At 42.3% G+C, this 252,378-nt stretch overlaps 1 protein-coding gene and 1 pseudogene across 5 annotated transcripts; one reads left to right on the top strand and one right to left on the bottom strand.

Annotated features, from left to right (window-relative positions):
• Window positions 1-53,571: 53,571 nt before the first annotated feature.
• On the top strand, window positions 53,572-187,813 carry TAF4B (TATA-box binding protein associated factor 4b; the record flags this gene model as incomplete). Of its 4 annotated transcripts, none has more annotated exons than XM_080714456.1 (15): window positions 53,572-53,905; window positions 66,065-66,210; window positions 67,877-67,978; window positions 76,178-76,339; window positions 76,436-76,558; window positions 80,483-80,572; window positions 90,704-91,318; window positions 101,798-101,933; window positions 104,159-104,264; window positions 131,428-131,597; window positions 135,975-136,105; window positions 142,189-142,314; window positions 149,666-149,722; window positions 167,554-167,658; window positions 187,658-187,813. In XM_080714456.1, the coding sequence occupies 15 exons, from the start codon at window positions 53,572-53,574 to the stop codon at window positions 187,811-187,813; spliced, it is 2,559 nt and encodes an 852-aa protein (XP_080570582.1). The 4 variants fall into 4 exon arrangements, with proteins under 4 accessions (XP_080570582.1, XP_080570583.1, XP_080570581.1 ...); XM_080714457.1 differs by having other exon boundaries at window positions 67,877-67,984; window positions 101,798-101,918; XM_080714455.1 differs by having other exon boundaries at window positions 67,877-67,984.
• On the bottom strand, window positions 116,276-117,890 carry LOC308275997 (S-adenosylmethionine decarboxylase proenzyme-like; annotated as a pseudogene). The gene is made up of 3 exons: window positions 117,883-117,890; window positions 117,377-117,509; window positions 116,276-117,153 (listed from the first exon to the last, which is right to left on the bottom strand). The product of its transcript is annotated as an S-adenosylmethionine decarboxylase proenzyme-like (transcript).
• Window positions 187,814-252,378: the final 64,565 nt, after the last annotated feature.

Raw genomic sequence — 252,378 nt, 5'->3', positions numbered from 1 at the left:
GTTTATAAAGCTGATGTTAATGTTGCCGACTAATCTCAGTTGGGTCGTTATTGTCAGCTCCCGGTCAAATCCTCAGAAAGATGGGGCAAAAGGCAGGTGGAGTTCTGCAGAAACTTATCTGCAGCGATTCTTTCCCCTCTATGAATTCCCTAAGTTTTTAGGTACGACGTTTGGGAAAGAATCTGAGGCGGACAAAGGCTTCTTGAGCCAATGACACTTTATTACAAAAACTCCAAGAAATTTATACCCTTCACCAGTAGAGTTAATAATAAGAGAAAAGGGAGGTGGGTGTAATCATTGTGAAATAATAATGAATGACATGTAAACAAAGGTAATAAAACTAGTCCTTCAGCTGGCTGTTGATCTTCGAGAGATTAACTCCCTCCGGATTCTTTCTCAGGTTTTTGCAGATAAGCAGTCCCAGGGGGCCACTTCCCAAAATAAACAAGCATGGCCAAGGCTTGGGGGTTTCTCGGGGAATCTTCTTTGGCTTTCTTGGAACTTTCCATCTTTTGGGCTCAGTTCATATAGCAAGTGTGGGGAGATGTGGTGATTCAGGTGGATGTGATAGAGTTTCTCCAGGTGTTGGCATTTTACCTTCTAAATCTGAAAGCTTAAGCAAACTCACAACACAGTTTGGCAGGCAAAATACCACAAACAACACCACAAAGTTCTTGGTTTTAACTGTCAGATGTATTTCCTTAACTGCTGAGCACTCTTCTTTAGACAACAGGCCTATTAAAAGTCTATCCATTTTTAATAATCCATTTCTCTGTCACAAACCCTCTGCAACCTGATTTTAACCTTCTAATTCATTCCTTTCCCAGTTGGGACTTTCTTATGATAAGCTCTTCTTCATGCAAAAATGCTTTTCTTACTCTTACGGTATTTCCTTTCCTTCATACATATATACTTAAAACGTCTGTCCTTTATTTTGTCATATTCATTTCTAACCATGCGGTCCGCCTCTCTGTCTTCAGGAATATTTACACTGGGCGTAAAAGTCACCAATCTTTTTCCTTGAGTCTATTGTATTTGGGCAACTAAGTTGTTTATCAACTAAATTGCTTTAAGGTCACACACAAGGTTTTTATCTTTTCTGTCTCTAGGTAGGATCTCAAGGGTAAACAAAGTTACCTTAAACTGAGCTACCTTACCGGAGTTAATAGCTTAACCTAAGTTAGTGATAGTGGGGGTCGGAGACCCTTTGTAATTGCTGCAGCTGGAATGCTTATCACAGCATCTGAATTCTGGCCAGTTTTTATTATTATTGAGCAGAGCAAATTATTAGAGATTTTATTTCCACGGACTCAGTTTCTTTTTATAGTTCTAATTTCACATCATTGGAGCAATTCGTGTAGAAAGTTAAAAGGAATAATAGTGAAGGGTATCTAAAAGTGGGGGGTACTTTGGCCAGAGACGACACCTCCTTCTCGGGGCGTTTTTGCCGATTTAACTATGTGGAGTGGGGGTCTCAACACATAGATGCCGAGGCAGCAGGATGTCTTGGCATGTTAACTTGCAGGAATCCTGAGTGTGTGTGTGTGGTGTGTGTGTAGTACTGGGGATAGAACACCTCTGAGCTATACCCTCAGTTCTATTCTATTTTTTACTTGGAAACAGGGTCTCATTAAGTTGCTGAGAGCCTCACTAAGTAGCTGAGGCTGGCTTCGAACCTGCAATCCTCCTATCTCAACCTCCCAAGTATTGGGATTACAAGCATGTGCCACCATGGCCAGCAAAACAGGGTCTCATTAAGTTTCTGAGGGCCTTGCTAAATTGCTGAGGCTGGCCTCAAATCTGCCTCTCACGTCCTCTTGTCTCAGCCTCCCAAGTACTAGGATTATAGGTGTGCACCACCAGGCATATCTTATTAATTTACTTATTATGGCACTAGGGATTGAGCCCAGGTGTATTCTACCTCTGAGCTACACCCCAAACCTTTTTTCTTTTTTTTCTGGTACTAGAGATGGAACCTAGAGGCATTCTACCTCCAAGCTACCTCCCCAGCCCTATTTTTTATTCTTTTATTTTGAAACAGGGTCTCATAGGGCCTCACTAAGTAGCTGAGGCTATCTGTGAACCATGATCCTCCTGTCTCAGCCTCCCAATTGCTGGAATTACAAGCATGTGCCACCATGCCCAGCTTCCCAGACCTATTTTATATTTTATTTGGAAACAGGGTCTCACTAAGCTGCTGCTAGTCCACTAAGTAGCTGAGATTGGCTTTGCAAACCTGCTCCATCCTCCTATCTCAGCCTCCCAAGTACCGGAATTTCAAGGGTGTGCCACCACGCAGGGCTCCCAGCCCTTTCTTTTATTTTTTTGCTTTTATTTTACCTTATTTTTTGTAGTACTGGGGGTGGAACCCAGGGGCCTTCTACCTCTTGAGTTATACTCCCAGACCTATTTTATGCTTCATTTTAAAATAGGGTTACACTAAGTTACTGAGAACCTTACTAAATTGTTGTGGCTGATTGAACCTGTGATCCTCCTGTCTCAACTCCCCAAGTACTGGGATTACAGGCATGTACCACTGTGCCAGGCTACGTAGTCTTTAAAATATCAGATACTAGCCGGGAGCTGTGGTGTATACCTGTAATTCCAGTACTTAGGAGGCTGACAGATCACATTTCTATTTCCTCCCCAACACTCCAGTTATTTAATCCTCTTAAAATTATATCAGGCTTCATGTCATCGTGATGCTAGAAAGACTAACGTCAGGGAATTGCCCTAGAGCGGCGACCTTCCATGGTAGGAAGCATGGAACAATTTTTAGGGAGCTGCATGAAACAGTAACCCTCTATGGTGGGACTCCGAAGCAAGCAGCATTGGCCAGAGCCACCAATACCTCAGTGCCCCCCCCACACACACACAAACTGGGCGTGGTGGCGCACGCTTGTAATCCCCATGCTTGGGAGGCAGAGACAGGAGGATCATGCAGGTTCGAAGCCAGTCGCGCTAGCTTAAGAGACCCTGTTTCAAAAAAATATGAAATAGGTCTGGGAGTGAAGCCCGGAGGTAGAAGGGCTTCCAGGAACCCCAGTACCACCAAAAAAAAAAAAGAAAGAAAGAAAGAAAAGAAAGAAAGAAAGAAAGAAAGAAAGAAAGAAAGAAAGAAAGAAAGAAGAGGAAAGTAGATTCTGGTTCTGGTTAATAAAAATGGGATTATTTTCAAAAAGAAAGGACTAGATCACCAGAGCAACAAGGTAAGTGCCCGAGAAACCCACAGGTACAGTTAGTTGAAGTGGCATTCCCGTACTACCCAGCCCTGGCTGAAGATTCCCTGTACAGGTGTGGCGTTGAAATGACCAAGATTTAGCCTTTGTCCTGAAGAAGTCGTGATACCAAATAGTTAAACCCATGATTACAGCCAGGCATGGTGGCGCATGCTTGGCGCATGCTTGTAATCCCCGTACTTGGGAGGCTGACACAGGAGGATCACAGGTTTGTGGCCAGCCTCAGCTACTTAGACCCTCCACAACTTACTGAGAACCTGCTTCAAAATAAAGAATGAAACATAGGGCTGGGAGTGTAGCTCGAAAGTAGAATGCCCCTGGGTTCAATCCCCAGTACTGCAAAACAAAAACAAAAACTTATTTTTCTAATAAATGTAACACAAAACATCAAATCTTTTAAAAAGAAAATGAAACATATTAGTGAAACCTTCCTGTGCCCCAGTTTCCATCTCTGATTTGAAGACAGAGCCTTATACACCACTGCGTGGATTTGGCCTGAATAGAATAGATAATCATGGCTTTTTTGTAACCACAGCCTCAGCTCTGTGCATCTCCGTGTTTCCTATCTGGGAGAAATGGACACATCATCTAAAGGATGTGGCTATCATTAAAGGCCTTATTTTTGCTTGACAAGCAGTCAAAAGATAAATGCTGCATGCCCGGCTCTATTCTGGATTCTTGACGTTAACTCTTAATTCTGTATATGATAATCTTGAGAAAAGTTTTGTAACTTATGCTTCCGTGCCTGTGTCACGAGAGACAAGAGTTTGTTTATCTCGCTGGCTCTTTTCCTCCAGTGGGGCAGTCATACTCGGAGTCTGATTGGTAGGTTGGTGTTTTTTTTTTTTCTTTTGGTGCTGGGGACTAAACCCAGGGACATTCTACTTTCAAGCTATAGCCTCAACTCTTATTTTCCACTTGGAAACAAGGACTTGCTAAATTGCTGATGCTGGCTTCAAACTTGCTGTTCTCCATATACTGGGATTACAGACATGAGCCGCTATGCCTGGCTCTTCTGGATTATTTTTTTGTATTTTTTGTTTGTTCTGTTTTTAGCTCGTTGATTTATTTGACTTTGGAAGTCTAAATATTAATTTGGCCAAGTTTTATGATCTGTACAAAGCAATATTGATTGATTGATTGCAGTGCTGGAGATTGAACCCAGGGTCTTGCATATGCTAAGCAAGCACTTTTCCATTTCGCTGCATCTTTAGCCCAACAAAGCAAAACAAATAATTTTTTTGAGATACTGGGAAAGGAACCCAGGAGGCATTCTACCTTTGAGCTATACCTTCATCCCTATTTTTTATTATTATTATTATTATTATTATTATTATTATTATTATTTTGCAGTACTGGGGATGGAACCCAGGGGCATTCTACCTCTGAGCTACACCCCATGCCCTATTTTTTCTTCTTTATTTTGAAACCGTGTCTCACTAGGTTGGAAAGGGCATCACTGAGTAGCTGAGACTGTCTGCGAACCGCGATCCTCCAGTCTCAGCTTCCCAAATGCTAGGCTTACAAGTATGTGCCACACGCCCGGCTTTTTATTCTTTATTTTGAAACAGGGTCTCACTAAGTTGCAGAGGGCCTCACTAAGAATCCATCTCAGGGGCATTCCACCTCTGAGCTGCACCCAGCCCTTTTCATGCTTTGTTTATGTTACAGGGTCCCACTCGCTCGCTGAAAGTCTCACTGTTTCTCAGGCTGTCCTTGCACTTGCGATCCTCCTATCTCAGCCTCCCAAGTACTGGGATTACAAGCATGTGCCACCATGCTGGCCTAATACTCAAATATTATTATTTAAAAATATTCAACTATTACTGCTATTTAAAATGCCACTTGGGGACAGCAGTGGTGGCACAGGCTTGTAATCCCAATACTGAGGAGGCTGAAATAGGAGGATATGAGGTTTGCAGATAGCCTCAGCAACTTAGTGAGACCCTGTTTCAAAATGAAGAATAAAAAGTAGGGCCGAGGCTGGGCATAATGGCACATGCCTGAAATCTTAGAGTTACAATACCCTTGGGTTCAAGCTAAAAACAACCACAACATTAACGAGATGAAACTGACATAAATAACATATAATAAACTAAAAAGTTGCTGGGCATGGTGGCGCACGCTTGTAATCCCAGAGCTTGGGAGACAGAGACAGGAGGATCACACAGGTTCGAAGCCAGCTGTGCTGGCTTAAGAGACCCTGTTTCCAAATTTTAAAAAGTATAAAAATAGATCTGGAAGAGTAGCCCGGAGGTAGAAGGGTTTCCAGGAACCCCAGTACCACCAAAAATAAAAAAATAAAAAGAAATAAAATAAAAAGAAATAAGCAAGTTAGTGAGTCCCTATTTGAAAATAAAATAAAATAGGGCGACTATTTGTACTGGGAGGGGGGTGGCTAAGCCCCATACAATCCACTGCCCACTGCTCTGGTGTCTTGATACCTAGCTCTGCCATGAAATCACGCGTGGATGCTCATTCCCCTGGACTACCGCAGCTGGCTTACTGAACTGCTTTTTTAAAAAATTGTGCTAGGGATTGAACCCAGGGGTATTCTACCTCTGAGCTATACCCCAACTCTTTTTTATTTCTTGTTTTTGAAACAGGCTCTCACCAGGTTGCAGCGAGTCTTGCTAACTTGCTGAATCTGGCAGTGAACCTGTGACCCTCCTGTCTCAGACTCCCAAGGACTGGGATTCCTCAAGCTGCTGGCCTTTAAGGGGAAGTGTTCTCTGTTGCCTCACATGTTGCAGTACAGTTCCTCGCCACATAGAACTCTCTTCCCAGTCAAGCATGGTGGCACATCTTTTAATCCCAGTACTTGGGAGGCTGATATGGGAGGATTGAAGTTTCAAGGCCAGCCTAAGCAAGTAGTGAGACTCTCGTCAACCTAGTGAGACCCTGTTTCAAAGTAAAAACAAAATAGAGCTGGAGGTGCCAGAGGTTCTTCCCCAGGGCCAAAGGGCTCTCTAGACGGTTGCCTGCTGAGCCAGTCTGGTACAATTGCCCAGGGACCTGGAGATGGGCAAATGATTCCTCTGGAGAAGTTGGCTCAAAAGGCCTCAAGGTGGCTGCCTCAGGGCACTGCGGGGATACCCTGGAAGAGCAAGCACTCAGAGTCTGCGCCGCGCACACCCCAAGCCTACTGTCTGCCTCCAGCTGGCTCCTCAAGGGGCTGGTGCTCCTGGGGCCCCTCCCTTAGCCTCCCACTCTCTGCCATGCTGCTGAGGGACATGTGCTGAGTGCTGTCAACTCACCCTGGTCCATTACCTGAGGTGGCAATGTCCTGGGGTCCCCCCTGCTGGCCTCACTGGAGTTCCAGGCACCAGCCCCGCGCCAGGGGTTGGTCTCTCAGACAAGAGTGGGAGAGCTGGTGCCTACGATCCACTGCCTGAACCCTTAACCAAAGTGGCGTCTTACTTACTTATTTACTTACTTATTATTTATTTATTTATTTATCTGTGTGTGTGTGTGTGTGTGTGTGTGTGTGTGTGTGTGTGTGTGTGTGTGTGTGTAACCCAGGGCATTCTATCTCTGAGTACATCCCCAGTCCTTTTTTTTTTTTTTCCGGCACGAGGGGTGTAGGGGTGGAACCCAGAGGCATTCTACCTCCCAGCTACTCATCCAGCCCTACTTTTATTCTTTATTTTGAAACAGGGCCTCACTGGGTTGCAGTCCTGTTTTATTTTTTACTTGGAAACAGGGTCTCACTAAGTTACTATGGTATTTGGTTTTTACTTCATGTCTTTATCTGCTTTTTGTCATTATAAAATGTTGCTTATTTCCTTTCTGTTCAGTACTGGGAATGGAGCCTAGCACTTCACAAGCATGCTAGGTGAGTGTTTGCCACTGAGCTACGCTACCAGTCCAGCACAGAGAAGATGCACTGTCCTCCATCCACATCCTACCCCCACTTGAGCCTGGGAAGATACTTCAGCTTAAAAAGTAAGGGAACCCGGCATGGTGGTGCACTCCTGAAATCCCAGTGCTTGGGAGGTTGAGATAGGTGGATCACAGATTTGAGGGCAGTCTCAGCAACTTAGTGAGGCCCTCGGCAACTTAGAGAGACTCCGTCTCAAAAATAGGACAGGGTAGTGGTGCATGCCTGTAGTCACAGTACTTGGGAGGCTGAGACAGGAGAATGAAAGCTTTGAAGACAACCTCAGCAAGGAAGCAAGACTCAGCAACCTAACGACACCTTGTTTCAAAACAAAAATTTTAAAGTGCTAGGGGTGACCAGGCATGGTGTCACGTACTTGTAATCCCAGTACTGGAGGCTGAGATTGAAGGATCACAGGTTTGCGGGCAGCTTCGGCTACTTAGTGAGGCCCCCTGCAACTTAGTGAGACCTGTTTCAAAATTAAGAATAAAAAATAGGGCTGGGGGTGTAGCTTGGAGATAGAATTCTCCTGGGTTCAACCCCCAGTTCTGCCAAAAAAAAATAAGGGACAAAAAAGGTGAGGTTGTTGGAGATACTTTGAACCTCATAGAATCATTAGGGTGTGTGTGTGTGTGTGTGTGTGTGTGTGTGTGTGTGTGTGTGTGTGTGTTGGGGGGAGGGGCTAGGGAGCTAGGGATAGAACCCAGGAGCATTTTCCTCTCATCTACACACATCCCTATTTATTTATTTATTTATTTATTCATTTATTTACTTATTTATTGGTACTAGGTATTGAACCCACAGGAACTCTATCTCCAAGCTACACCCCCAGCCCAATTTTATTTTAATTTGAAGTAGGATCTCACTAACTTGTTGAAGGACTTACAAAGTTGATCCAGCCTGGGATCCTCCTGTCTCAGCCTCCCAAATACTGGGATTATGGGTGTGTATCACTACAGCTAGCTTTTTTTTTCTTTCTCATACTGCGGATTGAGGCCAGGACATTCTATCTCTGAGCTACACCTCCAGCCCTATTTTTCATTCTTTATTTTGAAACAGGGTCTCACTAAATTACAGAGGGCCTCTCTAGGTAGCTGAGGCTGGTCACAAATTTTCGATCCTCCTGTCTCAGCCTCTCAAGTACTGGGATTACAAGCGTGTGCCACCACGCCCAGCTCCACAGCCAGCTTTTACTGGACTTTTAAAGAACAATTTAAGCCAGGCATGGTGACACACTCTTATAATCCCTTTTTCCGTCTTTTTTCTTTTTTTATAGGATCTCACTAAGTTGCTAACAGCCTCACTAAGTTGCGGAGACTGATCTTGAATCTATGATCCTCCTGTCTCTGCCTCCTGAATACTGGGATTACAGGCATGCATCACTGTGCCTGGCTATGAACTTCTCTTAAACTGTACCTCTACCTCCTTAAATAAACCTCTTCTGTTCCCCCTCAAAAATAAATAGAACATACCTGGGTTTAATCCCCAATACCACAATTTTTTTTTTTTTTTTTTTTGCGGTACTGGGGGTTGGGGGATGGAACCCAGAGGCATTCTACCTCCGAGCAATACCCCAGCCCTATTTTTTAGTCTTTTTATTTTCTGAAACAGAGTTTCACTGTGTTGCAGAGGGCCTCGCTAAGTAGCTGAGGCTGTCTGCGAACCGTGATCCGCCAGTCTCTACCTCCCAAATGCTGGTATTACAAGTGTGCACCACCATGCCTGGCTCACAAAAAAATTTTTAACTAAAAACAAAAACTCAGAACAATGCTGGGCATAGTGACCAACACCTGCAAATCCCCAGCTACTGGGGAAGCTGAGGCAGGAGGGTTGCAAGTGTGAAGCCAGCCTGGGCAACCTGGGACTGTAACGCAGACCCCTCCACCTCCTCGTGCTTCCCCACCCAGGCCCTTAGCAACCTTGACGGAAACGCCCCCACAGACTGTCTCAGCCACCTTGGGACACCATCCACTAAGAGCGGGATGGTTGGTTCCCTAACATTGAATGTTCCAACCCAGTAACATCTGCTTCCTCTCCACCCACCCCATCCCTGTATAGCCATTAATTGACCTTGAACCTGCACTACCCTATAAAAGCTACACTTGTCCAATAATGGGCGGAGCAGGCTAAAATTCTCTTCAGATCCTATCTCTGCATTGCTTAATAAATTCCCTCCTTACTTGAAAGCTTGTTCTATCTCCGTCCCTACACCCATTACCCTTCCCAAAACTAACAGTGATATCTTGTCTTGAAAAAAAAAAAACTTTTTTTTTTTGAACCCAGGGGCATTCTACCTTCAGCCTATTTATTTATTTATTTATTTATTTATTTATTTAGTGGGTCCGGGGATGGAACCCAGGGGCATTTTACCTCTGAGCCACAGTCCCTGCCCTGTTTTTTATTCTTTATTTTGAAACTGGGTCTCACTGTCCATATCCCACTTGTACCAGGACAACGGAGTAGGTTGTGTATAGGCCAGAGAAAGTCCCTGGAGACAGCAGCGTGCCATGACTTAGCAGGGAGAGCTTAGAAGAGATCAGCGACGGTTCCATGAAGGGTTCAGTGCAAGACTGACAGACAGAACCTCGGCCCCTCAAGACGTTTCACCAGGCAGCACCCGCCCCTGCTGGCCAAGCGATGCCTGTCCTTTCGCACTGCCTTCGGTCCCCAATCCGAGGGGGGTTTGTATGTCAGGCCGTGGAGCAGTGCCATCGCCGGCATCAGCTTGCTGAGTTTGTTTTATGATCGGCATCCCATGGAGCAGCCTTCCTGCATGTGTGCGAGAAAAGAGCTTTCTACAGCAATGCCAGCTGGCTCTAGTTCCCGGTGTGCGTAAGAGAAAGACGGTGTCCTTCAGATGATACCTATCTAGTCTTTCTGGCCCAGGCTCACTCTTGCTGCTCCCTTGTCTGTTTTTTGGGGGAACAGAAAGAGAGATTTTAGGGACACGGTGTTTTATTGTCTCCTTTTCCTTCAGTGATGATACAGACCTCTACCTCACACTATTAAAAAGCTGGCTGGCTGGGCGTGGTGGGCACGCTTGTAATCCCCGCGCTTGGGAGGCGGAGACAGGAGGATCGCGCAGGTTCGAAGCCAGCCTCGTTGGCTTAAGAGACCCTGTTTCCAAATAAAAATAAAAAAATAAAAATAGGTCTGGGAGTGTAGCCCAGAGGTAGAAGGGTTTCCAGGAACCCCAGTACCACCAAAAAAAAAAAAAAAAAAAAAAAAACTGGCTGGGCGTGGTGGTGCATGCACACTTGAATCCAGAGGCATTCTACCTCCAAGTTACAACCCAGCACAATTTTATTCTTATTTGGAAACAGGATCTTGCTAAATTTCATCCTCCTATGTTAGCCTCCTAAGTACTAGGATTACCCCGGTGCACCACCATGCACGGCTAAACTATTTTTTTGTGTGTGTGGTACTAGGGATGGAACCTAGGGGCATTCTACCTCCCAGCTACACCCTCAGCCCTATTTTTTATGCTTTATTTTGAAACAGGGTCTCACTGAGTTGCAAAGGGCCTCAGTAAGTAGCTGAGGCTATTCACGAACCCAGCCTCCTGTCTGAGGCCTCTAAAATGCTGGGATTACAAGCATTCACCACCACGCCTGGATTAACTAAAACTTTTTATTTATTTATTTATTTATTTATTTATTTATTTATTTTTTATTGGTGCACTGTATTCATACATCATAGTAGGATACATACTTTTGTAGACATACATGCACACTTTTCCCAGTCAGCCCCCACCCAATCCCCACCCCATTCTCTCCCTATCCCTCCCTCCCATGCTTGGCTTAGTAGTTGACATCTAGTATTATGGCAATTTATCTAAAATTAAAAATGATAATCTCACATAACAGTTTCATTTGTCTGATACCAAGCTTTTGATGACTTAAAGATAACATTTCAATATTTCTTTTTGCTTTCTTTCTTACCAGAGAATATTTTTTTCTATTTTTTAGGTGAAACTATCATATATTTATATATTTATTTTTCAGAAAAAAATCTATCCTAATATGGAATATGGACTCTAGGTACCCAAAACAATCTTGAAAAAGAACAAAGCTAGAAGATATATATTTTCTGATTTCAAACCATATAAAGCTACAATAATTAAAACAGTGTAGTACTATTCTAAAGGCAGATATATAAACCACTGGAGTTAAATAAAAGCCTAGAGCTAAATTCTTCCCTATATTGTCAAGTTATTTTTGACAAGGTTTCCACGAATATTTGGTGGTGGAAATATTAATCTTTTAACTAAATATTGTTAAAAAAATAATAATTACATGGAAAAGGATAAAATTGGACCCTTACCTAATCCCATATACAAATATTAACTCAAAATAGATAATAGACCTAAATATAAATCTTAAGACTATAAACTTTTAGGAGAAAATCTGGGTCATTAAACCTCACAACATTGAAATTGGCAGTGATTTCTTGGTTATGATTTCAATGGCACAGGCAACAGAAGAGTATACAAACTCCCTAAAAAATAAAAAACATATTGTATATCCAAAGACAATGTAAACAGAGTTAACAGTTACTAATAGAATGGGATAAAATATTTCCAATTGCTATATCTGAAGGTATATTAATATTCCAACTAGAAATCCTAAAAATTAACAACAATAAAGGCAAACAATACCCTTTAGAGATAGGTAAAAGACTAACATAAATAATGAATCTCCACAGATAACCAATCTTAGTTGTCTGTTGGATGGAAAATCTTGTTTCTCTAGTTCTGGAGTGTGTTACCTATTTCTTTGTAGTTAATCTCTTTGAGTATTTTCTCTAGTGCTGGTTTTGAAGACATAAATTCCTTCAGTTTCTGTTTGTCATGGAAGCTTCTTATTTCTCCATCTAATTTGATAGAAAGTTTTGCTGGGTAGGAAATTTTTGGCTGGAAGTTGTTTTCTTTCAGAATTGGGAATATGTTACTCCAAGCCCTTCTGGCTCTCTTAACTTGGTTTGGGAAGTCTGGAGTGATTCTAATTGGTTTGCCTCTGAATGTCACTTGGCCCTTTGCTTTTGTTGCCTTTAAGATTCTCTGCTTGGCTTCCACATTGGTCATTTTGACAATTATGTGGCGTGGGGATCCTCTTCTCCGATCCTGTCTAAAGGGAGTTCTATAAATTTCCTGGACCTGTGTATCAACCTCTTGCTCTATGTCTGGAAAATTTTCTGCTATTACTTCCTTGAAAAGATTGTTGATCCCTTTGGTTTCACTTTCTTTTCCCTCCTCTATTCCAATTATTCTTAGGTTAGCTCTCTTAAAATGGGCCCATATTTCTTCAATATCAGATTCCTGCTGTCAGATATTTTTTTCTAGATTAGAAACTATGAGTTCATTTTTGGATTGCTCATCTTCTAAGAGCGAGATTCTGTTCTCCATGTGTTCTAATCGGTTGTTTGTGCTTTGAATTGAGGCCTTTACTTCATTAATTGCATCCTTTATCTCTTTTTGGCTCTCTCTGAGTTCTTTTCGAAGCACCTCTATTTTTCTACAGTTATTTTCCTGATTTGATCTTCTAGAAATCTCTGATTTTCTGTTTTATCGGGTTCTGATGTTGTGGGGTTGTGAGCATTCATTGCTCCAGTATTATTCCTCTTTCCCATGATTTTGGATGTTTGTGCCTTCTCTGGGTTGTTCCCTTGGGTCACTATGACTTCACTTAAGGTGTTCTGGATCTCGAGTCAGTAGTATCTCAGACCCCACTACTCCTTTACTGGGTTGTATCACAGAGTCTCCGACCCAGAGAGTCGATAGAGGCTGCTTTAGACTGTGGGGGGTGCCAGGTTGCACGTTCTCCTATGGTGTGATATCTCTGCCACCGCCCCTCCCCCACTGGGTCAAGTCCCAGGGAGTACAGTACTGGAATTTCTCCTCTGTGGCCCACAATTTGACTCACTGTTCTTGAGTACGCAGATGTAGCTGTACTGGCCTCGCTGAATTCGGTGCTGCTGCTGCCAGTGGCAATATGGCATCGCTGCTACGCCCTCGGCTGTGGGGCTGGCATTTTTCTTCTTGGTTTTGATTTCTACTCTGAATCCCTGCAGCGTGTGTTGAGCTCGGCCACTGGGAGCTTTAGATGCCCTCTGCGCGGAGAAATCCCGCCTGGCTGTTCCGCAGTGGCTCACCTCGGCTTGCCGTAGCCGTCCCGTGAATTCGCCGGTGCCGCCGGCAATATGGCGCTGCTGCCGCGTCTGCCGTGTCCTCGGGTGCAAGGCCAGTGTATCTCCTCTGTGGCTCTGTTCTCAGTCCGCTTTCTCTCTGGAGCCTGGTGATTTTTTGTTTCACTGGTGATGGTGTTTTCTGGCTATGAAAGGCGCTGATTTTGTGGTAATGGAGATTTGTTGTTAGCGGGGCTCTTAAGCCCCGCTTTTCTCGGTCGCCATCTTCCCGGAAGTCTTATTTATTTATTTATTTATTGTTACTTCCAAGCTACAGCCCCAGCACAATTTGTTTCTTATTTGGAAACAAGGTCTCACTATAGTTGCTGAGAGCATCACTAAATTGCCAAGGTTGACTTCAAACCCTGATCCTCTTGTCTCAGCCTCCCAAAGTACTATGATTACAAGCATGCACCACTAAGCCTAGCCCAAATAAAACTCTTTTGTGTATGGTGCTGGAGATTGAATCCAGGGGTATTCTACCTCTGACCTATGCCCCAGCCTGATTTTTTTATTCTTTAGGTTTTTTCCCCTGGCTTTATTTTTTTTATTTAATAATTTTTTATTGGTGCACTGTAGTCATACAGCCCAATGGGATAAAAAAAAAAAAACTTGTGGAGATATACATGCACACATCACCCAATCAGCCCCTACCCAATCACTTGGTTCTGGAAATCTGCTGAGAGAGTAGGTGAAGCAGCGGCAGCTTCTAGTGCTTCCTAGCCACACAGCTGAAGAAACTTGCTGGCTTTTGCTGTGGAACAGGCCCCAGTTCCAGGCCTGCCACGTGGAAGGCTCCTGCCCCGGCCTTGCTGGCTCCAGACCCGGCCTCACTGCGCAGCAGCAGGCTCCGGGCCCTGTCACTGTGGGCAGTACATTTACAGAGGTTCATATATATGCATATATATATACATATATATATATGTATATATATATATATATATATATATATATATATATATATATATATGTATATATATATATACACACACACAAATTTTATATATATATATATATATATATATATATATATATATATATATATATATAGTGTGTGTATGTGTGTGTGTGGTACTGGGGTTCCTAGAAACCTTTCTACCTCTGGGCTACACTCCAGACTTATTTTTTTATATATATTTTTAATTTAGAAACAGGGTCTCTTAAACCAGCGAGGGTGGCTTCAAACCTGCACCATCCTCCTGTCTCCACCTCCCAAGCGCAGGGATTACAAGGGTTCGCCACCACGCCCGGCTCATTTATATATATATATTTTATTAGAAGAAAACAGCAAGTGTCATTTGCAGAAGCTGAGAGCCCAATTCCCTAGCAGTAATGGATTTTATCTCCCCACTGAAAGTAGAGGCTCACAGCCTCACCATGGAGAGCGAAATCTGCTGTTCCGAGCACACACTGGACTCCAGCACAGTGCAGAGGTACACAGCAGCCATGAGCTGAGGTCTCCCAGGAAGCCTGGCTCAGCAGGCCAGCCCAGCAGTACAAGTGGGGCTCCCTCCGACTTGCCCAGGACATTTTTTCTTACACAGTATGTTGTCCAGAATTCCTGCACATGTGCGACAGGAGCAGTCTACTTTTGGGGTGATTTCTTAAAAAATTCAAGGTAAATTGGATTGGCTCTGTCTGCCTCTCCTGAATACTGGCCACCACCGCTGCCTTCTTGGTCTCTCCTAGAGCATGTTGTTGTTAAGTATTTCTGTGCATGGGTGGCAGGAGCAGTCTGCTTTATGATCTCTTCTGGGATATCCCTCCAAAAATCACTTTTCTTGCAGTGGCGGGCACCGTGCTGCAGTCTTGCCTCTATTCTGCCATTTTCTACTCTCTCTCCTATATTTCAGATAGGAAGTCATGACTGGAAATGTTTCTGTGTGTTATCCCAATCAGCTATTAAATCAAAATCTGTTGTCCAGGGTTTCTCAGAGGGATGCATGTCCTATTTGGCCTCTGCTAACCGTCACCACTGCGGCTGTGGTTGCCTCTGCAGCCTCCCTCTGTAAAAGACAGTATGTGTCTTTTACAGGAGTTGGGGGCCCAAGTAGTTTGTAGCAATGTGTTTTATCTCCCCGCCAAGAGTGGAGGCCCACAGCTTCACGGAGAGTGGGTCTACTGCTCCCAGCGCACCTGGCCCCAGCGCTGCACAGAGGAGCCCGGTGGCCAGGAGCGCCCTTGGCTCCAGAACACATGGCGCCTGCCGACCCAAATATGCAGGGCTCCATCTGACACACCCCAAACATTTTTCTTACATAGTATGTTATCCAGAATTCCTGAGCATGTGGAGCAGGAGCAGTCTTTTTTGGGAAGATTTCTCCAACAGTTTGAGGCAGGTTGGATTGGATTTATCTAGCTCACCCAAATACTGGCCGCTGCCATTGCCGCTGTCTCTGCCATCTTGGTCAGTCTCTTCTCTCTTATCTATTCTTTAATTTTGAAACAGGGTCTTGAAGCCAGGCATGGTGGCACGCACTTGTAATCCCAGAATTTGGGAGGCTGAGACAGGAGGATCGCGGTTTGTGGACAGCCTCAGCTACTTAGTGAGGCCCTTTGCAACTCAGTGAGACCCTGTCAATATAGGAAAAAGTCTTTAAGATCTTGGAGGAAAAGATATAATTTCTTTCCTTTTCTTGTGGTACTGGGGATTGAACCCAGGGGCATTATATTTCCAACCTACATTGCCAACACCACTTCTTTAAATTTTGAAACAGGGTCTCACTGCATTGCAGAGGGCCTCACTAATTAGCTGGGGCTGGCTGGCGGCCAATCTGTGATCTTCCTATCTCAGCCTCCCAAGCGCTGGGATTACAAGTGTGTGCTACCATGCCTGGCATTAGATTTTCTAAACAAGATACAAAAAGTGCCAACACTTAAGGAAAAATATTGATAATTCAACCACCTGAAAATTTGTTTTACACCAAAACTTATAAACATCAAATTTATTTAATCAAAAGATACATAGAAAAAAATTTTTTAAAGCTACAAGGCTTGCAATTCCAGTATTAGTTTCAATCCCCAATGCCAACAAACAAAAACACCATCATCATCTTCAACAACAACAACAAAAAAATGGCAATAAATAAATGTCTAACTGTGGAGATTCCTCTCCGGGACTTGGGAGGGAGAGACCTGAAATGAAGACATGGACAATTGTCTCTTGGACAACTGACAACTTTATTCTCTAGAACTAAGTTTTTATATCTTTTTTTCCCCTGCACCAAAACCACAACTTCAAAAGAAAGAAAAACATCAAAGTACAATCTCAAACACAATACAGAATGATTGATATAGAACATACATCATATGCTTGCAGAATACAATCATGGAGGGAAAATTAAAAAACAAGAAGAAACAAAGAGGCCTGGTTAAAGATTATTAAGAGCATGATTGCAGCCAGTTCCCGCTCTCACCAGTGGGTTGAGGGTGAGAAATTCCAGAAAGAGCAAAAGTCACCCAGAGTCTCGGAAAGCTTGACCTTTCGCCAAACTGCCTTAACTCTTTCGGAACCTTTTGTTCCTCAGGTTTCTTCCATGTCCTCCATCATCTAACTGAGCATAGTGGTGCACGATTATACTCCCAGTACTTGGGAGGCAGAGACAGAAGAATTGCAGGTTCATGGCCAGCTTCGGCTACTTAGTGAGGCCATCTGTAACAAAGTGAGACCCTTTTTCAAAATAATAAAATAGGGCTGGAGGTAGAGCTCAGAGGTAGAATGCCTCTGTCTTCAATCCCAGCACAAAAAAACAAAAACAAAAACAAAAATAACTGTCTAAAAGTTATATGAAAAGAAATAAATCCCATTATATATACTCATAATGTATCAATTAAAGAGCCCGAAACTCCTCTGCTTCATTACTAAGGTTGGCATGAACCATTTCTAAAGTTTCTTTTCCCTTATTTCTGGTTATCTTAGTCATTGACAGATGAACTAGTGGGTAAACTAATGACAATCTCACCTTTATTTGAAATGAAATCATTAGTTTTCCTAAACAGATCTGGAAATTGCATATTTTTTTTCTTTATTTTTGTTTTTTGTTTGTTTTTGGTGGTACTGGGGTTCCTGGAAAGCCTTCTACCTCCGGCCTACACTCCCAGACAAATATTTTTTATATTTTTATTTGGAAACAGGGTCTCTTAAGCCAGTGCCGCTGCCTTCGAACCTGCGCGATCCTCCTGTCTTCACCTCCCAAGCGCGGGGATTACAAGCGTGCGCCATCACGCCTGGCCAGTGGACATTCATAACCTAGCAAATTTCCACTTGATCTTTGGGAAAGGATATGATTAAACGCTTCTCTAAGTTTTCTGAAAAGATCTTCACCATAATATACTCCTATTTCATATATCCTTGAAGCTTTTCAAATTATCTCCATGATTTATGTCATTTAATCGAAAACGATATTTATGTATATCTACTGAATGTGGTTGTTTTTATTAATGAGATTAGTTCAATACAAAATGTTAGGAACATGTGTGCTGGTTATCAGTCTCTTGTTTCTCAGCTGCAAATCCACCTTCTCTTGCCTTCCTTTGTGATAGTGGGAGCTGGAGCCAGAAGGAAACCTTTCCCTCTGCATTTGGTGAAATACTAAACGTTGTCAACAGAGGGCACTAAAGTGACACTGCAGAGCTATAGCGACAGGTGGACACTGGGCTCTGGGTTGGGGTCTCCATTAGTATTCAGTACAGGCGAGCTCCAGTTCCACCCTCAGGCCATGCCTTCCCCACTTTCAACAGCTTTTTAGATCTGCAATGACCCAAGCCTTCTAGAAACCAACTAACTTCTTTCCTTCCTAGAATAATCTAATTACAAGAGTGGTGGTACATGCCTATAATTCTAGTACTTGGGAGGCTGAGACAGGAAGACTGCAGTTTCGAGGCCAGACTCAGCAATTTAGTGAGACTCTTAACCACTTAGTGAGATCCTGCCTCAAAATAAAAAATAAAACTAGAATGTAGCTCATAGGTAGAACGCCCCTGGGTCCAAGCCCTAGTACCAAAAGTGGGGGGAGGGGGAGAGAAGAAGAAAACAAAAATTGACTAAGAAAATTATTTAACTTCCATAAACCTCAGTATTCTCATAAGCCAGGTATAGTGGTAAATGACTGTAATCTCAGTATTTGGGAGGCTGAAATAGAATTGCAGGTTTGAGGACAGCCTCAATAAGTTGAGAGACTGGTCAACCTAGGAAGACCTTGTTTCAAAATAAAAATAAAATAGGGGTGGATGTATAGCTCAGAGGTAGAATACCCCTGGGTTCAATCCCTAGTACCATAAGAAAATAAAAAAAATGCTGACCACATACCTGTACTTCTCCTGTCTCAGCCTCTCAAGTACTAGGATTACAAGTGTGTGCCACCATGCCCAGCTTTATTTTTTGGTACTAGGGATTGAACCCTGGGGTATTCTACCCACAAGCAACATCCCAAGGCCAATTATTTTATTTTTTTAGTACAGGAGATGAAACCCAGGGACATTCTACCTAAAAGCCACACTCCCATCCCTATTTTTTATTCTTAGTTTGAAACAGGGTCTCACTGAGTTGCAAAGGGCCTACGTAGCCGAGGCTGTCTACGAACCATGATCCTCCTGTCTCAGCCTCCCAAATGCTGAGATTACAAGTGTTTGCCACCATGCCCGGCTTTATTTCTTATTTTGAAACAGGGTCTTATAAAGTTACTGATATTGGCCTGGAACCTTTGATCCTCCTATCTCAAAATCTCAAGTACTGTATTTATTTATTTTTGCAGTACTGGGGATGGAACCCAGGGGCATTGTACCTCCAAGCTACACCCCCAGCCCTATTTTTTAGTCTTTTTTTTTTTTGGAAACAAGGTCTCACTGAGTTGCGAAGGGCCTCGCTAAGTCCTGAGGCTGTCTGTGAACCGCGATCCTCTGGTCTCCACCTCCTGAATGCTCGGATTACACGTATGTGCCACCACGTCCGGCCCCAAGTACTGGTATTACAGTCATGCACCACCACATTCAGCTAAAGAGAGCCCTATCCTTATGTCTAAGTTGGGGCCAAGAAACAGGTAGAGAGAGGTGTATAAGTTATCCAGAGTCTTAGATCCAATAAATAGTAGAACTGGACTGAGTGTGGTGATTCACACTTGTAATCCCAGTAATTGGGAGGCTGAGACAGGAGGATACCAAGTTTTTGGCCAGCCTCAGGTCTCCGCAGTTTAGTAAGAAATTGTTTCACAGATTAAAATTTGAACCAGGTATGGTGGCTCGTGCTTGAAACCCCAGTACTTGGGAGGCTGAGATAGGAGGATCACCAGTTCATGGCCAGCCTCAACTACTTAGCGAGGCCCTCCTCAACTCAGTGAGACCCTGTTTCAAAATAAAGAATAAAGCCAGACATGGTGGGTGCATACTTAAAATCCCAGCATTTGGGAAGCTGAGACAGGAGGATCATGGTTCGCGGCCAGCCTCAGCTACTTAGCAAGGGCAAGGCCCTCTGCAACTTAGTGAGAGCCTGTTTCAAAATTAAGAATAAAAGATAGAGCTGGGGATGTCAACTCAGAGGTAGAATGCCCCTGGGTTCCATTTCCAATACTTCAAAAAATAAATAAAACAAAAAAATTCCAAAAAATAAAAAGAATAATAGGGCTGGGGGTATAGCTCAGAGGTTAGAAAGCCCTTGAGTTCAATCGCCAGTAACACACACACACACACACACACACACACACACACACACACACATATATATATATATATATATTATATATATATATATATATAATTATATTGGGGCTGGGAATTACATCAGTGGTAGTGTTATATGCGGGTTCAAGGAGAAATGAGAGAGTCAAGAGTCCAGGGGGGTATGTGCCAATTGAAGCCTTTCTTAGCTGGCCAGAGGTGGTACCCTCAGTCCAGAAATCTGACTGGAGGGATGCACTGAGGCCAGGCAGGAGGAACCTTTTATACTAACAAGGGACCAATCAGGTCCTTACATATTTAACCCAATCACCACATGAGCTATTGCAAGCAAGCCAAATACAGAAGCCAATTAGTCGTTAACAGGGAATGAGGGCGGGAACACACAGCTGCGAGACATGTATGATAATTACGAAGGCCAACCAGAATGTTGCGGTTAGCTAGATCCTGTTTAACAAGAACCACATGTTGTTTTGTTTATGTTTTTGTTTTTTTGTTTGGGGGGGTATTTTGGTGGTACTGGGGTTCCTAGAAACCCTTCTACCTCTGGGCTACACTCCCAGACTTATTCTATATTTTTATTTGGAAACAGGCTCTCTTAAATCAGCACGGCTGGCTTTGAGCCTGCGCAATCCTCCTGTCTCCGCCTCCCAAGCACGGGGATTACAAGTGTGCACCACCATGCCTGGCGAACCACATGTTTTAAACCTTGCACAATCAACTCTATAGTTACAAAATGGTGGAGAAAACAAAATGTAGTTACTTCAGTAAAATGCCCTTGGGTTCAATCCCAGAAATACACACACACACACACACACACACACACACACACACAATAGAACTAAAATTAAAAATACATAATGTAGCTTCAGAGTCCATCTGTACCGTCTGCCTTTCTTACTGTCAAGGAATTGACTGGAAAGGAGAAATTCTGGTCCACTGCCACCACTCCTCCCTCTGGCACTGAGAGCCTTGCCATGAGGGACCCAGAGGAGTTTTGCTTGGTCAGCACAATATCTTAAAAAAAATTTTTTTTTTCTTTCTGTAATGTTGAAATTGAGCTGGGGAGTCGCGAAGAGGGTAAACACCACAAAGGAGGTAAACACCAGCCAAGTTATCCCAAAAAAGCTGCTTTAATCAGACCCGGCCCCTTTAAATGATGTCTGTGGACTGTGCAGGAAGAATGATGAGCCATGTGATCCATAGAGTCGCATGGAGAAATGAAAGTACCGATGTTTAAAGCGGAAGGGGTGGGGGGTGCTAGCAGCGTGGGAATGCCGATTCTCTTTGCAACATCCAGAGTCTCACAATTCCTGGAGTCTGTCTTGCAATGTTTGAAATCTTGAGGCACCTGGATTCTCATGATATCTCTGCTTCTGGCTTCCGGGGTTCCACCTCCTGTCCCTATTGTGGGGTCCCATGGGGGAAGGGAGGGACCTGACCTATCATCTCTGCCTTTTGGTGATATTGGACGATGACCAAGTCCATAGCTACTTTCTGCTGACATGGGGTGTTGTAGGGCCCCCTTGGCCGAGAGATCGAGTCCTTCAGAAGTGGGCAGGTGGGAGTATGGCTGCAGTGGGAGTTGATTGGAGGTTACCCTGGACAGCTCATAATGCGCATTCAAATAAACTTTAACAGACGAGGAGTTATTAAAAGAAAAAGCAAATCGTGAGAATGGGTCCTGGGAAAGGAAGGAGCCCATCACCTACTAGCCCTTACCAGGAGGGGAAGGAGCCCAGCAGCTTCTGGCTTTTTGAACCCTTTCAGATATGAGGTAGACTGTCAGTATTGTGTTTCTAGATTCTCGCTTAACCTGGTCAGAGTTTAAATGCAAGAGCCACTTGATGAGGCAATATGGGTCAGTCTGGTTAGATGGAAGGCATGCTATTGGGTCAGGAGCATCAGTAATGGATTTTAGAGGGGGTAACATGTATGGCTGTCTGGGATTCAGAGAGGGTGAGCACCATACTATGTAAACAAGTGGACCTGCTGAAATAAAAGCGTTAAAGAGAATTCTGCTGAGAAAAATGGAGCTTAGTGGGCCCCAGCACTTGTACAAGAGAATTTGTCATGAGGGTATTATTACAATAAAAGGAGCCCTTTTTAGCTGAGTAAGTGATGCCAGTTGATATTCATCTCTCTGATTGCTAATGATGTAGAGTATTTTTTTGTGCACTTATTGACCATTTGAATTTCTTCTTTCATGAAGTGTCTATTTAGTTCCCTTGTCCATTTTTGATTGGGTTATTTGTTTTCTTAGTGCTGAGTTTCTTTAGTTCTCTTTATAGTCTAGATATTAGTCCTCTATCAGAGTAGTAGGTGGCAAAAATCTTCTCCCATTCTGTTTACTCTCAGTTCAGGTTCTTGATAGTTTCCTTTGCTGTACAGAAGCTCGTTAGTTTAATGCAATCCCACGTATTGGTCCACCTTTTAGTTTCTTGTGACTTTGGGATCTTGTTGAGAACGTTTTGATTTGTGCCTATGTGTTGCAGTGTTGGACCTATGCCCTCTTCCAGGAGCCTCAAGTTCTCTGGTCTAATTTCCAAGTCTTTGGTCCATCTTGAATTGACCCTTGTGCAAGGTAAGAAAGTGGGCTTTATTTCCATTTTTCTACATATAGTTAATCAGTTTTGCCAACACCATTTGTTGAGCAGGCTATCTTTTTTGCAGTGTATGTATGTTTTTGGACTTTTTGTCAAAAATCAATTTGCTGTGTGTGGACTTGTTTCTGAGCCTTCTATTCTGCTTCCTTGGTCTATGTATCTGTTTTTGTGTCAGTACCATGCTGATTTTATTACTATGGCTTTGTAGTATAGTTTAAAGTCAGGTATTGTGATTCCTCTGGCATTGTTTTTGTTGCTGAGAACTACTTTGGCTATTCTGGGGTTTTTGTTGTTCCAAGTGAATTTAAGGACTGATTTTTCTATGTCTGTGAGAATGACGTTGGTAATTTAATGAGCAATGAGTTGAATCTGTAGATCACTTTTGGAAGTATGGTCATTTTGATAATACTTATTTGCCAATCCATGAAGATCTTTCCATCTGCTAAGGTCTTCTTCGATTTCTTTTTTCAATGTCTTATAATATTCTTTTTTTGTGTGTGTGTGGTACTGGGGGTAGAACCCAGAGGCTTTCTACCTCCGGGCTATACTCCCAGCCCTATTTTATATTTTATTTGGAAACAGGGTCTCACTAAGTTGCTGAGAGCCTTACTAAGTAGCTGAAGCTGGCTTTGAACCCATGCAATCCTCCTGTCTCTGCCTCCCAAGCATGGGGATTACAAGCGTGTGCCACCACGCCTGGCTTATAATTTTTTTGTAGAGGTCTTTTATCTCCTTGGTTAAGTTTATTCCTAAGTATTTTGTGTGGGGGGGGATATCCTCAGTTGAAGTGTTTTCTGGATTTCTTTTTCAGTGGATTTATGATTGATATACAGAAAAGCTTCTTATTTTTTAATATTTATTTATTTATTTATGAATTTATTGATCAGATCTCTAAGCCTTTTGGTTGAGTTTGTTGAGTCTTCTAAGTATAGTATCATGTTATCTGCAAATAGTGAAAGTTTTAGTTTTTCTTTTTTTATTTGTACTCCTTTGATTTCCTTTTCTTTGCTCTGGCTAGAGTCTCAAGTACTATACTGAAAAGAAGCGATAATGGACATTCTTGTCTTGTTCCTATTTTAGGGTAAATCTTACATTTTTTCTTATTTAATATTATGTTGGCTGTGGCCTATTGTAGATTGTCTTTATGATGTTGAGGTATGTTCCTTCTATTCTGATTCTCTGCAGTGCTTTTAGTATAAATGGATGTTGGATTTTGTCAAATCCTTTTTCAGTGTCTACTGAAATAATCATGTGATTTTTGTCTTTGGTTTGGTTTCTGTGATGAATTACATGGATTGATTTTCATATGTTGAACTAGCCTTGCATCACTGCAATGAGCCCTACTTGCTCATGGTGTATGATTTTCATTATGGTTCTTTGTGTGTGTGTGTGTGTGTGTGTGTGTGTGTGTGTGTGTGTTACCAGAAATGGAACCCAGGGCCTTTCTACCCCCGGGCTGTACTCCCAGACCTATTTTATGTTTTATTTGAAAATGGGGTCTCACTAAGTTGCTGAGAGCCTCACTAAGTAGCTGAGGCTGGCTTCAAACCCATGCTATCCTCCTGCCTCAACCTCCCAAGTGCTGGGATTACAAGCGTGTGCCACCACTCCTGGTTCAAGATGTGGTATTGAATGCATGTTTCTAGTATTTTGTTTAGGAGTTTTGCATACAAGTTCATCAGTGATATAGGCCTGTAGTTTTCTTCCTTGAGCTGTCTTTAGCTGTCTTTATTTTGGTTTTGGTATTAATGTTATGTTGGCTTCATAGAATGTATTTGGGAGAGTCCTGGTTCTTTCTCTTTCATGAAATAGATTGAGGAGTATTGGGATCAGCTCTTTTATAAAGGTTTTTATAAAATTCACTTGGGAGACCATCTAGTCCTGGTCTTTTGTTTGATGGTAGGCTCTTTATTGCTACTTCAATCTCTTTGATTGCTTTTATTGGTTTAAATGTTTTCTATCTTCTTGACTCAGTTTATGAAGGTTGTATTTATCTAGAAAATTGCCAATTTCTTCCAGATTTTTCATTTTGTTGTAGTATAGATTTTCAAAGTGCTTTCTGATAATCCTCTGGATTTCTACACTGTTGGTGGTAATATCTCCTTTTTTCAATCTCCTCCTCCTCCTCCTCCTCCTCCTCCTCCTCTCCCACCTCCTCCTCCTCTCCCTCCTCTTCTTCCTCTCCTCTCCCTCCTCCTCCTCCTCCTCCTCCTCCTTCTCCTTCTTCTTTTTCTTCTTCCTTTTGCAATCCTGAGGATGGAATCCAGTGGCATTCTACCTCTGAGCTACACTCCCAGCCTTATTTTATTTATTTATTTATTTTTATGGTACTGGGAATGGAACCCAGGGCATTCTACCTCCGAGCTACACCTCAAGCCATATTTTTTATTCTTTATTTTATTTATTTATTTATTTTTATGGTACTGGGAATGGAACCCAGGGCATTCTACCTCCGAGCTACACCTCAAGCCATATTTTTTATTCTTTATTTTGAGACAGGGTCTTACTGAGTTGCAAAGGACTTTATTTGAGGCTGTCCAAAAACCACGATTCTCCTGTCTCAGCCTCCCAAACGCTGAGATTACAAGCATGTACCACCATGCCCAGCTCCAGCCTATTTTTTATTCTTTATTTTGAACCAGAGTCTCACTGAGTTTCAAAGGGCCTCACTAAGTAGCAGCTGAGGCTGTCCTTGAACCATGATCCTCCTGTGTCAGCCTCCCAAATGCTGGGATTATAAGCATGTGCCACCACACCTGGCTCTTTTTCATCTCTTATCTTTATAATTTGGCTTGATTCTCTTTTCTGTTTTTTGTTAAGTTGGCTAGTAATTTATCTATCTTGTTGTTTTTTTTTTTTGGTTTTTTTGAGACACCAGCTTTTGATTTTGTTGATTTTCTGTAATTTTTTATTCTCTACTTTGTTGATTTCTGCTCTGATTTTAATAATTTCCTGTCTTCTATTTGCTTTGGAGTAACACTGTTTCTGTTTTTCAAGGGCTTTGAGGTGTGTCATTAGGTTATTTATTTGGTGATTTTCTTTTCTTCTTATGTGGGCACTCAGTGCTATAAATTTTCCTCTTTTTTTTTTAATTTTGCATGTTTGGGGATGGAACCCAGGGGCATTCAACTTCCAAGCTATATCCCCTGCCCTATTTTTTATTCTTTATTTTTGAGACAGGGTCTCACTGAGTTGTGGAGGGCCTCACTAAGCAGCTGAGGTTGTCCGCGAACCACGATCCTCCAGTCTCAGCCTCCTGAATGCTGGGATTACAAGCGTGCGCCACCATGCCTGGCTATGAATTTTCCTCTTAATACTGCCTTCAAAGTGTTCCTGAGATTTTAATATGTCGGATCTCTATTTTCATTTGTTTCTAGAAATTTTTTTATTTCACCCCTTACTTCTTCTATGACCCATTCTTCATTCAGCAGTGTGGTGTTCAATCTTCACATGTTTATGTGGTTTCTTTGGGTCTTCTTATAGTTTATATCTAGTTTCATTCTATTATGGTTTGAAAAGACACAGGGTAGTATGTCACACTTTTTGAATTTGCTAGTGTTCACTTTGTGGCCCAGGATGTGATATATTTGGGGAAAGGTTCCATGAGCAGCTGAGAAATATGTGAACTCTGCTGTAGTTGGGTGGAATATTCTATATGTGTCTAACAGGTCCATTTGTTTGATAGTGTTCTTTATGTCTGAGGCATCTTTACTGACCTTTTGTTTAGACGATGAGTCTAACGGTGTGAGAGGGGTGTTGTAGTGTCCCAGTATTGTTGTATTGGGACTTAGGTGTGACAATGTCGCAAAGAGTTTGTTTTATGAAAGTAGCTGCACCTATGTTTGGGGCATAAATATTGACTAACATTATTTCCTCTTGCTGGATTGTTCTAGTGAATTATGTCTCTCATATTTCTTTATTTTACCTGCCAGGCCTCTATGGACATTTTAGTGTGTGGGGGGGGCCTCTGGGGATTGAAATCAGGGGTATTCTATCCACAAACTACACACCTAGCCCATTTTATTTTATTTTGAAATAGGGTCTCTCTGGGTTTCTACCTACTCTATTTGCTAGTAGGTATTGTCCTCTAACCTGCAGTCGTCCTGTCTCAGCCTCCCAAGCACTAGGATGACAAGTGTGCACCATCATGCCTAGCCCCTGTGGAAATTTGATTTTGAAACCCTGAACTCTAAGAACTAGAATTGGAATCTGACATTTGAAATTGAACCCAAGAAGTTTTGCTCCAGCAAGGAAGGTGTCAGGCCTTGTCCTTAGGGTTGACAGAGGTGACAAGGTCAGAGGCCTGGCATGCTTGACTCAGGGGCTGGGCTTTGGGTTTGGGATAATTTGCAGCTAATGGCAGATATGAACTTACCTTTGCATATCTGAATCCAACCATTCTGAGTCCCATTAGAGCAGGGATCCCAAAAGGCAGCTTTTCTTCTCTCAGTGACTCCCCACTGTAGCCAGATCTGAATTAGGGGAACATCCCCTCTGAGGTCCACTTCAACATTCCTATCAGATAACGGGAGACTGTGGAAAGGAGCCTCTCCAAGGGAGATTTGCCTGCAGCAGCAGCAGGTGGACTTGGGCCCTTGCTTCAAGTGGCAGCTGCCATAGTACAGCCAAGGGGCCAGCTGAGATTAGAAGTCGTTGTTTCTTGGTATTCATGGGGTTTGGTTCCAGGCCCCGTCCACAGATTCCAAAATCCAAGGATGCTCTGGTCCTTGTGGGATTATTAAAGATAATGTACTTGATGGATTCAATGAGTATTTGCTAAGAGCATATATTATGTGGTGGGCAGGATTGCAAGCACAATGAACAGAACAGGGGCTGGAGGGGAACTGTGGGCTGTGGGGTGGCAGAGCCTCACGGCAGGGTACATTGGGCAAAGCCGCTCACCGGCTAGCAGCCAGAAGCAGAAAGGAGACAGAGTTCTGATGGAGTGCCCTCTTAGATATTTTTTTTTCTTCTTTTTAATACTGGGGGTTAAACTCAGAGCCTTCTACTTCTGGGTTATACACTCAGAACTATTGATTTTTTTTATTTGGTAACAAGATCTCACTAAATCGTAGAGGCCTCACTAAATTGCTGAGGCTGGCTCCTGTTTCAGCCGTTCAAGTACTGGGATTACAGTCTTGCACCAACATGCCAAGCTTTTATTTTTTACTTTCTTTGTGTGGTACTGGAAATGGAACCCAGGAGCATTCTACCTTCAAGATACACCCCCAACCCTATTTTTTATTTTTTATTTTGAAACAGGGTCTCAGTGAGTTGTGAAGAACCTCACTAAATAGCTGAGGCTGTCCTTAAACCATGATCCTCCTGTTTTAGACTCCCAAATACTGGGATTACAAGAATGTGCCACCACACCCAGCTTATTTTTTTGTTTGAAGCAGCGTCTCACTAAGTTGCTGAGGACATTGCTAAGTTTCTGGGATTATAAGCATGTGCCACCACGCCCAGCTTATTTTTTATATTGAAATAGGGTCTCACTAAGTTGCTGAGAGCCTTGCTAAGTAGTTGAGACTGGCTGCAAACCTATGATCCTCTTTTCTCAGTCTTACAAGTACTGGGATTACTGTCATGCACCACTACACCCGGCTCACGGCCCTATTTTTTATTCTTTACTTGAAACAGGGTATCACTAAGCTGCAAAGGACCTCAATTAAGTCGCTGAGGCTAGCCATAGCCTGCAATCCTCTTGTCTCAGCCTCCCAAGCACTGGGATTACAAGCGTGCACCACCATGCCCTGCTTAGTCTTTTTCTCTCATTGTCCCTCTAGAGGGAGTACATGATTGTTCTTTTAATATTACTATAACAATACCACAGATTAGGTAGTTTGTTATAATACTGGGGATTGAACCCAAGGATGCTCTCCAATTGAGCTACATCCCCAGTCCTCTTCATTTATTCATTTTATTAATTGATTGTTTATTAATTTGGTACTGGGGATTGAACCAACAGGCATTTTACCTCTAAGCTATACCCCCAACACTTTTATTTTATTTTATTGTACTGGAGATTGAATCCATGGGCATTCTACCTCTGAGCTACACCCCCAGCCCTATTTTATTTTGAAACAGGGTCTCACTAAGTCACTGAGTTGTGGATGGCCTCACTAAGTTGCTAGTTTAAGAGGCTAGACACAAACCTTTTTTTTTTTTTGTGTGTGTGTGTGTGTGTGGTACTGGGGTTCCTGGAAGCCCTTCTACCACTGGGCTACACTCCCAGACCGTTTTTTTTTTTTTTTTTGTGGGTCTGGGGATGGAATCCAGGGGCATTTGACCTCCGAGCTACATCCCCTGGCCTATTTTTTATCCTTTATTTTGAAACCGTGTCTCACTGAGTTGCAGAGGACCTCACTAAATAGCTGAGGCTGTCCGCGAACCACGATCCTCCAGGTCTCAGCCTCCCAAATGCTGGGATTACAAGCGTGTGCCACCACGCCCCGCTCCAGACCTAATTTTTTATAATTTGGAAACAGGGTCTCTTAACCCAGCGAGGCTGGCTCCGAACCAGCGCGATCCTCCTGTCTCCGCCTCCCAAGCACGGGGATTACAAACGTGCGCCACCACGCCCGGCTGGCCACAAACCTTTGATGCTCCTGCCTCAGCCTCCCAAGTACTAGGATTACAAGCATGTGCCACCATGCCTGGCCCCAACACTTTTTAAAATTTTTTATTTTGAAAGTGTCTCCCTAAATTGCTGAGAGTCTCAATAAATTTCTAAGGCTTTCCTTGAACCTGTGATCATTCTACCTCAGTTTCCCAAGTACTGGGATTATAGGTGTGTGTCACCATGCCCAGTTTATTCATTTATTTTAATTTTTTGTGGTAGGTGCATTCTACCTCAGAGCTACACCCCCAGCCCTATTTTTTATTCTTTATTTTGAAACAGAGTCTCACTGCGTTGTGAAGGGTTTCACTAAGTAGCTGAGACTGTCCTTGAACTGCAGTTCTCCTGTGTCAGCCCCCCAAATGCTGGGATTACAAACATGTGCCACCACAGCCGACTGAAGCAGCGCCTTACTCAGTTACCTTATGCTATCCTTGAACTGTGGATCTTCCTGTCTCAGCCTACCAAGTAGGAGAATTATAGCAACATGCCACTGTGCCTGATGAACAGCTTGCTTTTATTAAAAACCACTCCCCGGGAGGCTGAGGCCCAGGCAATATAGTGAGACCTTTATTCATTTTTTTAAAGGGCTGGGGGTGTAGCTCAGTGGTAGAGCACTTGCTGGCATGCTTGGGGCATGGGCTCCATCTCCAGTAATGCAGGGATAGGGGCAAGAAAGAAAGAAACCCATTGCCTGGATGATATAGTAATCCAAGGACCAATAAATCTATTCATGGGGATAAAACCCTTATGGCCCCATCACTCTAAGTCCTACCTTGTCCTACTCTTAACACTTCAAATTAGTGTAAGAAAACATAATGCAGACCCCTGCTTCCACCTCTCATGCTTGACCCATCCAGTCCCCACCACAATCTTCTATTGTGTGGTACTGGGGATTGAACCCAGGAGCATTCTACCTCTGAGCTGCTCCCTAGTCCCAGTGTGTGTATGTGTGTATGTATGTATGTATGTGGATGGATGGATGGATGGATGGATGGATTGTGGTAGTGGGAATTGAACCCAGGGACATTCTACTTCTGAGCTACATCCTCAGTCCTATTTTGTGGGGGGGGGCACTGGAGATTGAATCCAGGAGCATTCTGCCTTTGAGCTGCACCCTAGTTCTGTTTTATTTATACACCCTCATCCCTATTTGTCTGTGTGTGTGTGTGTGTGTGTGTGTGTGTGTGTGTGTGTGGCACTGAGGATTAAACTCAGGAGCATTCTACCTCTGAGACACACCATAGTCCTAATTTATGTATGTATGTATTTATTGTGGTAGTGGAAATTGAACCCAGGGATATTCTACTTCTGAGATACACCCCTAGCCCTATTGTGTGTGTGTGTGTGTGAGAGAGAGAGAGACTGGGAATTGAATTCAGGGGCATTCTACCTCTGAGTTACACTATTTTATTTTTTGAAACAGGGTCTTATTAGGTTGATGAGAGTCTCACGACTTGCTGAGGCTGTTCTGGAATCTTCCATCATTCTATCTCACCTTCCAAGTATTGGGATAGCAAGTTTGTGTCATCACACCTGCCTTTATTTTTATTATTATTATTATTTGTGTGTGTGTGTGTGTGTGTGTGTGTGTGTGTGTGTGTGGTACTAAAGATTGGACCCAGGGACATTTTACCTCTGAGTTCCACCCCCAGTCCTATTTTTAAAATTTTATTTACTTATTTATTATTTATTATTTATTTATTTACTTTTTGTGGTACTGGGGATGGAACCCAGGAGCATTCTACCTCTGAGCTACACTTCCAGCCCTATTTTTTATTCTTTACTTTTTGAAACAGGGCCTCACGGAATTGCAAAAGTAACTAAATAGCTGAGGCTGTCTGTGAACTGCGCTCCTCCTGTCTCAGCCTCCCAGATACTGGGATTACAAATGTGCACCACCATTACTGGCTTTACTTTTTTTTTAATTCTCTTTTTGTCTTGTTTTTGGTGGCTTTTATCTAGACTTCCTGGCCCCAGCCTTTGGGTGGTTTCATCTGCCTCTGCAGCCTCTCTACTCTCCATTTCTCTACAATGGCTCCCTTTTCTGTTACTGCTAACTGCTGACGTTTGTTGTGGGTTTTTCTCTCTTTACAGTACCCTTTCTTCTTAGGTGATAACATCCAGTTCCATCGCTTCAAGAATAAGCGATATCTGTGCCAGGAAGTGCAGGGGTAAAGGTAATACCACACCCAGACTGCACTTCATGTTCAGCTCCATTTGATCTTCTTGAATTTGAATTCGTGTGTGTGTGTGTGTGTGTGTGTGTGTGTGTGTGTGTGTGTTTGTTTGTTTGTTATTGGGGATTGAACCCAGAGGTATTCTACCTCTGGGCACCAACCATTTTAATTTTATTTTTTTTTAAACAAGGTTTGACTATGTTGCTGAGCCTGGATTCAAATCTGTAATCCATCTGTCTCAGCTGCTCAAGTACTAGGACTACAGGGGTGTGCCACTACACCTGGTTCTTGCACACCTGGCTCTTGAACTTGAACCCTTTTTCGGGGGTGTAACATTGAATTTGAGTTGGGGGTTGCAAGGGAGCCAAAATCTAGCAAAGGAGAGTGAGACCAGGCACTTTTCATTGGTGCCCCTGGACGAGTTCTGCTAACCAATATTGGGGGCCTATCGGTCAGCAGAGTTGCACCTGAGAGAGGAAGTAAGGGCATTTAACTAGCCAGGGTCTTGGGGTGGGGGCTAGGGAGGCAGAAGAATGCTGGTCCTCTCATGACATCTGGAGCCTGCCCCATCTCTGCTTCTGGCTTCCAGGGTTCTGCCTCCTATCTCAGCTGCAGGGTCCCATGATGGGAAGGGGAGGGGATCTGACCTATCATCCTAGCCTTTTGATGATATTGGTTGATGACCAAGTCAATAATTACTTCCTGCTGGCAGAGGGAACATCATTATAGGGTCCCCTCGTCTAGGAGACATCAGGTCATTCGGAAGTGGGCAGGAGGGAGTATGGCTGCAGCAGGAGTTGATTAAAGGAGATGATTAAAGGTCTGAATGAACTTTAATAGACAAGGGGCTATCAAGAAGAAAAGGCAAATGATGATCATGGGTCCAAGGAGGGGAAGGAGCCAAGCAATTACTTGCTCTTGGAACTATTCCAGGTAAGAGGTAGGCTGTTGACACCGTTTTTAGATCCTTACTTAACCTGGTCAGAGTTTGGACATTTTCCTCCACTAGACCAGATTCATTAATGTAATAACAGCATTCCTCCCTGAGAAAGAGACACACCACCCTTTTCAGCAGTGAGTAAATCCAAAGCCCATCTATTTTGGAGGGCTACTGTAGCAAGGGAGGTAATTTGTTGCTGAAGGGAGGCTAAATAAGAGGCTAAATAAAGCTGGCCCTGAAAATCTTGGGCAGAGATGATTCCATGTCCCGGTGCTCCATCTGCCAACCCCAGAGAACCAGCAGAAGCCACTAAGCTTGCTCCCAGCAGAACGGGAAGAAAAGCTGCTCTCCTTGCCCATGGCTGAAGAGCTATGAGCCAAGAGAGCTCACCTTCTCTGAAGAGGATGAGCTGTGGAACCACCATTGTTAGTATGCAAGGGCCTAGAGCAGAAGAAATAATGCAGGTGTATAATGTCCCATTGCACCTGAGAAACATCCCCCAAGGGGCCTGAGAATTGGTGGAACCTAATGTTGTGCACTTACTAGTTTGAATGGAAAGGTCAGTTGTGGAGCCTAGGTTTCCAAAGCACTGACCCATTTAACCCTGAGGTCCAATTGTGGGAAGCTGTGGTTTGTGTTTCATTTGTGGAGGCCATGGGCACTGCTGCTAGGAGGGGTCTTTGCAAGGAGGCACAGATGAAACAGTGGGTGACATCTAACCAGACCTGGGATGCATTTAAAAATTTGACAGTTAGTTGGACCAAATCGATACAGGTGGAGGTGGTTCATGTGGGTGGAAGCTTTTCCTTCAGGGTTTGTTCTGAATCCAGAATGTTGGTGTGAACCTACATCTGGGCACTGGCCAGCACATAGGCACAGGAGATATACAGTGAGCCTGATGGTCCTGATGCAAATCCAGATCAGTACAGCTTACCTGTCACTCCTGAAGTCCATCTTGGGTCCCATGGGTCATAAATTTTGAGTATGACCTTATTAATGTTTGTTGTGTACCCCAGATACACTATATTTGGGGAGTGGAACAGTCTAATGTCAGGATTTTCCATTAACAACAAATAAAGTTCCTGAATGCGTGAAGAGGATAGAAAAGGGAGTGCTCGAGGAGAGAGTAAATCTTGTAGCCTATGTAGGGAAAAGACCTGCAGGGGCAGCCAGAGACAAATTCTGAGAGCCTCTTTTGTGAGAATAGCAGCTGCCACCAGAACCTAAGGCAGGGTGGCCACCCATAAGTAGTGGGGTCAGGCTGTTTGGATAAGTAAGCCACTGGTGCCTGGGTTGGTGCCAGGGGTTGAGTAAGCACTCCTGTGGCTATCCCTTGACTCTTACTGGTGTATAACAGGAAGGCCTTAGTGGGATTAGGGAGTGACAGGGGATGGGGATTTAAGGAGGGCTTCCTGAAGAGCCAGGAAGGCTTGGCAAACGGCCAAGGGTAAAGTGAGGGGGCCAACTGGGGTTTCTATGGTTGCCTCATATAGCAGCTTAGCTAAAATGGCAAAGTTGGGAATCCAATGCCGGAAAAATCCCGCAAAGCCCAAAAAAGATTAGATTTGGTTGGCCAAGGTGGGCGGCTGCAAGTCTCTAAGGCCTTGACCCAGTCAACAGTTAGTCCCCAAGTGTTTGGGGTGAGATGCAGGCATAAGTACTGCACCTCTGGCACCAATAACTGGGTTTTATGTGGGGCTACCCTGTAACTCCTGCTTCCGAGAAAACTGAGAAGGGGAGTGTGCTGTTTGGACATTTATTTCAAGAGAGGCGCTACAAAGTAGAAGATCATCTACATATTTTAAAAGAGAACTAGGACCCAAGGGGCACTGAAGAAGGTCTTGTGCTAGAGCCTGGCCAAAGAGGTATCTCGGAAACCTTTGAGAAGGATGGTCCAAGTTAATTGCTGAGCAACCTGTGTATCAGGGTCCTGCCACATAAAGGCAAAAAGGGGATGCAACTCAGGACGTAGAGGAATGGTATAAAAAACATCCTTGAGATCAATAACAGAGAAATGAGTGGTAGTGGGGAGAATCTGGGATATGAGGGTATAGGAATTAGGGACAACTAGGAGGATTGGGACCACCGCATCATTGATTAAGTGGAGGTCTTGGACTAAGTGATAAGTCCCATTAGGCTTTTTAACTGGGAGAATGGGGGTATTGTAAGGGGAATTGATGGGCATGAGTAATCCCTGGGCAAGGAGACGAGAAATGATGGGTTTAAGCCCATGTCGACAATGGAGGAACATGGGAAACTGGGGGCGGGCAGGAAAAATAGTGGGGTCATGGACGACAATCCAAACTGGAGTGTAGTCGGTTGCCATAACTGGAGTAGTGGTGTCCCATACAATAGAATCAACCAAATCTATGCAGAGGGGAGGTTTGAAAAAGCATACTGGGGGAAACAGAAGCGGCAGGAGAACAAAAGGAAAGTTCAGCCCCAATTTTGGTTTAAAAGTCTCTTTTTAAAAAGGGGTAGAGCAGAAAGAGAAAATCAGTAATGGATGGGCAACCATAAGGTTTGCCATATGGCAAAAAAAGGGGGGCCTGTAATACATGGGCAAGAGGGCTTACTGTCAGTCCCTTGTACCAAGATTAGAAAAGAAAAACTGAGACCAGAAAAGGGTGGAAGGACTGAGTGGGTAGTTGCTATGTCAACCAAAAGGGAGACTGGCTTACCTGCTACCTGGAGAATTACCCTGGGCTCAGCAAGGGTAACCGAGATTGAGGAGTCCGGGAACCATCAGTCTTCAGCCAGGTCAAGTAGGGCCAGTGGCGGGGCTCTGGAAGGGTGTTCCCTCTTTGTTGAGGCATCTGGGGCTCACCAGTATTCCAAGGGCAATCACTTTTTCAGTGGTCCTCCCGGTCACATGCTGGGAACAGTTGGTGGGTGTGGCTGAGGGCAGTGCTTAAACCCAGTGTTCTTTCTTGCCACACGCGAGGAAGGCTCCTGGAGGTGCTTGTCATGCCTGTCTTCCACCTCTAGTTGGTGCTTGTTATCTAGAGGGTTGACCCACCACCACTGGCCACAGGGCTGCTACCAAGGCAGGGGCTTGCAAACCAGCCTTTTGGCGGACCCAGATTATACACCCTAACTCAGCCTGTTCCTCTTGAGAATTAAAAACTTTAAAAACCATATTCAAGCCGGGTGTGGTGGCGCACGCTTGTAATCCCAGCATTTGGGAGGCTGAGACTGGAGGATTGCGGTTCGCAGACAGCCTCAGCTACTTAGTGAAGCCCTCCGCAACTCAGTGAGACCTGGTTTCAAAATAAAGAATGAAAAATAGGGCAGGGGGTGTAGCTCGGAGGTCGAATGCCCCTGGGTTCCACCCTGAGACCTGCAAAAAAAAAAAAAAAAAAAAAACATATTCACCAAATCTCAGGGGTCTGAGGGCCATCCTTTTCCTTTTCCTTTTTTTTTTTTTTTTCAAATGTCAAGGGGCCAATTGCCAAATGAAATAGGTTGCCAACACTACAGATTCCACCTCAGTAGATGGATCTAAGTGTGTATAGAGGGTGAAAGCCTCCTGAAGACAATTTTTAAAACAGCTGGGTTTTCATCTAAACCTTGGGTGATATTCTTAAGTTTTTCATAGTTAACCACCTTATGGAAAGCAGCCTACATGCCATCAAGGAGGCATAGGATCATATGGTCTCTTTATTTATTTATTTATTTATTTATTTATTTATTTATTTATTGTGGTATTAGGGATGGAACCCAGAGCCTTTCTACCTCTGGGCTATGCTCCCAGACCTATTTTTTATATTTTATTTGGAAACAGGGTCTCACTAAGTTGCCGAGAGCCTCCCTAGCTGAAGCTGGCTTCGAACCTGTGTGATCCTCCTGTCTCAGCCTCCCAAGCGTGGGGATTATAAGCGTGCGCCACCGCACCCGGCCTTGGTCTCTCTTTTTTAATCCCTCATTCCCACTGTTTGGGGCTGGCTGGTAATCCCAGTAGGGATCTTCAGAAGGCACTGCAGCTCTCCAGTAGGGAGGGTAGGGCTAGTCAAATGGGCCTGGTTGGCCCGTTCTCAGGTAGCCTTTAAGATACGATCCAGTTCATCAGGTGTTAAGGCAGAGGTTAAAATAACATGAAGATCCTGCATGTGAGATCATACACTTGAATAATATATTGGAATTTCTTAATAAAACTGGATGAATTGGCAAAAAAAAAGTAACCCAGTTTTTTTTTTTTTTAATTTGTGCAAGGTCTGGGAAGGAGAACAGGGACATAGACCACACCCTCCACACTGGCCACCTCGAGGAGTGGGGCCAAGAGAGAAGGGGGGGTTCTTGGAGCAGGTATGGTGACTTATGGGGGAAGGTGAGGGGGAGGTAAGGGTTGGTACCTTAAGGGAGGATGGCAGGGTGGGGAAAGAGGTGGGTTAGGGTGAGAGACCATTGAAGGGGGCTTCGATGGTGGGTTGAAATTGGAGAGGGAGGGGTAGATGGGGGAACCAAGGGTGGGGTGGCAGACTCCAGTGGTGAAGGGAGATTAGCTGTAGGTAGGATGGTGGTCAGGGTGGTGAGGAGAGATCCTGGAGAACAGGGATGGAGTCAGAAGATGGTGCTTGTTACTTGGCAAAGTCACAAGATGGCAACTGCATCTCAACAGAATTAGAAACTGGCGGCTGATGAAGGAGAGAGGTCAGAGGACCTGGGCAGTGGAACAGTGGGAGCAAAGGGAGGGACAGGACCACAAAAAAGGCCTGGACATAGGGACTTCTGACCATTTATCAGACCGCTTACAAAAGTTGCTGAGATTGGTCAGGATATTAAAACCCAGAGTTCTATATTTGGGCCATCAAGACCCATTGTTCGATTTTGCACAGAGGCCATGCATGCCATGTTACAATAGAAACAGAGGCACTTAGGGCATAAACCCTGAAAGCACCATGGTCCAGAGATTAATGAGGAGAAAACCCAGTGGGGACTGGGAGTCGATTCCAGGGGCATTCTACCTCCAAGCTATACCCTCAGCCCTATTTTTTATTCTTTATTTTGAAACAGGGTCTCACTGAGTTGCAAAGGGCCTCACTAAGTAGCTGAGGCTGTCTGCAAACCCAGATCCTCCAGTCTCAGCCTTCCAAATGCTGGGACTACAAGCATGTGCTCACATCACTCATTTAGCCCTTCCCCAATTTACACCCCATTCCCTCCCACCTGAATACATTTTCTTTAAGAAATTTATTAGCCAGGCATGGTGGCACACACTTGTAATCCCAGCATATGGGAGGCTGAGACAGGAGATCACAGTTTGCTGACAGCCTCAGCAATTACTTAGTGAGGCCCATTGCAACTCAGTGAGACACTATTTAAAAAAAAAAATAGGGCTGGGGGTATAGCTTGAAGGTACAGTGTTCCTGGGTTCCATCTCTAGTACCACAAAAAAAAATATTAATAAGAGACTGGAGACCTTGGCATGCATTTGATTTGATGGTATACTGCCACTTGTGGGGGTAAAATTTCAGGGATTTTTTTTTTTTTTTTTTTTTTTGGTGGTACTGGGGATGGAACCCAGGGGCCTTCTACCTCCGGGCTACACTCCCAGACCTATTTTATATGTTATTTGGAAACAGGGTCTCTTAAGCCAGCTGAGGCTGGCTTCGAACCTGCACGTTCCTCCTGTCTCAGCCTCCCAAGTGTGGGAATTACAAGCGTGCGCCACCATGCCCGGCTAAATTTCAGGGATTTTAATGAAATAAATACAGTCTGAGCACCAGACGTGGTGGCACACGCTTCTAATCCCCACGCTTGGGAGGCGGAGACAGGAGGATTGCGCAGGTTTGAAGCCAGCCTCGCTGGTTTAAGAGACCATGTTTCCAAATAAAATTATAAAAAATGGGTGTCTGGGAGTGTAGCCCGGAGGTAAAAGGGTTTCCAGAAACCCCAGTACCACCAAAACAGAAACAGAAACAGAAACAAGCAAACAAAAAACAGTCTGAGTATTAATTGCCTTCCCTGGAATTTTCACATCCCATACCTGAGGTTTTATCTGGCACAAAATATCCTCAAATGTATTTGTATTTTTTTGGCTTTGTTACTAATGTACCTAAGAATGAGAAAGCATGTCTTGGTATTAAGTTACAAGTGCTCCCAGGGAAGCTTTAAAAAATCTCTTCTCGGCTGGGCATGATGGCGCACGCTTGTAATTCCTGTGCTTGGGAGGCAGAGACAGGAGGATTGAGCAGGTTCGAAGCCAACCGTGCTAGTTTAAGAGACCCTGTTTCCAAATTAAAAAAGTATAAAAAATAGGTCTGGGAGTGTAGCCCAGAGGTAGAAGGACTTCCAGGAACCCCAGTACCACACACACACAAAAATCTCTTCCCAATAAAGAAGTGGGGCTAGGCATGGTGGTGCACGCTTTTAATCCCTACATTTGGAAGGCTGAGATAAGAGAATCACAGTTCACGGACAGCCTCAGCTACTACTTAGTGAGACCCTTTGCAATTCAGTGAGACCCTGTTTCAAAATAAAGACTAAAAATGAGGGCTGGGGTGGCGTAGCTCAGAGGTAGAATGCCCCTGGGTTCCATCCTTAATACAGCAAAAAAAAAAAAAAAAAAAAAAAAGTAAGGATTAGATCTCTAAATATAAGTTAAAGGCATTGTAAACTTTTTGGCCATGCATGTGCAATCAACATGTTCCAGTGCATATTTATTTATTTATTTATTTATTTATTTATTTATTTTTGCGGTATTAGGGAATGGAACCCAGGGACATTGTACCTCCAAGCTACACCCCCAGCCTTATTTTTCAGTCTTTTTTATTTTTGAAACAGGGTCCCACTGAATTGTGAAGGGCCTCGCTAAGTAGCTGAAGCTGTCCACGAACCGCAATCTCTGGTCTCCACCTTCCGAATGCTGGTATTACAAGCGTGTGCCACCACAGCCAGTTGCATGTCTCTTTAGAAAAGTGCCTAGAAGAGACAAGCCAAGCAGAGAATAGAGCCATGTATCTAAAAGAAAATTGATATCTTTACCTGTCGTGTAAAGAGTTACTCAGGGTCCTCTGTTATAATGTCCAGCTGGTTAGAGGGCTGATCAGAGGGGCCTTGCTGAGCCTTGGGTATTCTCAGTCTTTGAGGGCAGCCATGATGGGAGCAGATAGCCTCACTTTTCTTCAGAGATGAGGGCAATCATGCTCCCAATATTTTTCCTCTTTGCAGAGGTGGCACATCCCAGGCATTGATGGATTCCACTTAGGGCAGTCCTTGATTCACTTCCCAGGCTTTTTGTAATAATGGCAGGTGCCAGGCCTCAAGTGTTCTTCTCTCTGTCTCTAGAATGAGTCTTTGGGTATCTTTGATGGGGCAAGGACTTATTACCCAATGCCAGGGCAATTAAGTGGGCTTATCCTTATGACTGCCTTTGTCTCTTCTGATTATTTGTTTTGTCTACCTTGTCTCTGTTGTTGAAAATCCCAAAGGCCAAAATGAAAAGATGATTAATGGGAGTTTGAGGTCCCATTTCCTGCATTTTGATTTTATCCTAATATCTTGGCCTGGTTGGTTAATAAAATGAGTCCCCAATAATATATGCCCCTCAAGTGAGTCTGGGTCAATTTGAGTATATCTCTGGAGGGTCTTAGTTAAGCATCCTAGAAACAGGATTGTTATCATTTCTTGTGTTATCTCTCTGATCTTATCATAATTAACTGACTTATTCTTATATCTACTCATTCTTTTAATTAAACATGATTCCGTTTGTTAAGGTCCTCACTCTAACCTTGATAATTCTAGTTCGGGTCTTGACCAGGGAAAGCTTCTTCTCTGTAGGCTGCCTTTGGTCTCTGACATAGATCTTATTACCCTATGTCTTTGCTGCTTTCTGTATATGAGTTTTCTTTTTTTAAGGAGTACAGCAAGTGAAAAGAATTACCTAAAGGTCCATCCATGTTACATCAAACATAATAGCCAGGTTTTGAAATCCACTTTTAAATTTCAGGGTCCTTTGAAAATTGACCCAATTTTTTTCTTTACACTGGACTAGCTTAGTCATAGAAAAAATATATACTTTTAATATATTTGTTCCCCCATTTAAATTTGACTCTCTCTATATATGTATATCTCCAATATATATATATATATATATATATATATATATATATATATATATATATACCCATTTTTTAATTTTTTTGCTGATCTGGGGATGGAACCCAGTGGCATTCTACCTCCGAGCTGTACCCCCTGCCCTATTTTTTATTCTTTATTCTGAAAAAGGGTCTTATTGAGTTCTAAAGAGCCTCACTAAGTAATAGCTGAGGCTGTCCATAACTGCAATCCTCCTGTCTCAGCCTCCCAAATGCTGGGATTACAAGTGTGTGCCATCACACCTGGCTTAAATATACCCCCCCTTTTTTTTTTTATCAGAGTGGCATTTCTTTGAAATGCCAAGTGTTTTATCACTTCTATCTTTGATGGAAGATTATAATACAATTTAGGAATATACAAATATAAACTTTAAAATTTACTTCGAACATTTATTGTTTATGAAACATCAGCTTAGTAAAGCTTAAGCTTTGCATTTTAGAAGATATTTAGGGAATATAAATGTATTTAACGAATAAAGGAGCCAGTAAGAACACGATACATAGAAGTCAACATATTTTGACCTTAATTTATCATAACCTTATTAACCTTAATTTAACATACATTGACTTAACCATTGGAATGAAATTTACAATTTGTGGCTCAGTAAGATAACTATAATTAGAAGTCTATGTAGGATAACCGCATTGATAAAATATACAATAGCACATGATTTTTATAAGCTTAGAAAACAGTACTAATAGCTGGGCGTGGTGGCGCACACTTGTAATCCCTGCGCTTGGGAGGTTGAGACAGGAGGATTGCACAGGTTTGGAAACCAGCCTTAGCTACTTAGTGAGGCGCTCAGCAACCTAATGAGACCCTGTTTCCAATAAAATATAAAATAGGTCTGGGAGGATAGCCCGGAGGTAAAAAGCCCCTGGGTTCCACCCCTAGTACCACCAAAAAAAGAAAAAAGAAAACAGTACTAATAATCATAATCATAAATATTACCTGATGGTTGTATCTTTCTTACACAATAATAAGACATTTATAAAAAGCAAACAGATGTAAACCAGGTTCTTTGTTTGTTTGTTTGTTTGTTTGTTTGTTTGCAAGCCTGGGAATGAAACCCAGGGTCATTCTACCTCTGAGCTACACCCCCAGGCCAATTTTTTATATTCTTTATTCTGAAACAGGGTCTCACTGGGTTGCAAAGGGTCTCACTAATTACCTAAGGCTGTTTGTGAACCAGATCCTTCTGTCTCAGCCTCCTAAATAGTGCTGGGATTGCAAGTGTGTGCTACCATGCCCGGCTGTAAACCAGGTCTTAATGATGGATATCTGGAATACTAAATTAAACATAGATGACAGAAGTTTTTTTTTTTTTTGTACTGGGGATGAAAGCCAGGATCATTCTACATCAAAGCTATAGCTCTAGCCCTATTTTTTAATTATTCATTTTGAAACAGGGTCTCACTATTGCAAAGGGCCTCACTAAGTACCTGAGGATGGTTTTGAACTGCAATCCTCCTGTCTTAGCATCCCAAATATTGAGATCACAAGCATGTGCCACTATACCTGGCTTGGAAATTATCTTAAAGAAATGAAAGAAATATTTCTTAGGCTAATTTTGTGTGTGTGTGTGACATTGGGGATGGAACCCAGGGGCATTCTACCTCAGAGCTACACCCCCAGCCCTATTTATTTTTTTATTTTTTATTTTGAAACAGGGTCTCACTGAGTTGCAAAGGACCTTGCTAAGTAGCTGAGGATGTCTGTGAACTGCACAACTAATTTGCTCTTGGTTAAAACCTTTTACAAAAATTAGCCTAGGAAGCCGGGTGCAGTGGCGCATGCTTGTAATCCAAGCCTTTGGGAGGCTGACACGAGGATCCGGGTTCACAGACAGCCTCAGCTACTTACTGAGGCCCTTTACAATCCAGTGAGACCCTGTTTCAAAAAATAAAAATAAAAAATAGGGCTGGGGATGTATCTTAGAGGTAGAATGCCCCTGGGTTCCATGCCCAGTAACACACACACACACACACACACACACACACACACACACACACACACACACAAAGAGTAGATTAGTATATTGAAAAAAATGTTTTAAACATAGAATCAATGCATTAAATATGATGTTTAGAGAACTCTAAATAATTTCTTTTAATTTTTAACAAATTTATTAAAAGGTTCTATTATAAGACAGGCGTGGTGGTGCAAGCTTGTAATCCCAGCTTTTGGGAAGCTGAGACAAGAGGATTGCAGTTCGCGGACAGCCTCAGCTATTTAGTGAGGCCTTTTGCAACTCAGTGATACCCTGTTTCAAAATAAAAAATAAAAAATAGGGCTGGGGGTGTAGCTCAGAGGTAGAATGCCACTGGGTTCTATCCTCAGTACCACAAAATAAATAAATAAAATAAAATAAAATTATTTTACATATAAAAGAATTTTCCCTTTTTATTTTAATATCTCCTCATACCTATGAATATCTTCTATTATTTATTGGATTTCCCTTTGTCTTAACAAAAATTTGTATGTGTGTGTGGTGTGTGTGTGTGGTACTGGGAATGGAACCCAGGGGCCTTCTTCCCTACATTCCTAGACCTATTTTTTATATATATATATATATATATATATATATATATATATATATATATATATTTTTTTTTTTTTTTTTTGGTGGTACTGGGGTTCCTGGAAGCCCTTCTACCTCCGGGCTACACTCCCAGACCTATTTTTTACATTTTCATTTTGGAAATAGGGTCTCCTAAGCCAGCACGCGCCGCTGGCTTCGAACCTGCGCAATCCTCCTGTCTCTGCCTCCCAAGCGTGGGGATTACAAGCGTGCGCCACCACGCCCGGCATCCTATTTTATATTTTATTTGGAAACAGGGTCTCACTAAGTTGCGGAGAGCCACACTAAGTAGCTGAGGCTGGCTTTGAACCTGCGTGATGCTCCTGTCTCAGCCTCCCAAGTACTGGGATTACAAACATGCACCAAGACGCCCAGCTACAATTTTTTCAACTTTAAACAATTAAAACAATCCTTACCTTTAAACAGTCCTTACACTAAAATGATCCCTATAGCAAATCTCTTAATTTAGATAAATTAATTATTTTAGGTAAAATAAAAGAATTAGTGCACTTAATAATGTTCTTAATAGTTGTTTATCAAAACACAACCTAAAGGTGGGTGTGGTGGTGCATGCTTGCAATCCTAGTACTTGTGAGGCTGAGACAGGAGGATCACACAGGTTCAAAGCCAGCCTCAGCTACTTAGTGAGGCTCCTAGCAACTTAGTGAGACCGTTTCCAAATTTAAATATAAAATAGGTCTGGGAATGTAGCCTTGGAGGGAGAAAGCCACTGGGTTTCATTCCCTAGTACCCCCAAAATAAACAACAATAACAAAACCCTTAAAAACACAGCCTAAGAATTCTTTAGCCATATCTATGTATAGAATCACATATCAATCAGAACCTTAACTCTTAGTAGCTTATGTTAATTTATTTTTAATTAACATCCTAAAGAATGTAATCTTAAACTGCTCCTTACATTTACTAGACTTACACATTTACTAGACTCATATATATTGTCTTTTATACTTTATATTTAGCAACTAATGTTTAGCATTTTACTTACTTATATACAATTACTTAATTTTTTAAAAAGCCATTTATTAAAAACTTACTTATATTTACCTAATTCATCCCTTTTAATAGTCAGCACTTTTTTTTTTTTTCTTGGTGGCACTGGGGTTCCTGGAAACCCTTCTACCTCCGGGCTACACTCCCAGACCTATTTTATATTTTTTATTTTGGAAACAGGGTCTCTTAAACCAGTGAGGCTGGCTTCAAACCAGCGTGATCCTCCTGTCTCAAGCCTCCCACGCGAGGGGATTACAAGCATGCACCGCCATGCCCGGCCATAGTCAGCACTTTTATCTTATCCTTAAAAAATGAACATTGCTATTTAAACGTCAAATATGATCAGGCCAATAATCTTTTTTTGTGTGTGTATGTACTGGGGATGGAACCCAGGGGCACTTGACCTTCGAGTTACACCCCCTGTCCTATTTTTTATTCTTTATTTTGAAACAGAGTCTCATTAAGTTGTGGAGGGCCTCACTAAGTAGTTGAGTCTGTCCACAAACTGCGATCCTCCTGTCTCAGCCTCCCGAATGCTGGGATTACAAGCGTGCACCCCCATACCCGGCTGACAATATAATCTTAGGTGGATAACCTGAAAACAATCTGTTAACCTTTAATGATATCTCTTGCTTTTATTTTTCAAGTAAACTTAAACTTATTTGTTAAATACTTAAGTCATGTGAACTAAAGGTATTGAATCCATTTTTCCATTTTTTTTTACTTATTAGCACTCTTTTATAAGATAATTTTTTCTACCATGTAGACAATAAATAGCCAATACACTTATGGATACAGATGTACACTAAAATGGAAAGCAAACACATATCTTATAGCTTTAGCTTTTTAGGCATTGAATCTCCATAGATAACTAATCATAGGGCCAGATGTATAGTTCCCAAAATTGAAATACAACTTATCACAGATGCCTATCCTGTACACAGTGAGTAGTAAGCCCCTACAGTAGGGAACGTGTGGGCAGAGACCACCAATAATGATGACGCTGAAGAAGAAAGGACAGTCCTGGTGGCCACTGTCACCATGAGGCAGCTCGCATCAAACATCACCACATCATACTCCTCAGGGGAAAACCCCAACTACTTAGATGTCTGCCCATCTTTCCCATATATAGGACAAGTCTCCATTTATAACTTACATTAGGGCCAAGTCAGATAACAAAAAACTAGTTTCCTCCAAATTTCCGAAATCTTTTACATTCCACTTATTTAATATGCACTTAAAAGATAAGTTCTCAGCAATAGATATTGAATTACTCATGATCTTGTAACTTTCTACTCTTTAAGGGGTTTTCTGTTTTACTTTGAGATAAAAAAAATGAAGAAGAAGAAGAAGGAGGAGGAGGAGGAGGAGGAGGAGGAGGAGGAGGAGGAGGAGGAGGAGGAGGAGAAGGAGGAGGAGAAGAATGGAATTTACCAGGCTCAGACTTTTGGTCTATCCTATGCTGACAATCTGCCTGGGGCTAGGTGTCCCTGCCTCAGAGTTGCAGCCCAATTTGAATGAACATCACTGGCTCATCCAATCTGCAATTTGGGAAGCAAGCATCCCTAGATCCCAATATGCAGTCGGGGTCCATGACTCAGAGTGCTTTATCATCCCCTACAGGAAAAGTCAAACAACAAAACAAAACAAAGGTTTCTTTTTTTTATTTTTTATTTTTTTGTGGTACTGGAGTTCCTGGAAGCCCTTCTACCTCTGGGCTACACTCCCAGACCTATTTTTCATATTTTTTTAAAATTTGGAAACAGGGTCTCTTATGCCAGCGCGGCTGGCTTCGAACCTGCAGGATCCTCCTGTCTCCACCTCCCAAGCGTGGGGATTACAAGGGTGCGCCACCACACCCGGCCAAAGGTTTCTTAAAAACAAAATAACCCTGATATTTCACCCTGATCATTTAAACGCTCTTAAAAATTTATAACCTCATTCATGAAAACATGCAGCAAATGATCCAAAACAGAATAAATGAAACTTGTAAAGGTTTTTTCTGAGGATATTTCTAGATAAAACAAAATTAGATGATAACAAGAGATTTACACATATAAATCTGGTGCTCTTTTCTCTTGACTAGGAAGGATGAGTGGTTCTTTGGCAAAGCTTTCTGTAAAACAAAGCACATTTAAAGTAAACAATGCCTATCCCTAGTAGTTGTATTATTCTCTTAATTAAACAGTGTAACTAGGGTGGGCTTTACAAACAGAGAAAAAGAAAACCATTCTTCTTTCTTTTGACTATACCCATCTAAGTGGCAATATCAGATTTACTTATCTTTCTAAATATGAAGTAAAAATATAAGAAAAAAACAACATGCGTTAGTTAAGGCAAAATCTTAAAATTGCTGACCCCTCCCCCATTGGCAGTAACCACATGGCTAGAGGGACAGAGAGAGACAGAAACAGAGAAAGAAAAAATTCTTAGCTAGTGATTGGTTTTCCAACGCTTACTACCTCGCTCTCATGGGCAGTGGTTGGCATGAAGCTTCCCATGGGGCACTGCTGGGGCATGTGACCCTGGGGTGCATCCCAGCACATGACTTGGCCCTTGGCACAAGGCAGAGGAGAGAGAGAGAGAGAGAGAGAGAGAGAGAGAGAGAGAGAGAGAGAGAAAGCAGAGCAAGAGCAGAGGGTGGTCTCCTCCTCTCCCCTGACTAATGCTCAAGAAGGAGGTCAACCATACGGCCCCACCTTGCCCTGAGAGAAAATGGACTCTCCTCCCTGAGATGCCAATGGCCTGTGCCACCTGTTGAGTAGCCTTAGAAATAAAAGCTGGCACATTATCAGACTGTAAAGAATTGGGGAGTTCAAACCAAGGGATGATGTCTGAACATAGAACATTGGGCACCATGCTGGCTGTCTTAATTGGAGAAGGAAAACTGGGACCTGAAAAGGAAGGAAGGACTGAAAAGGCAACCAAAAAGGAGATTGGCTTACCCGCTACCTTGAGAGTTACCCAGGGCTCAGCAAAGATGATGGGGTTGAGGAGTCTGAGAGCTAGCAGTCTTCAGCCAGGCTGAGTAGGGCCAACGGTGGGGCCTGGTCTGGAAGGATGGTCCTTCTGTGTTGATGCACCTGGAGTTCACCATTTTTCAAGGGCAGTGTTCCAGTGGCCCTCCTGACCACACGCCAGGCATGGTCTGGTTGGTGGGCGTGGCCTTGCCACTCTTGAAGCAGGCTCTGTAGGTAGTTATAGTTGCTGTCCTCTACCCCCAGGTGGTGCTTGTCATCCAGGGGGCTGAGCCACCACTGCTGGCCGCAGGGCTGCTAAGGCTTGGGCTTGCAGATCTGCCTTTTGGCAGAGTCAGATTATACACTCCATTTCAGCCTATTCCTCTCGGGAATTAAAAACTTTAAAAGCCATGCTCATCAAATCTCAAAAAGGGGTCTGAAGGTCCCTTAAGGGAGGATGGTGGGGGCAAATGAGCAGGTTAGAGTGAGAGGCTATCAGAGGGGGCTCCGATGGCGGGTCGAAATCGGAGAGGGAGGAGTAGATATGGGGAACCAGGGTGAAATCAGAAAACGGCGCCTATAACCCGCAAGATCACAAGATGGCGGCTGTGTGTCATCACCATATGCTGACCAGGATGGTGACTGTGTAACATCACAAGATGGTGACCTTGACCTAGCAGAGTTAGAAAATGGCAGCTGACAGGACAATGGCGGCTGATGGGGGAGAGGAGTCAGAGGTACGAGAGCACAGGAAAAAGAAGGCCTGGACATAAAGGACTTCCAACCATTTACCAGACCACTTACAAAAGTTGCTGAGATTGGTCAGGATATTAAAATCCAAAGTTCTGTTTTCAAACCACCATGACCATTATTTTGGAATTCTGGCTTCCCATGTCTGGTCCCAGGTGAGAACAAAGAACAGGAAACGGGTGTCCCTATTTCTCCTGATCAGTTGTCCTGGAGCGGGGCCAAGAGAGGAGAGGGACATTTCCACTCCCTTCTCAGGGCCAGAGGAACCAAGAGAATGGGAGAAGATTTCTCCATTCCCTTCTCAAGGCTGGGGGATGACCTGATCGTCGGAGGCAACTCTGACGCAGCTGTGCATTTGGACAAACAGAGAAGCCGGAGGCCAGAAGCCAGAAGGCAGAAAGCCGGGACCGCCGAGCAGGGGAAAGGAAGAGACCTTACCCTGTCCAAAAGAAAGCGGTCGGTCCAATTAAGGGTCGGAGAGTCTGGGGCTCAGGGAGGGTGAAAGGACAAAGTTAGACCACACCAGAGACCACCTTGTAGCCAAGAGATTTATTGGAGGGGACAGTATGAAAGGAAGAAACAGAGAGAGCAAGAGAGAGAGAAAGAGAGAGAGAGACGGGGGAGAGAGAAAAAGAAGAATCTGGGAAGAGAGGGAGCACATGCTGGGGTCAGTGTTATTATATAGGGAGTGTCGGCGTTACAAGTTGGGAGCTAATAGGCTAGGAGAAATGCCCTTTGAACTAATTGGATAGAGTCCCATGGGAGGGGGTCATTCAGCCAGGTAATTGGTTCGGGGTCAGCAGGGAATGTCCCCTTTCACTGATTGGCCAAGGGCACCAGGAGGAGGCAGTTCTCCCAGGTAAGGGACCAGGTGGGGTCAGAGGGGGATGGTAGCTTTACTGGTCAGACTAGGGCCTTTCAGGAAACTTAGCTTATGGGGGGGAGTTCTTAAGTAAGACCCTAATTCAACTAACAGAGGGGTAAAACAACAACAAAAAAAAAAAAAAAAAAAAGAGAGAGAGAGGGAGAGAGAGAGAGAAATAAATCCTTCCCGGTTTTGTGCACCAGATGTAATTGAGTCAGGGGTTGCAGAGGAGGCAAAAACCAGCCAAATTTTTGTGTGGGACCTAGCTTCCTTAATTAAACTGACACCTTTAGGCAAGGTCTGCCGAACATGGCGGAAGGGACTGATGCCTGGGCAGCAGAGTCACTGTCAGCAGAGTCATGCTGCAGAGAGGAAGTGAGAGTGTTTATGTAGTCAGGGTCTTGGTGTGAGGCTAGCGACGTGGGAGAACACTGGTCCTCTCACCATATTTGGAGTCTGGCAGTATTGGAAGTCTGCCCCACAATGTCTAGAGTCTCCTGACACTTGGAGTCTCGCAACCGCTGGAGTCTCGTGAGGTCTCTGCTTCTGGCTTCCGGTGTTCTGCCTCCTGTCCCATGAGGGGAGGGGTAGGAACCCAAGTTATCAGGAGGCCGCCAGCAAAGGTGAAGAAGGGTAGAGCCCCGTTAGGTCGTGTGAGTGGGGCCCATCTGGAGGGTTCACGGAGAATCAGCAAACTAGAGGCTGTGTTCTGGCTTAGACCTAAAATGTTCTCCCAAAGCTATTAATTGCCAATGCTGGCAGGTTCAGAGGTGGGGCTTTTAGGCAATGTTTGGATCATGAAGCCTTTAATGGATTAATCCGTGTGTGTGTGTGTGTGTGTGTGTGTGTGTGTGTGTGTGTGTGTGTTTCTGAGAACTGAACTCATGGGAAGTTTGTCTTTGAGCTACACCCCTGCCCTATTTTTATTTTTTATTTTGAAACAGAGTCTCACTAAGTTGCTGAGGCTGGCCTTGAACCTACAATGATTCTCCTTTCTGAGCCTCCCAAATACTGAGATTACAAGTGTGGGCCACCATATCTACTTTGAATTAATCCATTAAACTGGATGGAGCTCTGCGTGGTGCCCCCCCCCACCCGCTTGCAATCCCAGCATTTGGGAGGCTGAGACAGGAGGCTGAGTGACCCGTCTCAGCTACTTAGAGAGGCCCTTTGCAACTTAGTGAGACCATGTTTCAAAATAAAGAATAAAAAATAGGGCCGGAGGCCTAGGTTGGAGGTAGAATGCTCCTGTCCCAGTACTGAAAAAAAAGTTGTATGGACTGCTGGGAGGTGGGGACCTAGGCTCATCTTCCTAGAGGCATCCTCAACTTCTCTCTCTGCTTCCTGGCTGCCCAAGAGGTAAGCATCTTTCCTTCCCCATGCCTTTCTGCCATAATTTCTACTTTGAACCTGACTGACCTAGTCTAACACCTCTGAAACTCCAAGCCCCCAAAAGTAAATCTCTAGGTGGGCATGGTGGCACACACCTGTAATTTAGTACTTGGGAGGCTGAGACTGAAGGATTGCAGATTCAAGGATAGCCTCTGCAAATAGACTCTCATCAATCTAGTAAGACCCCGATTCAAATAATAATAATAAAATATGGGTTTTATTTTTATTAAAATAAAAGCCTTTGAGCTGGGCTGTAGCTCAAAGCTAAACCTCCCCCATCTCTAGTCCCACACCCACCCACATAAATCTCTCCTTCTTTGAGTAATTCTTGTCATATATTTTGGTCCCAGTTAGCTGGAAAACTAACACAAGCTGTAAATACCACGTTGCCTGTTTTCTTAGTGGTCTGGGCTGCTGGAAGCAAAATACTAGAAACTGAGTAGCTTATAAAAAATGATTTTATTTCTGGAGGCCAGAAGTGGAGGCAAAGGCAGTTTGGTGTCTGGTGAGAGATTGCTTCCTAGTGGTGGTGCTGTACTGTAACCTCGCAAGGTGAAAGGGGCAAGGCTTGTTTCTCTGGTTTCTTTATACAAGTAGACTATGCATTTGCTTAATTTATTGGTAACTGACATGCAATAATTATATGTGGGTTACAATATCTCGTTTGGATACCTCTGCACACTGGGGGACAGTAATTAGTTTCACATTCTTACCATTTTTGTGATGAGCGGGGTTTTATTTATTTTTTATTTTTGGTGGTACTGGGGTTCCTGGAAACTCTTCTACCTCCGGCTACACTCCCAGACTTATTTTTTATACTTTTTTATTTGGAAACAGGGTCTCTTAAGCCAGTGCAGCGGCTGGCTTCGGACCTGCGAGATCCTCCTGTCTCTGCCTCCCAAGCGCAGGGATTACAAGCGTGTGCCACCACGCCTGGCCCATGAGCGGGATTTTAAAAATAATTGCTTCAAGATTTAATCTTCACTCTCAAGGCTCCACCTCCTAATATTAAGATTTCAACATATGAATTTTTGGGGAACACATTCAAAGCATAGCATCTGCCAACTTGCAAAATATTCTTCAGTATAGTTTTATTTTCCACTAACAATAATATGACAAGAGCCTGAATTCAAAGCATCTTCTCTGGCTTGACAAAGGAGCAGGTATTCCCATATTGACCATATTATTGTATTATTCAAGAACACTTTTTTTTTTGTGTGGTGCTGGAGATTGAACCCAGGGGCATTCTACCTTTGAGCTATACCCTTAGCCCCATTTTTTAATTCTTTATTTTGAAACAGAGTCTAACTAGGTTGCCGAGTGCCTCACTAAGCAGCAGAGGCTGGTCGCCAACCCAGATCCTCCTGTCTCAGCCTCAGGAGTACAGGGATTATAAGCGTGCACCATAACACCCGGCTTTCAAGAACACTTTTCAGTTGATTGAACTTAAGATCTTAGTGTTAGATCTGAGGATGTGAAAATCAAAAGACATGATCCAAGGTTCCTAGGAAACAGATATGCAAACAAACTTTTTTACTAATGGTACTAGGAATTCAACCCAAGGGCTTCTACCTCTGAGTTACACTCCCTCCCCCCGGCACCCCCAGCCCTATTTAATTTTTTTTTTACTTTATTTATTTTTTTTTTGTGGTACTGGGATTCCTGGAAGCCCTTCTACCTCTGGGCTACACTCCCAGACCTATTTTATATTTGGAAATAGGGTCTCTTAAGCCAGCACGGCTGGCTTCGAACCTGTGCGATCCTCCTGTCTCTTTACTTAAAAAACAAACAAAGAAACAAACACCCAAAAAAACTTGGCTAGCTGGGCTTGGTGGCGCACGTTTGTAATCCCAACATTCAGGAGGCTGAGAATGGAAGATAGTGGTCGGGACAGCTTCAGCTACTTAGTGAGGCCCTCCGCAACTCAGTGAGAACCTGTTTTAAAAAAAAAAAAGAATAAAAAATAGTGCTGGGGGTGTAGCTTGGAGACTGAATGCCCCTGGGTTTCATCCCCAGTCCCACAAAACAAAACAATAAAAACAAAACAAAACAAAAAGTTGGTACAAACCACATATGGTGGTGTATGCTTATAATCCCAGCATTTGGGAGGCTGAGACAAGAGGATGACAGTTTGAGGCCAGCCTCAGCTACTTAATGAGATCCTTTTCAACTCAGTGAGACCCTGTTTCAGAATAAAAAATAGGACTGAGGGTATAGCTTGGAGGCAGAATGCCCCTGGGATAAATCCCCAGTACCAAAAAAACAAAAAACAAAAACAAAAACAACCTTGGTACAGCCAGGCGTTGGTGGCACATATTTGTAGTCCCAGTACTTTGGAGGCTGAGACAGGAGAATTGCAGGTTCGCAGACAGCGTCAGCTACTTAGCGAGGCCTGCATTTTAGTGAGACCTTGTTTCAAAATAAAGAATAAAAAATAGGGCTGGGGGTGTAGCTTGGAGGCAAAATTCTCCTGGGTTCCATCCCCAGTACCGCCAAAGAAACAAAACAAAAAACAAACAAATAAAAAAACCAATTTGGTACTAGGGAGTGAACCCAGAGCATTCTATCTCCAAGCTACACCCTTATCCCTTTTTATTTTCACAAAGTTGCTGAGGCTAGGCTTAAATCTGCAACCCTTCTAGGCCAGCCACCGGGCCCTGCTACAAGGATCTGAATCATGTAGAGGCAACAGAAACAAAACAGGAAAGTAGAAAAAAAAAAAAAAATCCGGTTTTAGATTTTAGGTGGGTCAATTCTAAAATAATACGAAAACAGGCAAATTTTACAGACGGCAAAAGTATACACTCTTCTTATTTTGACAGTGTCAACCGTAATGCTAATTTTAATTTTAGAAAAACTGAAGAAGTGCAATTGAGTTTTATTGAATGGCATCTCCAAAATGATTCGTCCGCATTTACTCCTTAAGACACGGGAGTTTGGGGAGCCACGTTCAAGCTTTTCGAGGGTCACACAACTGGTGATACCAAGGGGAGGATCGGGATGCCGCAGTTCGCCAGCCTCCCGCAAGTGATAGGTTTCGGGCATCCTGCCCGTCCTTCCTCCCTAATTCTGGGAAAGATTCTAACGCCCTCGGAGCCGTCCCCCTGACGTCACGAGCGCATTCCGCTCGCTGGCCAATCAGGAGGCTGGGTTCCGGGGAAGCCCCGGGCGGCGGCGGCCAGGGCGCCTGCGCGAGCTCTCCGCGTGGCTATATAAACATGGCTGGCGGGGCTGCGCCGCCGGGTCGTGCGGCGCGCACGGAGGGGTCCTAGGGGCGCGGCGGGCCGGCCGTTTTTAAGTTTCTGGCGGGCGGCCGCCGCACGGAGTTAGGCTCGGGAGCGCGGCGGGGGCACTCCCGCCCCCCGAGCGCCGGGCGCCGGCTCCTCCGCGGCGGGACCGGGCTGAGGCGGGGCTGAGCGCGCACGTGTGAGCGCGCGGAGCGGCTGGTGCCCGGGAAGCGCCGGGGCGCAGGTGCCGCGCCGGCCGAGCGATGCTGTGCAGCCGGAGCTGCCCCGGAGTCGCCCGCCGCGCGCCCGACCCCGCCGCCGCGCCTCAGCTCCCGGATCGGCGGCGCCGCAGCTGCCGCTGATCCCCGCGGGATGCCCGCGGGCCTGTCGGAGCCGGCCGGCGCCGCTCCGCCCGCGGTCGGCAGCGCCTCGGCCGCCGCGGCCATGGCCCCCGCCGGCGCGCTGCCCGGCCGCCCCGAGAGCGCCCCGGGCGCCGCGTCCCAGCCTCCCGTCAGGGTCTGCGCGGAGCCCGCGGCGTCCCAGCCCCCGCGCAACCCTGTGGGGACCCTGGTGACCCAAGTGGCCCCTGTCGGCGCGCTCCCCAAACTTGGCGGCGGCCCCCAGCTGCCCGCTCCGCAGATAGTCGCCGTGAAAGCCCCCAGCACCGCGGCGATCCAGTTGCCGACTAATTTGCAGCTTCCTCCAGGTACGTGGATGCTCAACCCTCCTGCTTCGTCTCCGGGTCCAGCCTGCTGTTATACGGGAAACGTCGCAGCCTGACATTGCTCTTTCTTGACGGTAGCTCTAAAAAAAAAAAAAAAAAATTCGATCCAAGAGAGACTTTCATAATCTTGATTTTGCAGCGAGCACACGGCAAGCAGCCTATCGGCAGTGATTTGGCTTTACTCAATACAACTTCTTTACGTTGTTAAAGCATTTTGTATATAAGGAAGGCATTTTTTCACTTAACGTGACGGAGTTTAAGCTGGAGCCAAAGCATATTCAGGCGCTGGCACCTAGGTAGGGGAGATGAACAGGGGGCAGATAAAGTTAGTTTTCATGTGAAGAAAACTAAGTTTATGTCTCCCTACGGTTTAGGATGATGTAAAAAAAAAAGTGCCTTTTAAGTTCTTGTGTTAAGACCGAAAACGACTCAACTTTAAGCAAGCCAGAATAAGTTTACAGCTTTCTGGTACCAGAAACAAATGTTCCTTCCTGCACAGTCTTCAGATGTGGAGTGATTATTATAACTTTCAGTTAGAAGAATTCCTCTCGGAGAACAAGTGCCAGAGTTGACAAATAGATCAGAGCCATGGCATTTTTACATTTAAAGCTATGAGTGCTGCTGTGTGTGGTGGCGCAAACGTGTAATCCCATTACTGAGAGAGGAGGTGGGAGGTTTGAAAACAGCCTCAGCAATTCAACAAAACTTTCAGCAAGCTAGCAAGGCCTTGTTTCTAACCAAAAAAAAAAAAAGGCTTGGGCTGTACTCGGAGATAGGATGTCCTTGGGTTCAATTCCTGGTACCACCAAAAAAAAAAAAAAAAAAAAAAAAAGCGACGGAGTGCCCAGTTAGTGAGGTTTTGCCTGCTCTTTATCCTGGGGCTTATTACTCTGTTGGGCTGTAATTTTAGGTAGATTTAGATTGGACATTATTGTTTCAATTAAGAAAGAACAAAAGTTGATTGAACTTAAGATTTTAGTGTTAGAATCTGAGGATGTGGGAATCAAAAAACGTGATCCCAGGTTCCTAGAAAACAGGCATACAAATAACTTTTTTGTTTGTTTTTTGTTGATGGTACTGGGATTGAACCCAAAGGCCAAAGGCTTCTTCTTTTTTTTTTTTTTTTTTTTTTTGGTGGTGGTACTGGGGTTTCTGAAAGCCCTTCTACCTACACTCCCAGACCTATTTTTATATTTTTATTTGGAAACAGGGTTTCTTAAACCAGCGAGGCTGGCTTCGAACCTGCGTGATCCTCCTGTCCTTACCTCCCAAAGGCGGGGATTACAAGCGTGGGCCACCACGCCTGGCTGAATCCAAAGGCTTCTGAGTTACACCCCCCCCCCCCCCGCCATATTTTATTTGTGTGTGTGTGTGTGTGTGTGTGTGTGTGTGTGTGTGTGTGTTGTACTGAGGATGGAACCCAAGAGCATTCTACCTCCTAGTTACACCCTCAGCCCTATTTTTTTCTTCTTTATTTTGAAACAGGGTCTCACTGAGTTGCAAAAGGCCTAAGTAGCTGAGGCTGTCCTTGAACCTCTATCCTCCTGTCTCAGCCTCCCAAATGCTGAGATTACAGGCATGCGCTATCATGCCCGGCATATTATTTACTTACCCCCCCAAAAAAAAAATTGATACTAGTGATTGAATCCAGAGCATTCTATCTCTGAGCTACACCCCTATCCCTATCCCCATCCCCGCCAGCTGGAGATGGAACCCAGGGGCATTCTACCTCAGAGCTACACCTCCAACCCTATTTTTTATTCTTTATTTTGAAACAGGGTCTCACTGCTTTGCAAAGGGCCTCACTAAGTAGCTGAGGCTGTTCCCGAACCACAATCCTCCTGTCTCAGCCTCCCAAATGCTGGGATTACAAGCATGTGCCACCATGCCTGGCTCCCCTAGCTCTTTTTATTTTCACTAAATTGCTGAGACTGGACTTGGATCTGCAATCCTTCTGTTTTAGCCACCAGGCCTGAGCCGGGCTTACACAAAGATTTTGCTTTTTGAAACATGCTGAATGAAATTTGAATGTTATACTTTATATTTTTCCTTACCTTTAAGTCTCTTTGAATAATTTATTAATGAATTTTGCCGGCAACTAGAAAAACTCAGAACGAAGAGTACCTTTCATAATCTTGTTTTGGATGTAAAGAAATGGAAGCATTAATTCAGAAGTTTTCTTTGAATTGGGGGGTGGTGGCTGCATGTTTGTAATCCCAGTACTTGTGGGCTTGTAGGTTCCTGGCCAAACTCAGCTGCTTTACTCCCCAACCTAGTGAAACCCTGTTTCAAAATAAGGGATAAGGAAATAGGGCTGGGGTACAGAAGGTAGATTGCCCTTGGTTCAATCCCCAGTCACCCCCCCCACACACACACAAATAAAAAAGGTGGTTTTTTTTTTGGTATCTGTTAAAAGAACAAGGGCTTTTTTTTGTAGCTGATGCTATATTTGGTGAATATTATGGGCAGATTATGTTCTTCATATTTAATGAAATTGTGTTTCAGTTTTGTATGGTACACCAGGTACCTAGCTTGTTCAGGCTGTACAGCAGCAGATACATTATTTGCTAGTTCTGAATTGTTATCTTGGAAAGGGGATTGATTGTCCATGACTGTAATCTCAGTATTTGGGAGGCTGTGATAGTGGCTATGTCTGGTTCGTTTGAGGACAGCCTCAGTAACATAGTGAGACTCAGCAATCTAGTAAGACCCTGTTTCAAAGTAAAAAATAAAATGGGGCTGGAGGTATAGTTTGTACCTGGTTTCAGTTCCAAATAACACACACCATCTTGTATTTACTCTTATCAAGTAGTTATGAATGTGACTGAATGTTTGTTAAAATATAATTTTAACTTAAAACTTAAAATTTTAATTTGGTAAAATATAAATTCCACTCTAGTCTCTGAAGTTTGTTTAGAAACAAAGTGTTAAAAGCCAAGTGTGTGTATTTCCAGTATTTTGGGAGACTGAAACCGGAAGATTGCAGGATTAAGGCCAGCCTCAACAACTTGGTGAGACCCTCGGTGACAAAGCTAGACCCTGTTTCAAAATAAAAAACACATAGGGCTGGGATATAGCTTGGAAATAGAATTCCTCTGAGATCAATTTCCAATACCACAAAACAATAGAGTGTTGTGAGGAAATGAAAGGTTTTTGGTAATCTCTTCAATCTTCTTTGCACATAGGATATTAGGCTCAAGTGTGGTCCATTCTCTTTTTGCATTCTGTATGTCTTCTTCTACTTATTTGAGAGTGAAGAGGAAAGACTTGAGTACTTTTTTTGAGTGCTGGTGATTGAACCCAGAGGAATCTACCTGGGAGCTACTTCTCCCTTGCCACCCATCTCTTTATAGTTTTTATTTTGAGACTGGGTTTTGCTAAATTGCTGAGGCTGGTCTTGAACCTGTGATCTGATCCTCCAGTATGTCTCCCAAGTACTCCAATTACAAGCCTGCACCACCATGCCTAGGTTAGATGACTGAAGTCATAAACTGATAAACTCTGCATAACTACTCTATCTGTACAAAAGTTTGTACGAGTTACTTGTGAAGCAGTTCAGGTTCTGTCTTCCTCCTGAGGCGGTGCATAGAATTTGCATCTTCTTTCTCAAATTCCAGAACCAGTCCCTGGATAAGCTACTGGTTCCTTGTTTCCATTCTAGCTTCATCAGAGATGCAGCCCACTCCACCAGCAGCTGCACATCTGGCGTAATGTCACTGGGCTTGGTTGAAATCAAACTGTTAGTTTTCTAAAGGTTGTGAAGTCAGCTTATTTTTTCTTTTTTTTTGGTATGGGGGGTTGAACCTAGGGACATTTTACCACCAAGCTATAACCCCAGCACCCCCATCCCCTTTTATTTCCAATTAATCTGCTAAATTGCCAGGGCTGGCCTCCAATCTGTGATCCTCCTGTTTCAGCTTCCTCCCAAGTACAGGGATATAGTGTGCCATCACACCTGGCCGCAGTATTATTATTACTGTTATTTTTAGCAGTAGTCATCCCTCAGAAAGTGCTGGTGGTCCTTTAGGTTGTCCTAGTATGTGTTCTCATTCAAATACTGTGCATTCAAAATTATAATACTTTCACACTTTATTATTTTCCTTTTGGTTATAAGTCCCACAAAGGCAGGGACTCTGTCACTTTATTATTTCTAGGGCTTAGTTTGTTGTGTGGCACAGAGAAGGCACTTAAGTATGTGAATGCAGGCATATGTGGATTGAGTAAAGAGGCAATAAGGATACAGCTCCTCGGGGATTCTTAGGACCGTCACACATATGAGTATGTTGAGTTTAGATTTTTGTGCTTAATCTGTTTAGAAATAATATATGTTCATGTTGAAAAAGTTAGTGAATTAATACCCTTGTCATGTAATACCACACCTGTCTTGTTCTACTTTTTGCTATTATAAATGATGCTATGGGCCAGGTATGGTGATGCGTAATTGTAATCCCAGTATTTGGGAGGCTGAGACAGTAGGATGGCAGGTTTGCAGCCAGCCTCAGCAATTTACTGAGGCCATCTGTAACTTAGTGAGACCCTATTTGAAATTAAAGGAATAAAATAAGACTGGGAGTATAGCTTGGAGGGGGGAATGCCCTTGGGTTCCTTCCCCAGTACTGGAAAAAAAAATAGAGAGAGATGCTATAGTTAATATCTTTGTATGTATATTTTCCTGTTATTTTGTGTGTTTATTTTTAATAGGATAAAATGCTACAAGTAGAACTGTTTGTCCAAATGGTAATAATTCAACTGGTATTGTCAATTTTTCTCAATGTTATTTAAATCAGCATTGTTAATGATTAAATTACATATGAAATCTAGAAAGTCATTTTCAGACTCAATGGTAGGAGTAAATGAGCCTTATAATTGGGTGTGGAAACATAGATAGGCTTTGAATGTAGAGAAATGGGGGCTGGACGATAATACTGTTATATGGATTTGTTACTTACTGAATATGCCTAAGAGGGCTCTTGTTGACTTCAAATCAATCAGTTATATGTTTAGTAGCCTGGAAAATTCAGTCCAGGAGCACAGAATAAGGACTAGGAGGTGCCAGTCCACGTTTGTAGATAACTAGGAGGCTGGGGAGAGGGGGAGTAGCATACTGTGGATAGTAGTGAAGCATCAAGGACAGACATTGACCTTGGAGTGAACAGACCTGGGTTGGGATCATGGCTTCACTGCTTAATAACTTTGTGATCTTTGGCAAGTTTGTAGGATGGTCATTTATCATATCAGTGTGTCTCTAATATGTGGCTCACAACTACTTCCTAGAAGTACTGTAAGAATTAAATAAATACATGCAAAGCTTGCATGTCACAGAACTCTGGAGAACACCATGAAGTACATCAGGAATATTTTGAGTATCACAAGAACCTGTACAACATTAAGTCTGATTGCTATTTATCTGTTAGCACCCGTCAATTTCTCAACATTCTAAAAGAATGTATTTTTTTTTTCTTTGTGGGGTGATTGAGTACTGAATCAAGGGTTATTCTGCCTCTGAGCTACACCCCCAGCCCTTTTTCTTTAAAAAAAAAATTTTTTTTTTTTGGTGCTCTGGGTGGAACCTAGGGGCATTCTACCTCCACGCTACATTCCAGCCCTAATTTTTATTCTTTATTTTGAAACAAGGTCTCACTAAATTGCAGAAGGCCTCACGAAGTAGCTGACGCTGTCCTCAAACCATCCTCAAACCACGATCCTCCTGTCTCAGCCTCCCAAAATTGGGATTACAAGCGTGAGCCACCATGCCTGGCTTCTTTTTGTTTTTTAAATTTTAAAACAGGCCGGGCATGGTGGCACACGCTTGTAATCCCAGCATTTGGGAGGCTGAGACAGGAGGATCGTGGTTCGCTGACAGCCTCAGCTACTTAGTGAGGCCCTCTGCAACTCAGTGAAACCCTGTTTCAAAAAATAAAGAATAAAAAATAAGGCTGAGGGTGTAGTCTTGCTAAGTTTGCTCTCCAAGTTTCTGGGATTAGCTATAAACTTGCAATTCTACTGTCCCAGCTCCCCAAGTGGGATTATAGGTGTGAACCACCATGCCTGGCAAGAATGGATCTTTGAATGCAAGGGCATTCTACTTCCAAGCTACATTCTCATCTCTCTCTCTTTTTTTTTATTCTTTATTTTGAAACAGGGTCTCACTGAGTGCAAGGGGCCTCACTAAGTAGCTGGGGCTGTCTTCAAACTGCAGTCCTCCTGTCTTAGCCTCCCAAAGGCTGGGATTATAAGCATGCACCACTATGCCTGGCTACATTGAGAATATTTTAATCTCTCTTTTGTCTGTCTGTCTGTCTGTCTCTGGTGGTACTGAGGATGGAACCCAGGGACATTCTGTATCTGAGCTATACCCCATCTCTACTTTATTCTTTTATTTTGAAACATGCTCTCACTAAATTGTGGAGGGCCTCCCTAAATTGCTGAGGCTGGCCTTGAACTGTATTTTTCATCTTCCTGACTCAGCTTCCCGAGTACTGGGATTAAAAGCATATACCACAATGCCTAGTCCCAATCTCCTTTTTTCAAAACTGTCAGTTTCCAGCTGGGCATGGTGGTATACTTTTGTTGTTATCCCAATACTTGGAGGCTGAGACTGGAAGATCACAGATTTGCTGCCAGCCTCAGCTACTGAATGAGGCCCTCCACAATTTACTGAGATTCTGTTTCAAAATAAAGAATAAACAATAGAACTGGGGGAGGTAGCTCAGAGGTAGAATGCCCCTAGGTTTAGTCCTTAATACCAGAGGAAAAAATCTGTTTCAGTGAGATATAATTTTTGTTGTTTCTGTTGCTACCACCACCACCACCACTTCTTTTTCTTTTGGATATTGGGGATTCAACCCAGAGGCATTCTGCCTTCAAGCTACACCCCAGCCCAATTTTATTTCTTATTTGGAAATAGTACCTTACTAGGTTGCCGAGACTCTAAATTGCCTTCTTGTCTCAGCCTACTAAATACTGGGATTACAAGAGCATACCACCATGTCCAGCCCTATTTTATATTTTTTATTTTGAAATAGGGCTTCATTAAGTTCCTAGGGCCTAATTTGTTGAGGCTGGCTGAGAAGTTGAGATCCTTCTATCTTAGTCTCCCAAGTACTAAAATTACATGCCCACCATTGTTTTTGTTATTTTTGTGGCACTGGGGATTGAACCCAGGGGCTTTTTACCTCTGAGCTACATCCCAGCCCCATTTTATTTTGAAACCTGGTCTCACTAGATTGATGAGAATTTTGCTACTTGCTGAGGTTTTCCCAAACCTGTGATCCTGTTGTCTAAGCTTCTCAAGAACTGTGGTTTATTATATGGTTTGAAATCAGAAAATAAACATCTTCTAGGTTTGTTCTTCTTCGAGATTGTTTTGGGTATCTAGAGTCCATATTCCATATCAGGATAGATTTTTTCTGAAAAATAAATAAATAAATGTATGATAGTTTCACCTAAAAAAAAAAAAAGAAAGAAAAAAAATATTCTCTGGTAAGAAAGAAAGCAAAAAGAAATATTGAAATGTTATCTTTAAGTCATCAAAAGCTTGGTATCAGACAAATGAAACTGTTATGTGAGATTATCATCATTAATATTGGATAAATTGCTATAAAACTAGATGTCAACCACTAAGCCAAGCATGGGAAGGAGGGATGGGGAGGGAATGGGGTGGGGATCGGGTAGGGGCTAACTGGGCGATGTGTGCATGTATGTCTACAAAAGTATTTTCTTTATACCATTATGATGTATGAATACAGTGCACCAATAAAAAAATAAAAAAAAAAAGAACTGTGGTTTACAACAGGCACCCCAAGCCCGGTTTAGTTTTTTCATGTAACATCATATAGTGACAGTTTTCTGTTATAAACCTAAACTTTTAATGTTTTTATTTTTTGGAATTGGGAATTGAACTCTGGGCCATTTTACCTTGGAGCTACACTCCCCACCCTTTTTATTTTTGGTACTGAGGATTGAACTTCCAGTATTATATATCTGAGTGACACCCCCCAGCCCTTTTTACTTTTTGTTTTTGTTTTATTTAGCAACAGTGTGTTGCTAAGATGCGGAGGGTCTTGCTAAGTTACTACGGTTGATTTTGATCCTGCAATCCTTTTGTCAGCCTCCCAAGTACTGGAATTGTGGGCATGCACCATCCCACTGCCTGGATATACTTTTTTTTTGTAGAGCTGGGGATTGAACCCAAGGGTATTCCATCTCCAAGCTATATCCCAGCTCTATTTTTAATTTTATTTTTGGAGATAGAGTCTCACAGAATTGTTGAGGCTGGCATTGAGCCTGTGATCCTCCTGTCTCAGTTTCCCAAGTATTGGGATTACAGGTGTGTGCCACCATGCCTGGCTTTGAGTCTTCATTCATTCATTTATTTATATTTTGGCACTGGGATTTGAACCGTGGCCCCATTTCATTATGTGCCCATCTGAGTCTATTTTCATTTTTTATTTATTTTTGCTGTACTAGAGATTGAACTCGGGGCGTTCTACCACTAACCTACACCCCCAGTCCTATTTTTTATTCTTTATTTTGAGATGGGGCTTCACTAAGTAGCTGAGACTGGCTATGAACCTGTGATCCTCCTGCCTCAGCCTCCCAAGCACTGGGATTACAAGTGTACACCACCACCACAATTGGCTCCTGAGATTACTTTTAAAAGATGAAATTTGCCAGGTGTGTTGGTATGTGTCTATGATCCCAGTACTGGGGAGGCTGAGACAGGAGACTCGCAGGTTGGAGGATGGCCTCAGCAGATAGCAGAACTCTCATCAACCAAGTAAGACCCTTTTCCCAAATAAAACTAAAATAGAGCTGGGGTGTAGCTTGGAGGTAGGATGTCCCTGGGTTCAGTCCCCCAGTAACTAACACACACACACACACACACACACACACACACACACACACACACACACGAAATTTAGTAGATATAATAACGATATCTATTTTGGCAAATCCGCAGCGTAAATGAAGGTTGTGATAGATGTACTAAAGCTAATAGCAACCTGAGATAACAAACGTACTTGATTTAATTTTCTTTTTCTTTTATTCAATTCAGAAAATGAAGGAAAAAGGAAAATTTGAGTGGATTTAAGCTGAGTAGGGGAACTACAACTTGTAAAAATTAAAGGAACTGGGCCCATGGTCTCTGAAGAAGAAAACAGCTTATAATATGTTAGGAACAGCCAAGTGTTTGTAGAAATGAACGAAGACTACTTTTTATGGTTTCAGCAGTAGGACTCTCACATCTAAAGATATCAAAGGCCGGGTGCACTCTTGTAATCCCCGCGCTTGGGAGGCGGAGAGAGGAGGATCGTGCAGCCGCGCTGGCTTAGAGACCCTGTTTCCAAATAAAATATAAATAGGTCTGGGAGTGGTTCCATCCCCAGTAAACCCCCTCCCCCCCAAAAAAAAAAAGATATCAAAGAACTGCATTTTGTTTTCATATTAAGAAAGGGCTTTGTGTTCCTGGCCTGTTTGCAAAGAATGACATATAGACCTCCATCTTTATAACCCTGGACTTATTTCAGGAATTTTGTATTGGTATCAAATTGTAGTAGATGAATCATAGGGTTTTTTGGACCTTAAATTTGTATGGATCTTCTATCTTTTTGACAATATTTACAAATGCTGGTAATACGGAGAATCCAGAGATCAGCTTGCCTAGATATTGGCAATTGGGGACATAGTTCACAGTGCTGAATAGTAGCGAATGTTAAATTATGTACCAGGTAGAGAGTGGGCACTAGATTACCACTAGACCACGTTATACTTCAATATTACAGTATTTATAGAGGAAAGGTGCTGTTACCTAACATAGGATCTTTTTTTTTTTTTTCCAACATGTCTGTTAAGTAAATAGGCAGAGCTAGCCATCCTTTCCTGATTGGTCAAAGTGAATCTCAGATATTTGTCAGGGTTTTTTTTTTTTTTTTTTTTTTTCTTTTTTTTCTGGTACCAAGGATTGAATCCAGGGACATACTACCTCTGAGCTACACCCCCGGCCCTATTTTTTATTCTTTATTTTGCAACAGGATCTCACTAAGTTAAGGAGGGCCTTACTAAGCAGCTGAGGCTGGCTGTGAACCTGTGATCTTCTTGTCTCAGCCTCCCAAGTACTGGCTAAGATTGGATTGAAAGAGACTTGATCACTAGTCTTTGATAAATGTGTGTGTGCATTTTTTTTTTTTTTTTTTTTTTTGTGGTACTGGAGATCGAATCCAGGGATCCAGGGACTTTCTACCTCTGAGCTGCACTTGCATCCCCATTTTTTAATTTTATTTTGATATTAATAGAATCTCACTAGGTTGAGAGTCTCACTATTTGCTAAGGCTGTCCTCGAACCTACAATCCTCTTATTTCAGCCCCTCAAGTACTAGGATTAAAAGTGTGCACCACCACACTTGGCCCTGTTTTATTTTTAATTTTGCAACAGTTGTGGAGAGCCTCACTAAGTTGCTGAGGCTGTCTTTGAATCTTCAATCCTCCTGCCTCAGCCTCCCAAGTACTGGGATTACAAGGCTGCACTATCATGCCCAGCTCCTTTATATGTTTTTTGTGCTTTTTGTTAAATTGGGTCTTTGCCATAGATAAAACAGAAGAGGATTCAAAGTTCAGACGAACTAGTTTTCTTTTCGTGCGCGCACTCTCTCTCTCTCTCTCTCCCTCTCCCTCTCCCTCTCCCCTCCCTTTCCCTCTCCCCTCCCCCTCCCCCCCTCTTTTGGTACCTCCAAACTATAACTCCAGCTCCCAACTCTTTTTTATTTTGTTTTGAAACAGGAGTTTGCTAGGTTACTGAAATTCTCACTAAGTTGCTGAGGCTGTCCTCAAACCTGCAATCCTTCTTTCTTAGTCTCCCAAGTAATAGGAGTATAGTCCTGCACTGTGATGCCCGGCCAGTTTTTAAATTTTCATTGTCTATTTACAACTATTTTCATATTTTAAAAATGTTTTGAGTAGTTATTTGAAGAAAAATTTGAATTGTGGACCTTTGGCATCAATAACTAATACAAATAGCTTCAACATTCAACTAACTTAATGGATTTGGATTTTAAGGAATAAGATGTTCAACCAGTTAAGTCAGTAGAATATATTCTGACAGGCGTGGTGGTGCACACTTGTAATCCCAGCACTTGGAAGGCTGAGACAGGAGGATTGGAGGTTCCTGGACAGCCTTAACAACCCAGTGAGACCCTGTTATTAAAAACAAACAAATGGGGCTGGGAGTGTAGTTCAGAGATAGAATGCCTCTAGGCTCAACCCCCAGTAACACCATTGAAAAGATAAAATACAAAATCTGAAACATTTCTAATCCTGATCATTTTGGATAAAGCATATTCTTTGTGTATGACATACCTGCATGAATCTTTATTCTCTATTTTGTTCCCCATGTCAGCTTGTGTAGTCACCATATTATAAAGGGAATTACAGAGAAAAAATATCATAAAGGAAAAACCTTTTGCCCTTAGAAGTATTTTGCCATATACTTAGATTTTTATTTTAATTAATTGATTATTTTTGTGATACTGGGGGTTGAACCCAGAGCTATTCTACCTCTGAGCTATACCCCCAGCCCTATTTTATTTATATTTTGAAACAGGACCTTGCTAGGTTGCTGAGAGCCTCACTACTTGCTGAAATTGTCCTTGGACCTGTGATCCTCCTGTTTTAGCCTCCCAAGTACTGAGATTATAGACATGCACCACCAGACCCGGCTTTGGATTTTTATTATTAAATAGCTTTGAAGCTGGACGTGGTGGTGCATGATTGTAATCCCAGCATTTGAGAGGCTGAGACAGGAGGATTGTGGTTCGTTGACAGCCTCAGCTACAAAAAAAAAAAAAAAAAAAAGAAAGAAAGAAAGAAAGAAAGAAAGAACAAAAGAAACAAAGAAAGAAGAATAAGAAATAGGGCTGGGGGTGTAGCTTGGAGGTAGAATGCCCCTGGGTTCCAACCCCAGAATCACAAAACAAAGAAAGCTTTGAATGAAAATATTTTACCACATTATTGCAATTAGTGGACATGGAATTCTTTATGTACTAAACATTTATTCAGAGCATTTTACATCTTTGAAATAAAAGGAAATATGTCATTGTTATGTTTTATTTATTCATAAGTCACATTTTTTTCTTTTCACTATAGGAACAGTTTTGATCAAAAGTAACAGTGGGCAGTTGATGTTGGTATCTCCTCAGCAAGCGGTAGCAAGAGCCGAGACCACCAGTAATAGAACTACGAGGCCAGCAGCACCCACGACTGCTCAGACACTCAGAATCTGCACGATGCCGGTAACCTGCCTTCATTTTCCTTTTTCTTCTTGTTAACCTCATATAAATGCATATGTGTTTGCCAGTAAAAATAATTTGAGATGATTCTACTCTTCAGCTTTTTAAATTAAGTGCCTTTCTTTGAATATGCTAATTTAATAAGAAATGTTTGGTTTTTTCTTTTACTAATTGCTAAGATAATGAATAGTCTTTTATAAAACTCAAAGATTTTATAGTCCTCAAAGGAAATGTTCAAAGGGCAATTTGCATCATGAAGGAAAATAACCATTCTGCCTCAATTTTAATTTGTGATAACACTACGTAGTAAGACTCCTATTTATAGTATTCATTTTTATCCAAACCTTATAGAAATTATCTTTAAGGACTACACAGATCTGTAATATTTCATTAGTTTTACATCGTTAGGAATTTTTTTGTGTGTGTGGTACTGGGGATGAAAGCCAGGGGCCTTCTACCTCTGGACTACACTCCCAGACCTATTTTTTATATTTTATTTGGAAACAGGGTCTCACTAAGTTGCTGAGAGCCTCACTAAGTAGCTGAGGCTGGCTTGAAACCTGTGCGATCCTCCTGTCTCAGCCTCCCAAGCGCGCGGATTACAAGCGTGCGCCACCACGCCCGGCCGAAATTACTGATTTTAAATGCATCATGATCTTTCTAGATAAAGAACTCTTCTGGTATGACCGAATTTTAAAAATGTTTTCTATGAGCATCTTTCTTCAATTAAACAGAAAATGTAAATGTAGTTTAGCATTTTCTTGTTGACTCGGGCTCCTCCACATTAGAGATTGCAGTTTTTTGTGGTAACATAATTCTCTTCCAGCCCTTTTGCTTTTGTGCTCTCCTAATTTGATTGTAAGTGCTCAACAGTTACTTTCATCTATCAGTAATAGTTGTTCCTTTCCTTTCTAGTTTGGTTTATCTACTGAGTTAGGAATATAGGTTGGCAGCTTTTGTTCCTATTTAAATATTAAATAAGATTATAGAGCTGGGAATGGTGGGCCACACCTGTAATTCCAGTACTTGGGAGGCTGAGACAGGATCACAAGTTCGAGGATAGCCTTAGGAAGTAGTGAGACGCGAATCAACTTAGGAAGACCCTGTTTCCAAGTAAAAAATAAAAATTGGGCTGGGGGTATAGCTCCAAGGTAGAACGCCTCTGGGTTTAATCCCCAGTACCGCACACATGAATTTATATTGTTTCTCTCTGAAACTAATACTTTGAGAATTCAGGTAGAAAGGGTATGATCAGTTTCTCCTTAGAAATATGAAATGATTATCTGGTCTTGGTGGCACATGCTTGTAATCCCAGCATTTGGGAGGCTGAGACCGGAGGATCGCGGTTCGCAGACAGCCTCAGCTACTTAGTGAAGCCCTCTGCAACTCAGTGAGACCCAGTTTCAAAATAAAGAGTAAAAATAGGGCAGGGGATGTAGTTTGAAGGTCGAATGCCCTTCGGTTCCATCCCTAGACCCACAAAAAAAAAAGGAAATAGGAGTATCAACTGGCCAATTGACCAGTTAGGTTAATAGTATAGAATGTGCACAAAACCCATAAGGTTATAAAGCCAGTTACAAATTTGCTATGGTAAAGTATTCTGATGTTTTTCATAGCACTGAATAACGAATACTGATGGTGTTGTGTTATCTTGTCCTTTACTTCCAAGAATCCTAGCTCACAATTAGTTAAGAAAGTGGCAGTGGCACCTGTTATGAAATTGGCACAAATAGGAAATACTGTGGCAACCACTGCTCCAAGCCCCTCCTCAGTACAAGTAAGTTGTAACTTATGTGTAACCGTGAGCACTCATTTTTCTTATTTAGTTATTTTCTGGTAGATGTACAGGTTACTGACTTTGTCATTGGGAAGAGATTCAGCTGTATTGATGATATGATACCTATCTGGGAACTGTTGGAAGTATGAAATGAGAAAATGTGGCATATGTTAGATGCCTTTTACTTAAAGGTATTAAGTTAATACAGATTCATCTACTAGCCCTGTGCCTCAGTCTCTATAAGCAGGTTTTTAGACAGTTTGGTGTGTGAGATATTTATTAGGGGGTTGATACTTGTGGAGGGGAACCTCATAGAAACCTTTGGACTTGTTGGCCCTGTCCCACTGTGGGCCAGCATGGTCGGTGGGCCTACGTCCTACTCTGGGATCAGTCCTCGGATGTGGACGCTCCTGGGAAAGCTATACTTTGGGTCAAGGTGGTTCACCCAGGAAAACCTCATAGACCTGACACAGTGGAAGCTATTTAGTAGCATTATCAGCATCTAGGAGGACACCACCCTCTCCTTGTGATGGTGGGTCATAGTCTACTTATATCACTTGGCTTCTTCCTCATTCATTCTCCAGACCAGGCGTTCTGGAATTCTAATGGGGTTCTTTCTTGGAAAAACGAAGAAGAGAGGTTAATAGGATGGACTGTGTTGGGCTATAGCTGATACTAATCATCTCCTTCCTTTATCCATTTTCATCACTTGGCATCATAGTCAGGCTCTCATTCTTAAGGGTTCAGTGTGGATTTACCACATGTATTTGTTCTGTCTCTGAGTTTTTTTCCTGCTGCTATAACAATACCATACACTGAATAATTTAAAATAAGTAACTGTATGGCTTGTAGTCTGGAGACTGGGAAGTCCAAGCATGGCATTAGCACCTTGGGAGTCCCTTATCCAAAGGCAGAGGTAGCACACGGCTGGGGAGGGAAGATGGGAGAAGGGAGAGGGCGAGGCCAAGCTCACCCTCTAACCAGAAGCTCACTCCCTAGAGAGCCTGGATAATAGCATTAATTCAGTCACAGTTTCTTTTTGTTTTTTGATGTTACTTGGGATTGATCCTAGGGCCATTCTCCCTCCCAGCCACACATCCAGCCCTATTTAACTTTATATTTATTTATTTTTTCTGTGGTATTGGGATTAAACCCAGGAGCATTCTATCTCTGAGCTATGTCCCCATTCCTATCTTATTTTTTTCTGTTTTTCTTTCTTTCTTTTTTTCTTTTTTTCTTTTCTTTTTTTTTTTTTTTTTTGGTGGTACTGGGGTTCCTGGAAACCCTTCTACCTCTGGGCTACACTCTCAAACCTATTTTTATACTTTTTTATTTGGAAACAAGGTCTCTTAAACCAGCACAGCTGGCTCCAAACCTGTGTGATCCTCCTGTCTTCTCCTCCTAAGCGCGGGGATTACAAGCGTGTGCCACCATGCCCGGCTTTCTGTTTATTTTTCTGTGATACTGGGGATTGAACCTAGGGGCATTCTATCCCCGAGCTGCATTCCTGGCCTATTTTATTCTTTATTTTAAAACAGGGTCTCACAAAGATGCAGAAGGCTTCATAAGTTGCTGAGCTTGGCTTTGAACCTGTGATCCTCCTGTCTCAGCCTCCCAAGTACTGGGATTACAGGTGTGCACCATGCCCGTTTTTGTTGTTGTTGTTTTGTTTTTGTTTTTGTTTTTGTTTTTTGGTAGCATGGGGGATTGAACCCCCAGAGGCATTCTACCTCCGAGTTATACCCTCAGCCCTATTTTTTTATTCTTTATTTTGAAACTAGGTCTCACTAAGTTGCATAGGGTCTCACTAAGCAGTTGAGGCTGTCCACAAACTGTAGATCCTCCTGTCTTAGCCTCCCAAGTACTGGGATTACAAGCATGTGCCACCCTTCCAGGCTCCTGACTTTTTTATTCTTTATTTTTGAAACAGGGTCTCGCTAAGTTGCAGAGGGCCTCAGTAAATTGCTGAGACTGGCTACAAACCTGCTGTCCTCCTGTCCCAGCTTCCCCAGAACTGGAATTACAAGCAGTGTGCCCCCAGGCTTGACTCACAATTTCAGAGCCCTTATGCCTCAATCACCTCTTTAATACCCCACATCTTAATACCATCATAATGCTAACTACACTTCAACATGAGTTTTGGAGGGATATTTATGTATTTATTTTCGTGGTACTGGGGATGGAATCCAGGGGCTTTCTACCTCCAGGCTACACTCCCAGACCTATTTTATATTTGGAAAAAGGGTCTCACTAAGTTGCTGAGAGCCTCACTCAGTAGCTGAGGCTGGCTTTGAATCTGCACAATACTCCTGGATTATAAGCATGCGCCACCACGCCCAGTTTGGAGGGACATTTAAATCATAGTATTCATTCTCCATCCTGTGATAGCAAATCTACCTCTTTGGATGATGGAATTCAGTTACCCTTCAGAAGAGAATGACTCCTTTCTTTCCTGTTGGCCCATGGACACAAAGCGCCTGAAGTGCCCAGGTGTTAGCCATAGTCCCTGATCCCCGAGAGGAAGTGTATCCTCTGTGGGCAGAAGTGGAGAGCACAGCATCCACTAGTGGGGTTTTAGGAACAATAATAAGTGAACCCATTTATACATCTACTCCTAGGTTCCTTGAACCGTCCTTGTCCTACTGCAGACATAGCCATATGCAAGCTTTTTTTTTTAAATACTGGTTATTGAAATCAGGGTCATTCTACTTTTGAGTTCCACCTTAGCCTCATTTTATTTTTTATTTTGAAACAGGGTCTCACTAAGTTGCAGGGGGCCTTTCATATGCAGGTTTCTGGTTTGGTGAGTATATTGAGTCTGAGGCTGGACTCTCATCCTCAAAGAGCACTGTGTTGGTGCCTGGCATCTTCTGCAGTGTGTTCTTCACTGGGATGTCGGTTTTGAGGCATGCCATGTGTAATGGAACTGGTAGCTCCCATGGTTCTGGGACCAGTGTCACATTTTCATTGCCAAAGGAAGACTCCTTGTACCTGTTTAACTGTAAAGGCAAAGGTGTATGTGAAATTGTGTTAAGTATGTGTTTTCCTATTACTAGGTATCAATATTTGCTTAGAAAATGGTTTGAAACATGGCTTATTCTAGTAAATATACAAGAACTTAGTTTAAAATGTTTGTGTTCAGTTTTATGTTCTAATTAATGATGAAGATCTATTTTTGTCCATTGTTAAATCAGAATATAAATGTACAAATAGTTTGATTTAAAATTGATATTTCAGCCGGGTGTGGTAGCACACACTTGTAATTCCAGAATTTAAGAGGATGAGACAGGAGAATCCCTGGTCTGCAGCCAGCCTCAGCTATGTAGTGAGGCCCTCCACAATTTAGTGAGACTCTGTTTCAAAATAAATAAAAAAAAATAGGGCTGGGGGGTGTAGCTTGGAGGTAGAATGCCCCTGGGTTCAATCCTCAGTGCCACACACACACACACACAAAAGGTATTTCTTTTCTTCTGTGGTACTGGAGATTGAACTTAGGGGCATTCTACCTCTGAACTACACCTCCAGGCCTATTTTTATTCTTTGAAACAGGGTCTCACTAAGTTGTAGAAGGCCTCATTGTAGCTGAGGCTGGCCATGAACTTACGACCCTCTTTCTGTCTCAGCCTCCTAGGTACTGGGATTACAAGTGTGCCCCACCATGCCCGGAAAAAAATTGATATTTCTAATTGAATACAAACAAACCTAAAGTGGCCACTGTTTCAGCCAGATACAGAAAATGATCCTTCCTGAAACTTAATGTGGTCTGCTAAATTTGTATACAATTAATTTATGAGCTCTATGTGTAACTGATAGTTACACAGATGTAATTCCAAGTACTGAGGCTGAAATAGTAGGTTCAAGGACAGCTTCAGCAAGTAGTAAGGCTCTCATCAACCTAGTGAGACCTTGTTTAAAAATTAATAGGGCTGAGAGTATAGCTCAGAGGTAGAATGCTTCTGGATTCTATCCCTAGTGCCAAAAAAAAAAAAAAAAAAGGGCCGGCATGGTGGCGAAAGCTTGTAATCCCAGCATTCGGGAGGCTGAGACTGGAGGATCACAGTTCACAGACAGCCTCAGCTACTTGGCGAGGCCCTTCACAACTTAGTGAGGCCCTGTTTCAAAAATAAAGAGACTAAATAAAGGGCTGGGGGTATAGCTCAGAGGTACAGTGCCCCTGGGTTCCATCCCTAGTAACTCACACACACACACACACACACACACACACACACACACACACACACTATGAAGGGTGAATTTGTATTAGAATGTGTTAGCTTTTTATTCCTGTAGCATATACTTGAGATAAATTAACTTAAAATGCAGAAGGTTGATTTTGGCTCTCAGTTTTAAAGGTTCATGACTGACTGAGTTGCATGACGTTATGTGGCAGGAACATGTGACAGAGGCCCATTTATCTCATGGCAGAGAATCAAAAGAGGACAAGGAAGGGACTGCCTTCCTAATATCCCCTTCAAGGGTACGCTCCCAGTGGCTGGAGGTCCTTCCACTAGGCTCTACTTCTCAAAGCTTCCACCACCTTCCTATGATGCTCTAGGCTGAGGACCAGGCTTCTACCACATGGGTCGTATAGAGACATTTCAGATCTAATTGATATAATGGAGAAAGGGTAAAATATTAACCAGGAAAGTCGAATGTGAAGTAATTCCTTCTATCACATTACAAGCTCCATTAGAGTGTTACACTTATTTTTGTGTATGGATGCTGGAGACACTTTCTTCTCTTTTCTTCTTTAGTGGTAGTAGGGATTAAATCCAGAGGCATTCTACCTCCAGCTACACCCCCAGCCCTTTTTATTTTATTTTTTGTTTTGAAACAGGGTTTCAGTAGGTCCAAGGCTGGTCTGAACCTGCAATCCTTCTCCCTCCCTCCCCCCTCCCTCCCTTTCTTTCTTCCTTTCTTCCTTTCTTTTTTCTTTTTTCTTCATTTTTTTTCTCTCTCTCTCTTTTTTTTTTTTTTTTTTTTTTTTTTAGTACTGGGCATGGATCCCAGGAGCATTGTACCTCTGAGCTACACCCCCAGCCCTAGTTTTTAGTTTTTTTTTTTTTTTGAAAGAGGGTCTCACTGAGTTGCGAAGGGCGTCACTAAGTAGCTGAGGCTGTCCACGAACCGCAATCCTCCGGTCTCAGCCTCCCCAATGCTGGGATTAAAAGCGCATGCCACCATGCCTGGCTTGCAATCCTCTTTTCTTAGCCTCCCAAGTACTGGGATTATAGATGTGTACCACCATGCCTACTTGGAGACACTTTTTAAATGCAGTCTTAGAGAGTTTATGGTTGATTATAAGGTAGACTCAGAGGAGTATTATGTATGTATGTATCTGTTCATTAGAAAAATCTATATAGGGATTCAGTGGAAGCTGCACAGTAGTCTCTAGAGAACAGGACTAAGGGAATGAATAGAAGGGAGACTTCACTTATGATGTTGCCTTTGAAGTGTTACCATATTTTATGAAATGGTACTAATATACTTGTAGGGTCTTTTTTGTATATGCACAGCACTGGGGATTGAACCCTGGAGCATTCTACTTCCAAGCTATACCCCTAGTCCTTTTATTTGGAAACAGTTGTTGAGAGTCTTGCTGAGTTGCTGGGGCTGGTCTCTAAACTGCCGCCCTCCTGTCTCAGCCTCCCAAGTACTGGGATTGCAGGCATGTACCACCATGCCTGGCCTACTTGTCAGTTTTTATTTTACTTTGCTCAACATTTCATCATTAGTTCTAGTCCTCATCATTAATCTGCTTTAAGTTTCCTTCCCAGTTTTATCTTCAAAACATTTTTGTCTGACACATGCATTAGTCCTTTTTTGTGTGTGTGTGTGTGTGGTACCTAGGATTGAGCCTAGGAGCATTCTGCTCTGAGCTACATCCCCAACCCTGTTTTATTTTTATTTTGAAACAAGGTTTTAATGAAGTTACCGAGAGTCTCAGCGTCCAAATACTGGACTTATAAGGGTGCATCACTATGCCCAGCTGTATCATTCTTTTTGTGTGTGTGGATTGAACTCAGGGGCATTCTACCTCCAAGCCACACCCCCAGCCCTATATTCTTTATTTTGAGGCAGTCTGAGTTGCAAAGGGCCTCACTAAGTAGCTGAGGCTGTCCGTGAACCACAGTCCTGTCTCCTCTCAAATGCTGGGATTACAAGCATATGCCACCATGCCTGGCTATTTTATTTTATTTTATTTTATTTTATTTTATTTTATTTTATTTTATTTTATTTTATTTTATTTTATGTGTGGTACTGGGGATTGACCCAGGGACACTCTTCCTCCAAGCTGCACCCCCCAGCCCCATTTTTATTCTTTATTTTGAAACAGGGTCTCACTGAGTTGCAATGGGCCTCACTGAGTATCGGAGGCTGGAGGCTGTCCTTGAACCATGATCCTATGATCTCAGCCTCCCAAGTACTGGGATTACAAGCCTGTGCCACCACGCCCGGCTTGCATCAGTCTTTTTAAAGTGGAAAATTTTGGTGTGCATTCAAACTGGTCTTTCATTTATTTTTTCTGGTGCTGGGGATTGAACCTAGAGGTATTTTACCTCCAAGCTACATCCCCAACCCAACTTTTTAATTTTTTATTTGGAAACAGGGTCTTGGCTAAGTTCCTGAAGCTTGCCTCGGACCTGCTCTTCCTGTTTAAGAATCCCAAAGGAGGAGTACTGCATCCAACTAAATTGACCTTTACCTTTTGTGTGTGTGGTACTGGGGATTGAACCCATAAACATTCTACCTCTGAGGTACCCCCCACCCTATTTTTTATTCTTTATTTTTAAATAGTGTCTCACTAAGTAGTTGAGGCTGGCTACAAACCTGCTCTCCTCCTGTCTCAGCCTCCCAAGTACTGGGATTACAAGTGTCATGCCCAGCTTAAGTTGGCCTATCTTGAGCAGTCTTACTGTTATTAGTATGTCTTACTGACTTTGAGGACGATAGAAATTCTGATCTTTCCATTTTATATGAAGAACACAAGAATTTAAATTAACTTGATGACTCATTGTTCACTTTTCTGTATGAATTGTGAACCCTGTTCTTTCTCCTTTGCCCTGGAAGCTTTTTTGTTAATGTCCTGTAACTTTTAGTGTTTGTCTTTAAAATAAAATTGTTGCTTTATCTTAATGTAGTTTCTAAAATATTGTGATGTCTTGTAGTAAACTTTTTGTCCTGCAGGTGGTGCTAGAGTCACACCTCATTCTGATACAAGGTGGGGGAATTAAATGAAAATTTTGGTGTGAAAATTTTATAATATACTTTTTTTTTTTTTGGTGGTATTGGGGTTCCTGGAAGCCCTTCTACCTCCGGGCTACACTCCCAGGCCTATTTTAATATTTTTGAAACAGAGTCTCTTACGCCAGCGCGGCTGGCTTCGAACCTGCGTGATCCTCCTGTCTCTGCCTCCCAAGCGCAGGGATTACAAGCGTGTGCCACCACGCCCGGCCTATAATATACTTTTTAGGGAGCAGGTACTTGGGATTGAACCCAGGGGATTCTACCTCTGAGATATAGCCCTAGCCCTTTAAGCATCACCTTTTTAAAATTTTTGTGGTGTTGGGGATTGAACCCAGGGCCATACTACCTCCAAGCTATACCCCCAGCCTTATTTTATTTTTTTATTTTGACATAGAGCCTTTGTGAGTTGCTGCCAGCCTTGATAAATTGCTAAGGCTTGCTTCCAACCTGTGATCCTCCTGTCTCAGCCTCCTAAGTACTGGGATTACAGGTGTGCACCACCATTACTGGCTTAGAGTAGCACGTAAAACCAAAGGTGTCAAGATTCATTTGTAGAGCCAAGCATTTGATCCCAGGGGCATTCTACCTCTGAGCTACACCTTCAGTCTCTTTTTAAATTTTTATTTTTAAACAGCGTCTCCTTAGGCTAATGAGAGTCTTACTACTTCCTGAGGCTGTCCTTGAACCTGCAACAGTCTCAGCCTCCCAAGTACTGGGATTACAATGTGCACAACCATGCTTAGCTGTGAGACCCTTTTTCAAAATAAAAAATAAAATAGGGCTTGTAGGGCTGTGATGTAGCTCAGAGGTAGTAGATTGCTCCCCAGTTCAATCCCCAGTACCAAAAGAAAAAACAAGAACATTTGTAGTCCTTACATGTGAAGTAAGATGCTCGCCAATATTTTATAGTAATACATACCTAACTGTATACTAACTTAATTTCAGGTTGCGACTGTGCCCCCCAGTGTTGTCACAGTTACTTCAGTTAAGGCGGTAAATCCTGTAAGTGCCCCAGAGCCTTCGACTGTGGGATTATCATCTACCCCCTCAAATGAGCCCAGTCTCAGAGCAGAAAATTCGGCAGCTGCTCAGACTAATCTTTCTCCAGTAAGTTCTCACTTATGCCTTACATCGATATAATTCCTTACCAGTGTTCTTGAATTCTGTTTGCTAGCTAATACTTGTGATTTTTATTTTTCATAGATGATGCTGGAAAATGTAAAGAAATGTAAAAACTTCCTTGCAATGTTAATAAAATTAGCATGTAGTGGATCACAGTCCCCAGAAATGGGGCAGAATGTGAAGACACTGGTAGAACAACTTTTGGTAAGTTAGTATTATAGTATCTTGCAAGCTCTGTAAGGTCCATTGAACATGTTTTAAGTGGGGTGTGTGTGTGTGTGTGTGTGTGTGTGTGTGTGTAATTTTTTAAATTTTTTCAGCACTGGGATGAAACCCAGGGGCATTCTACCTCTGAGCTATACCCCCAGCCCTATTTTTTATCCTTTATTTTGAAACAGGGTCTCACTAAGTTGCAGAGGGCCTCACTAAGTAGCTGAGGCAGTCCATGAATCATGATCCTCCTGTCTCAGCCTCCTGAATGCTGGAATTACTAGTGTGTGCCACTACACCCGGTTATCTATATATCATGAGGTTGTTTTTGAGTATTGAACTCAGAGGCATTCTACCCCTGAGCTATACCCCTAATCATCGATTGGTTGGTTGATTGATTTAACTGGGGATTGAATCTAGGGGCATTCTTTCTCCAAGCTGCACCCTCAGTCCTATTTTTTATTTTTGTTCTGAAACAAGGTCTTGCTAGGTTGATGAGACTCACCACTTCCTAAAGCTCACCATGAACCTGCAGTCCTCCTGACTCAGCCTCCCAAGAACTGGGATTACAGGCGTGCAATACCATACCTGGCCTAATGAGGTTTATTTTATTTTTATTTATTTTTTTGAGGTACTCAGGAGTGGACCCAGGGTCATTCTATTCTAAGATACACCCCCAGCCCAATTTTTTTTATTCTTTATTTTGAAAAAGGGTCAAACTGAGTTACAAAGGGCCTTGCTAAGTAGCTGAGGCTGTCCTCAAACCATGATCCTCCTGTCTCGTCTCAGCCTCCCAAATGCCGGTATATAAGCATGCACCACCACACCTGGTAAATGAGTTTTATTTTAAAGGCCGTACTTGATAAACTTTTGTGTTTTGTTTTACTGGGGTTTTAACTCAAGGACATTCTATCTCTGAGTTACAACCTCGACCCTTTTTATTTTTTATCTTGAAATAAGGGCTCTTTAAATTGCTGAGGCTGGCCTCAAACCTATTATCTTCCTGTTTTAACTTCTCAAGTACTGGATTTCAGGAATGTGTCATAATACATGGCTCAAAGATCAACATCTTTCTCCCTTTTTTTTTTTCTGGTGGTAATGGAATTGAACCACTGCCTCATGCAGACTAGGCAAGTGCTTTGTCTCTGAGCTATATCCCTAGCCCTTAATTTTGCTTTTTGAAAGCTTTATAAGGATTACAAAATTTAGACAAGTGGATAGCTTTTTAATCTGCTTTTTATTTTTAGTATATATATATGTGTGTGTGTGTATACACACACACACACACACACACACACACACACACACATACATATATATGTAAAACATACAGCATGATGTTTGAATATGTGTTATGTTCTCTCTACCAGACTTGTTTTTCTTTTCCTTAAAAAAGGTCTTGATGAGGAGGTTGGTTATTTGGTCAGTTAGGAAATTGTTAATAGAATTACAAAATGAAGCTAAGCATGCTGGCCCAAGCCTGTAATCCCATTACTTGAGAGAGGCTGAGACAACAAGATTGCAGGTTCCAGGCCAGCCTCAGCAACTAAGCCAGACCCTCAGCAACTTAGAACTATTATGTTTCAAAATAAAAAGGGCTTGGAATGTAGCTCAGATGTAAAACACCCCTGGTTTTAATCCCCACTACTATATATAAGTGGGGATTATAATATATGAGTTTTATTTTAAAGGCCGTACTTGATAAACTTTTGTGTTTTGTTTTACTGGGGTTTTAACTCAAGGACATTCTATCTCTGAGTTACAACCTTGACCCTTTTTATTTTTTTTTTTTTGCCAGAAAGCCAGGCAATGAAATTCACTTCTTTTTCATCTGTTCAAACACCAAGTTTTAGGATGTGGAAGTTCATTAAACTTGTTGTACCTCAGTTGTACCTCAGTTTTCTTATGAGAAGAGTTAATGTTAAAATCATTGAGATTTTTATTTTTACTTATTTTGTACTGGGGATCGGACCCAGAGGCATTCTACCTTCGAGCTACACCCCCAGCCCTATTTTTTATTCTTTATTTTGAAACAGGGTCTCAATAAGTTTTGGAGTGACTCACCAAGTAGCTGAGGCTAGTTGTGAACCTGCGATTCTTCCTGTCTCAGCCTCCCAAATACTGTTATTACAAGCGTGTGCCTCCACACCTGGCTAATCACTGAGGTTTCTACAAGTAACAAGATGCTCTTTAACGTAAAATGCCACGTTATACGTTCTTGGAGTTCTTATATCTCCTTTGAGGTAAAATATTTTATATACTAAACAGCTAAAAGTTGAATTTAGAAATTTCATATTAGCTAGGTATGGTGGCACACACTTGTAATCCCAGTACTTGGGAGGCTGAGACAAGGAGATCACAGGTTTTTGGCCAGCCTCAACTACTTAGAGGCCCTCTGCAACTTAGTGAGACCCTGTTTCAAAATAAAGACTTAAAAAAATAAGGCTATGGATGTTGCTTGAAAATAAAATGCCTCTGACTTCAATCCCCAGTATCTCAAAAAAGAAAAAGAAATATTTTATATTATATGCTTAAGACAAATGCTGAGACTCTTAACAGGCAAACATTTTGAGATTTTTTTGAACTGCTGGTATCTATAGATGTCTCTGGCTATATAATTAGTCTGTTCTTTCACTTTGTTTATTGGGCTCACTCCCTACTGCAAGTCACCCCTTCATTGTATTCTCTAATGAAAAAACATCTCTGTTATTTGTATGACATAAGAGCTAGACCTCTATGAATGTTGGACTTTACCACTTGTTAGAATCTTACCTAGAATCATGAATGATGTTCCTTGCCTCTTTCATTTTTAAGTTAAATTTAATTTTTTAATGAGATTGGGTCTTAATGGGTATAGTGGCACACGCCTTTCATCCTTTCATCGCAGTACTTGCGAAACTGAGACAGGAGGATCACAGGTTCAAGGCCAGCCTCAGCAATGTAGTGAGACCTTTAACAACTCAGTGAGACCCTGTTTCAAAATAAAAAAGAAACTGGTTGAGGTGGCTCATGCTTGTAATCTCCCAGTACTTGGCAGGCTGAGACGGGAGGATTGTAGGTTCATGGCCAGCCTTAGCAACCTAGTGAGGCCTTGTTTCAAAAATAAAAACAATAAAAAAAATAAGGATGGGGTGTAGCTTGGAGGTAGAATGCGTCTGGGTTCAATCCCCATTTCTGCACAAACAAACAAAACAGTAAAAAGCAAGCAAGCAAAATAGGGGTAGGGGTGTAGTGCAGTGGTAGAATGCTCCTGGGTTCAATCCCAGGTATTAAAAGAAAAAAAAAGTAGTGGGATCTTTTATATATATATTTTTTTTTTGCGGGTCTGGGGATGGAACCCGGGGCATTTGACCTCCGAGCTACAACCCCTGCCTATTTTTTATTTTTTATTTTGAAACCGGGTTTCACTGAGTTGCAGAGGGCCTCACTAAGTAGCTGAGGCTGTCCGTGAACCGCGATCCTCCAGGTCTCAGCCTCCCGAATGCTGGGATTACAAGTGTGCGCCACACGCCCGGCTTAGTGGGCTTTTTTTTTTTTTTTTTTGGTGTTATTGGGGTTCCTGGAAGCCCTTCTACCTCCGGGCTACACTCCCAGACCTATTTTTACATTTTTATTTGGAAACAGGGTCTCCTAAGCCAGCGCGCGCGGCTGGCTTCGAACCTGCGCGATCCTCCTGTCTCTGCCTCCCAAGCACGGGGATTACAAGCGTGCTCCACCACGCCCGGCTTAGTGGGATCTTAATATCTTAATATGCTATTTAGGCTGGCCTCAAACTCAAGGGCTGAAGTGATCTTCCTGTCTCAGCCTCCAGAGCAGCTGGAACTACAGTTTTGTGCCACTATGACTGGCTTGGGTTCTTCTAAAATATTTGGAGACCTAATAGTGTTTAACAGTGTATATCTTTCTTCTCTTCCTTAGGATGCAAAAATTGAAGCAGAAGAGTTTACTAGGAAACTGTATGTTGAACTCAAGTCTTCACCTCAGCCTCACCTGGTTCCTTTTCTTAAGGTATAGTCTGTCCTCCCCTTTCTACCCTCTTCTTTCATTTTCGTCTTGGTTCTGGGGATTGAACCCATTGGCATTCTACCTCCTAGTTATACTCTCAGCCCTATTTTATTTTTCTTATTTTTGAAACAGTGTCTCCCTAGGTTGATGAGAATCTCACTAGCTGAGACTCACCACAAACCTGAGATCGTCCTGTCTTAGCCTCCCACCACACCTGGCTATGTATTTTTTTTGAATAATTTTTTGGGTTCAGTTTCTTTAAAATAATTTTAAACCTGAATATTTATTTTATTTTATTTTTTTAGGGTCTTTTTTTTTTGCGGTTTTAGGGATGGAACCCAGGGACATTCTACCTCCGAGCTACACCCCCAGCCCTATTTTTTTTTTTTTTTTTAGGAATATTTTTTATTTTTTAAACTGAAGAAAATTCATGTTAGGAAAAATAGTTAAAAAGATAAACATGTTTACATGTATGTTTAAATATAAACAACTAGTTCACATTATTTTACAGTTCTGAACAACCAATAAGTAAAATTCCCCATTATCACTTCTGCTTTACAAATTTGTATTTGACTTTAGCCATTTGTTAAAATGCTTTAAAATAACTTCAGTAGCAGTGATTGCAATTCTTTTTTTTTTGTATATATATTTTTATTGAAAATAAATGGTATACATTTAAACTGTACTTGGTGCCCTTTCCCACGTATCCCTGTTTTCCCTCCCTCCCCCAATAGAATGTCCAGGGTAACCATGCTATATTCATACTTTTACACATATTCAGATGTAGCCCCTCATTAACCAAATTCAGCCTTCTTCCTCTCCTATCCTTCCATTCAGACTTTGCTGAGATTTCCCTTCCATTATCTGGAGTCCCTCTGGTATCCCCAATGCTCCCTAGTTTTGGCATATTAGAGGAAACATATGTCCCTTCTCTTTCTGTGCTTGGCTGATCTCACTTAACATAATGCTCTCCAGGACTTTCCCATCTTCTTGCGAATAACATGATTTTGTTCTTCTTTATAGCTGAATAAAATTCCATTGTGTGTATTTTCCCATAATGAATTTTGCAATCCATTCATCTGTTGATGGGGACCTGGGTGGTTCCATATTTTGGCTATTACGAATTGTGCTACAATGAACATAGGTATGCATATGTTGCATATGTAGTTCTCTGGTTTCAACCCCTTTGGAAAAAACACCTAACCAAAGATGTAAAAGACCTCTACACCAAAAACTATAAAACGTTAAAGAAAGAAATTGAGGAAGACCTTGGAAGATGGATAGATCTCCTGTGCTCATGGATAGGCAGAATAAATATCATCAAAATGGCCATTCTGCCAAAAGTGAGCTATAGATTCAATGCAATTCCCATTAAAATACCAATGACATTCTTCATAGACCTAGAAAAATCAATTATGAACTTTATATGGAGAAAGAAAAGACCCTGAATAGCCAAAGCAATATGAATCACACAGGAGGCATCACAATCCCAGACTTCAAATTATACTCTAGATCAATAGTAGTAAAAACAGCACCGTACTGGCACAATAACAGGTATACTGACCAGTGGAACAGAATAGAAGATAAAGAAACAAATCCACACACCTATAGTCAATTAATCTTTGACAAAGGGGCCAAACTCATACACTGGAGATAAGACAGCCTTTTCAACAAATGGTGCTGGGAGAACTGGCTATCCATTTGTAGAAAGATGGAACTAAATCCTTACCCACAGGAATCGACTTGAGATGGATCAAAGACTTAGAAATTAGAGCAAATACTGTGAAGTTATTAGAGGAGGGCATAGGCTCAACACTACAACAGATAGGCACAGGCACTAACTTTCTCAACAAAACCTCTAAAGCTCAGGAAATTAAAGCAAGAATTAACAAGTGGGATGGCATCAAACTAAAAAGTTTCTTCTCATCAAAGGAAACCATCAAGAACCTAAAGTGAAAGCCTACAGAATGGGAGAAGATCTTTACCAGCCACCACTCTGAGAGAGGGCTATTATCCAGAATATACAAAGAGCTCAAAAGACTCTAGTAAAACAACCCAATCAAGAAATGGGCAATTGAACTGAATAGACACTTTACAAAAGAAGAGATACAAATGGCCAATAGATACATGAAAAGATGTTCAACATCATTAGCCATCAGGGAGATGCAAATCAAAACTATACTGAGATTCTATCTAACCCCAGTCAGATTGGCAAGCATAAAGTAATCAAACAACAACAAATGCTGGTGAGGATGTGGGGAAAGAGGAACTCTTTTACACTGTTGTTGGGAGTGCAAACTAGTTCAGCCACTATTGGAGATCTGTGTGGAGATTCCTTAGAAAACTGGGAACAGATCCACCATATGATCCAGCTCTACCACTCCTGGGTATTTTCCCAGCCCTATTTTTTATTTATTTATTTATTTATTTTTTAAATTTTATTTTATTGGTGCACTGTATTCATACATCATAGTGGGATACAAACTTTTGTAGACATACATGCACACATCGCCCAGTCAGCCCCCACCCGATCCCCACCCCATTCTCTCCCCATCCCTCCTTCCCATGCTTGGCTTAGTGGTTGACATCTAGTATTATAGCAATTTATCCAAAATTAAAAATGATAATCTCACATAACAGTTTCATTTGTCTGATACCAAGCGTTTGATGATTTAAAGATAGCATTTCAATATTTCTTTTGCTTTCTTTCTTACTAGAGCATATTTTTTTCTGTTTTTTTAGGTGAAACTATCATATATTTATATATTTATTTTTCAGAAAAAAATCTATCCTAATATGGAATATGAATTCTAGATACCCAAAAACGATCTTGAAAAAGAACAAAGCTAGCAGATATATATTTTCTGATTTCAAACCATATAAAGCTACAATAATTGAAACAGTGTAGTACTGTTCTAAAGGCAGATATATAGACCATTGGATTTAAATACAAGCCTAGAGCTAAATTCTTCCCTATATTGTCAAGTTATTTTTGACAAGGTTTCCACGAACATTTGGTGATGGAAATAATAATCTTTTAACTAAATATTGTTGAAAAATAATAATTACATGGAAAAGAATAAAATTGGACCTTTACCTAATCCCATATATAAGTATTAACTCAAATTAGATAAAAGACCTAAATATAAATCTTAAGACTATAAACTTTTAGGAGAAAATCTGGGTCATAAAACCTCACAACATTGAAAGTGGCAGTGATTTCTTGGATATGATTTCAATGGCACAGGCAACAGAAGAATATACAAACTCCCTAAAAAATAAAAGAAAATATTGTATATCCAAAGACAATGTAAACAGAGTTAAAAGTTACTAATAGAATTGGATAAAATGTTTCCAAATGCTATATCTGAAGGTATATTAATATTCCAACTAGAAATCCTAAAAAATAACAACAATAAAGGCAAACAATACAACTTAGAGATAGGTAAAAGACTAACATAAATAATGAATCTCCACAGATAACCAATCTTAGTTGTCTGTTGGATGGAAACTCTTGTTTCTCTGGTTCTGGTGAGTGTTACCTATTTCTTCTTTGTAGTTAATCTCTTTGAGTATTTTCTCTAGTGCTGGTTTTGAAGACATAAATTCCTTCAGTTTCTGTCTGTCATAGAAGCTTCTTATTTCTCCATCTAATTTGATAGAAAGTTTTGCTGGGTAGGACATTTTTGGCTGGAAGTTGTTTTCTTTCAGAGTTTGGAATATGTTACTCCAAGCCCTTCTGGCTCTCATGACTTGGTTTGGGAAGTCTGGAGTGATTCTAATTGGTTTGCCTCTGAATGTCACTTGGCCCTTTGTTTTTGTTGCCTTTAAGATTCTCTGCTTGGCTTCCACATTGGTCATTTTGACAATTATATGGCGTGAGGATCCTCTTCTCCGATCCTGTCTAAAGGGAGTTCTATAAGTTTCCTGGATCTGTGTATCAACCTCTTGCTCTATATTTGGAAAATTTTCTGCTATTACTTCCTTGAAGAGATTGTTGATCCCTTTGGTATCACTTTCTTTTCCCTCCTCTATTCCAATTATTCTTAGGTTAGCTCTCTTAAGATGGGCCCATATTTCTTCAATGTCAGATTCCTGCTGTTGGATATTTTTTTCTAGATTAGAAACTATGCATTCATTTTTGGATTGCTCATCTTCTAAGAGCGAGATTCTGTTCTCCATGTGTTCTAATCGGTTGTTTGTGCTTTGAATTGAGGCCTTTACTTCATTAATTGCATCCTTTATCTCTTTTTGGCTCTCTCTGAGTTCTTTTCGAAGCACCTCTATTATTTCTACAGTTATTTTCCTGATTTGATCTAGAAATCTCTGATTTTCTGTTTTATCAGGTTCTGATGTTGTGGGGTTGTGCACATTCATTACTCCAGTGTTATTCCTCTTTCCCATGATTTCGGAGGTTTGTGCCTTCTCTGGGTTCTTCCCTTGGGTCACTATGGCTTCACTTAAGGTGCTCTGGATCTTGAGTCTGTATTATCTCAGACCCTACTACTCCTTTACTGGGTTGTATCACAGAGTCTCCGACCCAGGGAGTCGACAAAGGCTGCTTTAAACTATGGGGGGTGCCAGGTTGCACGTTCTCCTATGGTGTGATATCTCTGCCACCACCACTCCCTCACTGGGTCAAGTCCCACGAGGCCCAATACTGCGATTTCTCCTCTGTGGCCCGCAATTTGACTCACTGTTCTTGAGTACGCAGATGTAGCTGTACTGGACTCGGTGAATTCACTGCTGCTGCCGCCGCTGGTGGCAATATGGTGCCTCTGCCACGCCCTCGGCCATGAGGCTGGCGTATTTTTTCTTCTCTGGTTTTGATTTCCACTCTGAATCCCTGCAGCGTGTGCTGAGCTCAGCCACTGGGAGCTTTAAATGCTGTCTGCGCCGAAAGATCCCGCCTGGCTGTTCCGCAGCGGCTCACCTGGCTTGCTGTAGCCGTCCGTTGAGTTCGCCGCTGCCGCCGGCAGTATGGCGCTGCTGCTGCGTCCTCGGGCTCGTGTGTCTCCTCTGTGGCCCTGAGCTCTGTTCTCAGTCCGCTTTCTCTCTGGAGCCTGGTGGTTTTTTTTTGTTTTTCTGGTGATGGTGTTTTCTGGCTATGAAAGGCGCTCTTTTTGTGGTAATGGAGATTGGTTGTTAGCGGGACTCTTAAGCCCCGCTTTTCTCGGTCGCCATCTTCCCGGAAGTCTATTTATTTTGAAACAGAATTTCACTCAGTTGCAGAGGGCCTCACTAAGTAGCTGAGGCTGTTGGCGAATCACGATTCTCCTGTCTCAGCCTCACAAATGCTGGGATTACAAGCGTGTGCCCCTATGCCTGGCAAAACCTGAATATTTTATATAGTAATAATTCAGTGTGAAGATATTCATAGTATGGAAGGAACTTTAGCACTTTGTCTCAGTCACCCAAGTACGGGGATTATAGGTATGCACCACCATGCTCAGCTTAAATAGAAAGACCCACACTTGTAGTGAACCAAAAACTCTTCCCATAGCTTGTTTTTTGTTTTTGTTTTTGTTTTTGTTTTTGTTTTTTGGTACTGGGGATGGAATCCAGTAGCATCAACCTCAGAGCCACATGCCAAGCCCTACACAACCCTATTTTATTCAAGTGTGTGCCACCATATCTGGCACCCCGTAACTTTTTTTTTTTTCTTTTTCTTTCTTTCTTTTTTTTTGCAGTACTGATGATTGAACTCAGGGGCAGTCTACCTTTGAGCTATCCCCCCCCCCCCCCCAGCCCTATGTTTTTATTCTTTATTTTGAAACAAGGTCTCACTGAGTTGCAGAGGATGGTCGTGAACCTGTGATCCTCCTGTCTTAGCCTCCCAAGTACTGGGATTACAAGTGTGGACCACCATGCCTAGCTCTATCCCCTCTATCCCATAACTTTTGACACAGTAGAATGAGGAGTTCCCTTTTGAAATTTTGGGGTGGTTTAGGGGAGGTGAAAGAGGCTTCATAGTGGAAGGCTACTGTTATCGTCTCCTGAAGGAAGAATATAAAGATGGATGGAAGCACCCCATTTTCACAAGTATATTTAAACAGTAGAAACTGTTTCTGAGAGGGCAGCAAGCCGTAATAGTGTGACTGAAGAGACTAGGGAGGCATGGCCAGAGAAGGCATGGTCTGGGGAGGTTCAGTACAGTGTCTAATGCTATATGTCTTAAGTACATCTACGTGAAAGAGACTTGACAGATTTGACTTCTGCAACCTATGACTAGGATTGGTTAGATTTGTCTAAGATGGATAATTTGTAAAATGGCTCATGACCCACTTTAATGAGAAATTAGCCAGAGTCACTTTCATTGAGAAGCACATAGCAGTGATGACTCCCTTTGATCATACCTATGTTTTGATTTATTTATTTAATTTTGGGGGTTTGAACCCAGGGGCATTCTGCCTCTGAGCTATATCCCCAGCCCTACTTCTTACTATGTGGAAACAGGGTTTCACTAAGTTGCAGAGGGCATCACTTAGTAGCTGAGGTTGGCTGCAAACCTCTGATCCTCCTGTACTGGGAGGATCAGCCTCCCAAGTATTGGGATTACATGTATGTACCACCATGCCCAGCTCTATTTTATTTTTTTATTTGGAAACAGGGTCTTACTAAGTTGCAGAGAGCCTCGCAAGGTTGCTGAGTCTGGCTGTGAACCTGAAATCTTCCTGTCTCAGCTTTCCAAGTACTGGGATTACAAGCATGCACCACCATACCCAGCATATTTATTTTTTTATTTTTGTGGTGCTCTGGATTGAACCCAGGGGTGTTCTACCTTCAAGCTATACCCTCAGCCCTATTTTATTTTATAATTGAAAAGAGGGTCTCATTAAGTTAAGACTGCAATCCTCTTTCTAAACTTCTCAAGTACTGAGACTAGGCATGTACCACCTTGCCCAACTTAAATTAAGTATCAAACTCAAAGCATAGGTCTACATTTTGGGTCATCTGACTCTTTGTGCTAGTTAAACTACCTTTAAGTTACCAAACACTTCCATGAAAGATTTTCATTTTGTATCTATCTTTTAAGGGTCTATTAATCCTTAGGTTTCTTTCTCCCTTCCTTTCTTTCCTCCCTTTTGTGGTACTGGGGATTGATTCCAGGGGCATTCTACCTCAGAGCTATATTCCTAGATCTTTTCATTTTTTATTTGGAAACAGGGTCTCATTAAGTTGCTGAGGCTGCCTCAGCTTCCCATGTACTGGGATTATACTTGTGTGCCACTGTGCCTGACTAGACTTTTACCTTGAATATTTTTTCCCCTCATCCCTTAGAGGTTTTGAAGAATGGATGTTGCATAGGAATGAGGGGTTTAACATTTTAGCTTAGCCTTGGTGAGGTGATCAAGAGATAATTCAAATACATATTTGTATTGTCTGAGCCTCATTAATATTTATTTCCAATTATATCTTTTAAACTCTTTTGATTTTCAGTTTAGACTTACGTTAAATTATTTTTTTATGTATATCCAAAGTAGTTTGTTTTCTACCATTTTTAAAGTTTAGATAAAAGCCGGGCACAGTGGTCACGCTTGTAATCCCAGCATTTGGGAGGCTGAGACAGGAAGATCACTGTTCACAGACAGCCTCAGCTACTTAGTGAGGCCCTTTGCAACTCAGTGAGACCCTGTTTCAAAATAAAGAATAAATATAGGGCTGAGGGTGAGCTTGGAGGTACAGTGGCCCTGGGTTTCATCCCCAGTACCGCAAAAAATTTTTTTGGATGAAAATTATGATAGTCTGCTTTTTGTTTTCTTTTGTTACAGTACACACACATGTAAGCATGTATGCATATAATATATGCATAATTTTTAAAATTATACAGTTAATTAAGAATTTTTTGATTTTTTTTGTGATACTGGATAAAAGGCTTCACCCTCATCCCTTTTTATTTTAAATTTTTATTTATTTCGTTACTTATTTATGCTTAATATGGTACTGAGAATTGATCCCTAGGTAGTCTACCTCTGAACTATACCCCAAACCCTCATTTATTTTTTATTTATTTATTTATTTTCTCTTTTTTTTTTTTTTGCAGTACTGTGGATAAACCCAGGGGCATTCTATCTCTGAGCTACACCCCCAGCCCTATTTTTTATTCTTTATTTTGAAACAGGGTCTCTCAGAGTTGCAAGGGCTTCACTAGGTAGCTGAGGCTGTCCACTAACCGTGATCCTCCTGTCTCAGCCTCCCAAATGCTGGGATTAAAAGCATGTGCCTGAAACAGTGACTATCTTTTACATTCTTTTTTTTTTTTTTTTGTATGTGGGTCTGGGGATGGAACCCAGGGACATTCAACCTCTGAGCTACACCCCTGCCCTATTTTTTATTCTTTATTTTGAAGCCGGGTCTCACTGAGTTGCAGAGGGCCTCACTAAGTACCTGAGGCTGGCCACGAACCACGATCCTCCGGCCTCAGCCTCCCGAATGCTGGGATTACAAGTGTGCACCGCCACGCCTGCCTTTATCTTTCACATTCTTATTTGCTTCTTAAGTAGGTACTATTTTTTTTTTCATTTCATTTTTGGGGTGATTGAGTTGGGGGTTGAGCTCAGGGGCATTCTATTTCCCACCTACACCCCAGCCTTTATTGTTTTTGTTTGGAAGGAGTTTTGCTAGGGTGCTGACTGCTAAGTAGCTAAGGTGTTCTCAAGCCTGCAGTCCTCTTGTTTGAACCTTCCATGTACTGGTATTACGGCAGGAACCACAGCACTGGGCTGAGTTTTTTATTTTTATTTCTTCTGTACTTTGGTTGTTTCTTTCTTTCTTTTTTTTTTTTTTTGTAGTTTTGGGATAGAAACCAGGGGCTTTCTACCTCTGAGCTACACTCTCAGTCCTATTTTATATTTTATATGGAAACAGGGTCTCACTAAATAGCTGAGGCTGGCTTCAAACCTGCATGATCCTTCTGTCTCAGCCTCCCAAGTACTGGGATTACAAGCGTGTGCCACCACGCCCGGCTCATTTTTTTCTAATTTTTAATAAACTGTCTGACTGAATTTAAATGTCACCAAAAGGTAATCTTCTCAAACAGCCTATGAAAATAACTACCACTTTTCTATTTTTCTTCTTTTTTCCCCCCCCTTTTACAAAACAAAAACCCTAGTGGTGAAAAGGCAAAACATAGTTTTTAGTTTCATTTGCCTTTGCTCTTTGAGCAAGGTACAAATATAGACTGGTTTTAATTCAGTTAGAAAACATGGTAGCAATGAAGGAAATTGTTTTAGATCTTAAAATGTACTTTGTATTAGTTTTGATATAGACTTTCTCTCCAGGTGTTCTTTTAAAAAATTTTTGTTGTGGTATTGGGGATTGAGCCTAAGGGCATTCTACCTCCAAACTACATCCCCAGCCCTATTTTCTTTTATTATTATCATTATTTTTAATCAGGGTCTCACTAGGTTGAGTAGAGTCTCACTAGTTGCTAGTTGCTGAGGCTGTCCTTGAACCTGTGATCCTCCTGTCTTAGCCTCTCAAGTGCTGGTATTACAGGTTTGCATCACTACAACTGGACTATTCAAAGTTTAAAAGTTACTTAAGAAAAAGATCTAGATTTATTCTGTCGTGTTGTAAATGAATTTATATATACCAAAATTATTAGTGATCTGCTCAGGGTTTTAGATGAATACATAGAAGTATGATACAGTAGTTTATCTTTACCAGATTCATAATTAAGGTATCCCAAATAAGCTTATTATTGAGACATGAAAATCTTATATTGAAAATTTTTTTATTTTAAATTGATTATATAGCTTGGCATAGTGGCTCATGCTTGTAATTCTGGTATTTAGTAGGCTGAGACAGGAGGACTGCAAAGTTTGCAGCCAGCCTCCACAATTTAATGAGGCCCTCTGCAACTTAGTGAGATGCTGTTTCAAAACTAAAAAATAAAATAGGACTGGGGTGTAGCTCCGAGGTAGAATACTCCTGGGTTCAATCCTCAGTGCCAAAAAACCAACCCAGGTTGAGTGTATTTTGAATATTGATAACGTAAAATGAGTGACAATAGGTTTTCACAACCGAAACACTTGACATACTTTTAATTTTTTGTTGTTGTCAAGATAGGAGATAACTTTTATTCTTCTAGTAGCTTATTTATCAGTGTCTTTTCCTTCCTTTTGTTTCTAGAAAAGTGTTACTGCCTTAAGACAACTTCTCCCTAACCCCCAGAGCTTCATTCAGCAGTGTGTTCAGCAGACTTCCGGCGAGGTAGTCATTGCCTCCTGCAGCACGACAGTAACACCTTCTGCTGTGGTGACAGCCGCAGCTTCTTCACTCCAGTCTGAAAAGCCCGTCGTCGTTTCTGCAGCAACAGCACCCAGAACTGTGTCTTTGCAAACTCTGAATGCACTTGCTAGTCCCGGGGCAGCAAAATCTGGAGTCGTGACTCTACATTCTGTGGCTTCAACTGCTGTGCCAGGAGGAACAACAGCCGGGACTGTTCTGCTTCAGACTTCAAACCCCCTGGTGACATCCGTACCAAATACAGTAACAGCAGTCTCGTTTCAACCTGAGAAGCCAGTTGTCTCTGGAGCAGCAGTAACCCTGGCTCTTCCATCGGTAACCTTTGGAGAAACTTCAGCAGCTGCTCTTGGTCTTCCATCGGTGAAGCCAGCCGCTGCTCCTGGGACTACACTGGACAGGCCTGTGGCTGGCACTCCCGTGCAAGTCCAGCTTGCCCACTCAGGCCTCCTCCTTTCACAGCCAGCTGGCCCTCCGCAGACCACCAAAGTCAAGCAGCTGGTGAGTAATGTTTCATTTCTTCCTCAGATACTTATTTGGATAATTCCAAACTCGTAGAAAACTGGAAAGACTGTACACTACCAAATTTGAGCATTTGTTAGTTTTTTAAAATCATTTTTACTTCATTTTCTTCTTTATTTCCTTATACTTTAGATATCTTTTTTAAATTACAGAAAAAATGTAAAAAATCTAGTAAATAGTAGGGAATTTTAAGCCTGTTGTGGTGGCACACACTTGTAATCCCAGTACTTGGGAGGCTGAGATAGGAGGATCACAGGTCTGTGGCCAGTCTCAGCTACTTAGTGAGCCCTTCACAACTCAATGAGACCCTGTTTCAAAATAAATAATAAAAATAGGGATGGGGATAGCTGGGATATAGAATGCCCTGGGTTCAATCTCCAGTTACACACACACACACACACACACACACACACAAAATAGGGTGGGATGGTTTGCTTCCTTGTTTCCTACTTTCATTCTCTGTGTGCGTGCGTATGTGAGAGAGAGACAGGGAATTGAACTTGGGCATTTTACCTCTGAGCTATATCCTGAGCCTTATTTATTTATGTGATTAATTTATTTATGTGGTACTGGGAATTGAATGGAAGGACGTTTCACCTCCCAGCTTCACCCCAGCCCTATTTATTAATTTTTATTTTGAGAAAGGGTCTTTTTCTATTGTTGAAAATCTCACTACTTGCTAATGCTGCTCTCCAACCTGCAACCCACCTATTTCAGCCTCCCACCACACTTAGCTTATTTTTATTTTATTTATTATTTGTTTTTTGTGTTGCTGGGGATTGAATTTAAGACCATTCCACCTCTGAGCTACACCCTCAAGTCATATTTTATTCATTTAATTTTTTTTTTCTTTACTGGGGATGGAACCCAGGGGCATTCTACCTCGTGAGTGACACCACCATCCGTATTTTTTATTCTTTATTTGAAACAGGGTCTCACTGAGTTGCAAAGGGCCTCAATAAGTAGCTGAAGCTGGCTGCCTCCGCCTCCCAAATGCTGGCATTACAAGCATGTACCATCATACTGGCTTATTTTTTAATTTGAAACAGGATCTCACTAACTGGATGAAAGCCCCACTGTGTTTCTGAAGCTGGCTTTGAACCTGCTATTCTCCTGTCTGAGCCTTCCTAGTACTGGGATTACAGGCATGTGCCACCACTCCTGGTTTATTTTTATTTTTAGTTTATTTCTTAAGTTTTTGGTGCTGGGGATTCAACCCAGAGACATTATACTCTGCTCTGTACCCCAGTCCTGTTTATTACCTATTTGGAAACAAAGTCTTGCTAAATTGAGAACTTTGTTAAGTTCCCGAGGCTGGCCTCGAATCTGTGATCTTCCTCTCTCAGCCTCCCAAGGACTGGAATTGCAGGTGTGTACCACTATGCCCAGCTTATTTTTTTATTTCAATGGGGTCTAAGTTGTTGAAATCCTTGCTAGATTTCTGAGGCTGCCCTTGAACCTGTGATCCTCCTGTCTCCGTCTTTCAAGTACTGGAATTACAGGTGTGTGCTACCACATTTGGCTCCTACTTTCATTCTTAGAAGAATATGGAATAAGCCGGGCATGGTGGCACATGCTTATAATCCTAGTACTTGGGAGATTGATACAGGAGGATCACAGGTTCGCAGCCAGCCTCAGGTATTTAGTGAGGCTCTCAACTTAGTAAGACCCTGTTTAAAAATGAAGAATAAATGGTAGGGCTGGAGGTGTAGCTCAGAGGTAGAATGGCCCTTAATTCAATCCCCACTTCCTCAAAAAAAAAAAAAAAGAAGAAGAATGTGGAATAATTTAATTATCCCTGTGAATTTTGCTTTCTTGTTGGGCCTTTGTTTCAAACTTAGCCAACAAGTTTGGTGTTCATACCTGCTTATTTAAATGGCAAAAGCCTTGGTAGCAGAACGCTGAGGATGCCTTATGAATTCACTATATGACAGATTTACTGGGACAAAAGAGAGTGAACTGCTCTGTATGACAATGCCCCTGCTAACTCCGGTCTCTATGATAAGGATGGAACGAGTGTGTTCTTTCAAGTCAGTTAATTGAGAAGATTAATAATTAATGTAAAAATATTTAACACTTTAATTTGAAGTTTGAAAGTAACCAAAGAATATCAATGAGTTAGTTGTAAATCACAGTTTAATCTCATGTCTAAAGGGAGGAGGAAAATTCTGAGGGTGCTAGAAAAGAAGAAAGCATTCTATGTAGCTTATAAGAAGCTTGAAAAATGTGAGAATCAGCTGGGCATGGGGGTGCACGCCAGTAAACCCAGTACTTGGGAGGCTGAGACAAAATGATCACAGGTTCAAGGACAACCTCAGTATCTTATAGACTCATTATATCTAAGCAGCCTAGTGAGACTCTATTTTAAGAAAAACAAAAACAAACAAAACCTGAGTATGGTGGTATATACTTATAATCCCAGTACTTGGGAGGCAGAGACAGGAGGATCACAGGTTCAAAGCCAGACGGGGCAACTTAGTGAGACCCTGTTTTAAAATAACAAATAAATAGGGCCGGGGGTATAACTTGGAAGTAGAATGCCTCTGTATTCCATGCCCAGTGCCAAAAAAAAAAAAAAAAAAAGCTCATTACCACAAAATAATAGGAATAATAATATAAAATATAAAACTTGCAGTGTATTTTGAAGCTGTTTCTTAGAACTTCAAAGCACAATATTTAAGCATCTTATCCAATACTCTGGAAGCCTATATAATTCTCCAGAAGAATTACTACAATGGAGAAATAAATGTTAAGAAATTTTAAAATTCGCAGTCAATTTTGTTTTTGTGGTCTTGGGGATTGAACCTAGAGGTGTTCTACCCCAAGCCATACCCCGGTCACAGAGTCTTAATCTTACTGGCTGCCTATGAGTTTTGGCACAGTGGTTGTACACTCAAACTCAGTATGAACTCACCTTACATTTTACCTTAGTGTTTTGTTTGGAGTTAGAATGGGAATGGATGAGTTGGATTATGGGCTACTGGGAAATAGACTTCCAAGAGAGTAGGAGCTTGAAAATTTTCCTTTGTGCATTTGTGTGTGTGTGGGGGAAACCAGTTTTACTTGTTTCAACAAAAGCTAAATTAGATTTACTTTAATTTTAATTAGCAAAACTAATTTAATTTAGAAAAGCTAAATTTTAATTTCAGTATGTTCATTTTGAAAATTTAAATTTTGAAAAATTTTTATGAGTAATCTTACCACATAAAATTAAAAAATCCTCTCATATCCACAACATATGCAATAAAATTAATGAATGAAAAATTTAATTTAAAATCCTTGGCCTTGATTTTTACCAACAAGGGTATCTTACAGTAAATTTTGGAGAGTAAACCGAATATAGTAATTTTGTTTTATTAAGCACTTAAGTACCTTTAAGATAATTTATATTTGAATATGACAGGAAGTGTTATTAAATATATTTTCTTATTTTAAATATACATTTCCAATCGGGTGTGGTGGTGCATGCTTGTAATCCCAGCATTCGAGAGGCTGAGATAGGATCGCTGTTTGTGGACAGCCTCAGCTACTTAGTGAGGCCCTCTGCAACTTAGTGAGACCCTGTTTCAAAATAAAGAATAAAAATTAGGGCAGGGGTGTAGCTCAGAGGTCGGATACCCCTGGGTTCCATCCCCAGACCCGCTAAATAAATAAATAAATAAATAAATAAATAAATAAATAAATAAATGTATACATTTCCCAAACTATTTCTTGCATTTCTTCTATATCTATAACTCTGCTATAAGTGGTTAGGTATGTTCTCAAAAGTCATTGGGATATTACTATTATAAGGAAATAAGAGAAATAGAGATGATAATTATTTGTGCATTATAAATGTGGTAACTTGCTGGGTGTGATGGTACACGCTTGTAATCCCAGTACTTAGGAGGCTGAGATAGGATTGTAAGTTCAAAGCCAGCTTCACCAACTTAGTGAGGCTTTTAGCAACTTAATGAAACCCTGTTTTCAAATAAATAAAAATGGGCTGGGGGTGTGGCTTAGAGGTCGAATGCCTCTGGGTTCCATCCCTAGTACTAAAAAGAAAATGTAACTTTCACTCTATCAAATTAGAACTAAACACTTAAAATAGATGTACCTTGAAAATTAAAAAAGAAAATTTGTTGTATTTTGATTTGTACCTAATTATTTTTATGTAGAGAAATTCAAAATATTTTTTTTGTACTGTATATGGAACCCAGGAGCTTTCTACCTCTGAAATATTCCCTCAGCCCTATGTTATATATATATGTATGTATGTATGTATGCATGTATAAGTATATATGTATTTTGTGTGTATGTTGTACCCGGGGACAGAACCCAGGGACCTTTGATCTCCAGGATAAACCCCCAGACCTATTTTATATTTTATTTGGAAACAGGGTCTCACTAAGTTCCTGAGAGCCTAAGTAGCTGAGGCTGGCTTTGAACTTGGATGATCCTCCTGTCTCAGCCTTCCAAGTACTGGGATTAAAAGAGAGTGCCGTCATGCCTGGCTTTCCTGGAATTTTTAGCAAATGCATTGAAATTATCAGTGAGATTTAAGTCTGCTAATTGCCGGTGACTTCATATTTTTCATAGGATAGAAGTAAAATTTTCAAAGTATTTTTAAGCTTTTTAGCCAATTTTTTTTTTTTTAGAAAAGGGGCAATAAAAATTGAACTAGGGAAAAAAAAAAAGAATTATTACCAGGCATAGTCATACACACCTTTAATCCCAGTACTTGGGAAATGGAGACAGGAGGATCACAGACCAGCATCAGCAACTTGGAGTCTCAGAAACCTAGCAATGCCCTGTTTAAAACAAAACAAAGGGACTTCCGGGAAGATGGTGACAGAGAAAAGCAGGGCTTACGAGCCCCGCTAACAACCCATCTCTATTACCACAAAATCAGCACCTTTCATAGCCAGAAAACACCATCAGCAGAGAAACAAAAAATGTAATTACAAGGGACAGAGAAAAAGAGGGTTGGAAAAACAAGACTCCAGAAAGAAACTAGACCGCAGTGCTGCAGCCGGAACCACGGTGCGAAGCGGCGGGCGCCATCTTCCCTTCCCTTGCAGCACCAGGCTCCAGAGAGGAGGGGGACTCAGAACGGAGCTCAGAGCCACAGAGGAGATACGCCGGCCTCACACCCGAGGAAGCGGCAGCAGCACCTTACTGCCGGTGGCAGTGGCGAATTCACTGAACGGTTCCAGACCAAAGCACTCAACAGCCCACCAGGCTCCAGAGAGGAGCAGCGGACAGCAAGCTGAGGTGAGCCGCTGAGGATCAGCCAGGAGGAATTCGGCAGATTTCTCGACGCAGGGAGCATCTAAAGCTCCCAGGGGCTGGGCTTGGCACACCCAGCAGGGACTCAGAGCGGAGCTCAAAAACAGAGAAGAAATACCCCAGTCTTACGGCCAAGGGCGTGGCAGCAGTGCCATATGGCCACCGGCGGCAACAGCAGCAGCGAATTAACCAAGTCCACTACAGCTCCATCTGTGCACAAAACAACAGTGAGTCAAATTGTGGGCCCCAGAGGAGAAATTCCAGTACTGTACCCCCAGGGACTTGACCCAGTGGGGGAGTGGTGGTGGCAGAGATATCACACCATAGGAGAACGCCCAACCTGGCACCCCCCCAAGGTCTAAAGCAGCCTCGATTGACTCCCAGGGTCTGAGACTCTGCAATACAACCCAGTAAAGGAGTAATAGGGACCGAGATACCACAGACTGGAGATCCAGAGCACCTTAAGTGAAGTCGTAGTGACCCAGCGAAGAACCCAGAGAAGGCACAAACTTCCGAAATCATGGGAAAGAGGAATAACAATGGAGCAATGAATGACCACAACCCCACAACATCAGAACCTGATAAAACAGAAATTCAGAGATTTCAAGAAGATCAAATCAGGAAAATAACTAGAAATAATAGAGGTGTTTCTAAAAGAATTCACAGAGAGAGCCAAAGAGAGATAAAGGATGCAATTAATGAAGTAAAGGCCTCAATTCAAAGTACAAACAACCGATTAGACCACATGGAGAACAGAATCTCGCTCTTAGAAGATGACCATTCAAAAAAAGAACGCATAGTTTCTAATTTAGAAAAAAAAAAATCCGACAGCAGGAATCTGACATTGAAGAAATATGGGCCCATTTTAAGAGAGCTAACCTAAGAATAATTGGAATAGAGGAGGGAAAAGAAGGTGAAACCAAAGGGATCAACAATCTCTTCAAGGAAGTAATAGCAGAAAATTTTCCAAACATAGAGCAAGAGGTTGATACACAGGTCCAGGAAACTTATAGAACTCCCTTTAGATAGGATCGGAGAAGAGGATCCCCACGCCACATAATTGTCAAAATGACCAATGTGGAAGCCAAGCAGAGAATCTTAAAGGCAACAAAAACAAAGGGCCAAGTGACATTCAGAGGCAGACCAATTAGAATCACTCCAGACTTCCCAAACCAAGTCATGAGAGCCAGAAGGGCTTGGAGTAACATATTCCAAACTCTGAAAGAAAACAACTTCCAGCCAAAAATGTCCTACCCAGCAAAACTTTCTATCAAATTAGATGGGGAAATAAGAAGCTTCTATGACAGACAGAAACTGAAGGAATTTATGTCTTCAAAACCAGCACTAGAGAAAATACTCAAAGAGATTAACTACAAAGAAGAAATAGGTAGCACACATCAGAACCAGAGAAACAAGATTTTCCATCCAACAGACAACTAAGATTGGTTATCTGTGAAGATTCATTATTTATGTTAGTCTTTTACCTATCTCTGAATTGTATTGTTTGCTTTTATTGTTGCTAATTTTTAGGATTTCTAGTTGGAATATTAATATACCTTCAGATATAGCATTTGGAAATATTTTATCCCATTCTATCAGTAACTTTTAACTCTGTTTATATTGTCTTTGGATAGACAATATGTTTTTATTTTTTAGGGAGTTTGTTTACCCTTCTGTTGCCTGTCCATTGAAATCATATCCAAAAAATCACTGCCAATTTCAATGTTGTGAGGTTTTATGACCCAGATTTTCTCCTAAAAGTTTATAATCTTAAGATTTATATTTAGGTCTTTTATCTATTTTGAGTTAATATTTGTATACGGTGTAGGTAAGGGTCCAATTTTATTGTTTTTCATGTAATTATTATTTTTCAACAATATTTAGTTAAAAGATTATTATTTCCTCCACCAAATGTTCGTGGAAACCTTGTCAAAAATATCTTGACAATATATGGAAGAATTTATCTCTAGGCTTTTATTTAACTCCAGTGGTTTATATATCTGCCTTTATAACAGTACTACACTGTTTCAATTATTGTAGCTTTATATGGTTTGAAGTCAGAAAATATATATCTTCTAGCTTTGTTCTCTTTCGAGATCGTTTTGGGTATCTAGAGTTCATATTCCATATTAGGATAGATTTTTTTCTGAAAAATAAATAAATGTATGATAGTTTCACCAAAAAATTATATATATATATATATATATATATATATATATATATATATTTTTTTTTTTTTTTTTCTGGTAAGAAAGAAAGCAAAAAGAAATATTGAAATGTTATCTTTAAGTCGTCAAAAGCTTGGTATCAGACAAATGAAACTGTTATATGAGATTATCAACGTTAATATTGGATAAATTGCTATAATACTAGATGTCAACCACTAAGCCAAGCATGGGAAGGAGGGATGGGGAAGGAATGGGGTGGGGATCGGGTAGAGGCTAAATGGGTGATATGTGCATGTATGTCTACAAATATGTGTGCATGTATTTTTTTATTCCATTATGATGTATGAATACAGTGCACCAATAAAAAATAAATAAATTTAAAAAATAAAACAAAACAAACAAAAAAATTTTAAAGGCTAGGTTTGTATCCTCAGGCTAGAATGAATGCTTCTGGGTTCAATCCCCAGTACCAACACAGCAACAACAAAAATTATTACAATTGTTATATTGATATAAGTAGTTGACCCTCCGTTTCTTTCTGTCTCTTTCTCCCCCCCTTCTCTCTCTTTCTTTCTCTCTCTCTCTTTCTCTCTCTCTCTCTCTCTCTTTTTGGTGGTACTGAGGATGGAACTCAGGAGCTTTCTGCCTCCAGGCTATACTCCCAGACCTATTTTATATTTTATTTGGAAACAGGGACTAAGCTGCTGAGAGCCTCACTAAGTAGCTGGGGCTGGCTTTGAACCTGCATGATCCTCCTGCCTCAGCCTCCCATTTATTGGGATTAGAAGCGTGCACCACCACACCTGACTCTCAGTTTCTTACTGGACTAACTTCTTTTTTTTTTCAAGCACAAATGTGGTATTTTCATAATGGTTGGAATAACAAACAACATGTTATAACAAGTGGGACTTCTGCAACTAAAGCATAATTGTACTGTGGTCTCTGAATCTTTGTGCTTAGAAATATAGGCGCACTCATATATGAGGCATAAATATTTACTATGGTTATATCTTCATGTTGGAGTTCTAAGTAGTTTTCCTTTTCTGTTCCATTTTTGCATTCTATTTAAGAGTAGAAAGGTGGCATTGAGTTGTTTATCTTAATCTCACTTACGTAGGACTAAGGAAATGTTTGGTGAAGAAAGAAGTTGAATCCAACCAAAGCCTAGCCTTTAGCACTTATGTAATCAGGAATTGCATTGTACATCCTTCATGGCTATAATTTAATTGAAATATTTACTAATCTTGATATGTTGGTTGATGCTACCTTATTTAAATTTACTTGAGAAGTAGCTAAATATTATAAGGATACATTACAAAGTCAATTTGAAGTTTATAGTGAATATCCATATAAAACCACTTAGGTTTTATTAATTATAGTGTTGTTGGTTTCTTTGGTACTGGGGATTTGAACATAAGGCATTCTACCTCCAAGTTAAACCCAAGTCCCATTTTAGGGGGTACTGGGGATGGAACCCAGGGGCATTCTACCTTTGAGCTACACCCCCAGCCCTATTTTTTATTCTTTATTTTGAAACAGGGTCTCACTGAGTTGCAGAGGACCTCACTAAGTAGCCGAGGCCTCCCAAATGCTGGAATTACAAGTGTGCGTCACCACATTTGGCTGAGACCTTGTTTTTACATAGGAAATAGGGCTGAAGGTGTGATTCAGAGATAGAATACCCCAGGGTTCAATCCCCAGTACCATAAATAAGTGATATGTGGCACACAGAGGCTTCTTTTAGAGGTATATTTTGAAATACCTATGAATAAAAAGATATCTGGGATTTATTTTAAAGTAATTGTCTGTTGTGGAGAAATGAGCTGGGGTATAGAAGCAAGCTTTTTCAAACTTTTGTACATGTTGAAAATTTCCCTGATAAGTGAGAAAGCAAAAATAGCATCCATAAAGAGATTTTTATAAATTTGAATTCCATCCTAAAAAATATATGTAAGGTGTATTGTGTTCACTGTTTTTATTTTTTAGAGGTTTTTTTTGGGGGGTACTGGGGATTTTTACCACCTAGCTACAACCTCAGCCCTATTTTTTAGTCTTTTATTTATTTATTTATCTATCTATTTATTTATTTTGATGATACTGGGGGTAGGGCCCAGGGGGCATTATATTTCTGAGTTACAACCCCAGCCTTATCTTTCAGTCTTTCTATTTTTGAAACAGGGTCTCACTGAGTTGCGAAGGGCCTAAGTAGCTGAGGCTGTACGCGAATCATGATCCTCCTGTCTCAGCCTCCCAAATGCTGAGATTACAAGCGTGCACCACATCAGGCTTTATTCTCTTATTTTGAACAGGTTCTCAAAGTTGCAGAGGGCCTCTCTAAGTAACCGTGACTGGCCTCTAACGTGAGGTCCTCCTTTGTCAGCCTCTTGAAGTACTGGGATTATAAGCCTGCGCCACCACACCAGGCTTGGATTTTACTTTGTGTGTGTGTGTGTGTGTGTGTGTGTGTGTGTGTGGTGGTTCTGGGGTTTCTGGAAGCCCTTCTTTCTACCTCCGGGCTACACTCCCAGACCTATTTTACACTTTTTAAAATTTTGGAAACAGGGTCTCTTAAGCCAGCACAACTGGCTTCGAACCTGCGTGATCCTCCTGTCTCCACCTCCCAAGCGCAGGGATTACAAACGTGCGCCACCATGTCCGACTTGGTTTTTACTTTTGAACAACATAATTATGCTACATATAAATTTAATTTTTTTCATACTAGGGATTAAATCTAGAGGCATTCTACCTCCAAGCTATGCCCCCAGCCCAATTTTTTATTTCTTTATTTGGAAACTAGATATCACTAGGTTTCTGAGAGCTTTGCTATGTTGCTGAGGCTGGCTTTGAACCTGGGATCCAAGTACTGGGATTACACGCGTGCGCCACCACGCCCTGTTCAAATTTAAATATTATATATGTATTTTTACAGTTGGGTGAATGCAAACTGCTGTTAGTAGTGAAAGCTTGTTACCTTACAGCAGGCTTCGTTGAAAGATTGTTCTGCTAATTCTCATTGTTGCAGGTAGTCCAGCCACCTCCAGGAGGCACTGCAAAACAAGTGACCACAATTTCCCAGTCCTCAGCAGTGACCATTCAAAAATCTGAACAGAAGAAAATGCCAGTGAACACCGTAATACCTGCCGGTAAGTTTCGTTCAGGTAGACTCTGGCCCATCCCAACTCAGCTGGACTGCGCTTCCTACAGTTCTTTGTTGTATTAAGGGAATAGAGATTTGGGCTTTGTAACAAATAGAAGATTGAAAAATAATAATTTATTGTATTCTTCAAAAGTTCATAGGCAGTTTTTAGGGGTATATATTGTTTTGGAGTAATAACAACTTCTCATGGTATTTTGTGATTAAATGAGACAATCTACTAGTAAATAAGTATATTTTAACTTATAAAATTAGCCATAACTTCTGTGTGTATGTGTGTTTGTATGTGTGTGTTACTGGGGATTGAACCCAGGGGTATTCTACTCCAAGCTAAATCTCCAGCCTGATATTATTTTTATTTTGAAAAAGGGTCTCTAGCCAGTCATGGTGGCACACGCTTGTAATCTCAGCATTTGGGAGACTGAGCCAGAATGATCCAGGTTCGCAGACAGCCTAACGTACTTAGTGAGGCTATTTGCAACTCAGTGAGACCCTGTTTCAAAATAAAGAAGAAAATATAGGGTTTGGGGTATAGCTCAAAGGTAGAATGCCCTTGACTTTCATCCCCAGTACCATAAAAAGAAAAGAAAAAGGGTCTCGCCAGGCATGTTCGCAGTAGCACACACTTGTAATTCTAGTACTTGAGAGGCTGAGACAGGAGAATCCAGGTTCAAAGCCAGCCTCAGTAGCTTAGTGAGGCTCTGCACAACTTAGCGAGACCCTGTTTCCAAATAAAATATAAAATAGGTCTGAGGGTGGAGCCAGGAGGTAGAAAGCCTCTGGGTTCCATACCCAGTAACAAACAAACACACACACACACACACACACACACACACACACACACACACACACACACTTGTCTCACTAGGTTTATGAGAGTCTCACTTACTTGCTCAGGCTTTCCTTGAACCTGCAATCATCCTGTCTCAGCCTCCCAAGTACTGAGATACTGAGATTACAAGTGTGTGCCACCATGTCTATTTCTTTTTCAAATGATTTTTTCCCTAATTTTGGAAATTAGTATGTATCATTAAAATATAAAATATGCTAGTATAGCCAGGCTTGGTGGTACAAAATTGTAATCCCAGTATTTGGCAGTTGTTTGGAGTAGTGCTGGTTTGAAGCCACCCTTGGCAACTTAGCTAGGTTGTTTCCAAATAAAAATTATTATTTTATTAATAATTTTATTATTACTTTTTTGTTTTTATTAATAGTGTTATTACTTTTTTGTGATACTGGGGATTGAACCCAGAGGCATTCTATCTTTGAGCTATACCTCAAGCCCTATTTTATCTCTTATTTGGAAACAGTCTCACTAGGTTGATTATAGTCTTACTACTTGTTGAGGCTGTCCTTGAACCTGCAGTCGTCCTGTCTCAGCCTCCCAGGTGCTGGGATTCCAGGCATGTGCCACTGCGCCCAGCTCAAAAAATTAAAAGCTTGGTGTGGTAGTGCACTCTTGGAATCCTAGACTTGGGAGGCAATAGGATCGCAGGTTTGAGGCCAGGCTCAGCTTCTTAGGTGAAACCCTCTGCAATGTCGTGAGACCCTTTTTCAAAATAAAGAGTAAAAAATAAGGCTGGGGGTATAGCTCGGAAGTAAAATGCCCCTGGCTTCATTCCCTAGTAACTCAAACAAAAAATTTTAAAATAGGGATAAAGCTGTATGTAGCTCAGAGGGAGAATGCCCCTGTGTTCAATCCCCAGCATCCTCCTGACCCCCACACAATGCTAATATAAATTATATATTACTATTGTATGATTCAGTTATCATTTGTACATGTTTTTATTTTTTATTTTTATTTATTTTTTTGTGTGTGTGGTACTGGGGTTCCTGGAAGCCAACCTCCGGGTTACACTCCCAGACCTATTTTTTTTTTTTTTAATATTTTGAAACAGGGTCTCTTAAGCCAGCACAGCTGGCTTCGAACCTGCGCGATCCTCCTGTCTCCACCTCCCAAGCGCAGGGATTACAAGCGTGCGCCACCACGCCTGGCTGTACATGTTTTTATAATAATACTATTTCTACAGTTTAAGACTATATAAAAAAAGAAACATCTTTATTTTATAAGATGATTTTTTATGTAGGTAATATGTTCATTGTCCTGTTTGAATTTAAACATAGTTTTGGGATGGTTTTAATTTTTTTTTTATTCGATATATATCAGCTGTTTTTAACTAGTGTGGCATGATTTCTCTTTTTTGTATTTTTTCTTTCTTGTTTTGATAGCTTCCATTCTAAAGCAAATTACTCTGCCTGGAAATAAAATTCTGTCGCTTCAAGCATCAACTCTTCAGAAAAATAAAATAAGAGAGAATGGAACAACGTGCTTCAGGTAAAGAAAATAAATAGTTAAAACTTGGTCTGATGTAAGGGATGATATTTAAGAAAAGAGAGATGACAAGAAATAATAACTTAATAAAAGAGATATATTGATGCTTTTAAAAGGAGTCTAACCACTTTATTGAGTATAATTTAAACAGTAAAGTCCACATCTTAACTATTTTCCTCAATGAATTTTGAAAAACATATATAATCATAATCCAGATAGAGACGTGACTGTAGCCACCACCTTTATCACTGTCCCGCAGTCACTGTTCCATGTCCGACACCATGGATCATTTTTCTGTTTTTTTTTTTTTTGCGGTACTGGGGATGAAACTCAGGGACCTTCTATCTTCCAGCTACACCCCCAGCCCTATTTTTTATTCTTTATTTTGAAACAGGGTCTCACTGAGTTGCCCAGGGCCTCTCTAAGTAGCTAAGGCTGTCCTCGAACCATAATCTTCCTGTCTCAGCCTCCCACGTACTGGGATTACAAGCGTACACCACCACGCCCGGTTCTGTATTCTTGAACTTCACATAAATAGAGTATTATGTTATTACAATAGTCCTCTCTTATCTATAGTTTTTCTTTTAGGGGTTTTGGTTACCAGCAGTCAGTAGTCATCTGAAAACACCTAATGGGAGCCAGGCTTGGTGGCGCACGCTTGTAATCCCCGCGGTTGGGAGGCTGAGACAGGAGGATTGCACAGGTTCGAAGCCAGCCTCAGCTACCATAGTGAGGCTCTCAGCAACTTAGTGAGACCCTGTTTCCAGATAAAATATAAAATAGGTCTGGGAGTATAGCCCAGAGGTAGAAAGCCTCTGGGTTCCACCCCCAGTACCACCAAAAAAAAAAAAAACTAAATGGGAAGTTCTAAAAATAATTTTTTTTTGTGGTACTGGAAAAATAATTCTTAAAGTGTGTGTGTTATTCTAAATAGTGTGCTGAAATCTCCCACCTCATGCTGGAATGGGAATCGTGCCCTTGTCCAGCGCGTCTATTCTGGGTATGCCACCCATTGCTTCGTCATTTCCTAGCTGTCCTGTGTATCTGATGGACTCATGGTGCTTGTGTTCAGGTAACCTTTATTTGGTAGCCTTCCAGAACATCATAATACCTATGTGATTCCCCTCACTTCATCTAATCACAGAGGCACTATGTCATCATAGATCATCACAAGAAGTGTGAACACAGTACAATAAATTCTTTTTTTTTTTTTTTTTTTTTTTATCCTGGGAACAGAACCCAGGGATATTCTACCTCAGTGCTACACCTGCAGCTCAATTTTATTTTTATTTTGAATTAAGGTCGTACTAGTTTGATGAGAGTTGTACTACTTGGTGATGCTATCCGCGAACCTGAGATCCTTCTGTCTCAGCCTCCCAAGTAGTGGGCTTACAAATGTGTGCCACCACGTCTGACTTTTAATTTTTTTTTCTCTTTTTTTTTTTTGGTGGTACTGGGGTTCCTGGAAGCCCTTCTACCTCCGGGCTACACTCCCAGACCTATTTTTTTATATTTTTGAAACAGGGTCTCTTATGCCAGCGTGGCTGGCTTTGAACCTGCGCGATCCTCCTGTCTCCGCCTCCCAAGCGCGGGGATGACAAGCGTGCGCCACCACGCCCGGCTTGACTTTTAATTTTTTATTTTGAGATGGAGTCTTGCTAAGTTGCTGAGGCTGGCATTGAACTTGTGATCCTTCTGCTCCAGCCTTCCACGTAACTGGGATTATAGGCGTGTATAATCACACCAGGCTCCCCCATATACTTGTTTTATTATTTTAATTTTATTTTTTTTATGGTACTAGGGATGGAACCTAGGGGCCTTTTAACCTCTGGGTTACACCCCCAACCATGCTTCGTTTCATTTGGAAACAGGGTCTCACTACGCTGTTGATGCTGGCTTCAAACCTGCAATTCTCCTATCTCGCCCTCCCAAGTACTGGGATTACAAGCGTGTGCCAGCACACCTGGCTCTCCCCTATATACTTATAATATGTAGTACAGTGTTGTTTTGTATTGCTTAGGGAATAATGAGAATAAGAGAGTTTGTACACATGTGGTGCAGATGCAGTGTTTTCCCAGAGTCCTTTTGCCCCAGTGCTCCCTGAGTTGTGGTTGGATCTTCTTCATCTCGCGGTGCTCCCGTGTTTCCCCTTTTGAATCTTTTCTTCTAAAAGGTGTTTCCCCCCAAGAATCTACACATTTTATAGTTTGCCAATTTAAGTTACACATATCCAAGCTAGGCATAGTGGTGCACCCATGATGGTAATCTCACTACTTGGGAGGCGGAGACAGGGTCTCAGGTGAGAGGACAGCCTCAGCAAGCAGTGAGGCTCTCATCAACTTAGTGTAAGACCCTGCTTTAAAATAAAATGGGAGCCGGGCGTGGTGGTGCACACTTGTAATTCCCAGCATTTGGGAGGCTGAGAAAGGAGGATTGCGATTCCCGAACAGCCTCAGCTACTACTTAGTGAGGCCCTTGGGAACTCAGTGAGACTGTTTCAAAATGAAGGATAAAAAAATAGGGCTGGGGGTGTAACTTGGAGTTTGAATGTTCCTGTTTTCAACCCCCAGTACCAAAAAGAAAAAGAAAAAGAAATTATACATATCTAAGCCTTGCATGGTGGCATACTTCTGTAACCCTTCAGAGGCTGAGACAGGAGGATCACAGGTTTGAGGACATCCTCAGCAAGTAATGAGGCTCTCATCAACCTTTCAAGATTCCGATTCAAAATAAAAATAAATAGGGTTGTGAATGGAGCTTGGAGGTAGAATGCCACTGGGTTAAGTCCCTAGTACACAAACAAACAAACAAAACCCCCACACATATCCCATGCTTTGCTCTACCAGGACACTTTTTATATACTTTCTGACTTGGGGTAAGTTTGCCTTCTGGTAGTATGTTTTGTCTTCCTCTCTACCAGTATTTCTCCCATCTCTTTTCTGCAACGTTTCTGGTTTGCCTTTGCTTGCCACAAGCCTTGAGGCCACTGGGCATGGGACACAAGGGCATTAGGCACCAAAGAATGAGAATCTGCACTGGTATTTGTTACTTTCTTCATGGATAGCTAGCTTGAGGTTTGAGCCTTCTTTGTCATTGGGTTATGTCCAGCCTCTGGTTATTGTTCTGTTTGGGTTTTGTAGGAAATACTGGAAGACAGTGATCTAGGAAGTCATTCTCAATCTAGTGAATTTTTTTGTTTTTTGTGTAGTACTGGGGATGAAATCCAGGGGCACTGCAGCTCTGAGCTATCTCCTAGTCCAATTTTTTAATCTTTTTTATTTTTTGACACAAGGTCTCACAGAGTTGGGAAGGGTCTGGCTAAGTAGCTGAGGCTATTGGCAAACCGCGATCCTCTGGTGTCCGCCTCCCAAATGGTGGAATTACAAGCGTGTGCCACCACGCCTGGCTTCAGTGAGTTTTTTGACAAAAGGTGAAACTCATGTATTAGGTACCACAAATTCCTTTGTGCTTCTGCCTAGCTAGACTGAAAAGTACATCCTAAACAATCACTTGATGACTTTCTTACATTGTAGATTAATGAATCTTTCCTAATGTTTTGCTTATGTATCCTCATACAGTTTGTATTTTTTTTTTGCCTCTCATTTTAAAGAATTTTATTGGTGCTTTATAATTGTAGATCATAGTGAGGTTCAAAGTGGTTCAATCCCACCCTGCTTGGTAGCACAGGCCTATGATCCCAGTACTTGGGAGACTGAGACAGAGGGTTTCAGGTTTGAGACCAAGCTCTGTAATTACTGCGATTCTCAGCCACCTAGTGAGACCCTGTGTCAAAACAAAAACTAAAGTGGGCTGGTGGTATGGCTGTGTAACTTAATTTTTAGCAGTTAGGAATAAAGCTTCTGGGAACACTGTCCATGTCTTTGTATGGACATTGGGTTTCTCCTCTCCAGATAGACGGGAGGAGAATTGCTGAGCCATGTGGGAAATGTATGTTTAACTCTCCAAGAAACTGCCAGACTATTGACATTTTAGCTTTTCTGGTTGATATATAATTGTAGCTCACTGTTGCTTTAATTTACATTTCCCTAGTGACTAATGAGGCCAAGTATATTTTCATGGTTATTGGACATTTTGTTTATTTATTTCTTTTTTAAAACGGGGTCTGATATGCTAAGGATCTCACTAAGTTGCTGAGGCAGTCCTGGAAACGGATCTTCCTGTTCTCAAATCTGAGATCCTCCTGTCTCGGCCTCAGCCTCTCAAGTACTAGGATTATGGGCATGTGCCATCATGCCTGGCTGATTTTGTTATTTGTATTTGTTCATTTTTTTGTCAGTTTCATTAATGAAAACTTAAACAAAACCAAACATATACGTTTTTTCTCCTTACTTTAGGTTTAAGGCTCTATTTTCCTAGCCAATTGGGTTAGAACTTTAGGTGATTAAATTATTTCCTAATGTAAGCATTGAAAATTTCCCCCTAGGTATAGATTTCACATCCATCTAAATACAGTTTTGGGGGGAGTTGGGGGCCTGGAATTGAACACAGGGCCTCCAGCAGACCAGGCAAGGGCTCTACTATCAACCCCAACCCCTAATACAGTTCTTTTCATTTTTGTTCATCTCAAAGTAGTTTTCTCTTTCCCTATTCATAGTGTACACAATTTGAGGCTTTTCTAGATATTTTGTTGTTTTCTAATAGATTTTGTGACCTGAGAACATAATCTGTATAATTTTAGTCTTAAATTTGTTGAGACTCAGAGGCCATCCTCAGCTACCTAGTGAGGCCTTTTGCAACTTAGTGCGACCCTATTTCAAAAAATAAAGAATAAAAAATAGGGCTGGGGGTGGAGCTCAGAGGTAGAATGCCCCTGGACTCAATCCCTAGAATCACCAAAAAAAAAAAAAAAAAAAAAAAAAAAATTTGGTGAGACTCCTCAAAATGTCCTTTTTTTTTTTTTTTTTTTTTTGGTACTGAGGTTTGAAGTCAAGAACATTTTATCTCTGAGCTATACCTCCAGCCTTTTTTATTTTGAGACAGGGTCATAGTTAGTTGCTAAGGACCTTCCTAAGTTGCTGAGGCTGACCTCAAACCTGTAATCTTCCTATCTCAGCCTCCCAAATTCTGGCGTTATAGGAATATACCACCATGCCTAGTAATAGGGCCAATCTTGATGAATATTTCATTAGCACTTGAACAAGAAATTTGCTTTGCGTCTGATAGATTTCTGCAAATGTTAATTTGGTGAAGATAGCTTGGTAGGGTTCATCGTTTTGGGTTTTGTTTTCTGAATTCATTTAATCACATATGGTGGGTATTGAATCTCTGATTTTATATTTGCTTGTTTTCTTTCATTCTGTCAATTTTTACTTTATGCAATTTAAAGCTTTTTTATTACAATACCTCAGGCCACTAGGAGTGTGGCTGCACAGACTGGGGATGGACACTCAGGCCAAAAGACACACGCTTTTACCCACTGTTTTCCCATCTTCCAATTTCTGCTTGCTTTTGTTCAGTTTCCAAATTTAAAAATTTTTTTAATTTAAATTTTTAAATTTTTAAATTAAAAATTTTTTAATTTTTTAATTTTCCAAATTTAAAAATTTTTAAAAATCTTCCAATTTCTGCTTGCTTTTGTTCAGTTTCCAATTTAAAAAATGGTTTAAAACCCACTGTTTTCCCATCTCCAATTTCTGCTTGCTTTTGTTCAGTTTCCAAATGGTTGTCTCTTAAAAATTTATATATAGGTATTTTAGGTGTTATAATCAAACTATTCTGTCATCACTAAAGCCATACCCCTGTTTTTTCTTTTAATGAATTATTGTTCAGTAGTGTAGTTACCTGTCTTTTCTCCTGAGTTCTTGATTATTTAATCATAATTATTTAAGTCAGAGCCTGGTATTTCTAATACTTGAGTTTCCTGGGAATTAGTTGTGCTATCTGTATTTCAATCCTATTTCTTGTTGTACTTGATAATCTTTAACTCATTGTCAGATATGAATAAGAATATGATAGAAATTTTGGATTAATTTTCTACAGAAAAGTTCCTTCCGTGTCCTTCAGGGCATCAGAGGAGCATGTGCCTCAGTTCAGTCCATGACTGAGCTAGCTCAAGGTAGCTGAAGGAGCCTTTCCAGCGCCTGCAGTAACATAGGTTCTCCTACCAAAGGCTGCTGTCCTTCAGGGATTTCATCTAAGATTTAGACTACATTTCTTTGCTGTATTATGAATCCAATTTTTCTTTTCCACAGTACTTCAAGCATACCTAAAACTCACTGTGTTTTTCACAGGCTTTTCTGCTGGGCTTCTTTAATTTTTCTTCTGTGCTTCAGTGGTGAATGCCTTTTTTGTTTATAAGCTCATGGCCTATCCCTCCAGCTCTTGGAAGCCTTCAGCTCCAAGTCCCTGTCTCGTCTTCCCGAGATTGCCTAGTACTAGGTTGGTTTTTCTGCCTCTTAACAGCTGCTGTTTCCATGGCTTTTTTGGCTTCTTCTTTCACATTAAGAATTAGCATGTGCCCAAGGGAAAAAAAGGGATGGAGAAAATTGGGGTTATTTCAGCCAGACTCTCTCCTCTCAGGGCTGTGGCCCCATAGGACCTGGCTGCCTCACCAGCTCACTGATGCCTTCAAACAAACTTTTAGAAATAATTGTTCTGTATCTTAGTTTTTCTTTCTCAAAACAACTGTCTGATATAAGAGATGGTCTCCAAACAGAGTCAGAAGTCTTATAATTCTTATACATTTTTGTGGTCAAATATTTATTGAAGTTAGTCTTTTCCAATTTACTTTCTATAATATATTTTGATGAACAGAAGTTCTTAATTAAATTTTAATTTTAGTGTGTGTGTGTCTATGGTATTGGGGATTGAACCAGGGGCATTCTGCCTCTGAGCTACACCCCCAGTCCTATTTTATTTTTTATTTTGAAATACAGGGTCTTACCAAATTGTGAAGGGCCTTGCCAAATTGCTGAACATATCTTATTTTTTTTTTTTAAGTACTAGGACTTGAACCCAGAGGCATTCTAGGTCTGTAGGTCTGAGCTAAACTCACAGCCCTATTTTAATTTTTATTTATTTATTTTGGAAAGTCGTCTTGCTAAGTTGCTGAGGTTGGTTCCGAACCCCTGATCCTCCTTTCTTAGTAGCCTGCCCAGTACTATATGCCACCCTGCCTGGCTCTGTCGAACTTGGCATTTTCTTTTATGAAAAGTACTTATGTAGACCTTATGAAATCTTCCTTTAGCTCATAAAAATAATGTCTTGTATTGTCTTAGGAATAAATTTATTTATTTTTTCATTCATTTACTTATTGCAGTGCTGAGAATTAAACCCAGGGGCCTCTTGCATGCAAAGCAAGCGCTGTGCCAATCAATGATTTCCTCACCCTTTGAGATTTTACTTTTTTGCAAGTTATTTATTTACTTATTTACTTTGGTGGTACCAGGATTGGAACCCAGGGACATTCTACCTTTAAGCTATACCCCTAACCCTACTTTTTATTCTTTATTTTGAAATAGGGTCTCACTAAGTTGTGGAGGGCCTCACTAAGTAACTAAGGCTGCCAGTGAACTTGCCTCAGCCTTCTGAGTACTGGGATCACAAGCATGTGCCAACATACCCAGCTACCAGGAGTTAATTTTATCCTTGTTTTTATTCCTGTGATGTGGACTAGGGATCCTAGTTCCAGCATTATTGAAGAGTCAGTCTTTCCTTTATTGACCTCTAACACCTCCTGTGTGATAAATACAGGGGTCTTTTTAGTTGGATCTGTGCTTTTAGATAGTTAAATTTCTAATAGCATACTGCTTAACTAATTTCAAAATAGCTTTCATGTCTAATAAAGCACACACCCTGTTAACCTCTCCTGTATTTCATCTTCCATTTCCATACCTCCCCTCTCCTTCTCTACTCAGTTTCCTTGGTGATACTTGCATTTTTGCTATTCCCTAGGAGTTTAAGAATCCATTTGTAAGCTGGTGGTGCACACTTTTAATTCTAGTACCTAGTGAGGCCCTCTGCAACTTAGTGAGACCCTGTTTCCAAATTATAAATAAAATCGGCTGGGGGTTTAGCTCAGAGGTAGAATGCCTCTAGGTTCAATCCCTAGCCACACACACACACACACACACACACACACACACACACACTCCCTAGTGCCACACACACACACAAAAAAACAAAAACAAAAACAAAAACCACCCGGTTGTGATTTGACCTGACATTGCCTTGAGTCTGTTGCTCGTTGTTCTCCAGCCAACTACATTATTTTGAGCCTCCATAACTTTGTGCAGGACTTTTGTTGTTTGTATTTCTCAGGTTTGTTTCTATTTACCTTATTTTGTTATAAGTAATATAATAATTGCCTTTTCTGTTACTAGTATACATACATGAAGGGTTCTTAAAATTAATTTGCCAGTGACCTTACATTCTGATTATTTCTAATAATTTTTAGATCATTTTAGTTATTTATACAGTCAGTTATATCAGGAGTGGGATTAGAATTATGGGTTGATGGGCGGGGTTCAGTACTTTAAAGAATCCATTCCATTTTGTTCTGGTACTCAGGTGTGTGTTCACATTCAAAGATGAAAATGCAGGAAACAGCCAGCCTGAGCTATGCCTGGTGACACACACCTGTAATCCCTGTATTTGGGAGGTTGAGACAAGAGGTTTGAGGCTGTCCTCACCAACTTGACAAGGTCCTCAGCAACAACTTAGACTGTATTTCATAATATCCTCAGTAAACCCCCCCCATACACACACACACACTTACCTTGCACCAAATTATGGAAAACAGCTACACATTTGGAGTTCAGTGACTTTAGTCATTGAGTGCTCCTATGTTGAATGTCTGAACTTATTCTAAAATATTTAAAAATAAAATGTGAAATAAAAGATGAAAAAGTAATACTTATCTATTGAAAAATTAATACACCCAGGCATGGTAGCTCTTGCCTGTAATCCTAGTGTTTGAGAGGATTAAAAATGAATACATTCAGGAGGATTGCAGGTTCAAGGCCAATCTCAGCAATTTGGTAAGACTCTTGGCAATGTAGGGAGACCCTATTTCAAAACAAAAAATAAATAAAAAGGGCTGGGAGTATAGCTTGGAGGTAGAATGCTTATGGACTCAAGCCCTAATGCTAAAAAAAGAAAAAAATTATTACAAAGATTTGAAAAATAACCACATTGGACACTGAGGAGTGAAAACTAGTTGAACCTAAAACTTCATTGCCTAGGTAAATCAGCTTTAACCTGAGGGCCTAAATTGAGTTTTCTTTAATACAAAGAGGATTTGTGACTTTCTGGTAGCAACCGGGGATGACTATTGACTTGTGACCACTTTAATTCTGTTCTCATCCAGGAATTTCAGATATCCTTTTTTTCACTGTAGTAGAGACCCAAGAACTAGTGCTAGCCACTGGCAGTTGCCCCGAAAGTAATTCTTTGGGGTGTAGTCATTGCTTATTTTTCCTGATACTTTTTTTTGACAGATTCTTTGAACCTAACAATGAAATGAAAATGTGTTCTGCCTATCTAGTTATAATGCTGTGTAATTGCTCCTCGGTAAATCTAGTCCACTTACTGCCTGAAGCAAAAATGTCACCATTAGTATTTTCTTTGGGAGATTTCTTGCTTATTACTTTTGCTCATTTTCTGTTGAATGCTTATTGTTTTCTAGACTTAGGTGTGTGTAGTAGAGAATTCTATATGTTGTAAATGTTTTTCTCCTAACTTTTTATCTAACTTGTAACTTTATTTTTAGTTTGTTTGATATATATATATTTTTTTAATTAATTAATTTTTTTTTTTTTTGGTGGTACTGAGGTTCCTGGAAGCCCTTCTACCTCCGGGCTACACTCCCAGACCTATTTTATATTTTTGAAACAGGGTCTCTTACGCAAGTGCTGCTGGCTTCGAACCTGCGCGATCCTCCTGTCTCCGCCTCGCAAGTGTGGGGATTACAAGCGTGCGCCACCACGCCTGGCCTGTTTGATATATTTTAAAATCACATTATGCCAGGCATGGTGGCACAAGGAAAAGGAAAAGAAGGATGGCTAGGAGTAAAGCTTAAAGGTAGAATGCCCCTAAGTTCAATCCCAAGCAACACATACAGCTTTTGGGGTTGTGGGTTTTGTGTTGTTGTTTGGTAATAGGGATTGAACCCAGGGTCATTCGACCGCTGAGGTACACTTGAGCCTGCTCTTCCTCAGCCGCCCAGGGCTGGCCTTCAACCTGCGGCCCTCCTGTCTCCACCTCCCAAGTACTAGGGTTAAAGGCGTGTGCCACCCTGCCTGGCTAATATTTTAGTGTTTATAATTGTTAGAACATCATCATTTTCTCATGTGGTAAATCTTCTCTTTTCTTCTATCAAAAGTATCCTTGTACTGGCGTGTAGGTGTACATCTTTAATCCCAGCACGTGGTAGGCTGAGACAGGATCACAGGTTAGAAGCCAGCTTCAGCTACTTAGTGAGGCCATCAGCAATTTAGTGAGAGCCTGTTCCCAAATAAAAAACAAAATTTTAGGGCTGGTGTTGTAACTTGGAGGTAGAATGCCCAATGGGTTCAATTCCCAGCAAGAAAACGCCCCCCCCCCCCAGTCTTTCATTTACTGGTTATTTTCTCATGTATGTGAAGTTTAGAACCAGCCATAGCAATTTCACAAACAATTTTATATGAGAGTATATGATTAGGTTAATTTGGAAGAGTGTGTGTGTGTGTGTGTGTGTGTGTGTGTGTGTGTGTGTAGTACTGTGGACTGAACCCCAGGGGCATTCTACTTCTGAGCTACACCTCCAGCCCTATTTTCATTTTTATTTTGCAACAGAGTCTGACGAGGTTGATGAGAGCCTCATTACTTGCTGTGGCTGTCCTCTAACCTGTGATCCTCCCGGCTCAGCCTCCCAAGTACTGGGATTACAAGTGTGTTGCTACCATGCCTGGCTAAGAATTGATTCTTTTTATGATGTGGAAAATTCCAATCTAGGACCATGGCTATCTATATTTGTTAGACTTTAGTAAGGTCGTAATTAACAGAAAAGCTGAAAAAAACAGTTGCATCTGAAAGATGGAAGGTTATTTCTCATAATCAGGGAAATTGCAAAGTAGTCTGACTGCTGCAAGGGTTACCTTTAATGATATTAGGGGCCCCGGCTCCTTCCTTACTCATGTTCCACTGTATAACTGTAAATGTCAAATGAGCTGAACTCTGGCCTCCAGTATTCATGTGGTGTGGGCCTTTCTAGTTCTCAGCCACCTCCTCAGAGAGGCTTTACCTGGACACCCAACATGAAGTTGCTCCCTCGGTCACATTTGGTGTCTTGATATACTTAATCATATTAACTTAACCGTTTGTTTACCCTTCTACTTGCCACCCCTTATTATTCTCTATAGAGTTCACTGTATTTGTGTACTTAGTGTTTAAAACATGCCTTATCACATTAAACATTCGAGTATTTGTTGAAAAGAATGAATTTTGAAAACCAGAACAGGAGTGTTTATAATAGTTATATTTAGACGTCTTTTTTGTGAAAGAGAAACTTTGATTGCTCTTGCAAAAAACATCCACATGAAGTAGAAATTGGTTTCAATAACATTAGTATAGAATATGTTCTAGAAAGCAGAGGTAACTGGATGTAAAATTCTGGCAGCAATTTAATAAAACAGTCCCAGATGGTTAGGCCGAGGCCACACCTAATGAGGAGGAAAGCCTTGTCTGTAGGAAGTTTTAGGTGATACCTGCATGAATATTACACTGTGCATAAACCAAATTGAATTGTTTTCACAAGTGTTGTAAAGTTTCATATAGTAAAAAGTTTTTTCCACATGCACTTCAGTGTCACAGCAAGAGTGGCATAGAATACCTAAACACAGAAGAGAGTGTTCATGCAGGACATCTAACTCCTTGATTGAATAATGCATACGCTTCAAAATGATTACACTATCATCACATCTAGGTTGTGGAAAGCACAGCCCCCAGTACTGACACTAGAAAGCAGCTACCACCGTCTATTTTTGTTCTCTTTTTGTGTTTTTTCTTCATCTTTCTTAATCATCTCTGCTCTTGTTGCTTCTTAGCAAAAGTGGTAAAAACAAAATTCTAGTAAAAGCAAAATTGTAATCATTGAACATAGCACTCTGGCAACCAAGACGTTTAAAACCTTCAGTCTTCTGGGGTGAAGAAAGCCCTGTGTAACATCCAGAACGCTGATTAACAAAGAGGGTGGTCATGGATTTTTCTGGTTTGAAGACTTCCACAACTTTCCTGATCAAGTCATCATAAAAGGGCTGAATTAAGTTTGTTTCAAAGCTAGCATAAGGACATTCTGGTTCTGGAGTGAATAGTCCAGTAAGTTTCGTCTGATTTCATTCCATTCGTCAGATACCCACAAGGACTGAACAGTGTGACATCAGTGACCGACCTGGTATCAGGTCACGCGTTCCACTCCCACAAGTGCCATCCTTTGCAGTAACACCACCTTTCATGTAGAACTGGTCCATAGCTGCTTTGTCAAGCTCACCATCAACATTTCCAGGGTTTGATCTGGCCAACTGATTACCCGACTCTCAGGGAAGTTCAGAGAATATACAAGCACCAACAGTCAGAATTCATACGTCCCATACAATGCACTGCTCCATCTGGGAAAATTGCACTCAGACACCTATTTCTTCCTGGGAATTTCAGTGTGGGCACCCTTGGTGAGAAGGGTTTATGAAATTCTTAGGAGAATAAAAGAAGCTTTGAATTGAGTCAAACCCACTCTTATCCCTAACAAGCTTCAACGGGACAAGAGGGTGGCACCACATGTCTTCAAAATGCAATGTCTCTTGGAGACAGACATGCTGCTCTCAGTGAGTACATAAGCTTCCTGCTCGTCAGTTTGGGTCACACTAATGATTGAACATTGCACATCCTTCAAAAGTACATCCCAGCCGGGTATGGTGGCACACGCTTGTAATCGCAGTACTTGAGAGGCTGAGACAGGAGGATCACAGGTTTCAAGCCAGCCTTAGCAGCTTAGTGAGGCCCTCAGCAATTTAGTGAGACCCTGTTTCCAAATCAAAAACGTAAAATAGGTCTGGAGGTGTAGCATGGAGGTAGAAGGGCCCCTGGGTTTCATCCCCAGTACCACAACAAAACAAAAGTACATCCCACTCGAATCTTGGGATAGTGCAAAGATCCTGGGATCCTTGGTTTGCATCAGGTTGCTGCAGGGAGAACCAAACCTCCAGCACCTTCTCGGTCCCTTTGAAAAAATGTGCAGCTTCTATCACCGTAAGACTAGCAAAAAACCAGCAACCACAGAAAATCAACTAAATCTCTTCTCCCGCTGCTGCCTCTGCGGATTGTCCCAGCTGTGTTACTAAAGTTCAGGTTCCTTTTTTTGCTATAATTTTATATTAACTTTTTTAAAAAATTAATAAAATTTTCCCGGCTTTTTTTTCCCCCAGCGGAAGTTGAAGTGAGTCTGTTGGAAATAGAAGCAGATACAGTTGAGTCTTTTGTAGCCCACTGCTTTTCCGTTAGAGAGAGTAGAGCGAATGCTAGCCAGCGTCGCCATATTGTGTAAGCTAAGACAGCTTTTATTTTTGTACTAAGACACATTTTATTTTGTACAGTATTTTGTAGTAATTTGAGCCTATTTTGTGCATACCTCGTCATACTGTTGGCTTTTTACGATTTAAGTTTGCTTTCCTGGATATTTAGTATCATGGTTACTTCCGTTATTATTAAAATGGAACAGAAAATATACTGAATATTGACTTTTATTAAATAAGAAGTCTAGTAACATATGGCATTAAACCCTTTCTCGATCTAACTGGATAAACTTAATATAGAATATTATTTGCCTGCCCACCCCCAGTCTATCTGGTTAACTTAAATTTTTGTCATGTTGCTGATTTGTGACCTTTTCCACTAAAAAATCCTATTTTCTATTTAGCTTATCTATTATGTAGCTGGGACACGAATATTGGAAGCTGTACATTACTTGGACACCAGAGGGTGCCAGAGATTCATGCTTCACCTGTCACTTCAGCAGTGATAAGCTTTATAGCACCTTTGCCTGTTCCCTGGTTATCCCTATTTAAACTGACAGTGTTTGGTGATAAGAAATTAGTATCAGGTTTTTGATGTGAAATGCTTTATGGTTAAGGTTTTTAAGGCTATGTTTTAGAGACACATGATAAAATATTATGGGTAAATAAAACATACTTTTGGTAGTGAAGATTTTAACAGCTGGGGGGGTAAGTATAATTTTTTTGTTTAAATATACTTTAAGATGATAATTTGGGACGTTATATGCTATTTGCATAGACAGTATTATTCTAAGTATAATGTCCATTTTTCCATACTATAGTAACCAGATTCTCCAGCATACATTAAGCATTTTATCTCTCAATATATGCAAATTATTTTATGTATGTATTGTATATTTTATGTACAAGTCTATCATAATACACATTGGTTATATAACATATGATAAAATGGTTAATTATATCAGAGCAAGGATTTTTTTCTTTTCTTTTTTTTTTCTTCAGTGCTGGGTATTGGACCCAGGGACATTCTACCTCCAAGCTACACCCCCAGCCCTGTTATTTATTTTTTATTTTGAAACAGGGTCTCACTAAGTTGTGGAGGGCTTCTCTAAGTAGCTGAGGCTGGCCACGAACTTTCAGTCCTCCTGTCTCAGCCTCCCCAGTCCTGGGATTATAAGCATGTGCCACCTTGCCTGGCCAGAGCATGGATATTTAAGAAACAACAATTTCTAGTGACAACAAAGCAAAACCCTCTTATCTTGGACTGACAGGGATTCAAAGAAGCATCGCCCACATTAGCCAAGCCTAGATTAGATTATCAGTAGTTTTTAACTCCAGCAAAAAGATCTTATGCTCGCTCTTGATGGAAATTAGGTTCCTGAACATTTCACACAAGGGAATTACATAGTCATTCAAAGTTTCTAGTCTAGTCATGTTATGTCAAAGTAAAATGATTTCTAGGAAAAATTATTTTTGTACTTATGTACAGAGGGAACTGAGGAGAGACCTTAGAGGTATTTATACTGTGAAACAAAGGTTAAAGTTCATGGGTAGGAAGTTGGGCCTATCTTATTTATTGGCCTTGGACTCCCTCAAGAAGGATCAAAGTCAAGAGACAGTGGTAATGCTGTGGTGTGATTTGTGCTCAAACTTTCTTCCTTTTTTTGCAGTACTGGGGGTGGAACCCAGGGGCATTCTACCTCTGAGCTACACCCCCAGCCCTATTTTTTATTCTTTATTTTGAAACAGGGTCTCACTGAGTTGCAGAGGGCCTTTGTAAGTAGCTGAGGCTGTCCGCGAACTGCGATCATCCTGTCTCAGCCTTTCAAATGCTAGGATTACAAGCCTGTGCCACCACGCCTGGCTTCAAAGTTTCTTAACAGGATTAATAACCCAGAGGGCTGATGAATACTTTTGAAATGGTTTATAAGTAAATATTTACTAGTGTAATAAAGAGCAACAATTTCAAATTACCTAGGAAACTTGTTAATAAAATGTTGGATTCTGGGCCCACGTAGAATGAAATACGTGAACTCTGGATATGACAGAATCTGTATTTTAAAAGCCTTTACAATATTCTGATCAATACAGTATTAGTCATTTATAAGCATAAAACAGCAGGTTTCAAAATGTGGTCTGCAGAAAAGAATTTGGAAACAGACCCTGTCAGAGGGTTTAAAGGACATTGTAGTCATAATAATAATGATCATTGCCTTTTTCACTGTTAATCTTACTGATTCAAAAGTAATGCAGGTCAAACTATTGCTACTTCAGCCAAGACCAAGGCAGTGATACCAGGTGCTGCCAAGTAGCCATTTACTTTTTATTCTTACACACTTGAAAAAAATAGAAACAAAGCAAAAAAAAAAAAAAAAAGTGGTAGGAGAAAAAAATATTCTTACTGAGGTGGCACAAATTATTCTTTTATTAACCTTCAACAATAGGTACACATCGGCTTATTGTTTTGTTTTTTTGGTTGTTTTGTGGCACTGGAGATTGAACCCAGGGGCATTTTACCTCTGAGCTAAACCCCGAGCCCAGTTTTGTTTCTTATTTGGAAAAGGGTCTTACTAGGTTACAGAGGGCCTTACTTACTAAGTTGCTGGGGCTGGCTTCGAACCTGTGATCCTGCTGTCTCAGCCTCCCAAGTGCTGCAGCTTACTGTTCTTTTTGACAAAGCTTTTCTGCTGTATGCCAAAGCATAATGGTCTCTATAAATTCTTGTGCTTACACTTGAGTTGTGAGCTGAATGATTTTTTTCATGGAATACCATTGTGTGTGTGTGTATGTGTGTGTGCACATGCACACGTGTGTTACTGGGGATTTGGCCTTGGGGCATTCTACTTCTGAGCTACACCCCTAACCCTATTTTAGTGTTAATTTGAAACAGGGTCTCTCTAGACTGATGAGCATTTCACTACTTACTGAGGCTGTCCTCAAGCCTTCGATCCTCCTGTCTCTGCCTCCCAAGTACTAGGATTACAGGCAAGTGCCACCATGCCCAGCTTGGAACACCATTTTTTTTTTTTTTTTTTTGGTGGTACTGGGGGTGGAACCCAGAGGCTTTCTACCTCTGAGCTATACTCCCAGACCTATTTCATATTTTATTTGGAAACAGGGTCTCACTCAGTTGTTGAGAGCCTCACTAAGTAGCTGAGGCTGGCTTCGAACCTGCGTGATCCTCCTGTCTCAGCCTCCCAAGCGTGGGGATTACAAGTGTGCACCACCATGCCCAGCCTGGAACGCCATTTTTACTTGAATGAACAACTGAGAAAAATTATGGTTGTTTAGACATGGGAATTTGACATTTTTATGAAAATAATTGAAACGAGGCTGTTATTTTAGGGCAAAAAATCCTGACAAAATTTGAGTAAGCAAAAATTAAAATTTTGCAAAATTTATATCTATTACTCCGAGTTTGACAGCTTTTCAATGTTTAACTTTTCTGATTTGATTAGTAGAAATATTAGTAAGTGTTTTTTGGATTGATTCTAAATTTGAAAAAAATCTAGCTGGATGCAGTGGCATATGTCTCTAATCCCAGTATTTGGGAGGCTAAGATAGGAGGATTGGAGGCTCACGGCCAGCCTCAGCAACTTCATGAGATCCAGTTCAATAAAAGAAAATGAAGTAAAAGTGCTGAGAATGAGGTTCAGAGGTAAAAAGCCCATGAGTTCAAGCCCAGCACAAAACAAAAGCAAGATTTATCTAACTCAGTGAACCAGTATTTTCCAAATAACCTGTGTATGATGTTTAAAAACCATGCAGGGTTAAACTGGGCGTGGTGGCGCATGCTTGTAATCCCAGCATTTAGGAGGCCGAGACCAGAGGATGGCGGTTCGCAGACAGCCTCAGCTACTTAGTGAGGCCCTCTGCAACTCAGTGAGACCCTGTTTCAGAATAAAGAATGAAAAATAGGGCAGGGGGCGTAGCTCGGAGGTCGAATGCCCCTGCGTTCCATCCCCAGACCCGCCCCCCCCCCCAAAAAAAAAAAGCACCACAACACCAAAAATCATCCAGGGTTAAAAGACTTACTCAAAGTATATGAAGACGTGTGTGTGTGTGTGTGTGTGTGTGTGTGTGTGTGTGTGTGTGTCCACGGCATTCTACATCCAAGCTACACTTCTAGCCTTATTTTACTTTGAAACAGGATCTTGCGTGGTTGATGAGTCTCACTAGGAACCTGTGATCCTTCCGACTCAGTCTCCCAAGTACTGGGATTATAGGTGTGTGCTGCCATTCCTGGCTGCTCTTGATTTTTACAGCTTACTGTTTTTTCAAGCTTCGTCCACAGACCAAACCATTTGTGTCACAGTCACCTAAGTGTTTTTGTTAAAAAGTAGCAAAATTTCTGGCCTCCATTGTGGACCTACTGAATGAGAATCCTGAGTGCTGTGCATGTGTGTTTAAGGCATGAAATGCATTTTAAATACATTTTTCTAAGTAGTTTCTAAAAATACTAAAGTCTGAGAGATACTCTGTATGCTCACCTACCTGTCCCATGAGGAAAATAATTCTAAAAAATGCATGCAAGGAAGGAGCAATAAGGTATTGTACGAGTTTACAGACATGATGTGTTCACGTAAAGAAGTCACACCAAGACAGGTGCCAGAAGAATATTGAAGGCAAACTTATTCTACAAGGAGATTTAAGAAGATGAGCAGGAAGGGTGATTCGTTTTATCAAAAGCAAAAATAACTGGATGAGTTTCAGAAGCCTGAATACATGATAAGTCAGTAAGTCAGTGATATTTGTTTAATTTTTGTTTAATACTTATTCCACACCACAAAATCTCCCCCCCCCCCAGTACTGGGGATGGAATCCAGGGGCATTCTACCTCAGAGCTATACCCCCAGCCCTATTTTTTATTGTTTATTTTGAAACAGGGTCTCACTAAGTTGCAGAGGACCTTATTAAGTAGCCGAGGCTGTCCGTGAGTCATGATCCTCCTGGCTTCACACCACAGAATCTTGAAAATTTTTTTCTACTGAGGCACTCACTGTAAGTTTCTCTTTCTGAGTATCTTTTCTTTTCCTTTTTTTTTTTTTTTTGACTTTTTATTGGTACATTGTAGTCATCCATCTGAATTGAGTACAAGATGGTAGAGATATACATGTACATGTACACATCATCCAATTAGCCCTTACTCAATTCCTGCCCCATTCTCTCCCCCTCCCTCCTTCTCATGTTTGGCTTAGTGATTGACTTTGATATGTTTGTTAATGTACATCATGAACATTAGAGAATTTCCCTCTCCCCCTGCCCATCCCCTCAGGTTGCCTTATTTGCTTATCTATAGTATCTCCTTGTCTAGAGTTCCTCCTCTGACCCATTTTCTCCCTAGCTTCTGCATATTAGGGAGAGCATCCAATTTTTATTTTTTGTGATTTAGTAATCTCACTTAGCATAATGTTCTCCAGTTCCATCCATTTCCCTGTAAATTATGTAAATGATGTAATTGTGTTCTTTATGGCTGAGTAAAATTCCATTGTGTACATATCCCATAGTTTTGTAATCCATTATTCTGTTAATGGACATCTTGGCTGGTTCCATAGTTTGGCAAACTGCATGGAGGATCCTCCATACTGTTTTCCAAAGTGGTTACACTAATTTGCAGTCCCACCAACAATGTAATAGTGTTCCCACTTCTTGCTAATGATGTTGAGTATTTCTTTATGCATTTATTGTCCATTTTAATTTCTTCTTTCATGAAGTTAGTTCTCTTGTCAATATTTCATTGGGTTGTTTTCTTAGTGCTGAGTTTCTTTAGTTCTCTATATAGTCTAGATATTAGTCCTCTATCAGAGGAGTAGGTGGCAGAAATTTCGGTTCAGGTTCTTGATAGTTTCCTTTGCTGTAGAGAAGCTCTTTAGTTTAATGAAATCCCATGTATTGATTCACCTTTTAGTTTTTTGGTTTTGGTTTTGTTTGTTTTTTTTTTTTGTTTTGTTGTTTTGTTTTGTTTTGCCTTTGGGGTCTTGTCGAGAAAGTTTTTACCTGTGCCTATGTGCGTGTTTGGACCTATGCCCTCTTCCAGGAGCCTCAAGTTCTCTGGTCTAATTTCCAAGTCTTTGATCTATGTTGAATTGACCCTTGTGCAGGGTGAGAAAGTGGGATTTATTTCCTTTTCTGCATATGGTTAACCAGTTTTTTCAACACCATTTGTTAAACAGGCTATCTTTTTTCCAGTTTATGTTTTTGGGCCCTTTGTCAAAAATTAATTTGCGGTGCCAGGTGTGGTGGCGCACACTTGTAATCCCCGCACTTGGGAGGCTGAGACAGGAGGATCGCACAGGTTTGAAGCCAGCCTCAGCTACTTAGTGAGGCTTTCAGCAACTTAGTGAGACCCTGTTTCCAAATAAAATATATATTAAAAAAAAAAAAGGTCTGGGAGTATAGCCCGGAGGTAGAAAGCCTCTAGGTTCTACTCCCAGTACCGCCAAAAAAAAAAAAAAAAAAAAAAAAAAAATTAATTTGCAGTAAGTGTGTGGATTTGTTTCTCAGTCTTCTATTCTGCTTCTTTGGTCTCTGTATCTGTTTTGTGTTAGTAAAATCAGGTATTATGATTTCCTCCTGCATGGTTTTTGTTGCTGGGAACTACTTTGGTTATTCTGAGTTTTTTGTTGTTCCAAATGAATTTAAATTGTTCCAAACTGATTTTTCTATATCTGTAAGGAATAACCTTGGTAATTTTATTGGTCTTGCATTGAATCTGTAGATAGCTTTTAAAAGTATAGCCAATTTAATGATATTTATTCTGCTTATCCATGAACATGGAAGATCTTTCCATCTTCTAAGGTCTTCTTGGATTTCTTCTTTCAGTGTTTTATCATTTTTCTTTGTACAAGTCTTTTACTTCCTTGGTTAAGTTTATTCCTCTATTTTTTTTGTGTGTGTGTGACATCCTAAGTGGAAGTGTTTTCTGGATTTCTTTCTCAGTGGATTTATGGTTAGTATACAGAAAAGCTTCCAATTTTTTTTATATATTTATTTTATTTTATTTTTTTGTGGTACTGGGGGTGGAACCTAGGGGCCTTCTACCTCCGGGCTACGCTCCCAAACCTATTTTATATTTTATTTGGAAACAGGGTCTCTTAAGCCTTCTGAGGCTGGCTTCGAGCCTGCGCGATCCTTCTGTCTTCACCTCCCAAGTGCGGGGATTACAAGCGTGCGCCACCACACCTGGCTAATTTTTTAAGATTGATTTTTTTATCCAGACACCATGCTGAATTTGTTGATCAGTTCTGTAAGCCTTTTGGTTGAGTCTGTTGGATCTTCTTAGTATCATGTCATCTGCAAATATTGAAGGTTTTAGTTCTTTTCCTATTTATACTCCTTTGATTTCCTTTTCTTACTTTATTGTTCTAGTTAGAGTCTCAATAACTACATTGAAAGGAAGTGGTGATAATGGACATCCTTGTCTTGTTCCTATTTTAAGTAGAATTCTCACAGTTACTGTCTTTTATTTTTAATTAATTTGTGGTACTGGGGATTGAGTCCCAGCACATTTTACCTCCAAGCTACACTCCCAGTTTTTTGTTTGTTTTGTTTTGTTTTTTTTGAAGCAGGGTCTCACTAAGCCAATGATTCTCACTACTTGCTTAGGTTGTCCTCAAACCTGTTATCTTGCTGTCTCAGCCTCCCAAGTACTAGGATTACAGAAGTGTGCCACCACCCCTGGCTTCTGAGTATCTTTTAAAACATTGTCTGTTACCTTTATCAGAGGGCACTGCATTAGACTTAAAGACTCTCATTGTCTTCTTCTTTAAAATGAAATAAAACCGAGTTGGAGTCATCAATATCCCTAAGCATAACAGCCTTGATTACCTATTGGCCTGTCCTACCCTTATTGGCCCTGTGGTCGAGGAGTGCTATCTTTCTTCCCGTTGGTCAGCCTCCTTTCCTAGAGTACATTCCAGTGGCGTGGGGTGTGGTTTCCTGTGGGGTCTTCTGCTCCTGCTGTCATCTGTAGCCATGATAATTGGCAGTGGCACTTGAGGGAACTCTCTAGCTTCGAGCCAGGTGGAAGGAGGGATGGCAGGCAAGAAAAAGTCTAATTAGACAGTTATTCCCTGCTATTTGCAGGGAAGGGCTACAGGATTGGATTTTCTTTCTTTTTTTTCCTTTCTCTTCTTTCTCTCCTTCTTTCTTTCCTTCCTTCCCTTCCTTCTCCTTCCTTCCTTCCTTCCTTCCTTTCTTTCTTTCTTTCTTTCTTTCTTTCTTTCTTTCTTTCTTTCTTTCTTTCTTTCTTTCTTTCTTTCTTTCTTTGTGGTACTGGAGTTCCTGGAAGCCCTTCTACCTCCGGGCTACACTCCCAGACCTGTTTTATATTTTTATTTGGAAACAGGGTCTCAAGCCAGCACAGCTGGCTTCAAACCTGCGCGATCCTCCTGTCTCCACCCCCCAAGCGTGGGGATTACAAGCGTGCGCCACCACGCCCAACAGGGCTACAGGATTATAAAAGTCATCTCGTTGAATTTCATTCAGTTCTGCACCATGCTAGGTACTGGTAATAAGTAGGCCTGGTACTGGTCTCCTGCCTGTGAGAGCTCTCAACAGGAGTTGTGCAGGAACCCTACAAGCAAGATGCAGTTTACATACCTCTGAGATGATAGTGCTTAATCTAGAATGTATGTGGTAATAACTCCAGTTTTATTTTTAAGGGAAGGATGAGGCTATATGTATAAGCGTTATTTTATTTTATATTTATCTCTAGTTAATTTTCTAGATTTTTAAAAAAGTCACTACTCATTCTTACTGCATAATTTATGTATATAATATAGTATACCTTTCAAAACATGATGAAAAGGGATATAATATGGTATAAAGTTAGTCTTTTTTTCATCTCACATATTTCCGCTTCCCTCTCTGGAGAATTGCTCATGTATCTTTCCAAGAATATATTATATACATATAAGCATGTTGTGTTTAAGGTGCAGTCTCTTCAGTTTGCGTCAGTTAAAAGAGAGCTGCCTCTCCCCCCTCCCCATTCCAGATTGAACCCAAGGGCATTCTACTTCAGCTTTACACCCCAGACCAATTTTATTTCTAATTTGGAAACAGGATCTCACAAGTTTTTTGAGAGCCTCCTTAAATTGCTGCAGCTGTCCTCGAACCCGTGACCCTCTCTCTGATCTCAGCCTCCCAAGTACTAGGATTACAAGTGTACACCGCCATGCCTGGCTTATTCTTAATTTTTTAAACTGGCCCTCGGTAAGTTGCGGAGGGCCTCTCTAAGCAGCTGAGGCAGGCTGAGAACGGCAGCCCTCCTGTCTCAGCCTTCCAAGTACTGGGGTTACAAGTGTGCGCCGCCACACCCGGCTGGCCTCATTCTTTTAAGTGGCTGAGAGGAATGTTGCAAAACAGCTCATCTATGTTATTCATTATACAGAGTAGAAAATAAGGACTGAAGATGTTAAGAAACTGTTTAAGTAAATTGACTTTTTGCTAGTGCTTGGTTTTTTTTAATTGATTGGTGATATTTGAACATATTTGTAGGATACTGAGTGATATTTTGATACATGTATATATTGTTTAATGATCAAATCAGTAATTATTTCTGTCTGCTCAAACATTTATCATTTTATTTTGTGGTAAAGATATTTAAAATCTCTCTCCTAGCTCTTTTGAAGTCTATAGTCACTTTTTTTTTTGTGTGTGTGTGGTTCTGGTGATGGAACCCAGAGGCATTCTACCTCCAAGCTACACCTCCAACCCTCTTTTTTTATTCTTTAATTTGAAACAGGGTCTCACTGAGTTGTAAAGGATCTCACTAAGTAGCTGAGGCTGTTCGCGAGACTGCAATCCTCTGGTCTCTACCTCCCAAATGCTGGGTTTGTGCTAACACGCCCAGCTGTATAATCACTTTGTATAATACAACACCAGACTTATTACTCCTATCTAACTAGAACTCCTCCTTTTTACTTCTAACTAGAACTAGCACTTGGGATACTTGATCATTTTGAGAATTTTTAAAATTCCGTCTTCTGATTTTTTTTTTTTGTAATTATCAGAGTCAAAAACAGAGCCTCACACATGCTGAACAAACGCTGAATATACCTAGACCTACTTAAGCCCTTTAAAATAATTTTTTAACTTGGATTTTGGTCCATGTTTAGGTTTATACTTTCTACCATTCTAACACTATAGACGGTTAAATATTCAAATGTGTACATTCAACTTGATTTACCTAAGTGGGAAGTTGATTCTTAAAGCCATTCTCAGCATCCCGTATCTCTTGACAGTACTTTTGTGATATTTAACAAGATGGAGTTCAACCATTTTATTTCTTTTTTTAAGTTGTTTTTAAGGGAGGGGGTGTGCGCGTGTGCATGCGTGTGCTCCATATACATGGAATTTGGGTTTGAACCCATGATGTTCTACCTCTGAGCTAAACCAGCCATATATTGTTTTATTTTTTATTTTTTGAGGTACTAGGGATAGAACCCAGGGGCATTCTACTGCCAACCTATACTCCCAGCCCTATTTTTTATTTTTTATTTTGAAACAGGGTCTTACTGAGTTGCAAAGGGCCTCGCTAAGTCGCTGAGACTGTCCATGAACCTGATCCTCCTGTCTCTGCCTCCCAAATGTTAGGATTACAAGTGTGCACCACTTTTCAAATTTTTGAGATAGGGTCTCTTAGTTTCTGCACCTTGAACCTGTGATCCTTATCTTTGCCTCCCAGTACTGGGATAAAAGTGTGCGCCACCACGCCCAGCTGACCATTTTCTTTATGAGGCACCTTTCATTTGGTGGTTAGAGAGATTTATTTTTCCCCCCAGTGCAGAGACATACCTTTTTTGTTGAGTTTTTAATATACTGTTCAGGTGATAGTACCATTGTTTTTTTCTTTCTACTTTATACCTTGTTTACACCTTTTTTGAGTTTGCTTCTTTCTATATGTTTATAAGATCTTCCCCCCCTGACTTCTAGTGCACTGCTTCTTGGAATTGAACACTAGAAGTCTTCATTTCATATATGTCTGACAATTATATTCTTCTATCTCTAGACCAATGTATTACCATAAGGAGGCTCATAACTAAATGTGATGACATCAGGCCACATGATAAACCATTTGGCCTACTCAATAGAGAAGCAAAATGTCTTTATATAATCACATTTGCTTAAATTATGTTATGATTTGGTCTATGACCAGTAACTTGCCTTTTATAACATACGGCAGGAAGGATGCTAGGATGGAATTTCAGTATTCTTTCCTCTCTCCTAAGAGCTAAGGTGTAGCTCAGTAGTAGAGTATTTGCCCAACATTTGCCAGGCCTGGGTTCAATCTCCAGCACTCTAAAAGGAGTAGGGGGGGATAATTGGTGTCTTTTCCTCTCTTTACTCTAAAATATATATACTAATCTTACTACTGTAGCTGTGCAGCATTTCTTTGAGATAAAAACATCTATTGAGCCAGGCGTGGTGGCGCACGCTTATAATCCCAGTATTCGGGAGGCTGAGACCAGAGGATCGCGGTTCGCGAACAGCCTCAGCTACTTAGTGAGGCTTTCCGCAACTCAGTGAGACCCTGTTTCAAATTAAAGAATAAAAAATTGGGCAGGGGGTGTAGCTCAGAGGTTGAATGCCTCTGGGTTCCATCTCCAGACCTGCAAAAAACAAACAAACAAACAACATCTATTGAATTTTTCTGACACAAAGCAAGGAGCCTAAAAATATTTTGCATTTTATATGTATGTCTTTATACTTGTGTATGTATGTGTGAACATGTGTATACTTTTTTTGAATGTGTGTGTGGTGTTAGGGATTGAACCCAGGGGCATTCTACCTCCAAGTTAAACCCCAGCCCAATTTTATTTTCTTTAATTCGAAACAGGGTCTTACTATGTTGTAGAGGGCCTCACTAAATATTGGGGACTGGCAGCGAACCTGGATCTCCTGTCTCAGCCTCCCCAAGTACTGGGATTACAAGCGTGCATCACCAAGCCTGGTATATACTTTTTTTTTGGTGGTACTGGGGGTAGAACCCAGAGGCTTTCTACCTCCGGGCTATACTCCTAGACCTATTTTATATTTCATTTGGAAACAGGGTCTCACTAAGTTGCTGAGAGCCTCACTAAGTAGCTGAGGCCGGCCTCAAACCTGTGCGATCCTCCTGTCTCAGCCTCCCAAGCGCGGGGATTACAAGCGTGTGCCACCACGCCCAGCTTGGTATATACTTTTATATAGACCTTTTTTTTGTGTGTGTGGTACTTGGGTTCCTGGAAACCCTTTTACCAGACCTATTTTTTTACATTTTTATTTTGAAACAAACAGGGTCTCTTAAGCCAGCAAGGCTGGCTTCGAACCTGCACGATCCTCCTGTCTCTGCCTCCCAAGCATGGGGATTACAAGCGTGCACCACCACGCCTGGCACATATAGACTATTTTATTTTATTTTATTTTATTTTATTTTATTTTATTTTATTGGTGGTACTGGGGTTCCTGGAAGCCCTTTTACCTCTGGGCTACACTCCCATACCTATTTTATACTTTTTTATTTGGAAACAGGGTTTCTTAAGCCAGCACAGCTGGCTTCGAACCTGCGCGGTCCTCCTGTCTCTGCCTCCCAAGCGCGGAGATTACAAGCGTGCGCCCCCACGCCCGGCTACATATAGACCTTTTATTGATATGGTTCGATGTGTTCAATTGATATAGAGGAGCACACCAGAAGTCAAAAGGAGAATAGCAAAACTAGTTGTGTGTGTGTGTGTGTGTGTGTGTGTGTGTGTGTGTGTGTGTGTCTGGGGATGGAACCCAGGGGTATTTGACCTCTGATGTACACTCCCTGCCCTATTACTTATTCTTTATTTTGAGACAGGGTCTCACTAAGTTGCAGAGGCTCTTAACTAAGTAACTGAGGCAGTCCGCGAACCGCGATCTTCCAGTCTCAGCCTCACAAATGCTGGGATTACAAGCGTGCGCCACCACGCCCGGTGCAAAACTAGTTTTAACAATTTGATTTCAGCTTAGCTAGTTGAGTAAGCAGCTTCTTGAGGACCTTTATGCATGAACCTCTCAGGCCTATGAGACTTTTATAGCCACTCAGGAATGGTAGAATGAACTGGGGAATCTGAGGGGTTTTAAACCATCTTGGATGAAATGAAAGCTCTCTCTCCTCATTTCTTCCTTGTCTTAGGATTGGTGGATGACGCAGCATAATTCCATTCATTGTATCTCATTTACCAGAAAAGGGAAGATAGGCTCTAGAAGAAACTTGCTTCTGATTTTAAATGTGCTTTTTATATTAAATGCGCTCTAGTTATAGATGCTAGTTAATTGTAAATGATTATTGGGAAAGATAGCCATTCATTTCTTCTCTTGACTGGATCCGTTATATAAAATAATGCTGTTAGTTATGAGATCTGGCCGGCCATAAAGGTGCATGCTTGTAATCCTAGTACTTGGGAGGCTGAGACAGGAAGATTGCTTCTTCTAAGACAGCCTCAGCAACTTAGTGAGGCTGTCAACAACTAAGCGCGACCCTGTGTTGAAATAAAATAGGGCTGAGTGTATAGCTCAGAGCTAGAATGACCCTGGGTTCAAGCCTCAGCAAAACACACATACCGTGAGATCTTTAATTCTTTTGCTTCCTGAAATCCTGCATTCACACACAGATACACGCCCCACCAAAACCTGTAACTTTTTTTTTCTATTAGAGATGAAGATGACATCAATGATGTGACTTCCATGGCAGGAGTCAACCTCAGTGAAGAAAATGCCCAAATCTTAGCAACAAACTCTGAATTAGTCGGCACACTCATTCAGTCATGTAAAGATGAGCCATTTCTTTTCATTGGAGCTCTACAGAAGAGAATTTTAGACATTGGTAAGTATAGTTATGATTTTTTATCTGATGAATGTCTAAGGGAAAATATCAATGGAGACGGCCTAGAACTCTGAGGCTTAAATACGTCTCTAGAAGTAATCAAGATATCCTGGGTATTATAGAAAGCAGTGGGGTTCTTTTTAGAAATTTTAAACAACCTAAATCATATAACTTACAGTTTCTGGCTTAGAAAGTTAGTATTTTACTTATATTTCCTGGAGGGGTAATAGGTGTACGTGTGTTTTTACATGAAGATGTAATTTATGTATACTGTTATTTTTTCTATTCTCTTTCCTCCTTGGTTGGCCCTTAGGCATATGTGTGCAAAGGCACACTTGGGTCACATATTTGGATTTATGAAATGTAGCAGCAGCGACTGAGAGCAAGTCTCTCTTTCCTTGTCTCAACCCTGCAATTTAATTCTATTCCCACCTTAAAAGGATTGAGTTAGAATACCAGGGTTTTCTCTATGTCCCGGAGTAACTGTCAGGTGTCGTCATCATGGGAAAGAAAATGGAAAAGAGCCTACTAGTGCTGTTCTGGAGCTTTGGTGGTTCAGTCTCAAACTTGCGGATGTGTGGCACATTCCTGTGGTCCCAGTATTGAGAGGCTAAGCGAGGAGGAGGATCACAGGGTAGAGGACAGCCTCAGCAAGTAGCGAGACTCATCCACCTAGCAAGACCCTGTTGCAGAATAAATATGGCTGGGGGGGGGTGTAGCTTGGAGGTAGAATGTCTCTGGGTTTAATCCTCAGTAAAACATACACACACACACACACACACACACACACACACACACACACACAGCCTCTCACTATCATGTAAATTACTATAGTCTCCCTACATTAACTGTAAAATTATATATATATGGTGGCGCATGCCCATAATCTCAGTACATGGAAGGCTGAGACAGGAAGATTACAGATTTAAGATCAGCCTCAGCAATTTAGGGAGGATCTGAGCAACTTAGCAAGATCCTATTTTAAAATAAAAAGTGAAAAAGGCTTGGGAGGTAGAATGCCCCTGGGTTCAATTCTTAGTATAAGGGGTTGGGGGGGGGGGTGGATTGTAAAAAGATTTTTGTGTGAGTTATACCATTTCTTTTTTCTTCAATCTGGGACTTAACAGAGAGCAGTTTTTCTTCACCCCTCTTACACTTTGGTACAGTTACTAATGAGCTTTAAGTACACTTGAATAGGAGCTTTTTCTTTTATATTGAAGGCTTAATGTGAAATATGACAGTTTCTGACTTTTATATACTAGTGATATGCTTAAGGACAGCGAACTATTACTGTTACATGTTTTAAGTCTACTTCACAATTAATAAATATTTGAGCTACCATATGCAATACAAATGGATCATTTTTCATTTAGATTAGGGATTGATTTATGAACAACTAGAATGTACAAGTAATTCAAAAGATAAGTTAAGAAAAGCTGACTGTAAAATGTTTGTTTGCAGTGTGCTTGTGATTTTCCCTATCTTTCTTCCTTCCTTCTTCTCCCACCACCATTTTCTTTTTTTGCCTATGTATATTTTATACTGTATAAAAATCAGATCCTTAATTTTAGAATAATCCAGTACTTGAGATTTGCAACTTTTTTCCTTAAAGGGCAAGGTGGTAAATATTTGACACTTTGTGGCATATATGGTCTCTTTCTCAGCTCTTCTACTCTGCTGTCCTAGGACAAAAACAACCATAGATGACACATAAACTAATGGGAAAGACTGCTGTCTTCTTCAGCTTGGGCTGCTTAACAAAACACAGTACACTGGGTGGTTTAAATTACAGATATATATTTCTCACAGTTCTGGAGGTTGGAAGTGCCAGATCAGTGTGCCTACAGAGTCAGGTTCTTGGTAGGATCCTCTTTGTAATTTCAGATTGGCATCTTCCTGTTGTGTTCTCACGTGGCAGAAAGAGAGGTAGTTAGTTCTCTGGCCTCTCCTAGGGCTCTGTCTTTATGACTTGATTTTCTAACCTCAAAAGTCCACTCCAGATACCATCATGCTAGGATAAAGGTTTGGCATGAATTGGGGGAGGATTAAAAACATTCAATATTTTGTAATTATATTTTCATAAAACCTTAATAACAAAGAGAGACAAAATTTGGCCTGTTGGCCATAGTTTGGCAGCCTCTCATTTAGGAGAATAAGTGCACAACTATTTGCATTTATAGTTGCTAATGATGAAACACAAACTTGTCATATACTATGATCATAAACTTAAAAAAAAACTTCTGAATTACTTAAGCCTTTTAAGAAAAGTAAAACCATAGAGTAATGATGTTAATGTATTTCTAGGAATGTTTTTACTTAAAATAAGATTTCTTCTTTGCAGAATGTCAGAACCAAGACCATTACTTAAAATCAGAAATGGCAAATTTTGCCAATTATTGAAAATTTGATTTTTCAACTTCAATTTTAAATGACATTGTTCTTTTTTCCAGTTATCTAAATTAAATTATATAGGCATTTAATTAAGTCATATACAGTAAGCATTTGTAAGCACTAATTAAGTCTCCTTAATCAGCGATGCTGACTTTAAAAGTGAAGATTTTCCCTATAGTATTGAACTTTGTAACTTTAAATAGATCATGTTTTATGAACAATTTAGTAAAGATATTTCAGAACATTTGTTCTCTAGGCCCTGGAATTGTCCGTTATGTATTTCTTGGTACTGGAGATCAAAGCCTGGGGCATTCTACCTCTACACTTTACCCTATCCCTTTTTATTTTGAAACAAGGTCTCCCTAAGTTACAGTGGCTGGCCTTGAACATGTGATCCAGGTGTCTCAGTCATCCAAGTAGTGGAATTACAGATGCTCACCATCATGCCCAAGTGTAGAGTGCTTTTTTTTTCTTTTTTTTTTTCTTCTTCTTTTTTGTTGGTCCTGGGGTTCCTGGAAGCCCGTCTACATCCGGGCTACACTCCCAGACCTATTTTATATTTTTTATTTGGAAACAGGGTCTCTTAAGCCAGCGAGGCTGGCTTCAAACCCGCGCGATCCTCCTGTCTCCACCTCCCAAGCGCGGGGATTACAAGCGTGCACCACGCCCGGCTTGTCTGGCTGGCTTTCTTTCTTCTTTCTTTCTTTCTTTCTTTCTCTCTCTCTCTTTCTTTCTTTCTTTCTTTCTCTCTTTCTCTCTTTCTTTCTTTCTTTCTGTGGTGCTGGGTGTTGAACTTGGGCATTCTACCTCTGAGCTGCACCCCACACCTATTTTTTTATTCCTTATTTTGAAACAGGGTCTCATTAAGTAGCTGAGGAACCTGCAATTTTATTTCAACCTTCCAACTATTCGGATTACAAGCGTGCACCACCACACCCAGCTGTGAGACCATGTTTTAAATTACAGTTTAGTATTTATTATGTGATGTCAAAGAATATATTAAAGACTTATTAACTTAATTAATGCATATTTTTGTTGTAATTGGTCACCCTTTGGTGAGAATGGGTATGCTTCATATAAGTTAGCATGTGAAATCAAACAGTAGTATTTTAAAAATTGTTGTGCATATATATACATATATATATATATATGTTAAAAACAATCAGAGTAGCATATTTTAAAAGCCATTTGAACTACCTAATTCCCTGTATGTATAGATTCAAAACTCTGTTGATACAGGTGGTTTAATTTGCTTGAGAAATACTATTTAAATCCTGTAAGGTTGATTTATAAACGAGCTTCTCTGCCTTTGGGTATGTGGCCCAAATTGTTTTCCTGAAATGTTAGCCCTAGTTAGCAGAAAGAAGAAAATGTTATTCAAAGAAGAGAGAAAATATTCAAACAGTTGTGTGAAATGAGGAAACTTTCAACCCATTTTGACTTGTTATTGATTACCAGATCCTTTTATCAGAACACGATTTTAGTGCAAAATGTAAAGTTGAGTGCTCAAAAAATATGGGTATGTCTTGTGGACAAGACATTGTACCAGAGACTCACAATCCTAATTCATTGAAGTAAGTGCCGTAAATTGTTAGCAGTGTCAAACAGGGTGAAATGTAATTTTCTATTTTTTTAATTACTAAAATTAACAGAATACAGCACTAATTCCTGCAGTTACCATTTTCCTCCCTGAACACCAGACTTGATTTGTGTTCTTATTAACTTTGTCCTATAAATGACCTTGCAAGGAGAATGATTCTAGGGGCTAAGTGAAACAATGTCTATATTTTCTGAGGCTTCAGGCTAGGTTTTATTAATGTAATGTCTAAGATCTTTGAAGTTGTGGCTTTACCAGGAAAATCATAATCTCCAAACCTTTATTCATAATGGGTATGACTTCCAGGGGGAACAGAATACCTGCTGTGCTAATTATTTCAATTATCAGCCACCACTAAAACATGTAATGGATTTTCTCTGCTACCACAGGTAAAAAGCATGACATTACAGAACTTAACTCTGATGCTGTGAACTTGATCTCCCATGCAACACAGGAGAGGTTACGAGGCCTTCTCGAAAAACTGACTACAATTGCTCAGCATCGAATGACTACTTACAAGGTAAAGGAAGTCATTAATGAAGTACAAACTGATCTCTGTAGCATTAAATGTAGTTTTGGAGGCACGTACTTATAATCTAAATATATTTTTAAAGGAATAATTGAGACTTCTTAGTTGGCTTACATGACAAAGTTAAATAGAACTTGAAATGGCATGCAAAGTTTCTGTGTTGATCTAGATTGGAATATGCATCTGTTCTGCCTGAGGCTTCTCTTCCTTAAGGTTTTGATTGAGAAGGAGAATGTATGAGAATGGAAATATTGGCTACTTGTGTTCTCTTTGGAGCTCTGGACTCTGCTAGCATTCCGTTCCTTTTAGTAAGTTATAGGGTTGCATTAAGTGCTGACACTAGTGCTACTCATTACTAACATTGGTGTTTTAATAAAAGCACCAAGAATGGCTTGTCTCTACCCTAGTGCTATGAACTAAATGACTTGCTATTATCAAGGTGAAAGCACTTGATGTATTTGATGTATAGTTTTGAAAAAGGGCAAGTACATTTGTGATTAGAGTTTATTTTTAAGAATGGACCTAGAAGAAAAACAATAAGATAAACTGGAATGGTTATCTTCCTTATCAGGAAATGTTGACAGCTAGATTTTGAACATGATGGTATTGAGGTAAACTTACATGGTTCAAGTTTGCAAAAGGGGTTATTGCCATGTTTTTTTAGCTGTAGGTTAAAAGGAATACAGGTAAATATCAGCTACCACATCACTGGTAAGTTCCCTGGAGGAATCATTCTGTTTTATTTTTTCCTTTTTGCTTCATTTAGTATTTTGGAGAAGTACATATAGTTGAAGTCCTTCCTTGCATAAATTTTTGTGAGAATTTGTTGGATCAACTTAACAACATGCTATCAGCTTGAGAAAAGATGTGGAAAAACGAAACTAGTATTAGTATTGTTGTCATACAACAGTTTATAATATTTTATTTCTGTATGGTCAGTAGTAAAGATCCCACTTTCATTTATGATTCTGATTATTTATACTTTGTTAGTCTAATGGTTTGTCAATTTCATTGATATTTTTAAATGTTTGTTTGTTTGTGTTCATGGTGCTTGAGATTGAACCCAGGGCCATTCTACCTCTGAACTACACCCAACCCTATTTTTTATACTTTGTTATTTATTTGTTTGTTTGTTTGTTTGTTTATTTATTTATTTACTTATTTATTTATTTATTTATTTATTTATTTATTTATTTATTTATGGTGGTACTGGGGTTCCTGGAAGCCCTTCTACCTCTGGGCTACACTCCCAGACCTATTTTATACTTTTTTTTTTTGGAAACAGGGTCTCTTAAGCTAGGGTGTCTGGCTTCGAACCTGCGCGATCCTCCTGTCTCTGCCTCCCAAGCCCAGGGATTACAGGTGTGAGCCACCACGCCTGGCTTTTATACTTTATTTTGAAACAAGGACTCACTATTGTTGCAAGGCCTCACTAAGTATCTGAGGCTGGCCCAAGAACATGTGATCCTCCTGTCTCAGCCTCCCAAGTACTGGGAGTAAATGCACACCACATACCTGACTAATTTGTTGATCTTTTCAAAGAACCAACTTGTAGTTTAATTTTCTCTATCATTTATCTCTAATATGGTCTTCCTTATTTCATCTATTAGGGTTTAGTATTCTGTCTGTCTCTCTCTCTCTCTCTTTCTCTCTTTCTCTCTTTCTCTCTCGTGGTACTGAGAATGGCACCCAGAGGCCTTCTACCTCTAGGCTTCGCCCTCAGCCCTGTTATTTATTTATTTATTTATTTAATTTATTGCAGGACTGGGGATGGAACCCAGGGGTATTCTACCTCCGAGCTACACCCCCAGCCCTATTTTTTTTTTTTCTTTTTGTTTTTGTGGTACTGGGGATGGAACCTAGGGGCAGTCTACCTCCAAACTACAACCCCAGCCCTATTTGTTATTCTTTTTGAAACAGGGTCTCACTGAGTTGCAAAGAACCTCACTAAGTAGCTGAGGCTGTCCAGGAACCACCATCCTCCTGTCTCAGCCTCCCAAATGCTGGGATTACAAGCATGTACCACCACGCTCAGCTCTTCATTCTTTATTTTGAAACGGGGTCTCACTGAGTTGCAAAGGGCCTCACTAAGTAGCTGAGGCTGTCCACGGACCACGATCCTCCTGTCTCAGCCTCCCAAATGCTGGGATTACAAGCATGCGCCACCATGCCCGACTCTTTTTTATTTTTTGTTTGGAAATGTGATCTTGCTAAATTTCTGACGCTGGCTTCAAACCTGAGATCTTCCTCTCTCAGCCTTTCAAATACATCATCTTTAATGGGAAGTTGCTATACAAAATATGGTATGTACAATGTAGTATGGAAGAAAATTTTACTGAGTACCATTCAAAGTTTTATTATGAATAATCTTCAGATGGAATTCTTCAATCGTATGTCAATAAACATATATTCCAAGGATTTAGTTTCCCCAAGTAAAATGGATAGTACCTGCCCCACCTGGAAGAGCTCAGTAACTTAGCTTTTAAAGGTAGCACTTCCTCTTCTGTTTTGTACACTGCCTGTTCTGATTGGTTTCTACTTGCTCATGTTTTCCTATACTCATTTCTCAATACAGCTAATGCAGCTGCCTAAATTTGCATATGTAAAAAGTTATAAAGGCTTATCCTTCCTTAGGCAGAAATAGTGATCATTTTATTCTGTTGTACGTGTTTTGAAACAGGGTCTCACTAGGTTGCTGAGAGACTCACTACATTCCAAGACAGTCCTCTAACCTGTGAGCCTTGTGTCACCTTTATAGGCATGAGCCACCATACCCATGTGGGTTCTCTTGTTGAAGGAAGGTTAGGGACTGGTAGGAATGGGGCAGGCACTCGTTTATTTAGTAGTGTCTGGAAGAAAACACATGCCAAAGGCGGGGTTTTTGCGTTGTGTGTGTGTGTGTGTGTGTGTGTGTGTGTGTGTGTGTGATACTGGGGATTTAACCCAGGGACATTCTACCTCTGAGCTCCACCCCCAGTCCTATTTTATTTTATTTTATTTTGTGTGTGTGGTGCTGATTGTCTTTGTATCACACATTAATCCTGTCCTAGCATTTTAGTTCATCTCCAATGATTTATCTTTATTTGTATAATGTAGGAAATCTACTCCATGAGTTTATTATTAAAAAGTGATATTCCACCATCTCTTTCTACTCTAAACAATTTACTTCTGGTAATCTTTTACCTGGTTAGGTATAATTCTCTGATCATAAGAGCAGTAACTGAGATTTATGTAAGGAAGTGACACACAGGACAAGCTCTGGATCTTGATGCCCCGTGTTTTCACACTGGAGCTGTATTAAAGCCTTCTCTATGCCTGTGGCTGCGGAGGGGTGTTACTGTTTTCTAGTTGAAAGGTATTGTAGTGGTTCCTTTAGATGGGATCATTTGGGCACAGGCCATTGTATTTTCATTCTAAGCCCTTTAGTATGTAGCAGGCCCTAACATTGTAAAGTCACACTCCCCTGATGCATGGAGTCTTCAGTTAGGCCTGCGGAGAGTGGATGGGACTTGATTAGATTGGGGTTAACTTGTTTTGGTGTGTGTGATACTGGGGATTAAACTCAGGGACATCTACCTCTGAGGTTGTCCTTACACCAGCAATCCTTCTGTCTCGGTCTCCCAAGTTCCGGGATTGCAGGAGTGAGCCACCAAGCTAGTTATATCTGAGGTGGGAGAGAACAATATTCTTAACATGTAATAAGGTTAAGATTTAGAAAGTCTATGCTCCTTTTTGATTTAGTATTTGTGTCCCTTTAACATTAAATCCTGTCAATAAATTATCTTCAGAGCGTCTGAACACAAAAATGCAAACAACATATTTAAGAAGCCACCGTTACTATGGTCTAACCTCTGTTTTGCCTATAAAGTCTTCCATATTCTATTTTGTATTGCATAGCTTTAAAAAACATTTGGGAATTCTTTTTGTATTAAGTATGAAGTAAAATAATACTAATACATCCTTCTTCCTTAAACTGTGTAATATTCTTTTGATCCAGTAAAATACCAACAATAAAAATTTAATTTAAAAAGAATCTTGGACAGATGAAATCTCTCAGACCCAGTTAATTTACTCAAGCACAAGCTGGAGGATGAAATAAAGATGAAGGTGGTGCTATGTCCTGATTTCCAGGCCAGACACTGACCATTGAACTAAATGTCTCAGTTTTCAACTGTATAGTCTCCTTCATATTTCTTTTCTTTTCTTTTTTTTTTTTTTTTGGTGGTACTGGGAGTGGAACCCAGGGGCTTTTCTATCTCCGGGCTATACTTCCAGACCTATTTTATAGACCTATTTTATACTTTATTTGGAAATAGGGTCTCACTAAGTTGCTGAGAGCCTCACTAAGTAGCTGAGGCTGGATTCGAACCTGTGTGATCCTCCTGTCTCAGCCTCCCAAGCGCTGTGATTAGAAGCGTGTGCCACCATGCCTGGCTCTTCATATTTCTGAAATACTGAGATGAGTGTATAACAGGGTCTTTAATATTGATTGGGAAATGGGATGTGGTGTTTCACTCCTGTAATCCCAGCTCTGAAGGCTGAGGCTGGATGATTGCAAATTTGAGGCCAGCCTTGACAACTTAGTAAGAACCTGTCACAAAAACTAAATAAAAAGGTTTGGGAATATAGCTCCCTTACAGAGTGCCAGAGCACCTGTATATCCAATCACCAATACTGCATACAACTAAACAAAAAGACCTGAGACTCTGTCTCAAAATAAAAATAGTGTGTGTGTATGTGTGTGGTACTGGGGATTGAAACAGGGACATTTGCTGGGCATGGTGGCACATGCTTGTAATCCCAGCATTTGGGGGGCAGAAACAGGAGGATCCGGGTTCGCGGCCAGCCTCAGCTACTTAGTGAGGCCCTTTGCAATTCATTGAGACGCTGTTTCAAAATAAAGAATAAAAATCAAGGCTGGGGATATAGCTTGGAGGTAGAATGCCCTGAATTCCATCCCCAGTACCAATAAATATATAAATAAATAAATAAATAAATAAATAAATAAATAAATAAATAAGGAAAAGGGACATTCTGTCTCTGAAGTACACTTCCAGCCCTATTTTTATTCTTTATTTTGAAAAGGGTCTCACTAAGTTGAGGAGGGCCTCACTAAATGGCTGAGGCTGGTTTCAAAACCTGTGATTCTTCTGTCTTAGCCTCCCAAGTACTGGGATTGCAAGCTTGCACTAGCACATCCAGCATGAAAAATATATATTGATTGGGAAGATTTCCCTTCTTCCTCCCTGCCCCACCCCTGCTTCCCCAGCAAACCAGATACACACATTTATGTAGAATGCAGATAGGTAACCTTAGGTGAAGAAAACTAGAAAATATTTAGATTGTAAAGCACTGTTTTTTTTTTTTTTATTGGAGTGTATCAGGATAAAAAGACAATTTGAATTTTAGCATTTTATGGAAAAATAAAAACGAATAATTTTAATTCTCTGTAATGGCTCTCATTTATAAATTATATACTTAATTTCTTTGACTACTGTTTTTACCTAAATTTGTATTTTAAGGGAATCCTCAAAATAAGGTTTCAGGATTTTACTGCTTGCCATTTGATGTTTTATTTAGAGAGAAGTTATATTTATTTGTCAAAGTTAAACCAATTCAACCATAGGAACCAGAATAATAACTTTCATCATCTGTATACTTTTGATGAGATTATTTATTTTTGTCTTCAAAGGCCCAAAGTTTAATTTCTTATATAAAGTCTGCTAAGAAAGACAATAATTTAACTAAAAAGATTTAAATCATAGTTAAATAGTAAACCCTCTTGCATTCTTTCTCCTGTTGTTAGGATCTGCTTGGCTCGTTAATTCCTTTCCTCATCTCCCAGTGAGGTTTAATAAAAAATCTCTTTGAAATATGAATGCTTAATCATCTCTCAAGTTTTAAGAATGATAAATGTTCCTAGTTCTGTTTTGTTAAGTTTGTTTAACAGATAAAATTACCTGTAAAATTAGTTTTCTATTTTTGTTGATGTTTCTGCCTTTAGTTCATCTATAATAATACCTAATGAGGAATGTATTGCCCAGGAATATCATGAAACTTTTTTTTTTCCCCAGGCAAGTGAAAATTACATCCTGTCTAGTGATACCAGGTCACAGCTCAAATTTCTTGAAAAGCTGGATCAACTGGAGAAACAAAGAAAGGATTTAGAGGAAAGAGAAATGTTACTTAAAGTTGCCAAGGTAAGGCCTGTGTGCTGAGGAGTGAGCCGAGCCTGACAGTGAGGCCAGGGTTGCTTCGGCATTGGTAGACTGTCTTGGTTTTATTAAGCCCTTAGATTTCTCTGGAGGATTTCTTACAATGAAATTACTAATAGAATGTCTCGCAGCCAGGGTGGTGTGGTACAGTGGCTTTCAGTTAATTTAGTTTAAAGAGTCATGATCTTTTGTCTCTTCCCTCTTACTTTCTGCGTGTTTGGCATCATACCTAGCCACCCACCTCCACCTCCCAGGTAAAAATGTTTTGTAAAATTTTCAGGGTTTTTTTAAGGATATAATTTGATATGTGCCAGATTGCAGTTGATAAGGAAAAATTTAGAAAGTAGATAGGAAAGTTTGGCTTAAAATTAGGAAGAATTTATATGCAAGAAAATATAAAATACGTGGAGAATGAGTGGAACTCTCATTTTATTTCTTTTCTCCTTTATTTAAATATTTCCCAGGACTATTAGTGCCAAATGGAATAAAGTTCAATTACACTCTAGTTTGCTGTTTGTAGCTCTACACTGCTCCATAAGCTTAGGATCCGTGAAAGAAAAAAGCTGAGCACTAGACTCTTAATTCATGTTTTGAGCACTTTAGTTTTAGTTTCTAACATTCTTGGAAGCTTCCGCATAGAAGAGTATTTGTTCCTAATACGCTCCATTTACTTTTTTAAAAACTTAAAATTTTAATTTATACTTATCAAGAAGTTAATTAGAACTGTACATTCTTAGCCCCTCTCCCCATTCCTACATTTCTAAATCTTGCTGCTTTTGCTCTACTTTTACTTTCTTACCTACCCTTTCTACACACACACACACACACACACACACACACACTCACTCTCTCTCTCTCTCTCTCTTTAGTTTGTTCATATATACACCCATTTTCCTTTCCTCTTTTTAGAATTGTTCATTTGTTTGATTTTAGAACTGGGGATTGAACCCAAGGGCATTCTACCTCCGAGCTATAGCCCCAGCCCCAATTATTTTAATTTTTTATTTTGAAATTAATTAATTTGGGGGGGGACAATTTGAAAGTAGTCGTCAGACCTGATGTCCCATCACTATTAACATTCTAGTATGCTTTTTGAGAAAATAAGGACATTCTCCTTTGTAACCCTCCAAGTCATGAGGACAGCCTTGTAACTCTCATCGGTTGCGTGTACTCTCATTCTTATTCCACCAGTTGCTTCAACTGTGTCTCTTTTCCACTCATGTTCATTTTTCACTCATGAATACGTATTTTGTTATTTGTCACCCCTTTTGGATTCCTTTAGTCAGTCTCAGTCTATCTTGTTCCTTCATGCCTTTGAAGGAACAAGAGTCCAGGTCTTCTGTAGAATATTCCTCAAGCTGGATTCATCTGATTTTTTTTTAAATTTTTTAATTTTTTATTTTTTTATTTTTAATTGGTGCACTGTATTCATACATCATTGTGGGATACATATTTTTGTAGACATACATGCACACATTGCCCAGTCAGCCCCCACCCGATCCCCACCCCATTCTCTCCCTATCCCTCCCTCCCATGCTTGGCTTAGTGATTGACATCTAGTATTATAGCAATTTATCAAAAATTAAAAATGATAATCTCACATAACAGTTTCATTTGTCTGATACCAAGCTTTTGATGACTTAAAGATAACATTTCAATATTTCTTTTGCTTTCTTTCTTACCAGAGAATCTATTTTTTCTATTTTTTAGGTGAAACTATCATATATTTATATATTTATTTTTCAGAAAAAAAAATCTATCCTAATATGGAATATGGACTCTAGGTACCCACAACGATCTTGAAAAAGAACAAAGCTAGAAGATGTATATTTTCTGATTTCAAACCATATAAAGCTACAATAATTGAAACAGTGTAGTACTATTCTAAAGTCAGATATATAAACCATTGGAGTTAAATAAAAGCCTAGAGCTAAATTCTTCCCTATATTGTCAAGTTATTTTTGACAAGGTTTCCATGAACATTTGGTGGTGGGAATAATAATCTTTTAACTAAATATTGTTGAAAAATAATAATTACATGGAAAAGAATAAAATTGGACCCTTACCTAATCCCATATACAAATATTAACTCAAAATAGATAAAAGACCTAAATATAAATCTTAAGACTATAAACTTTTAGGAGAAAATCTGGGTCATAAAACCTCACAACATTGAAATTGGCAGTGATTTCTTGGTTATGATTTCAATGGCACAGGCAACAGAAGAGTATACAAACTCCCTAAAAAATAAAAAAAATATTGTATATCCAAAGACAATGTAAACAGAGTTAACAGTTACTAATAGAATGGGATAAAATATTTCCAAATGCTATATCTGAAGGTATATTAATATTCCAACTAGAAATCCTAAAAATTAACAACAATAGAGGCAAACAATACCCTTTAGAGATAGGTAAAAGACTAACATAAATAATGAATCTCCACAGATAACCAATCTTAGTTGTCTGTTGGATGGAAAATCTTGTTTTTCTGGTTCTGATGTGTGCTACCTATTTCTTCTTTGTAGTTAATCTCTTTGAGTATTTTCTCTAGTGCTGGTTTTGAAGACATAAATTCCTTCAGTTTCTGTTTGTCATGGAAGCTTCTTATTTCTCCATCTAATTTGATAGAAAGTTTTGCTGGGTAGGAAATTTTTGGCTGGAAGTTGTTTTCTTTCAGAGTTTGGACTATGTTACTCCAAGCCCTTCTGGCTCTCATAACTTGGTTTGGGAAGTCTGGAGTGATTCTAATTGGTTTGCCTCTGAATGTCACTTGGCCCTTTGCTTTTGTTGCCTTTAAGATTCTCTGCTTGGCTTCCACATTGGTCATTTTGACAATTATGTGGCGTGGGGATCCTCTTCTTCGATCCTGTCTAAAGGGAGTTCTATACGTTTCCTGGACCTGCGTATCGACCTCTTGCTCTATGTTTGGAAAATTTTCTGCTATTACTTCCTTGAAGAGATTGTTGATCCCTTTGGTTTCACTTTCTTTTCCCTCCTCTATTCCAATTATTCTTAGGTTAGCTCTCTTAAAATGGGCCCATATTTCTTCAATATCAGATTCCTGCTGTCGGATATTTTTTCCTAGATTAGAAACTATGCGTTCATTTTTGGAATGATCATCTTCTAAGAGCGAGATTCTGTTCTCCATGTGTTCTAATCGGTTGTTTGTGCTTTGAATTGAGGCCTTTACTTCATTAATTGCATCCTTTATCTCTTTTTGGCTTTCTCTGAGTTCTTTTCGAAGCACCTCTATTATTTCTACAGTTATTTTCCTGATTTGATCTTCTAGAAATCTCTGATTTTCTGTTTTATCGGGTTCTGATGTTGTGGGGTTGTGAGCATTCATTGCTCCAGTATTATTCCTCTTTCCCATGATTTCAGATGTTTGTGCCTTCTCTGGGTTCTTCCCTTGGGTCACTATGACTTCACTTAAGGTGCTCTGGATCTCGAGTCAGTAGTATATCAGACCCCACTACTCCTTTACTGGGTTGTATCACAGAGTCTCCAACCCAGAGAGTCGATAGAGGCTGCTTTAGACTATGGGGGGTGCCAGGTTGCACGTTCTCCTATGGTGTGATATCTCTGCCACCGCCCCTCTCCCACTGGGTCAAGTCCCAGTGAGTACAGTACTGGGATTTCTCCGCTGTGGCCCACAATTTGACTCACTGTTCTTGAGTACGCAGATGTAGCTGTACTGAATTCGGTGAATTCGGTGCTGTTGCCGCCGGTGGCAATATGGCGCCGCTGCTACGCCCTCGGCTGTTGGGCTGGCGTTTTTTTTCTTGGTTTTGATTTCCACTCTGAATCCCTGCAGCGTGTGCTGAGCTCAGCCACTGGGAGCTTTAGATGCCCTTGCGCCGAGAAATCCCGCCTGGCTGTTCCACAGCGGCTCCCCTCGGCTTGCTGTGGCCGTCCCGTGAATTCGCCGGTGCCGCCGGCAGTATGGCACTGCTGCCGCGTCCTCGGGTGTGAGGATCTCCTCTGTGGCTCTGTTCTCAGTCCGCTTTCTCTCTGGAGCCTGGTGATTTTTTTTGTTTCTCTGGTGATGTTGTTTTCTGTCTTTGAAAGGCGCTGATTTTGTGGTAATGGAAATTTGTTGTTAGCGGGGCTCTTAAGCCCCGCTTTTCTCGGTCGCCATCTTCCCGGAAGTCAGTCTAACCTTTTCTATCTGATTTTTTTTAATGACTTAAAGTCATGTACTCTGATGTTCAAGCCACAAAACCTAGGCATCCGTTATCAATGTCTCTCTCCTCTCCCCACATTCAGTTCATTTCCTATTCATTTCCAAAATGTACTAATCTTCTTTTCATAACCATTGTCACCACTCCAGCCTAAAACATCTTTCACATGGACCTTTATAACACCTGATTTCTCCTCCCTTCTACAATCTCCTCATCATGCTATTGTCAAAACAATGTATTCTAACAAAACAAAAAGCCTTCAGTGGCTTCCTGTTGCACGTAAAGTAAAATCCCGACTTTTCCACACGAGCCTCCCTCTCCTCTCCCTCCGCTTTAGCCACACCTCGTTTTGTTTCTTAAGTGCACGGAGTGTGCCGGGCTTGGGATATAGACTTCTAATGAGGCGTTTAAAACTGAGCGTTGAGTTCTCTTCTGTCAAATCTGCTCTTCATTAGCATGTTCCCCTCTCAGAGAGTTGGATTACTATCCCCCTGTTGCATACGCCAGGATCCTAGGCATCATCCTTGTTTCCTTTCTTTACTTACATCCTGCATTCAGTCCATCAGCACATCTGGGAGGCTTTGTTTCTGGAAACCGTTTCATGTCTAAGCACTTGTTGTCATCTTCTGTGCCAGTTCACCGTCTCTCTCCTTCACTCTCTTAGCCATAGCAGCTGCTCTGGAGCAGCTCCTCCCTGCACTGGGTGCCGCTGCCTTTGGTCTTGAGTCCCTGCAGTGCAGTAGGGGCGCGGCCTACTCCTGTGGAAGTGTCACCTTGGTGCGTCTCATTCTATGCTGTAAACCCTCCGGTGCTCGGTTGTCATAACTGTAACTAGAACGAGCTCCGCTCCTTGTCAAAGCACTACGTGGTCACCAGTCTTTTCTTTAAATTTGCTGTGTTTGAATCACATGGGACTTCTCTGTCCTCAGCTGTGCATGTTCCCATTTTAAGGCTTTGCTAGTCTGCTTTTTTCTTGGACTGTTCCTCCCCTAGATCTTTGCATGACTGCTTCTTTCTTCTCATTCGGGCCACTACTCAAATGTCGCCCATCAGAGATGCCTTTCCTATCACCGTATCACCTTAGCTAGACTACTTAACAAGACATCTTAGACTACTACTGTCCTCTTGCTCTTGGGCTTTGTTGTTTTGTTGTTGTTGTTTGTTTTATTTGTACTACCTAAAATGTTTCACATGTCATATGTTTAATTTTTATAAAATTGTTTATTTTTTTATTTTTCTTAAAATGTAAGTTACTCAGAGCTGGGCCTGGTGGCGCACGCTTGTAATCCCAGCACTTAGGAGGCTGAGATAGGAGGATCACACAGGTTCGAAGCCAGCCTCAGCTACTTAGTGGGGCTCTCAGCAACTGAGTGAGACCCTGTTTCCAAATAAAGTATAAAATAGGTCTGAGAGTATAGCCCAGAGGTAGAAAAGCCCCTGGGTTCCACCCTCAGTACCACCAAAAAAAAAAAAAAAGCAACTTTAGTTATTTTTTTCTCTGTATCTCCAAGACCTAGAACAGTGGCACTTAGAGTAATATCTGTAGTATGGGTGAACAATAAATAGTAGATAACTGACAGAGATATAATACCCCAAGGTGCCCATTTTATACTGTAACAAAGAGAGTCATACATACACATATAGGTATACACATGCATTATTTGTGTGTAAGCATATATATGCACATACTTATTCTCTTCTATCTTAGTTTGGGCTAAGATGAAGTTTAAAAATTACCAACTTTAAGGCAGACATGGTACGGCATCCTATAATCTTAGTACTTGGAAGGTTGAGACAGGAGGATCTCAGATTGGAGACAAGCCTCAGCAGCACAGCAAGACTCTTAGCAACCCAGTTGAGACCCTGTTTCCAAACAAAAAAATGAAAGGGACTGGGGGTGTAGCTTAGGGGTGCAGTGTCCTTGGTTTGAATTCCCAGTACACACACACGCGCGCGCGCGCGCACACACACACACACACACACACAGTTACTTTGAGTAGAATTTTGTGTAGGTATTTAAGAATGAAGCCACTCTTAATGGCCTTGTGCTTTCCTTTAACAAAGGAAGTCTTCCATCTCTTATGTTTACCTTTTAAAAAGTATTGGTCAATCAATAAAAAATATCAGTTAAACTTACTAAATGGAAAATACTATTAGTTTTTATCTTGTTAGCTGTCTTTGTGTTAGCTAAGGTTGCATTTTTTACAGAACAAATGCTCGCATATGTAGAAGTTAGTAATTCTGTTAGCATGAGAAAAAGTACATACCTATCCCAAGCATGTTTTCTAGTGAACAAATGTTCACAGTATCAGAAACTTTTGTTCATCATAACTTTTTTTGTGTGTGTGTGTGGTACTGGGGTTCCTGGAAGCCCTTCTTCCTCCAGGCTGTATTCTCAGACCTATTTTATATTTTTATTTGGAAACAGGGTCTCTTAAGCCAGCGTGGCTGGCTTCGAACCCGCATGATCCTCCTGTCTCCGCCTCCCAAGCACGGGGTTACAAGCGAGCGCCACCACGCCCAGCTCATCATAACTTTTTAAAGTATACGATAACTGTTATATAACAGTCCTGTACCATGATAAGTGACATGTGACACTAAGAAACATTATTAACATTTATTTCTGCCTAGAATTCTAGGCAGAAATAAAGGATATAGAATGGCTAAAGATATGCTAATGAGAATGCTGGAATATATCCTACTTACTCTCTTAGAAATATTGTTTTTAAAAGAGAGATTTGGTTGAAGGTTAGTCAAGTTCTTGATTTAATAGTCCTTAAGATATCATATGTTTTTCTAAAGTAGTTTTACCCAAAGATGAGCCAGTGTTGTTTTCATCCACTTTGAGCCAACAGTTCTTTTCTTTTTTCTCCAGCCATACCATCCATTTTTTAGTTTGCAGTGTTTCAGCAAGAACAACGTCATGCCTCAACTGGACCTGACTGACTTTGTTAGCATCATTTTCAAGATAAACTTCCTCCAGGCTAGAACTGCTGCAGCAGCCTAGATGAGGAGCGGGGGAGTGGAAGCTGGACTGGGGCATTGCCCTGGGAGCTAGGGCTTTCAATCACAAGAGAAATTGTCATTTGTTAAATATTTAATAGCAACTATCTGTTTAGTAATTTCTATTAAAAATTTCTTTTCCTTTGATAGAGCCGTTCCAATAAAGAAGATCCAGAACAGCTGAGATTAAAGCAGAAAGCCAAAGAGGTAGGACTTTCAAGTTACACGCTTGCCTTTGTGTTTGAGGGAAGGTTGGCAGCTCTCTCCTGGCAATTAGGTCAGGGTTTATTTTGCTGTTGCATACCATTTGCAGAAGCCTTGGGGAAGGACAGGAACTGCTGAAGGCAAGGGCAGTCCTTCAAATGAGGTCAATGAGTTATGTGCTCTCTTTTTAAAATTTACTTTCAAGGCTTAGGCCTGTCTAGAAATGGCTCTTTGTAAACTACAGCAGTGTACTTGGAGGAATATATCGTGGGATTTTAAAAAAAAAGAAACTTTTGAGATTTAGCATCTGGGACTGTACAATAGGCTACATTTTTCCAGGGTAATTGTTCGTTTTGTAAATCTGATACTGCTTATAATTCTTTGGCTGGGAGGCGGTACTGGGATTTAGTTTTAAATGGAAAACGCCTCTGGCTTTTAATTTTCTGGGCCCAGCAGTTTTCTGTTCTGGAATGGAGCCCTTGTTTCACACAGTTCATGTTTAGCTGCAGGGGTTTTAGTTTATAGCTTAGACTGGTTAAGCTTTTACTCCCAGAGGCCTCTGCATAGCAACTGTAGAAATCAACAAATAAGTTCATTTATGTCTGCAGCCTCCTCTCAGTAGCTGACTTTTTACATTTCCCAATATCCATTTCCTGACTTTTCTAGCCCCAGAGAAAAAAGCTCCACTAATTGGAGCTTATTTTAATTGAGCCTTAATATTGGATCTCACTGGAGTTGCCCCCAGAGCTGCTGAGAACAGAATGAAATGAAAGTACCTAAGGTTGAAGATGTGTGTGTGTGTGTGTGTGTGTGTGTGTGTGTGTGTGTGTGTGTGTGAAATTTTTCACTTGACCTACAGATTCTTTTCCTTCCTGAATAAATCATCAAGCCTGTTCACATTTCTGATTAAGGATCTGACAGCAGACGATAATAAAGACAATTGAGGTGTGAGACGTGTGATATGGAGCTGAAGAAATTGGTTTCTATAGTTACTTGACTGATTTCATGCAATTTTTAAGGATCTTTGTGCTAAATAAGAGAGATTTCTGAGCAACCTTTTTCCTTAACTGTGCCTCTTGAACTATGAAATTCGTTGTTGCTCAACATTGTGCACTTGGCTCCTAGGTGCCAGCAGCGGCAGGTTATTTATGAATGTTTAAAGGCCCTTATTGTTTGGATTAATGTAGGAGCTGAGGCAAAACAAATGGAAATCTAGTAAGATCCTTAAAATCAATGTGTTGGGTTTCATTAACAGAAAGGAAGAAATATAAACTCTGGGTAGAGGGATATCGAGGTCAGGGGAGAGTGCTAGAAAGGGAACATTAAAAAGGCTTGGTACCAGAATTATTTTATTTTCAACAAAATATTTTCCATTCTAATTTCTTTCGGTGGGCAATTTATCTGAAAGTATTAACTTGAGAACTGTACTTATTCTCTTTAAGCAAAACTGACTTGATATGATAGGATCCTTGGGGATATTCAAACTATTATTGCTCTAAATCATGAATATCTTTTTGTTTTAATTAAGGGCTGATCGGATGCTTATTTCACTTTGAATTGTAACTCTTTTGAAAAACATATTTAAAAGCTTACTCTTTTAACCTTAAAGATCTCATCCTGTCTATCCTTCATACACCTTTGCAAACATCTGTATCTTAGATTCATTTTTTTCCTTCAGTTTTGTATGGGATTGTTTTGTTTGATATTTCTTAGTGTTGTGTTTAATTATTCCCTGAGGAAAGAATAAGTGGACAGCAGTTTTCAAAGAATATTGAGAGAAACAAAACAAAATATGCCTCTTACTGTGTACAGATGGTAGCAAACCTGTCTTTTTTCTCCCTTTACACCTCTATTTGTTTTTCTTTTAAGCAAGATTAAAAGAACTCAATATAATTTCTTTTAAAAGAATTTTGAAAGTTTTCTAGTTGCTTCCTACTGTAAGTCCTCTTTGATCAAAAAAGGAATCAAATACATTGGCTCTGGTCCAAAACAGAGACATTGTGTATTAGTTGCAAATGTTTGAAAGTTAAATATTGTCATTTTTATTATCCTTCTGTCCCCAGAGCTGTTAGCAACCATAAGGTTCGAAGGGAGCTCTCATTCAGAAACACACACAGGGAAGCCATGTTTTGTTTAAATGTATAAATATTGTTTCTACCTTAATATTGAGTTGAATTTGTGAGGTTATACACCAATCAGTATCACCTATGTATAAACTACAGTTCTTTGGTTTGTTATTCTTTCTGTATTTGACCATCTGAGACGTTTTCTTTGTTGAGTTGGGAAAATTAGCACAGATTCCTGAAGGATGCTTGATTTAGAACCACGTGGCTTTTCTCTTTCTAAGGTAGCTACCTACCTACCTACCTACCTACCTACCAAGTTCATTACAGGAAATAGATAAATGCAGAACTCCAAAACCTGTTTAAAGAAGTTACGGGCTTTATTGATGCTGTAAATGTTTCAGTAATTATATTTTTCACATAAATATTAAATCGCAACCTGGATCGCCTTCATAATCCATGTTTGCCTTCAAAGGGAGGGGAGGGAAGGGAAGGAGGAAGGAAGTATGTGTGTGTTTGGCTGGGGATTAAACCCAGGGGCATTCTACCTCTGAGCTGCACCCCCAGCCCTATTTCTTATTCTTTATTTTGAAACAGGGTCTCACTGAGGTACAGAGGGCAGAGTTGCTGAGTCTGGCCACAAACTTGTTATCCTCTTTACCTCAGTCTCCCAAGTACTGGGATTAGGAGCGTGGGCTACCACACCAGGAAGGACTCGAGTCTTCATCTCTGTCATCTCCCTGAGGTCTTTCTTTTCTCTAATAGAGGCTTAGAGACTTCATTTCTTCTTTGCATTCCAGGTATGAGGACAAATTGTATTAAATTGGACAGGTTTTTAGGAAAGTAAAATAATTTCTCTTCACTTTTCCTATTTCAAATTTTGTCATTTGGTACTTTAAAAAAAAAAAAAAGGCTGTCTTTGGGTTTGCCTCCAGCCTAGGCATGAAGTAGTTGCTGCTGTATACAGTTCTGAATGACCTTACAAGTTATTTATCTACTTGAAAACCTAAGTATTGGCCGGGCGTGGTGGTGCACGCTTGTGATCCCCGCACTTGGGAGGCAGAGACAGGATCGCGCAGGTTCGAAGCCAGCCGTGCTGGCTTAAGAGACCCTGTTTCCAAATAAAAATATAAAATAGGTCTGGGAGTGTAGCCCGGAGGTAGAAGGGCTTCCAGAAACCCCAGTACCACCAAAAAAAAAACCCCAAAACAACAAAAAAAAACCCACCTTAGTATTGTCTGACAAATTGTCTGGATATCCCTGTAATTCAAACATTTTGTGTGTGTGTGTGTGTGTGTGTGTGTGTGTGTGTGTGTGTGTGTGTGTGTGGTACTGGGGTTGCTGGAAACCCTTCTACCTCTGGGCTACACTCCCAGACCTATTTTATACTTTTTGGAAACAGGGTCTCTTAAGCCAGCACTGCTGGCTTCGATCTTCTTGTCTCTGCCTCCCAAGTGCAGGGATTACAAGCGTGTGCCTCCATGCCTGGCCAAACATTTTATTTTAAACTTGGGGGCTTTCTTTTCTTCCTTTTAATATTTTTACTTAAAAAAGAAAAGAAGCCAGGCCTGGTGGCACACACTTGTAATCCCCGTGCTTGAGAGGCTGAGACAGGAGGATTGCACAGGTTCAAAGCCAGCCTCAGCTACTTAGTGAAGCTCTCAGCAACTCAGTAAGACCCTGTTTCCAAATAAAGTATAAAATAGGTCTGGGAGTATAGCCTGGAGGTAGAAAAGCCCCTGGGTTTCACCCCCAGTACCACCAAAAAAAAAAAAAAAAAAGAAAGAAAGAAAGCATATTCCATATTCTTTCTGTCCTATAAGTTTAACTTTTCAATATTAACACTTGCCAATGCTGCCTTTTATTTGATTTTCCTAGATACTTTCTTAAGTTTTAAGTGCTGATATCCTTATATTTCACCATCTACTTGTAAAAGGTTTTAAAGAGGCTGCTAACTGACAAATCCTAACTTCAGCCAGGCAGGCACATCTTTGTTGGGTGCGGTCACAGACTTGTTCTAAATGTGTGCTGTGTTTGGCTGTGGTAGCACAAGTTTGTGATCCCAGGGCTCGGGAGACTCGGGGGAATCCAGGCTCGTGGCCTGCTTCAGCACCTTGTGAAGCCCTCCACAATTTAATGAGACCCTGTTTCAGAATAAAGAACAAAATAGGGCTGGGGGTGTAGCTTGTAGGTTAGAATGCCCTTTGGTTCAATCCCCAGAACGAACGAAAGAAAGAAAGAAAGAAAGAAAGAAAGAAAGAAAGAAAGAAAGAAAGAAAGAAAGAAAGAAATTTGTTGTATGTTCTAGATTAATATCTAGCTCTCAGTGTTTTCTTTTTTTTTTTTTAACCACATCATCCAGAATTCTGCAGAGCAAGCCCTCTGACCTTGCAGTTCAGACTTCCTGATTTTTCAAACATTTGTTACATATCTGTGACCCATATTTCCTTTTGAATTTCTCTACCTTTTGGGAAATGTGAATTTAGCGCATCTGTGCAAAGTAGAAAAAGAATTTCTTTTTTGTTCTTAAGCAGTCACTTGCATTCCCACTTTTACTTTTTTCTTATTTTTTATTTTTGGTGGTACTGGGGTTCCTGGAAGCCCTTCTACCTCCGGGCTACACTCCCAGACCTAGTTTTTATATATTTTTTTAATTTGGAAACAGGGTCTCTTAAGCCAGCGCAGCTGGCTTCGAACCTGCGCGATCCTCCTGTCTACGCCTCCCAAGCGCGAGGATTACAAGCGTGCGCCACCATGCCCAGCTCCCACTTTTATTTTTTATCAAACAACATAGAGGAGATGAAGAAATACAAAACATATCTGCTGGCACATTGGCATTGCAAAGCGACCTGTAGGAACTGGGCAAAACATTATGTGCTAATACATAACAGATTAGGAAACATGTACTCTGAGGTATTTTTGCTTAAAGAAATTATAGGATATAAAAAATAAGTACAACTTTTCATGAAGTATTATTATGTAAGAAATAAAATACTGAATCATAAAATCAAAGTATGAGAAAGTATAGTTATTTTTAAAGTAAAATTTAAAAAGATATGGAGTCAGTGAAAGATGATGCTTAAGACTTTACCATTAAATTGTAACAATTGTATTTAACTAGTGCTAATTCTGCTTGGGTTCAAATTCATGGAACTTTGGACAGGGCAAAAACAGCTTTGTCATTAAGAGTACATTGTAACCAGGTGCGGTGGCACACCACTATAACCAGCTACCAGAGGCGGAGGCCAGAAGGGTAACAGGTTTGAGGCCAGCCTAGGCAAAGTAGTAAGAACCCCATCTCAACATAAAATTGTAATAAGGTCTGGGGATATACCTCAAATGTAGAACATTCCTGAGTTCAATTCCCAATATGGCAGCAGAAAATTAAAAGTACATTTTAGCAGTCAAGTTACGCTGTATGGAGAAAATAGTCTTAAAATGACAAGTTATGAAGAGTTTATATACGGCATAGCAGAGAACTGGTGATTCAAATCATTGATAGTCTAGGATAGAGGTTAGTTGTTCTTAAACTAGTTTGCATAAAAATCATCTAAAGAGTTATAAAAATGTGAATTGCCGGCCGCAAAGCCAGAGTTTATGATAAGAGATTGGGGTAGGGTTGGAAAATGTACATTTCTAGCAAAATCCCTAATGCTGCTGCTGTTAGTATTGCTTAGAACCATACTTAGAACCATTACGTGGACTGGGAGGAGAAAAAAAGGGCTTTCAAGTTTAGAGTTGTTTTGTTTTGTTTTGGTGGTACTGGGGTTCCTGGAAACCCTTCTACCTCCGGGCTACACTCTCAGACCTATTTTTATACTTTTTTTTAATTTGGAAACAGGGTGTCTTAAGCCAGTGTGGCTGGCTTCGAACCTGCGGGATCCTCCTGTCTCTGCCTCCCGTCTCTGCCTCTCAAGTGCGGGGATTACAAGGGTGCGCCACCACGCCCAGCACCTAGAGTTGTTTTTTTTTAAGTTTAAACTTTTTCTAAATGGGCAGTTCAAGGTAAACAAAATACTATGATTTGGGAATCTGAAATTTTAGCTTGTTAGACTGGCAAAATTCAATAATCATCCAGGTAACCATTCAGTAGATTCTCTGTTGGGACCAGGAAAGCAACAGTATATTTTTTTCACTTATATTTTCACAAGAGAGGTGTATTGTTTGTAGAGATTCATCAGAAGGGTCCATCTATCTTTAAATTTTAAGTGTAGGACTTATATTTCATTGTCTTGGTAGAAGTACATATTATGAAAGAAATAGCAACAGGTTGAGTTTGATACACAGCCTTCTAAGTTGCCGAGTCTGGTCTGGAACCTGTGATCCTCCTTTCTCAGCTTTTTGTGTATTGGATTACAGGTGTGCTCCACTATGTCCAGTTTTTCTGTTCCTTTCTTTCTTCCTTCCTTTCTTTCTTTCTTTCTTTCTTTCTTTCTTTCTTTTCTTTCTTTTGTTTGTGGTAGCTTTCTTTTTAGTTTCTTTGGTTTAAGTTAATGTTTAATGGTTTCTTCTGTTTATTTTTGAAGTATTGTATTTTAGGAATAACCTTGTTTTTCCCCTAAATGTGATATTTTGTTTGTTTGTTTGTTTTGGTGGTACTGGAGTTCCTGGAAACCCTTCTACTTCCGGGCTACACTCCCAGACCTACTTTTATATTTTAATTTGGAAACAGGGTCTCTTAAACCAGCCAGGCTGGCTTAGAACCTGCACGATCCTCCCATCTCCGCCTCCCAAGCACGGGGATTACAAGCGTGCATCACCACGCCTGGCTAAATGTGATACTTTATAACAATAATTCACAAGTGATTATAAGCATCAGTGAGAATTTAAGAGTTTGGGAGCTTAGTCAATTATTTTTTTCTATAATATATCTAAAATTCATTTTAAATTTTTAGTATTTGAAAAGTTTCTCAGCTGAGTGTAATGGTGTACACTTGTAATCTCAGAACTTGGAACACTGAGATAGGATCTTGGATTTGTGGCTGGCCTCTGCAACTTAGTCCTTGTTTTGTTTCCTTTTTTCGGGGTGGGGGGGCACTGGAGATGAATGGAACCCATAGACACTATCCCCCAACCCAATTTTATTTTTTATTTTGAAACAGGGTCTGACAAAATTGCAGAGGTCCTTGCTAAGTTTTCACAGCTGTCCTTGAACCTTTGATCCTCCTGTCTCGGCCTCCCTAGTGTTGAGGTTACAAGTGTGTGCCACTGCACCGGGCTGCCCTTTTTCAAAATAAAGAATAAACTAGAGCTGGGGTACAGCTAAGAGGTAGAATTCCCCATTTCTTGTACCACAAAGTTCCTTAGCCAGGCTTAGCGGTTCACGCCTGTAATCCAAGTACTTGGGAAGCTGAAACAGGTTCACAGGTTTGCAGCTAGCCTTAGCAACTTAGTAAGACCCTTTTTCAAAATGAGAAAGAGAGCTGGAGGTATAGCTCAAAAGTAGGAAGCTCCTGGGTTCAATCCCCAGTATCTGACTTTCCCCAAGTTTCTTTTGTTTGATGTTAAGGGTTTTTTGATATCTTTATACTCATCATTAATTTTGAATCTTAGCTGGACAGTGTGTGTGTGTGTGTGTGTGTGTGTGTGTGTGTGTGTGTGTGTACCTCCCTCCCCGCTGGACTGTGTGTGTGTGTGTGTGTGTGTGTGTGTGTGTGTGTGTGTACTTCCCTCCCCGCCTCTCTGCCTGCCTACGGTACTAGGGATTGAACCCAGGGACATTTTACCTTCAAGCTATATTCCCATTGTTCTTTATTTTTTATTTTGAAACCGGGTCTCACTAAGTTGCTGAGACTGGCCTCAAACCTACGATTCTCCTTTATTAGCTTCCAACATAACTGCAATTACAGGTATGTGTCACCACAACCAGCTAACAGGAACTTCTTAATTCTTTGTGTGCTAAATTTAAAACCTGGTAGTGTGCTTTATTTTTCTCATTTCTTTAGTTTCTTTCAGACATTCCAATTTGGTGGCATGAGCTCTTTTTATTGCTTCTAAAGTATTGTTGGAAAGCCATTAATTAATTTACCTTTCAGCCTTTTACTTTTTGGTCTTGGGGATTACACATTATTTATCCCTTATTTTTTCTTTGCAAAAGTTTATAGCAAAATTAGAAAGTAGATGACACAACTTCATATTTTTTAAATATTTGTTACCAAGGACAGATCTGCTATAGTATTATGTGTTTACAGTATCTGTTTACTTTTTTATATGTTGCTTTCCTTAAGCATGATAAGGACCATACTTTTGAATTTCTCATACGGTCAGTGTCATAATGATTTAGGTGAATTTGGTTCTTCCTGTAAAATCTGTTCATATGTCTGCTTGGGCATTTAGCTGATACGTATGACAATTGGTTTCCTCGTTCTTCATCTGGTCCTCTGATTCTATCAAACCTTTTGGTTTATGTTTTCATGAATTTTTATTTTTCCTTCCGTTCTTGAAAATTATGCGCTTAGCATCAAGAAGTATCTCTGTTGAACTTTCCCTCTGAGAGCTTGCACAGTCGTTAACGGTAATCTGTAATGTTTTGGGTGTTGATTAGCATCTGTATTTCTAAGAGTTGTGCCTGATCATGGAAAGGCAAGTGCTGCACACTAGTAAAGTATCTTCAGCTGCTGTTTCTCTCTTGCTCTCTAGAGCACACACTTGCGTTGTAGGGAACCTCTATTTTATACCGTGATACAGACAGTGAAGGGATGGAGTGAGAACATTCGAGAGAACCCAAAACTAGGTGTGGAGGTGCACACCTGTAATCCCAGTTCTTGGGAGGTGAAGACAGGAGGGTCACAGGTTCGAGGCCATTCTCAGCAATTTAGCTGAGACCCTTAACAACTTAGCAAGACCCTGTTTCAGAATAAAAAATTTAAAAAGGGATGGGGGTATAGCTCAGAGGTAGAATGTTCTTGGGCTCAGTCCCCAGAACCAAAAATAGAGAGAGAGAACCTGCTAAGCCTGTTGAGTTTCTTGGGAACAAGGTGTGTGTTATTAGTGTTGGTGAGCAAGTAGACTTGCATTATATTAAACAAAGGCCAGTTGGCACTTTACAGAAGCCTCTTGTCAGATTCTGGTTAAACTACCTTTTAAGGGTTCCAGTTACATTGAGTAAAAACACTTCATATTGTTTCACCTACTGAGTACAGCTATAAAACCTGGGCAGAATGCGTGAAACAGCTATTAGCGAGCTTTGAAACGTAAATTATAGGCAGACTGGAGAAGATGAGAATTCCAGAAAACTACTGAGCCAGGGGTGAGGTTGCCGTTCCTCCACTTCCAACCCCTGTTCCTCCCTGATGCTTGATCCAAGTGTGGACACAGTTACAGAGTATGGCAGAGCCAGGTAAGTACGCTTTATATTCTGACCCAAGGACCAGACAGCTCCAGAGAACCAGAAGTTTCTAGGAAGATGTCAGAACAGGGAGGAGCTCGGGAAACCACCTCATGTCATTGCTTTCCACTACCAAGAGTACTTCCAAGATACATGCTCCGTAGGTGCCTCCGATTCTGATGAGCATATTGAAGACTTCAAGATCGGACCCAACAGGTCAGAGACTGCTGAGTGACGCAGAATGGGACAAATCCAAAGAGCGTTACAAAGGCTTTGAAAACTGAAAAGATTCTGAAGTCACAACAGAAGTCATATTGGAACCTGTGGCCTGAACCTATTCATTGCATACTACAACAGAAGTCTCAACATGCTCCAAAGATTTAAAGAAGACTCAGTGTCAAAATAGTCAAAACATTCAGGATGCAATCCAAAAGCAGCAGATTTTCAGAATGGGCTGAAAAGTTGTGATGGCACTGTATCTGTCTATCAAATGCAACAGTGCAGGTAGATTAAAGTAAAAGAACTGGATGCCAGGCTCCATGGCGCATGCCTGTAATCCCAGGATTTAGGAGGCAGAGGATCTTAGGCTTGAGGCCAGTGTGCAGTAACTTATCACGAACATATTTCAAAATAATTAATAAGAGGGCTAGGTAACTTAGGACATTCCTGGGTTCAGTCCCCTTTAACCTTCCCCCCCCACACACACACAGAATGGGGAAAATGCTTATATTAGAAAAGAAGGAAAGTCTTATCAATAATAAAAACTTTTACCTTTAAAAAGTTGGAAAAAGAAAAGCAGTACAGGTCCCCAAACTAGTAGAAAAAGACAAATAATAAAGATAATAGTGGCCGAGTGTGCTGGCGCACGCTGTTAATCCTGGCACTTAGGAGGCGGAGACAGGAGGATCGCGCAGGTTCAAAGCTAGCCACACTGGCTTAAGAGACCCTGTTTCCAAATAAAAAGTATAAAATAGGTCTGGGAGTGAAGCCCGGAGGTAGAAGGGCTTCCAGGAACCCCAGTACCACCAAACAAACAAACAAAAAAAGATCATAGTGGAACTAAATTATTCTGAAGAATAAATTAATGAAATCAAAATCTAACTCTTTGATCAACAAAGTTAATAAAGCTCTATTTAGACTGAGAAAAAAAAGATAAACCAATATCAAGATTAAAAGATGGAGCTAGGCATGGTGGCACACGCTTGTAATCCCAGTACTTGGGAGGCTGAGACAGGAGGATCGCAGGTTCACAGCCAGCCTTAGGTACTTAGTGAGACTCTTCACAACTTAGTGAGACCCTCTTTCAAAATAAATCATAAAAATGGGGCTGGAGGTGTTAGCTCAGAGGTAGAATGGTCCTAGGTTTGATGACCAGTACAGCAGAGAGAGAGAGAGGATGGGATTCACTATACGTGTTTTTTTAGAAAAACAACCTAACCAGGTGGCGCATACTTTTACTTGTAATCCCCGCGCCTGGGAGGCTGATAATCGCATGGGTTTGAAGCCAGCCTCAGCTACTTAGTGAGGCTCTCAGCAACTTAGTGAGACCCTGTTTCCAAATAAAATATAAAATAGGTCTGGGAGTATAGCTCGAAGGTAGAAAAGCCCCTAGGTTCCACCTCCAGTACCACAAAAAAAAAAAAAAAAAAAAGAATGAGGGTGTGCCTCAGAGGTGGAATGCCCCTGAGTTCAATCCCTAGTAACACATACAAACATGTACCCCCCCCCCAAAAAAAAAAAAAAAACCTTCTAAGGAATCTAGGAATAGAAAGTGCTTCCTCCTTCCTCTGTCAAATAACAGACAGTAGGGTTTAGAAACCCTACTGGTACTATCATTCTTAATGATTAAAGATTGAATGCTTTCATCCAAAGATTAGCAAAAAGATGAGGATGTCATCTGGGCGTGGTGGCATACATTTGTAATTCCAGCATTTGGGAGGCTGAGACAGGAGGATCCTGGTTCAAGGACAGCCTCAACTACTTGGTGAGTCCCTTTGCAACTCAGTCCATGTTTCAAAATAAAGAATAAAAATAGGGCTGGGAGTGTAGCTCAAAGGTAGAATGCCCCTGGGTTCCATCCCTAGTACTACCAAAAAAAAAAAAATGATGAGGATGTCTGCTCTTACCACTACTATTCAACACTATGAAGTCCTTGTCAGTATAGTAAAGCAAAAAGTAAATAAAAAGAAGGTAGACCTACGATAGACAAGTCGGATAGTACAAATAGGAGTAAGACATATGAAAGGAATAGCTTATCCTTTCATTTTCTTAAATGAACCTTCCAAAGATTAAAAGGTTTTAATTTTGCTAAAGATTTGCTTTTTTATGAATTTGCTTTGGATGTCATCTCAAATAACTCTTAACTAAACCCCAAGTCATGAGGACTTTTTGCTATGCTTGTTTCTAAAAGTTAATCGTTTCACATTTTTTGTTGATTTTTGTTTTAAGTTTTCTGTTTAGGTTCTGATTTACTGTGTTTGTGTGCACGTGTGTGTGAACACATAGGTCACCAGTTGCTCCTGTAATAGTTGAAAAGATCGTGCTAGACGCTAAAGTGGTAAAGATGAGATGTTTTGTTTTGTTTTGTTTTGGTGGTACTGGGGGTGGAACCCAGAGGCTTTTTACCTCCGGGCTATACTCCCAGACCTATTTTATATTTTTTGGAAACAGGATCTCATTAAGTTGCTGAGCGCCTCACTAAGTAGCTGAGGCTGGTTTCGAACCTGTGCGATCCTCCTGTCTCAGCCTCCCAAGCACAGGGATTACAAGTGTACACCACCACGCCCAGCTTAAAGATGAGTTTTTATTTTATTTTTGTTAGGGATTGAACTCAGGGGCGTTCTACCTCACTCTACCCCCCTTTTTAATTAATTTAGTAGTACCGGAGATTGAACCCAGGGGCATTTTGCCTCTGAGCTCCACACCCAGCGTGATTTTTTTATTCTTTATTTTGAAATAGGGTCTCACTAAATTGCAGAGGGCCTCACAAGTAGCTGAGGCTGGCCGCAAACCTGTGATCAGCCACCCGAGTACTGGGATTACAGGTATGCCCCACCGTGCTGGACTTTTTATTTTATTTTGAAACAGGGTCTCACTAGGTTGCTGAGAACCACCCCTAAGGATGGTCTTAAACCTATCTCAGCTGCCCACCTAGGATGGGTTTTAATCATAATATATTATTTGCAGTAGGGAAAGAGGTTTAGCTCAGACTGAACCAGCTGAAATTGATTTGTACAGGGGTTACTGGGTATTTTACAGAGAGAATGGGGGAGTAAGGACATTGAACGGGAACTTAGTAATGAAAATGAAAAAATCCTGAAGCAGGAAAGAGGCTGTGTCCATTTTATTATACCTTTGTAAGTTTTACTAACTGGTATGTATCATATCTAGGCACTGCTGGGTGTGGAGTGGTTCATGCCTGGAATCCTAGTACTTGGGAGACTGAGACTCAAGAATCAAAGGTTGCAAGGGGGTGGGGGGTGGCAGGTAGCGCATGCTTGTAATCCCCGCGTTTGGGATGCGCAGACAGGAGGATCGCACAGGTTCGAAGCCAGCCTCGCTGGGTTCAGAGACCCTATTTCCAAATAAAAAATATAAAAATGGGTCTTGGAGTGTAGCCTGGAGGTAGAAGGGTTTCCAGGAACCCCAGTACCATAAATAAATAAATAAATAAATAAATAAATAAATAAATAAATAGGAAAGAAAGAATCAAAGGTTTAAGGCCAACATCAGCAACTTAGCCCTCTGCAACTAAGTGAGACCCTATTTCAAAATAAAAAATAAAATAGGGTTGGGAGTATAGCTCAGAAGTTCAATCCCACAGTTGTACATACACAAAAAAAGTTAGGTGTCTACCCTTCCACAGAGGCCTTATTTTTAGGTATTGGGTAGAACAAAAATAGTCAGTTCTTTTGGCAGCTTTGAGTTTTCTTAGATAGGCCCTTTAATAAAAAGGACCAGGGCCATCCTGAGAGTGTGACATTGAGTGGTTTTCAGCTATGTCAATGTCTTACTTAGTTGAGACATTAGGTTGAGGTCTAGTTGAGAAGATGGCTCAGAGGAACCTGGCCGAGATTGGATCAAGAAGAGAGTTTTTGTCATTTCCCAAATGAATTGTTTCCTGGCCTGAACAAAAATCCTTTGGCCATATTTATTTGGATCTTAAATTTGGTTTCTTCATTCTCTTCCATGAATTGATGCGTCTTTGTCTCTTTGCCTATATGTTACTTGGACTACAGTAACCATATAGCATGTCTTAAAATCACATATGATTCTTCCAGTTTTGTTCTCTTTTTCAAAATTAATGTACCTATTCTACTGTCTTTTTTCTGTATAAACTTATTCTTTTTAAAATTTGTTTATTTTCATGGTCGTGGGACTTGAACCCAGGGCCTCATGCATGCCTGCCACTGAGTTATCTCTCTAGCAACCCATAGAAACTTTAGGGTCATTTTTTCCATATCGTCAAAGCAGTTTTATTGGAATTGTTTTAAACCTGTAGATCAATTAGAAGGCAATCAAAATCTTTATTATGTTGAATTTTGCAAACCATGAATATAGAATATACTATGCCTCTTCTTTTATTTGTTTGGGCTTTTTATTTGTTTATTTTTGTGGTACTGGGGATGAAGCCCAGGGGCATTCTACCTCCAGGCTACACTCCCAGACCTATTATATTTTATTTGAAAACAGGATTTCACTAAGTTGCTGAGAGCCTTACTAAGTAGCTGTGAGGCTGGCTTCAAACCTGTGCGATCCTCCTGTTTCATCCTCACAAGTGCTGGGCTTACAATCTTGCACCACCACTCCTGGCTTTTTTTTTTTTTTTTATGAGAATTTTGTAGCATGCAGCATTAAAATGCCTGTACGTTAAATTTATATTTTAGTACTGCATTATGGCAAAAGCTATCGTAAATTATTTTTTATCTTCATTTTATTTTATTTATTTTTGGTACTAGGGGTTGAACCCAGGGGCATTTTACCTTCTATGTACACCTAATTTTTTTTGTTTTGAAACAGTCTCACTAGGTTCCTGTGGCTGTTCTCAAACCTGTAATCCTCTTGTCTCAGCCTCCAATGTACTTGGATTACTGGTTTGTGCCACCATGCCCTGCTGACTTTTCCTCAGTTTTCATTTTCAAGTGACCATAATAGTATTTAGAAAGATGATTATTGTGTCTCAACCTTGCATCTTGCAATTTTATTAAACTCACTATTGGTGCTAGGAAGATGTTTTGCTTTTGTTTTTGTTTTTCATAGATAGATTGGATTCTTATGCATAGGTTATGCAGGTCTGCTTCCAGGAACAAGCCTCCAACTCAGGGACTGGCTGTTGCTGTTTAACTAAACTTACTTGTTGTCATCTTCAACCACACTTATGCCCAAACTGCATCAATGCCCAGAACATCCTCTTGTTCTGGTTTTAAGTGCCTGGCTTCTCGCTTTTGTGCTGGCTAGGAGCATCCTGGTTTTGAGGAAGTTTGTTTTAAGTACAGAGCTAACCAAAACCTATCTTACAATCAGTTTAGTTTTGTTATGTTTTTGCAGAATTTTCTAAAATGCATGTAAAACATCAGAAAACTAAGGGAGAGTTTGCAGGGTGAAAGAAAATGCTTACTGGACAGATAGAGAAATTTGAAGACGGGTCAATTTAGAAACCTTTTATTTGGTGTCACTATCTCAGATGCCTTTTTCCGACAGGGAAGAATGTTTTATATATATATAATTAATTGTACTTCAGGGCAGATTAACTAAAATCTTTTTTTGTCACCTAGAAGTTCTGGATGTGGCAGCATCAGACTGTATTTTTATTAAAACAGCCAGCAGCAACAAAAGATTTTACAGCTTCTGAAAGCACTTCTCTAACTATAAGAACACTCACAGTTTAAAAGAAGTATTTCTGTCCCATAATTTGTGAAGCAAATATGATTCTGAGTTCACTTTCTTCGGCCATTCAACGTGCTATAACAAAATACCTTAAACTGGGAGCTTCTGTGCAATAGGATTTTGTGTCTCAGTTCTGGGGGCTGGGGTGCCCCAGGTCATGGCTCCAGCTAAGCCCGTGCCTGTGGAAGACTGCTGCTCACAGGTGCCTTCTTGGCGTGTTCTCAACATTGTGGGAGGAGTGGGGAGTCTCCTGTTCCTACCACTGATACTACTGTCACCTGCCACCTTCTTCCTACTACTATTACTGTCACCTTGGGGTTAAGATTTCAACATTAGAATGCAAACATTAGATCGTAGCAATTGCACTGTACCTCTCAGCTATATCTCCACCCCCCCTCCTTATTTTCTTTTATCTTTTTTCTTTTTGGGGGAGGATGTACTAGGCTTGAATCCAGAGACATTTTATGTCTGAGCCACACCCTAACCCTTTTGTTTTGAAACAGGATCTCACTAGGGTGCTCAGAATCTCATCAAACTGCAGTCCTCTTGTCTTAGCCTCCCAAGTACTGGGATTGTAGGCACGCACCATCCTGCCTGACAACTTTTTATTTATTGGTTTATTTTTATTTGTTAATTTTGGTGATACTGGGGATGGAACCCTTCTACTTCCGGGCTACACACCCAGATCTATTTTATATTTTATTTGGAAATAGGGTCTCTGAAGCCAGCAAGGCTGGCTTTGAACCTACGCAATCCTCCTGTCTCCACCTCCCAAGCACAGGGAATACAAGCGTGCGCCACCACACCCGGCTATTGGTTTATTTTTATTTTGAGACAGGGCCTCAATAAATTACCCAGCCAGGCCTTGATCTTGTGAGCCTTAGCCTCCTGAGTAGTAGCTGGGACTACAGGCATGTACCACCGAGCCCAGCTTCATCTTGCTTTTTTTTTTTTTTTTTTTTTTTTTTGTGGTGCTGGGGATTGAACCCAGGGGCATTTTATCTCCAAGATACATCCCATGCCCTATTTTATTTTTTATTTGGAAACGGGGTCTAAGTTGCTGACAGCTCACCAAGTCACTGAGGCTGGCTTCAAATCTGTGATCCTCCCATCTCAGCCTCCCAAATAGTGGGATTATAGGTGTGCACCACTACACCTGGCTCATCTTGCTCTTTTTAAAAACATGATTAAAGTTTAATATGGTGGTGGTGGTGGTGGTGGTGGTGGTGTGTGTGTCTGTGTGCGTGCGTGTGTGTGTCTGTTACTCGGGATTAACCCCAGGGGCATTGTACTTCTGAGCTACACTCCCAGCCCTATTTTATTTTCATTTTTGAAATAGTCTGGCTTCGAACCTGTGCGATCCTCCTGTCTCTGCCTCCCAACTGCGGGGATTACAAGCGTGCGCCACCACGCCCGGCTCCCACACTTTTTTTAAAAAGCTCTCAGTGCTCTTTTAAACAGAATTTTCCCAATGTTTATATAAGTTTTCTGCACAGGTTGCTCTCAGTTCTTGATCCTGTTTGAGTAAGCGACTCTCAACCAGCCTCAGCTTTTCCCTTACCTCTTTCCATACTAGTAAGGTTTTAATGGGAAGTGAGCATTATTTCTCTTCTGGAAAAGCTTATAGACCTATGCAGTAGGATTCTGTTTTTTTTTTTTTTTTTCAGATAATACCCAATTTGACACTTAGCTGCCTTAATGAAATGATGCTAGCTTTGCCTTTTCGTGTGGCATCTTTCATACATATCTCTGTGTAGTATTGTCCACAAACTAAAAAGCTGTAACTTATAGATCTGGGCTTTCAGGAGTAAGTATGAATAGTATATCCGTTTGGGGTTTTGCCACAAAGGCAAATAGTGCAAATGTAAACATTTGGCTCTCCGTGCTGCTGCTGCCTCTTCTTCCTCCTTCTGTACTGGGGATTAAATCCAGGGCCATTCTGCCTCCAGGCTACACCTTCAGCCTTTTTTATTTTTTATGTTGAAACAGGGTCGCACAAAATTGCTGAGGTTAGTCTGTAACTCAGTCCTCCTGTCTCAGCCTCCCAAGTACTGGGATTACAGGTATATACCACCATGCCTGGTTTCAAATGCTGTTTCCACCAGTTACTACTTGTGTGACTTTTATGCAGTTATGCTAACTTCTTAGAGTCTCACTGTCTCCGTCAGTAAGCATATGTTTCATTTTGTATGTTGTAGCAATTAATGTATACCCTTCAGTGTGGTTGCAAATGTCTAGCATAGTAGAACGTGTCTGTAATGTACAAAGCTGTCTTTATTTTAATCTGAAAAGATAGTTTCACTAGTCTTTCTTCAACTTGTGCTTAAACTGGGGAGACATTGTGCTTTTAGATACTTTGCTGTCTGTCCTGTACTCCCCTCTCCTGTGTTTTGCCTCTCCTGCATAAAGATTAAGTACTGAAGGGTTTGTGGAGTCAAGGAATCAGGAAATGTGGCCTTGGCTATAAGGAGATCTATAAAAATAGGCTTAGTGATCAGTCCCTGTCTTCCTTTGAGCTAAGTGTGTGTAAACATTGATTTTTTTTCCCTCCCATCTAGTTACAGCAGTTGGAGCTCGCCCAGATACAGTACAGAGATGCTAATCTCACAGCTCTCGCAGCTATTGGACCAAGGAAGAAGAGACCACTAGAATCCGGAAGTGAGGTACTGACGTAGTGTGCATTGCATTATTTTTCTTATTAAGAAGCGAGCGAGGAAGAAGCAAGATATCGAGATCGTTTATATCGCTCTACATGCTGGTGCTGCCAGACTCTTCCTTGCCAATTTTATAAAAATCTTTTTTGCCAAGTCTGTAAGATATTTATCTCCTTGAACTTTATTCCTACTTATTACTTATATCATACTTCTATCTTCTCTCTTCAGAAATACTGAATCTATTTTTATTTTTTCTGTGAATTCTTTCTAGAGGGTTATATACTCTTCTCCCTCCCTGTTTATCTAAATATGGCTCATGTGTTAAGAGTGAATCTGCCTTCCTGCGCTTGTGAACCCTGACTATTCATTCTCACACCGATTTCTCTCTGAGTACAGAATGACTTAAGTGTTCTCAGATTATTGCTTGAATGAATGGTTTTTTTCGTATTTTAGGTTATAAACTTCTTGCATGAGAACAGTTATCCTGTTGCTATATTCCCTATAGAACTGGGCCCATATGTGCTCAATAAATAAGTGTTTGCTTAATACCAAGGAATAATCTTATTTAAATTTTAAGTGTAATCACTTAATATCATATTAGACTTTTTTTCTTTGAATACTAACAATTTTTTCTGACAACATATTAGACTTTGAGATGGAGCATCAGAGCTGAGATAGAAGTGCACTAAGAATTGTGGGAGGCGGTTGACAGTAAAGCAGCCATAGCTCATGTATCCTCCAAACGGTGTGACTGTGTTTGAGGTAGCTTTCCACAAACACTGACCCTGAACATGGGCAGCTCCTAAGTGAATGCCAGTCGCCTTCGGAGACGAGAGGCTAAGCAACCCAGCCTTGGCTCTCAAGAGTGACAAGTGTGGCGCCTCTGCCCTGCGCAGCTGCTGTAGTGCCGTGGTGTTTTCACTCACCCTTTCAGAAATTGCTGGGAATGTGAATACGGGTCCGACACCGTTCACAGAGCTGCATGTTACCTAAATGTGACCAAATTGTGTCTCCCGTCTGCCCTCAGTATTTCCCCCTTTCCATAATTTGCCTCATATAATTTACTTTTACACTGTTTAATGGTATGACATTACTGTGTTTAGATAAACCGTAATGTACTCAACTCTTTCTCCAGAGCACATTAGGTTTTTGCTTTTATTGCCTCAGAGAGTGTCCTTATACTTACACTGTAGTGTGCTTGAACATTGTAAGTGAAATGCTTAAAATGGGTTCTAGCATTTCTGGGTTCAAGAGAATGTACATTAAGAAAAACTCAAAGCCAGGCGTGGTGGCGCACGCTTGTAATCTCCGCACTTGGGGGACGGAGACAGGAGGATTGCACAGGTTCGAAGCCAGCCTAGCTGGCTTAACAGACCCTGTTTCCAAATAAAAATATAAAAATAGGTCTGGGGGCATAGCCTGGAGGTAGAAGGGTTTCCAGGAACCCAGTACCACAAAAAAAAAAAAAAAATTGAAAAACTCAAATATATAAAGGTAGAGAGAGCAGTGTAATGATTGCCTACTACCCATTGCCCTACTCTAATGACGGTCAGTTTATGTCTAATGTTACTTCACTTATATTTTACCAACTCACATTAAGTTTTTCACCTCAGATTATTTTAAAGTCATCCCTACACATAGGATTTTCATAAATATTATTTGTTGTTTTTTATTTTTATAACTTTTAAGGTTCCCCTTTAAGTATGTTTTATCAGATTTTATATCAGTGATGTTTATCTCCTGTATTACCACTAATACTAGTTATTATTGTTGCCATCTCATGGTTGAATATACCTTTTGTGTGTGTGTGGTACTGAGATAGAACACAAGGGCCATTCTACTTCTTAGCTACATTTCCAGCCTTTTTATTTGTTTATTTGCTTTTTGTTTTGAAACAGGGTCTTGCTAGGTTACTGAGTCTTGCCAAGTTGCCGATACAGGCTTTCAACCTGAGCGCCTTCCGTCTCAGCCTACCAAGTATTGGGATTACGGGCATGTGCCAACACACCTGGCTCTGTATATTTTCTATGGCTCTTTTTACATTAATGCCAAAGCCTTTTTCTTTGTATGGTATTAACTACTTTAAGTGTATAGTTAAGTAGTACTAAGCACATTCATATTGTTGGAAAGATCCCCAGAGTTCTTGCATCTTGTAGAACCTGAAACCATTAAGCAATTTCTCATTCTTCCTTCCCTGACTCTGTGGCTAGCCTCAGTCTACTTTCTGTTGCTATTACTTTGCCTGCTTAAACACCTCATATGAATGGGATTATACAGTATTTGTACTTTTGCAACTGGTATATTTGACTCACCATAACGTCCTCAAGGTTTCATATCTTAACATATTTAAAAATATGGTAAAACTAGTCCAGTAAAGAAATTTTGCTTTCTACTTCTCTAGCATAGGACCACCCACTGCCCTTTATTTTTAATCAATAAATGTGTACAAATGTCTTATTAAAATTGGGTCATGCTATTTCATCATTAAGCATATTCCTATAAATAGTCCTTGTTAGCATAGTTTTTCTTTTGTGGGAAGAATAATTACTTGTAATTTTTTAAATCTACATAGTTGTTATTTATAATATTATAATTAACTTGAGAATGAGTTGTACAGATGTCCAAGTTCCTGACCTACTTTCCTAGTAGTATAATACAACATAACCTGTACATGTTTGTGCAGTGGGAAGTCATTGTAGCACATGGTTGGTACATATCCATTGGATTTGGACAGATTTGAGTTTGATTCTTGACTCCTTTTATAACTGAACAAGTCCATTCTGTAAAATGGGTATAACACTTCCTTTAAAATACCTTAAGGATTGGTTTATTTAAGGTACTTAATTAGTTCCCAGCCTTAAGTACTTAATAATTTGATATCTCTATCATCAGAGTAAAAATACCATTATTTCAACTCTAATTACTCATAGTAAATTTGAAATAGTAAAAATAGTAACCAATGATCTCCCCAGATTTTCACTTTAGTCTCATTTGAGTTTGTTATGTATTTCAGAGCTTTTGGATATATCCTTATTTGTAATCATCTTTTTTTTTTTTTTTTTGCGGGTCTAGGGAGGGAACCCAGGGGCATTCAACCTCTGAGCTATACCCCCTGACCTATTTTTTATTCTTTATTTTGAAACAGGGTCTCACTAACTTGCTGAGAGCCTCACTAAGTAGCTGAGGCTGGCTTCAAACCTGTGCGATCCTCCTGTCTCAGCCCACTATGCCCGGCTCTTGAAATAGTTTGATGATAGCCTCACTACCTCCTGAGATTGCCTTTGAACCTGCTCTTCTCTTCTATCAGCCTCCCAAGTACTGGGATTACAGGCGTGTTGCCCCCACACCCTGTCCTTCAGTATTTTGAAACAGGGTCTCACTAAGTTGCTGAGGGAATCCCTTAGTTGCTGAGACAGGCCTTGAACTTGCAATCCTCCTGTCTCAGCCTCCCAGGTACTGGGATCACAGTTGAGTGCCACCATGCCTGGCCTGATGGTGGTTCTTTTTAAAAGTAAAATTTAGAAGATTCAACTTAATGCCTTTAAAACATTCAGAAATGATCATTTTTACTGACAATAAATTGGAACGATTAGTTTCATAACTTTGTCTAAATACTAAAATTTCTGTTATGATAAGACAAAAGTTCCCTTTTCCATAAAAGCAGTGTTTGTAAAATTTATATATTATTACCCTGACCTTTGAAAGTTGACACTTTATATTCTCAGAAATCTTATAAAGTTTGGAAAAATCAGCAAGTACCAATTATCATTTTGAATGAATTTTTTTATTTTTTTATTTTTATGTGGAACATATTGAAAATGACATACATTCAGACTATGCTTGGTACCCTACTCCCCTTTTGCCTTCCCCCCTTCTCAACAATGAGTGTCCAGGTTAACCATGCTATATATACATGTTTATGTATATATATATTTATTTTTTATTTTTTATTTTTTGGTGGTACTGGGGATGTAACCCAGGGGCCTTCTACCTCCTGGTTACACTCCTAATTTTTTATATTTTATTTGGAAACAGGGTCTCTTAAACCAGCTGAGGCTGGCTTCAAACCTGCCCGATCCTCCTGTCTCAGCCTCCCAAGTGCGGGGATTACAAGCATGCGCCACCATGCCCGGCCTATATTTATATTTTTACACAAATTCGGATGTAGCTCCTTCATTAATCAACCTCAGCCTTCTTCCTCTCCTCTCCTTCCATTCTAGCTTTGCTGAGGTTTCCCCTCCATTGTCTGGAGTCCCTCTGGGATCCCCAGTGCTCCCTGGTTTGGGCATATTAGATAAAACCTAAGTCCCTTCTCTTTCTGTGCCTGGCTAATCTCACTTAACAATGTTCTCCAGGTCTTTCCATCTTCTTGGAAATGACATGATTTTGTTCTTTTTTATAGCTGAGTAGAATCCCATTGTGTGTATTTCCCATAATTTTGCAATCCATTCATCTGTTGATAGAGACCTTGGTTGGTTCCATATTTTGGCTATTACATATTGTGCTGCTATGAACATGGGTATGCCTATGTTACTGTAAGAACCAGTTTTGGCTGATCTTTTTTGTTTGTTTTGTTTTTTCTGTGTTACTGGGATTAGAACCCAGGGACATTCTACCTCTGAGCTACACCCCCAGCCCTATTTTTTAGTCTTTTTTATTTTTGAAACAGGGTCTCACTGAGTTGCAGAGGGCCTCACTAAGTAGCTGAGGCTGTCCACGAACCGCGATCCTCCTGTCTTAGCCTATTGAATGCTGGGATTACAAGCTTGTGCCACCATGCCAGCTTGAACCAAATATTTATCCAGAAACCTAATGGCTTGGAGGGAAGGTAATTAAAATTTAATACTGAAAGCCATGTGTGGTGATGCATGCTTGGATCACGCAGGTTTGAAGCCAGCTGTGCTAGCTTAAGAGACCCTCTGTTTCCAAATTTTAAAAATATAAAGAAAAATAGGTCTGGGAGTGTAGCCTGGAGGTAGAAGGGCTTCCAGGAACCCCAGTACCACCAAAAAGTAAATAAACAAGCAAATAAATAAATAAATAAAATTTACTACCCCCCTGCCCTCTTTTTTATTCTTTATTTTGAAATAAAGGTCTTAGGGTCTCACAGAGTTGCAAAGGGCCTCACTAAGTACTTGAGGCTGGCTGCAGACTGCAGTCCTCCTGTCTCAGCCTCCCAAAAACTGGGATTGCCAGCCTGCGCCACCACGCCTAAATCTTGTGTTGTGATTTTGAAATGGTGTGTCACTAAGTTAGTGAGTCTCTCTGCTTGCGGAGGCTGTCCTCAAACTTGCCACTTTCCTGTCTCAGACTCTCAAATACTGGAATTATCGCCATGCATCACCATGTCCGACTGTTTATTTAGTTTTACTCGTGCATTATAATTATACACAATTTTGGGGTTTCTTGGGATATATTTGCACATGCACATTACATAATTTGGTTGACTTAATTCCCCTGTACATTCCCTCTGGGATTGTAAAGCATTAATTATTTTGTCTGTTAGAGATCCCTAGATTATAAAGGATCTCTCCTTTTCCCCATTAACAATACTTTCAGATAGTTGTGTGATGTTATTGATTTGACATTAACATCAATTTTGAAATGATGACCAGATTTAAAATGGTTCAATTTTAAAAATTTTAGACGTTATGATGGTGTGAAAGTCAAATGCATTCACTAGAAATCATATTTCATATTTTGATTTTGTCTTTTTTTATCTTATATCTTATTTTGTGGTCTGATATTTTCTTGCAATGTTGGCCAGCAGCAATGAAGAACCTGCCATTGGATTACAGGGTAAACAAGCGATGCCCTACGGTGTGTGGCTGAGGTGCGAGGTTACCCTATTGTAAATTGAGGGGCACCTGTATAAATTATGGGGTATCAGCATATAGTTTTACTTTAGATACTTTTTTTTTTTTTTTTTTTTTTTTTTTGCTGAACTAGGAGTGGAACCCAGGGGCATTTTACCTCCAAGCTACACCCCCAGTTCTATTTTTTATTCTTTATTTTGAAACAGGGTCTCACTGAATTGCAAAGGGCCTCACTAAGTAGGAGCTGAGGCCATCCTTGAACCTTGTTCCTCCTGTCTCAGCCTCCCTAATGTTGGAATTACAAGTGTGCGCCACCACGCCCTGCTTATAAGTGAATAAGCAAGTGAATCTTTCTGAGAACATTTAATTTTTTTAGTTGACCTGAAAAATGACGATACTTCTGTAAAAAGTAGTTGGCAGTACTAAATCAGTTACATGGCACTTACAGTACTTGTGTCCTAGTGTGTTATACCTAAAATACGATTCACTAGCTAGACAACATGCAAAAGTTATCCTGTAGATATGTGGACACTCTCTAGGAACAGGATATACTGCTATTGTGCATAATTTTAATTCTTGAGGATAAGAGAGAAAAGGGCTTTTGGAATCCTTAGCAATAATTTCTTCCCTTTTTTTGCCTTTTGTGGTACTGAGGATTAAACCCAAGGGCATTCAATCTCATCTCTGGGCCACACAAACACCCCATTTGATTCTATTTTTTTATTTTGAAACAAGGTCTTACTAAGTTGCAGAGGGCCTTGCTGAGTTGCTTAGGCTTGTGGCATACCTGCAACCCTGCCGTCTTAGCCTCAGTACTGGGGTTACAGGCCTGTGCCACTGTGCTCACGCCTTTAGCAATCTTTTTTTTTTTTTTTTCCCCCTGTACAGTGGTTTGTATCCAGAGGCATTCTACCTCCAAGCTACACCCTCTACCCAGTTTTGTTTCTCATTTGGAAACAGGATTTCACTAGGTTGCTGAGGGCCTAAGTTGCCAAGGCTGGCTTGGAACCTGCCATCCTCCTGTCTCAGCCTCCCAAATACTGGGATTACAAGCACATGCCACCACATCTGGCTCTTTAGCAATAAATTTTAATAATTTAATTGAAAATCAAAATACCCATGATATTCTTCACAGAACTAGAAGAATCAGTCCTAAAATTCATATGGAATAACAAATGACCCAAAATAGCCAGAGCAGCTTTGAGCCAAAGAAACATCCTGGAGGCATCACAGGACCTGGTTCCAAATGGTACTATAGAGCCGGGCGTGGTGGGCACGCTTGTAATCCCTGAACTTGGGAGGGAGGATCGCACAGGTTCGAAGCCAGCCTCAGCTACTTAGGCTCTCAGCAGCTTAGTGAGACCCTGTTTCCAAATAAAGTATAAAAAAGGTTTGGGAGTATAGCCCGGAGGAAAGCCCCTGGGTTCCACCCATAGTACCACCAAAAAAACAAACAAACAAACAAACAAATTGTTCTATAGATCGTAGTAACAGAAATTGCTTGGTATTGGCCCAACTACAGACACATGGACCAGTGGCATAGAAGATACAAAGACAAATCCTCACACATATAGCCAGCTGATATTTGACAAAGGTGCCAAAAACATACACTGGAAAGCCGGGCATGGTGCACGCTTATAATCCCAGCATTCTGGAGACTGAGACAAGGCGGATCATGGTTCACAGACAGCCTCAGTTACTCAGTGAGGACCTTTGCAACTCAGTGAGACCCTGTTTCAAAATAAAGAATATAAAAATAAGGGGAGGGATGTAGCTTGGAGGTACAATGTCCCTGGGCTCCATCCCCAGTGCCGTAAAAACAATACAAACAAACAAAAATATATGCTAGAGAAAAGACATCCTTCTCAACAGTGTTGAGAAACTGTATCCCTTACCTCGTCAGATTAGTGATTTCTTTTAGCTTCCTCTTTTCTCTTTAATGTGGCGCATGCTTGTAATCCCAGCATTCAGGAGGCTGAGACCAGAGGATCGTGGCTCGTGGACAGCCTCAGCTACTTAGTGAGGCCCTCCACAACTTAGTGAGACCCTGTTTCAGAAATAAAGAATAAAAAAACAGGACTGGGGGTGCAGCCCAGAGGTAGAATGCCCCTGGGTTCTATCCCCAGTACTGAAGAAAAGAAAAAAAGAAAGAAAGAAAAAAAATCTAGAGTTACCTACATTCTATCATATTTTTATAATGGTATTTTTGTTACTTTCTTTTAGTATGTTTATACAATTATAAATGATCCACAAATTTCATTGACATAAATAACTCATCTCTGTGTTGTTGAACATGTTTAGTTTTTTTTTTTTATGGTACTGGGGTTCCTGGAAGCCCTTCTACCTCCGGTTTACACTCCCAGACCTATTTTATATTTTTATTTGGAAACAGGGTCTCCTAAGCCAGCGCACGCGGCTGGCTTCGAACCTGTGTGATCCTCCTGTCTCCACCTCCCAAGCACGGGGATTACAAGCGTGCACCACCATGCCCAGTGAACATGTTTAGTTTTTTATGTCATGTTGTACAAGCCTATTTGTTGTTTTTTGTTGTTGTTGTTGTTTTGTTTTGCTTTGGTGGTACTGAGGGTGGAACCCAGAGGCTTTCTACCTCCGGGTTATACTCCCAGACCTATTTTATATTTTTATTTGGAAACAGGGTCTCACTAAGTTGCTGAGAGCCTCACTAAGTAGCTGAGGCTGGCTTCGAACCTGTGCGATCCTCCTGTCTCAGCCTCCCAAGCGCAGGGATTATAAACGTGCGCCCCCATGCCCAGCTTTGTAGAAGCCTATTTGTAATTACATCTTTGAGTCATGGGTCTTTTTTGAAATTTCAGAAATAGAATTGGAGGGTCAAATGGGATATTTATTATTAAATTTAAAAATACCTGTTGCCAGTCGCTATCTCTCTGAATTGAACTAGTTTATGTTACTACAGTGGTGTATGAAAGCATCTCTTTAATTGTGTGTGTGTGTGTGTGTGTGTGTGTGTGTGTGTGTGTGTGTGTGTGTGTGTCTATCTGTCTCTGTCTGTCTAAGGATTGAACCCAGAGGCATTTTACCTCTGAGTTACGCTCCCAGCCCTATTTTATTTTTTATTTTGAAACAGGGTCTTGATAAGTTACTGGGGCTGGCTTCAAACCTGGCTATACCCCCAGCCCTATTTTTTTATTCTTTATTTTGAAACAGGGTCTCACTGAGTTTCAAAGGGCCTCACTAAGTAACGGAGGCTTTTCACGAACCACGATCCTCCCATCTCAGCCTCACAAATGCTGGGATTACAAGTGTGCGCCACCACGCCCAGCTGGTACTGAGTATTGAACCCAGGGGCATTCTACCTCCAAGCTTCATCCCAATCCGTTTAGCTGCAGGCTGGCTTTGAATCTGAGCTATCTCGGCTTCCCAGATACTGGGAGTACAGGCATGAGTGACCATACCCAGCTGTCCAGTTGTGTTTTAGTTATCTGAGGTCTTACATCATTTTTTTCTTTCAAAGCACCTTAGTTATAGGTAGCTTAATGATGAGGTTATGCTGAAAGATTTGTTTTTTAAGTTGTCCAGCTTTAAGATGAGTCTTAAGAGTTTTTAGGCCTGGTGTGATAGCACACGCCTGTAATCCCAGTACTTGGGAGGCTGAGACAGGAGGATCACAGGTTCAAGGACAGCCTCAGCAAGTAGTTAGACTCTCATCAACTTAGTAAGACCTATTTCCAAAGAAGAAATAAAATTGGGGTGGTTATGTAGCTTAATGATAGAATGCCTTTGGATTCAACCCCCAGTACCACAAAACACAAAGAAATATTTTCAGTATCCCAGGAAGCATTTTTTGAAACCCTATGTTTATATGCATGCTTCTTTTATAATTTAGATTAATACTACTCTAAGTTAAGTTCCCACATTGCCAGTTGTTATTACACAGATTCCCTAATGCTCTTCCAGTAGTGTTTGTTTCAACCTCTTATGCAGCTTTTTGTTTCCCTCTTTAGTGATTTAAAAAAGCATTAGTTGCTTATTGCATAGGATTACCTGTAAAAAGTATCAGTCAGGTAGTAGAGGGTTTTCCAAAATAATAGAAAGTGTTTATTATCAAACTACTGTTTTTGTTAGTTCATTACTAAATATACCTTTCCATCGTTTAAAAGACAATTTCTCTGTGCAATTTGACCAGTTTGGATGTTCAGATTTTCAATTAATGTTACCTCTAAAAACCCAGGTTCCATGAAAAACGATGAATATGCCTTAGGTATACTTGCTATATCATTAGAATTCCCACTGACGCCTTTCCACCAAGAATTCCATTGACTATTAAATGGAAGAGTAAACATAAGTTGACTTTGAATGTTTTTTGAACTCGTTCTTTTGTTTTGACTCATCAGTAGATGCTGGGTGTTTTTGGTGTGGGGGGTTGTTGAGATACAGTTAATTCAATAGCAGTCCCTACCTTACACCTCTGGCAGCCACTCACCTACTTTGAGACTGTAGATTTGCCTATTCAAAATGGACATTCATATCATCCAGATGGTAGCTATAATATGTGGCCTTTTGGTTGGGCTTTCTCTTAGCATAATGTTTGCATGATCCATCCATGTTGTAGCAGTAACAGTATTATCTCATTCCTGGTCCTGGTTTGGGTTGAATAATACTCCGTTGTGTGAATACTGTATGACGTTTTGTTTACCACTCATTAGCTAATGGACATTTAGTTGTTTATAATTTTTGGCTATTATGAACAGTGCTGCTGTGAGCATTCACATGTAAGTTTTTGTGTTTACATGTGTTTATTTCTCTTGGGGTATATCTCTAAAAGTAGAATTTCAAGCCGGGCGTGGTGGCGCACGCTTGTCATCGCAGCATTCGGGAGGCTGAGACCGGAGGATCACGGTTCACGGACAGCCTCAGCTACTTAGTGAGGCCCTCAGCAACTCAGTGAGACCCGGTTTCAAAATAAAGAATAAAAAATAGGGCAGAGGGTGTAGCTTAGAAGTTGAATGCCCCTGGGTTCCATCCCCAGACCTGCAAAAAAAAGTAGAATTTCAGAGTCCAGTGGTAACTTCATGTTTGATATGTTAGGAAAATATCTGCTTGATTTAGTGTAGAATGTGTGATACAGGAAGATTTTAGTTATTAATGTAAAGGACACCTTGGGAATACTGTGTGTGTGTGTGTGTGTGTGTGTGTGTGTGTGTGTGTGTGTGTGTTCATGTAAATTTAACCTGGTATTACACGTAAGTGGGCCATTGAGCTGTCTGTCCATGACAGTGTAAAGATGAATCCTGTGGATTTTTTCTTTTTTACTTCACTCAGTAATCTGATTTCCAGTGTTATTTCTTATGTGTTCACTGCTGTGGACAGTACTTTCAGTGCTTGCATTTGGTTTCACTAATTAGAGATTTTAACAAAATCAGTTAGTCTTCATCTGCTAGAGTCAGTCATATAGCAAATAAAGCATGTGGTTTTCCCTTTGGAGATTAAGTAAGTAAAGTTAATGTTGATTAAATCATCAGTTTTAGAAATAGAGTGATAAGGTAGATTAATCCTATTAATTGGATTTTTATGCTTTTTACATATTCATTTGGCCATTAGCTTATAGAGTCTTCTCAACTGGGGGCAGTACCTACTCGTGGGGTCATTTGGACTTGTGTGGACTGTTGGTTTTCACACGGCATTTGGTGGCTGGTGCAGTGTGAGGGGGTGGATCTGCCCAATTAAATCTATTCAGAATTCTAATAACACTCGCATTGAGAATACATATACTATTGAATTAGCCAAATTCTGGATCTTAGAGGGTTTTTTTGTTTGTTTGTTTTTGCAGTACTAGGGATTGAACCCAGGAACATTCTACCTCCAAGCTGTACCATTTTTCATTTTTTAAATGGGGTCTCACTAAGTTGCAGAGGTCCTTACTAAGTAGCTGAGGCTGGCTGCGAACCTGTGATCCTCCTGTCTCAGCCTCCCAAGTACTAGGATTATAAGCATGTGCCATTAGAATACAAGCATGTGCCATTAGCATGGCTATTAGGATATCTTTTTTTTTTTTTTTTTTTTTTTTTTTTTTTTTTTTTTGTGGTACTAGGAGGTGGAACCCAGAAGCTTTCTACCTCCAGGCTATACTCCCAGACCTATTTTTATATTTTACTTAGAAACAGGGTCTCACTAAGTTGCTGAGAGCCTCACTAAGTAGCTGAGGCTGGCTTCGAACCTGTGCGGTCCTCCTGTCTCAGCCTCCCAAGCGCGGGGATTAAAAGCGTGCACCACCACGCCCGGCTTATTAGAATATCTTTAATGAAACCTTTTCATTTATAAGGAATCTTGCACATGAATATTGGAGTAAACTTTTTGTGTTTTTGAATATAGAGTTTTAATATCTCAAAATTTTCAGACTTTTATATCAGAGTACACCAGACCATAAAGAATACTAACCACATCCTGTTGGAGAAATACTTTGAGAAAAAGATGACTTTGAAATCTCAATTTTAAATTTAATTTAAAAATCAAATGAACTTTGCGGGGTTTTTTTAGATTGAGATAAAATTTATATACAATAAGATGTAGTTTTAGTTGTAACTACTACTCCAAATCCAGATATGAAACACTTCTCTGACTCCCAGAATGCTCCATGACATCCTTTACTATCCCCAACTGCTTTTTTGTGGTACTGGGGATTGAACCCAGAAGCATTCTACCTACATCTTCAACCCTATTTTTTTTACTTTTTATTTTGAAACAGGGACTCACTGAGTTGCAGAGGGCCTCACTAAGTAGCTGCGGCTGGCTGTGAACCTGTGATCCTCCTGTCTCAGCCTCCCAGGTACTGAGATTATAAGCCTGTCCCGCTATGCCCAGCTTATCCCCAAGTGTTGAATCATAGGATGGGTGTACGTATGACTTTACAAGAGACTCTGAAATGTTTTCCATCAGGTTGTACCACCTCACACTTCCTTTAGCAATGTACTATTATTAATTCGATACTGAGAATGGAACCCAGGGGCATTCTACCTTCGTACTACAACCCCAGCCCTATTTTTTATTATTTTGAAACAAGGGCAAGGTCTCACTGAGTTAGTTGCAAAGGGCCTCCCTAAGTAGCTGAAGCTGTCCGAGAACTGCCGCGCTCCTCCTGTCTCAGCCTTCCAAATGCTGGGATTACTAGCGTGGGCCACCAAGCCTAGCTGAGAGGTTTTAATTTTGAAAAAGCCCAATTAACTTTTTAAAAAATTATTAGTTATTTTTGTATCCTAAAATAAAACTAGTTATACCCTGCGGTTGCAAATATTTTTTGTATGCTTTTTTTTTCTAAAGGTTTTCTAGTTTTAGCCTTTTCATTTTAGAGAATTTTGTTGTTTCAAATCTCTAGTACCTTCCTCCCTTTTTTATTTTGAAACAGGGTTTGATCTGTCTTGATGTAATTTTTGTCTGTAGTGTGAGATGGGGTTGTAGTTTTTCTTCATATACCCCATTATTCTGCAAATGGTGAGAATCTACTGCACGTGCCTGTAATATCGGTACTTAGAAGGCTGAGATAGGATTGCGGGTTTGAGACCATTCTGAGCAACCTAGCAAGAGTCTCTTTCCACATTCAAAAAATAAAAAGGGCTGAGGTGTAGCCTGGCAGTAGAAGACCCCTGGGTTCTACCCCCAGTATCGTGGCAGGGGTGGGAGGGTTAAAAGAAAAAGTAACAAGTTACTGCCTTTTGGTGTTGGCTGTTTATTTAGCTGTGTGCCATTGTATAGTTAGTGGGGTGCTGCGCTTTCTCACTGTTGAGAGTGTCAGAAAAAATACCAGTTTGAATAAATCCTATCTAGTGATAGCCTGGTGGGATGGGAGTGAGGAGAAGAGGTACAAAAGTTGTCAGAGAGCTGGGTAATGCTCGTGAACAAGCCATCAGAGGACTTCTTCCAGATTTACTTGGCTTAAAGTTAAAAATGACACTGGAATTTTGAACTAGAAAATCCAGTGCCCATAACATGACTTAATTTTCAATGTTTATTCATATATATGATGTTCTTGGGTGACACTAGACACATGCCATCCTGAAGACGTTGATTGGATACCAAAGACTATCAAATATTTTCAGGTGCAGCCTTTCCCTGTCAGTGAGTGGTAAGTTGGAGGCAGTGCACTGACCTGAAGGAATGTAGTGGCGGGGAGAACAGAGTGCTACTGAGGTGCAGAGGGGTGCACCTCGTCTAGACCCGGGGTGAGCTTGTGCTCGTTGGCATTGGGGAAGCACGAGCTGAGTCCTGAAGAACCAAGGTGAGGTGACATAGGATAGCACAGAGGGATTGGAGAACAGCGTTCCAGGAGGAGAGCGGGAGAAAAGCATTCATCCCCTGAGCAATGGAAGGGATGAGGGAGAAGATGGGGGGGGGGCTACAGTTATAGTTGTCTATGTTTATATATGTTATGCTTGGATTTTAGGCTTTTTTCAGTAGGAGAGATTTTTAGTGAGATTGTTTCTTTTGAAAAATCATTTGCAGTAGCTGGACATAGTAGCACACTCTTGTATTCCCAGTACTTGAGAGGCTGAGACAGAGGATCACAGGTTCAAGGTCAGCCTTAGCTACTTAGGCTCTCTGCAGTTTAAGAATAGCCGGGCGGGCATGGTGGTGCACCCTTGTAATCCCAGCATTCAGGAGGCTGAGACAGGCGGATCGCAGTTACTTGTGGACAGCCTCAGCTATTTAGGCCCTCTGCAACTTAGTGAGAACCTATTTCAAAGATAAAGAATACAAAATAGGACAGGGGGTGTGGCTCAGAGGTCGAATGCCCCTGAGTTTCATCCCCAGACCCACCAAAAAAAAAAAAAAAAAAGAATAAAAAATAGGGCTGGGGATATAGCTTGAAGGTAGAGTACCTCTGGGTTCAATCCCCAGTACCTAAAAAAAAAGGGGGGGGGGAATGTTTGCAAAGCAGTATATTAACACCCGATATAGCGAGTTCTTTTTTCTTTTTTTTTTTTTTTTGCGGGTGTGGGGTTGGAACCCAGGGGCATTCAACTTCCAAGCTACACCCCCTGCCCTATTTTTTATTCTTTATTTTGAAACAGGGTCTCACTGAGTTGCGGAGGGCCTCACTAAATAGCTGAGACTGTCCACGAACCGCAATCCTCCAGTCTCAGCCTCCCAAATGCTGGGATTACAGGTATACGTTTAGTTTAGATTGTAGAAGATACTGGAAGTAAAAATGTAGAAAGAAGATGATTTTGAAGCTGTCGAGGTGAATTGTCGACTGGCAGGTACACTACAGAGGAAAGGCCAGCCAGTTTTCTGGCATTAGACACACAGGGTGTTACCATCCCTTGAAATAAAGGGGAAAGGAAGAGAAGGAATAATGGTTCAGAACATGTTAAATTTGGAATACCTGTAGTATATTCATTTGCAGACTTCATTAGAAAAATTGAACAATGGGGTTTGGGATTTAAGAGTGTTCTGTATGAGATAAGGATTGGGAGGGGGTCATTGGCATATGACAACTAGTATATTTGTAGGTTTTAGAATTACAGAACTAGAATTAGAACTCAAAGCCCATACGTACATGTTACATTGGTCTATTTACTTCTTTAAGATTGTACAGATACTTAGAAGTGAGAGGATCCTCGGGCAGAAGGTCTAGGGCATTGCAGTGTTGTCTCTTCTGAAGTCACTCAAAAGGAACCAACTGAAGGTGGTCCCGGGATCTGCTGCCGCAGGAGTTGTGCTTTCGGCCAGCAGAGGGCAGTCCGTGCTGACGCTTAGCAGCGTCTACTGTGTGTTCCCTGAAGCTCGCCTTGTGTTTTGAATATATGCTCTTAGTGTTCTTGTTCGCTGAGCCAGGCATCCAGGGTGCTTTTATTAATCTTGCTTCTGGGTCTTATAAAGAGCCCAGGTTTTGTCTGGAGCCAGATCTTTATTTTCTTCCCTATTTTTCATGCCTCAGCCTCGTTTCCTCAAAGTTTGAAAGGACTCGAGCCAGCCGTTTAGGAGCTGTCTGTTGGTACAATATTGAGACTTAATATAATCTGGGTAGAGTCTGAGAAATGTAGTGAATCTTTTTTCTCTATTAAAAATGCCCCAGGCTTTTTGCTTGGTTAAACATTCAGATTCAGAGACATGTTTTGTTTTCTTAGTCTTAAGATTCAGAGAACAGAATGAAAGAGGTTGGCTTTTAGTTTCTAGAGACAGTATTGATAAGGCTTTATAAAAGTAGTAAGCTCTTCTACTCTTTGATGGAAGGGGTGTAAGAAAAATTTTGTGCCCCTGGATACATCCACCTGCCACGTCTGGAATGCCCACTCATCTACTGTTGCACTCCAGGCTCCACTGAAATTCAGAACGCTTTTTGAGAGGAACGAGATAAGTGTGACCATATTAATCATTTTTCTTATATTAGCTAGCTAGTGATTTAACAAGAACTTAAAAGATAGAGCATGAACAGAAAGATGTAGCTGGTTTTAATTGGAGGTTGCGAGAAAAGGTCTGGAGCTAGAATTACACTCTTTTGTGCGCAGACCTTCAGTGCCTGCCAGCTGGCTCAGAAATTCATTGTGAAAGTAAAGACCACCATCGCCGTAGCGCACACTGTGGCCAGGCACGGTGCTTGTTCAGGCCGACCTTGGCAGTGCTCCCTGTTACTGCCCCTCCTTGGCAGACCAGGAGACTGAGGCTCAGAGAAGTCAAGGAGTCTGTCTGAGATGCTCATGGAATGAACAACCCGTGCCGGCCACGTCGCTGCCCCACGCAGTCCTTTTTCCTTAGTACGTGCCCAGTAACCCTCATAATTTTGAACTGAAGCGTAGACCAGCATGAAGCTAGGTGCTTGGATCGTGACTCTTGAAAACAGGCCCAGAGGAAGTCAGAAGCCTCAGAGGTTTCATGAAGCCTTTGTTTCCGCTTCTCCCTTAGTAGAGCAGATTACCTAAGGCAATGTGGAAAAGAAGTAGAAAAGTTTAAAAGTTTTACTCTACAGCCAGGCATGGTGGCTGATACCTGTTAGTTCTGTACTTGGGAGGCCGAGACAGGAGGATCACAGGTTTGAGACCAGCCTTGACAACTAGCAAGACTCCCAGCAACCTAGTGATACCATTTCAAAAACAACAAGTAAGAGAGAGTGTAGCTGAGAAGCGGAATGCCCTGGTTTCAATCCCTAGTGCTGCACGCGCACGCGCACACGCGCAGGTACGCACGAGTTTTACTTCACAATATTGGCTCTATGAAGTTGATGGTATAAAATTCGGATTGCTGGTTGTTACTTAATGTCATTCTTTTGTCAGTGTGTGTAGGTTGCGCTGGGGGTGCTGGGGATTGAGCCCAGGGGCATTCTACCTCCTAGCTACACCTCCAGCCCTATTTTTTTTTTAATTTTTTATTTGGAAACAGGGTCTTGCTAGGTTGCCGATAGCCTCACTAAGTTGCTCAGGCTGGCTTTGAACCTGCAGTCCTCCTATCTCAGCCTTCCCGAGTACTGAGATTACAGGGATGTGCTACCGTGCCTGGCTACTTCATGTCATTCTTACCACGGTATTATTTCTCTGAAATTGGTAACTAATGATATTTTTTTTCTTAGAAGAGCAAACTAGTTCCTAAAAAGTTCTAGTAGAAAAATAGAAATTTGGTCAGTGGTATACTTAAACAAAATAGCAAAGGCTAGTAATTTCATTGATCTGGCAGAGTTACAATATGTTAACATTTGGGTTTGGTAAGGCTTCTAAGGATATCTATTATTTATTAGATAAGTGAATTATTTCTTTCATCTTCCATTTGACCCTTTTTTTTTTTTTACCCAGAATGTTTAATCTGGGTAAAACATTCTTAATCTGGATGATTCAGATTAAGAAATATTCTTACTGAGCGTGGTTACGTATGCTTGAAATTGTGATACTTGAGAGGCTGAGACAGGAGGATCGCAGGTTCACAGTCAGCCTCAGGTATTTAATGAGGCCCTCTGCAACTTAGACTCTATTTCAAAGTAAAGAATAAAAAATAGGCCCGGCAGTGTAGCTTGGAGATAGAATGCCCCTGTGTTCCATCCCCATGCAAAAAAGGAAAAAAAGAAAAAAGTGTGTGTGTGTGTGTGTGTGTGTGTGTGTGTGTGTGTGTGTTCTCATGTAGAATGCAGAGTGTGAAACCCCTCTATTTCAGAAATAAGCATTGTATTGTGACAACAACCTGCTTTTTCTTTTTGCAAACTTATCTTCTAACTGTGTTAATGTTCTTTGGTGTTCACAGTGTAGAGTGGCCACAAGTAAGTCCTAATCAACTTTGGGGAAAAGATTGGATGGGATGGAGGAGAATTAAAACTACTGATGGGAAGGCAGGACTGGTGTTCATGGCCCTAAGTTTTCAGTGCATGTTCTCCTCCCTTCACTAAATAATTGAGAAGTAACTGATTATTCTGGCCAGGACATTGTGAAACTCACAAGTCAGAACTGTAGACTTCCCCCCATCATAACAGGGGAATAAAAATGTTAGGCATCTATTTTGTATCCAGGTTTAAGAAAGATTGACTTTCTAAGTCAGTCACTGCTTGGATGAAGAGAAGGCTATCACCTTGGTGAAGTTGTGAATTATGAAAGACATTTCTGTTGGGTTGCTGACTGTCCCTTGGGGTTTGTTTCATTTATAACATTGCCTCGGGCCTTCTGCCGCATCCTGTTGGAATGACCTCCTTTTCAACCCTGCGCTGGCAGCTGTAATATGGCTCTTTCCCCCCATCCTTCAAAGCTTGTCACATGACAGGCGTGAACTGTGACCTCTTTGTTTCTTAACCCAGATATTTGGATTTCTACCTTTTTTTCATATTGAACAATATGCCTTATTTTCTTTCCCTTTCTCTCTTGCTTTTCTTTTTGTTTTGTACTCAGATCAGATTTTTTGCAGCAATTTAATTTTTTAAGTAGAAATATAACACTAATGATGAAAGACAAATTTTTTAAGCTCACTGGATTTTCACAGTGAGAACACCGCCATGCAGACTATAGTCAGACCAGGAAGGAAGAAACCAGAACTTAAGAAAAGCACTCTCCCCTTCTAGAGACTCCTCAGCTCCTCAAGGAAGTCCCTGGCCTGACATAGCTTTGCCTGTTTGGGGGACTTGGAAATGGAATCCTATAGTTTTAATTCCTTCATGTCAGAGTCTTTTCTTCCAATTTTATTTTAAAACAGAAATGTGTAGACATCAATATTGAGGAAGCAGTCTTACTAGTGTCGAATTTCGTTAAGGTTTTAGTGACGTGGGAACTTCCATTGGTTCTGTTTTGAACTGGTAAATTCAATTAATATTGTTGATGATCTGTATTGTTCTTTGTACTTTGTTTAAGCTGTAAAGGGGACAATGTGATGGTGGTGAAAGAAGGTAACAAATTACTATCGAGCAGTCTCAAGTATTTTAACACATAAGAGTTCCTTCAGTATGGGCAGGTCGACCCATTTGAAATGAATCTTCACAGATGAATAGATGGGCTTGCATGGCCCCGTGCCGCCCTCGACCCGTTGGCAGAGGACCGATGTCGCTGGAGTTGAGATGCTTTTGTAAGGGAGAAAAGGGATGTGCGGCTGGAGGGAGGCGGCATGGTGACTGTGTGCCTGATACGGCTGATGATGCAGTACCGTGATTAACAGATTAGAAATGGAGCCTCAGCTCAGCCTCATGTGACCTTGAACAAACTGCTTCACCTCCTAAGCTCACATTCCTCGTTTGATAAGTGGGGACGGCACTCAAAAATAACTTCCTGCAATGCTGTATGAAAAAAGAGATATAATATGTGAAAAGTGCTTAAGACACTTCTTAACACTTAGCAAGTTACCAAGTAGCTACCCTGGATGGTAAGAAACAGTGGAAGGTTTTGACACCTTAGCATGTGGGGTCTGAACTAAACCAGGCTGTTTTGTTTTGTTTCGTTTTGGTGGTCCTAGGATTCCTGAAAACCCTTCTATCTCCGGGCTACGCTCTCAGACGTATTTTATATTTTTATTTGGAAACAGAGTCTCTTAAGGCAGCTCGGGGATTACAAGCATGCGCCACCACGCCCGCCCCAGACTTTTATTTTTATTTTCACTATTGACATACAAAAGACTACACATACCTAAGGTCTACAATCTGATCGATTTTTTATGGATGCATGTGCCTCTGAAGAGGATAGTGGGCACTTTTGTATTAGTATTGATGGGCTTAAGAACTATTCTTTATTTTAAACTGTTTCTTCTTTTATTCTCTTCAGGGCTTAAAGGACAACCTTCTTCCTTCTGGGACATCCACCAAACAGTTGCTGCGTCCAAGAATCACAAGAATCTGCCTCAGGGACTTGATATTCTGTATGGAGCAGGAAAGGGAAATGAAGTATTCCCGAGCCCTGTACCTCGCCCTGCTGAAGTAACCACGCTCCATCCAGAGCCTTGCTGCTTACAGCCAAAGAAGACACCGAGAGCGTCACGCGCTGTCCTGAACGCTCACATCCTGGAAAAGAATCTCCAATATGGAAGACCACTGTTTACATATGCAAGCTTTTATTAAATCTTACCTATACATCTCGTAAGGTTCTTACAGACTAGAACTGAGCTTTGACTTCTGAAAATTAGTTATGGAGTCTACTTTACATAGAAGTAGCACCTGCCTGTCTCTGTGTAATTACAGCAGGTTAAGGCTCTGTTTGTTATTCCCTGCTTTATTTGCCAAACTAACACCGAGGTATATTTCCCTAACGCAGCCTGCATTGAAGTTCAGGAGAACAGAAGAGTCGTCAGTTTCCAAGAAAAATGCATTTCATTTTCTCCTGAGCCTGTGAGAGCTCAGGTTTCTGGGCTGGAGTCACGCTGCTGGGCTGTGAAGGCGGCACCTTCTGGAGTTGAGAGTGGGGACTGTGGTGAGGTTGGCTGAGCCCCGGTGTTGTCGCAACAGGCTGCGCCCGAGGGTGCTGATTCCTGACTCATCTCCCCGTGCATTGCTTCCTGTACCAGGGGAGGGAGCCTTTTTGTCAGGGAAACCCTAAAATTGAAGCTGCTGCCAATATACCTCATTGAAAAAGTGGACAAGGTAGAACATACCAGGAGGGAATGATAAGGCATTGAGTTCAGACTGACGAAAACAAAAACACGTGCTGCTGCTGCTTCTGAGGAGGGAGGTGGAGGGAGCCCCAGAACAGCTGGCACGTGCTTTGCTGAGGGAAAAGAATCACAGCCCAACCAAGAAGGAAAACGTAGCAAACATTTTGGAATTACAAAATTTCAAAGGAAGTTTTTTGTTTTGTGTTGTTTTAAATCACCAGAAGGCTGGGTTTTGTAGTTCCTTCTCTTGTAAAATTTTTAGTTACTGTAAGTTTTAAGCATCTTGGTGCATTTAGAAAACCATAATTAACGATTAGAAATTTTAAACAGTAGTTCTCCCTTTTGGATTCTTTACTTCAAAAGTACTGTCAGCATCTCACTCTTGGGTATCTTGGCTCTAAATGTGAGGCGCACGTTGTATATATATCCCTCTGAGGGAAACGCTGATGAACAAAGCTAACCCACTTTTTTTGGTTGTTTTTAATTCCACCAATGTGGATTATAGCTGCCAAAAAATAATAGCAGTCATTAGAATTATATATGAAAAGAAGCTTAAATCCTCCAAAGGTTTAAAACACGGGGAATGCTGTGCTTCTTAGAGAAGGAATTCAGGGGAGAACAGCCCGCACGTTGCCCTTGGTGTGCCCGCCACTGGGACTGTTATGGCCACATTCTGCATTACAGCAAGATTTAAGTTGGCCACAGTTTTTGTTCTAGCAAGTTATTATGTGAAGTGCTACAAATTATGTATATGTTTAAGAGTACTTTAAGAAGAGATCTATGCCCAAAATTGGTTTTGTATATTTAAATGCTTACCTTTATTTTTTGTAAAGTACAGCATATTTCCACATTTGTGTAATCTTACTGATCAGATGTTTAAAATTATTTCAAATACTTCATTAAAATAATTATTTTATTATAAGAATAACTTTGCTCATTGTCTTCAGTAGCCATTTTTTCATTAGTTGCCAGTCAAGGAGTCAAATCTGCTGAGCATGGCCTCTTTCTTGGCTCTGATATTACTTATTTTGGGGTGTGGGCACCTGGGTTCCAGAACCTCGCTTCAGATCCAAGTTACTATATCACTTTCTTTTAAATAGTTCTTAATTTGCATGCTATTTGACTCACAAACAGCTACGCATATTCATTACAAAAGCTTTTCTTGGCCCATCAAGGCTTTCTTCCTAAGATTCTATTTTTCAAAATTATTCATATAGTGTGTGTGCGTGTGTGTGTGTGTGTGTGTGTGTGCGCGTGTGTGTTACTAGGGGTGTAACCCAGGAGCTTTTCTACCTCCAGGCTATACTCCCAGACCTATTTTATATTTTATTTGGAAACAGGGTCTCACTAAGTTGCTGAGAGCCTCACTAAGTAGCTGAGGCTGGCTTCGAACCTGTGCGATCCTCCTGTCTCAGCCTCCCAAGCGCTGGGATTATAAGTGTGCGCCGCCACGCCTGGCTTTTAGTATGTATTTTTAAACTTTGTGTTATGAAGTATATCCCACACACAAAAGAACAAGCGTACCCAAGTTTCTTCCACTCAGCTTGTAAAATGGTAGCCTTTATCTACAGGTACATCTTCTTTGACACATTGGTATTGCTAGTGTTTTAATTCATGAAAATCTACATTCCCCAACCCCCAGGGCATTCTAGGACTCGGAGCTACACCCCCAGCCCTATTTTTTATTCTTTATTTTGAAACGGTCTCACTGAGCTGCGAAGAGCCTAAGTAGCTGAGGCTGTCCTCAGACCGTGATCCTCCTGACTCAACCTCCCGAACGCCAGGATTGCAAGTGTGCACCACCACGCCCAGCTTAAAGCCAGCGTCTGCTAAAACCTGCCTTTTAGCTCAACTTTCTTTTGTAGGACTTTTGGCAGTATTCTAGTTATGTCACGGTCACAGCGGAGAACATGAGCGCTGTTAGGCTTCTTTTCTAGGGAAATAATGGGACCAAGACCTCAGGCTGATTAGACTGGACTTTGTCCGTTTGGTTGTATAATGAATCAACTAAGTGTTTTATAAAATTTTGTCTTCAATTAATACTCAGTTATTCTGCAGGAGATAAAAGGATATTGTTACATGTATGTACATGACCTAGTAGAAAGTTTGGGTTGTAAGCTTTCATATCAGATGCTTTCATATGCCTCTACACTGAAACATCCGTGTGTGTGTGTGTGTGTGTGTGTGTGTGTGTGTGTTACTGAGGATTGAACCCAGGGGCATTCTACCTCTGAGCTACACCCCCAGACCTATTTTATATCTTATTTGGAGACAGAGTCTCACTAAGTTGCTCTAAGCCTCACTAAATTGCTGAGGCTGACCTCAAACCTGTGATCCTCCTGTCTCAGCCTCCCAAGTGCTGGGATTACAAGCGTGTGCCACCATGTGCAGCTCATAATGTACATTTGATAGCATCTTTTTCTGATTCCTGTAAACATCTTTTAGCATTTTCATAGGTATTTTAGTTGTATTGCATTGGTACCTTAGCTTTTTCATGGAAGTTGTTTCACTAGAAATTGGACTTTAGTAGAGTATATTTTTGGGGAAGGGGACTGAGAAACCACTGTGCAGACAAGAAACAGGTGCTCACCTCCATTCATAGAATCGCAGTTTCTGTCACTTTGCCATGCTGAATATTAAGGAAAGAAAACTGTTCCAAGAAACTCATTTGAAGACTTGGGACTTTGCTGGTAAACCATGATGAGAACAAAATTAATGACAGCTCTTCTTTATTTTTATTTTTATTTTTATTTTTTTGGTGGTACTGGGGTTCCTGGAAGCCCTTCTACCTCCGGGCTACACTCCCAGACCTATTTTATACTTTTTTATTTTTGGAAACAGGATCTCTTAAGCCAGCGCGGCTGACTTCGAACCTGCGCGATCCTCCTGTCCCCGCCTCCCAAACATGAGGATTACAAGCGTGCGCCACCACGCCCGGCTGATGACAGCTCTTCTTTAAAATAGAATGCTGTATCCGGGCGTGGTGGTGCACACTTGTACTCCTAGCATTTGGGAGGCTGAGACAAGATGATCTCAGTTTGTGGACAGCCACAGCTACGACTTAGTGAGGCCCTTGGCAACTCAGTGAGACCCTGTTTCAAAATAAAGAATAAAAAATAGGGCTGAAGTTGTAGTTCGGAGGTAGACTGCCCCTGGGTTCCACCCCCAGAACTGCAATCAAGTAAAATATAATGCTGAGTTGAGGTCCTTCGCAGCCGTCCCCCTGGAGTAGACGGCGCGGAGGCAACTTGCCTATGGGAAGAGAACACCCTGGTTTCCCACCTTGGTCCTACCTCTTACCAGAGTGAAACTTTGGACAAATCGCTTATCCATATTATCATGTTCTCGTCTGTAATAGTACCTTGCCTGTGAGGTGCTTGTGAGAATTTAATGGTCATATGTAAAGAGCATAGACAGTGATCACGTGGTAACACTATATAGTAGTAATGCTTGTTGTTATTTCATAGGTTTTAAATTACATAGCTCCTCTTCCTGCCCAAGTAAGTAAATAAATATTTAAAGAGTTATATTCTGGCCCTGGCGGAGGGAGGGGGGGGTCGAACCCTATTTGTTTATTTTGAAATGGTGCTCAGTTGCTGGGAGTCTCATTTTCTTGCTGGGGCATGTCTCAAACCTGTGATCCTTCTCCCACGCCCACCCTACAGATTAATTCTGATGCATGTCAGTAGCTGAATGTATGAACCTTAGTGTCTTATATAAATGTAAGATTATGCAAACTTATTTTGGGCATTGGGGGATGGGAGGCTAGCTGGAGAAAGGTATGACTAGTATAGAGGAACCATTTGACAGTAATTTTTTTTTTTTTTTTTTTACATTGGGGATTGAACATAGGGCATGTTAAACACACGCTCTAAGCTACACTACAAATTTTCAGAATCATTCTTTTTTTTTTTGGTGGTACTGGGGTTCCTGGAAACCCTTCTACCTCTGGGCTACACTCCCAGACTCATTTTATATCTTTAATTGGAAACAGGGTCTCTTAAGCCAGCGTGGCTGGCCTCGAACCTGCGCGATCATCCTGTCTCCACCTCCCAAGTGTGGGGATTACAAGTGTGCGCCACCACGCCTGGCAGAATAATTCTTATAGGTATTATTTCACCTTATAAGCTTCTTCCATTATTTCTAAATTTCTCTTTGAAAACATTATACACGTGGCTAGCATCCCAGCAGTATAAAGGGCATACCAAAGTAATTCTCTCACGCAGACCGTCCCAGGCCCTGCTCCCCTTCTGGGTTCGCTCAGGTCTGTCATCCAGACATAATCTACATGTAGCACATCATAGATTGCCCCCCTTGTTTGCACATGGCAGCACACTGATCTGTCGTCCTGTGCCATTTTCACAATCTCATTATTCTTGGTTTAGACCACTTTATAGGCCAAGAGTGCTGTGGTATTTTACTGTAATCTGTGGCAAAACACATAATTTTTTTCCTTGAGTTTAATCGCAGGTTTTCTTATTGTTTTTAAATTGTATTATTTCACTAGAATGAATGACACACTGAATGTGTCCGCAAGTTCCTCCATCAAAGAGTCATCAGGAAAAGCAAGGAAGGGAATGGAGATACGTGGGGAGAAGGAGGAAGAAGTCATCAGGGAGAGAGTGAGTGTTTCGCTGTAATCATAAAGTTTCTCTGGCAGCATCCTGTCGCCATAAACCACTAGTATGGAAACCACTTTGAATTTATGATCACTCCAACTTTTTTCCTTAAGACTTAACATTCCTCACTAAAAATAAATGAACAGATCAGAGTAGGAGTCATCTAACTTTGGCGTCCCTGGGTGTGATCCCTGGTGGGCTGCCTGTAACCCAAAAGACTCATTAGCAAACTTGTGAGAATCTCCGCACGCGAGGCACCGCGGGGGACAAAGATGTACATGGCCGTGGGTGACCTGGAAGTGCTCTCTGGGTAGCGATAGATTGTGTACGTGAACACTAGTACAGAGTGGCATCTGCTCTGCCCCAAGGAGTAGTGAATGGTGAACACAGTTTTTCATGAGATCCTGAGGAAAAAGATACTACTTCTAACCAGAATATTATGTTAAGTAAAAAAAATCTCACTTTGAAAAACAGTGGATAAGATTTTTTAGGTCATATTCTAGAGCCTTGTAGGCAAAAGATGAGAGGCCAAAAAAGTACAAAGGACATGGAGGGCAAGGAGGAGTGTATTTACTTTGATTGCTTATGATAGTGAGACAGGGAAGAAATGGCAGATGATTTTGGAAGAGCAAATTGGGGTAATTAATGTGTTTACACTGTCCAAAATTTTAAAAGTTTATCAGCATTTATGGTAAAGTCTTTTCTACCTAGTTCTAGGTAACTTCTTTGCCATTTATATTTCAAAGAAATTACAGAAAAGGAATCAGGACTGTCTTACGCTTTATACCTCCCTCAAAGATTTTCCCTCGATTATAAGAGCAGTGTATTCTCATTTTAGGGAAATTTGGAAAATAAAAATGTAAAGGAAATGAAACCATATGACATTGTTAAAATGGTGTGCATTTCTTTCTAATCTTTCTTTGCTAATTCTAGGTGTTTTGAACCAAACTGTTGACCAGCATCGAGTCCTCCCTGTGTCCCCGGAACATCCTAGGGGAGTGAGAAGAAGCCCAGTGAGACACCATGCGGAGGCCATGTTCCAGTCTGGACTTGTTTGAAACTATTTCAGCTTGCCTGTATGGGCGGAAAGAAAGCGTTCTTCTGGTCTATCATCACTAACAATGGGCCTCTACATGATAAGATCATGTGGGAGAAATAGTACCATAATTCTGTATAAATTGATGAACAAATCCAAAGCTAACATGAAAATGTAACTCTTAATGAGGTTTAGGCTGTAGGACTCAGAACTTTTCTTGTTTGTAGTGTGTGTGTGTTTAACTAGAGATTGAGCCCAGGGCATTTTACCTTCAACCTTCAACCTCCATGCCACCCTTGTTTTCAGACAGTCTTGCTAGGTTGCTGAGAGCCTGTAAGTTGCTGAAGCTGCTCTGATCTAGCTGTTATCTTCGCGTCTCCGCCTCCCAAGCACTCGGATGACTAGCATGCACCCCAACCTGGCTTCTTGTTTGTAATATTAAGAGACTTTGCCCGAAGCTGAAGGAAAGCAAAGGACTTTCTGGTTGGCTTCATGACAAAATGTTATGGCTTAGGCCTCTAATGCCCTAAATAGAAGGCTAAGGGGTCCCCAAGGAACCTTTAAACTTTCTGTTGGTATATGACTATCTCACTGGGTACCTCTTATCAATGTCAGTTCTTGTGAAAGTAGACAGCAGTTCCTTCTCACGCCAAGGGGAGGAAGACAGTTGATGAACGGTGCATCGTGGCTTCTCCGTGTCTTCGGCCATTATCAAAGAGTATTGTGTGTGTTGCTAGACCGGAAGAACCCCAACAAAAAATAATAATGCACGCGCTGGTACTGATCTTAATTGAGCTGCATGAGTTTTCTAGGACTGCTGTAACATGTTGCCAAAAACTAGGTGGCAACAGAAATTTATTCTCAGGAAACCAGAAATGGAAAATCAAGGTCCCAGCAGGACATGCTCCTGATGGCTCCAAGGGAAATATCCTTGCCTCTGGAAGCCTTTGGTGGTGCCTGGCTTGTGGCAGAAGCTGTCTCTGTCTTCACCAGGACTTCTCAGCGTCCTTCTGTCCTCTGCTCGCCCTGTGAGGACAGCGGTCATTGGATTTAGGCCTCCCTAATGCAGTATGATCTCACCTTGGCCCTATTTCCAGTAAAATCACATTTAAGGTTCTAAGAGGACATGAATTTGGGAGGACTGTATTCAACCACATTACAGGAACATACTATATATGATTTTATATTTCTGATGGCTTTTCTGCTTTTCATCTCTGACTTTAATAATAGTGAAAATCTTATGGTTAAGATGTGAATGGATTGAGTTTGAGTCGCCTTACATGGGAAGCTAAGAGCCTCGGGACCTGTCCAGATGCGGTTCCTTCCCTTCCCACCCTCCTCTCCCAGGACAGGCAAGGCCCAGAAGCTCCTGGCAGGTGGCTCTATTGTTGGAAATGTCCTTGTTACGGTTAAGACAGTGACACTCTGGTGTTAAGGAGTTTCTTCGTGTGAATGCCTTCAGAAGCCTTTCGAGATGTTTATTTTATTTTGTCTTTGTGTTACTGGGGGTTGAACCCAGGGGCGCTAGACCATTGAGCCGCATCCCTAGTCCTATATTATTTTTGAAACAAGTCTCACCAAATTGATGAAGCTGGCCTCAAACTTCCAATCCTCCCGTCTCAGCCTCCCCAAGTACTGGGATTACAGGCCTGCCCCACCCTGCCCGGCTGTCTTTTGAGACTTGGTATGCTGTGTACAAATTGGCTGTTCCTAAGGAAATGCTCCATGCTGGGAGCCAGTCAAGAATGTATTTCACATGCAAATGCTGGTTCTTTTTTTTTTTTTCCTTTTAATTTTTTTTTAATTGGTGCATTATATTCATACAACTTATTGGGATAAAAAACTTGTGTGTACAAACATGTACTCATCGCTGATTTAACCCCTACCCAAATCCCACCCCATTTCCTCCCCGTCCCTCCCTCCCTTGCTTGGCTTAGTGATTGACTTCGATATGTTTAAGTACATTGTGAGCTTTAGAGATTTTCCTCTTCCCCCCTCATTTATCCTCCTTTAGGTTGTTTTGTTTGCTCCTCTTTTCTCCCTAACTCTCACATATTAGGGAAAGCATCTGATTTCTTATTTTTTGTGCCTGACTAATCTCACTTAGCATAATGTCCTCCAGTGCCATCCATTTCCCTGAAAATGATGTAATTGAGTTTTTTTTGATGGCTAAGTAAAATTCCATTGTGTACATATCCCACAGTTTTGTAATCCATTCATCTGTTGATGGACATCTTGGCTGGTTCCATAGTTTGGCTATGGTGAATTGTGCAGCTATGAACATAGATACACATGCTTTAGTTTGGTTTCTTTTCTTTTGGGTAGATACCCAACAGTGGTATTGCTGGATCAAATGGTAGATTTGTTCCCATTCTTCTGAGGATTCTCCATACTGTTTTCCAAAGTGGTTGCACTAATTTGCAGTCCCACCAACAATGTCTTAGAGTTCCCACTTCTCCACATCCTCGCCAGCATCTGTTGTTGTTTGTGTTTTGAATGATGGCCATTCTAGTTGGAGTTAGATGAAATCTCAGGGTAGTTTTGATTTGCATCTCTCTGATTGCCAGTGATGTTGAGCATTTTTTCATGCATTTATTGGCCATTTGAATTTCTTCTTTTGTGAAGTGTCAATTTAGTTCATTTGCCCATTTTGTTATTGGATGCTTTGTTTTCTTAATGTTGAGTTTCTTGAGTTCTCTGTATATTCTAGATATTAGTCCTCTATCAGTGGTGTAGGTGGCAAAAATCTTCTCCCATTCTGTTGGCTCTCGATTGAGGTTCTTGATAGTTTCCTTTGCTGAACAGAAGCTCTTCAGTTTCATGCAATCCCATGTATTGATTCTCCTTTTAATTTGTTGTGCCTTTGGGGTCTTGTTGAGGAAATGTTTGTCTGTGCCTATGTGTTGTAGTGTTGGACCTATGCCCTCTTCAAGAAGCTTCAAAGTCTCTGGTTTAATTTCCAAGTCTTTGATCCATCGTGAGTTGACTTTTGTACAGGGTGAAAAAGTGGGATTAACATCCAATTTTCTGCATATGGTTAACCAGTTTTGCCAACACCATTTGTTGAAGAGGCTATCTTTTTTCCAGTGTATGTTTTTGGCCTCTTTGTCAAAAATCAATTGGCTGAAAGTGTGTGGACTTGTTTCTGGGTCTTCTATTCTGCTCCATTGGTCTATATATCTGTTCTTTTGCCAGTACCATGCTGTTTATTACAATGGCTTTGTAGTATAGTTTAAAGTCAGGTATTGTGATTCCTCCTGTGTGGTTTTTATTGCTGAGAACTACCTTGGCTATTCTGGGCTTTTTATTATTCCAGATAAATTTAAGGACCGATTTTCCTATGTCTTTGAGGAATAATCTTGGTAGTTTAATGGGCATTGCATTAAATCTGTAGACCACTTTTGGGAGGATGGCCATTTTAATGATATTTATTCTGCCAATCCATGAACGTGGAAGATCTTTCCATCTTCTAAGATCTTCTTCGATTTCTTTTTTCAGTGTTTTATAATTTTCTTTGTAGAGATCTTTTACTTCCTTGGTCAAGTTTATTCCTAGGTATTTTATTTTTTTGTGGGAGATCCTGAGTGGAAGTGTTTTCTGAATTTCTTTTTCAGTGGATTTATGGTTGGTGTACAGGAAAGCTTCTGATTTTTTAAGATTGATTTTGTATCCAGATACCTTGCTGAATTTGTTGATCAGTTCTATAAGCCTTTTGGTTGAGTTTGTTGGGTTTTCTAAATATAGTATCATGTCATCTGCAAATAGTGAAAGCTTAAGTTCTTCTTTTCCTATTTGTACTCCTTTGATTTCCTTTTCTTGCCTTATTGCTCTGACTAGAGTCTCTAGTACTATATTAAAGAGAAGTGGTGATAGTAGACATCCTTGTCTCGTTCCAGTTTTTAGGGTTAATTCTTGAAGTTTTTCCCCATTTAATATGATGTTGGCAGTGGGCTTATTGTAGATTGCCTTAATAATGTTGAGATATGTTCCTTCTATTCCAATTCTCTGCAGTGTTTTTATCATAAATGGATGTTGAATTTTATCAAATGCTTTTTCAGCATCTATTGAGATGATCATGTGGTTTTTGTCTTTGATTCTGTTTATATGATGAATTACATGGATTGATTTTCATATATTGAACCAGCCTTGCATCCCTGGGATGAACCCTACCTGGTCATGGTGAATGATTTTCTTGATGTGGTTTTGAATGCGTGTTGCTAGTATTTTGTTTAATAGTTTTGCATCCAAGTACATCAGAGATATAGGCCTGTAGTTTTCCTTCCTTGAACTGTCTTTATTCGGTTTGGGTATTAGTGTGATGTTGGCTTCATAGAATGTATTTGGGAGAGTCCCGGTTTTTTTCTATTTCCCGAAATAGTTTGAGTAGTATTGGGATTAGTTCTCCTATAAAGGTTTTATAGAATTCACTTGGGAAACCATCTGGTCCTGGGCTTTTCTTTGATGGTAAGCTCTTTATTGCTATTTCAATCTCTTTGATTGTTATTGGTTGGTTTAAGTGTTCTATATCTTCTTGACTCAGTTTAGGAAGGTTGTATTTATCTAGGAAGTTGTCGATTTCCTCCAGATTTTCCATTTTGTTGGAGTATAGTTTTTCAAAGTAGTTTCTGATAATCCTCTGGATTTCTACGCTGTCAGTAGTAATGTCTCCTTTTTCATCCCTTATCTTCATAATTTGGGTTGATTCTTTTTTTTAGTTAGGTTGGCTAGTGGTTTATCAATCTTGTTAATTTTTTCAAGAAACCAGCTTTTGGTTTTGTTGATTTTCTATTGTTTTTTTATTCTCTATTTCGTTAATTTCTGCTCTAATTTTAATAATTTCCCGTCTTCTTCTGGCTTTGGGGTTCAATTGTTCCTGCTTTTCAAGGGCTTTGAGGTGTGTCGTAAGGCTATTTATTTGAGGATTTTCTGTTTTTCTTATGTGAGCACTCAGTGCTATAAATTTTCCTCTTAATACTGCCTTCAAAGTGTCCCAGAGGTTTTGATATGTTGTTTCTGTATTTTCATTTGTTTCTAGAAATTTCTTGATTTCACCTCTTAAATCTTCTATGACCCATTCTTCATTCAGAAGTGTGGTGTTCAGTCTCCACATGTTTATGTTGTTTCTCTGGGTCTTCTTATAGTTGATTTCTAGTTTCATTCCATTATAGTCTGAAATGACACAGGGAAGTATGTAACATTTTCTAAATTTGCTAGTGCTCATTTTGTGTCCCAGGATGTGATCTATTTTGGAGAAGGTTCTGTGAGCAGCTGAGAAAAATGTAAACTCTGCTGTAGTTGGGTGAAATATTCTATATGTGTCTAACAGGTCCATTTGGTTAATGGTGTTCTTTAGTTCTGAGACATCTTTACTGACCCTTTGTCTGGAAGATCAGTCTAGTATTGTGAGAGGCGTGTTGAAGTCTCCCAGTATTATTGTGTTGGGATTTATGTGTGACTTCATGTCACAAAGAGTTTGATTTATGAAAGTAGCTGCCCCTATGTTTGGGGTATAGATGTTGATTATTGTTATTTCCTCTTGCTGGACTATTCCTTTTACCAGTAAAATGTGACCTTCTTTGTCTCTTCTAATAAGTTTGGGTTTGAAGTCTAACTTGTCTGATATCATAGTTGCTACTCCTGCTTGTCTTCGAGTACCATTAGCATGGATTACCTTGCTCCAGCCCTTTACCTTGAGTTTGTTCCTATCTTTACTTGTAAGGTGTGTTTCTTGTAAGCAGCAGATGGATGGATTCTGGCTTTTAATCCATTTTGCCACTTTATGTCTTTTTATTGGGGAGTTGAGGCCATTTACATTCAGTGTGATTATAGAGAGATAATTTTTAATTCCCAACATGTTAAGATCTTATTTCTGTTTGAGATACTGTTTATTCTTCTTTGCTTAGTTGTCTGCTGGATGGGAATTCTTGTTTCTTTGGTTCTGGCGTGTATTACCCATTTCCTCTTTGCAGTTAATCTCCTTGAGTATTTTCTCTAACGCTGGTTTTGAAGACATAAATTCCTTCAGTTGCTGTTTGTCATGGAAGCTTCTTATTTCCCCATCTAATTTGATGGATAGTTTTGCTGGGTAGGAAATTTTTGGCTGGAAGTTGTTTTCTTTCAGAGTTTGGAATATGTTACTCCAAGCCCTTCTGGCTTTCATAACTTGCTTTGGGAAGTCTGGAGTGATTCTAATTGGTTTGCCTCTGTATGTCACGTGGCCTTTTGTTTTTGTTGCCTTTAAGATTCTCTCCTTGGCTTCCACATTAGTCATTTTGACAATTATGTGGCGTGGGGATCCTCTTCTCTGATCCTGTCTCAAGGGAGTTCTATAAGTTTCCTGGACCTGTGTATCGACCTCTTGCTCTATGTTTGGAAAATTTTCTGCTATTACTTCCTTGAAGAGATTGTTGATCCCTTTGGTTTCACCTTCTTTTCCCTCCTGTATTCCAATTATTCTTAGGTTAGCTCTCTTGAAATGGGCCCATATTTCTTCAATGTCAGATTCCTGCTGTCGGGTTTTTTTTTTTCCTAAATTAAAAACTATGCATTCATTTTTAGAATGATCATCTTCAAGAAGTGAGATTCTATTCTCTATGTAGTCTAATCTGTTGTTTATACTTTGAATTGAGGCCTTTACTTCATTAATTGCATCCTTTATCTCTTTTTGACTCTCTCTAAATTCTTTTTGAAAGTTCTCTATTATTTCTAAAGTTATTTTCCTAATTTGATCTTCTAGAGATCTTTGGATTTCTGTGTTATCAGATTCTGATGTTGTGGGGTTGTTGGCATTCACTGCTCCATTGTTATTTCTCTTTCCCATGATTTTGGAAGTTTGTGCCTTCTCTGGGTTCTTCCCTGAGTCACTATGAGTTCACTTAAGATGCTCTGGATCTCGAGTCTGTGGTATCTCTGTCACCACTACTCCTTTACTGGGTTGTATCACAAAGTCTCAGACCCAGGGAGTCAATCAAGGCTGCTTAGACCGTGGGGGTGCCAAGTTGGGCGTTCTCCAGTGGGGAGTTGTGACTATGGTATGATATCTCTGCCACTGCCACTCCCCCACTGGGCTGCACTGCTAAAATCTCCGACCCAGGGAGACTATCTGCGCAAGTCCCTGGGAGTGCAGTACTGGGATTTCTCCCCTAGGGGCCACAATTTGACTCACGGTTGTTGAGTGCACTGATGGAGCTGTAGTGAACTCGGTGGATTCGCTGCTGCCGCCACTGGCAATATGGCACCACTGCCACGCCCTCGGCCGTGATGCGGCATATTTCTTCTCTGGTTTTGAACTCCGCTCTGAGTCCTTGCCAGTTGTGCTGTGCCCGGCCCTTGGGAGCTTTAGATGTTCCCTGCACCAACAAAACTGCTGACTGCTGCCCGGCTGTTCAGCACCTGCTTACCTCGGCTCGCTGTCCACCCCTCCTCTCAGGCGCCTGGTGGCTGTTTGAGTGGGTTGGTCTAGGGCCGTCCGGTGAACTCGCCGTTGCTGCCAGCAGTAAGACGCTGCTTCTGCATCCTAGGCCGCGAGGCCAGAGTACCTCCTCTTTGGATTTGAGCTCTGTTTTGAGTCTCCCTCCTCTCTGGAGCCTGGTGCTACTAGGGGAGATGTAGGCCGCGCCGCTCAGGCCGCTCTGCACCGCGACTCTGGCTGCTCTGCACCGCGGGTCTGGCCACTCTGGCCGCTCCGGCCGTTCCGCGACGCGGCTCTGGCTGCTCCGGCTGTTCTGGCTGCTCCTCTCGGCTGATCTGGCCGCTCTGCTCGGCTGCTCTGAACTGTGGCTCCGGCTGCTCTGCACCGCAGGTCTGGCCGCTCCGGCCGTTCCGTGACGCGGCTCTGGCTGCTCCAGCTGTTCTGGCCGCTCTGCTCGGCTGCTCAGGCTGCTCCGCTCCGTGGCTCCCCCCAATCCGCACTGCGGCTCTGGCCGCTCCGGCTGCTCCGGGCGCTCCGTGCTGCACGGGTGCGGCACTTCGGGCTGGTTTTTTTTCCGGTGTCTTGTTTTTCCAGCCCTTTTTCTCTGTCCCTTTTCTCTGTCCCTTGTATTTACCCTTTTTATTTCTTTGCTGGTGGTGTTTTCTGGCTCTGAAAGGCGCTGGTTTTGTGGTAGTAGAGTTGGATTGTTAGCGGGACTTGTAAGTGCCGCTTTCCTCCGTCGCCATCTTCCCGGAAGTCCACAAGTGCTGGTTCTAACCAAGGTCAAGTATAAGAACTGTTTTCATAAGGGTGAGTCCGGCGCTGTCTCCCAGAACTTCAGAAGACGCTGGTCCTCCTAAAGCAAGACTATGCCAATGTGGAAAATGTTGCTAACTGGTCCTCTCTGCTTCTGAAATGCCAGCGGACCTAGTCCCATCAAACCATGAAAGCAACTAGCCACTGGAAGGCTTACTTCCAAGATGGGAAAAGAGAAGAAAAGGAAGGAATGAATCCCAGAACTGCTAGAGAGAGATGTGCAACCAAAGAGCCTTGGAAATTGGCACATCAAGAATACTTCAGATGGTCCATTGGGCGTTACCTCTAGATCTGGGATTTGGCAGAAAGTTATAAATCTAGAATCATTAAGGCAGCTCAAGGGTGTGGGTGTCTGTGTGTGTCTGTGTGTGTCTGTGTGGTTCTGGGGATTGGATCTAGGGGCTCTCTACCACTGAGCTACACCTCAAACCTCCCCTTTTCAAAACATGGTTTTGCTAAATTGCCCAGGCTGACCTCGAACTGTAATCCCCGCTCTCAGATTCCCAAGAACTGGGAACTGCATCTAGTGGTTTCTAATATTTCTGAGCATAACTAAAGATTACCAGCCAGGTAGGTGGTACATGCCTGTAATTCCAGTACTTGGTGACTGAGACAAAAGGATGACAGGCGTGAAGCTATCCTCAGCAACATAGTGAGCTCTGTCTCAAAATAAAAAATAAAATAGGGCTGGTGGTATGGCTTGAAGGTAGAAAGCCCCTGGGTTTGATCTCTAGTACCATCAAATAATGATAATAATAATAATAATAATAATAATAATAATAGAATTGAAAGAGATTATCTAGTGCAGTGTCCCATCCAATAAGATGCCTTTTAGACTCTCTAAAAGATTCTGAAAATCTTTAGAAAAACTCAGGTTTTTCTCCCTGAGTAGCTCTACCTTATCATAGAATCCTCATGAACTATCCTGTTCCTTCTATGTTCTGCCTTGGTTTTGTTTGGAATCTGCCTTCCTAGGATTTAACATTGGGGGCCTCTTTTTTCCTCCAAAGTATATAATAGAGTAGCAATTTGTTGAGCACAGCCTATGAGTCAGAAACTGCCAGACTAAGCATTATCTAAGTGGATCTGCACAACGGCCTTAGGAGAGAGTATTGAGGACCAGGTAGCTGCTCACAGTAACTGTTTCCTCCTGCGCACATAGCTGGACCACATTCCCAAGCCTTCGGTGGTTGAATGTGGTCATGGTCAAACGCCTGAAGTTGGGCCAGTGGCATTAGGCCGGGGTGGCAGGTGGCACTTGCAGAGCTGGTTCGTGGCGCGCTCCCGCTGTGGTCGCGCCTGCCCTTTCTCTTTCCAGGGGACCTTTTTCCTGGAACGTCCATCCAGATGGAAGGAGTCTTGGGTCACTGAGTCATGGTTTGGTACAAAACTGCCTGCTTGTTAAGAGCATCCGTTCTGAACTACATGCAAGTGAGAAACAAACCTTGAAAGTGAATATCACTGACAGTCAGTGCAGCAGAAATCACTACACCGATGGCCCCTGCGGCCATGATTTCCAACGTACTAATGAGGACACTGGATTATCCCTAACAGCAAGCCACAAGTTCTACGCGCCTCCTAGTATGGTTGGCCCGAACATAACAAAGGCTTGGAAAGTCCCCAACTGGTAGCGGCGGAGTTGTGCCTCAGGCCCCCTATTCACACGTTGGAAGTCCCAAGTCCACACAGAGGGAGGACCACGTGCGGGCACAGGGAGAAGATGGCCATTTACAGGCCAAGGAGAGGGCCCTCAGGAGAGACCATCGCTGCTGGCACCTTAAGCCTGGATTTCCAGCCTTGAGGGCCGCAAGAAAATTAATATCTGTTGTTGAAGCCCCACAGTCTGTGGAACTTTATGGCAGCCCTAGCAGACGCTGCGCCATTCCTTCTGCTCAGCCACTGCTGCTTTTTTTTTAAAGTTTTTAAAAATTATTTATTTATTTATTTATTTATTTGTATGTGTGTGTGTGGGGGGGGGGTCTGGGGATGGAACCCAAGGGCATTTAACCTCCAAGCTATACCCCCTGCCCAATTTTTTATTCTTTATTTTGAAACAGGGTCTTACCAAGTTGCAGAGGGCCTCACTAAGTAGCTGAGGCTGTCCTCGAACCACGATCCTCCAGTCTCAGCCTCCCGAATGCTGGGATTACAAGCGTGCACTACCATGCCCGGCATCTACTGTTGCTTTTAAGTAGAACTGGTCACACTGGCTCCCGCAGGACAGTCTGAGCTGATCCCTATCATCTATTTCAGAAACATGAGCGTGAATGGTTCTATGTCAAAAATACCTTTATTATTTATTTATTTATTTATTTATTTATGTATTTACTTATTTTGGCAGTGGGGATTGAACCGAGGGGCACTCTACCTCTGAGCTAAACCTCCCGCCCTATTTTGTTTTTTGTTTTGAATCAGGGTTACTACATTGCTGAGGTTGTCCTCGACCACAAGCCTCAAGCTTTGTGATACTCCTGTCTCAGCCTCTCAAGTGCTGGGGTTACAGGCCTGTGCCGCCATGCCCGTCCCTTTATTATGTTTGTTAGAATGAAATCCTAGGTGCGGTAAAGAATTGCCTCAAAGGGAAGAAGACTTTTATGGGGCCACAAGGCCCAGAAGGACGTTCAAGGTGCTCACATTCATGGGGTTTGGTAGAAGGTTCTAGGAAAAGCCAGAGCGCAACACTCCTGTGACGGTTTCTATACCAGGGTTTTGAAAGAATGTAGAAGTCACGTGCCACAGAGCACATACTCTAGGCACCTGATCCTGGCCCTGCATGTCGGGCTCCCTTCCTCTCGGTCTGCTGCCGAAGCAGTGGCTTGGCCAGCGTCGACCAGCACTTTGCAGCTACTGCTTTTTTTTTCTATTTTCACCAACTTTTGCATCTGGGCACAGCCCCCTGTGGGTCATCTTTAATCTTCATAAGAGATAGGAAGTGATCAGGCTCATTAAATGCCCTTCCTTTTATTTATACATGCCTTTGGGATAGTGCTTTTCTGTTAAACTATCGCCCAGGGACCTGGCCAGTCTAGATGGCTGCTTGGGAGTCAGGTGCTGGTCCCCGATGCAGACAGCCTGGCAGGGTGACAACATCGCAGGTAGAAGGCAAGGCCGATCACAAGCAAGCAAGCACACTTGGCGCTGTTTTTGTTGTTGTTGTTGTTGTTGTTGTTGTTGTTGTTGTTGTTTTGGGGTTTTTTGGTGGTATTGGGGGTGGAACCCAGAGGCTTTCTACCTCTGGGCTACAGTCTCAGACCCATTTTATATTTTATTTGGAAACAGGGTCTCACTAAGTTGCTGAGAGCCTCACTAAGTAGCTGAGGCTGGCTTCGAACCCGTGCGATCCTCCTGTCTCAGCCTCCCAAGCACGGGGATTACAAGCGTGCGCCACCACGCCCGGCTCCCTTGGCGCTGTTTTCACAGTAGGTGTGCTGCTCAAAGTGTGGTCCGTGGACCAGGACATGGGCATCGCCTCGGAGCTGGTTAGAAAGGCAGAACCTGGAGCTGCTATCAGAATCTGTGGTGTTAGCCAGGCCCCAGGTGATTGGCTGCGCGTTATAAGCTTGAGAACCATTTTACTACCAAACTGCTGCTTAGCAAATCTGGACTTTTCTGTGTGAGGGTTGCATACCCCCGTGGGTCAGATCAAATCCAGGCTTAGGGATTTTAAAGCATAACTGAATCTTAGTCATACTCAGATTTTAGAACGAGAAGTTGAATCCCAGAGAGATTGGGTCGTTTGCCTGAGGACACAGCGCTAGAAGGCGCTTTGATCTACACACAACTTCTAGAAACACCAGTAATAAAAGGAAAAATATTTCCATTTGCAGCCTGGCACTGTAAGTCAGTTTGTAAGCCAGACAAATGTAAGAAGTAGTTTTAAATTTAAAGCAGCAAATGAATTACTTGACCACATCCATTAACTGCATTTAAAAGCCTTAGTGCAGTGAGGGCCTAGACGAAGTTAGGACTGCCTGCCAGAGAGAAACACCACCAGGCTTCCCATGAGGGTAGGCGCCAGCAGGGCACGCTAGCCATTTTACTTTATAAGAGAGACTATTAAAGTCTATCTTGTCTCTAAACAGTTTCTCACACAGCTTTCATATTTCGTGTATGTGTGTGTGTTTGTGTGTGTGTGTGGTACTGGGGACTGAACCCAGAGACATTCTGTCTCTAAGGTACACCCCCCAGCCCTATCCTATTTTATTCTGTGTGTGTGTGCGCGCGCGTGTGCTGCTGGGAATTGAACCCAGGCGCATTCTACCTCCAAGTGACACCCCCAGCCCTGTTTTTTATTCTTTACTTTGAAATAGAAACTCACTAAGTAGCTGAGGCTGGCCGCGAACCCAGATCCTTCTGTCTCAGCCTCCCCAAGTACTAGGATTACAAGCGTGTACTACCATGCCCGGCTTTATTCTTTTATTAATTAATTAATTTGCAGTACTAGGGATAGAACCCAAGTGCAATCGACCTCCGAGCTACACCTCAGCCCTATTTTTTATTCTTTATTTTGAAACAGGGTCTCACTGAGTTGCGAAGGGCCTCTCTAAGTAGCTGAGGCTGTCCTCGAACCACGATCCTCCAGTCTCAGCCTCCCGAATACTGGGATTACAAGCGTGCGCCACCACGCCCATCTTTTATCCTTTTATTTTTTTAAACAGGGTCTCACGAAGTTGTGGAGGGCCTCAGTAAACTGCTGAAGCTGGCCACAAACCTGTGATCCTCTTGTCCCAGCCTCCCAAGTATTGCGCAACCATGCCGGGCTATCGTTCATATTTCAGTTTTTCATTTTGACTCACCTCAGAATGTCTTGGGCCCCACAAGTTTTTTATGTATATCAGACGCCATGATAATAAAGTAATTGTAACTGTGGCACTGATGGTTGTAATAGTAACTAAGGTATTTACATCATTCTATATGAATGAACTATCTGGGAACTTGTCAACCTGATATTATGATTTCAAAAAAATTGTACCATTATGAGCCGGGTGTGGTGGCGCACGCTTGTAATCCCCGCGCTTGGGAGGCTGAGATAGGAGGATCGCATGGGTTCGAAGCCAGCCTCAGCTACTTAGTGAGGCTCTCAGCAACTTAGTGAGACCCTGTTTCCAAATAAAATATATATATATTGGTCTGGGAGTATAGCCCGGAGGTAGAAAGCCTCTGGGCTCCACCCCCAGTACCACCCCAAAAAAAAAAAATTGTACCATTATGATCTTGAGAATTTTTTCTAAGTTTTTCATTTGATTTTATACATTGATCTTATCTTTTGTGTGCACAGGGAAATGAATCCAGAGTCATTCTACCTTCAATCTACACCACTCCAGCCCGATTTTATTTTTTATTTGAAAACAGGGCCTTACTAGGTTGATGAGAGTCTCACTACTTGCTGAGGCTGTCCTCAAACCTGCCATCCTCCTGTCTCAGCCTCCCAAGTACTGGGTTACAAGCATGTGCCACTACACTGGCTGCTCTTTTTTTTTTTTTTTTTTTTGCAGGTCTCAGGATGGAACCCAGGGGCATTTGACCTCCAAGCCAAACCCCCTGCCCTGTTTTTTTTATTTTTTATTTTTATTTTATTTTCCTCTCAAATGCTGGGATTACAAGCGTGCACCACCACGCCTGGCTTATTTTTTATTTTTTGAAACAGTTCTCACTAAGTTGCAGAGAACCTCACTAGCTGAGGCTGTCCGTGAACCATAATCCTCCAGTCTCAGCCTCCCGAATGTGCCACCACGCCTGGCTTGCTCTTATCTTTAAAAAAATTTTTTAGCTGGGTGTGGTAGCACAAGCATGTAGTCCCAGCATTTGGCTAGGACCAGAGGATCCCAGTTCCTGGACAGCCTCAGCTACTTAGTGAGGTCCCCCACAACTTAGTGAGACTCTGTTTCAAAATAAGGAATAAAAAGTAGGGCAGGGGTGTAGCTCGGAGGTAGAATGACCCTGGGTTCCATCCCCAAGCCCACAAAAATAAAATAAAATAAAAACATTTTTCTTATGTTTTATTTATTTTTATTTATTTATTTATTTATTTATTTTTGGCAGTACTGGGGATGGAATCCAGAGGCATTCTACCTCCGGGCTATACCCCCAATCCTATTTTTTATAATTTATTTGGAAACAGGGTCTCACTAAGTTGCTGAGAGCCTCACTAAGTAGCTGAGGCTGGCTTCGAACCTGTGTGATCCTCCTGTCTCAGCCTCCCAAGTGCTGGGATTACAAGCATGTGCCACCAGGCCCGGTTTTTCTTATGTTTTAGAACAGCCTTTTTCCATTCAATATTTAGCCACAAAATATATATATATTTACAGGGCTTCTGAGGTAGTGGAATTGTACATACGAGTACTCAAAGGAGTTTTAGAAATACCAGAATTATTTTCCTCACCTGTAAAATTTCTAATTTCTAATTTAAAATTTCTAATTTTACAGGTAAGGAAAAATAAAGTCTATATGTGTTGGTCAGCTTTCCATTACTATGACAATATACCTGAGATAATCAACTTCAAAAGAGAAGCGTTTAATTTGGCTCAGTGTGTCCGGTCCCAGTCCCTGGGCGGCTGGCCTGTAGCCCTGGGGCCTGTGGCGAGGCAGCCTGTCATGGTGGAATCACGTGGTGCAGGAAGCTGCTTACCTCATGGCAGCCAAGAAATGAAGAGAGAAAAAGGAGAAGCCGGAGCCCCAATATTCCCTTCAAGGGCACACCCCCGATGACCGAACTTCATCCCCCTAGGCCCACCCCATAGCAGTCCCACTGCCTCCCAGCGGCACCACCGGCTGGGACTGTATGTAGCCCCTAACACCTGAGCCTGTGGGCGACGCCCATCCCATCCACAGCATCATACGTGGTTGATGGCAAAGTAGAACCCGGGGTGCAGGGGACAGCAGGTCTGCGGCCACCCCGGGCCACTCGGATGTTCCTCTGTAGCCTCAAGATTGGCCTGTGAGCTGCCCGGGCTTGACATCTGACATTTGCCCCGCAGAGTCCCTGGGCTTATGGGGCCCTGGGCTCCTCCACCCACTCCCCTCCTCCCAGGTGGGATTGCTGGGGCAGGCAAGGGTGCAGACACAGCATGTGGGTGCGGGTACCCAGTCCACAGATGACTTGTTTTTTTTTGGGGGGGGGTGGTACTGGGGGTGGAACCCAGAGGCTTCCTACCTCCGGGCTATACTCCCAGCTCTATTTTATATTTTATTTGGAAACAGGGTCTCACTAAGTTGCTGAGGCTGGCTTTGAACCTGTGCGATCCTCCTGTCTCAGCCTCCCAAGTGCAGGGGGTTACAAGCGTGCGCCACCACGCCCGGTTCACAGATGACTGGTTATAACAAGCAACGGGCGAAAGCCCCACGTGGGGAAAACCATGTTTTTTAGAGGTTTAAAGACAGGGAAGGACTGTTGGCCTGGGCAGAAACAGAGGACTCAGTGCCAGCGCAGCCCGGGGGCACCGGCACCTGGGCAGCTTAGACCTGAGGGGGAAGGGCCCATAGAAGCCATAAGTGGGGATTTTATCAGCAGGAGCCCAAACCCCTGCCTGACTGTCGGTGGCAGCACAGGCCACCTTGTAGGCCACAGCCTCGTCCCTCCAGGCGCCTCCCCTGCGCTTAGGGGAGCTCCAGTGCAGAGCTCTCTGAATGTGCCTCATGGACACGACAGCCAGTGGTCTCCGTGCCACCTCCACCCTGGCAAAGCAACGCCAATGTGTCCTGTGGAGAAAAGACCGGCCCAGCCGGGTGCAGTGCGCCCTCCTGTCATCCCAGCGCTTGGGAGACAGAGGCAGCGGGAGGCTCTGGTCAGCTGGGGGTGTAGCTGCCCAGCTTTCCAGGCCCCAAAAAGGGACCTCCTCAAAACCACTCCCGTCCCGAGTTCCGACCCACGTGTGGGCTGTGTCTCTTCAGGGTAAGCCTTCTCCACCCACCGTCACCCACAAAGGGCTGGGCGTTGTCTCTCCAGCTGGAGAACGGTAGTGCGTAAGATTAGATTTCTCTGGCTCAGCTACCAGAATGGATGAACCTGTTTTACTTCCGAACTCTCTACCTTTGACAGGAACTTCAGGTTTAACAGCCTGGTACCCAGTAAGGACTGTTAACCAACACTGGCTCCCTGCTCACTGTCTGGGGAAACTGGTTTGTGGTGTGATGGCTCGCCTACCCCTTGCAGGAAGGGCCTCGAGAGAAGGAATCCCTCCTCAGCATCACCACGGAAGCTACACATTAACCAGGGTGCGTTTATGGGCGCAAAGGAGATTAGCCTCTCTCTCTCTGCCTTCGTCTCCTATGTGGTCACTGTTGGGTTAGAAGCAAAGGGCTAGGTGACGGCCAGTCCACGGCGCTTCAGAGGCCAGAGGCAGGCTGAGGTGGGCTGAGGAGGCTCAGAGATTATGTGTCAGTCTAGTCTCCTCGCAGCTCAGCAGCGTAGGCCTAGCATTCAGGAGGAGAAATCTCTTCTGGACCACGGTGCAGGATGGGAGATGGAGCTGCCCTGGGTGCACTCCTGGAAAGACAGACAGTCACTGTGGTCCTCAAGTCATTGTCCACACCCTCCTCAAAAATCTTTTTTTTTTTTTTTTTGGTGGTACTGGGGGTGGAACCCAGAGGCTTTCTACCTCCGGGCTACACTCCCAGACCTTTTTATACTTTATTTGGAAACAGGGTCTCACTAAGTTGCCAAGAGCCTCACTAAGTAGCTGAGGCTGGCTTCGAACCTGTGCGATCCTCCTGTCTCAGCCTCCCAAGCGCGGGGATTATAAGCCTGCGCCACCACGCCCGGCTCCTCCTCAGAATCTTGATCTGTAGCCAGGCGTGGTGGCGGACGCTTGTAATCTCAGCACTTCGAGGCAGAGGCAGGAGGATCACAGGTTTGTGGCCAGCCTCAGCAATTTAGTGAGGCCCTCTGCAACTTAGTGAGACCCTGTTCCAAAGTAATAAAATAGCCGGGCGTGGTGGCGCACGCTTGTAATCCCCACGCTTGGGAGGCGGAGACAGAAGGATCGCGCAGGTTCGAAGCCAGCCGTGTGCGCTGGTTTAGGAGACCCTGTTTCCAAATAAAAAAATGTAAAAATAGGTCTGGGAGTGTAGCCCGGAGGTAGAAGGGCTTCCAGGAACCCCAGTACCACCAAAAAAAAAAAAAAAAAAAAAAAAAAAAAGTAATAAAATAAAATAGGACTGGAAGTAGAGCTCAGAAGTAAAAGGCCCCTGGGTTCAGTCCCCAGAACCCCCCCCCCACACACACACACAAATATTTGATCCATGAGTTTACGGAGGGAGCCCCCGCTGCTGATTCCCTAGCTAAAGAGCCTGAGGGTCCACATCGGCCAGGTCCGGGCACAGTTCCTGGGTGCGGGTATTTCTCACTAGTCACATACCTCAGGCACCGGGGCCTGAGGGAGAGGAGCACAAGACCACGGGCAGGTGGAGGGCAGCCTCCCCAGCCCTGGGTGACCAGCACCCGTGCTTTCAGTCTACGCAAAGGAGACAGGGGCTGGCGTGCGGGACTCTGAGATGATTCAATGTGAAATGCCCCGCAGAGGCCGGGCAGCTGCGGTGGTGCTGTTATCTGAAGAGTGAGTGGCCAGCCTTCTTACCTTACCTGACGCCTGTCGTGCGCCCTCCTTCCCCAGGACACACTGGCTTCAGGAACTGCAGTGTTGGGGAGTCTAATAGAAAGGATGGTGACGTCGTCCCAGGTGGGAAGCCTGCGCGGCCGCGGGGTCTATCCTAAGAAGCCCAGCAGCACGTTTGCACAGGAAAGAACCGACCCCGGGGTTTGCTGTCTCTGCACCCCCTTGAGCGCACACCCGTCCCCTGCTAAACCTCTTCAAAGCTCAAGTAATCAAGATGGAAAGCAATATATGAAACAGAGCCGTGGGAGGATCTTTTTCATCCTGGATTTAACAATTTCAGACTTTCATCTGATATTTTTTAAAGGAAAGAGGTAGGGGAAGAGGGTCTTAATTTAAAAAACAAACAAAAAACACAGACCGCAGCATCTACCTTAGAGCCAAGGCCTCCGGTCCTGGGCCTAGAGCCACTGAGCTCTGCAAAGTTATTGTAAACACTAGCACCACCAAAACCCACAGCTGCTGCTGTTCCTGGGGAGTGGGTGGATGCATTTTTCTCTTTCTTTCTTTCTTTCTTTCTTTCTTTCTTTCTTTCTTTCTTTCTTTCTTTCTTTCTTTTTTGTGGTACTGGGGTTCCTGGAAGCCCGTCTACCTCCGGGATACCAGACATATTTTATTTTTATTTGGAAACAGGGTCTCCTAAGCCAGCGAGGCTGGCTTCGAACCTGCGTGATCCTCCTGTCTCCGCCTCCCAAGCACGGGGATTACAAGCGTGCGCCACCACGCCCAGCATGCATTTTTCTTACTTTTGGAAATAACGTGGCTTCTCTCTGTACCTTTACTTCTAAAGGGCTCCGAGTTTGCCGGGCTGGGTGCTCTCTTTAACAGGTGAATCTGTGCTCGGTTCACTAAAACAAAGGCCCGTTCAGAGGCAGGTGCCGGCTCAGTTCTCTGGGCCTCGCACACAGATTCTTAGCTGCAGCTGAAGCAGGCGGGCTACGTTGATAGTCATATGAAATAACCTTAACTTTGCCTGGGGATATTTATAACAAAACATGCAGAATTATTGCACCATAAAGCCTGCTTCACTGATTCTTGCTGATTAAAAACTTTTTTTTTTTTTTAAAAAAGACTAATGTAATAAAAAAAAAAACAAAGAGACCCACCAGCTGGTTATGTGAAGACAGCTGAGCTGGAGCCTTGCTCAGCCCTTTGATACAGCCCTAGCTGGGGAGCCGGGCAGGCTGGGGGCCCTTCTCCCAGGAGCCTTGCACCCCTCCCCAGGCTGAGGCAGGCGTGGATGGCCTGGGAGGGATGCGCTCGCCCTTCCACCACGCTGGAGGCCAGGGCCAAGTTTTGCTATGGGAAAGCTGAGTGCAGGGCAGTCGTGGTATTAGGTGAGACGAACGTCTGTGTCCGCAGACAGGCTGGATGGGACCCCGGCAGTTTTCACTGATGCAAGGACAAGAAGTTGGCAGGAAGTGACAGGAGTCTTTCTTCCTCCCTCCCGGGTGTCCTTTGGCCAGGCGCATCCTCGAGGGCACTGTGAAATTGGGCCCGGTGGGGTTTCTTCCTCTGGCTGTTGGCAGGAATCAGACTGGTTTCCTCAGGCCCTGAGTGCAGACGCCATGTACAGCCATCGGCGCATTGAGCATTATTCCTCATTTTCTTCAGGCGCTAGAGTGAGTGCTCCTACACCCACCCCACCCTCATGACTCTACTCCTTCCTGTCCCTTCCCTGGCCACGCACATCAGAGCGAGGTAGTTCCAAAATGTAGATCAGCTGGGAAACTTGTTTGAAAAAAAAATAAATTTTTCTTTCTCCTGCGGCTCAGGCTCAGCCATGGGGAGAGCCGTCTTACAGTGGCGCCTTGGACCGTGCCAGGCAGCAGCCCTGGGGCCCCCATGGACTAAGCATCGTAACAGTGAAGGAACAAAGCATCACGACCTGGAGCACACTCCGTACGCCCCACCGAGGGGAAAGGCCGCGGCTCTCCGGAGTCTCCCAGGAAGCCCTGTTGCGTTGCCCTGATCTCTCCACTCAAAGCAGTTGACAATTCCCTTGCTCCATGGTGGTGCACTGGCATCTCGGAGTAGAATATTCAGTTTGCATGTTTTCGGGCTTTACTTGGTGGACTCCACAGCGCACATTCTCCGGCAGCTCGCTGCAAGCTCGGGAAACACCTGGCTGTAGCTCTGAGCCACTCCGTTTCGCCACGGCCAGGGTGCTAAGTGAGCACCCTGGATGGAGCTATCCGCTGCGTACACATGGGGCTGCTCTCAGGTGATGCTCTTACAGACCCTGCTGGGTAGACTGTACTATACTAGAGAGCACACCACCCAGAATCGGCACATCACACCTCCTTGCTCAGGACCTTCTCCAGAAGGGGACTTAAAGGATTAGAGGGTGTGATTCAATTTTCCCAAAGGTCAGATGAGTTCACATTCTCACGGATGGTGTAGAAGGTATCAGTTGTTTCACATCTTACCAATACTATTTTTTAACCCTACAAAACACTATTACCTTTTTTAGATTTGCCCAAGGACTTACCAAGCCTTCGCTCATCGGTCCCGGCATCTCAGACCTTCCACAGGAAATCACTCATCAGCCTGAAATACATTTTTTTCTGGGTCCTGGAAAGTGAACCCAGGGTTGTGGCTCTACCCTGAGCTATACCCCCAGCTCCTGAGTTTAGCCTTGCATTTTTCCTTTGTGAGTCCTTTGCAGAACATTCGCTTGGTTTTTCTTTATCTAAAAAGTCCATTTTGTTCTAATTCTGGGAACATTTTCAGTGAGTATATAATGTTAGATGGGTGATTATTCTCTCTTGGTATGTTCAAGGCATCATTTCTCTGTCTCGGGCTTCCTGCTGTTGAGAAGTCAGCTATCATCAGTCTAACTAAGGTGGTTACTGTTCCTTAGATGAGCTGCCTTTTCTTTTTTAACTGCCTTAAGATCCTCTGCCCACCTGATTTTATTATTATTATTATTCTTGTTGTTGTTGTTGTTGTTTCATTGGGAAGTATATGGGTGCACAGGATGATGGTTTTAAATTTTATTTGTTCTTATCAAGATTTTTTAGGCTTTTCAAGTCTATGAATTACTGTCTTTTATCAGCTCTGAACATATTGTATCTTTTTTTGTTTTGGTGGTACTGGGGTTCCTGGAAGCCCTTCTACCCCCGGGCTACACTCCCAGACCTATTTTATATTTTTATTTGAAAACAGGGTCTCACTAAGTTGCTGAGAGCCTCACTAAGTAGCTGAGGCTGGCTTCGAACCTGTGCGATCCTCCTGTCTCAGCCTCCCAAGCGCGGGGATTACAAGCCTGCGCCACCACACCCGGCATCATATTGTATCTTTTAAAGTATGATATTCCTGAACTTCATATGGAGAAGGAAAAGACCTAGAATAGCCAAAGCAATTCTCAATAACAAGAAACATGCAGGAGGCATTACAATCCCAGACTTCAAACTATACTATAGAGCAATAGTAGTAAAAACAGCATGGTACTGGCACAAAAACAGATATACTGACCAGTGGATTAGAATAGAAGATACAGAAACAAACCCACACATCTTTAGTCAATTAATCTTTGACAAAGGGGCCAAACACATACGCTGGAGAAAAGACAGCCTTTTCAACAAGTGGTGCTGGGAGAACTGGCTAACCATTTGTAAAAAGATGAATCTAAACCCCTATATCTCACCTAACACAGGAATCAACTCAAGATGGATTAAAGACTTAGAAATTAGACCTGAGACTGTGAAGTTAGTAGAGGAGAACATAGGTTCAACACTACAACATATTGGCACAGGCAGTAACTTTCTCAACAAAACCTCCAAAGCTCAGGAAATTAAAGCAAGAATAAACAAGTGGGATAACATCAAACTAAAAAGTTTCTTCTCATCAAAGGAAACTATCAACAACCTAAAGAGGAAGCCTACAGAATGGGAAAGGATCTTTACCAGCCACCATTCTGATAGGGGGCTAATATCCAGAGTATACAAAGAGCTCAAAAGGCTCTACACTAGCAAAACAAACAACCCAATCAAGAAATGGGCAAATGAACTAAATAGACACTTCACAAAAGAAGAGATACAAAGGGCTAATAGATACATGAAAAGATGTTCTTCATCACTGGCCATCAGGGAGATGCAAATCAAAACTACACTGAGATTCCATCTAACCCCAGTCAGAGTAGCAAGCATAAAGAAATCAAACAACAACAAATGCTGGCGAGGATGTGGGGAAAGAGGAACTCTTTTACACTGTTGGTGGGAGTGCAAAGTAGTTCAGCCACTATGGAGATCTGTGTGGAGATTCCTGAGAAAGGTGGGAATAGATCCACCATATGACCCAGCTATACCACTCCTAGGTATCTTCCCAAAGGGGTTGAATTCAGAGAACTACAGCAACATATGCATACCTATGTTCATAGCAGCACAATTTGTAATAGCCAAAATATGGAACCAACCCAGATCACCATCAACAGATGAATGGATAGCAAAACTGTGGGAAATACACACAATGGAATTCTATTCAGCCATAAAGAAGAACAAAATTATATCATTTGCAAGAAGATGGAAGGCCCTGGAGAGCATCATGTTAAGTGAGATCAGCCAAGCACAGAAGGAGAAGATACACATGTTTCCTCTAATATGCCCAAACTAGGGAACACAAAGGATACCAGTGGGACTCCAGATATTAGAGGGGAAATACTAGCTAAGTTTTAATGGAAAGATAGGAGAGGAGAAAGGCCGATCTGGATTAATGAGGGTCCACACCTGAACATGTGTAAAATTATGAATAAGACATGGTTAACCTGGACAACCATTGGTGGGGAGGGGAAGGGGGCGGGGGGGAGAGGGCACCAAATATAGTATACATGTATACTACTTATGTTCAATAAAAAATTGTTAAAAAAATAAATAAATAAAATAAAATAAATAAAAATAAAAAAATAAAGTATGATATTCCAATATAGTGGCACATGTCTGTAATCCCAGCACTTGAGAGGCTGAGACAGGAGGATTACAGGTTCAAGACCAACCTCAGCAATTTAGCAAGATCCGGTCTCAAAATATAAAAGCTGGGTGTGGTGGCACAGGCTTGTAATAGCAGTACTTGGGAGGCTGAGACAGGAGGATTGTGGTTCGCTACTTCGTGAGGCCCTCCATAACATAGTGAGACCTTGTTTCAAAATAGAGAATAAAATGGGGCTGGGGGTGTAGCTCAGAGGCAGAATGCCCCTGGGTGCAATCTCTAGTGCCCTCCAGTGACAGTTCTTGTTTTTAAATTTATTTTTAATTTGTGTGGTAGGGGGATGGAATGCAGGGTATTTTGCCTCTGAGCCACACCCCCTGGACTGGGGTTGAGCAACTGGAAGCCTTTCGTCTAACTAATCTACCCTCAAGCCACACCCTAGCCCTTTGTTATCTCTTGTTTTGTTTTGAAACAGGGTCTCACAAGGGTGATGGGGGTCTTGCTTAGTTGCTAATGCTGTCCTTGAACCTGCAATCTTCCTGTCTCAGCCTCCCTAGAGGGATTACGGGAGTGAACCACTGTGACCAGTGATATTCCTCATGCTTTTACCTCTGTCTTTTCTGGAATGCCAACTAGACATATAGTAAACTTCTCAGGGTTTCCTTCATATTTTTTCAACTTTTATCTCTATTCCCTATTTCTTTGACTATGACACTTTCTAATTTCTTCAGAGCTGTTTTCTAGTCCACTCATTTTTGAAACTGTCCAATCTGCCTTTAAACTGAACAACCGAGTTTCACATTTTAATGATCATTTTCATTTTCTTCTTTCTTTTTTGGGGAGAGCGGGTACTTGGTATTGAACCCAGAGGCATTCTACCTCTGAGGCATTCTACCTCTGAGCTATGCTCCCAGCCCTATTTTATTTTTTATTTGGAAACACTGTCTCACTAAATTGCTGAAGGCCTTGCCAAGTTGCTGAGGCTGGTCTTGAACCTGAGATCCTCTCGTCTCCGCCTCCCAAGTACCGATATTACAGGCGTGCACCTCCACACTTGGCCATCATTTTCATTTCTTGAAGTTTCTTTTTTTTTTTTTTTTTTTTTTGTACTGGGGTTCCTGGAAGCCCTTGTACCTCTGGGATACACTCCCAAACCTATTTTTTTTTTTTTTTACCTTTTTATGCAGAAACAGGGTCTCTTAAGCCACTCCGAACCAGCCAGATCCTCCTGTCTCCGCCTCCCAAGGCCTCCCAAGCGTGGGGATTACAAGTGTGTGCTACCACGCCCGGCTCTGACCAGGTCTTTTGAAGTTGAAAAATGAAATCTGAAGACACCAGGACAGTGAAGGTAGAAAGTTTGTCGTAAAAGAGTAAGCAGGCCGAGAGGCAGCTTACCCCGGGGGCCTTGGCAGACCCCAGAGTCCAGCGGGGCCTTCTGGCACTGCCCCAGAATGGCACTGCACCATCAACTGCACACCGCCTTGCTCCAAGTCCACCAAGACAGGGGCAGGCTTACAGCTGGGACCACCACCAGGAGCAAGGGCAAGGGGGCGGGCAGGGGGGGGTAGCCCATGGGGCCCAGCATTTGGCTTTGTTTAAAGGCCCTTTGTGTGACATTAACCAATGAAGAAAGTCCCCGTTTTCATATCGTTTCTTGACTTAATTTGTCATCTGTGACTCTTAATTCCCCGAAGTCAAGAGGCTGCTCTGTATGGCTCCTCCTGTCTCAGCATCCCACCTACTGGGATTAGAGCGTGCGCCACCATGCCCCGGGGAGCTCTGCGAGGACTTCGAGGTGCCCCTTCCCCTCACCGACCGCATTTCCTCTCTGAATTCCCACAGTGCTCTCTGCTAGCATGAGTGTTAACAGAGCTCATACCAACACTCAGCTTATTCTTTGCATATCTGTCTAGATCGCAGGTTCCTTACAGAAGGCACCATTTTCCGTTTTATCCCTACTCTTCCTTACTGTGTTGGTCACAATGCTTTGCTTACGGTGGCTCATTGTAAATGCTACTGAATCACCAAACGGACCCCATCTTGCTTTCTCCAGAAATCAGCCTCTTCCGTGACCTTTCCCTCCTCAGTCTCCATCTCCCCAGGTGCCTGGATGACAGGTGCGCACCACCACACCTGGCTTAACCTGCCACTTTCATCTTTTTGTACCGGAGAGTGAACCAAGGGACATTCTACCTCCATGCTGCACCCTCAGTCCTTTTTATATTTTTATTTTGAAACAGTCTTGCTTATTTGCTGAGGCTGGCCTTGAACCAGGGATCCCCCTGTCTCAGCCTCTCAAGTAATGGTGTTAGAGGTGTGTGCCACCATGCCTGGCCATCTACCTTTATTTTTTTTTTCCCGGTACTAGATATTGAACCCGGGGGCATTCTACTTCTGAGCTACATCCCCAGGCATTTTTTTTATTCTTTATTTTGAAACAGGGTCCCCAAAGTTGTGGAGTGGCCTCACTAAATAGCAGAGGCTGGCCGTGAACCTGCAATCCTCCTGTCTCAGCCTCCAAAGCCATCTATAAGATTTCTTCTTTCCAAGTCCCCTCTCCCTCTCTCTCTCTCTCTCTCTCTCTCTCTCTCTCTCTCTCTCTCTCTCCCCCCTTTGGTGGTACTAGAGGGTAGAACCCAGGGGCTTTCTACCTCCAGGCTATACTCCCAGACGATTTTATACTTTATTTGGAAACAGGGTCTCACTAAGTTGCTGAGAGCCTCACTAAGTAGCTGAGGCTGGCTTTGAACATGTGCGATCCTCCAGTCTCAGCCTCCCAAGTTCTGGAGTACAAGCGTGCGCCACCACGCCCGGCTACTGTCTCTTAGGTATTAAGTAAAAAAATTTCTTAGGGAATTCTTGGGTGGAGTTGGCTGACTTTGTTGAAAAATATGTAGAAGGAGAATTTAAACCTTGTGTGATGCCATACTCTGTGTGTGTGTGTGTGTGTGTGTGTGTGTGTGTGTGTGTATAGCAAGCACACTCCCTACTACATTCTATCAGTGAGCTATACCCCAGCCCTTTTTATTTATTTGCGGACAGGGTCTTCCTCCTTACCACACACTGGCCTTGAACTTGTGATCCTCCTGCCTCAGTGCTGGGATTACCAGTGTGTACAACGCTGGCCCCACCTGCCTGGCCTTAAAGAGCTCCTGCTCCTGACAACCCTCCTCCCCCACTGAATCACGTGGCTTCTTCCCTCCCCGGGCAGGGAGAGTCTGACTGTTGGCTGAAGGCGGCCTGAGCTTCCCTGTCTAGAGCTGAGGTTCTGCAGACCTGCTAGGTCACTTGAGTTTCTGTTGGGTGGATACTTTGTGAACTTAATGGCATATAACACTAAAGGGGGAAAAAAGCAACAAAACTTTGTCAACATCCCTGAGAGATTTAAAGAGATATTTTAAGTCTTGTGTTAAAAAAAAAAAAGTAAAATAAGCAGGCTTGTAATCCCAGCGCTTGGGAGGCTGAGACTGGAGGATCGCACAGGTTCGAAGCTACTCAGTACTCTCAGCAACTTAGTGAGACCCTGTTTCCATATAATTTATAAAAAAAAGAAATAGGGCTGGGGTATAGCCCAGAAGTAGAAAGTCCTTGGGTTCTACCCCCCAATACCACACTCACAAAATTAAAATAGCAAAAAATCAAGCATGAGGTCTCTGCTGGTCTAGACTGGAGAGCGCCATCCTTGGGGCTAGATTCGCCCCCAGCCCAGCAGCAGCCAGGGCCGCTCTCTCTGCCAGTGTTCCGTGCGATGCATGTGTGGGGCTCTTCCCTTGGGCCTTGACATCCTAGTGCTTTCATTGTGCCCCAGGCCCTGAGGGTCGTGTGGCCATTGCTTTCCTGTGTGATGAAATCCAGCCGCTCTGTCCCCGCTTCCCCGGGAGCCCCAGGAGGCTTCAAGGCAGCCCGGCTTCCCCAGTGGGGCCGCACTGCGGGAGTCCGCTGCCTCTGAACAACCCGGGAAACTTTGTTCTGTGGAAACGCCACAGAAGGGCTTGTTCCCTGCGCAGCTAAGATGAAAGCTCTTTCCTGTCTTCTCCAAATAGCCCCCTTTGACCCGGAATCACCCTCTAAGAGCCATTATTAAATGCTGGACTCATCTCTGGCCTCCTGGTTGCACCCTGTGCGTTTACTAAGCTTCTACTCATTTTGAAACACCTGTTCCAAACCCACCTTCTTCCTTCACGTCTCTTGATGTTATTCTTTAGTTTCTGTTAAAAGGAGCCTGTCTCTAGTTTATTTCTCAGCACTTGCAGAATTTTGCACCGAGAGTTTGTCTTGGTGGAGTAATGAGCACCCTGGAGTGAGTGATTGGCTTGGTCCAAGGAGGACGGGCTGTGGCGAGTGTCTCCGGGCTCCTCAACTGTTCTGGTCTCAGGGCCAGTTCTCAGCATCAGCAAGCCCAGATCTAAGGCCCATGAACATGTTTTAATTTCTTTAAGATTAGAAAGATGAATATAATTCACACACACACACACACACACACACACACACACCTGGATTATATTTATCTTCACATCAGTGCAAGCACATAATGTACACTTAATATTTCTTTTTCTTTTTGGGGGGGGCCTGGGGTGGAACCCAGGGCTATTTGACCTCCGAGCTACACCCCCTACCCTATTTTTTATTCTTTGTTTTGAAACAGGGCCTCTAAGTTGAGGAGAGCCTCACTAAGTAGCTGAGGCTGTCTGCAAACTGCCATCCTCTGGCCTCAGCCTCCCCAATACTAGGATTACAAGCATGCCCATGCTGGGCGTGGTGGCGCATGCTTGTAATCCCCGCGCTTGGGAGGTAGAGACAGGAGGATCGCGCAGGTTCGAAGCCAGCTGCACGTGCTGGCTTAGGAGACCCTGTTTCCAAATAAAAATGTAAAAATAGGTCTGGGAGTGTAACCTGGAGGTAGAAGGGCTTCCAGGAACCCCAGTACCACCAAAAACAAAACAAAAAACAAAAAAAACAAGCGTGCCCACCACACCCGGCCACTGAATATCTCTTTATGGAGAAAGGGGTGAGATCGCCCCACCTGCCCTGGCCGCTAAGCGTCTCACAGCCTCTGCCCTCAGGATCCATCAGCACGAAGGCTAAGCCGACAGTGTCGAGGCTTGGTAAGAGTGGGTAAAGGGCCCTGCGCCCTGCCACCCCAAGGCAGCTGCGCCAGGACACTGCGCTGCGGTCATGGTCCGAGGACAGAGCTTCTCCATGGGAGCCCGCTGCAGCGAGGTGGTGGGGTTCCTGACACCTGCTCCCCAGTCCCCAGCCCTCTGGGTGGGGCTCAGGCTCCCAGGATGCTTTGCTGGAGTGCACACCTACGGTGCAAGCTTCGTTTGAGCACTTACTTTTTTTTTTCCTTTCAGGAAAATTCCTTCCAGCCCTGGATTTGAAGTGGAGAGGAGGATGTGGTGAGAAGGTAAATTCCTTAGCTTTACTGCGTCCGGGCCTATGTCAGGTGGAGGCTCCTCTGAAGGCACGGAGCCACAGTGTGGTGGGTATGAGGGGGCAGCCTCATGTCCCTGCAGGCCCTGGAGCAGTGGAGGCCACCGCCAGCACTTCCAGCTGTGGGCAGGGCAGGGCCCTCTCCAGGCACAGTGCAGGCCAGCCTCTGCAAAGGATTCTGCACACCTATTCCATCCTCACCATAGCCCTCTGCGGGGGAGCTAGTGCACCCATTTCACAGATGAGGAAACCGAGGTTTAGGGAGGTTTGCCAACAGACAGCTGAATTGCTCAATAGCTGATTCTCAAGTTGCCTAGCAACAGGGTCTCAGGAGCAGGGCACACCCCTTGGGAAACAGCCCAGGTCTATGCTCAGGTTTCCCAGAAGCCCTGAAGCCCTGATTGATTTCTCCCTCATCCTCCATATCTCTCTCTCTCTCTCTCTCTCTCTCTCTCTCTCTCTCTCTCTCTCTCTCTCTTTCTCTCTCTCTCCTTCCCTAGGGATTGAACCTATGGATATTCTACCTCTAAGCTATATCCTCAGCCCTTTTTTTTCTGGTCTCGGGATACAACCCAGGGGCATTTGACCTCTGAGCTACACCCCCTGTCCTATTTTTTATTCTTATTTTTTTATGGGTCTGAGGATGAACCCAGGGACATTCAACCTCTGGGCTATTTTTATTCTTTTTTGCCCTATTTTTATTTATTTTTTTTATTCTTTTTTGCCCTATTTTTATTCTTTTTTTATTTTTATTTTTGGTGGTACTGGGGTTCCTGGAAGCTCTTCCACCTCCGGACTACACTCCCAGACCTATTTTATATCTTTTATTTGGAAACAGGGTCTCTTAAGCCAACACGGCTGACTTTGAACCTGTGTGAGCCTCCTGTCTCTGCCTCCCAAGCGCGGGGATTACAAGTGTGCGCCACCACGCCCGGCCTTTATTCTTTATTTTGAAACAGGGTCTCACTAAGTTGCCAAGAACCTCACTGAGTAGCTGAGGCTGTCCACGAACCGCGATCCTCTGGTCTCAGCCTCCTGAATGCTGAGATTACAAGCGTGCGTCACCATGCCCAGCTTCCTCGGCCCTTTTTTATTGTTTTATTTTTTGAAACAGGATATTCCTAAGTTGCTGAGAGCCTTGCTAAATTACTGAGGCTGCCCTTGAACTGGTGATCCTCTGGTTTCAGCCTCCCAAGTTCTGGAATTACAGGTGTGCACCACCACACCTGGCTAAATTTGTCTCCTCTTATACTCAATAAAAAGGAAGAGTGGCAGGAGTCAGGGCCTTGGCACCGCAGGGGACCAGTGGAGCCGAGTGGTCCCAGCAGGACATCTGAGAGAAGGCAGGACAGCCAGGCACCTGCTGGCCTCCTTCTGTGAGGCTCAGCCAAGGTCAAGTCGAGGCATGGAAGTCACAGCATGAGCCTGTGCGAGGCCCCTGTATTGTACTGGAGAATCCTCTTGTCAGGAAGCAGCCTGCGCCCCCGCCCAGTCTTCTCATCAAGCTTCTGGGAAGGTCCAATGGGAGGACGAATGGGTCAAGTGCAACGCTCAGGCCAGGCGTGGTGGCACGCTTCTGGAATCCCAGGACTTGGGAGGCTGAGAGAGAGACTCACCATGGGTTTGAGGCCAGCCTCGGCAACTTAGTGAGGCCCTCCGCAACTTAGCAAGGCCCTGTTTCAAAGAGAAAAATAAAACAGGGCTGGGAGTGTAGCTCAGAGGTTGCATATCCCTGGGTTCAATTTCTAGTGCTAGAAAAAGAAAAAGCGTCATGCTTTCCGACCCACCCAGCCGCCTAGGGTTATCCTCAAAGCCCCCAGGAATAGTTGTTTCTGTCATCTTGATTTGAGGCAGTAGTGATTTCTGAAAAGTCAAAGTTATTGCAAATGTAAGTTCAAAGTCCTTTAATGGTTACATGACCTCATGGTACAGCGACAGGGAGACTCGCTGGCCCTTCTGTGCCAGCGCTTGCCGCAGCCGGTATGGGGCTCCGGAACAGCTTCGGGGTAAAACAGGCCAGGAAGCTCCTCCCAGATAACCACACAGCATGAAAGTTCCCAGCACATAAACCAGTAATGTCTGAGACAGAATGCTTATTGCTCTGATTTGGCCATTACACTTTGAATCAAATTGTTGTAGTGCATCTCATAACAATATACAAATATAGCCCGGGGTGGTGGCCCATGCCTTTAGTACTAAAGGCATGTGACAGGAGGATCACAGGTTCGAGGACAGCCTCAGCAAGTAGTGAGACTCTCATCAACCTAGCAAGACCCTGTTTCAAAATAAAAGTAAAATAGGGCTGTGGGGTGTGTAGTTCAGAGGGAGAATGTTCAATCCCTAGTACCAAAGAAGAAGAAGAAGAAGTAAAAAAGATGTACAAGTATTATATCTCAATAAAATAAGAAGCAGCTCTTCCCACAAGGTGGGGAATGGCAGGCGAGTGGGTAGGAGCTCAGCCCCAACCTGTTCCACTCTTTTACAGAGACATTGGTGTCATCTTTTGGTGATGTTCAGTCATTCTAAATGCAGACAAGACAAGGTGGAAAGATAAGGAGCAGGAGGACAGCGGCAGCAGAGGGTCCCTGACAGTGTCACCTGGATGGTCACTCTCTGGGCTCATCGAGCTGGGCCTTGGGGCCTCCAGAGCCGGAGCTGGAATGGGGGACGGATCGGTAAGTCCAGTGCGGCCCTAAGTGTCCACAAAGCGGCCCTAGGAGCCAGGGCGAGTGATCATTGTCCCTAGAGGAGACACAGACTTAGTGGGAAACTGCCAGACACGAGGAGAATTTCTTGGAAATAAATCTTGTGTGATTTAAAAATGCATGTAACTTTCTGCAAGCTTTTCATAACATAGCTGTTTGTTTTAATATAAAAATTATCCCCCCAAGACCACAGATGTATGATTCCATTTGTATGAAACATACAGACTAGGCAAATCTATAAAGACAGAAAGTGGATTAGTGGCTACAGGGGCTGGCGGGCCGGAAGGAGAGGGAAGGTGATGGCTGAGGGTATGGGGATTTTTTCCTTTTGTGGGTGATAAAATTATCTAAAATTGATTGTGCTGATGGTCACTCAACTCTGAGAATACACTAAAATCGTTTAATTGTATTCTTTAAAAAAGTGGATTGTGAGATATGATTTATATCTCATAAAACTACTTAAGAAGTGAAAAATTATTCCTCTCAACCTTCATGTAAAATTAGCATTTTGGGAAGACAAGTAATTTGCAGTTTTTCATAACTGAGCTGGGATTAAATACACCTTTTTGAGAAGCAAGACTCTGGCCCAACTCCATCACTTTATAGAACTGCAGAAACCTGAGGAGGTAACAGGACTTGGCCAACGCCACCCAGAGCAGGGAATGCAGCCAGGCGTCCCAGTCCCAGCCAAGGACACCGGGCCACCTCGCAGTGTCCTTGGAACTGGACGATTCACCTTGTGCCTTTGTAAGCCACTCCTGCCTCTGGCCCGTGCCATGAGCACTCTTCTGTGCCTCCCTGGCTTCCCACACCCTCCATGACCGCTTGCCTGCATCTGCAGGGCTGGTGGGATGCAGGAGGAAGAGCAGCCTCACCCCTTCCCGTCGCCCCCTGAGCCAGTGGCCAGCTTTGCCTTTGAGACGCTGTGGGAGCAAGAGCCACTGTCTGTGATCATGGAAGGTCCTGTGTATCTGCAGGGACTTTCCTCCAGGACACGCTCCTCCTCACCTGCCTGGCACTGGGCAAGCCCTGGAAACCGATGAACCACTGCGACCAGACACAAGCAAGGGTGGATCATGCAGTAACCTGCCACTCAGTGGCCTCGTGCAGGGGATCCATGGGTGTGCCTGGAGGACGGGCACGCCCTGCTGGCCAGCAGATAGGCTCTGGTACCCACGCCCCATGGGGGTTCTTGTGGTTCTGACATCCAGTCTTGCATGAGATTGTCACCAAGGCCCCCCAGGGTGGGCAGGTGGATGCTACTTACCTTCCCTTTTCAGAGGTGGAACATGGCTTAGAGAATATAAGCCACCCAAGCTTTTTCAACCAGATGAAGAGTCCTGAGTTCCGCAGCCCCTGGAGAGGAGTCTAGAAGGCTGCCTGTGGCCCCCAAGAACAGTGTGAACACTGGCCGCCATCTCGTGCATTTGATGACCACCTCTGGGATAATGTTTTAAATCCATGCCCGGGCGAACTTGGATGGAAAAGATGTAGTCCTAAGTGCACTCGGCAGCATTTCCTAATCCCTGACTCCCTCCCTTCTTCCCCTATTTTAAAATGGGAGGTGAGGGGGATGAGCCGTCTGATGTGGGCAGAGCTGGTGGCATGAATGTTTCACTGAAGAGGGAAGTCCCAGCTCCTGTCTAGGAGAAGAGCAACCGGTCCCAGGGATGACTCCAACAGGAAGTTCTTTATTAGGAAGCTCTTTATTGGAGAATGCTTGAAGGAAACCTGGGAAGTGGAGCCTGGAATTCTGGGCAGAGACACCCCACTTTCTCTGTCAGGCATGATCACCTGCCCTATTGGTTAAGACACCTTACTGTTTATTAGTTAGATTCATAAAACTGAAAATTATCCAATAGCCGGGTGTGGTGGCGCACGCTTGTAATCCCCGCGCTTGGGAGGCGGAGACAGGAGGATCGTGCAGGTTCGAAGCCAGCCGCGTGCGCTGGCTTAGGAGACCCTGTTTCCAAATAAAAATATAAAATAGTTCTGGGAGTGTAGCACGGCGGTAGAAGGGCTTCTAGGAACCCCAGTACCACCAAAAAAAAAAAAAAAAGAAAGAAAGAAAGAAAAGAAAGAAAGAAAGAAAAAAATTATCCAATATTTTAAGGTATCTCTTAAAAATCTGTATAATCCTTTTATTCAAAAGAAAAAATTATAAATCTGATACAAACAGAATTGGAAAGGATGGCTTAGAGGATGAGCTACCTGGAGGTCCTGCCCCTAACAGTTCTGGCAACCACTGAAGATTTTAGAAACGACTATTTTAGTCTTTGCAAACAATTGATTCAGTCTTTGATTTCCCACATAAGGAAATTAATATAATAATAATAGTGTTTTATTTTATTGAGGTCTCACTATATACTCATTTTTTGCAGTACTCATTTATCATTCTAACAATAGTCACAATAGAATGCTATTTTCTTGGATAATGAGAAGAGAAATGTGAGACTCAGGAAGGTTTAGAAATTACTTCACGTCACCGAGAATCATGTAGAGGGACAAGGGACTTACATCTGGCTGAGACTGGCTGGCTGCAGAGCCAACACCAAGCCGAGTGCTCAGAGATGGATTTCCCACCAGACCTGGATCCCGTGGGCTGAGGCCTCAGGAGAAACGCCGTGTAGATTAGCTTTCTGTCAATGGCCACCTTTCAATGCTGTCTACTTTGAACAGCAGAAGGGCGTTGCTTGGTGAGATTAGATGGCGTAGGTGGCTTTGGGTGTCCCAATGGAGATGTTGGCAGTTTGTCTAGGACTGAGAACAAAGTCAGGCCAAGACCCAAAATTGCCATGTAGGTGTGGCAGCAGGGGTGCGGCCACTCCTTTGACACAGCTGACATTCTGGCAGGAAACTCATCATCAGAAAAACTAAGGAACTCTGGAAGCATCCCATCCAATACTCTCATTTTACTGGTGAAAAAACTAGAGGATGGCATGACAAAAACGAAGATCAGGAGGAAGAAGATGAGGGGGAGGAAGAAGATGAGGGAGAGGAAGAGCTATATGGGTGCTCCTGACACCCCCAGCAGCACGGCCCCGGGTTGGGCTAAGAGCACCCGTGCGGGGTCAGGAGACACAGTGACCCTGCCACAGCGCATCCAGCCAGGAGCTCCAGTGAGAACCAGCCCTGCACCAGGCTCTGTTCTGGGGTGTGGGATACAGGTAGGAGCCAAACACAAAGACCCCGTGGAGCTCAGAGCCTAGAGAGATGCGCCAGATGTTAAAAAATACTAATAGTGGTCTCCAGAGTTGGTTGCTGATGCGCGGGGTATTTTGCCTCTGAGCTACTCTCCAGCCCTTTTTATTATTTATTATTTATTTCATTTATATGTATTTATTTATTTATTGGTGCATTTAGTCATATATCACAATGGAATAAAGACTTGTGAGGATATTTTTAAACAAGGTCTCACCAGGTGGCTCCAGCTCTTGCTGAGTTGCTGAGGCCAGCCTGGAACCTGTGATCTTGTCTCAGCCTCCCAAGTACTAGGAATTAAGGTATGTGCGCCATCCCTGGTTTAATTTTTTGATAATGTTTTTCTAGTGTAAGTCTATTTATTTCTAAATTGTGCACATGTATTTCTTTACTATTCTGTTTTATGTATATATTTGAATCTATCACTCAACATAGAACATATTTAAAAATATAAATAGGAGCCAGACGTGGTGGCGCACGCTTGTCATCCCAGCATTTGGGAGGCTGAGACCGGAGGATCGCGGTTCGCGGACAGCCTCAGCTACTTAGTGAGGCTCTCTGCAACTCAGTGTGACCCGGTTTCAAAATAAAGAATAAAAAAAAATAGGGCAGGGGGTGTAGCTTAGAGGTAGAATGCCCCTGGGTTCCATCCCCAGACCCACACACAAAAAAAATAAATAAAATAAATAAATAAATAAATAAATAAATAAATAAATAAAAATAGGAGTTCTAATTCCCTCTCCCCAGTTGGACTGTGTGTGATTAGGTTTGGAGCACTCACTTGGGAGGATGTTGAGCAGTCACCCTATAAGTGGGAAAATTCAAGAACTCTCAGGACAGATGTTCAGTTTTAATAAAAATTTCAGAGCTTTTTAATGTGTACTGAGATCAGCAGTCCTCTTTTTTTGTATCACTCTTTCATTCCATTTTTTTAAAATGTGGTAAAATATCCAGGCATGGTGCTGCAGGCCTGCATTCCCAGAACTTGGGAGGCTGAGACAGGAGGGTCACAAGTTTGAAGCCAGTCTTAGCAATTTAGTGAGATTCTGTTTCAAAATAAAAAATATAAAGCACTGGGAGTGTAGCTCAGAGATAGAATGCCCCTGGGTTCAAGCACTAGTACAAACAAAACAAAACAAAAACAAAAACAAAATAATCCCAACTCATTCTGATCACTGTGCAGCCATCCTCACCACCCACCGTTAAGCTTTTTCTCTTCTTAAACTGAAACTCTCTACCCATTAAAATACCTTCCCATCTCCTTCCCCAACCCTGGCAACTACCTTCTACTTTCTCTTTCTCTCTCTTAATATAATTAGTTAATTAATTTTATGATACTAGGGGTTGAACTCAGGGGAAATCTACTTCTGAGCTAAAACCCCCAAGCCTATTTTATCTTTTGAGTTTGAAACAGGGTCTCACTGAGTTGCTGGGACTGGGCCTCAAACCTGCAATTCTCCCATTTCAGCCTCCCAAGTACTGGGATTGCAGGCGTGCATCACCGTGCCCAGTTTACCTTCTACTTTCTGTCTCTATGAATGTGGCTACTTTAGGTCTGTTGTTATTTTTAATCTCTTATGATGATCCAGGTTTTGGGGTTGGCCCTTGGCATCCAGCCGTGAGCACAGAACTTTCTGCCCTCCGACCTGGTGGAGTCTGCTTTAACTAACCTTCAGGAGCCTAACCGAGCCCTACTTTAGACCAGCGTTCTGGAGAGGAAGAGAGGAGGGCATGCCCCACCACGGCAGGTGCAGCAAGCGCAATGGAAAGGATGGGAGAGCTGGGGCTGGAACTGAGCGTGAGATGACAGGTGACTATAGGGAAAAGGGCTAGTTCCTCCTCAAGGATCCCCTAGACATCTTTTCTGAGTAGGTACTTCTTGCATTCTGTAGGCTGGGTCTCTGTATTTCTTTTAATTGACTGTTATCAGAACTGGCACTCCCAGAAGGCTGTGGACATGGGAACATTAGAGTGTCATTGTTACCCATGACCTTCAAATGACTCAGGCTCCAGGGCCAGAGGATCAGGTCTGAGGTGCGGTGGAGAGGATGCACAGGGAGAGGGCTGCACCTCCCCAGTGAAGCTTTGCTGCAGGGCTGAGATCTGCCCACATCAGACCGGATTATACGCTCTGCTCCCCTCTGCTGGCCTATACCTTAGGGTAAAATTATACATTTCCAATTATGGGGCTGGTGAAAAATCAATACAGAGGTGGGAGAACACCGATCATTTTTCTTCTGGAAGTTTCCGTTTTCATTAATTTTTCATTAGTGCTGCCTTTGTTTTGCTATTCATCATTGGCAGGGCCATAGGCCGCATTCCAGCAGCGGTGCGTGTTTCTTGGGTGGGTGAGGCTCGCATTTGAATGCCCGTGACTTCTGCCTGTGGGACAGACGACTGCTTTAAGATTGTGGTGCTACCTAAAATCTGCCTTGAAGCATCAAGTTTGTACTCGCCGAGTCCCGAGTCTGTTGTGGATGCTCTATGCTCAGGACCAGCACGTGTTTAGCTTCCACTGTATTTATTTTCAGGAGCCTGTAGAAGGCGCTCTTCCTGGATACTTGTGACATGCTTGTCATGGGTGCACTTGGTGCCGTTCTTTGCGGAGGGAGTCAGATTTGTGCCTCTGGGACTTGGGATCTTGGGTGGGGAGGAGGAGGAGCCCGGCTCTGTGTCCCAGCGTGTGGCTTTTCTGCTCAGCCCGCACAGCGGCTGTATCCTTAAGCTCTTCTCATTTCTCTAGGCCCAGCTCACCTGTTACGGTCGGATCTGAAATGTGTCCCTCAAGCTCACATGGTCCTCAATGCAGGTGGCAGGTCACCAGGGCTCCGGCCTCATGATGTGTTAACCCGGGCATGGATTCATAACTTAACAGCCTGTTGGGAGGTAGTGAGGCTTCAGGAGCTGGGCCCAGTGAGAGGAAGAGGTTACCGGGGGGATGTCTCTTCAGGGGGATACTGGGACCCCAGCCCCATCCTACCCTTCCACCTACCTATCTTCCATCTGTCTACCATCTATCATCTATATATCTATCATCTATCCATCCATGTATCTATCATCTATCTATATCTATCCACCCATCTACCTATCATCTATCATTTATATATATCATCTAACTATATCTATCTATCCATCCATCTATGTATCTATGTATTTATCATCTATATCTATCCACCCATCTATCATCTAGCATCAATATATTTATACCATCTATCTACCTCTATCTATCTATCTATCTATCTATCTATCTATCATCTATATCCACCCATCTATCATCTATCTATCCATCCATCTATCCATCCATTTATCTATCTATCATCTATCGTCATCTTTCTCTCTCTCTCTCTCTCTTCAGCTCCAAGCAGCCTGCCACGATGTTCTGCTCATGCAGGCTAAAGCAAGAGGATCGAGTGACCAGAGACAGAAACCTCTAAACCATGAGCAAGACAGACTTTTCCTCTTTAAGGTGGCCGGTCTTAGGTATTTTGTAACAGCAGCAAAAAGATGACTAGCTCACTACCCTTCCTCTCAGAACTTTAGGCATCTTCCTACGAAGCCTGGCCCTCACCGTAGTTGGGGCGAGCGTCCTCTGAAGGTTCATAGGTGATGTCTTGGTCCCCAGAGGGCAGTGTTAGCAGGAGCTGTAGATCTGAAGGAGTGGGCCTTGTGGGGGTCCACAGGTCACTGGGGCAGGCTCTCCAAAGGGATTGTGGGCTCTTCCCCCACCGCAGTCTACTAATAGGGGCTGCCCGATCTTGGGCTTGAAATTCCAAAATTGTGAACCACATGACCTTCTTAAGTAGCCATCTCTGGTGTTTTGCTACAATGACATGAAGCTGAGAAATTCAACTCCCCCGCCCAGTTTGTGTGGGTCTCCCCTCACCAGCCCTGAGGTACCTGAGATCAAGGGTGGTGGCTTTTTCTTTGGGAATTTTCACTTTACTGCATCTGGCAAATAGTAGGCTATTAACGAATGCCCCTGGGTTCAATCCCCAGTTTGGCAATAAATAGATAAATAAATAAATAATAAATAATTTGTTAATAACCTCTCCAGCCTGGTGTGTGTGTGTGTGTGTGTGTGTGTGTGTGTGTGTGTGTGTGTGTGAGATGCTGGGGACTGAACCTAGGAACATTCTGTCTTTGAGCTACACTCTCCCCAGCCTGATTTTTCTTCTTTATTTTGAAACAGGGTCACATTAAGTTGCAGAAGGCCTTATTAAGTAGCTGAAGCTGGCCACGGACCTGCGATCCTCCTGTCTCAGCCTCCCAAGTACTGGGATTACAAGTGTCCCACCATTCGAGCTACCACATCTGACTAATGAATGTTTATTAAATGGGGAAAAGCCCTGGAAGTTGTTCACCTGCTGAGTAAGCAAGGTCACAAGCCCTCAGGAGCAGAACTCCACGTGAACAGTGGGGCTCCTGAGGCAGACCAGGCCCTGAAAAGGATGTGACACTACCCTGCGGGGCTTATTCCAGCCATGTAAATACATTACAGCCAGAAGCCGAGCATGGTGGTCCATTCCTGCAATCCCAGTACTTGGGAGGCTGAGATAGGAGGATCGCAGGTTCAAGGCTAGTCTCAGTAACTTAGTGAGGCACTCAGCAATTTAGTGAGACCCTGTTTCAAAATAAAAAAATAAAATAGGACTAGGAATGTAGCTTAAAGGTTGAATGTTCCTCTGGGTTCTGTGCTCATGGGTTCCATATCCACAGATTTAACCAACTGCAGTTTGAAAACATTTGAAAAAAAATATGCATCTGTACTGACATGGAAAGACTTTTTTCTTGCTATTATTTCCTAATCAATAATAGATTTTTAATAGAAATAATTAAACTCCCTTATAACTCTAGTACTCGTATTTTTACTGCTAGAATATGAGATGCTATCAGTGGGTGTGGTGGTGCATGCCTACAATCCCAGTACTTGGGAGGCTGAGATAAGAGGATGTCAGGTTAGAGGTCGGCCTCAGCAATGTTGTGAAACTCTCAGCAACCTAGTAAGACTCTGTTTCAAAACAAAAAGTAAAAAACAAGGAGAGGGAGGCTAGGGGCCGTAGCTTAAAGGTAGAATGTCCCTGGGTTCAATCCCAAATACCCCCTCCAACAAAAAGAAAAGGAAAGGAAAGAAAGAGAATATGAGATGATATAAATAATTATGGCTATTCTCAGATATTGAAACTAAAATAAAATGTTCACCCCCAACTTGCTGAGACCATAGCCTCTCAAATATACAGGTAGGGACTGCTGGAGTAGAAAGTATTTCTAACAATCCTTGGTCTATAGCATGTAGGTAATAACTCTATCCAACAACTTGTGTTGATACTTTAATAAAGTGAAAGCCTAAAACACACAATTATTCCACATACTCTGCATTTTCCTCCGAATTTCTTTCTTCACAAGCCCCCTTTTAAATCAGCTTTTGAGCCGGGCGTGGTGGCGCACGCTTGTAATCCCTGCACTTGGGAGGCAGAGGCAGGAGGATCTAGCAGGTTTGAAGCCAGTTGCGCTGGCTTAAGAGATCCTGTTTCCAAAAATAAAAAAGTATAAAATAGGTCTGAAAAAAATTAAAAAAAATAAATCTGCTTTTGAGCCGGGCCTAGTGGTGCACGCTTGTAATCCCAACACTGGGGAGGCTGAAACAGGAGGATCGCACAGGTTCGAAGCCAACCTCAGCTACTTAGTGAGGCTCTTGGCAACTTAGTGAGACCCTGTTTCCAAATAAAGTATAAAAATAGAGGTCTGGGAGTTTAGCCTGGAGGTAGAAAAAAGCCCCTGGGTTCCACCACCACTACCAAAAAAAAAAAAAAAATCTGCGTTTGCTGGTGGATCGTAATCACGGTGGGACTCGCGCGATGCTCCGCGGCCCGTGGCTTGGTCCTCTCTCCGGGGGTCGGTCCCCTCGCTCCAGTCCGCGTTAGTGGGATTCGCAGTGACGCTGTCCAGTGGGCCTGGCCTGCCCTGACGTCTCCTCCCGCAGCCCGCCCCGCATCCCTCCAGGGCCGCTCTCTTCATTTGACCAAAGTCCCTTTTGCTGCCTGTTTTCGCTCTAGCTTCCGCAGATGAGAGAAGACACCGGGCCTGGACTTTCTGAGCCTGGCCAAAGCGCGCCCTGCGATGGCCACCTTCCTGGCTGCGTCCACTCCTCGGCCGTCCAGGCTGGCTGCAGACCCCAGCTCTCCTCGCGGCTCCTGGAGATTGCGCTCAGGGGCCTTCGGTCTCTCCCCATCCGACCTCTCTCATGGGGAGCATTCTCCCTCTCTCCTTGAGGTTCGCCCAGCCTCATGTCCCACAGGTTTTCTCCTCCTCTCTCTCTTCCTTCTGGGGCCGGGCTCTGGATCCAGCAGCTCCCCTTCATAGCTCTCTGGCCACCCGGCTCCCCAGGGCCTGGCGTGGCCTCTCCTCAGCGCCCACTCCCCGCTGGCTCCCCTGCAAACCAAACGCCCCTGCCCTGCCCTACAAAGCAGGTATCTCTGCCTGCCATCTGCTTTCTCTTCGGGGCTCCCAACGGAGACAGAGACAGAGAGAGGGCGCTCCAGAGGCAGTAGCTGTGGGCCCCCGGGTGTCCCCTTGCCACCCACGTCTAATTGCTCATCAAGTTCTGTCGTTCCTACCGTGGAAATATCTCACGAATTCCCTCTTCTCCCTCCCAGTTGCCTCATTTATCACTGCTCCCCGAGACAGCTGGAATAATCCCCTGATTTATCTCGTTTTCAGTCTCTCTGTCTGCCCCACTTCCTTCTCTGCCACGAGAATGGTGTTTGTTAAAGGAAATCTCGTTACGTCACCCTCCTGCTTCAACGTGTCAAGGATCCCTTGTGCTAGGCCGGCTTCCCACACTGGGTCCCTGGGCCTCAGGGTCAGGGGCACGGGGGCTTCTGGGTCCCATCGCAGGATTCTGAGTCAGCAGGTGCGGGCTGGGAAGCTGAATTCAAAAGAGCTCCCTCTTAGCCGGGCATGGCGGCACACCTGTAACCCCAGTCCTTGCGAGGCTGAGGCCGCAAGTTTGAAACCAGCCTCTTGCGGTACTGGGGATGGAACCCAGTGGCATTGTACGTCCAAGTTACACCCCCAGCCATATTTTTTAGTTTTTTTTTTTTAAAACAGTCTCACTGAGTTGAGAAGGGCCTTGCTAAGTAGTTGAGGCTGTCTGCAAAGTAGGTGAGGCTGTCTGCGAACTGTGGCCCTCCAGTCTCAGCCTCCCGAATGCTGAGATTACAAGGATACGCCTCCAAACCTGGCTCCGAAGACGGCCTTTTAACGAGGTTCTCAGTCAGTTCGTGAGGCCCTGTTTCCAAAAAAATAAAATAGGATTGGGAACATAGCTTGAAAGTAGAATGCCCCTGGGTTCCATTCCCAGACCCCCACTTCCCCTCTAAGCCCCACCCGTGTGCCCTGCCCCTGCTCCTGCCGTGGGGGGCTTTACTCTTACCCGCTCAGCATCACCCTCAGAGCCCACGTGTTACAGCCTTTGTGCTTTGCAGCTGCTCCTGTCTCCACCTGAAACACCTTGCTCCCCACTGCCCTGCCCTGTCTCCCTCCTGGAGTCAGCTTAAGATTTTCCCTCCTGCCCCAGTTCCCAGAGGCCTTCCCTTCCCAACTTCCCTAGTCCCCTTTGTGTCTACAGAGCTGTCTTAACATACCCCCTCAGAGCGGTGCTATGATATTTTTGTTAGTTTGTTTCATACTGGGGATTAAACCCAGGAGCATTCTAATTCTGAGCTATACTCCCAGCTCCATTTTATTTTTTAGTTTGAAACAGGGTCTTGCTAAATTGCTGAGGCTGTCCTCAAACCTGCAAACCTCCTGTCTCAGCCTCCCAAGTACTAGGATCACAGGTGTGCACCACCCTGCTCAGCCACTGCTGTGGTTTGAATGTGTCCTTTCAAATCCAGGTGCTGAAAGCTTAGTCCCCAAATTCATATGTTAATGGCATCTGGAGGTGGCCCCTTTGGGGAGTGATTGGGTCACAGGGCCTGTCTCATCCCTGTATTACCTCCTTTGCGGTAAGAGGCTATGGAGAAAGTGGCTTTGCTATAAAAGTGAGGAGGTAGAAGGAAATAGGCAGATAGGGAAGAGACCTCAGTAGAAAAAGTTAATTTCCTGAGTTTCCTGAGGGGTGACGAATATCTGAACTTCTCAAGAAACCCCCCGTTTTATCTTGGGGGGCTCAGAAGAAACCACCGTTTCAAAAGCAGGCTTCTCTGGCAGGCTTGCTCACCACGCAGTACCCTTTTCTGTGTTGTGATGCAGCAAGAGGCGCTCGCCAGAAGCCAAGCGTGTACTGGCACTGTGCATTTGGACTTCCCAGTTTCTAGAACCATGAGCTAAATAAACTTTTCTTTATAATTACCCAGTCTCCGGTGTTCTGTTATAGCAACAGAAAACAGTCTAATACAGATATCTGTTTGCTGGATATGGGAGTGCAGACCTATAATCCTAGTACTTGGGAGGCTGAAATAGGAGGATCTTAGGGTTAAGGCCAGAGCATGGTAACTTAGCAAGACCTTGTTTCAAAATAAAATAGGGCTGGGAATAGGAGACTCCCCCTGATGGCAGCACCCAACAAAGGCAGGGCCCTCTGTCCTCCAGTCTGTGTCCCAGGTGTCCAGCGCGGCGCTTCTCCCTCAGTGCGGTGACCAAGGAGTGATCACGGGCGCCTCCCACCCCCTTCCCTTTCTTATTTACACACTGCATTTCGGGTGGTGTGATGGGCTGTGCTGATAATAAGCAAGGGCCGAGTGCTGGGTGTTTGTTGTTGGTGTGTCGAGGCCCTGGGGATTGAATGCAGAACCATTCTACCTCCATGCTATACCCCCAGCCCACCTTGTTTTTTTTTTTTGTTTTTTTTTTTTTTTTTTTTGCAGTTCTGGGGATGGAGCCCAGGGGCATTTAACCTCTGAGCTACACCCTTGCCCTATTTTTTATTCTTTATTTTGAAACAGGGTCTCACTAAGTTATGGAGGGCTTCACTAAGTAGCTGAGGCTGTCTGTGAACCGCGATCCTCTAGTCTCAGCCTCCTGAATGCTGGGATTACAAGCATGCGCCACCACGCCTGGCTTGGTTTTATTTTGAAATAAGGTCTTGCTCAGTTGTTGAGAGCCTCACTAAGTCTCTGAGGCCTTGAACCGGCAATTCTGTCTCAGCCTCCCAAGTACTGGGGTTACAGGCGACACCTGAAAATGCTGCCTTCGTTAGGACCGCCGGCTCCTCCGAGTCACTCTTGGTAAATTTTACTTCACTGGCTTCTCTTCAGTGAGCAGTCTCAAGGAAGGGCCGAGGGAAGAGCGCGTTCAATGCTCTGCCTATCAGGCTCCTGGGAAAAGTGCAAGGCTTCTCTGCCTCACGCTGCAGAGTGAGGAAAAGGCCCGCGAGGCAGCCTTCCTGGTTGCTGGAGGTAGCACTGGTTTCTTCAGCAGTGGGCCCTGTGTCCTGGAGGCCCCACTGCCTGGCGGGTGGACACAGCGAGGTCTCAGGTCTTGTGCAGGCCGGGGCACTCCCGGAGCGAACCTTCCTACTGGTGGACCGGGCCCTTCGAGCCAGTGGTCCGCCTTGGCTTTGCCTTTTCCATTCACAAGAAAGTAGCAAGAGCCCAGTGAACAAAGAGAAACATGCTCCGTGACAGTGCCACGGAAGTCGGAGGTCAGCCCGGAGGTCGGAGGTCAGCCTGGAGGTCGGAGGTTGGAGGTCAGGCCCACATTGCAGATGGCAGTGCTGAGCAGCCACAGCACCTTGGGCCGCCAGACCCCAGCTCAGCAGCGGGCTCCCTGGCTTTGTGCCCTGAGCCTGCCTGCCTGCCTGCCTTGTACTGGGGATGGAACCCAGGGACATTCCACCTCTGAGCTACACCCCAGCCCTATTTTATTGTTTATTTTAAAACAGGGTCACAATAAGTAGCGGAGGCCTTACTAAGTGGCCGAGACTAAACTTGAACCTGTGATCCTCCTGTCCCAGCCTCCCAAGTGCTGGGATTACAAGCGTGCACCGCCACATCTGGCTTCTTTGAGCCATTTCTAAATATTATGTCATTTACTCAGAAGGGTAAAGGATAGCTGCTTCCGTCTTTTGGAATCATGTGTCTGATACCTAGAGCTTGATTTTTTTTTTTTTTTCTTTTTTGCGGGTCTGGGGATGGAACCCAAGGGCATTCAACCTCCAAGCTACACCCCCTGCCCTATTTTTTATTCTTTATTTTGAAACCGGGTCTCACTGAGTTGCAGAAGGTCTCATTAAGTAGCTGAGGCTGTCCGTGAACTGCGATCCTCTGGCCTCAGCCTCCTGAGTGGTGGTATTACAAGCGTGCGCCACCACGCCTGGCTAGAGCTTGATTTTGAGAGTTGTTACTTCTGCTGGGCATGTTGGCACACCCCTGGAAACTCAGTACTTGGGAGGCTGAGAAGGAGGATCACAGGTTCCAGGCCAGCCTCAGCTACTTAACATATCTTAGCAACTAGCAAGATCTTGTTTTAAAATAACAATAATGCCAGGAGTGTTGGCACATGCTTGTAATCCCAGCGCTTGGGAGGCTGAGACAGGAGGATCACGCAGGTTGGAAGCCAGCCTCATCTACTTAGTGAGGCTCTCCATAACTTAGTGAGACCCTGTTTAAAAAAAAAATAAAGAATAAGGATTGGGTGTGTGTGATGGCACACGCTTGTAATCCCCATGCTTGGGAGGCTGAGACAGGAGGATCACACAGGGTCAAAGCCAGCCTCCGCTACTTCATGAGGCTCTCAGCAACTTAGTTAGACCCTGTTTCCAAATAAAGTATAAAATAGGTCTGGGAGTATATCCTGGAGGTAGAAAGCCCCTGGGTTCCACCCCCAGTACCACCAAAAAACAAAACAAAAATAGTTGGAGGTGTAGGTTGGAGGTGTAGCGTGGAACCAGAAGGGCCCTGGGTTCAATCCCAAGCACCACAAGAAAAGAAAAACAAGAAAGAGTTGTTAGTTCTAGATTAAGTGCAGAACCTACCTCTTGTGGATTCTGGGATTTATTAAACTATGGGAAAGTCAATTTAGATACACAATGTGGGTTAAAAAGTGCCGAACAATGGAACAACTAAATACCCTGTGATCCTTGACTGGGTCTAGAATCAGCAAACAGTTCTAAACAAATCAAGACAATGAGGAAATTTGAATATTGACGTGTGTGTGTGTGTGTGTGTGTGTGTGTGTGTGTTATCACGTCGATGCTAAATGTGAGTTTTACAGTAGCATGTTTTTGCTCCTAGGTTTCATGTGGAAGTACTCAGTGCAGGTTGTCATGATATTTTATTTTATTTTATTTTATTGTTTTGTTTTGTTGTACCACGAATGGAACCCAGGTTCATTCTACCTCTGAGCCACACCCCCCAGCCTTATTTTTTAGTCCATTTATTTTTTGAAACAGGGTCTCAGTGAGTTGTGAAGGGCCTCCCTAAGTAGACGAGGCTGTCAAGTGCCGGGGTCCAGCCCTAGCAGGAGTCGGGGGTCGTGTGTTGGTGAGAAAAGAGTTGCGGTCGAGTAAGAGAAGACTGTCACATGAGATCAGATGCAAGCTTCTCCAACTTTATTCAGGGTTTGTTACAATCTTTATACTTTCTTTTCTTGGCAAAATAGACAAAACCACAGTCATACAAGCAGAAACTTCAAGGACAGAAAAAGTCTTTAACAGACTTCAGGGCAGGGTGCCAGACAGTTAATAAATCATAGAAAGTACGCTTTGCCTCAGATCACAAAGTCAGCTTGAACTTAATCTTATATGTTGGCCCAAACTAAGGTCAGTTTGAACTTAATCTTTGGCCCAAATTTTATCCTTAGGGAAAAAAAAAATCTTTGCTGACTCAGTCTGTCACATGTCGCTGCCCATACTTATACATAAAATTCCAATTACACATATTAATTCGAGTAATTTTATTTATTTATTTATTTTTGGTGATACTGGGAGTGGAACCCAGAGGCTTTCTACTTCCCAGGCCCATTTTATATTTTATTTGGAAACAGGGTGTCACTAAGTTGCTGAGAGCCTCACTAAGTAGCTGAGGCTGGCTTCGAACCTGTGCGATCCTCCTGTCTCAGCCTCCCAAGCGCTGGGATTACAAGCGTGCGCCACCACGCCCGGCTAATTCAAGTAATTTTAAAATAATTTTTTGAAGGGGGAAGGGCTAGTTTTTCTCTTGGGGGACTCCAGCCTTTGTGTGTCCCCTGGCCGAGCTTTTGCTCAAGGCCTACACAAGATGCTGTAACAGTCACGAACCATGATCCTCTGGTTTCTGCCTCCTGAATGCAGATTCCAAGCGTGCACCACCACTCCAGGCTTGTCTTGGTATTTTAAAGTTACTTTTAGATAGCACAGTGCATCAGGTGGAGTGGCGCATGCCAGTCATCCTAGTACATAGGAGGCTGAGACAGGAGCATCACAGGTTCAAAGCCAGCCTCTAAAACCTGTCGAGACCCTGTTTCAAAATAAAATAAAATAGGCATAGGGTGTAGCCCAGAAGAAGGCCCCTGGGTTCAATCCCCAGTACTACAAACAGACAAACAACAGCAACACAGAGAGAAAGAGAAGAGAATGTGGCAAGTGTCGACGGTTGGTAAAGCCAAGTAAGGGGCAGAGTGGCCAGGTGTGGCAGCACACACCTGTGACTCCATCACTCGGGGCAGGAAGGCTCGCAGGGTGAGGACAGCCTCAGCAAGTCCTTGAGTAGTAGGCTCTCGTTAACCTAGGGAGGCCATATTATTACTATTATTATTATTATTATTATTATTATTATTATTATTATTTGGTGGTACTGGGGGTGGAACCCAGAGGCTTTCTACCTCTGGGTTATACTCTCAGACCTATTTTTTTATATTTTATTTGGAAACAGGGTCTCACTAAGTTGCTGAGAGCCTCACTAAGTAGCTGAGGCTGGCTTTGAACTTGTGCGATCCTCCTGTCTCAGCCTTCCAAGCGTGGGGATTACAAGTGTGTGCCACCACGCTCGGCTGGGAGGCCATATTTATTTATTTGTTTGTTTGTTTTGTGGTTCTGGGGTTCCTGGAAGCCCTTCTACCTCCGAGCTACACTCCCAGACCTATTTTTGTATTTTTTTACTTGGAAACAGGGTCTCTTAAGCCAGCGCGGCTGGCTTCGAACCTGCGCGATCCTCCTGTCTCTGCCTCCCAAGTGCGGGGATTAGAAGCGTGCGCCACCACGCCCGGCTGGGAGGCCATATATAAAACAAACAAACAAAAACAAACAAACAAAAAAACAAACAAAAAAACAGGGCTGAGGGAGAAGCTGGAAGGTAGAATGCCCCTGAGTTTAATCCCTAGTAACACACACACACACACACACACACGGTATATGGTGTTACATGTACAAATATTTTAACTCTTTCATAAGTTTTAATGTTTTCAAATGAGAGTGTGGGGGATCATAGTGGAATAGGAGAATCTCGGGAGTTAGTTTTCCTACTGGCAGCCGACAGTGAAGGGCTGTAGGGGTCAGTGGGCAAGTCGAGGCACACCACATTACCTCTCTTCTTTCCCTAACAGCAAGCTACAGAATAAAAGAAAGGCTATTTTGTGTGGTTGATGAACTCATTTATCAGCTGCGCTTCGGGCTGGAGAGGCCGAGGGGAGATCAGCCTGAAGTTTCTACTTTCCACCCCATCCCACTGTTCTGATTAACCCTGTAGTTACGTCCTGGAGGCTATCAAAAGCAGGAGCGGCTGGCCCGACACCAGAGTACAGCCGGGACTCAGGCACCGCCAGACAGAACGCATTTCAGAACACAGGCCGTAGTACTTTATTTTCTTTTTGGAAAATACTTTTTTTTTTTTTTTTTTTTGGTGGTACTGGGGTTCCTGGAAGCCCTTCTACCTCCGGGCTACACTCCCAGACCTATTTTTACATTTTTATTAGGGTCTCCTAAACCAGCGCGCGCGGCTGCCTTTGAACCTGCGAACGATCCTCCTGTCTCCGCCTCCCAAGTGCGGGGATTACGAGCGTGCGCCACTACGCCCGGCCTACTTTTTTTTTTTTTTTTTTAAGAAGTACAGAATGGCCAGACCTATTTTTTATAATTTTATTTAGAAACAGGGTCTCTTAAGCCAGCGAGGCTGGCTTCAGACCTGCGTGATCCTCCTGTCTCCGCCTCCCAAGTGCGGGGATTACAAGCGTGCGCCACCATGCCCAGCAATTTTTAAAAGTTATTTTAATGTTGAAAAGTCAGATAATTTATCAAGTAAAAAGTAGGATAATGGTGTACTCTTGCCACTCCAGTACTTGGGGAGGCTGAGACAGGAGGATTGCAGGTTCACAGCCAGCCTCACCTTAGCAAGACCCTCTGTAACTTAGTGAGACCCTGTTTCAAAACAAAACAAAACAAAACAAAACAAAAATAACATAGGGCAGGGGGTATAGCTCAGAAGTAGAATGCCCCTGGATTCAATCTCCAGTAACACACACACATCCAGTAACACACACACACACACACACACACACACACACACACACACACACGCACGCACGCTTGCACGCGCACACGTGTTTTGTTTGTTTACTATATTACAAATTTATATAGAGAATTGAAAAATAGATTCTATATAAATGTATTACTGGTAGCTGGATGTGGTGGCAGACACTTGTAATCCCAGTGTTCAGGAGGCTGAGACAGGAGGATCACGATTCCTGGGAAGCCTCAGCTACTTAGTGAGGTCCTTTGAAACTCAGTGAGACTCTGTTTCAAAATAAAGAATGAAAAAATAGGGCTGGGGGTGTAGTTCAAAGGTAGAATGTCCCTGGGTTTCATCTCTAGTACTGCAAAAAAAAAAAAATTGTATTACTGGGAAATGTCTTGGTTGAAAGCATGAAATGTGCAAGTTACTTAATTTGTTAGCGACACTTTTATGGATCCAGGAAGACGTAACAGAAGTTAAGGTCAATTTGAAGTGCCTTCACATGGGTGACCAGGACGGGCTCCGACAAAGCCCCCTCATTTATGTACTGTCTGACTCATTCCTGATAGACACGATGTGTGTCTCCGTGCGTTTTTGCCTTACTCAAGCTGGATAAAGGTTTATCAATGTTATTGATTCCCTCAAGGAGCCAGCTTCAGCCTTGCTTTCCTGTTGTTTTTCCTTTTCTCTTTTGTTAATTTTCACTCTCCCCTCTGTGTGTGTGTGTGTGTGTGTGTGTGTGTGTGTGTGTGTGTGTGTAGTACTGAGGATGGAACCTAGAGGCATTCTGCCTTTGAGCTATACCCCCAGCCCTATTTTATTTTATTTTTATTTATTTACATTTATTTATTTATTTATTTATTTATTTATTTATTTGCAGGTCTGGGGATGGAACCCTGCCCTATTTTTATTCTTTATTTTTTTAAACAGAGTCTCACTAAGTAGCTGAGGCTGTCTGTGAACTGCGATCCTCTGGTCTCAGCCTCCCGGATGTTGGGATTACAAGACTGTGACACCACACCCAGCTCCTATTTTATTTTTATTTTGAAACAAGTTATCATTAAATTGCTGCGTGCCTCCCTAAGTTACTGAGGTTGCCCTTGAACCTGTGATTTTCCTGTCTCAGCCTCCCAACATTTTGAATGTTATATTTTCATTTTCATTCAACTTGAAATACTAATTACCATCTCCATTTCTTCTTTAACCCATGGGTTATTTGCACATATATTATTTAGTTTTCAAATATTGAGAAATTCTTCTATCAATTCTTAATATAGCAAGGCTGAAATCTCTACCAATTGTGATTTGCCTATATCTCCCTGAAATTCTATCAGCTTTTAGTGTTTATATTCTAATGCTTTGTTATTCTGTGTTTCAATGGTAAGAAAGAAGTATGTCCTCTTGGTCCTTTCAAAAGTATGAAATGATGTTTCATCTCTGGTGATATTGTTTGCTCTCAAGTCTATGTCACCTGATATCAATACAGCAACTCCAGCTTTCTATTGATTAGTGTTAGCATAGAATACCTTTTTCTACTTTTAGTCTTTTTTTTTTTAATTTGAAAGTGGGATTTGTTGTAGGAGTATGTAGTTGGCTATTTCATGTTTTATCCACTTTGATGACCTTTATCTCTTGTAGAGTTAGTCAATTTAATGTGATTATCGGTATAATTTAGTTTAAATCTATTATCGTGCTAAATTTTTCACTGGTCACATATGTACTTTGCTTTTCCTCTTTTCTCACCTTATTTTGGATAAAATAATTTTTTATTTCACATTATCCTGTTGGCTTGTCAGGTATAACCCTTTGTTGTGTTATTTCAGCGATTGCTTCGGGATTGACAGTATCATCACAGTGATAGTCTATCATTTGATATGTAGTATATGAACCTTTCAACTTGATTTTCCCTTCCAAACTTTTGTGCTATTGTTGACATATTTCACATAAAACCCACACATGTTACTATCTTTGTTTAAACAGTTATCACTTAAAGAATATTTATTTATTTATTTTATTTTATTTTTTTGGTAGTACTGGGGTTCCTGGAAGCCCTTCTACCTCTGGGCTACACTCCCGGACCTATTTTTTATATTTTTATTTGGAAACAGGGTCTCTTAAGCCAGCGCGGCTGGCTTCGCACCTGCGCGATCCTCCTGTCTCCGCCTCCCAAGCACGGGGATCGCAAGTGTGCGCCAACACGCCCGACAAAGAATATTTAAATAATAAGGAATAAAATAATTTATGGTTTCCCATAGAGTTATTATTTTTGCTGCTACTCATCTTTGCCAGACGGAGGTTTCTATCTCGTGACATTTTTCCTCTTCCTGATGTCCTTAACATTTTTGCAGAGAGCTTTGCTGGCGATGAATCCTGTTAGACTTTGTCTGCCTGAAAAAGTGAATAGAGTTTAATAACTCTTCTAGTGTCTTTTTCAAATAATTTTATTATGTCTGTAATTTCTACGTAGGCTTATATTTATTTTTACATATTTTACTTTGGGTTGTATTTTCCTACTTCTTGAATGCCTGGTGGTTTTTTTTTTGTTGTTGTTGTTGTTTGTTTTTGTTAGATGTCAGCTGTTGTGAATTTTACCTTGTTGAGTGCTGGATATTTGTGTATTCTTATAAGTAATACACACACACACACACACATGCACACACACACACACACACACACACACACTCACTCACACAGATTGAACCCAAGGACATTCTACCTCCCCAGCCCTACTTTATTTTTTATTTCGAAACAGGGCTGCACTAAGTTGCTGAGTCTCATTCAGTTGCTGTGGCTGGAGTGTGTGTGTGTGTGTGTGTGTGTGTGTGTGTGTGTGTGTGTGTGTATGGTACTGGGGATGGAGCCCAGGGGCATTGTATCTTGGAGCTACACCCCAAGTTCTAATTTATTCATTTTTGTATTTTGAAACAAGGTCTCACTAAGTTGCCGATGGACTCACTAAGTTGCTGAGGCTGGCTGCCAACCTGAGATCCTCCTGTCTCAGCCTCCCAAGTACTGGGGTTACAAGTGTGCACCACCCTACCAGCTCCGGTAAATGTTCTTGAATTTCATTTTGGAATGAAGTGACTTGGAAATAGTTTGATCCGTTTAAGGCAAATAGTTTGATCCGTTTTATGCTTTGTTAGTTAAGACAAGAGGTGTGTTTGGTCTAGGGCTAATTTCCCCCACCACTATGGCCCTCTGAGTAGCCAGTACCCATCAATTGCAAGGCTTTCTATCAGACTGGTGGAACAGGAGCTCTGCTGGCCGGTGCGAGCCATGGGGAATGGCTTCTCTAATTCTTCTGCATAGTTTTTTGTTTTTTGTTTTTTTTTGTTTTTTTTTTGTTTTGCCTAGCCTTGGGTAGTTTCTTTTCATGCAAGGTCAGTATTGAGCTGAGGAGTCACTCCAGGGAGCCCCCCTTCAGCTCTTCCCTTACTCTGCCCTGTGAACTCAGCTGCCCCGGCTTCCCAGGACTCCCGACCCTGACTGTCTCCTCAACCTAGGGAGCCGCCAGCCCCCGCGCAGGGGCCTGGAAGCTGACCCAAGGCCATGCGCCAGGGGGACGTAGGTGACCTTGTTCCTTATCCTTCTCTCGGTGTGATGCCACTGCTGCTTGAAACCCAAGGTCTTGAAAAACATTTACTCATATTTTTTCCAGTTCTCAAGATGTGTCTGGTGAGGAGTAAATTATTATTCCACAGTACTCCAACGTGGAAGTCCTCCCTGATTCTTCACTGGAAAAAGCCCAAATTAAGCATTAAAACACTGAAAGTGTTTGAGCCGATTTATTTATTATTTATTTATTTGTTTTGCAGTACTGGGGATTGAACCCAAGGGAATTCTACCTCTGAGCTACACCCCCAGCCCTTTTTTAATTCTTTCTTTCTTTCTTTCTTTCTTTCTTTCTTTCTTTCTTTCTTTCTTTCTTTCTTTCCAGGTCTGGGGATGGAACCCAGGGATATTCAACCTCCGAGGTATACCCCATACCCTGTTTTTTATTCTTTATTTTGAAACAGGGCCTCACTAAATTACAGAGGGCCTCACTAAGTAGCTGAGGCTGTCCATGAACTGTGATCCTCTTGTCTCAGACTCCCAAATGCTGGGATTACAAGTGTGCACCACCACGCCTGGCTTTTTTCTTTATTTATTTTTGAGGTACTGGGGGTGGAACCGAGGGACTTTTCTACCTACAGGCTATAAACTCCCAGACCTATTTTATACTTTATTTTGAAACAGGGTCTCACTAAGTAGCTGAGGCTGGCTGTGAACCTGTGATCCTCCTGTCTAAGACTCCCAAGTACTGGGATTACAAGTCTGCACCACCATGCCTGGCTGGTTTGAGGTGTTTAATATTACTAATAACTGATTCCCCACTGGACATGGTGGTGCACACCTGTAACCTCAGTATTTGAGCGTCTGAGATGGAAGGATCACAGGTTCATGGGCAACCTCAGCAATTTAGTGGGACTCTGTTTCAAAATAAAAAATGAAGCCAAGCGTGGTGGCGCACGCCTGTAATCCTAGCATTTGGGAGGCTGAGACTGGAGGATCACAGTTCGTGGACAGCCTCAGCTACTTAGTGAGGCCCTCTGCCACTTAGTGGGACCCTGTTTCAAAATAAAGAATAAAAGATAGGGCAGGGGCTGTAGCTCGGAGGTTGAATGCCCCTGGGTTCCATCCCCAGACCTGCAAAAAAAAAAAAAGTAGTCCAGGTAGAATGCTCCCAGGTTCAATCGTCAGTATCACATGCAAAGAATGAAAAAGAAGAAGAAGAAGAAGAAGAAGAAGAAGAAGAAGAAGAAGAAGAAGAGGAGGAAGAAAGCAAGCAAGCTGGAGTGTAGCTCAGAGCGAGACTGAACCTAGGTTCCATTCCCAGTACCAAAAAAAAAAAAAAAAAAAGGAAGTAAGAAATAAAGGAAGGAAGGAAATGAAAGAAAAGAAGAAAAGAAGAGGAAGCCAGGGTGGTGGTTCATGCGTGGAATCCCAGTTCTTGGAAGGCTGAGACAGGAGGGCGACAGGCTGGAGGACAGCCTCAGCAATGCAGTGAGACCCTCGGCAACCTAGCAAGGGCCTGTTTCAAAATAACAAAAAGGACTGGGAGCGTAGCTTGAAGGTAGAATGCCCTTGGGTTCTATACCTAGTACTACAAAAAAAAAAAAAAAAGAAAGAAAAGAAAAAGAAAAAGAAAAAGAAAGAAAGAAAGAAAGAAAGAGAAAGAAAGAAAGAATAGCAGTAAGCAGTCTGTCGGGGGCTACAGGTGAGGCGAAGGGACAGGTAGAGGTCGATGGAGGAGGCCCTCAGATGTCACACCAAGGACAAGCCGACCCTGAGAGCAACCAGCCCTTAACGGAGACGAGGCTGCAATGCAGAAGATGGGCTGCAGGGGGCAACACTCAATTTTCAGCAGAAAAATGAAGAGCCTATGGAAATGGTCCTCGTCGAGGGACTGATGATGTGGCCTGGGGAGCAGCTGGGGTGGGGAGGCCGCGGTGGGTTTGAGCACTGTGTGAGGGCACTTTCTGTAGCAGCTGGTGGCCAAGCGCTGGGGGAGGGGGAAGCGAGCACCCCAGCTGAGACAGGATCTGAGCCAGGGCGGGAAGGCCTCGGAGCGCAGTCCAGGTGTGGGGCGTCGGTGGGGACGTCCGCAGACCCCACATCTGTTCTGGGCGGGCACCACGGATGGGCGTGACCGGACCGCACCGTCCTGCATCGGGGCTGAGGTCGCCCACCGCACAGGTGGTGCCCCGAGGACGAAGAGATCTCCTGGGACAGCAGATGCCCAGGCGCAGGCATCACCCTGGGAGGGGGCTGGGGGCGAGCGAGCTGGAGGCCTCCGTGAGCCGGGACAAGCCGCCACGTCCTGCCGCTTCTTAGCATGGAGTTTCTCTGGTATTCTTCCTTTCTCCTGTCCTGCAGGTTGAACCCAGGGGCCTCCACCTCCAAACTTCTCCCCTTGCTCGATTTTGGTTTTTCTTTTCTTTGGTTAGTTTTCTTTCTTCTTCTTCCTCCTCCTCCTCCTCCTCCTCCTCCTCCTCCTCCTCCTCCTCCTCCTCCTCCTTTGTGGCACTAGGAGTGGAACCCAGAGGCTTTTTACCTCCGGGCTACACTCCCAGACCTATTTTATACATTATTTGGAAACAGAGTTTCACTGAGTTGCTGAGAGCCTCACTAAGTAGCTGAGGCTGGCTTCGAACCTGTGCGATCCTCCTGTCTCAGCCTGCCAAGTGCGGGGATTACAAGCGTGCGCCACCACGCCCGGCTTGTTTTTTCATTTTGAAACAGGGTCTCACTAAACTGCTAAGGCTGGCCTTGAACCTGCAATCCTTTTGCCCAAGCCTCCCAAGTACTGGGATTGCAGGCTGCACCACCATTCTGGCTCCTTGGTTTACGTTGTGCATGAACACAAAGGCTTTTGGTACAGAACCCAGTGATTCATCACTCAGCTGACTTTCCTTAGAAGAAAGATGGGCAGCGAGTTGAGGTTGTGAAGGCCCTGGAGACAAGACAGAGGCCTAGAGCTGCTAGAGGGGGGGTTGGGGAGAGGAAGAGAGGGAGGGGGAGAGAGTGTGGGCTGTGTGTTGTGTGCGCGTGTGTGTGTGTGTGTTGTGTGCGCGTGTGCGTGTGCGTGTGCGTGTGTGTGTGTGTGTGTGTAGGCTCTTTCTCCTGCATAGAAACTTTGAGAAAATAATTCTGATTTTGAAATTATAATGCAGTAGGAAAGCCGGGCGTGGTGGCGCACACTTGTAATCCCAGCACTTGGGAGGCTGAGACCTGAGGATCGTGGTTTGCGGACAGTCTCGGCTGCTTAGTGAGGCCCTTCACAACTCAGTAAGACCCTGTTTCAAAATAAAGAATAAATAATTGGGCAGGGTGTATAGCTCAGAGGTCAAATGCTTCTGGGTTCCATCCCCAGACCCGCAAATAATAATAATAATAATAATAATAATAATAATAATAATAATGCAATAGGAAAAAGATTATACAGGTCAACATTTTGTTTTAGAAACCCACATCTATTTGCTTAAAGTAACTATAACTAAATCATAATCATTTAGCTATAACTAAATCATTCTCTTTTTTTTATGGTACTGGGTTCCTGGAAGCCCTTCTACCTACGGGCTACACTCCCAGACCTATTTTATATTTTTTTATTTGGAAACGGGGTCTCTTAAGCCAGCGAGGCTGGCTCCGAACCAGCGCGATCCTCCTGTCTCCGCCTCCCAAGCACGGGGATTACAAGTGTGCGCCACCATGCCCGGCTAACTAAATTATTTTCATGAATGTGCAACCTATTTAGAATTTCAAAATTTCTGGTACTTATATATTTAAGTGACCAAACATTTGAGAATATGATTTATAGGAGAACAATGTTTTAAATAATAAAAACTTTTTTTGTGGTTCTGGGGATGGGACCCAGGGCGGTATGCAACTCTTGAGCTCCACTTCCAGCCCTATTTTACTTTACTTTTTTCTTGGAAACAGAGTCTTAGTTGCTGAGAACCTTTCTAAGTTGCCAAGGCTTGCTTTGAACCTGCAATCCTCCTGTCTCACCTTCCCAAGTACTGAGATTGCAGGTGTGCGCTGTTATGCTTGGCTAAAGAAAACTTTTTTTTTTTTATGCACTATACCCCTGAGCTATATTCTCAGCCCTGGAACATTTTTATTTAGTATTTTATTTATTTATTTATTTATTTATTTATTTATTTTGGTACTGGGAATGGAACCCAGGGGCATTCTACCTCTGAGCCACACCCCCATCCTATTTTTATTCTTTATTTTGAAACAGGGTCTCAATAAGTTGCAGAGGGCCTCACTAAGTAGCTGAGGCTGGCCACAAACCCGTGATCCTCCTGTCTCAGCCTCCCAAGTACTGGGATTACAAGCGTGCGCCACCATGCCTGGCTCTGAAACGTTTTCAAGAAAGAACAATCATGGATGAAACATTTAGCCTTGGAGTGCACAGGCCATCCCCCCACTTCTTCCTGCCCACTGAGGGGCCCATTACTGATGATTGATGAGAAAAATAAAAATCCAGCCACACTGGATCGCCCTCACTGCAGGCCCAAGTCCTCCGCGGGCTGGGTGTGAGCAAGGTCTCTACTGGTCTTGCTTCTTTTCCAGCAGTGTGCTCCTCTGTGACGGGAGGCGTTCCTCGGCTTCTGGCACAGGCTTTCCGAGCCTAGTTCCAAGTTTGAATGGAATGCGCAGCAAGTCTTTCTCTGGCTTCCCGGGCCCCATTAGTCAGCGTGTATTTGAATACCTGGACTCTCTGTTCTTTCTCCTGACAAGCACAATCTGATTGAGGTTGAGCAGGGAGATGGAGCGGCCGTGATCCACACTGAGGAGAGGCAGGTGGGAGTGGGGCCGGGAAGGAATGCCGAGTCATGGTGATGCAGTCAGACTGGGCTTTTTTTCTTTTTTTAATTTTTTTTTGGGGTTTTTTTTTTTTTTTTTTTTTTTTTTTGGTGGTACTGGGGATGGAATCCAGGGGCCCTCTACCTCTGGACTACACTCCCAGATCTATTTTATATTTTATTTGGAGACAGGGTCTCTTAAGCCAGCTGAGGCTGGCTTCGAACCTGCACAATCCTCCTGGCTCCGCCTCCCAAGCGCGGGGATTACAAGCGTGTGCCACCATGCCCGGCTTTTTTTTTTTTAATTTTAAAATTTTTTAAATTTAATTTAATTTTATTTTTTGCAGGTCTGGAGATGGAACCCAGGGGCATTCTACCTCTGAGCTACACCCCCTGCCCTGTTTTTTATTCTTTATTTTGAAACAGGGTCTCACTAAGTTGCAAAGGGCCTCACTAAGTAGCTGAGGCTGTCCGCGAACCGCGATCCTCCCATCTCAGCCTCCCGATTGCTGGGATGACTATCGTGCGCCACCACGCCTGGCTCAGACTGAGCTTTCTGACTTAACGTCCAAGCACAAGCAAAGGCGCCTCGTGGTACGAGGTCAGCGTCATACATGACACACCACCTCAAGTTCGTTGATTAATTTAGTTATTTTTTGGGTACTGGGGATTGAACCTAGGTGTTTTGTTTTTGTTTGTGTAATGCTAGGGATTGCATACAGGGGCATTCAACCTTCAAGCTAACCCTCAGCCCGATTTTCTTTATTATTTGGAAACAGGGTCTTGCTAGGTTGGTGAGAGTCTCACTACTTGCTGAGGCTGTCCTCGAACCTGCGATCCTCCTGTCTCAGCCTCCCAAGTATTGGGATTACAGGTGCGTGTCACCATCCCTGACTTCTCCATTTTTAAAGAGGAGGTAGAAGAATTCTGTGGCTGGTGGGCTACTTCCACAAGGTCGGGCCAATCTCTACCTCAGGAAAGAGTGAGGGCCCTGGAGTCAAACCTCAGCAATCTCTTCCTGGAATCCTGAGCCCTACCAACACCTCACTGCTATCTTACTTCCTCCAAGTGGAAATACTGTACTCAACAGGGCACCCCAAAAGTAAGCGATACCAAGTGCTGTTGCTTGGATTCTGAGTGTCCCACCAAGGCCTGTGTTAAAAGCTTGCTCGTTGCCGGGCGTGGTGGCGCACGCTTGTAATCCCCGCGCTTGGGAGGCTGAGACGGGAGGGTCGCGCAGGTTCGAGACCAGCCTCAGCTACCTAGTGAGGCTCTCAGCAACTTAGTGAGACCCTGTTTCCAAATAAAGTATAAAATAGGTCTGGGAGCATAGCCCGGAGGTAGAAAGTCTCTGGGTTCC

This window comes from Muscardinus avellanarius (assembly GCF_963383645.1).
Source record: "Muscardinus avellanarius genome assembly, chromosome: 17".
Taxonomy (NCBI): Eukaryota; Metazoa; Chordata; class Mammalia; order Rodentia; family Gliridae; genus Muscardinus; species Muscardinus avellanarius.
Note: the sequence above shows the minus strand (reverse complement) of the source record. Positions and strands in the feature narration are given on the sequence as shown.